General features: G+C 40.8%; 14 protein-coding genes across 35 annotated transcripts in view; 6 read left to right on the plus strand and 8 right to left on the minus strand.

Moving 5' to 3' along the window:
• Nucleotides 1-45,552, plus strand: part of ralgapa1 (Ral GTPase activating protein catalytic subunit alpha 1) — a 75,589-nt gene extending 30,037 nt beyond the window's left edge. For 5 of the 10 annotated variants that reach the window (XM_054795419.1, XM_054795420.1, XM_054795423.1 and 2 more), the window contains 25 exons: nt 592-756; nt 850-1,043; nt 1,112-1,210; nt 1,928-2,083; nt 2,266-2,394; nt 2,552-2,677; nt 4,626-4,684; nt 5,992-6,100; nt 8,213-8,323; nt 8,507-8,575; nt 8,660-8,797; nt 8,911-9,094; nt 12,116-12,234; nt 13,136-13,255; nt 13,424-14,042; nt 14,312-14,427; nt 15,895-16,019; nt 18,363-18,434; nt 19,152-19,275; nt 19,674-19,829; nt 23,032-23,190; nt 23,999-24,126; nt 40,001-40,125; nt 42,170-42,278; nt 43,560-45,552. In XM_054795419.1, coding sequence (XP_054651394.1) covers nt 592-756; nt 850-1,043; nt 1,112-1,210; nt 1,928-2,083; nt 2,266-2,394; nt 2,552-2,677; nt 4,626-4,684; nt 5,992-6,100; nt 8,213-8,323; nt 8,507-8,575; nt 8,660-8,797; nt 8,911-9,094; nt 12,116-12,234; nt 13,136-13,255; nt 13,424-14,042; nt 14,312-14,427; nt 15,895-16,019; nt 18,363-18,434; nt 19,152-19,275; nt 19,674-19,829; nt 23,032-23,190; nt 23,999-24,126; nt 40,001-40,125; nt 42,170-42,278; nt 43,560-43,647 — 3,599 coding nt within the window. In that variant the 3' untranslated portion in view covers nt 43,648-45,552. Of the gene's footprint in view, nt 1-591; nt 757-849; nt 1,044-1,111; nt 1,211-1,927; nt 2,084-2,265; nt 2,395-2,551; nt 2,678-4,625; nt 4,685-5,991; nt 6,101-8,212; nt 8,324-8,506; nt 8,576-8,659; nt 8,798-8,910; nt 9,095-12,115; nt 12,235-13,135; nt 13,256-13,423; nt 14,043-14,311; nt 14,428-15,894; nt 16,020-18,362; nt 18,435-19,151; nt 19,276-19,673; nt 19,830-23,031; nt 23,191-23,998; nt 24,127-40,000; nt 40,126-41,025; nt 41,058-42,169; nt 42,279-43,559 lie in introns of those variants that run through there. The other 5 variants (XM_054795421.1, XM_054795428.1, XM_054795424.1 and 2 more) reach the window with 4 other exon arrangements.
• Nucleotides 45,553-45,692: 140 nt separating this feature from the next.
• On the minus strand, nt 45,693-47,979 carry LOC129192017 (insulinoma-associated protein 2). Its single transcript, XM_054795430.1, has one exon. It carries the CDS (start codon nt 47,942-47,944, stop codon nt 46,331-46,333), a length of 1,614 nt encoding a protein of 537 aa, XP_054651405.1. The 5' UTR covers nt 47,945-47,979; the 3' UTR covers nt 45,693-46,330.
• A 7,930-nt stretch (nt 47,980-55,909) lies between these two features.
• Nucleotides 55,910-60,492, plus strand: nfkbiab (nuclear factor of kappa light polypeptide gene enhancer in B-cells inhibitor, alpha b). The gene is made up of 6 exons (XM_054795431.1): nt 55,910-57,182; nt 58,612-58,717; nt 58,792-59,002; nt 59,456-59,544; nt 59,659-59,919; nt 60,009-60,492. The coding sequence occupies exons 1-6, from the start codon at nt 56,929-56,931 to the stop codon at nt 60,042-60,044; spliced, it is 957 nt and encodes a 318-aa protein (XP_054651406.1). The 5' UTR covers nt 55,910-56,928; the 3' UTR covers nt 60,045-60,492.
• A 4,099-nt stretch (nt 60,493-64,591) lies between these two features.
• Nucleotides 64,592-71,077, minus strand: psma6a (proteasome 20S subunit alpha 6a). Of its 3 annotated transcripts, XM_054797589.1 has the most exons (8): nt 70,909-71,077; nt 69,253-69,347; nt 69,045-69,126; nt 66,911-67,066; nt 66,013-66,191; nt 65,406-65,500; nt 65,201-65,277; nt 64,592-65,106 (listed from the first exon to the last, which is right to left on the minus strand). In XM_054797589.1, exons 1-7 carry the CDS (start codon nt 70,982-70,984, stop codon nt 65,220-65,222), a joined length of 741 nt encoding a protein of 246 aa, XP_054653564.1. In that variant the 5' UTR covers nt 70,985-71,077; the 3' UTR covers nt 64,592-65,106; nt 65,201-65,219. The 3 variants fall into 3 exon arrangements, with proteins under 3 accessions (XP_054653564.1, XP_054653563.1, XP_054653565.1); XM_054797588.1 differs by having other exon boundaries at nt 64,592-65,277; XM_054797590.1 differs by lacking the exon at nt 70,909-71,077 and adding an exon at nt 69,772-70,866 and having other exon boundaries at nt 64,592-65,277.
• A 132-nt stretch (nt 71,078-71,209) lies between these two features.
• On the minus strand, nt 71,210-82,235 carry prorp (protein only RNase P catalytic subunit). Of its 2 annotated transcripts, none has more exons than XM_054797389.1 (10): nt 81,490-82,235; nt 81,103-81,241; nt 80,798-81,032; nt 80,409-80,695; nt 78,316-78,363; nt 78,094-78,226; nt 74,225-74,335; nt 72,227-72,375; nt 71,495-71,693; nt 71,210-71,409 (listed from the first exon to the last, which is right to left on the minus strand). In XM_054797389.1, exons 1-10 carry the CDS (start codon nt 81,905-81,907, stop codon nt 71,281-71,283), a joined length of 1,848 nt encoding a protein of 615 aa, XP_054653364.1. In that variant the 5' UTR covers nt 81,908-82,235; the 3' UTR covers nt 71,210-71,280. The 2 variants fall into 2 exon arrangements, with proteins under 2 accessions (XP_054653364.1, XP_054653365.1); XM_054797390.1 differs by having other exon boundaries at nt 81,103-81,236; nt 81,490-81,596.
• A 634-nt stretch (nt 82,236-82,869) lies between these two features.
• On the plus strand, nt 82,870-90,865 carry ppp2r3c (protein phosphatase 2, regulatory subunit B'', gamma). Its single transcript, XM_054797391.1, has 13 exons — nt 82,870-83,089; nt 83,189-83,313; nt 83,622-83,726; nt 83,821-83,933; nt 84,161-84,258; nt 84,372-84,442; nt 84,530-84,662; nt 85,401-85,456; nt 85,700-85,775; nt 86,737-86,873; nt 87,378-87,515; nt 88,689-88,748; nt 88,842-90,865. The coding sequence occupies exons 1-13, from the start codon at nt 83,023-83,025 to the stop codon at nt 89,034-89,036; spliced, it is 1,374 nt and encodes a 457-aa protein (XP_054653366.1). The 5' UTR covers nt 82,870-83,022; the 3' UTR covers nt 89,037-90,865.
• On the minus strand, nt 90,775-91,683 carry ifng1 (interferon gamma 1). Its single transcript, XM_054797392.1, has 4 exons — nt 91,473-91,683; nt 91,322-91,390; nt 91,038-91,247; nt 90,775-90,964 (listed from the first exon to the last, which is right to left on the minus strand). Exons 1-4 carry the CDS (start codon nt 91,596-91,598, stop codon nt 90,815-90,817), a joined length of 555 nt encoding a protein of 184 aa, XP_054653367.1. The 5' UTR covers nt 91,599-91,683; the 3' UTR covers nt 90,775-90,814.
• Nucleotides 91,684-92,457: 774 nt separating this feature from the next.
• fam177a1 (family with sequence similarity 177 member A1) lies at nt 92,458-99,309 on the minus strand. The gene is made up of 5 exons (XM_054796332.1): nt 99,132-99,309; nt 96,680-96,871; nt 95,882-95,948; nt 93,255-93,352; nt 92,458-93,170 (listed from the first exon to the last, which is right to left on the minus strand). Exons 1-5 carry the CDS (start codon nt 99,279-99,281, stop codon nt 92,961-92,963), a joined length of 717 nt encoding a protein of 238 aa, XP_054652307.1. The 5' UTR covers nt 99,282-99,309; the 3' UTR covers nt 92,458-92,960.
• Nucleotides 99,310-99,399: 90 nt separating this feature from the next.
• On the plus strand, nt 99,400-128,008 carry ttc7b (tetratricopeptide repeat domain 7B). Of its 3 annotated transcripts, XM_054796331.1 has the most exons (23): nt 99,400-99,694; nt 100,882-101,036; nt 101,140-101,215; nt 102,674-102,766; nt 103,502-103,665; nt 105,209-105,330; nt 105,655-105,733; nt 106,853-107,028; nt 107,214-107,277; nt 107,364-107,501; nt 107,930-108,118; nt 108,430-108,547; nt 108,621-108,678; nt 109,406-109,478; nt 110,474-110,634; nt 110,718-110,834; nt 110,976-111,073; nt 111,876-112,148; nt 114,522-114,572; nt 118,560-118,700; nt 124,626-124,828; nt 125,765-125,838; nt 126,908-128,008. In XM_054796331.1, the coding sequence occupies exons 1-23, from the start codon at nt 99,574-99,576 to the stop codon at nt 127,053-127,055; spliced, it is 2,892 nt and encodes a 963-aa protein (XP_054652306.1). In that variant the 5' UTR covers nt 99,400-99,573; the 3' UTR covers nt 127,056-128,008. The 3 variants fall into 3 exon arrangements, with proteins under 3 accessions (XP_054652306.1, XP_054652304.1, XP_054652305.1); XM_054796329.1 differs by lacking the exon at nt 111,876-112,148 and having other exon boundaries at nt 99,406-99,694; nt 126,908-127,998; XM_054796330.1 differs by lacking the exons at nt 111,876-112,148; nt 114,522-114,572 and having other exon boundaries at nt 99,409-99,694; nt 126,908-127,994.
• A 3,113-nt stretch (nt 128,009-131,121) lies between these two features.
• On the minus strand, nt 131,122-139,203 carry LOC129192659 (calmodulin-alpha-like). The gene is made up of 6 exons (XM_054796904.1): nt 139,066-139,203; nt 133,031-133,061; nt 132,781-132,924; nt 132,530-132,636; nt 132,288-132,423; nt 131,122-132,192 (listed from the first exon to the last, which is right to left on the minus strand). The coding sequence occupies exons 1-6, from the start codon at nt 139,066-139,068 to the stop codon at nt 132,164-132,166; spliced, it is 450 nt and encodes a 149-aa protein (XP_054652879.1). The 5' UTR covers nt 139,069-139,203; the 3' UTR covers nt 131,122-132,163.
• A 635-nt stretch (nt 139,204-139,838) lies between these two features.
• On the minus strand, nt 139,839-153,296 carry nrde2 (NRDE-2, necessary for RNA interference, domain containing). Of its 2 annotated transcripts, none has more exons than XM_054796092.1 (19): nt 153,208-153,296; nt 152,556-152,661; nt 151,992-152,177; nt 151,720-151,860; nt 151,357-151,607; nt 149,775-150,001; nt 148,555-148,779; nt 148,274-148,463; nt 147,773-147,906; nt 146,281-146,401; nt 146,003-146,175; nt 145,710-145,881; nt 144,422-144,642; nt 143,846-144,335; nt 142,170-142,540; nt 141,941-142,080; nt 141,022-141,163; nt 140,707-140,778; nt 139,839-140,214 (listed from the first exon to the last, which is right to left on the minus strand). In XM_054796092.1, the coding sequence occupies exons 1-19, from the start codon at nt 153,281-153,283 to the stop codon at nt 140,089-140,091; spliced, it is 3,564 nt and encodes a 1,187-aa protein (XP_054652067.1). In that variant the 5' UTR covers nt 153,284-153,296; the 3' UTR covers nt 139,839-140,088. The 2 variants fall into 2 exon arrangements, with proteins under 2 accessions (XP_054652067.1, XP_054652066.1); XM_054796091.1 differs by having other exon boundaries at nt 139,840-140,214; nt 151,992-152,183.
• A 1,719-nt stretch (nt 153,297-155,015) lies between these two features.
• LOC129192260 (creatine kinase, flagellar-like) lies at nt 155,016-165,227 on the plus strand. The gene is given in 31 exon segments (XM_054796083.1): nt 155,016-155,329; nt 156,166-156,353; nt 156,440-156,598; nt 156,601-156,798; nt 156,859-157,030; nt 157,103-157,226; nt 157,309-157,498; nt 157,568-157,745; nt 157,808-158,001; nt 158,080-158,234; nt 158,320-158,452; nt 158,595-158,766; nt 158,828-158,951; nt 159,029-159,218; nt 159,311-159,652; nt 159,723-160,079; nt 160,154-160,325; nt 160,387-160,510; nt 160,577-160,766; nt 160,839-161,180; nt 161,262-161,416; nt 161,482-161,614; nt 161,699-161,870; nt 161,931-162,054; nt 163,134-163,323; nt 163,386-163,727; nt 163,788-164,159; nt 164,234-164,405; nt 164,468-164,591; nt 164,655-164,844; nt 164,916-165,227. Coding segments are annotated over 31 exon segments (5,877 nt in total). The 5' UTR covers nt 155,016-155,306; the 3' UTR covers nt 165,092-165,227.
• Nucleotides 165,228-165,455: 228 nt separating this feature from the next.
• Nucleotides 165,456-210,474, minus strand: LOC129192261 (zinc finger MYM-type protein 4-like). Of its 7 annotated transcripts, none has more exons than XM_054796085.1 (31): nt 209,915-210,473; nt 201,966-202,063; nt 196,837-197,380; nt 195,812-195,864; nt 195,266-195,412; nt 189,559-189,622; nt 189,094-189,284; nt 188,848-188,972; nt 188,443-188,677; nt 188,108-188,320; nt 187,882-188,032; nt 187,674-187,789; nt 185,890-186,234; nt 185,654-185,804; nt 185,278-185,453; nt 184,931-185,108; nt 184,678-184,791; nt 184,386-184,429; nt 184,143-184,281; nt 178,390-178,446; nt 177,574-177,716; nt 176,891-177,479; nt 176,116-176,349; nt 174,702-174,778; nt 174,204-174,333; nt 173,942-174,093; nt 173,732-173,846; nt 171,837-172,094; nt 170,216-170,327; nt 169,223-169,291; nt 165,456-168,019 (listed from the first exon to the last, which is right to left on the minus strand). In XM_054796085.1, exons 1-31 carry the CDS (start codon nt 210,462-210,464, stop codon nt 167,929-167,931), a joined length of 5,661 nt encoding a protein of 1,886 aa, XP_054652060.1. In that variant the 5' UTR covers nt 210,465-210,473; the 3' UTR covers nt 165,456-167,928. The 7 variants fall into 7 exon arrangements, with proteins under 7 accessions (XP_054652060.1, XP_054652059.1, XP_054652061.1 ...); XM_054796084.1 differs by having other exon boundaries at nt 201,966-202,066; XM_054796086.1 differs by lacking the exon at nt 209,915-210,473 and having other exon boundaries at nt 201,966-202,444.
• adprs (ADP-ribosylserine hydrolase) lies at nt 201,405-212,033 on the plus strand. The gene is made up of 6 exons (XM_054796094.1): nt 201,405-203,213; nt 204,158-204,254; nt 204,375-204,582; nt 204,687-204,874; nt 208,585-208,685; nt 211,276-212,033. The coding sequence occupies exons 1-6, from the start codon at nt 203,024-203,026 to the stop codon at nt 211,650-211,652; spliced, it is 1,161 nt and encodes a 386-aa protein (XP_054652069.1). The 5' UTR covers nt 201,405-203,023; the 3' UTR covers nt 211,653-212,033.
• Nucleotides 212,034-288,358: the final 76,325 nt, after the last annotated feature.

The raw sequence follows: 288,358 nt of genomic DNA on the forward strand, positions 1-288,358 counted from the left end.
AGCCCTTGTACTCAGTTCAAGCTGTGTTTGTTGCGCTTTTATTGCGAGCCCATTATTCAGCCCATCCATTGCATATTTGCAGAACAGGTGCACGTATGCAATGGATGGGCTGAGTCCATCCGCCTAGATCCCGCCTTTAAAGATAGTAGCAGAGACAGAATGCCATTTGTGTAAAATAGGGTTGCACTAGAAGTTATTCAATTCAATCGTAAATTACATTTATTGTCATGTACATATAGCTTTGTAATTGTTCTATTTTTACCATCTGAGGTGTCATGAAAAGCTTGCAAAGTATAGTATGTGCGACACTCATCCACATGCATACAGTAGATGCAGAACTTTTGGCATGTTTTCTGTTATATATATTTGTAAGTTTTCCATGCTTTTTGCTGTCATTTATACACCAATACCGGTCTTTGGTATATGTTTGAGCTCAAGTGAAACAAACCGCACCAGAGTTCATTTGCAAGCGGTGCGGTGTACAGTAGCGAGTTGTTTTAACTGAAACAAACATGACAATTGTGAACGTTGCCTTTTGTGTCATGTTTTGGTCCATAGGTACTAAATATCTTTGTGTCCTTTTACATCAAGGTTCTGAGAGTGCGTCTCCCATGCATTCTCTCGGGGGTTCTCGTTCCCAGACGCCCTCCCCTGCTACACTTACAGCAGAGCACATTGATCGGGCGCACTCACATACACACTTACAGCTGGACCAGAAGCTCCACAACTCTGTGCTGCAGACTCCTGATGACCTTGGTAATAAATACTAACTAACTCAAATGGTCACTGATTTCTTCCACTATGTGAAGGATAAGTAACACTGACATTCTCTTGGTTGATTGATTCTAGAAACCAGTGAGTTCCCTGGTGTTGACTGTAGCGTGATGGCAGGTGGCTCCCTCACTGGATGGCATTCCGACGTTGCCACAGTCATGTGGCGGAGGATGTTGGGTATCCTGGGCGATGTGAATAGCATCAAAGATCCAGAGATTCATGCTCAGGTGTTTGACTACCTGTGTGAACTGTGGCAAAACCTGGCAAAGGTGGGGGACAAAGTAATGTAAGATACTTTCTGTAATGGGTTCGCTCCTAATACGGTTATTATTTTCAGATCAGAGATAATTTGGGTATTTCTCATGACAACCAGTCATCTCCCCCACCTCCTGTTCTAATCCCACCTCTGAGAATCCTCACTCCTTGGCTCTTTAAGGTGAGTGTGACTGAGTACTGACCATGTTGTGTCTAGTAACAGTTTAAATAAGAAAACAGCTTCAAACCTGGGAACCACTCTTACTAAAATTATCATATATTGTCATAACATTGACATACTGTACATAATACCCACAGGCCGTCAGGCTGCTCAACGAAGCACTCACACATGCCGAACGCAACACACGCACACACTCATAACTCGATTTATTTATTTATTTATTTATGCATTCATTCATTCAATGGCATTCATGTCTCTTCTGTTGTTGTTGCTTGATTTATTGGTATTAATGTTTCTTATGTTCTTGTTCATTTTCTTGTTTTCTTTCTTTTTTGGGAGAATGAACAGAACAAGAATTTCATTGCATAGCAGAACTACCTGTTTTACTGTGCATATGACAATAAAAACTCTTGAATCTTGAATAAATAAATATAAAGTACACAGAGGACATGAATTAATTGTAATGAACATGAAGGTGATTGGCCAAGAAAATGTGTGCCTGCTATATAATCAATAAAAAAAAGCTTAAAAAAAGCATTTTACTTTTGACAGTCTGACTGATGACCCCCTAAGTTTGGGTGGAAAATGGTTCGCTTTCAAGTGAGAAACTTGTTATAATAATTTGCCCATGAACAAAACTCTTCCATGTACAGTAACTCATGGCTGTTCATCCTTTTCCACACACATTAACACGCATCTATGTGCCCCTTTCTTCAGGCCACCATGCTGACTGAGCATTATAAACAGGGAAAGCTTCATGCCTATAAGTTGATCTGCAGGATTATGAAGAGACGGCAAGATGTGTCCCCAAACACAGACTATCTGACTCACTTCTACAACATCATGCATCAAGGACTTTTACACCAAGACCAAGTGCGTATTTGTGCAGGTGCTTGTATGCATGCATGTCATGCCAAAAATGTACGTGGTCCTGCTTTTCTGTACTGTAAATATTACGATTAAAATAACAATCAGCAGTGTGTTATCAGGACTGTTAGTATACTGTGACTGCTACAGATGTGGGTGCGATTTGTTTTCCTGTTCTTTCCATTTAGGACATTGTGAACACCATCATCAAGCACTGCAGTCCGAGGTTCTTCAGTATTGGTCTTCCTGGAGCCACCATGTTGATTCTGGACTTCATTATTGCAGCTTCTAGAGTCACTTCTTGTTCATCATTAAATGTAAGTAAGACTGAAATACAGTTTGACAAGCTTGTTAAGTATTTTAGCACACAAATGATAAAAAGGAAATGAAACATGGGAGAAAAAATGGCAAGGCAAGGTTATTTATAGCGCACTGTTTGTACATATCTATAAATTGTTTTTGCCTCCTTTCTAGGCTCCAAGAGTAGAAGCACAGAACCTTCTTGGGTCTCTTGTGTGTTTTCCAAACTTCTATGGGGAGCTCCCAGCCCTTCACCCCACCACAGCTGACGTGGCACTTACAAAATTCCCTGACATTAAGGTAGAATTGGAGTTCACCATTGATATTCTCAGTGCAGGCCAATATAGCAGATTTACAAGAACAATATTGCAAAACTATACAGAAGGTATGACAAACTTAAGGCCCATTCAGGTAAGTTCAAACCCTCTCAAGCTGTGGTGTTTATTTGCAACATGCAGCTTGTTTTTTAATTAGCCTGCTACTTATTACAATAATATTGTACATTAAACATGGCCCTCATCAGAATCTTAGGACCATACTAAATAAATAGAAATATACATTATTTATGAGGGGAAAACATTTCAATGTTATAAGTATGGCTGTCAAAGTTAACATGTTAACGGAAGTTTCCTTTCACTACACAATTTTTTTTTTTTTACGCGCGATTAACATGAGCACTTCCTGTTTGACACTCGGCCCACACTGTATTTTGAGGAAGTAGCGGTGACTGTGGAGCCCCAAGCAGGAACAGATATTGAGCAGCAATGGACAAAAGGATATTATGATTGGTAAATTTAACCTCAAAGCCCCAGCAGATGGATCAAAGTTATTTGTATGTACTGTCGCTGTGATTGGAATTTTGACATTTGCCAGACAGAAGCGAGAAGGTACTGAAGCGCTGCCGGTATTTTATATTGCCATTTTTACAGTAGAACCCTGGTATATGAGTGTCCCAACTAACAAGTGTTTTTTTTGTTGTTGTTTTTTTAGATGCGAGCCGTCTCTCGGCTGATTTTTTCTTTTTTCTTTTTTTTTTTTTTTTTTTTGAACTGCGAGCTAAAATTTGGGTACGAGCTGCTCGTTAACAGCAGGCGTACTCGAAGACAGCTATTTGGGGGCTTGTATCAATGACTGAAGAAATAGCAGTTCTAGCATTAGCAGCATACTAACTAGTCATCACCATATCAGTAAAAGAAACGTAAATTATAGCTATCTTATTTATTATGTATTGTGTAAAACTATGACGGGAACAACATCAACTTTAAAGCACAAAATGAATACAGAGCCACCATCCACCAGTACAAGCCTGGACTTTGTTTTTCAGAGAAGTTGTGTACCGAACAAATATGTATGCACATTCGCACTCAGTAAGGTCAGCAAATCTTACCTTTATGCATTCCCACATAGTATCAGCATTTGGGACCAAATATGAGTTGAAAGAAAAAAGGGGAAAATACAGTATAGTAGTCCATGTGTATAGCGTGGGACAAAGTTAAAAGGTGCGTTCAAAGGCCGTCAAATAAAGTGTGACAAAACACTCCTTGCATTAAACATGCAAAAACTTGTGGATTTCTAAATGTATATTATTTTTGGAATAAAATAATGGCCCATATTTCCAAAATGTATATCCTTTTACACAAAATTTAATGTAACTATTGTAGTTTAGTATCAAATTGTTTACTACAAAGACAGTTACAGCTCTTCTTTGATTAAAAACGTATTTCTATCTGCGATTAAGTGTGATTAATTACGAGTTAACTATGGACAAAATGTGATTAATTGCAACTGAAAATTTTAATCGATTGACAAAACAAAAAGAATTCTGCCGCACCCTCCAGCGTTCTTCCATTTTTTTGTATGCAACCCTTGAAGGAAAAAGTTCCTCTAAAGCCTGTGTTCTCTTTACTGGTATCACATTATTAATAGATTAATGTCTCATCAGTCATTCTTATAACAGTCTAGACAGCCAATGGCAGTAATGTTGTAATGGTTGTTGTTCCTGTGTAAAATAAGTTAATGTCATGCATGGCAGCATCTCAGGCGTATTCACTGCTTCCTTACTTAGCAGAAACTTGTTTTGAATCACTAAGCAGCCATTACCGCCTCGAGACAGAATGTGTTTGGGTGTTTAATATTAATATCGCATATTGTTGTTTTTTTAACTAGTTTCATCACTTTGTCTGCACATAACCATGTAGCCACTGAACCTGACGCTAATCCCATGTTTCTGTCATGCTTCTTGTTTCAGGAGCACATTATCAAAACGATCCTGACCTCTGCTAGGGATGAACCCTCTGCTCCTGCTAGGTAGATACACATGTGCTTGTTTCCGTTCTGGGCATGTGCTTAAAGAGTACTAGCATAGCGGCAAAACAAGCTTTCAATAAATAGTAACTGTGCAAACCTAAGCAAGAAGAATGTCCAATATGATGATGTTTAACACAGAAAATTAAAAGGTCAAATTATAATACAGTCGTCCCTCATTTATCTCAGGTAATTGGTTCCTGACCTGAAGCGATACGTGAATTTCTGAGAAGTAGAATTTAATGTTAATAAATGGAATATTTTTGTAGTTATGGCATAGAAAACCTGTTTACAATGTTCTAAATACGGTCCTTAACATTAGAGCAAACGTGAAATAACACCCACATAGTTACTTTTACATTTGTATTACTCAATATAGTTGATAAAATCAGAAGAGAAAAAAAAAAGACATATTAGACATAAATAAGATAACGTAGACCCAGACATTAGCACTTCCTTGTTTTTTTGCCTAGACAGCGTACTTTCTGCAGTGGCTGTTGTCTCATCAATGTGTTGTAATGGCAGATTTAAATTGCTTTATACTCTTATTAACTAATATAGTAGACATAACAAGAGTAAAGAAGCCATTTAAGACGAAAATAGAACTCCTGCTTCTGTGTGTCACGGCAAATGTGTTCCCTAGGGGACCTCAGTGGCGGACGGACAGATGTGTGAAGGACAGGAAGTGACGTCGGCAGTTCAGAGTTCAGTTTTATCCCGTCCTGGGTTATGGCCTCAACAGTAGCTCGTATCATTATGATTATTATGTTATTATTGTGCCCGTTGTGAGATAATTCAAACCTGCAATAAATGCCTGTTCTGGCCATCGCATCAACAATATAGAATACTACATTCACAATTAGAATGCTTCTTCTGCTTTGTGTTTGTATTTTAGTTTATTTAGCCATTTTTATGCTTGAAAATGCTTAATTTAGGCCAAGAATAAGTGTAATTTGCTTAAATATGCTTTTTTTTTTTTTTTTACTAATAATTGGCTGTATTCAACCACGAAACAGTGATCATTTATTAATTAATTTTTGAAAAACCGTGATAGAGTGAGGCCGCGATGTTCGAACCGCGATGTAGCGAGGGACACCTGTACATATTTGCAACAGTAGATATGCAATACTGGAGGCAGCAGTAGCTCACTCTAATGAGATGGAACTCTGACATGCCTAAGTGTATAGCAGGCATTATATATCACATATTGTGAATTGAATTTCCCCTTGTGTACATATAATCAGTATAATAAATGACAAATGTCTGTTTGACATATGTATTTGGATTTTGATTTTATGTTTATGTGCTAGGTGTGTAGCATTATGCAGTCTGGGAATCTGGCTATGTGAAGAGCTAGCTCATGGGACTCAACATCCACAAATTAAAGATGCTCTCAACGTCATCTGTGTTACTCTCAAGGTCAGTCACCTTCAGGCTCTTTTGGTTTTAACAATCAACTACAATAACAGTAAACACAATGACTGAATGTAATATAATAAGTGGAAAAAGAAGGTATTTTTTTTGTCTTTTTCCTGGCAGAGGTTGCTATCACTCGTGAGAGAGATGTGGTATCATGGATGTTGGTGTCGTGAAGCGTTTCTCTCCCTGTTAAGAAAGTTGAATCGCTTGTGCTAAATAGAATCAGGTGCTGTTAGTAATGATAATGACTATACATCACATTACTGACTAAGCATATTGGTGACAAATCAACACATAAACGGGAGAAAATGAAAAGTAAACATCCTGCTGAACGGTGCACGTTACTTTAATGATGTTGATACCCTATTAGCAGTCTAGTTCGGAGTTGTTGCTGTGCTTAGTGTGACGTAGCTACTCCGTGCAGAGGCAAGATGATGCGTCATTCATCCTTCTTGATGTTTAGTAGCTCCCGCTCCCACTATGGTCTGCTTTTGTTGCTGCAAGTTACGGCTGCTGCAAAACTTGTTGTACGACTGCCGTCCTGTAACTTGGCGCTTGTAGACAGCAGTTTGTAACTGGCTATAGTTTAGTTTGACAAACAGAGTTTAGTGCGCTTTTAGGTATGCTTTACAACGCGGCCTGTAATAGAGCCCACGAGGAACAACTCCTCATCATGGTCCACTGTGCTCTTGTGTGTGAGAGACCAGGCATATGGAAGACAGGCCAAGCAACAGCTTTGAAACCTTCAGGATTTGGAGAGCAACTGTAAAGAGTAGTGGGCGAAAATAACTCCTGAGCGGCGCACAACTGCCGTACAAGAAATGTTTGACCTCTGTGCTGGCCAATAAGAACTAAGCATGCTTTACTTGGAAATCGAGTACTTATTTCACTCGGTCAAATACAAATTAATTTATGACATTTTATTTGATAGGTGTTTTTTAGTTGACATTGCCTCTCTGTTAAAATACTGTAAAGCTATGAAAAGGATGCACTGTTCAGATATTTTTAAAGGAGTAAACTTACAAAATCATCAAGGATCTAATAATGCTATCCATCCACTGTCGTTTATTTTCCATCTGCACATAGAATGTCTTTGTGAAATGATCTGTCAAAGCCATTTTGCTTGCCAATGGTTGCGGTTGTGTAATTGTTGAATACAGACGCATGTAATAGGATTTAAAGTGTTGAAATGAGTTGCATATTGTAATGTATGAAAATCAAAATGAAGGTCATTGAAGTGCACCAAAGCGCTGGCTGCAAAAGGAACAGCTGGGGTGTCTGTGGATTTAACCGGTTGCATTGAGCCAAGGTATGATTGAAAATGATTCTGGAAAAGATTTTTGGTGTTGGTTGGTGAACCTGCCTCACTTGGTCGAGCCTGTTTCAGGCTACCAGACTGGGAGGCCTGTGCATAAGAGGGATACTGTCCAAACTGTACTGTCTCATCCATAGCCAAGTGGACTCAAACACAGACACACACACACACACACACACACACACACACACACATACCTTTTCCACCTTGGAATCTCTAGCTTGTGTATCTGCAGCCAATAACCTCCTCGAGCCAGTACAGCTGAACACACTTACATTCACTTACTCCTGGGAGCAAACCCTGGACTGTCAATATGTTTGGTCCTCCTTCAGATAGGAGGTCCGTCCAGGGGGGACGCTGCAAGCTGTGTCACAAACACTCTTAACGCTATCACGGACACACATCTTGTCCAGTTTTGCCTTGGCACCGGCAGCCAGTAGACCCAGCCATGGGCTCTGTAACACATCACACACAAACAAAGCTTAAGGGATTGTCATATTTCCATGCAGCGCCACTTCCACTTGCTGTGTTTCTCATCTCAGCACATCCTTTTATCTGGAGGGACTTTCCTTAGTAAATGATAATCCGGTTTAGAGCTTATCTGTAGATTTTCTCCCTTAACACTATTTGACTATTGTTTGAAACATTTTGACTAGAGGCCTATTAACTTGAATTCTATTGTGTTCTTACTTACTAATCTCTTTTAATGATCACTCAAATAACAATTGAATATGTTATTGTATATCCACTACTAGGGTTGTACAAGTAATCACATGACTATATGTTTTGTCTACTAGTATCCCAATAAGAATGTTGCACTGGTGGCATCAGACATCCTTCACCTTTTGATCAGTCATGCGGATCATCTTCAGAAATTCCCCAGTGACACTCCAAAGAAGATAGTCGAGGTAAGGCAAATTGATTAACGTGTAAATGATTACAGTTTTGTGTTGTTGTATTCTTATCGTTCACATTATTAATGTCATGCTAGTTGTTTTTAATAAATAACTACAATCTAATATGATCATGTAATTGTTGCACATTGTTTTAGAATGTATAAACCAAATTGCCGTGATTGTATTACTTCCTAGATTTTGATTGCCACCATCACACACTTGTTACCTACCACTGAGTCCTCCCCTCATGAGCTGGATAAGAGGGTATCACACACATGCAGTGCACATCATTTACGCTGTATTGCTCGTTTAGCATCGAGAGTAACTTTATAACCTCGCGTGCTGCAGCTGGTTGTGTCGCTCCTGTTGTGTCTGTTGGACTGGGTGATGGCCCTCCCGCCGAAGACTCTGCTTCTACCCGTTCAAACACGAAGCCCCACTGATAAGGAGCAGCCGCCAAAGACCCTGCTCAGCTGCATTTATAAGGTGTGTTTTTGGTTGTTATGATATATTTAAAAGACCCTTATGTGAAATCAAACAGGGGGAATGGGACATATAGAAATAATGTATTAAGAAGTTTATCCTCAAATTCTCTCCAGGTTTTGCATGGCTGTGTGTATGGAGCCCAGTCGTTCAGCAGCCCCAAGTATTACCCGTTGCAGCTGTCAGATCTGTCAAGTCCAGACTATGACCCGTTTCTGCCGTTGGAGAGCCTTAGAGAACCGGAACCTCTGCACAGTCCAGATTCTGAGCGCTCCAGTAAACTCCAACCTGTCACTGAAGGTAATTTATCTAATGGCAGAGATGGGAGACGGTCAGTGTTTTGTAAGTCTCAAGTCTCGAGTCAAGCCTCAAGTAAAGACGTGCAGTTCAGTAATGTGTCACTAATGTGTAAAGGTGAGTGACACCCACAAGCACCAGACTTTACACACAAGCATCAGACTTGATCGCTGAAACAACAGGCTTTTATTGCAGGCTTGAATTGTCTCACAGCAAGCGCAATAATCCCTAACACGAGCTAATATTACAGCCATAACCCACGCCAAGCTAAAACTCAACTCTAAACCTCCAACGTCACTTCCTGTCCAACCAGCTCCCCAAGCACCAGAACACATTTACCGAAACTGACAAGCACAATAGCATAAACACAAGAGACAGTACACACTGCAGGAAGTACTGTACAGGACTGGAAGTAAAAAAAATAAAAATTAAAAATGACAAGGAACTGATTCTATATTATGTCTTATTTTCTGTCTTTTATAAGCCTCCTATACACAAGTGTAAAGATGACCTTAAGAGCGAGTGTTATTTCATGTCTAGAATAATGTAAAAAAAAAAAAAAAAGATTTAAAAGGTCTTAAACAGGTTTTCTATTCCCTAACAATGAAAATATTAAATTTATAAATAAAGAATTCTTCTACTTTGCGGAAATTTGCTTATCACGGTCAGGTCTGATTTCATTTTCTAATTAAAGGCATACAGTACATGCCAATTTTTAACATGTTGTACATCCTAGGTTCCCAAAGTGGGGTACACCAATTGTGATTGGGGGTCCGTGAATAAAAATGAAAAACAATTGGCACCTAACACTCACAATTACGAGCGCACCCGAATGCCTCATAGCACAGAGCGGACCGTCATAGCAGAAAAAAGGAAGGAGACACAGCGTGAAGTTGATGATGATTATGTTGTGCTAAGAGTGTATCATCATGAAGGTTTAACTGATATTGGTGTTCCAATCCCTGCACTGTGAAAACCTGTCAATGTATGTGCGTGACAGGATGAGAGAGTGGAGATTCCCCTGAAAATGGGGCTTTTTTTGCTGCTTGTATGTATTTTTGTACTTTGGATACTGCTTTATCATGTTTGTTCAACTTTCCCTTTCAGTTTGGTATCAAATTAAAATGCAGATTTAAATCATAGCGTTTGCAAGTGGACAAAAGTGAAGCTCAAGAACAACAAGGGAAGGATCCCAACATCCGTCTGAAATAAAAGATATGTCGGACCCAATACTTCAAAACTTTATTCATCATCAAGAGAAATTCACATCTTATCTATTTATCAGTCCTCATGTAAAACTTTTATCAAAATTTTACCATGCACAATACAAATTTCCATCCATCCATTTTCTATGCCGCTTATCCTAATTTGGGTTGCAGGGGTATGCTGGAGCCTATCCAAGCTGACTTTGGGCGAGAGGTGGGGTACACCCTGGACTGGTCGCCAGCCAATGGCAGGGCAAATATAGACAAACAACCATTCACACTCACATTCATACCTATGGACAATTTAGAGTCTCCAATTCACCTAACATGCATGTTTTTGGAATGTGGGAGGAAACTGAAGTACCCGGAGAAAACCCACGCACACACAGGGAGAACATGCAAACTCATCTACATATGTGCAGAGATTTTGTTAAATCTCCATTTTGTGTGGAAATAGAGCTTTAAAATCCAGAAGTTTGGGAGATGTGTATTTTCAAGAGTACCCATACAGACTTGCATTGTTTCTGGTGTTGAAATCGGGTAGAGTTTTTCTGACTCATGATTTCTTTAATGACCAAACCACATGACTATTTGACCCACACTATCACCAAACTAGTGCCAGTTTTAACAGAGATAAGGTGTGTGTGTGTGTGTGTGTGTGTGTGTGTGTGTGTGTGTGTGTGTGTGTGTATGAGGACACCGGTGTGGATCCGTGTGAAATTGTGTATTGTCTCCTGCTGTGGTCCACCAGTACAAAGCAAACAGTCTAATGACTGAAGCACCCTGTGAGACCATGCCTCTACTCTACATTGCATTTGCTGCTAATATTCTGTTTTTCTCTTTTATTCTGCTATCATTTTTCACTTGTCATTGCCTGCTGTTTGCTTGTTTATGTGTCGCTCTTCTTTCTTTAAGTTATCCTGATGTTTAGGCATTTATCTGGTCAATACATATTTATACTCTTTACACAGGCCTGTCGATAAAGCTCTGTGTGAAAGCGAGTGTGTCACACAGCATGTGTGTTTATAATGATGTGAATTAGACAAGATCCTCTTGCAGCACAGTGTGTGATGGCATTGGCTTCTTCCCAGCATGGGGCAGACTATGTACTGGTCAACTGCATTTGCATCCCTTCCATGTTGAAAGTTAAGACCAATTAAGACTTGGATTTAACTACATAAAATTAAGTAGTTTTCTTTAGTATATTAACAAAATTAAAATCTAATTAAAAAAAAAAACCTGCAACAATAAAAGTCTATTGGTACTATTTGTAATCAAATCCATTATTTGGTAAATTAATATTCTTTCAGACATAACATTCATCCATCCATTTTCTATGCCGCTTATCCTCACTAGGGTCGCGGGGGTATGCTGGAGCTTATCACAGTTGACTTCGGGCGAGAGGTGGGGTACACCCTGGACAGGTCGCCAGCCAATCACAGGGCACATAGAGACAAACAACCATTCACACTCACATTCATACCTATGGACAATTTAGAGTCTCCAATTAACCTAACATGCATGTTTTTGGAATGTGGGAGGAAACCGGAGTACCCGGAGAAAACCCACTTACACATGGGGAGAACATGCAAACTCCACACAGCCCAGCGAAGGTCTTCTCGATCTCCAGACTGTGACTGTGTGGCCAACTAACCACTAGACCACAGTGCGGCCCTCAGACATACAGTAACAATAACAACAAAAAAAACCTTCAAATATATTGCTAAATTCTTCAACTTTGTTTTGCATTTATAAAACGTCCAAACTTATTCTGGTATCATCCTTACTTGTCTCATTGTTTACTGTCTTCTTTTTACAGTCCATAGTCGCATCCAGCAGGGCCTCGTTTCTATCGCGGCCAGGACTGTTATTACCCACCTTGTCAACCATCTAGGACATTACCCGATGTCTGGAGGGCCAGCTACCCTGTCCAGCCAGGTATTCTTAATGGGCCTGACACTGTTTGTCACAACAAGCAAATACTGCTTCACACATGTAACTGTGCTTAGGTGTGACTGTAAAGGCAGTGAGCCCTGTGCCCATTTAGGCAATGGTGATGTCAGCGACTAAAGTGTGAACTTGTGTTTTGAGATGTGCACAGCTTTTAGCTCTTAGTGCTTGCAACTTCTAAAGAAATCTGTCTGGTTGAAGGTTGAATATCTCAAGCATACAACTTTGGCTTTTTCAGAAAAAATCCAGTGTATAACCCTGTAGCCTGCTGGACTGCTAAAGGTTTGATTGCATTAAAACATAATCCCAGGAAAGATGTTGTGGGGTGTGTCACGCTGTTGTGATTCCTGCCCTGAGCTGTCAACGCGCTGTGGAAGATAGTCTTGGAAAACACCTGTTGCTGAATCCAATCGTGGCAGCAAAGGTGCATTGCAAGAGGCCCTTGCTTGTGCAGCACAACTATATTGGCATGCTCAAGAACAGAAAGCCTTTTTGCCAGTGTGAAGGCCTTATAGAAAATTACAAGAAAGGAAGAAAGATTTTGACTTTTTAAATTTTGATCTGCTAAAGAACAGTTTAAATGTGGTTTTCAATCAATTGCTGGCACATTTTTTTCTCTGCATTTTTCTTTGCGTTTTGATGCTGTACTTACAATCCTCTGGTCTTAGATTTTGTTCAGGAGTGTAGCTGCAAAAGAGGAACTTTCTTCCCATGTTTTACCCGTAGGTGTCTGATCATTCGTACCTTTGTCCATATACTGTAATGTAGTTGGAGCGACACTGAGTGTGCTTCAGGGGATAATCATGTCACTACGATTACTTGTTTGAGCTTTTAGAAAAAAGCAGTTTGTTGCATTATGCCTCTGTGACATAATGTTTTGGATTCATAGGTCTGCGAGAACCAAGACAACCCATATTGTGAGAGTGTAGATCTTGGACCTGAACTCTTCCACTCCCCAAACCTCCAGTTCCTATCTTTAAATGGATCAACCCTGCTCTCAGTGCTTCAGGTAACTTTTTTGTTATGTATAGTAAATGATGCACAATGCACTCACACTGAAACGCTTGCTATCGTGGTGTTCTCTGAATTGTGTCATTGTCGTTGGACGTGGTTACAAGAGCCATAAAGCACACAGAAGGCAGTAAAGAAACTAGACTTGTTTTTCTTTATTTCCCAGATCCGGTCAGAGTCTGGTGTGCCAGGAGGTGGAATGACAGCTGGTTTGTCTTCTGCGCCTGCTTGCGTTCGCGTAATCATTCGGGATGTAGCTGGAAAGCACTCATGGGACTCTGCTGTCCTCTATGGGCCCCCACCGTGCTCACCAAGCAGCCCCGCAGACTCGCTTTTGACACACACACAGTCCCCCCATAGTATAAATCTCCATTTACACACCCCAACCAAAAAGATGACAGTGGAGAGAAGAGAAAGCAGCCAGGAAGAGCAGCATGAGGAGTCAGAGGGGGGAGGAAGTGTGAAAGAGGGCGAAATACATGAGTTGGACGAAGAGGTGGATGAGGGCAGAGAGGGGAGCAAAGTTGGTAAAGATGAAAATGTGCAGCTCCAAGGAACTGGGGAAGAAGAGGAGAAGCAAGGGGATGGGAGCAAGGAGCATAGCATGGTTGGGGAGGGAAATAGGGAGGAAGCAGGCTTTGAGCAGCTTCTAGCGCCACCATTGGCGAAACGGGTGTGTCGAGAGGTGGTACCAGCATGGGATTCACTGAGGGAAGGAGATGATGCTTTGGATGAAATGCTGCAATACCTTGGATACTCGAGTCCTGAGTGTCTACAGAGGGCAGGTACACACACACATACACACATTTCTACAGCCTGCAATGATTCTCAAACTTTTTTTTTATGTAGCAAGTTTTAATGATGACACCAACTCATTTTGGAGTGTCACACACACTGTTAGGCAACCTTGGGTTAGTGTTTGGTGGGGGAGAATGACAACTTGTTTTCCTCCAAAGGGTTGTGTCAGAAAAACTTTGAGAACCATTGCCCTAACACAATAATGTGAGCAAACGCATTCATATCCACTGCTAATATGTTCTTATTATCCCCACAGGAATGCCACTTAATATCCCAGTCCCTCCACCAGCTTGTGTTTCGGATAAGCAGGAGAATGATGTGATTAACGCCATCTTGAAGCAAAGTGCCGCTGAGCGAGAGTTTGTCCTTCATGTATGTTATCGTCCTACAACCATGAAAATAGTGATCTCACTTGAATTTTGGCTTGTCTGTTTGTTTTTGACACATCCTGATGAGCACACATACAGGTGCAGCTCAAAATACATTAGAATATATTTGAAAAGTGAATGAATTTTAGTAATTAATTTCAAAAAGCAAAACTTTTGGATTCTATAGTTTCACTATAGCCACACGGTGGCCTAGTAGTTGACCACACAGTCAGGAGATGGGGAAGATCTGGGTTCGAATCTCCATTGGGCATCTCTGTGTGGAGTTTGGATGTTCTCCCTGTGCGTGCGTGGCTCCAGCATACCCCTGCAGCCCTGGATGGATGGATGGATAGTTTCACTACACACATAGTGAAATATTTCAACAATGTGTTTCTTTATTTATAATATAATGTGAATTATTTATGTTTTAAATGTCGATTGTAGATTACAGCAAATAAAATTCACAATGTCATCAAATTTGAAACATTCTCGACAAGTTCAATATTGTAAGCTACCGGTTTGTGCTATCAGCAGCACACGAACTGCAAAACCTTCCTGAACCTTTAATTGGTGTCTTAGTCTGAATTAAATTCCTGAAATCAAATAACTTTTGCATGATATTGTAATTTATTGAGGTGCACCAGCATATGAAAAAACGGTGGTACACCAATCATTTAGGTAGTCTACTGTACATACCACAAAAACTACGGTACTCTTTTACTGCCTAATGCTTTTTTTAATAAGCCAATTTCTCTTCCAGTGGTACTGTCTTAACACAACTACAACACAAATACTGTAGTGTAATTTGTAATTCATTGTAAAGCGAAATTTACACCTTTGGTCTCTTGTTGCTAGGAAGAGCTCATAGCTCCCCATCCTAACTGCCCCATAGGCCAATGAAAAAACTTTCTCCTTCCGCTATGCTATCTGAACGGCAAACTTAGACCTGATTCCTATGGAAGAAGTGCTTGCAAAAACAAGAAGTCAGACAGACACGTGAGGGCAATAATTCCAAAACAAGACCTCCCCTCACAGAGTCAGAGATACTGTGTGACTGACAAAAAAGGCTTACTTATTTTGAGCCTCTGTTTCATGGCGCAACCGTGCCCAGGGGCTGAACCTTCTTCCTGCCTGTTTGGAGGCAAGAGAAGAGGAAAACAGACACGCATGGACATGGCAATATATCAAGGCCAGCAATATTATCAAGTTCATTTTCGGTTATTGTGTGATTGATTATTAATTAATTGATTTATTATTGCAAGACTGTTTTTTTCTGAATGAGAAATCTCGTCACCTATTAATTTTTCGAGAGCTTGTGACAAACATACTGTGCGACATAAACTATGGAACTTTTTATCTCCTAGGCGCAATTCTCGTTTTTCCTCTTCCATTTCAGACCTGTTTAACTTTATTATAACTTTTCCCATGAATTAAATGTGAAGACCATTTCACTGATCTGTAACTGTTACAGAGAGGTGAAGAATTAAACATGAGAGCAGTGGAGCAGAGTGAACCAGACACTCGGACACCGCAGTCAGCCTTCTACTACTGCAGGCTACTGATCAACATACTGGGACTCAACTCCTGGGAAAAGAGGTGAGGTCCCTGAACTCTGCATACAGAACCCCTTGGGGACGCGACCTGCTGCTTATTGCAATTTTACAATAAACCACTTAATTAACTGTACAGGCATAGTTTCGCCGTTATTTGTTGCCTCTCAAACACACACATAGGGACTACATTAGCCGCTGCCCAATCGATGATCACATTGTGAGCCTCGATAACTCACCACATTCTGCCAAGTGCCCGCCCCCCAAATGCCATGCAATGTGCCACCCTGGCGAGACATTTTTCGTGGCATGTTTTGCAGGGTGCAAAGCTTATATCACTCTCACAACGACAGGTAAGTCGCACACGGCCACCGTGCTTGTTTTGGTTTTGTGAAGGGAAAGTGGGCGGGAGACGGTCGCTGTAGGCTGGATGCTGCAATGGGGGTGGACGACATCGGCGTTATAAAGCAAGTATCGGTATATGCCGATACCGTGCTCTTTCACAGAAATTGGGTGATACTGATCGGTGGCCGATCAATCCGAGCCCCCTTACTTTATTGTAATAAATATTAATCCCTAATGAGAAAGTGTGCAACCTTCTTTTTTATTTTTGCCTAACACAGCAAAAATGAACTGATGCAACGCTAAGAGTGTCATTAACTACAGGAAGGTGCGATCGCTCGACCAAACAACTCTGACAACACAAAGAAAACAACTAACAACACGTAAAACACAGTTACAGTCCAACAAACACTAGTTGGTCTCCAATTTGATGAAACTGCGGCAACTTTGCATTTGTTTTAATTAATTAATGCAGAAAATCTATTTAAAATTGCACACAATATTGTGTTTATGTGTCAACCAACATTATGTCCATATGTATCAGAAACCAACATAATAGTTTAATCTAAATCAATACATGAGAATTTGTATCTTGAAACAATGTATTTAATTAAGTGGTCATAATGGATGCTCTGCCTTGGTTTTTAAAGTGTGTCTGGCTTGCTAATGGATGCTCATTGCTCTTCATCCGGTGAATTACACCGTCTGCATTCATTCAGCACAATAGACTTCTTAACACATTGTATGTGTGGAGGACTGCCATAATGAGTAAGCCATTGATCAAAATGAACCCATCTGGCTCTAGAATAAAAGAAGGTGCCTGAAGGAAGAGAATGGTAAGGGGTGAAAAACAAACCTGAAAAAGGCACGCATGAAACACATGAATTGGACCTAAAATAAGTGAATGCGTCAGAATGGAGGATGAGAAGCTTCTATTAGGCTAGATGAACAGATCTTTAATGTGCGGATTGTTTTAGCACTCACAATATATTCATAAGAGTGTGATAGTCCTCCTTGTCTGTGCGTCTGTCTGTGGTCTCTTTTTTTTTTAATACTTTTCCCAACTATTGGGAGTGTAAATGGAGTCTTTGAGAGCGGCAAATGAGGCCATTACCACATATCAGTTTAATAAAGAGCAAATTGCAGGCTTTTTGCTTTCTCTCTTTATATCTTTCTTTTTCCTTTCTCTCTCTCACTCTCTCTCTTTGGAAAAGAAATGAATGACGTGTCATTATGAGTCCATTCCAAATGTCTGCTGCTTCAGTCAGGTTTGCTATCAGTGGTGCTGAAATTGGTGGCTGGTTGCTGCAGGACATTTTAAACGATCCCTGGATCATCTTACATAAAAAGGCTTTTGTCTTGAATAAAAATAGAGCTTCTACCTTTTTAGATTTCGATCCTGAAAGTGGGGATAATATTAGAAGAACTTCTCCAACTCAGAGGAGTTGATGCTATTGATAGCCTAAGTATAGTGTGACAGGTCCCTACAATTTTGTGTGCAGTGTCGTTACCATGGCAATGAGGCTGGCTCTTTGTCATGGTCACTTTATAGGGTTTTCCAAAGTATAAGCACTCTGAATGTGGAGCATTTGGTTGAACCTTAGGTAGCAATGAAATATATTTCATTATACAGTATACTGTATATGTATAGTGTATATGAGAAAACCTTGACAATCATCGTGTATGTAAAACCCTGTACACATTTTTTAATCATTAAAATGATCCCCATCTCATTTAGGTAGAAGTTTACCAGTCAGCTAGATATGTTTGTAGACTTACAGGTATTTCTTTTATGTATTCTATGCACAGAACTCTCATATTTGATTTAATGAATACGTTTAGATTAAATTAAGTCAAACAATTTACATAAAAGTAATAAAATTGTATCTGGAGTGTAAAGATGATTTTTAAAAAGCAAAGCGGTATTGATGTCATTTTAACCAGCCTCTCCATCTAAAGTAGTGGACGTGCGCTGTTCCAAGAGGTTTTTCAGCCACGATGGTTCATTCTCTGTTAATTGTTGTTGTTGTTTTTTTTTTTCTTTCAGGAGTAATTTTCATTTATTGAGAAAGAATGAGAAGCTTTTGAGAGAGCTGAAGAATCTGGACTCACGGCAGTGGTGAGAAAACGGGCATGTTTAATTGAATTAAATGAATGTATTTCTCTGCCATTCTTTCTGATCTTGTTGTACATTCAGCTTTGATTTTTACTAGGGCTGTCAAAAATAGCCTGTTAATGGCGGTAACAAATTTATTTAATAATTACATACATTTTTTTGTGTAATTACCGCATGCGCATTATGGCAAGCCACACCTCTCTGTTATGACGGCAGACGGAGGCACTGTGTAGCGTCCCTACAGAGTCACACAAAGTCCATTTATGGCCCGCAACTAGTTTTTTTTTTTTTGCCTATGGCATATTCTGAAAATACAATTAAGCAAGAAATCTAAAAATTAAAAAAAATTTAAAAAGAAAAAAAAAATTTTACATCCACATGAGATTGTTTTAGTGTGTTTACAAAATAAAAAATGTCAAAATATCCCCTGCAACCTTTAATTTTTCAATATGTGGCCCTCCGTGGAAAAGTTTGGACACCCCTCCTTTAAAATGCAATGTTGTGAATTCCTCTTGTCCTCCACATATGTAACATTGCAGGTGTTGTTTCCCATGTTATTTCACTATCACAAATACAAACTGAGTTTACTACCTTCCTTTCTTCTTGAAATTGCTTTAAACTAAGGACACATCTAACATTACGCCTCTGAATTATTTTATTCGTGACTGCATTAGTCATTTATAAACAACCTGTTATTGTATTTTGTCCTTTATCTTCTAGCCGGGAGACGCATAAAATAGCTGTATTTTATGTAGCTGAAGGCCAAGAAGACAAGCACTCCATACTCACCAACACTACAGGCAGCCAAGCATACGAAGACTTCGTTTCTGGACTGGGTTGGGAGGTAATAAAGAATAAAAAATATGCATTGTTTTTTAAGATTATCTTTTTGTCTGCATCGAGGGAAAGGCTTCTTGAGACGTCATCTGTACTTCTGCTTCTTCGCAGAAGTACAGATGACGTCTCAAGAAGCCTTTCCCTCGATGGACAACTCCTGTACGACTGAGAGCCTACACAGACTTTTTGTCTGCATGCTTGTTTGTATTTCATAACGTCTTAACTATTAAACAGATTAAACAAGCCAAGTCATTGCCCTGATATATAACTATACTTTTTTTTTGTATTTTTTATTTAATTCACTTGGACCTTTTGCCTTTTTCAGTCTAATTGCAGCAAATACTCAAGTTTGACACTATAGCTACCGTGCAATTTTTTTTTTTCATTTTTATGTGTGCTCCTCAGGTGGACCTAACCACTCACTGTGGTTTCATGGGAGGTCTGCAGAGGAACCGCAGTACTGGCCAGACCACACCTTACTATGCCACTTCTACCACTGAGGTAATCTACCATGTCTCGACCCGAATGCCCCATGACCAGGACCACAACCTCACCAAGAAGGTAACTAACACCTCTTTGAAACCTTAGGACAGCAAAGCGTTTTTAAAAGATGATTGTGTGGAGAACATAAGGGGAAAAAAAAACATTAATAATACAGCAAAACAGGAGTTATTTGATATATGCTGGTGCTAAAATGTGACACTCCACTATTAAAGAGCACTAATATAGATGATCTGGACTTTTTTTGGCAAGGTAAGAGGTCCCTCTTAGTGTATTTGTGAATGCGAACAACATTGCAAATTAATGCAGGTATTTCATGCACAAGCAAACAGATCTGTTGGTTGCCTTTGTTCTCAGCAACTCCAATCATTTATTGCAATTACATCTGTATTTGTGCATGGAGTTGTATTAGTGTCACAACAAGCAGATTTAGCGTGTTTGACATGGTGTGTGTGTTTGTGTGCACACCTGTCAACCCCCAGGCACTGGGCACTCTGCACATGGCCATAATGTCCCTTTAATCAGATCATACTTCCTGCTTCTTGGCCTATCATGTCGCTGCAGGCTTCTGATTGGATTATCACCGCCTGTGAGACACCATCCCTCTCCTTGATCAGCTGATGGCCCCATAAAACAACTCATAGTCATACTCATAGATACACACACACACACACGTGTGCACACAATTAACCTGTTTAACTTGACATTAACGCACATCTACAGATAGCTTTATTCACATTAGCCTTGGCCAAGTAACCACATGAGGCACACAAGAGCACACTCTTAAGCCTGGTGCACACATAAAGAGGATGATTTGCAGCCTGATCCCCTCCTTTCGACCAAAATCAGCAAAAGCTCTGTTATCGGATGTCACTAAAGATTAGCCCCACCAGTTATCTTTGGTGTGCGGTGTGTTATCTTGTGGTGTCGGCTGATTTTTTTTTTTTTTTTTCCTCGATCTGCTCGAAAAATGGTCTGGACCAACAAGCGTAAATGTGTGAGGTCAACCACCAGGATGGCAGAGCCTCAGAGTCAATGATTGTCACATGGAATGAAACAGTGGCCAATCTGGAAGCACACTAACTGAAGGAGACTGAAGCAAAAGAAACAAATAATAGAGACAGACTTGCGCTATCACACCCATAACATGAGTTGGACATAAAAGAGGACCAACTTGATGAGTTTAAACGTTTATTTAATGTGTCATACAAGCAAAGCTCTCAATTTACCGGTCGATCTATGTTCCTACCCTCACCTATGGTCATGAGCTTTGGGTAGTGACCGAAAGGACAAAATCGCGGGTACAAGCGGCCGAAATTAGTTTTCTCCATCGGGTGGCTGGGCTCTCCCTTAGAGATAAGGTGAGAAGCACTGTCATCCGGGAGAAGCTCGCAGTAAAACCGCTGCTCCTCCGCATTGAGAGGAGCCAGATGAGGTGGTTCGGGCATCTGGACAGGATACCTCCCGGATGCCTCCCTGGGGAGGTGTTCAGGGCAAGTCCGACCGGTAGAAGGCCTCGGGGAAGACCCAGGACACGTTGGAGAGACTATGTCTCCCAACTGGCCTGGGAACGCCTCTGTATCCGCCGGGAGGAGCTGGACGAAATGGCCGGGGAGAGGAAAATCTGGGCCTCCCTGCTTAGGCTGCTGCCCCCGCGACCCGATCTCGGATAAGCGGTAGAAGATGGATGGATGGACAAGCTGTACCACTATTGAGAGGGCAAAAAATTCCTATGGCAGAGGCGTTAACAGATAAGCTAACAGTTCTATTCTGGCAGTTCGGGTATCGTAAGGGTCATTGCTGCCACTTACGGGTCAGTCCAGGTATTACGTCAGGTCTCTGGAGGTGGGCAGATCGCTAAGAACAATAAGAGCACACTTTTTTTTTTTGTCTTGTGTGGAGGGACTTATATCTAAAAAAAAAAAAAAAAAAATTAAGATGATTTTTAAATGTGTGTACCGGACACAAGACTGTGTCCACATATGTTCTCTTGTATACACTGGCAGCCATTTATCATGGCTTACACGCGCTGTCTCACACGCACATGCACACTTTGCAGTGTGAGTTTAATCCATTGCGGGGTATTTGTCAAGCTCGCTTGGCTTGTTTTTTTATTTAGAGGGGTTAATTGTAGGACAGTGATACTGTACTTCCTAAAATCCCCCACTTCATTGCAGGTTACATCTTATGTGAACTGCTAACATGAACCACAGAAACAAAAATGTAATAAATTTAAAACATCATTTCCTGTTGAAGTCAAAGGATGTTTACTGCGTGAGCTCCACATTTACTATTAGAGTTTTGGACTACTTTCCTTACTACACATCCTGACAAATGTGCAAACTTCAAAGCAATTGCCTAGCAAGGGAGTGCTACACAAGAATAGATACCAAACAATACCTGATACCTCTGAATATTCTCATTCATCCAGGTCATTGTATACCCATGGCATTGAATCGATCGCAACTTGACTGTTCAGGTTGTCCTCGTGGTTGCCCTAGACAGCAACCACTTTTTCACACAGGGCCATGTAGGTTTGGGTTAGGGTTAGGTTTTTTTCTTCCTTAATAATGAAAAGTTTTATTGAAAAACTGCATTTTGTGTTCAGTTCTGTCATTGACTAGTATTTAAATTTGTTTGATGGTCTGAAACATTTAAGTGTGACAAACATACAAAAAAAAAAAGAAACCAGGAAGGGGGCAAACACTTTCACACCACTATATTTATTTGGTTGTATTTCAAGTGTCCCAGCAAAGCACCTACATTTTTATATTTGTGGTTGTCTAATGTCTAGAGACAAGAGCAGTGGCCATTGCAAGATTAGGTGCGGCAGAGAGGTAGAGAAGTATCACTGTAGGACGGCGGGGTGTGTGTTTTGTCTGACATTGAGGTTAATGACAGAGCTATCACCAGCTGTGTTTCTGTAAATGCATAACACATACAGTCATCCAACACACTTGATTTGTCTCTCAGGCCATATTCCATCTTTCCGGAGCTTCACTCCATCTTCTTGTACACTCTCCATCTTTACACATTCACTCAATCACCCACAGGGCCAGTCGTCACATTACACTCGCATACATACAGTACACACAAACAATCAAAAGCCTTGGCTGTATGATGGATACACTCAGCCCATTGTGTGACTTTTGTGTGCTTGGCATTAAGGTTCATACCACACAAAGTAAAATGTGTTGTGTTAAATTCTAATAGTAATCTCCCTTGCCTCAAAATGTCTGTATTTTTTCTTTTCTCTGTTCAGCTTAGACACCTTGGTAATGACGAGGTCCACATTGTTTGGTCCGAACATTCCAGAGACTATCGTCGTGGGATCATCCCTACTGAGTTTGGCGACGTGCTAATTATCATTTACCCAGTGAAAAACCACATGTATTCCATCCATATCCTCAAAAAACCTGAGGTAACACCAACTATCTTTCATTAAATAAACAGTACATAAGTTAAATTGTAGTAGATAAAAATAATTGAAGATGTCTTTTGTATAATCATCCCACCCAAGAAAAAGAAGGATTCAAATAAGTCATGAAGAGGCCAAAATGTATACAGTACATGACATTCATCGCCGTGATGAATGTCTATGCATTTCTGAGCGGAGCTGTAGATGGATTTGTTGAATATTTATTTGTGTTGCAGTCGCAGACTGTCTGTTTTTGTAAATGCGCAGGACGACGCAGATATGCATCCGGATTGTCTGACAATCCGAGCGAGAGTCACGCAGCTCTGGTTTATGTTTTAGTCCAAAACGCAGACATTAATACCACAGCACTGATAGCCTAAATGTATTTTAAACAACTAACACAATAAAATGTCCTTTTTTTCTGTATAATACAGACATAGACATAGATACCGCAACACTAATAACATAACCCTATTCTGTTTCATTCATCCTGCAAGCAAAAATATTGAATTATCATTGAATCCAAAAGCAAGTTAGATTAGATATTCGCTGCATCACTGTATTCAGTCACAGAGCAAACAGGCTGAAGACCTGCTCTTCATATTTAATTCAATAAAAAAGCCCCTTTCTCGTGTGGATTCCTCAAGCATTGTATTGAATTAAATCTGAAAAGAAGCATTGTCTCAATCAAATAATCTGACTGTTTTTAATGTTTGGTTTTCTTGTTTGACTCACAGAGAGGACTAACTGTGCATTGACTTCAAAACAATTACAAGACAATGAATGGTCACAATATTCTTTGTCAACATAGGTACCATTTTTTGGGCCACTGTTTGACGGCGCCATTGTAGACATGAAGATTTTGCCAACAATGGTCAGAGCCACAGCCATCAATGCCAGTCGAGCTCTGAAATCGCTCATTCCTCTTTACCAGAACTTGTATCCTTTTTAAAAACATCAGAACATACACCAGTGTAAGTAACTCCAACCTTTTTTTTTTTTTTTAACTGTTTTTATGTTATTTTTAATGGCAATATGTTGTTGAAGTGACATTCTCATTCATTTGGCCTATAGGTAATATATTCTAGGAAGACTGTGAATGAGCAGTCGAAACTGTCAGGTATGAAAAACCAACTCCAGTCAGACAAAACGCTTGTTTAGAAGACATTTTCATGAGGATTAGGTCTTTGGATCTTTGGAAATCATTCCCATTTCCTGGAGATCAGAGTCATAGACTCCCATAAACTGGTGCGGCTTATATATGTACAAATCTTTTTTTTTCTCTTTTAAATTTATTGCGTGTGGCTTATAGTCCGGAAATTATGGTAATACACTTGGTTAGAAGAATATTTAATGGAAAACATCTTTCTACAAGGCCTTACATTGTACATGTCGAAAATAGTGTCTTGAACCTGTAATTTGGTTTGTAATATCCAGACAGGTGCTACTGCTGTGTTAATGTAACATGATACCCCTCAAACTTCAGATTCTTTATGCCTATAACCAAAGCCAGCTGGCCCATTAGGCAATATAGGCGGATGCTAAGGGCACCGTGACCTCCAGGAGGCACCAAAAAATCTGGGGGAAAAAAAAGTATATTCAATATACAGTATATTATATTAAAACTAGCAATTACTGTTTACTGTTAAAATGGAAAGGCTCACATTGATTCAAATGTAAAGCAATGCCCAATTAATATTATGACTAATGATAAAAACAGTACATAGTTTGCATATAGTTGTATATAGGTTGATTGTTGTATTTATAATTTCTTACTATTTTGTGGTCAGATTATATTATATTTCAGGTTGTTTTTTGGGGTTTTTTTTGTAATTTCTGAGCCATGTACCGGTAAATTGGGTGTCATTTGGGTTTATCTTACAAATGAAAGACAACGGTAAAAACAATGCCATTCAATATATTTCGCAAGTTATGTCAATCGCTGATGGAATGGGGGTACTATATAAGATCTCGCCATTTTGTTTCCAACTGTCGACAATTTGGGATAATATTTGTGTCACTATGGCATCAATAAAACTTTCTATATTCTCCATACTAGTTCCACTTTTCAATGAGATAAAACATGTGATGAAGGTGGAGGTGTTGACTATGGAGGTGGAAGAAGTGTGGGGGGAGAATGAGGGTGTTGGGAGAGTTGAAGAATCCATTTTGCTTCACGTCCACACAGTCAGACGTAGACAGTGAGATTGTGAGGCTCAGTGAGGGGCTGTAGCTCGTAGTTGACACCTCCATTGTAATGTGTGTGCGAGCGTGTGCACACGTACCTTCTTTCACATATCAGTGTCTTTGTAACAGTTGGCTTTTGTAGGACTCTGCATCTGCGTGTGTGACATGTTTGTGTAAGACCGGCGTGCCCATCCATACACACAGTATGTGGGGTGAGCGATGTCACATGTCAAACACGCTGCTTTAGAGATGTTTTTGTGTGTCTACTAGTGTCCTGGTGTGTATTGATTGGTGGCGGCAGCAGGTCGATGCCTCTGACAGCCTGAATTACAGTAATCAGTCATTATTGACTCCCAGTCTCCCTGCTGCACACACCTCTCCTCCTCAGTGTCTTTCTGCATCTGTCACTTCTTTCTTTTCTTCTCTCCTCTCATTCTCTCACTCTACCTCAACACTTCTCCATGTGTTGTCCTCATCTATTTCTGCCCCTGTGTTCACATTTTGTCATATTTTTTTGTTGTAAGACCACTAAATGTCCCACCCTCAGGGCCTTGCAGGAGTTTCTTTGAATTTGGCACGGAAATGAGTAGGGCTGCAACTAACGATTGTTTTTTTAGTTGATTAATCTGAAGCTTGTTTTGATTATTCGAGTAATCGGTTAGGCCCTAGACAGACCAAATCAGTCTGAACCAAACACAAACAGTTAGTGGTTTGGTCTGCAACATATCAAAAAAGAGGCAAAAATGTTGATCACTGCTGTCAAAAGTCAAAGGTGATGTGTGTGAATATCTTGTTTTGCCTTAAGCACCAAGGTAATAGGCCTGCTTTCATGGATGATGAAGTCAATTAAAAATATTCACATTTGAGAAGCTGAAATCAGAGGATATTTACATATTTAAATAAAAAAAATTCTAATTGAATACCAAAATAGTTGTTGATTAGTTGGATAATCGATTAATCATCGATTAATTGTTCAAGCTGTAGAAATGAGCTTTGTTATCAAAGTTCAAAACGCATTTTTGGTTAGAACTTAAAGAATCCTTAAACGAATTAGGACAAAACTAGACATTTTTCAATTGAAAAAGGCTGTCATGAGGATGATAGTTTCTGTCTTAAAGTTGCAGTCTGACATTATTACCGCTGTGGTTTGTTAGAGCATAACTGATGTGGCAGCAATGGTAGTTACATTTATCTTTATGCTCTTCCCATCTCAATTAATCTGTTTTCCTTTATATTCTTACATTATCTGTTTTTTTATTTTTTCTTATTATATCTGTTTATACTGTACGTTTGCCCTGCCATTGACTGGGTGTTCCCTCGCCCAAAGGTCAGCAGGCATAGGCTCTACCAAAGTCTGGGACTCGAGGTGGGCTCTCCTATCTCTGTGGCTGAGGTAAAAAAAATCTCCTCACTGGCAGAACCTCAGTTGTGGATAAGATCTGTCCGGTGCTCCTCGAGGCTCTGCATTTTGACAGGCGCTCTTGGTTGACACGCCTCTGAACCATTGCATGGGCATCAGTGCATCTGGATTGTCAGACTGGGATGGTGGTGCCCCTCTCTAAGAAGGTGAAGTGGAGCGTGTATTCCACTTCCCTGGTAAGGTCTTTGTAGACCAGCTCTGCACCTTCAGCATGGTCCTGGAGGGAGCATTACAGTTTGCCCAACAAGTCTACGCGTGCTATCTGGATTTGGAGAAAGCATTTGACCGTGTCCCTTGGAGGGTCTTGTTTGGAGTGCTCCGGGGGTATGGGGTACTGCATTTACTGATACAGGCCCATTCTGTCCTTGTGTTTCGGATGCCAGCTGGTGTAGCTGTGCAGAAGTATGTTGGTAAAAACTTACCTGCTGACGCCTTAAGAGCTGAGTTAACAGCTTGTGCTTGTAGCTCAATGGCTAGCGCTCTGGACTCTCATTCTGTGGGGCTGGCTGGGCCAGGCGGGTTACACCTGTACAACTGGTGTTTAGCGTTTGGGTCGCATTACCAGCTGTACTTTTGACTCATTTCAAGTGAGAGCTGGATTCGGCCAAGGCTGCCCTTTGTCACCGATTTTGTTCAAAGCTGTTATGGGCTAGGATCTCAATCCATTACGGCGTGTGTAAAGCAAATATTAACACCATTTTTGGACGCATGCCACTCAGTGCTCTGGTTCTCTTAAGTCTGTGATTTGATTGCGTCATTGTAGCATCAGGTAACCACACAAAACGACTGATATAAAAGCAAATGGAGGACTGAGGAGAAAGGGCTGAAAGTGTCAATGGTTGTCTGGCGTTTTCTCTCTCTTCCCTTACTTTTTTTTGTCTCCATGTCTCACATTCTGTCTCCTGGCCCTCAGGGCAGTCCATCTGCCTTCCCTCTCGCTCTGATCTTTCATTCACCATGACCAGAGCCATCCAAAAGCACACAGTGCCAAGGTGCCGGGGCAGCTGTGTGTAAGTACAACTCCTTCTTGCATATTGGCTCGTTGCAACAACAAATCCGAGACTCTGAAGCCTGTTCATGCACTCACATACCGCTGTCTCTATGTCAACTCAACTGTAGTTGCTGTGTGACATTGAAATGTAGTATTACATTGCTGCAATGACTGCCACTCTCCTTCTCCATTTGCTGGCATTAGGGTAAACTGAATGACATCCATCCACCCATTTTCTATGCCACTAATCCTCACTAGGGTCACGGGGGTGTGCTGGAGCCTATCCCCGCTGACTTTGGGCGAGAGGCACGGTGCACTCTGGACTAGTCGAACTGGATGACATTTTCACATCATTTTTCTGCTTTTCATAATGATAACGGCTGCAAAGTAACCTACAAGGTAGCCAAAGAAAGTTGCAAGTGCCAGCATTTTGATAAAGAATGAGAGAAACCCTATTGAATTCAAGAAATAACTTATCGCAAAACACAAAGGTGGTGTGCGTGTGAATCTCAATGCCACATTGCTATTTTTGTCAACAATCACATCTTCAATCAATGTAAAAGTGACGTTAAATGATCCCTTTCATTCGCCATTTATATGCATTTCAAAGTGTTTTCTAAATGTAAAACTATACAGTAATTATTAATTGGATTTACATTATTTCTTATGAGAAAAATTTATTTGGTTAGAGTACATTTTGGTTAGAGACGGACCTTTTGGAAAGGATTAATGACGCTAACCACGGTTCCACTGTATACACATAAAATATCATAAACAATCAGAGGGTACAGAGTGGCAAACAATGTGGTCGTCCACGACAATATACTTTATGCTACTTTAAGTAAACTCAATGTGACATTTTTAAACAGTTAGACTGTCGTACTCCTACGTTGATTTGTAACGGTGACTCCACAGCCTAATACAGTGTGTGTTCGTAAACATTTGCATGTGATAGGTGTTGGAGTGAGTTAAAAGAGCGAGCTGCAGCCGTTCTCCATCTGGTACAGCATGTGCTTCTGGGAAACAATGCTGGAGGGACACAAAGCTGCTACACAAAAACATACGCATGCACACGTACCTCACAACCAGTTTTAACAGTATGTTTGCATGCGCAAATAATCAAACAAATGTCATCTGTCAGTTAAAGCTGTATTTCACTATGTTCATTTTACACGTGTAGACGGTTGGCACTTTCAGGATTAGAGCTATTGTGTGTCTGTCTGTAGTCGTTGATTGGCAGGGATAGTGCTAATGTGGCTGGGGTCAGCATATGGCTTGGTGTGATAGCACTGTTGTGTTTGTGTGTGCTGTCTGCGCATGTATGTGTCACCGCTGCTCCCGCTCTGTCACACTGTGTTCCCAGTGAAATGATGGCAGCTTTGGGCATGTAGCGCTATTATCCCCCCATATCCACACACACACACACACGCACAGACTAAGAGCAGCCAAACGCCTAGCGGTCTGCCTGGCTTCTCTTTGCCAGCTCCCTCAATAGAGCCCATTGTCCCGGTAAGACTACAATCTGCTGTGTGTGACAAGAAGAGTCTGTTCCTCACAATGATAGAAAGGTGAGGGCACAACCTCACAAATTGAAGACACTTTGCTATTGCTGATGCTGCAACCGGGTCATGCCATCCTTAACCCTCATTTAACGTACAAAAACACTCATTACCATACTTGCTTTGATTAAAAAAAACAAAAGACCGTTAATGTTCGTCTTGAGGTCCTTGCCTTTGTTATATTATATCTCACGGATTCATCAGCTTTGTACCAAAACTGCTAATCTTACTTCTATGTTTTGTTTTGGTTTTTGCATTTTAAATTTTTAAACAAATGTTTTCCTCATTCTGGGGTAAAACAAATGAATACATTTTAAAAAATTAAGGACACACCAACGTTTACAAGAAAAATCTCACATTCCCAGACCGGCCAACACAACAGGTGGTGGTACAACCCCAATTTGTAAGGCCATTTTAGGCAATCGATATACAGAAGAAAGTTATTTGAAGAAAAGGTGCACCACCAAAATGACAGATTTGATTTTTTGTGTATGGTCTGGTTGAGCAAAGTGAAATAATATGAAGCTTTCATAAGGAGACATTGATGTTATACAACGAAAGGGATTTTTTTTGTAAATATAAATACAGACATTGGCAAGCATTTTTTTGTGTTAACAGGACTCATAAAGGACATAACATACAGTAATAAAACACGAAATACAAGAAGTAAATGAAACGATAATGAAGTAATAACAAATAAAAATGTGTAAAAAAAAATAAGAGCGAAAGCACTAGCAACCTTTCCATCTCAAAAATGAGACCACTACGCTGCTTTGTTGTTATGGTCGCTTTTGTAGGAGCAGATCCTTGGAACATGTTCAATGATACTGTAGCGACCTGGCCCTTATGTGTTTTTGTGATTTCCGAATATCGGTGAAAGTGATGTGTATGCGTGTGGGTGTGCGTGCGTGCATGCTGGGAGGAAGACTGCACTTTGCAGAGAGGACAGCTGAGTTTGCTGACGCTGCTTTGGTGCGGGTCAGCTCTGTTCTGTTTTTGCAAAAAAGAGACTGTTGATCGACCACCTCCTCGTTATCCTTACTACCTCCGGGTAGACGTTACAATACGATCGTTATCCTTGATGGTGGTCGCGACAGTCCAGTGTTGAGAGTCGTCTGGCTGCACGTAAGCCGTACAAAGTGTGTTCTTCCGCTTGAAGTAGTTGTCGAGCGAGTCTCGTGGTTACAGGCCAGTTTTCAATTTAGTTTTGGGAACACCTTTGCAACCACAAAACGGCGTAACCTGGGGACCACATGTATTTAATTGTCTACTTTATTTATGTATTTATTTATTTATTTTTATTTTTTATTTTATTTTTTTTACTTTAGATGTACATGTACTGTATAAACACACCAGGAGTGTCTATACTTTCCCGAGCGAGTGTCCGCTACGGTAAAATCAAAGGATACGGGGGCCACTTTGACATGTTACTGTTTGTTCACCAATCCATGTATTGTGTTATAGGTGACGAAGTGTGTCATTACTTTTTCTCCGCTGCTCGTTTTTCCATCTTTGCTGTTGGTTTTAACTTTACAAATACTTCAACCGTCTATTCTCGTAATAACGCAACTGTTTCCCAACCTAATTTTCCAAAAATTACAACTTTATTCTTTGTTTTGTCACTAATATTTTTCCTCATAGTACATTACGCTCATAAAATATTTTGTTGTAATGTTACAATTTTATATATTAATATTATGGCTTTATTCTAATATTTCTACTTAATTCTTGTAAAATTACTGCTGTTTTTCCATTTTTCTTGTTTTTGTTAATTTTCTTGTTTAATTCTAATTTTTTATTTGAAGGCTGATTAAAAAACTAAAAATCAGCCCCAGGGCTGCCCTTTGGATGCTGGTATACACATATAGCACTTATAGGAAGGCTAAAGGTCATGGTGTTGTCATGTCCATCACTATTCCAATTTAGGCCTTCAAGACCTTTATTACATGTGCCAGTTTTAGCAAACCGTGACCTCAGAGATATAATCATGAGCTAGGTCAGTGCATCACAAAACAGAAGGCGTTCAAGGCACTTGCCACGCTAATTAACGAGTGTGACGGCGGCAGACACGAAAGATAACGTTGGTTATTGGATTTCCAGAGTTCCTGTACTTTGTCACTTGTGTGTATATTTTGCAAACAGCACATCAACAATCACTTCCACTGCAAATCATTTCACAGAATGCAATTACATTTCATATCAGAGCCACTCAATAAAACTCTGATATTCCTGTCAGTTTTTTGTGTTTTCCCCCCCAAAATCCAGAATAAAATCTTCAATCAAGAAAAGACCAAACGTTATCCAAGAGTCATTTATCATCACTATACCTCAATAATGTAATAACTACAACCATGGAATTTCCATTTTAACTATGACTACGAATTTCAAAAATATACATGTAAAGATCTTTGCCGACTCAGAGAACATGTCATATAAAACCTGTGCCCACTCATGTCAATGGGTGAATAATTAATGTATCACTTTGTTTCCTTCGCAGCCCCTGCTTCTGCATTGAATTAAAGAACAGATTAATTGGGATAAATGTGACAGTGAAAGTGTGTACGTGTGTTGTGTCCACGCATAGTGAGTCTTGCATTAGACCAACCCATCTCTGTCCTCATCTTTGGCGTACACACACACACGCACACACACACACACACACACACACACTCATAATGAAATCTGTAAGCCTCCATATCATTGCTATCACAGAAAGATATAAACCCATTAGCTTGTTCCTTTGGGCATGGACACACACGCATGTACACATAGGTTTATCATTACATTCTGTAAAGCTTTTCCAATTGTATTATCCCTCTGATATCCTTCTTTCTGTGTGTCTGTTCCAATGCCTGGGGTGGAGAGGACAGATAGGGCAGTGGTGTGTGAGATACAAGGCATGTGTTTTGTTTACAGGATATGTCATGAGCAAAAGTTAGGCATTCGTTGCTACATTATATTATAGTTTGTATTTGCGGTTTCGTTTCAGAGTGAGATAATTGTCCTCCTCAATTGCAATAAAGACGTTGGTGATATGGCCGGTTGACTTAATTGTACATCGGTGGTGTAATTTGCCCTGACAAAGGAAATGATGCTAGAGAACTGAAGCTGTACAAAAAGCACGCAGCCAGCGTGCATATGTAGGTTTTATAGTATGTTGTGTGCTTTTTAAGGAGCACCTAGTGAATTGGCAGTACAGATCAATTCTGCTCAATACACAGAGTTTTCGATTATTAAAAGTTGTGAGGATTATGAAATCAGCCAGCGTGGGAATAAGACATACAGGCTTCCTGATACAGCCTCTTTCACCACTTGAACCAAACCACCCCAATGATATATACAGTATATCCATATACAGTAATCCCTCATTTATCGCAGTTAATTGGTTCCAGACAAGTACATTTCAGCCAAGTAGGGTTCCTAATATTTAAATTTAAGTTTTTTGTAGTTATAGCATTGAAAACCTGTTTACGACCTTCTAAATACGGGTTTTTAACATTATTAGAGCCTTCTAGACGTGATGCTGTGATACACTTGGATGGTAGATGTCTGAGTCATAGACTATTGATTTCCTCTGAGCAGACTACGAGCTGCTGTCAATGAACCTGTTTGTAGGCTGTTAGTACAATGTCCATATATGTCAAAGACAATAATGTGCTTACACCACATATATTGGCATCCCCATCCTTTTACACGGACCGACCAAATTTGGCACATCTACACAGACTACTATGGTTCAGTACAAGAGCTGTGTCAAAAACCCGCTTTGTACTTTCAATTTTAAGCAGCTACACTCTGAGAAAACCCTACAGATGTGAGGTGGGATACATTGCTGTCATCCAAGTATACATTTCCAGTTTAACAAAGTAAGTTAGTATGTTTCTTTTAATTGTACAATTGCACCTGCTGAGAGGTGAAATATGTTGCCTTTCTTTGTAAGAATTAATCCTGAATGTTTTCTTTTGAACATGTTATTACAAGGCTGAATACAAATCAACATTTTGATCAGTCCGTTCCGTCCCAATACCGATGCCAAAAATACACTCATATATTCCTGCCGCAAGGTATGCTGGGTAGCTGGTGATACTCTTTCTCCCAACATTTTGCGGTGTTTGTCGCATTTTTGCCTCATTGCAAAATATGTTAAGGAGTTGGTCAGAGAAGTACATACAGTAAGTACATACAGAAGTTACATACTCTTGATATCGAACATTTTACTGTTCTTACTTCATATTGTTGTTGCCGCTGGACTACCCAGCATGCCCTGCGGGCATTTGGAAATAACAGTTTTAAATTGCGTGTAATGATTAGTGCTTTGTTGTTGATTTATGTGATGCGTTGCTGTGAATGTGTTTTCGTTTCATTCCACCGTGAGCAAGTACAGTATGTACTGTAGTTCTGTTAAATGCCACCTATGCATAGACGGCCCCTCCGCCAAATTTTTTAACCCAATGTGGCCCATGAGCCAGGAAGTTTGCCCGCCCCTGATCTAATCTAACCCCAGAAACGTATTTTCTTCAACTCTATCAGTGTGAATACCATCTGTCTGCAGTTGTGCTTCAGCATTCTTTTTTTAAATTAGTAATAACATTTTAGTTTTACTTACATTTTGCGATAGTTTACATTCAACCGCTTTTGCCATTTTAATATGTCTACCATTATTGTTCTTCATAAGTTCTCACTGTAACAAAAACATCTGTAAGTAAAACTTTATTGGTAATAGTTTTGACACCTTACAAATGTCACTCTAAACAATTTTGTACCCCGAGGATGCCACAATCAATGTCCAAGCATGACAATGTATCCTTTAAACAAATTCCCAACCAGGGAAATGCCACTCCCCTGATCTTATACCATTCTGATTTGTTGATTAAAATGTTCTATGCTTTTCTATGTACTTTAGAAAAACATTTTCAATGTTCTTAAAAACTAAACCACTAAAAAAAAGGAGCAAAAACACTCTCAAGCACAGTTATTTTGTGTCATGTCATGTGATTAAATGCACAGCCATATTATATTATAACAGGCAACTCCATCTACATAGCACATTGTATGTGCAGCCACACACCTATTGCAACACACACACACACACCTCGCAGTGGTGGGCCCACCTCCTAATGTGCTAACAAGCTCCCTCTTTGGCCCGCTCGCCTCCACTCTCCCTCTGTTACAAGTGATCACAGGAGTCATACACCACCACAATGAGCCGCACTGCAGGAGAGAGAGGGAAAGAAAAGGGCTAAAATGGATAGAGAGAAAGAGACGGGAGGAAAAGAGATGGAGAAGACACAGAATTGTCACTCTTTTCACTCATGGCAACCTCACCAACGAAAATGAGTTTCTGACTCAACACAAAAGAGCCATTTTATACGACTCCCTCTCCTCCATCCTTCACCTTTCTTTGCACTGCTTTCTTCCTCTTGCTCACAATCTTCTACCTTCCTAATTTTCCTCCTTTCTTTCTGTCATCCCGCAGTAAAAGAGATATTTTCGCTAATGACTTAAAGGGGCTATCTCAAATTCAATTACCTTGTATTTTATAGTTACGACTAGGGATGGAGAAAAGGATTGGAGGCAGATGTGTTTAAGTGATGATAGCCTATTCTTTTCATTTCCCAAAGATTTTTACTCTTGTGATAATGGCAGGGATCATTCATTCTGAAGGAGCCTTATCTTTTCATTACTTTTTTTGTTTCTTTAGCGAGCAGGGTTATGTAAAAACTTCCTCAGACTAGACCTCATTAAAGTTGGTGCCCATTGTAAAGAGTGTAAATGCAACATTGTTTCCCCCGTTTGTGAAGGATGATGTTTTAACAGCATTGTACATCAGCAAATCACGCATAATGACTTAATTTAGGCATGTAGGGAAGCTGGGAATGCAACAATTTAATTGTAAGGCCTTCTCTGAGTGCTACAAGAAACCAGCAGAATCCCAGAATTGAATCATCTACCTTGATTGTTATTACGTAGTGACATTTTTGTTGTTTTTTGGGAAAGTCTTTTTCATTTGTGTACATTTGTCCAGTTTAGTGATTTTCAGCTTTAAGAGGTTTCAGAAACGTATGGTACAGTCAAACCTCAGTTTATGTGTACCCCATTTTTCGTCCAAATTTTTTCCCCTGTTTTTGTACAGTATTGCACATAACTAGTCCATTTGTACTTACTTTCATCATTGGCTTGAATGCTTTCCTAATTTGGAGGCCATAGTAATTTATTTCAACCTTTCTTTTTTCCAGTATGATATGGTAATATATCTGAGTTGGTAATATAGCTGAATTTATCATGAATTTTCTCTATTTTACCGCTGGGTCAGAATTATACATCCATACAATCATTAAAATCTTATAAGAAGGGGTGCTGATGGTTCCACAGTGTTTTTTTAACTTGCCAAGTGATCATGATTGACGGCAGGTAGTATCTGGTAGTATGTCTCTGGTATTATGAAATAATTTGTTTGACAGCACTCATTGGATCGACCAATCCTCAAAACAACCTAGGAGATCAGTGAAAATCTAAGACGGCGAATTGTAGAGTTACACATGGGGGGGACAGTCTTTTGGAGACATTTCTAAACAACTCAACTCAGATAAGAGGAAGTGGTTAGGATGTTTGAGAACTACTACTGTATAATACTGGATTTGCATTCACTGGGCACAGCATTAGGTACACCTGCAATGCCAAACGACATTCATTCGGAAAACTGCGAGATGGTGCTATATACATTGTCTATGTATTACTTTTTTACACATCTTTCCCCTGTGTGCACACACATTCATGTGTGATACAGAGAAGCAGGAAAAGGCATATGATGAGATCGCATATAGAGCCGGTGTGAAGACACAGGTTTTGAAACGGTGTGACTGCTGCTTTCCTCGCAACTGATCGTATACAAACTCGCACACACATGCAGAGTTCACACTGTGTTTTTACCGTTATATAATCCATGCTCTTTCACCCGCGGCCCTCTGCTCTCACCTCCTTGCACTGCTTCCTCTTCATTCTTTCAAGCGCTTTCTTTGCATCTAACCTGCATGACTTACTTTGTCGTTTCAAATTGAACAAAGGATTGCTTTCTAAGTAAGGGACCATCCACATAACACTTTAGCTGAAAACTTATCAAATCTATTTGGTCATGTCTCAAACGAATATTGAATACTTGAGTGTTAAGTAGAGCTGCTCGATATTGGCTTTCTTACCCATATCCAATATACCGATAGTGCCCAGCACTACTTTTGTGATACCGATATCAACCAATACCGATAAAGGCCGCAGCTCTGCCCTCAAACAAAGGCTAGGTCACATCTCACTATTATGCTTCTTTTACTGTGATGCCACTGGACGCATTCCACAAATAAACACCTTTTGTACAAAATAAGGCAAATACTGCAACTTTTTTTTAAATGTTAAAACAGGTTGCTCATTAAGAGCATACCAAAAAAAGAGGAGAATAATTCACTCTGGTTAAAAAAAAGTTTTCAAATACTTAGACCCATTTTTGTTTAATAAACTGAAACGCATTTGTGTACCTTTTTATATTTGTATGTGAAGTACATGCAGCCTTTCCTTCTCCGGGAAAAGTTCTTGATACTTGGTTGTAAAAGTCTGATCACCTCTTGGCAGTCAATTTTATTCATTCATTCAGCACAGCATAAAAATCTATTGTTTGCGTTTGATTTGAGATATTTAGATATTTTTTGCAGAAATGGAAAAAAAACAAAAACGCTGACTTTTCCTCCGTGGCAGGACACAGTGACAAGCACCTTCCAGCTCACCCACGCCTCCGCCCCTTCATGATGCAGCAGTGCTGGAAGTGCCTCTGGTGTGACACTTCTATATACAGTCATGCCTCGTTTATCGCGGTTAATTGGTTCCAGGGATGTGTAGCAGCATGTAGTGCTCGCACTAATCACAAAAACTGAACTTTAGCATCAAGCCTGAGAGCACCCTTTTGATATTAAAATCTCTGTTTGACCATCAGTATAATTTTAACAAAACCTATGTAATCTAAAGCTAAATTGCATGTTTCATGTTGTTTTTCTGTTCACGTCCCTTTTTTTTTTTTTATTGCCTTTCTTTTCCCCAGCGCGCTCTGTCGTAGCACTTTAAAAGAGCCATGTTATTGTTATTATCATTGTCTCTAACTGGATCAGTTACCATTAGACCTGAATCTCTCTCCTTCTGAGGCCCGTAGACCATCTCTCTAACACAATAGAAAACCCATGGGCGCTATTGTAAATGTCTGACCCATTCACCATCAGACACACACACACACTGAGGTACAAACGCAGATTTCATTCTGAAGATTCATTGTCTTACCCCCATTTATACTCAAACGGGGACATGTGCACACACCCCACACACTTCCTGCCATTGAAAATAATTTGTTATTGGAGCTGGGGGAGTAAATGGTAATACTATAGCGAAATGATATGACCGAGTTTTGTGTGTACGTGCCTGTTGACGAGACGTACGGCTGTGCCTGGATGTCATTATGGTTGGATGTATGATGAGGACTGAGGACAAGAGCGTAAATGTCATTCTATCAATGAGGTTATCTCTAATAGATGGACAGTTGAAGTCCTGGTTTCCATTTACTCTGCTCTCTGCTTAGTCCCAGCACCGCTTTTTCAGCCCATGGCTGAAGGCTGTAATACAAATGACAGATTGATTTGGGATTGGTTTGCTTTTTTTGTAGCCAGAGTATCTCCTTTTTCATATCTGGATTCATACAGGAAACCATTTACATTGTACACTATTTATTTTATAGGAAAAAAAACAAGTAATGTTTGCCTTGTAGTTTTGTTGCTTGGGATGCCTATCAATATCAATGCAGAAAAAAAAGTTAAGCAATTAAACTAGGCACAAATATTAAATATTTCATTTTTTTTTGTTATTTTATTAAGTAGCATCCTACTTTCCAGAAAAACAACTCACATGCATGGAAGAAAACAACCTTGACATAATTATACTTGTAGTTACATAATAAAACATGGATTCGTATTTGCAGATCTATTTTTAATTATAATGTACAAAATAGATTAAATATTAAGAGATTGTCACTTGTCTGTGGGAAATGTTTTATTTTACAGTATCCAAATACATAGCATTTTCATTTTTCATTCATTCATGCCATTTTTGTCAAGAGAATTTGAATGTATTTTTCCCCCGTCACTAGGTGCCACCACACTCATATTGACCTTTCCTCTACTTGTGAATTAGACAATCCTGAAGATGTCGGATAAGATATGGTCATAAATGCATGTTTATTAACAATGGTATTATTAACAATGTGTTTATTATTGTAGTTAAAACAGTGTGGAAGTGTTGAATGGCGCTAACTCCTCTCACAGTTCTCAATCAATTCAAACCAACCCGACATCAAAATATTGAAATCATTCAGGACACGTTGGCCACCTAGCATTACTTTTCAACAAATTCCCACATTCACGCTAATTTCATTTTTTGGTGACAATTTTCCCATTGGAAATGAATGGGCAATTCATTTGGTGAGCCATGCTAATGGAACATTATTTTTACATTTTACATTACTGCAGTGCTTCTCAAATAGTGGGGCGGGGCCCCCTGGGGGGCGCGAAACATTTCTGTCCCCCACTGGGAGCATGACAGGAAATAATTGAGAACCACTGCATTACTGTAACATTGTGCTTATTCTGCAGGGTGACATGGCTCAGGAGGTAGAGTGGTTGTTTCCTCAACCCAATGGCTGCTGGTTTGATTCTCGATCCTGCTGTAATTCAACTTATTTATACATTTCAACATTCAGTCTGCACTATTGTGTGAATGCTTTTACAAAATTCTGACCAGATCGTTCTTATTCCCGTGTCAATTTCAAAACATTGCCAGATTTTCCAAAAATTCCACATTTTTACCTAATTGAAAAGGAATTTTCCATTTTCAAACTTCCACCATTTGCACGTTTCTCAACCTATTCCAACCATTCTACCATGAAACCATTCCACTCATTCAGGGCTTTCAACCTGACAATTTTCCCAAAAATTTTTTTTTTTTTTTTTTTTTTTTTTTGCAAATTATTACTTTTTTGTAACACTACTTCCTCTTCTTCTAAGATTTCTTTCAATGTCCAGATTTCTCAATTCATTCAAGGCATTCAGGCATTCCAACACGTTCAGTACATTCAGGCTACCTATTTTTCAGAAAAATTTTAGTTTTACACACTTTCTGTAAAAACATATCAGTTGTTTCTACTACCACATTTCTCCACCGATTCAAGCCATTCCGACATCAAACTGTCGAATACGTTCAGGACTTTCAGGCTACCTGCTTTTCACGTAACAAAAATTTTTGCTTTATGCAAAATTCCCACTTTTCTCTAAAAACTTAACTATTGTGACTGCCGCCACATTTATCAGCTGATTTAAACCATTCCAAAGTGAAAATGCACAACTCAATCAGGACATTTAGCGTTCGTGGGATATTGCGCTATCATGCGGTGTAGGGTAAGGTATTCAAATTCATTTTACTTTGTTGCAAGTTTAGAAACTTTGCACATAAATAGAATTTCTAATAATTTTGAGTGTACCTGCAGTATCCCAGCCTTGAACTTCTTTAAACTTTTATTGTTTGTTTCTTCAGCAGATTCATTTTTATTTGGGTTTCCTTGACATTTGACCTCAGCTATGAGGAACGCGCTCGCTACTTAGAAACCATTGTGCAGCACCACCAGGAGCCAACCACCTTTGAGGATTATGCAGCTCGAGTCTACAGTCCAGCTCCTTGCACCCACCTGCCCACTGACACAGGTATGACACTAGCGCAGCCACACACACATACATACATACATACATACATACATACATACATACATACATACATACATACATACATATATAAGTTGTATCAGTACAAGTTGCAATTGCATCACCTACTTAGTTGTTATGCAGACTATTTATTCCACCATTGTTGTAGTTTTTGAAGCCTCAGGGCTGTCAGACATATCCTGTACCCTGCTTAGGCCGATACTGATTCCCAGTGTGTCTTATGAATCTGGTTTTAAATTGTATTTAAAATGGTGCACTGCTCTGTGGCTCATAGACAATGTAATTATTCAATTTTGCTGTTATTTACGATAAAGTTACTTTTGCTAAGCCACCCATTCTCTTCACAATAACGCTTATGAATGCTTAATCTCATGTGAGCCCAATGTTTATCATAATAACTGCATCTTAAAGGGATATTTAGCTATTATCTAGTTGTAAGTTACATGTGTCTGTGTATTGTAGTTGGTCCTGTCATACTGCTGCTCATCTCTGTGTGTTATTATGATAATGATATTAATAACTTTAATTTGAGACTGAATAACACTCACCCACAAAAAAAGTGAGTCATGATCCGTGTGTTGTTCAGCCCCAAACACTTTGTTTCAGGACACAGACTGTCATGTTGGTATGACCTGAACATACGATTGCTCATCATTTCAAATAAAAGATAATATCATCAACATGACAACCCTGTGCTCTGAAACAAACCTCCCTCCTTTAACTGCCTTCTATAACAACATAATGATCAAACTTTTTTTCTCCCCCTTTTAATTTCTGTTTGTTCTATCTTGATTTATTCTCCCTTTTTGTTTGGTTATGATTTTTCCTCCCCTCTTTGTGTTTTTTTTTTTTTTTCCCTCCTCCTCCTGCCCCCTTCTTTAGATCGTATTGTGTCACTTGCCTATAGCTAAAAGGTAAGCCCGGTCACATGAACGACACGCCCTGTTCTGATTGGCTCTTCCCTTACACAGTCCAGTCACGTGCACTTTTGACCTGCACATGTCGTCGCTCTGCCATTCTTCCACTGTTTCCTCTCCATACACAGCAGGTCTGCATGAGTTTGTAGGTACCTGTGCTGACAGAAGGAAATGTCATTTTCAACTTGTCTTTGACTGCAGTTTTGGTACAGTACAGATCATTTCATAACATTACATGACCTCGTCTATTTAATGCACACTGGGTTTGATTAACGGGGTTTGTGCAGTGTGAAACTACACATTGATCCTGTGTTGAAAGTGACATACCCTTTTCTTTCACCGTTCTAACCTTCCACCTAACCACTAACGGTAATCTTCCTCCTCTTTGTTCCTGTAAACTGCGACGTCACACTGACCTGGTGATACTTTGCCTCTAACCTTACGTCTGCTCCTCTCTTGTCTCCTCCTTTTGACACACATTAACACATCCAGATCACACACATCAGCTCCAACACATCAGGCACATCTGCACAACCTAATAAAGATAATCAGATCCAGCCGGCTTCACAAAAAAGACTGAGTTTTAATTGACAGAGGTATTCATTTAACAAGGTGTTTATAACGGAGGCGCATTTTTTGCCCCTTTTGGAACCTAATAAAGGGATCACATTTAAATATATACACCAATCAATTTTAACTATTTAAAATAGTTTAGCTGCATTAGGTTTCAGTTTAATGAAGTTCAAAATGGTGCCTGTGCACTACCCTGAACACTTTTCTATCTTATGTCCATATCTGTTGTACTCTATTGTTGTCTTCTGTTTTATGTATTTATTCACACTGTTTATATTTCTCTTTTTTCTTTTTTCTTTCCTTTGTTGATTTTTTTTTTCCTTTCCCTCACATTTTTCTCCTTTTGTTGTTTCCTTCATTTATTTATCTCTCCATCTGTTTCTCCACTTTGTTTCCTAAATCTTTCACCTCCTCATCTATTCCCTGCCGTCTTTCTTCTCTCATTTTTTTGCCCTTCTTTCTGCTTATTTTCTCGCCATCCCAATCCCTATCTTTTTGTGTTGTTCCCTCTGCTGTCTCTCCCTCCTCCCTTCCAGAGGAGCATAGTGTAATGTGCCTGAGGGTCCCTAAACCAATGGATAGTTTTAGACTAAGGGTGAAGGGAAAAGGTTTGAAGAAGAAGGTCCTTCATGCCAGCTGTGAATGGTATGACAGAAATAGATAAGCAATAGACAATAACTACTTGTATTAAGTGTCGTATGTAGTGACCATTGTAGTGCGTTTTTACTCAGTTTCCCTGAACCAGATAAAACCAGATTTTCAGAATGCAATCCATCACAATGAGCTTTAACACATCTGACAAAAAAGGTGCCGCATGTTTTGCACAAATGCCACATGAACATTCTATTTAAGCCTGTAATGACCAGCTGTACACCAGAAACACATTTTAGCTGTGTCTAACAAAGCAAGGAGAACAGTGATATGCGGCACTAATACCGGCAGATAGACCAACTACTCGCCCGCCCACTATGTTAAAAAAAAAAAAAAAAGTCACTCTCAAAAGCATATCACAGATCTTCTAATTATTTGTACATTTCTGAACAAAATCTTATTCGCATTTTGTGGTGGTGGATTGTATCCACATTGCAAGTAAGAGCATCAAAATGCAATAGGAAGAAAAGAACGAAAGACAAAATGTCCAATGTATTGAAAAAACACATTTAAGCTCCCAACACACTGTAGATTCTGGCTTTCTTGCTCTTTTTCTGTCAGACATTCACATTGTCATAACCTCCTGATGCCAAAGGCAAAAAGGCTTTTCGTCTTAATGAGTCAAACCTTGGCAGCAGTGGCGCGTTGCAAGGGACCTTGCTTTTGCAGTTCAACAATTCTGCCACGTTTAAAGACAGAAAGCATCAGGAGGCCATGACTGTCAATGTCTGACAGAAAATGACATGAAAGCCAGATTTTAGCGCAGAATTTAACTTTTTAAAAGCTATGGTCATAAAGTTTTGATCAGCTGATGAACAGCCTGTTTGAGTTTAAATGCAGTTTTCAATAAGTTGCAGACTAAATTTTTTGTTTATTGCTCCTGTTTGATGGTTTACTCACAATTTGCTTCCAATCAACCAGTGCAAAATGTGGATATTTGTCATGCTCCTCTGTTCTTAAGATTTGTGCAGGAGTGTTTAAATAATTAGAAGATCCACTGGCTCAGCCACCCCCCCCCACACACACACTTACAAATAATCAAGTGTGGTCTGTCTTTTTTCAGCCTTTGTATGTCCAGTATGTCGTAGTTTCTCTTTGTCTGTCTGTAATTAAGCTATGTTTGTGTTTTAGGGAACTAGAATGAACCCTAAATAAATAGTCTTCTAACTTCCTTGTGGTTCCCTCATCATCACCCCCTCCTCATTCCTCCATCTTTATCTCCATCCTCACCCTCTCCACATCACGTTACCCCTCCCCCCAAAACCACCTCCACAGGCTCCTGCCTCGAGAGTCTTCGGTCAGAAAGTCCGGCACTTGGGGAGGCCGGGAGCGACTCGGCCTCCCCCATGTCTCCTCGAACTAGCAAGACACGTATGTCCATGAAGCTTCGACGTTCCTCTGGATCAGCCAATAAGACTTGATGTGACCCTTCCATACCACCTCCCTTTGGCTCTGTAAGACTGTAGACTTCAATTTTTTTTTTTTTTTAAACGCAGAAAATTCAAAGTTCAGTGTCGTCAGTCCAAACTGACTGACAAATAGACAGGAATGCGATATCAGAGTTACTGCAGAAATACTTGTAATGTAATTGTCTAGCCGTGCTACTGTATTTTGTGGAATATACTATATTGTAACTTTATTTTAAACAGTTCAAGCTGCTGCATTTATACTCATTATACTCAGATTTGTTCTCCTGTCCAATCAGGACAAGCTGGAGCTAAAGTGTCAAGCATGTCTTTGCTCTGTTTGTGAGCATGTTGAATGATGCCATGAGAAATCATGTATATATGTATTATATTAAGTATATTTTGTTCTCAGTGCAGCATTAAGTCTATAAAGTTAAGGATTGAGCTTTCTATTGTACATAGAAACAAAATTAGCTCATAACAATAGAAAGCCTGCAGCTCTCGAGCCAAAAAAAACACTTTCTGTACATTCACAGGTCAAACTGAACAATTGAGTCTCTGTGCTGTAAAATGTGGAGAAGCACTGATGTATGTTTTCCCTCCAGTCTGTTACATTTTTGTTATTATTATTTTAAAGGACTGACTTCACACAAACATAAATGTTCCTTTATTTTGTTGAGTCATCTGATGCAATGGAACAGCTTCTTTATTTGCACCTCTTGAGTATAAATGTCTATATATTAGATATGTTAATAGCTATTGAGTGAAATGCTTGAGTGATGCTGTATGCTGTTTTGTGGCAAAAGCTGCCAAAACCAAATGTGGGTTCACACTACAAGGTTTTATGTCTTTTATAACCAGTAAGCACTTCAATATGGAATACCACACTTCATTTTTCCCTTGTTAAGACCCAGGTCCACCTCATGATGTGTGCGATCCACAGAAAATCCAGATAATTACATTAAGAGTATTAAATTAGATCATCCGGAATAAACAAAGGAGCGTTATTGCAGATAACTGGCGAGTCCGACTAAGTTGAAGTGCCTTCAAATGTGTTGAAAATATCTGAGGTGTTATAGGGTGTTTATAGGGCAAGGAACCAGGAAAGAGATGTCAAAGAACTGTTCCACTGCTTTGGCTGTATTTGCTGTTACAGTTTCTATATCTGTTTCATTCTCATTATGGAGAAACTTCATGTAAAGTTTGTTGTTGCATTTACAAATACGCCATGGTTAGTTTGAGTTTGTGGTAAGACGGGTTGTGGGCTTGTCTACAGTTGCTGTAACACTCCTATTTGCTCCAAACAGTTCACACTCTTCCCAACGGGTTTCGTGCGGGATCAATCCTGTTAGAACGTCCTGTAATGCACTTTTCCATCGTTACTAGTAACCAGTGGCTTTAGTCGGATTCAAATAGAGATGATGCTTTCAAGTCGTATGGGGAAAAATGAACGATATTTCCATATATACTGTATTTCAGAGAATCTTTGTTCACTGGTGAGCCTGGTCATCCATGGTACAAAATATTACTTGAAAGCATTTTCTCTTATTATGGAGCTCTCAGCTTCCTCTGCCTGTCCCCAGACTCCTTCCCATGTTCTTCTTCTTTGGCTGACCTTGACAAACTTGTGTGCACCACTTGTTAGGACATTGCTGATAAGACTGTACAGTAGGCAAGGCTACTGCATGACGCCACCCAGTACAGAGTACATGTGTTGATCAAGAAAACACCTCTTTCACACACAAACACACTCACTCCGCAAACCCGTATTGTCAATATGTATAACTGTGTAACATCTACAGCACAAACACAAAAAGCATGGATGTCATGATTTGTTGACAATAAATGATACGTATCACCTATACTGCTGTCTTAATTTTAAAGAAAAACACATATTGATTGTGTATTAACATTTATTGACAATGATTTAATATCACATTAAACTTTACGAACATAGCAAAATATAAGTCTTGATTGACTCACCAACACTGAGCGTCAAAAAATTAAATTGAACTTAATTGTGATGTTAACATGAAATGTTCCTTTTCTGTATGAAAATATTTTATACCCTTAAAGTCAGCTGGCACATTTTTTTCAAAGGCATATCACGGCAAGAAACTGATTATTGTTGATATATTATACTGATATATGTTAACTACATAAAGTGTTGTGATTCAGTTTGAGAAATATAACTACATATTACAGCTGATTGTGTAGTCAAACATTTACAAGATGCCTTGTTTAAAAAGAACAATATATGGTACTCATGAATGAATACAAATTCATATAAAGTAGATTTGTATTTTGTATGAGCAAAAACCCAATACATAAAACAACGTAATGTACAGTAAGTAATTTATCTTTACTAGGAGGCAGCGTCAGCACCTTGGACAGTTCACAATAGCTCACCTTGCCGGTACAGTATTTCAACACTCCACATGGAGAGACTGAAAGTAATTTAAACTATAGTAAAAGTGACGATATGTACTGCAAAACAGGAAGAAAAATACAGTGGTTATGTAGTTTTCGGTGTACAGAGAGCGGTTTTGATTAGAGAGGGACAAAACTTTAGGAACAGATGGGAAGTTCAGACCATCGGATCAGCTCCCAGTACGGTGCAGCACGTACTATCCCGTTATGTCAGTTTCTCACCGCCATTTGCATCATGACGTGCAGGCTCTCTCCGGGATGAGCCTTGCTGATGTGCCTCGTCAGCCCCGGCGAACTGAGGAACGTGGACGTACAGTATTTGCACGTGAGAAGCTGCTGCTCCCTACACTCCCTGTTCCCGCCATAAACGTCCGCTCTGAGCCCGCCTCCAAGCAACTCTCCCGTCATGGCGTGCCACACACGGTGCTTGTCCCGGATTTCAGCAGACGGGAAGCGCGCGCCGCACAGGTGACACGCACATACCTGGTGATTCTGCTCGTACGGCGAAGAGGCCCGAGCTGTCATCTCGTGGGCGGCCACCATGTGTTTCTTCAGGTAAGCTTGCCGTCGGAACTTCTTGCCACAGTAGCTACAGTCGTAAGCCTCATCTTCCGGTACCGCCTGGACAAACGGTGGGGGCGCGGGCGGGAGCGACGGCCGGTATGGGTTAGCGTTTAACAGAAGGAGACCCGGCGGTGGGCTTTCCCTCCCTGCTGCCAAGTGCTGGTTGAAACGAGGCGACGAATCCGGCGGCGCGAGGCTGCTTCCGTCGACACGGGAACTCTCTCGCTGATTGACGCACAGCAGCTCGTTCTCTTTCCCGTCGAGCTCGAACTCTTTTACACAACTCTCTCCTACCGTGTTGTTAACCGGACGGGGCTTGTGCCAGCGGCGATGTGAGGCTAAGTTGGCGGGACAGCTGAAGACTTTGTCGCACTCGGGACAGCGGTACTCCACGCGCACTATGCGCGAGCACCTGTGCTGCGCGAGGGAGAGAGGGTCGGCGTACTCCTCCTTACAGAGTTGGCAGATGAACTCTCCAAGCGGATGACTTCCGTTCGGAGCGGAGGACTTGTGCCGGTGCTGCCTCCTCACTTCCGGGCATTCTTTTTTAATGCGCAGACCTAAAACCGGCGAGGTCGTGACTTCGTCCTCAAAGGTAAGCTTCCGGTTCACTTTGGGTTTCTTGCACGAGCTTCCCGCCGAAGGTCTGTTGGGTCTGTTCAGCCGCTCTTCAGGGGGTACGATGGAGTGTTTTCTAACGTCATGATTCTGACCGGGACCGTAGGACTGCGCGTGCTGGCGGCTACTACCAACAAAAAGCCTCTCAATGGAAGCAGAAAACGGCAATTCGCTGTCCAGAGATGAAGCCAGACGTGTCTCTGTAAATAATGTCTTCCTCTGGCCCTCTTCGTGCTGCTCCGGTAGTCTTGTTCTGACCGGCTTGACCGGACTACACGCTTCCATTAAAAGCGAGTCGTGTGGAGGTGGAGGCGGGAAGAAGCAGGAGAAGTCACACGTTGGAGTGAGAACATCCATGTCGCTCTCGTGCTCTTCGCTGTCCGGTAATTGCGCGCGCCGGTCCGCCTCTGCCTCCAGAGCAGCCTCCACGTTCAGGTTCCACACCTCTGTGGAATCCTCACGGGACAGCGGGAGCGGGACATCTGTACCCGGAACGCACCATACGTGGTTCACCGGCTTGGTTACGTCAGCCTTCTCGTGGTGTTTTTTGTCGTTATCGCAGGTCGCAACTTTGTTTTTGTTTCGCGGTCGATATGACGCCAAACATCTCCGGTTCCTCTTCACCAAGAATCCTCGAGGCATGGTGACGGTGAAGAAGATGATGATGATGTTCAGCTCCTGGCACCACCAAGCGGACAGAAGCACGTCTCTTGTTTGGAGCTCACTTTCAAGTAGGGCTCTGCTGGGGGGAGGCAGAAGAGGAGGGGGGCTGCAGGTGTGATTGGAGCACCAGAGAGTTGCGTGTGCATTTTTTTCTCTTGCGCGCGCACAAAGCCCTTTATGTCGTCCTCTTACTTTGACTAGTTATAGAAATTATTCCATTCAGTCGGTACTTAAAGTGTTAAACAATTAAATGTTAAAACTTCGTGCGTTCCTTCTAAATAAAAGAAAATGTCAAGCTAAAAAAAAGCTTTGAAATATTTGCATCTACTTATAGGTTTTAATTTTATTAAAAATACAACAGAAACAATTGGGAACATTGGGAAACGTTTCTTTATTGCATTTTGGTCAGCAAATGCAGTTATTGGTTTCCTCTTAAAGGAAAACTGCGCTTCACAGAGCACATGGCAAACAATGCTACTTCTGTCAACAACAACAACAGAATAGACAGCACGTTTGCTATCACTAATCATGGCACTTTTACTCTACTTTTACTCCCCCCAGGCAGAGAATAACGTTGCCGGGTGCTAGACAGATCCAGCTATCGTGAAACACTAAGCCATTCTCGTAGTGTTAGCATGTTGCACTATTGCTGAATGTTTCATGGACAACGTAAGAACATAACAAAAACGTACAATGTCCGCTCTCACTGGGATGCTGACTGATGGAATGGCTGTATCTTTCAGCACAAGAATTGTGCTCCCCATTGTGTTGGTAAATTCAACATCATCTTCAGGTTGAAATAAAAAATGCTGAGCGCTAACAAGCAGCTGAGTCTTCCAAGTGATGTTGTCGAGTCTAAATTGAGAGCCAGTATCCACTGTTTCAGTCCGTTCTGATTTTTTGTTGATAGTATGTGGAATCTCAAAGTTGACCGACTTTTCAGCGTATTTCCACAACCTTGTACGTGTTAGGCATTATTTATAACCTAGCATTAGCTTTTCCAAACTCAAAATGCGATGCAGCAGCAACTCCTTTAGGTTTTGCATTCCCTCTCGGTAGTGCGTGAGGCGCTGTGTCACTACATCAGAAAAGTAGTTCTTCTGTGTTTGCTCCTATAATAACAATGTCACTGTAGTTAGGTTAATATGCAGGTCATGGTATGGAAATGGATTTGTTGGTGTTGTTGGCGATTTTTTGATGTTTTTTTAGAAGGCTTCATAAGCGGAATAGGTGAATCCTCATACGTGCATTGTTAGCTGCATCGTGCTAGCAGTTTTTCTCTATTTAGGATGCGCAGAAAATGGAAAGACATGTGTTCCCAAAATGCAGTTTTCTTTAAAACACCAGATATAATGTCACCTAATACGAGCGAAACCAGGCGATGGTTAGCAAAACAAAACAGAGAGCTGACTGAAAATCAGCAAAAAATTAAGCTCAGAGGCATAAATGTAGTAGTTAATTACAGTAGTTGCTAATTACAGTTTTGTGAAGTCGTCTGGGAAGCTTTTTGACATCTTTATAACATTTATTCACGCCGATACGTCTCAACTGGTAAAAATTCCACCACAGAAAAAACAATCATATGTAACCCAGAAAATGTCATGTTGTTTTTGGATATGTGACTTTTGTCGGACAATGTACACATGACATCCACGATCCAATCAAGACGCGGCTTTATGCGGAACTGTCTATTATTTCGTTCCCTGAATGCTAACCAAACTACGCTCAAGTGCACACCAAGTATCTTTTTGAAATGTTTGGTCCGAACCAGAGTACCACACTGTGAGACACACACAATTTCTCTCAATGAAATGTGTTAAGTATCGAAAAAGTCAAGTAAAATACACATATCAGTACAGGCTTTCTGATATTTTGGTAAGCTTATTCTGTCACAGTGAAAAAATCTTGCAAATCCACTGGTGTCTTTTATTCTTATTCCAATAACGTTAAGCTGTCAGTGTTCTTCCTGAGCGTAGCTTTGTTGAGATCATAATAGAAACAGCACCCACAGGAGTCAAGATAACAGATCATATCTCTTTAAGACTACTAATGAAGGTCTCTGTCCCACTGAAGTGTCTTTATTGGTGGTGGGAATAGCTTGGGAATGGCTTTCCCTCTCAGTATGTTTTATATTTCCTTGCGTGGTGTTATCTCCCTGTGGAGAACAGAAGGGTATCACATAAGTGTGTGTACAATAATCACAGCCATCCTCCCCCACCAGGAGCTGCTCTGGCTGATAAGAGATCGGAAGAAAGATTCATCCAGCCAGCCAGCCTCCCCCTCCCCCGGGCGGGGCTTGTCCCCTTTACACGGGCCAAGAGCTCTATAGTCCGGCCAGTGGCTTCATGGAGGCAGCGTCCCTGCTGGAAATCAATCAAGAGGGATGAGTGGTGTGACAACAAGCTTCAGGGACGGACTGCTGGCTTGATGAGGGCCGTCTGGGGAATAATAAGAATGACTGTGAAAACGAGGTGGGAAAATAGTCTCACTAAAACTACAGTTTCATATGATTTATAGTTTGCAATTTGTATTTGTTTTTGACCACAGGTGTGGGGGTTCTTCATTTGCAACGGATACCAACAATAACATTCAAGCAATCCAAAACAAGAGATCAAGTATCAAACGTTCTACATTCATTGAGAGAACTTGTTGTTCATTGAGGGACTGTCAGCTCATTTGAGGCGATAATGCTCTGTTGAGTGGTTGCAATTCACCTAAGAGGAAGCAGGTAAATATTGTGATCTTAATTTTAAGTGTACAACAACAGGCGATTTGGGACGGCACTACACAGAATCATAGGCGATGTAATGGTGCAGTGTGGGTTTTTCTGGATGCTCAGCCGTCAACAGACCTCACCGATAACCTGGGCCTCGAAGTTGCGTCCCTGATCACTGTGCAGCTCCTATGGCGCATCAAAGTGACAGATTATTTTGTTGACCAGGCAGTCAGTGGTGGTGATGGAGCTCTGGTCTGGCCCTCAAAGCTGCACTGGTACAGTTCCACTGCTTGGTCTCAGCGGAAGGTGGTTGTGATGTTGCGGCAGATTCGCCCACTTGGGTGGAGCATGGTTAGGTGAAGAGCCTCATCATCACCACTGTGGAGGTGGTGGTGAGTCCGGTTCCTTGGCAGGTAGCTGTAACAAGGTGTGCCCCTTTGTTGCCGAGCCAAATGCAGCACAATGGCTTTCAAACCCAGGTTGAGCGTAGACCTAGGTACAGACACCACCGCTTTCTATTTAGACAGTAGGAGAGTAGGTCCACCCTGAAGATCCCTACCATTTTGTATGTTGGCCTAAACAAATGATCAAATCGGTGTTTGGCTGCAGTCCCTGGAAGAGTCCTAATACCTCCCTGACAGTGTTCGTCATAATTGAGCATTATTTTCTTTGTAAAGACAGAATTTCTGCTTCAGCACCATAGGCTATTGTATTGGGCATAAAGATGTCACATGGTTACATCAGTAAGTGCAATAAGCTGAATAATCATCCAGACTGCTGAAAGTGACTATTGATCTGTGTAGTGTGCAGTATTACACAGCTGAGTTGCCTGTCTCTTTAAGTTTGTGTCTCAAATGGGGCATAACTGTGTCCGTCTGTGTTTAAGTGGTCATTGAGCTGATGTCTGGAAGCACTTCAAACTATCATGCATGCCATTTACTACCACATTATGTAATACCTTAAAAATTGCATGGGTATTAAGTATGCATCTCATCAACGGTCAGCTATAAAATAGATTTTAGTCTTGTCACTTAAAACACAAAATATTTATATAACAATATTATAATTCTCTTGGGTGTTGTAATACCTGACTTTTCTCACTTAATTAGCAAGCTACACAGTTGTTCTTCCCTTTGAGCATTTTTGTTGCATGTCTCTCCAAAATCATCACATCCCACAGACAGCCTCCAAGTGGATCGGTGTTGAACGAACCAAAAGTGGTAGTCCTGCTGAAAACTACGGACTCCCAGAAGCCTCTTTAGGCAGTTGCATGACCGTCCTCTGCTGTAACAGCAGCACCATCATGTCAGGTAGGAAAAAGCTGTTTGGGCTTCAAACTGGTTTCATGATTGGTGTCTTTAGTGATGTGTCGGCTCTAAAAGCTGGTTCTTTAAAACGAACGACAGGGGCTGGCTCGCATCATTGGGAGCCGACTCGTTTTTCCTCTTCTTTTTTTTTGTTTTTGTTAAAGGCGAATGTCATTGGTCAAAATGTATGTCCACGCTGAGCAGGGGGATGGGCTGGATCAAACACACCTGTGGTGCTCTTAAAGCCGATTCGTCATAAGGAATTAGCATGAAGAGATTTAACCTATTTTAACTTAATTTGTCAAATGAGATGGGTCTTAGTTTTTGATATGTTATTTAGAATATAATATTATAATATCTTTTTGTAGCTCTTAATTGAGGCTTAAATGAATCAATTTCAAAAATAAACATCACAACATATAATCATAAACAACATATCATGTAATTTAACACACATCATTCGGTAATAAATTTATTTAAGACAACAACAAAAATCAGAGGAGTCATTTGGGAGCCGAAAGAGCCTTTTAGTGAGCCGAGCTTAAAAAAAAAAACAGCTCTCTAAAAAGAGCAGAAATTGTCATCACTATTTAGTAATACAAAGCAACATTTACAGTGGATGTAAAGTTGAGGTGTCTCAATTTGGTGGGCTCAGAATATATGTTATGGTCGTCTTCATTAAACGTTGAGCAATGGTTGTGTTGATGTTGTAGTAATTAGGCTGCGTCCGTCATAGAAGAACATATTAGTATCATGATCAAGGCGCTCTAATTACTGCTTTCTTTTTCATTGGCTGGGAAAGCCAGACATATTTTGGGGCCCAGTTAATCGCTCAGACAATTCTATATTTATACAATGAATCAAAATTGAATGCGGACGACCGTAACATATCCCACCAGACATCCTCTGAACATTTTCACTGGCGGCATTCCCATATGCAAATGCACAAAAGCAAAATTGGAGTGTAGTTGCTCTCTACAGTGGGGAAGACGCATATTCTTCAAAAATATTTTGTCCAATGTTCATATTTTTTCACTTCTAAACAAATTACCACTTGGTCTGATCGACACATGATGTGTACAGTGCACGTGAAAAGGATGATATATATCTTTTAATTTTTTTGGATGTCATTACAACTAAATTTAACAGGAACAAATATTTTAAATCAGATGAAAACCTAACCTTCTTTGTCAAGCTAAGAAAGGAAACAAACTAACTTAATGTGGCCCATGTGCTATTTCCTCAGTTTAGTCCAACTGAATCATGACCGTCAGGAAAATAGTCATCTGTCTCCATCTCGTGGATCAAATGGCTATTTGGTTCCCTGGCGCATTGCTTGGAAACAATCCTGCTACGTTACTCTTGCGCCCCCTATCGGCTGCTAAGAAAGCAGTAGTGAGACGTGTAGAATCAGGTCCTAGTAGGTTTCCTTTGAGCCTCCTAAAACTTAGTTCCAATACTTCCAGGGCTCTAGCAAGTACTGTACAGATTTCAACTGATCTTCAATTGCAATTATTGTTTGTCTATGGATTTTTTTCAAAGGGCAGGTAACCAATGTAAGCTTTTTGTGGTAACCTGGGTCAAAGATCTGTTTGGTGTCAGCAAGTCTAGACACATAGGCAAAAATGCAACCAAACACACCATGCAAATAAAATCTAAAGCATGTGTACCATTAAACATTACACAAACAGCAACTGAATCGCAAACCTGAAGCAATACTGAGTGTGACACATACAGTCCATATAATGTATACCGTATATTCCAGTTATAATGCAAATGTATGACATTTGGCATAAGTGGCTAAATAGTAGTTCCACTTTTATTCTGCCTCCAAATATCAGTCAAGATTATTTCATTACATATATCACCTCAGCTGCGTGCAGACCGAAATCAGTGTGGGTTGAATTTGCAACAAGAGAGTATGCAGCTGAAACCCTCCTAAAAATGAGTGTGCAGCACAGGAAGTGGGAAGTGACCCAGGTGAAGCTTGGACTCTTTGCCACACTAAATGTGATTCAATGACTCATGTGCTCTTTGTCCCGCTTTCATGTACAGTATTTTAACTGTCTTTCATCACTTATTCATGATGAGTCAGCGTGTGTGTGTGTGTTGTGTATGTCAGCTCATGTCCAGAAGGTCCCGGGATTCCCACCTGTACATTAATCATGCTGTTGTATAATTTTTGTTTTGTTTTATCAGTGTTTAATGACCAAATCTGTTTTTTGATGATCATTGGTCATGTAGATGTTCACTTATTCATTCCCACATGTTATAATTTGTTGTAAATTTCAATACAATTACATGTTTTAATTGAACAATTAAACAAACAAAGATGTAAACAATTAGTCTACCAGTAATTCATGTACAGAAAGCTGCCATGATAACAGAAAGTGCCAGAGACCGAGCGGTTGCACTTTCCCCGGGCTTTCCTATGAGCAAACTCTCCACCTGAGGCGAGACTGACTCAGGTTCCATGTTGAAAATCCCTGAAAGAACATCTGAGTGACTGACAACAACATTCTATTCTGTCCTTCTCTGTTTTGTTTTGTCATGGCTGAGATACGAGCTCACTTGACTTTCATATGTTTAGATAACATAGCTGAGATATGGAATGTTTTCAGTATTGTGTGAGACCATTCCTCTGTTTGACAGCAAGGCCCGCTGACTGCATTCCTCCCCTCTAGTCATACAGTCACCAACGTTCACACACGTCTTGTTTTCCCAGTGTAAAGCTGAGTGGGTCCAGCAGTGGACATACATTCTAGATTTTCAAAAACATGCTGATGTATTCTTTAGAAATGTACCATTGTGTGCATATACAGTATGTGAGTATCCCTCTTGCCAACATGCAAATACTGTACACTGATTAACACTTGAGTTGACAGTCATAATACGCCGAGAGCCTTCAAGTCAAACTGGTCCCACTGACTGAACAATGCTAGCTTAAGCAAGTCTGGAGTTCCCCCCCTCCCAAAACATTACAATTAACTTTGTTTCAGAACATACAGCTCAAAGGTTGTCAAGTCCCAAGGCCTTGTTAAGAAACTGTGTTCTTCCAGTATGCAATCTACAAGGATGATGATGAATGATCTAATGTTTAGTTGTATAAATACTATTGCAATAAATTGCATATAAATGCAATACTACTTGCAGAGGTTTATTAGCATAACAACCAAACCTTGCCAGAACTCAATTGTACCTTCTGTTTTTCAGGTAATAATAACATAATATACTAAAATGGAGCATTCTAATCGTTTGTGCGGATTATTTTCCACACAGTGCGCTGGCTGCTTCCTCAAAATCCTTTATTCCCCTGAAAAGCCTCAGAATTGGGGTGGGTGATACTGCACATTTTAGTATCGATCCAATACCAAGTTAATACAAGGCCAATATTAGTGATGAATAACGGTGGTGTAGTGGTTAGCATGAAGGCCACACAGAGATGCAGATCTGGAAGATCTGGGTTTGTATCTCTGTTTGGCCATTTGCATGTGCGTGGGTTTTCTCTGGATACTCTGGCTTTCTATAGGTATGAACGATTGTTTGTCTACTGTACATGTGCCCTGCCATTGGCTGACGAACAGGGTGTACCCCGCCTCTCACCTGAAGTCAGCTGGGATAGCCTCCAGCATACTCCCGCTAATGTGGCATAGGAAACAAAGGACTGATTATCATCAGAATAAAACACAGGACAAAGATTTTAGGCACACAAAAATATTTGTATCAACTTATTTGCACACCATTTAACAACAATTAAATACAATTTAAGACATTGAAACAATATCAACAAAATAATACAATTATTCAGTTTTATTACATGCAATTATTTGAGCAAAATCATGTCAACAGTGCAAAATAAGGAAACTCTCAAATAGTGGGGGTGGGCGGGAGGGGAGGGGAGGCCACTATACTATACGTTACTATGCTTACATTTCTTCAAGGTTGACAGGATGTTAGTGTCTTTATTCATGCTTGAGCGATGCTGGTGCCAGCAAGTCATACAGTGGTTTGTACAAATAAATTCCGCAAGTACCTCACTCCCTGACGCCTAAAGAGTTTCACGCTGGACATCGAAATGACAGCTCGGGCTTTTATCTCGATGCCGAGCATTCTCCACTCTTTCTGTGGACCTTGGTTCGAGCTTGAGATGTTTCACGTAAATATAACTATCAGCAGTGTAACTATATGAACACACAAGAAAAGAAAACACATACTTGTGAATGTAAATACAGAAGATAAGGGAACAACATAGTAGTGATCCAATACTGATATGACTCTTGGTATCGCTACTATCAATATTTGTATGAATCCCTCCAGCCCTACTGGGTATGCAATTAAACTGTGCTACTGTCGGACATCCAGTGCAACCCTGTATCATTAAAATTAAATAAAATTAAGTCATTGTGTGACCAATCTTCCACAAAGGGAGAGAAATGGAAACTAAATCTACTGTATCATGGTACTTGACTTCCTGGTTTCAGTACTTCCCAGTTTGATGTGTTGATTTCTTTAAGCATGTTTCTGTGCATTCAAGGGTTATTATTTATAGGTTTTGCTGCAAAAAATATTTTTTGCCAGCACAGTCCCGAAAAGTGCTCGTGAACAAACTGTGCCTGCAGGTTTTTTTCAAGTATTTATGCATACATCTGCATGTAAAAGTTGAAATACTTATTTAGATGCAAAGTGTGACTAATGCAAATGTGGTTTTGTATACAGCCATGTGTGCAATGTATTATGATTCTCAATAGAAATCCCCACTTGGAGCCAGCAAATGTAAATACGGCGTTATTTTAAGTGATAGTCTGCTGGAAATCCCCCACCTAGTTGCATAAGCTCCGCCCCCCTCCAGCCAAACACAGAGGGCTAATAATTAGCAGGCAGCCGCTGCGCTCCTACACGTAGAACCAAGCGCACCTTTTAGCCAACAAGAAGGAGCAGCGATGGCCCTCCACAGGAACACTTTAATCAACCAAATGGATTACAACCGGGAGCCTAAGGAAGGAAAGCCGACTCACTCGACCGAAGAGCGGTTGGATAGCGGTTTAGACTCGCTCAAAGAGGAGGACTACCAGGCTGTTGAAGAAGAAATATGTCGCCTACAGCTGGAATGTGAGCCGTCGTGGCACAAACATTCGGATGGTGTTGCAGCCGAGCTGCAAGAATGGAGAACACAAGTGACAGAGGACGGAGACACGTAAGTTGGAGCGCACAAGCCACATTCAAGTTATCGTATCGTTTGACTAGATTAGCTTAGCTTCGCTAGCGGTGCCCGTCTATGTCCTGGGAGGTCATTTGATCGCCTTCCAGTTGGGAATGTTTTTCTCGTAGCTGGTCATAAAAGACTATGCAACTGGGACACCACACTGGGAAGGTTTTTTGTTCAATTGTCGATATAGTTCCGGCTTAAAAGAAGGCAATTGGACGTAAACAAAAGGCTATTATCAGCAGGAATCCACTATGGCCGTGGGCCAGACTGGGAAAGTCCCAGGCGCGCCGCCAAAGATTCCCAACCTGTGCTCGCTCCCGTGAAAGCGAGATGAGGTGAAATAGTAGAAAAGTAGTAGAATTTACAGGGGGGGGGGGGTGTTAAATAAAGCCATACTACGAAAAACATGTCCACCTCTGGTCGCATCAACACAACCATGAGCCGTCATTACGACTGTTTTGATTTAATGAGCTTGCCATTGGACATGGTCATTGAATGCCTCACCGAGCATACTGACCAATCACGTGACATGTGACCAGGGGTCAACTGTAGGGGTGGGCGGTACTGAGATGTTGGTATCTATCCGAGACTAAGCAAATACAGGTCCGGTATTGCTGATACCGATACTCGAAATGGTGTGATTTTGCCTTTAATTTTGTTGATCATGTTCGTCATGTGACTGAAGCACAGGACAAAGATTTTAGGCAAATAAAAAAATCTTTGCATCAACCAGTTGTGAAATTTAGTTATTTCTGAACAATTGATCAATATGTAAATACAATAAGACAATTTCACAATAATAACAAAACCATGTAATTATTCTCTTTTAAAACATCCAATTGTAAAATAGTGCAAAATGAGAAAACAAGAGTTAAAAGCCACTATTGGCCGTCACTGAAATCCCGTGGCTGTTTACCCCCAAACCTCTCGTGTGTCCAAGCACTTACTCAACAATGTAACGATATGAACTCAACAAGGAAAACGATATTTCTGAAATGAAACCTACAAAAGAACAGAAAAATATCAATACATCGCTCTAGTGTTGATCCGATACCAATACTACCAGTGGTATCGACACTATAAACATGGATGCATCCATCCCTAGTCAGCGGCTTGTTTATAATTGACTACAAGTATGATTGTGTTGTTAATGTAATAGTGTTGAAATGAGTATATATTTATAGAGTAATCTTTGCTTTGCTCGCTAATACATGCTAACACTGTAGCCCAGGGGTGTCCAAAATGCGGCGCCCCAGCTTACTTATTATTGGCCCGCGGCACATTCCAACTATATAATGAAACAAAAGATGGAATGTTGATACTTCGGCAGCTGTGTTCACTTAAATGACATGTTTACAGTGCATAGATATTCATATGTATATTCTTATATCTTCTCACCCCCCCTTCCTGTCTCTAGGCTTCTCCACTTGGCGATCATCCACGAGGCGAAGGACTACATCAGAACAATGATCAACCTGTCTAAGAACACAGACTTCCTCAACGTCCAAAATGACCAGCGACAGGTACGTGACTTTTGTCTCCACGTCTTCCTGTGTACTTCCTGCTTTTTGAACGTACCCATCGTCTCCCACCCTAGACGCCTCTGCATTTAGCAGTGATAACAAACCAGTCGGACACGTGTCAGCGTCTCCTGGCAGACGGCTGCGACCCCACGCTGGTGGACGACAGCGGGGAAATGCCCATTCACATTGCCTGTCGCCACGGTAACCTGCCGTGCTTCAGCGTCATCACGCAGTTCTGTCGTCCGGAGCATTTACACACGATGATGGCGGCCTGCAACTACCAAGGTAAGGGTAGTAGGACAAATGACCCCATAACGGGCTGGGAGAACCTCACCATGAATGTTCTGAGCTCCTGTTTCAACCTCTTGTAATGAGCAGCGCGATGCTGCCGGGAGACGTTGCTTAACTTCCCGTAGCTGAGGTCACGAGTTCAGATGGAACAACAGCGCCTCTGCTGACTGGTGTCAGCTATGGCGGCTCATTTTGCTCCAGTTTCTTCAGTTGATTTATTTGAACGTTCCATTTCGCTTCAGTATACATCACATATCACAGTTCCACATGTTGAAAAGGAGTAGGAAGAAGCAGAGCTTAACATTTAAGGCTACACAGCTGCTACCGCTCTTGGTAGACCCGCTGTTTAAAAGCGTTTTTGATCGTCTTGCTACGCTCACCTCCTCCACGATGATACATCTTCTCAGGGTGCCAGACGTTCAGCTGCTTCTCCTGTGTCTTGAACAGGTCAGAACTGCCTCCACTTGGCCTCAGTTCACGGTTTCCTCTCACTGGTGGAGAATCTCGTGGATTTAGGAGCTGATATCAACTCAAAGGTACACAACAGATACACACGATGCGCTTCATCCGAGTGTGTTAGCACCTTGGAGTCCACTCGTTGAATTAAAATCCCAAACATGTACAGTATATTAACTGTTGGCATCGTCTAGGAGCAGCGCAACGGACGCAGTGCCTTGCATCTGGCCGTCGACCAGCAGAACCTGTCCTTGGTCAGACTGTTGCTGAAGAAAGGAGCAGACGCCAACCTCCTGACGTCCGGAGGCCACACCCCCTTCCACCTCACATACGGTCGTGAGAATGAAGACATCAAAAGGGAGCTGTTTTCGTTGACCCATCCTGAACTGAGAGAGCTGCCCGACAGCGACTCTGACGACAGCGAGGACGAGGAAGACGGAGAGTCGGATGAGGAGGTGCTTGCTCGTTTAAAAACGTCCACTGTATGTCAAAATAAAAAAGCTCAGTGCATTAAAAGGCGTTTTGTTGTTCCCCGTGTGTGCAGGTGGGTTACGATGACATCCAGTGGAATGGTCATTAACACAAAGTCCCAGAAGCAGGAGACCCTGAGAAAGAAGCTGTAGGACAAGAGGAAATAGCTTGGCACGTCTTCTACTGCCTGCAGTGGCATCAAGGGAGCCTGGCAGTGCGGCTGAAGCTGTAAAGTCACGGTTGACCGTCTGATATCAGCAGCGGACAGCAAATAAATACAGAAACGAGGCAGCTGCAGGAGCCGATCAGAGACTGGTGACCAAATCAAGCAACGGCGCTGCGGGAGCGCACAGGAACGTACCATGTGTGGCTCGCCAATCATTCACGAGCACATCCATTCAAAATAACATGTATGATATTGTAAATGCTGTGTATACAAAAATATTTTTTATGGAAGCTGTGAAAGTGTACAGTAGGACAGCTTGTAAATGTTTGACAGCAACACTCCATTTAAATTAAAACACTCGTATTTAACAGGAAATGTTCTCGTTTGTGTCTTTAGTGGCGAAACAATTAATGAATAACTGTGCTACCACGAATATTGCAGAACCTGTTAGATGAGCATGCGTCTACTTTGCATGCACGGAAAGGGGGTTTTAATGCGTGAGCAGCAGCACATAAACCCTAACGGGGAATGAGGAACTTTGTAGAGCAACACACGGCCTGGGGGAGATTTTGTGTGCAGAATGAGGCTGTCAACCAGGAAGCTTTGTGGGCCTTTCAAGACAGCAACAGGAAATTCCCAGGAACAAGAACACTCAGTAGTTCATCACATTCTGTCCTTTCATGCCCCAAAGACGGGACTCTCTGCCTAACAGGATGTTTCAGTCAAGATAAGGGAGGGGAGTTTTGAGAGAAAGGCATTTCAATGATGTAGGGCTGAGTTGGATTTTAAAATAGAAACAAGCAATTGGTTTGAAATGGACCTGCCACCAGTTGCTAACCTCTTGCCTGGCATTTGAGACGGACTTGGTGGTTTTTGGGATTTTCCTTTTAAATTTAATTCAGCCTGGGCAGTGTTCCAATTTTTTAAAATGCTAACAATGCTAATCTCTAATAGCACCTATTGAGATTAGTCGTAGGATAGTCACTTGGTACTGAAAGGAATTAGGCAAATCTATATCGATTTCACTTAAAATGGGTGAAATGACTACAATGCTAACAGTCAGCATGCTATCACCTCAAAAGACATCACTAAATTACTACATGTTGTTATATCGTATGTCAAATGACAAAAATGCTCATGTAATGGATGCCTGCTGGTGTGGCTGTGCAAAAGTACGTTGGTGAACCTCACTCCCTGATGCCTTAGGAGCCGCACTGGTAAACAAGTTGACGGCTGTGCCGTTTAGCTCGTTGGCTAGTGCTTCTCTACTGTTATTTAGCGGGACGCCGGTTCGAGCCCAGGCAAGATGCAGGGCTGGCTGCACCACACGTGTCACACTAACATGCTAACAGTAAGCATGCTAGTACCTGGCAGGATAGCACTAAATATAGCAAAGTTAAAAAATTTTGAAATATGTAAAATGATATGATTCATTCTGTCAGATAAAGCTTGACTTGAACTTTAATTTGAAACCTAATTCACTTGTGTACCCCAAATATTAAAGAAGTTAGAGCAGATTTTATACCGGAGAATAGTGCCTTGGTCCTCATTGCTTTAACATCAAGCTGTGATCGCCCCACGGACTTTGGCAAGTACAACGGTACTACAAAATACAGTATATAATAACTTGGGCTGTGAAGATCTGTTTTAAAAGTCATGAGAGTAGCCATTTACATTTTTTGATATCAAAAAGCCCAAGGAAGAATATCAAGTGTCATATTTTTCATGTGCAGTGTGCATACGCCTCACATTGCAGTGCAGCAGCACGCTGCGTATTCGTTTTCACCCCACACTCGCCACAAGAAATAATGTACAGCTATGATCTATGACAGGAATGCAGAAAATCCACCATCCACTCCATATTTGAGGGGTTTTTTTGCATGATTTTGTTACAAAGATATCTAAATTATCCGTATTTGATTTGCTTTTATATTTGCAATCAAGGCACCCATATTGAAAATAGAACAATGCAAACGCGATGTTGTACTTCCGGGTAAAAAAAAAACCACATTTCGCACACTCAGACTTTAATGAAATTTCAGCTGCAGATGGATATTAACGTGAATTAATATACTTTATACTTTTTATCTTGACATGAAGCTCTGATTCATGACTTTGAAAGGCTTAAAGTTGGACTTAAAATTCGATGCATTCATTTGAATCGATGTGGTCCAACTATCGATGTAAATCCGAAGAAGTAATCTACCGAACAAACGTATATACGAATGAAAATACGCCCAGTATCCGATGAAGAAATTGCATTTTTAAGGACGTCCCCATGGACTCTCCAAATCGAGCGAGCATGCACAGTGTCAGAGTTTTGCATCCGAAAATATGGGTTTTGTAACTGAAAGGGATAAGGTCTGTAGTGATATACACAATATTGTCACGTAGTTATACACAAAGTCAAATGACTGTTTAAAAAGTCCGTAAAGACATCTTAATTATTAAGTTTAGAACTACAAATAAACATGATTCTTAGTTTGTTAATTTAAAATTGGCCATCACTTCATAAAAATAAAATTATCTTACTATTTTACCTCAGCCAGCGCCTCTCGAAGTCTGGACAGCGCAATAATTCCATCCCGCCTCCGGCCACCATGTCTTATCTTGTGGTTAGGATACTTGTTTAACTTATCACACGTCGCTCTCCCATCACAGTATGACAGGTCAGTCACGGAGTCCGAATGAGGCTTGAGTGTAATGAGTAGCCATTTCATGAAGATTAAAAAACATGTACGTTTTCGATGTACAACTGGGCGAGATCCACCCTGGTGGCATCGCGCCACGAAGCGTGCGTGATGCATGGATGCGTGGATGTGTGTATGTGTGGATGCATGGATGTGTGGATGCATGGAAGTGTGGATGCATGGATGTGTGGATGCATGGATGTGTGGATGCATCGATGCGTGGATGCAGGATGTGTGGATGCATGGGTGTGTGGATGTGTGGATGCGTGGATTCATGGATGTGTGGATGCATGGATGTGTGGATGCATGGACGCGTGGATTCATGGATGCGTGGATTCATGGATGCGTGGATGCATGGATGCGTGGATGCGTGGATGTGTGGATGCGTGGATGTGTGGATGTGTGGATGTGTGGATGCGTGGATGTGTGGATGCGTGGATGTGTGGATGCATGGATGCGTGGAGCTCCACATTGCTGTCAGTCGCCTAAGTTGGGTGCGGTTTAACTTATCACACGTCGCTCTCCCATCACAGTCTGACAGGTCAGTCACGGAGTCCGAATGAGGCTTGAGTGTAATGAGTAGCCATTTCATGAAGATTAAGAAACATGTACGTTTTCGATGTACAACTGGGCGAGATCCACCCTGGTGGCATCGTGCCACGAAGCGTGCGTGATGCATGGATGTGTGGATGCATGGAAGTGTGGAAGCATGGATGTGTGGATGCATGGATGTGTGGATTCATGGATGCATGGATGTGTGGATTCATGGATGCGTGGATGCATGGATGTATGGATGTGTGGATGCGTGGATGCATGGATGTGTGGATGCATGGATGTGTGGATGTGTGGATGCGTGGATGTGTGGATTCATGGATGTGTGGATGCATGGATGTGTGGATTCATGGATGCGTGGATTCATGGATGCATGGATGTGTGGATGCATGGATGTGTGGATGCGTGGATGCATGGATGTGTGGAGCTCCACATTGCTGTCAGTCGCCTAAGTTGGGTGCGGTTTACTCGAGTTGAAAAGTTGAATGCAAAAAGCAAGCAGGAAGGAGAACTATATTAGGAAATATGTCGGAAATGTTGTCTTTTTGTTTGGGGGGCTCTTTAAAAGCAAATTTTAGAACCTTTTGGTGAAACCTCCACCTCAGCTGGCCAAAATCCAAATAAAATTCAACCAGCAAATAGCATGTTGGTTTGGAATGAAGGGTGTCACGAGATCTCGTGAGATTGAAACATGACAAGATTTCTTGTTCAGCAAAAAAATGCCTGGAGGGCACGAAGGCTGGGCCAAGAATAAATGACTTGATCACACAATAATAGAAAATGACCTTGATAATTTTGCCAGCCTCAATAATTGCCATGTGCATGCGTGTCTGCTTTCCTTGTCTCGCCTTGTGTGCATTGGTTTCAGCACTTTCCCGCGTTTGTTCCATAGAACAATGGCATGAACGGAGTGAGTCCTTTTGTCAGTCATAGTGTCTTTGTCTGGGTGGGTGGAGGCGGGGGGGGGGCTGCTAGCATACACACAGAGTGCAGAAGAGTTTAACATAGTAGGAATTAAATTACTAGATTGCAATATATTGTTATATATATATTTTTAGATTTTTTTTCATTGTACTTTTCTTCAAAGTCCCTATAGACCCAGTCTCGTGTATCGTCTCATTTCGTGGACCGAGTGTCTCGTGGCACCCCTATTTGGAATATTTGAGTTTTGTCACAAAAGCTGCACCACTGCATGAATGCACCCTAAAAGTCAATAAAGCAGCCCCACATTGTACAAACTGTTCTGCATTCAATTTAATATTTCTCAACAAGATATTTATTTCAAGAAGAACAAGAACATTAAGCTCCTCATTTCCACTTACCAACATGAAGAACAACTCTGCTCCAAAAGCACCAGCAGTAAATGAACTGCATGCTGTCAGATTGATATCAAGACTAAGGCAGCAAAGGTTCCAGGCACAGAAAAGGAAAACTCCGCAATGAAGTAATTAGTGAGTTCCTGCTGAGATTGACCGTAGCGGACAAGTTTGGAAGGATAAATCATCTATTCCCTGCATTATTACTAAATATATGTGATTACAAACACCAACCTGGCACTGCAAAATAAAGCAGAGGAGTTGAGGCTCAGAGGCGCCATATTGTTGTTCACCCTGAGTCAAGATGGTGAAAAAGCATTGTTTCCATGTGAAGATGCTGCTCATCAACACATGTTCAGTCAGAAAGGGAAAGAACAAGATAAGGTAACTTTTGCAGGTATGCAAAGGTGGCATTGGTAGAAGAATATGGTCATATTTTGTCCAGTCCTGGATAAGTGCAAAAAGAAACAAAAACAAGCGGGTTACATATTCACCCTACTTATATCAAAGTGTTCATCTTGCGAAAGAGAATTCCATCCACCATCAGACTTGTGACTGTCTCACTCTCGCTCTGACAAAGCCACCAGGTGAGTGTCGATCTCGGACTCTGAGAGAATCCTGGAAGGCAGATGTGCACATTAACACATGGAAAACAGTTCATGGTGTTTCTTCTGATAAGCCTGATAATCTGTTCTCTACTTGGACCTTGAGGTTGAAGCCGCCGTTTTACTTCTCTCTACACTCACTTGAATCGAGGTTCTTTGGTGGAGACGACCCCCACCTCCAACTCTGAGGGCTTGAAGTCGATGGACAGGACAGTGGACAGGCTTGAGATGGCCGTCTGGTTGGAGGAGAGAGCAGCAACGAGGAACGGGAGAGAACATAACATAACATAATAGTTTATTGATGGTGCGCTTCCACTGCATATGAAGTGAACGGGACAGCTATTACAAGATTGGGTATGTGTCTGTTCCCTAACACCTCTGCTACTACAGTATTTCAAAGTACCTTTCATGATGAAAATATAATGCTGAGTCACAATTCTCTTGCACGCTTGCACACACCATGTTCACTGCTTATGTTTCAAAGAAACCACATTGTTTTTTAGTATTATAAAAATGTCTTCATGAGAGGTCCCAGCAAGCCCGTTGATGGAAGATGTTTTCAAACACAGCGGCACCCCAGGGAGTTGAGCCATTAGCGTTACGTCAGTGGAATCAAACATGGCACCATTTGCTCACAGGCCACCACTGGTCAAGGGCTGTCCCCAGGGTCAGGTTTCATTGGATAAGCATGAGGGAATGCGGCGTCTCTCTGGTATGTGTGTGCTGCGTGCAAGAGCGTGTCAAGTACCTCTATGGTCTGTTCATAGCTCCAGTCCGGTTTCTTCTTGACTTTCTTTTCCAGGAAGCTGATGGCTTCTGTCTGTTTCACTCCAGCTGCAGTGGCTTTGAAACCGCAGTAGTAGCCCGCTGGATCACACTTAAACAGCTGCAGACCCACTTCGTCATCCACTCCCACCACCATCATGCCTGAAGCAACCATGTAGATGGTTAAACCTCAGTTTTGGTACGCCCCAGTTTTCATATGATTCATCAAAAATGTTGCCTGGGTTTTCGTACACTCTCTCAGCTTTCGTTTGCCCTGTAATGTAACGTTACGCAAAATTGACCCTAAGCATTGCTGACTGTCCATTTTTTATTGAAAGTGACTGCTAAGAAACCCGCAATGGGGCCAAAGAAATTTGCGAGGGACAGTAATTTGATAGAGAAGGTTACAAACACTGTTGACTTCAATCTCGCGTGGATGTACGGGAAGTCCACACCAACAAGTTCCACCCTTTCATCATTTATAATTATTTCACATTGTTTTCTGCATGTAAAACTATAATTCTTCTCTATAAAATGTAGTATGTGTAACAAATAATTTGGACTTATGTTATTTCCTATGGGAAAAATTGCAATAAATCAAAAATTGCTAAACAAAATGCTGTTTGCTGGGTGGAATACAATACAGAGATGAAACTGCATCAAAAAACATGAAGAAGTTACAAATATATAAGAGAAAATGCATCCGAAGCTCTGTCTCTCTATTTCGATCTCTCCCTCTAGACCCTCGTTATAAGACCAGTCTTTGTTAGGGAAAATATACAGTCCTAAATGGTATATAATGGTATTTTGCAGCTGTCATCAATTAAAAAGAAATACAAACGCATCATAACAACAACAATAACAACTGATGCACTACTCACAGCATCCTAGCGGCCTCATCTCAGCATTCTGTGTGTAGACTTGTGAGATGTCAGCCATGCGCTTGCACAACATGCCAACAGGGATCTCATAGCCGTACTTGTACATCCAGTTGGATGCTTCATATCGCGCTCTCTGCACCTGAGACCTGCTGTCAGCTGGAGAAAGGCCGGAAGAGGGTCACATGGGCAAAAAACCACCATCATTTTCCATTGTTAGTGTATGAATGTAGAATCCTATTAGTTTGCTCTGCTAAGACCCGTCAACCAGGACGTTCCTGCAACATCCAAAGGATTACGATTAATTATTAATCAGTGTTTCCCATACGTCCATTTCTTTGTGACAGCTTGCCGTTAAGTAATTGGAACTGCCACTAATCCATTTGGAGCTACGTACAGTATTAGGAATTATTATTACTCCCTGTTTATGCAGACTCTTGTTTTGAAACCTTTTACTTGAAACCTTTTACTTTAAAAGTATCACTTCTGCTTCCGGTTTGTGTGTGTGCGTGTACGTGTGTGTGTGTGCGTTCTTAGCTGCTCGCTTTCTATGATCTATTAGTGCAGTCGTTTTATCTAAGAAATAGCATTTGCATCATTCTTGCATCAATAGCTATGACATTGTACTCCCAAAAAAATTAAACGCTTCTGAGCTTTTTTTGTTGTCATCATTATATTTGTCCCAACAATTGTACCTTTAGTTGTAAGAGGCATTAAAATGAACAATAAACTGAAAAAAAAACAAGGGTGGCCTAATCATTTTTTCCATGATTGTATGCATGTACTGTATATTTGCTACCATTGTTAAATTAATATTCACTTTATATCACAGTAATAACTTGTTTATCACGATTAATTGGTTCCAGACCCGACCGTGATAAGTGAATTTCCGCAAAGTAGGATTCAATATTAATATGTTCAATATTTTCATAGTTAGCGCATAGAAAACCTGTTTAAAACTTTGTAAAGGTAACATTGTGAGAGCCCTGTAGACATAAAATAACTATGGTCACCTTTACACTCATATTACCCAATATACTTGATCTACTCTGAGAAAATAATGCATTTAAGACATACATAAGACTCGTGCTCATGTGTGTTGCAATAAATGTCTTCTGGATGTGTGGACAGGAAGTTATGTTGACATTGGGGATTCAGTTGAGTTTTAGCTGGAGTACAGCCACAACAGTAGCCCGTGTTATTATGATGATGATGATGATGATGATGACTATGATTATTATTATGTTATTACTGTGCCTGTTATGAAATAAATAATTATAAAATAATACAAGTCTGGTGTATATTACTAGTGACAGGTTGTGGCTAGTGTACACTACAGTTCATAAATGTCTTGTGTTGCCTTAAAATGTATTTGTATTTTAGTTCATTTAAACATTTTTATGCTTGAAAATGCTTAGGCCAATAATATAGAACATTTGTTTAAATATGTATTTTTTTGGACTGATAGGCCGTCAACCACAGAACAGCAATCATGTATTACTTTATTTATTTTTGAAAAAACACAATAGAGTGAGGGAGCGATGCTCGAACCGCAATGGAGTGAGGGAGGACTGTATAAAACGGCAACACTGAGTTTATCTATCTAAAGTAATGCACCATGTGTACAAAATGGCTCCAAAACCCACAATTAACATTGATGAGTCCATCTGATAATGTTAGAGTGTTATCTGAGCGGGACCCCGGAGTGGTCAATAATACCATACACCATATTTTTATTGCACTCATCTACTGCCACATAGCCGACATCACTCCTACGCCGTGCTAAACACGCTAGCACATGCTGCTGTTGTGATCACGTGAGCTCTGCATGATGAATAGAAGTGGTGCTGCTGCACACAAGCGCTGGCGTGACGCCTGGAACGGACTGCTTGTATCGCAGTGTCAATATTGGAGATTTTAGACACAGGCGGCTATAATCCGGATATTTATATCGGATCGGGACACTCCTTCTTCTCGTACTTTGCTCTCTTGGCTCAAATGCTTTCATACGCTTGTAGCCACAGCACTTCGAACATGGAGTAAGCTCAGGAGCAAGACAATCAACAAAACCTCACATGAGCAAGAGGAAACCGGACCTCCCCCATGTTTGGGGTTAAGATTGTGTCAGCTGGCTTACCCGTCATGCCGGTCATTACACACCCAATGTTCTCTGTTATTTTGAATAGATGTGTGACTGTCCCGGCATCTAGCAGCTTGTCCTGAAGAGCACATGACCAAGACATAAGAAACACTATGGATGTACCCGCTGCAATGTCAGCTGAGGAATGTGGTCACGTGTGTGTGTGTGTGTGTGTGTGTTTGTGATGGTGTCCATTTATACTCACTGGGATTTTCTTCTGGGTGACGACCACAGCACAGTCCTTCCCTCTGACTGCTACAGAGGTCAGTCCTCCCTGGTTGATTGCCTTGAAGGCATACTCTGAGGAAGATACCAACTAAACATTCAGTCCATGTAGATCATGTCTTCATCACCATACAACCATTGCAATTATGCCATTGATTCATTCCTGGTGCCTGTGGAATTGTACTTTATTTAGCTACCATAATAAGTTAGCATTTTATTATGAAATGTTTTGATTTCTTTTTCAATTGAAAACACACAGAAAGCATACACAGTATACGCTCCAAACAATATTCACCAATAATTCTAATGTAGTTCAAAACAAAGTTCCATACACGGCTGGGCGATTTAGCCCAAAATTCAAAACCCAGTATTTTTGGGCTAGATGGCATTACGCGATACTGGGGTCGTCACAAGATCTCATGTCACAAGATCTCGCAAGATTAAAAGGTGACAAGATTTCTCATTCAGAAAAAAAAAGTGTCATGGGTGTATTACTCACATAATAAATGACAATGACCTTGATCCGTTTGCCGGCCTCGATATATTGCCATGTGCATGCGTTTGTTCTCCTCATCTCTCGCCTCCAAACAGGCAGGGGAAGAGGGTTCACTCTGTACATTGGTTTTAGCACATTTGTTCCATAGAACAACGGCTTTTGTCAGTCATACAGTTTCTTTGTCTATGTGGGTGGAGGCGGGGAGACACACACACACAGTGCAGAAGAGTGTAACATAATAGAAATTAATTTTGTAAATTGCAATACATTGTCATATATTTGTTAAGATTTTTTTAATTGTACTTGTGTAATGTTAAAATCTTGTCTCCTTCTCGTCGACCCAATCTCGTGTATCGTCTTGTGACGCCCCTACACAATACATGTCATGGGATTTTCTACAAACTTGAATCGTGTTGAAAGTTCAACCAAAACATTTCTCATTTCTATTAGTTTGCCTAGAAAATATCATTTTCCCATAATGAAAATATTTTATTGTAATTACACCTTTATTTGTAAAGTTTCAATAGGCACATTCCTCACTCGACTTGGAGGAATAAGTTGAGATGTACGGTATTCCACCAAAGTAAAGAAAGAAAAACTCGTGATCGTCTTCAGTTTGTTGTGATTGTGATGACTGATGCGCCGGTCTATAGTCCTAACTATTTGTAACGTTTATCAATATAAACTCAAAACAATATAGTAGTAGTAAATAGTGACAGTGCAACAGAGAAATAACCCACTTAATCAAAGTGGCCTGTGTTGTGACGCTGTAGTGGTATTGGCACTACGGTATTATATTATGTTTGTTTGGGCTAGTGCAACAGCGTCAAATATACCGAGTAAATATATAAATATAAAGATACCGACTAGTTACGTCATTGAAGCAGTGGAAATCTTTCCCAACTTTTCAATGAAAAATATACGAGCCAGTATGTCAACCTAATTTCAGCATTTATAAAGATAAGTGTCTGTATCCATAAAGCTAATGTTGGATGAAGTACCAATAATCTTAGCGAATACTACAATTATAACACTCGCTAAGACTATTGTAATAACATGCAGCACCATACGATAAACGTGCTGCTAGCTAATGCTAGCTAGTTAGCAAGTGACAGAGCAGGATTTTTCTCCTTTACTGACCGACTTGGTAGAGTCTCCCCTCCGGAGAGAAGATAGTGATATGACGGTCAAACCCCGCACTTGAGCCCCGAGACATGACGACATGAGAAGGCGCGCAAAATAAGTTTAATATGAAATTATAACCGGTGGACGGAAGAACACTCAAATAAAAAGAAGTTTGCCCCGGAAATGCTCCGTCAAAATAAAGGCTTCAACATCCGGGTCACCTCAACTTTAATAGCCAGGTCTACAATACTGTATTGCAGAGATGTTAAAATAAAATAATCACACACAATGGTGCAGACGTTGCTTTGGTGGTAACCTTTTTATTCAGAAGTACAATTATGATGATTTTTTTTCTTAAACCCCAAATATTTCAACGTGTGAGTAAATTCAGTGAATCTTGGTAAGACACAGCCATTTCTGTGGAACTTCATATGAGCTCCTGACATCTGTGTCATCATAGGGGATGTGCCAGGTGTCTCCTGTAGTCTGGACAATGGTGTCATAGCTGGGAATACTCTGAACACACAAGCACATATCAAAAGTATAAACAAGCACGTCTTTGTGTCCTTGCCGTCCATTTTTTGCTCCTTGTCTTCCTCACCTGAAACTGTACCCTCCTCCCCACCGAAACACGACTATGCACCACCAGTTGATGGCCTCTCTGCCATTTGAAAAAGAGCCGCCTGGTGGCTTCGTCCGGCAGACAAGCCTTGTGATCCCTCATCAAGTCCCGACTCACAAAGCGACAGTGGTTCCCAGAATGCAAAGTGGCATACAGCAAGAATGGGTCATCCTCAGAACTGATGGAACAGTGAATTGTGAGTGGACACAGTAAAGTAACCACAGTAACCAGATCTCAATACGCAGTCATTATTGCAAAATAATGGTGTAGATAATTGTCTTGCCTACAGTCAAGCATGGTGCAATTCATTTAGATCTATCGTTAAGCATGTCATTGTTGTGAAAATGTTGTCATGTTGAGCATGGTGAGCTCCATGGCTGGAGGAGGACTAGCTGTCCACCTGTCCAACTGCTATAACAGTCGAAAAAGCAGTAAGATTCCACCGGAATAACAAAAAAAAAATGCCTGAGTAACATTTAAAGCTGGCTGTGGGAAACCCCTAGCACCGTTTTATACTTAGACTATTGCTCCACAAGGGAAATTGCTTGGTTACAGTAGCTCAATTGCAGAAGATGTATCTGTCAATGACTAGATATACTGTATCTGTAAACCAGTTGAAAGACAAATAAGTCAAAAAACATATGACGGAATGATTAAATGGTGCAGTGGGATGGCGCCTTGATATTCTGCATTTATCATTTGGATGCTCACATGTTGTCAGTGAAAAAGCAATGAGCTTTCTCCTGGATAAGTTTCATGTTGTGTTTGTCCCACGATCTGGATGGCCGCAGCATGTGTTTCCTCCCCAGTACCAGAATGGTCAGGCCCTGTAGCTTGAGCTCCGACACCACTGCCAACAACTGAAACACATCCGGAAACCACATTTAAACCTATATGGGTCAGTCTTCTACCCTGTACCAAACAGGTACACACACAGCTATAACCAAATACAAATATACTGCATACATTGAATAAACAGGGGAAACGGTGTTGACTATTTTCTTCGAGTCTGTTGTGTATTAACCCAATCTGATCTCAATTTCAGCCAGCTTGTGCATGTGCTTGTGCAGTTGTGCTCTGAGAAGACAAATAGAACGTCTAGGTGTCCAGCTCGTCATGACTGTGGACTACCTCAATGAAGCCTTTGCACAGACAGCCTTTTCTTTTAGAGCCATCAAAGAATGGAATAACCTTCCAGACAGTCTGAAACTACCTTCTGACCTGAACGATTTTTCTTGAAACACGAGGAACGTATTACTGAGAAACCAGCAGTATCAACATTAATTACGTTTAAATTGCCATTTACAAAGTAAGGTGATGTAATCATTTTCAATTGAGATGTTAGGTGAATGGCTGGAGATAGGTGTATGGATGGATGTTGAGTGTATTTTATTGATATTGACTGTATTTTATTGTTTTAACTTACCTGGCCAGGGACTGCAGATGGAAAGATGGAATCTGGTGTAATCCATCTCTTCTTTTTGTAAATTTTGTTTGCACATTGTCTTGATTAAATAAATAATAAACTAAACTAAATTATGTCACATGTCTCAGATACTAATCAACACACTTTGGGGAACTGTTTTTTTACATCACGCCAAGGATGAAGTGTATTACTGAAGTGCTAACTAACAATGTTTTAAAGAATACAGTGTTGGGTCTCACACAGAGCTTGAAGCTATGTCCATCCACTAGCTCCATGTTACATGCGACATGCGTTGCCATTTTGGAGCAGGTTTGTGACAATTTAAGGTAAGTTTAAAACAGGGGTGTCCAAAATGCAGGCCAGGGGCCATTTAAGGCCAGCAGAGATGGAAAAAAACAGCTGTAATTTTAGGAGAAGAAAGTCAAACTATTAAGAGAAAAAAAGTCTAAATCTAACGAGGAAAAAAATCACAATTTTATGAGAATAAACTAACGAGGAAAAATATTAAAAGAAAAAATGTAATGTTTTGAAAGTCGTAATATTATAAGAAACAAACAAAACACAATAAAGAATATTTAGGAAGATTATCTAAGAAGAAAGTTGAAGTCTTTGAAAATAAAAATTAAAAAACAATATCAAAAATGGGACAGAAACAGCAAAGACCGAAGTTAATACTAATAATAGGCTTTTTCACCTACATCACAAAGCTGAGATGCAGTTTTTACTTGAATTATACATAACTTCTCCGCATATCTACATGTGTTGCTTTACACAATATCAAATTGGCCCTTGCATCCTTTCACACAAATTTGGACAGCCCTGGTTTAAAGCATTTACTGTATAGTGATAGATAGAGATGGGAAAGCGATATATATTAAAATGATACTTTAATATGCAAATCTTCAGCTTGCAGTGTCACGCTTTTGGTACCCCTTTTAGGAGACTGGTCCACATGCCACACGACTACATTTGGAACGCTGTCGTAGAGTTGTAAAGACAACATTTGAAGCACATGATTTGCTGCTCACTCACACATCCGAACAGACGGATGTGGGCACTGTACATGAGAAGGCAAAGTATTCTTTAAAACTAATGGGGTGTTATAAAAGTTCCCCCCACACGCACATGTTCAAACAATGGCTGATTAGTCATACTGAAAAAAAAAAAAGCCCCTGGTCTGACCGATATATTGAAAACGGCAAAACCGTGCCTGTGTGACTGAAACTGTTAAACTGCTAAGCCTCTTTCTTTCCCTTGTCATGCCACATTGTGTATGTTCTTACCGTCTCTGACAGTTTGCTTCTGTTGTTATTGACATTTGCCACATTAAGCCCGTCCACAACAACATCAAAAGCAGGCTTCCTCCTCACAAATGCCTTGAATCTGTCCAACTCCTGAGAAAACACACACACTTTCGGTCAGAGATTCACATACACTCATCATGGGCTTGAATGTCTTATTCATTATGGGCCCTTAATGACGTATTGTACAGTTCTTTTTCCAGGGTGGAATAACCATACAGTGTACACATACAGGTATTTTATAAACAAGAACTTTGGCGCTAAATAAACTGACTTGACGTCAATCTGCTAAATTAATTTCGACTGTGTTGCAGTCTTCTGCACTCTGTGTGTAAGCTTCCGGTGCCGCCTCCACCCACCGAGACAAAGAGACTGTATGACTGGCAAAAGGGCTCACTCCGTTCATGCCATTGTTCTATGGAACAAATGCGCCAAGGTGATGAAACCAATGCACAGAGTGTACCCTCTTCCTGCCTGTTTGGAGGCGAGAGACGAGGAAAACAGACACACGTGAAACATAATATCGTATCTGAGGTCTTTTTGGCAGAAATGTTGTGTTCTTGACAAAAGACAATCAGAAAAAAAGATCCATTATCCATCTTCTGTTACAAAAAGTAGTGTTGCATATAAGGCAAGTTACACTTGACTAATGGCAACAAACGTACACAGACATTTTGGACTCTTTGTGGCGCTTTTAAGATGATTTGTTTGTCCTAAAACTGAATATGTGCCAAATTTTAAACATTCAAATGGAAATAAAAGACATATGAATGCCGAAAGAAACATTTAGACTGTGGAGGAGCTTTATATGGAATAATGCACAAAAAATAGTGGAAAAAAACAATGTCCAAAACAAAGCTACAGCCATCCAAATGCACTAATTTGAACTTTATTGCAATTTTTAAGATTGAGGAACAAATCTGAACATCTTGGCATTGCTTTAAAATTAAATTTAGCATTACAGCATTGAAGCGTCAGTGGTTTAATTATATTTGGACAGTAACTATTTAGAGTATATGCAATATATGATATGAGGAAGCAGGCAGTCTCTCACTTGTGGGTCCCATTCCATTTCAAATACCGAGTTCCAGCTTTAGAACATCGTGCTATGCTCCCGCATGGAAACAATGTTTGTGTTTTCACTTTTAGATAGCGGCAGTGTGGAAATAGACTTCTGTGAATTCCCCCAGACTTGAAACTATGTGCACAGTCTCTCTTTCTCTCTCTCACACACACACACACACACACACACACACACACACACACACACACACACACACACACACACACAGTCAAAATAAATGTGACCTTAAAAAAGGAAATGTTTCTTGTATTTCTCCAGGCGATATAACCAAAGAAAATATATTGCCGTTACTACATGGATTGGAAAAGGTCAGTAAACACACGCACAGTCATGGTCAGACATGTTACATACACTCATCATGGCAATTGGGTGCGCAGGTTTGAATTTATTTAGAATTTTCTCAACTTTACACAGGGTCAAAATTACAGCTACAGTACAGGTCCGAAGATACAGTAGTCTCCATAGTAGAATTGGTAGCGTTCATTTAAGTTGCCTGATACGGGCACGGCTCTTAAGCATAGTTCACACACAGCCCTCGTGTTACAACGTTTCGTGTTCTGCAGTTTTGTGGTTACGTACCCACTCTAATAAATAATTTATGTAGTACAAAAAGAAAAAGAGAACGCGTTACATGCATGCGGCGAAAGAATACATAGGCAACAGAAAACGTAGTCGCACGTCGCTACATTGATTAAGGACTGTGTCTCTTTTGTTCTTTTTAGCCAACTTTCTTTCCCTTCATTATGTCTCCCAAGAGGTAGACTCTTCTGGTCGCAGTGCATCAAGGAACAGAAAAGGGAACGTTAAATTTGACATCGTAAAACGCTCAGAAAAGGGAAAAATGTCGACCAATGTTGGCTGCATGCTTGGACTGTCGGGACCACCATCTTGGCTAAAGGTATCTTTAAACATGTGAAATGATCTGCTCCTATGAAATGAACAGTGATAACTAAGCAGCGCAGCGTAGTGGTCTCATGATTGAAACTTTGTCCTCCAATAAACCTGTCTCTCCCTCCCTTGCAACACCCCTTCCAGTGTGTAAGCCAACCACAGGGATAAAAGTAAGAAGTTGTTCATTCTTTTTTTTATTGCCCTCATTTGATTCTTGGGATTTATCACCACTTTCCAAAGATCTGGAAAAAGACCCAAACTGTCACCCTCAAAAACCGGTGGGGATGTGCAGGAACAAGCCAGGAACCACCGAGGCTCGCGGCCATGAACTGGCAAGCGCTGGAACACCGGTGTCACTGTCCACAGTGACGCCAGTTTGACATCACCACAGACTGACAGGGTTTCGACCTGAGGAAACCCCTGCTTCTCAATCAACACCGTCAAGCTAGACGAAAATTTGCAGTGAAATGCCTTCTGCATAAAGATTTCATGGTCACAAGTATCTGGCTACAATGACAAGAAGTCTGCGCAGAGGAGTTAGGGCGAGGCTTTCAAACCTAAGAATGGAGTACGGTGCTCGTAGCATCATGCAAATGCTGGTAAGCTGCAAATAGTGGCTGGAACCACAAAGGAGGAGAACTACTTACTGCCAAATTCTAGAAATTCCCAGGCTAAAGTTAAGCATCTATACACCCTAATGAGGATTACGCTGCACATAAAATGAATGAATGAATGAAAATTAAGAGTCTGGAGTGGCCTTCTTAAATCCCTGATCTCAATCCTATTGAACATTTGTGGTTTATGCTTAAAAGCCAAGTCCGTGCCAGGAAACCAACCAATTCTGCCAAGAAGAGTGGACAAATATCCAGACTGAATTATGCCAGAGGACTGCTGTTGCCGACAAAATGCATCTTGTGAAGGTGAAACTTGCTAAAACTTGCTTGTATTGGTGGGAGTATACGTACAGTGTATACGTATGTGAACCTGCACCTATCATTTTGACCGTGTGTAAATTAGAATTAAAAACTTGTAAACACTATTCTTCCTCTTTTTTTTTTTTTAAATCACTGACAATGTACATTGTATAATCATTCCTCCCATGAAAAAGAACGGTCCAAACATCTCATCTTATATATTTTGTGGAAAAATGTCAACTAAAAAGGGAAGTAGCAAGGACAGAGGAGGGAAGACGCGCGACAGGGAGTCTACGTCTGGTGTAATTATCCAGGGACTTTCCAGAGCTGATATGTGAGACCAGCTCATTGTGCTGCTGCGGGTAATATGACTCCAACACACGTGCTCCTGGACAGAACCCTGAATACATCTGCACTTGCATACATAAATCTTGCTCTGCAAAACAAGCACTAGACTGTACAGCACTATACAAGTGGTATGTGCCGTATGTATGCAAATGAGGGGGGAAAAAACAATAAAGCAAAGGCACCCCAACAAAATTATACTCTAGTGAAAAAAAAGATTCAAATAAACTCACTCATGTGATTCACTCATGATTTTGATAATTAAGCATGCATAGACCATGCATTTTTGGAACTGCTCAACTTTTGGTACTCATGTGTAATATTTCCACATCCATCAATAATATTATTCAATATTATGCACCTTTGATACATCTTACACTTCACAACTACAATATATGATAAGCCGGAAGCCTGTTCTTCCTCACAGATATACTTCAACCAACTGCAGGTAGTATATGCGTGCAAATGACGCCATCTAGCAGAAGCAAGCAAGAGAGTTGCTCTATTGGTTTGTTTCATTTTGAAGTGTCAGGACACTGATTAAAGATTAATGCCAATACCTGTAATTGTTGGTACCGATAAAAAAAAAAAAAAGACATACAACCCATAAAACTGACCTCTGGTGTTGTCTTGTTAAAAACGTCTTGTCCCTGGATGATATCAGTCATGACTCTCTCTCTCAACTCTTGGTACTCCTCGGCAGTCAGCTGAATGGATTCTAACTCTGTTCCACAACTCTTGCACATGCCCCTAAGCACACACGAACAAAAGACTTTACTTTTGAAAACGTGAGAGTTAAATTGTCTTATACGGTATGATCAAGTCAGTGTTGCAGTTACTTTGGAGAAGCACTGCTCCAAGTTCCTCGCCAATGCTGCCCTGGAATACTGGAAACAAAGTCACAGAGAATTCATCCTTTTGTGAGTATAAAGCATAAAATATGAGGTTTGATATGACTCTAAATCATTTATATTGGATATATGACAGATTTATACCAAACTTGATTATTTATTTATGAAATTACTTTCCCGATTGACAATAGTTTTCAGTGCATAATATTTCTTCATTTCAATATGGTAAAGATGCATGTTTGTATTAGGGATGCAAAGTACATCATAAAACTGCATCCTGTTCAGTGTGCCCTACACGGGACAATCCACCTTATGGACCGACAGTTTTTCAATATGTTTTTGCAATGTGTGTGTGCGCACACACGTGCCTGTCCAAGCTGGCGAAAAGCTCTCCCGGGACATAATGTCCCATTTCCCTTACTGTACATACAGTGGTGTGAAAGTGTTTTTTTTTTTTTTTCATGTTTGTCACACTTAAATGTTTCAGATCATCAAACTAATTTAAATATTAGTCAATGACAACACAACTGAACACAAAATGCAGTTTTTAAATTAAACCTTTTATTATTAAAGGGAGAAAAAAGTCCAAACCTTCATGCCCTGTGTGAAATTGTGATTGCCCCCCTGTTAAAACATAACTTAACTGAGATTCATTGAGATCTATCAGTCTGGAAAAGGCTATAAAGCCATTTCTAAAGCTTTGGGACTCCAGCGAACCACACTGACAGCCATTGTCCACAAATGGCAAAAACATGGAACAATGGTGAACCTTCCCAGGAGTGGCCGGCCAACCAAAATTACCCCAAAAGCGCAGCAACGACTCATCCAAGAGGTCACAAAAGACCCCACAACAAAGAACTGCAGGCCTCACTTCCCTCAGTTAAGGTCAGTGTTCAGGACTCCACCACAAGAAAGACATTGGACAAAAACGGCCTGCATGGCAGACTTCCCAGACCAAAACCACTGCTGAACAAAAAGAACATTAAGGCTCGTCTCAATTTTGCCAGAAAACATCCTGATGATCCCCAAGACCTTTGGGAAAATAATCTGTGGTCTGATGAGACAAAAGTTGAACTTTTTGGAAGGTGTGTGTCACATTACATCTGGTGTAAAAGTAACGCAGAATTTCAGAAAAAGAACATCATACACATCGGTAAAATATGATGGTAGTAGTGTATTGGTCTGGGATTATTCTCCTGCTTCAGGACCCGGAAGACTTGCTGTGATAAATGGAACCATGAATTCTGCTGTCTACCAAAAATTCCTAAAGGTGAATGTTCAGCCATCTGTTTGTGACCTCGGGCTGAAACCAACTTGGGTTCTGCAGCAGCACAATGATCCAAAACACACCAGCAAGTCCGCCTCTGAATGGCTAAAGAAAAAACAAATGAAGCCAAAAGCACAGCGCTGTAAGACACTCACTGCAAGTGATCGCAAACGCTTGATTGCAGTTGTTACTGCTACCAACCAGTTATTAGGTTTACATTTTATTTAAAAACTGCATTTTGTATTCAGTTGTGCTGTCATTGACTAATATTTTAATTTGTTTGATGATCTGAAACATTTCAGTGCGACAAACATGCAGAAAAATAAGAAATCAGGAAAGGGGCAAACACTTTTTCACACCCCTGTATGTAGCCACCTGTTGCAGTTAATGCAACATTTTTGTTTGGTGGTGTGCTGTGAGATGTTTCTAATGTGAAATATGTGCCTCGGATCAGTAATTGTTGGGAAACACTGTCAAAACTGATGTCATGTTGAGGTCCTTTAGACTGAAAATAAGATCAGACTGAATCAACAGTGCCTCTGCTGGTTGCTAAGTAGTATCAGTTGCTTCGAGATACAGTAATTCAGCAATCAACACGAAGCACGCACACTCTCAAAACCTCCTAATCGAACAGTTCTCCTAGGTCCAGAAAGCAAATAGGAACCCCTCTGCCTCATCCTAACATCTTAAGTTAGCCACAAATGTGTAAACACTAACAAAGTTTAATGTTTTATTTTCTTCTTTCAGTGTGAGGACACTGGGAATGACATTCACGAGCAATGAAAAGGCATTTTGTGTAGATGTTCTCTCCTACCTTTCAAACCATGTCTTGATGCTGCTCGCAAGGCTCCGCTGCGGGTAAACCTGATTGTTTCTCAGGTACAGCAGAATTCCCAGCAGCCTCTCCTGCTGCTGGCTAAGCGACATGGTCGCTACTTCCTCTGTGCACACTCTCTTAAACAAACAGGCCCAAGTGCCTTGTTGTGGGTTGAGCCCCTTCGCCATTAATTCATCATAAAGAGCCCATGCCGTGATTAGGTCACCGTTTAGCATTGCTGCAGCAATTATATGGCCATAATTGCCCGGTGATGGGGTAACAACCTGTAGAGTTGAGAGTAAAACTAGATGATAATACTCCGATAGTGCTAATTGCAGTACAGATGATACTACATACATATTTTATCAGAGAAAACGATTGCTCACTTTCTTGAGGTAATGTACTATGCTGAGGGCTTCTTTCCACCTTGCAGTGCGGCTGAAAGACCTGATAAAAAGACTACAAGCTCCCGTATCCAGAGAGGGGAAACTCACTCGCATGATGTCATAGACATCAAATACTTCCGTGTCGTGATTGCCGTTCACACAAAGTGTCAGGTACCGTAGCAGCAACTCATAGGATAGAGTTCCTGATTCTGTGGCTGCAAATGTCAGCAGGGATCTAAAGACAAGCAGAAAACGTGAAGATTGGGAAAGGACCAAAAATGTACAAAACCACTAGGTCGTCTTACTTTGCAATATCCAACTCTGCCGCATTATGCAACAGTGCAGATAACATCTGGATGTCAAATCGTGCTGGACTTCCCAAAGACTCCTTCAGTTTCTTCCACTCCTCAACAGACAGTGGCTTATCGGGAGGCGACAGCTTTCCTGTCCAAAAGCCACCACTTTAGAGAGGAACACTCATTCGTTCATTTTCATGTTTAGATTCTCTCAAAGGTCATAAAACTTTACAAAAACGTAACTGAAAGTGGCTCATTCCAGAATGTATTGCACAAGCCCAAAAGATAAGATTGCGCCTTCATGCATTTGCGTTTTCTAGTGTTTTTATCAAACTGTAGCAGTATAGTACAGTTGTAATACAGCATAACATAGTAGTCAGCTGTACTTTGTCCTACCATCTCCTCTGTTCATCCTCCTTGCAAGCTCAGCAGGACGCTGATCTTCTTCTGAGGACGAACCCGCTTTCCTCTTCAGCATCTCCGCTGTCTTCTTTGCCGTCCCAGCAGCAAACACAGACTTGGGGATGGAAGCATTTTGCTGGGGAATATAGTTCTTTCCTCTTCCATCTGTGACCTCTCCCCTTAACTCTACTGTCCTCTGTCTAATTGTGCTGTTTTTCAATCCACCATGCACATTGGCCTGTATAGTGTTACCTTTGCTCGGCCGTCTCCATCCACGGTTGGAGTAAAAGCCCCTGTAGCACAGAATGTGTGTGGCATAAGGCAACACAGGGGCAACTGAAGAGCCTTGATTGATAACTGGTAAAGCTGTCATCAGGCACTTCTTTAGTTGGAATATAACGGTGGACCCCATGGCATAAGTCGCACCTTTGCAGTTGTCTGAAATTATTATATATTATCCTGTTCTTCAAATTCGGTTTTGTGGTATTTCCAACAATTAAAAATTGTTTACTGTAAAGAAATTGTATGAGTAGCAACTCCCCACATTATCTCACCAAATTTGGAAGACATTGTTTTTTCATGACCTGGAAATGAGTCTTGCAAGATAAGTATGTCGCTAAATTGCCCTTAACCGAATCACAACGTAAAGTTCTCCTCACCTTTTTGTAAACTAGTACTCTGGCGACTAAATCAGCGGCGGAAATACTACGGCAACTCCACTGAGACAATCGCCCTGTAGAGGAAGTGACGTCAATCGCGACCGCGCCAGTTTTTTTTAAGCTGATCCGCATTTACCGCATTTGTTTTACTCATTTTGTGAATTGTACATTTAGTTGCAAATAAAGAGATTGTTTACCGTTTTATACTAAAATGAAACAGTAATTGTTGCGTTTTATTTGTGAGTTACATCGAGATAAAAAATATTGACCGCCACGGAACCTCTAATACAATGATGATAATAGGTGCATAAATACAATTATGAGTGAATTTCAGAGTTTAAGTAAGTTCTAAATTGGTATAATTATAATAGTGCCTCTGGACAGTATGTTTATAGTGACATTTGTTCAAATGTTGTACTGTTTATTGATTACCCACATACAAACAGCTGTAATGTATTTTGTCACCGTCGGCGTACTGTCATAAGAGGTCATTTACGTCGTTATGTGACGCAATCAAAATCCGACAATTCAGTTCTGTAACCGGAACTTTTCAAAAATAATTTCAAAATAAGTAGTCTGTGTTTTAGCATGGAAGAGTAAAAACACAACGATCGTAGTTCGATTTGAATTTAGTTTTTCCTGTAAAACATGCTATACTTAAATGTCGATATGTGTTTCATTTCCCTGCCAAACTTTGTGTTTATTTTGAAAAAATGTTTAATTTAACCGGAAGCATCTGTGAAAGAACTTCTTGCTAGCTAAAATCAACACACATAGACGCATAAATGCTGTGTTCATCTGAATGAAATTTCCCTCCTATCTACGATAAGTGGGTTGTTAAAAAGGATACTGATGTCATTTTGCGAGAATGGCCAATGAAACCCGGGCTGACTGGTCGAATACGTTAAAACGAAGGTTAGCAAACACAACCAGAGGTAAGTGATAACGCTAGCTTATGGAGGCAGACGTTTCTCATGTAAAACCAGTCAACGGTAATACTGTATTTTACTGAAGAATTTTATGTTGTTGTCCAGATGAGAGGAGCGAAGAAGAAAAGAAAGCCGAAGAAATTGAGTTATTTACCAAATATTACTCTGAATGGAAGGGGGGTGGCCACAAAAATAAGTCCTACAAGAGCATTCCTCGATTCTACTTCAAGGTATTGACTCACCGAACACTACAGTCCATATGTTATTGACTAATTGCTTGACATTTGACATTTAACTGCACGTTGTATTCAGGAATATGAACATGAGCGCAGTCCATATGTTATTGACTAATTGCTTGACATTTGACATTTAACTGCACGTTGTATTCAGGAATATGAACATGAGCGCTTAAATAATTCATTACGATGCTCACTGTCATCCAGTGTTGCAGTATCGGTAGTTTAAGTACGTGCAGAAAAATGTGCGCCCTGTTTTTTGTTTTTTTTTAAAATAAAAAGGGTCTGATGTTATTTGACAGCTACCAACAGAAGATGAAGTTTTACTCCAGAAGCTGAGAGAAGAATCCAGAGCTGTCTTTCTGCAGAGGAAGAGCCGAGAGCTGCTGGATAATGAGGAGCTCCAGGTAGCATACCTACACATTTGTCTTTATATAAGGCTGTCAGAGCGCTAATCATTTGTGTATGTCCTCGACCTACCTATCTTCTTTTTTTCTGTAGAATCTGTGGTTTCTACTTGACAAGCACCAGGTGCCACCAGTGAATAGTGAAGAGGCCATGATCAGCTATGAAGCCTTCCTGCAGGTCGGCGACATGGCTGGGCCCAAGTGCAAGTAAGTTAAAGAAGAAGCCGTAGACCCCAAGAATTAAAAAAAAAAAAAAAAGTTTTGGAGTGTATCTGCTCATGTAAGCCAAGCTTGTCGTTGTTTACTCACCTTGTAGAGGTACCAGAAGCAGCGTGGGCATTTGTTAGTAATTAGTCATAATTAGCTCCAGTTAAACATTTAGCAGTATATGTATGCACTGAATAGTAATCATTTACTTTTTTGTTTTTTATCAGAAAGTTCTTTACAGCCAGAGTGTATGCCAAGCTGCTCCACAGCGACCCTTACGGCAGGATCTCTATCATGCAGTTCTTCAATTACGTCATGAGGAAAGGTGTTGACATGTGTTTTGACTGGTGTCACATGCTATGATTAATAAGAAATAGAGCACACCCATCATATAAATATCATATATCTACCGTAACTGAATGTTTTTTGTGTGTCCAGTGTGGCTGCATCAGACCCGGATAGGCCTGAGTCTGTATGATGTGGCGGGACAGGGCTACCTCAGAGAGTCTGTAAGTATTGTATCCATTGTGTTTCCTTTGTGATACAGCAGGTGATTGCCTCTAAGATATGAACATGATGATTATTGTCCTCCGTAGGATTTGGAGAACTACATCTTGGAGTTAATCCCCACGCTGCCTCAACTGGACGGACTAGAGAAGTCATTTTACTCTTTCTATGTCTGCACTGCCGTTCGCAAGTTTTTCTTCTTCCTTGACCCACTCCGGACAGGTGAGACTCAGCTCTCCTCTACGACTCATAAGTAAAATGTCGAGTTATCGGTCAAGCTTTCAAATAAGTGTGTAGTCCCCGAGAAACTATCATTGCATAGTTGGTAGTCGATAATCGTGCTATAAATTACCGGCGATAATCGATTTTATTGATATATATATATATATATATATATATATATATATATATAAAATAAATTAAATAATTAATTATTAATTAAATAATTTATTACAATTATTTACTTAGTTGATTCATCGGAGGCTTGTTGTTTCAGTTAGTAGCGTAATCGGTTCGGCCGTAGATGGACGAAATCGATATGAACCAAACACAAACAGTTAGGGGTTTGGTCCGCAACATATCAGAAAAGAGGCCATCACTGTTTTCCAAAGTCAAAGCTGATGTGTGTGAATATCTTGTTTTGCCTAAATAGAAAGATAATGAATACCAAAATAGTTGTAGATTAATTCGCTAATTGCTAACAATCGATTCATTGATTAATTGCAGCGCTTATGAATATACAAAGAACATTGTTTGATAAGGTTGATTAAAACAAAGCTTTACTGATGTGGAGATGATAAGCAATGTTTTTAAAACAAAATCATGAAAAGTATCTTGGTTCCCAAAGCTACATTTTCAGTGTAACTATTGCAGTGTGTGAGGTTTCCATTGAGTCCAAATGTATATTAAAATTCATATTAACTGACTATAACCATACTCAAGGCTTTCTTTCTTTTTCAGGAAAGATTAAAATCCAAGACATTTTGGCCTGCAGTTTTCTCGATGATTTATTAGAGGTACATTGTCTTGTCCTTGTATCAGATTCCATTGATGAATGTTTAAAATATTAAAGATTATCCAAGCTGTTTAGATTGTTGCGTAGTCACCCCTTTAAAATGACAGAATTACAATATTAAACCCACTGCTAACTGAAGTTACTCTTCCCTTTCCCCCCAAGCCAATTCATTCTTTCATTTTTATACAGTAGTTATTTTAAGTTAGTATTTTAATCTTTCCTTGCTTTCCACCTGTCTTCTCAGTTAAGAGATGAAGAGTTGTCGAAAGAGAGTCAGGAATCCAACTGGTTTTCAGCACCGTCAGCTCTCCGAGTGTATGGTGAGTCGCTATATCTCAGTCATATTCACATCAAACAGTCTTCAGGCACAGTATCGTTACCTATTTCCAGTGTTAAAATATCTTGTGGACATTATTTACATATTTATATGTACTACTACAGTGTTCCCTCACTCTATCGCGGTACACCTTTCGCGGACTCGCTGTTTCGCGGATTTTCTTTTGGTGCAATTTTAGTGCATCTTCCCTCTCTTCTGTCTGCACCGCCCATTGTCTTCTGCGTCCCGATTGGCTGTAGACCATTGTCAATCAATCTCCTTCGTGCCGTTTCCTGTTGTGGTTGTCATTGCTAGCAAACTAGTTAACTGCGTGAACTGCTTGCTAACTGCCAATAAACAATAGAAGAAGAAGCTAACCGGCTGTAGGGCGACATTACGGAATAAATGAATCTTCGGCTCAAGGAGGAGGACGAGGAGAAGGAAAATGAGACAAAAGGAGCAATATGTTTTAACAAGGATACAAAAACGCTCCAGCGAAAAACGGCGCCAGGTTGAAGAGTCAAGGTCAGAGGAGTGAAATACGCTCAAGTAACTTAATTGCTTGCGTCCAACCTAGTAGGTTGATCATTAACATTTGACGAAAAATTGGAACTTTGAGAGTGTTTAAACAAGAGAGAAATGTGAGAAAATATTAACGCCTGTCTGAGAAAAGTGTATAAAGCGTATGACGAGGCGTTTTACAGCCTTAAAACATATATAATCATTGTAAAAATAATCAAGTTGGCTACTTTGAGGATTTCACTTATTCCGGGCTATTTTGGGAACCTTTCCCCCGCGATAAACGAGGGAACATGTATATTGAAACGTGTATGCATACCATACATTCGGAAAAAAAGCTTTACAAAACAAATACTTGGTGTGTTTTTAAGGTTTAGTCAGCTCTGTAAACATACTAGCCTGACGATCGTGCTTATGTTTTCAACATTCTTGTCTTTGTACAACAGGCCAGTACCTCAATCTTGACAAGGACCACAATGGCATGTTGAGCAAGGAGGAGCTGTCCCGCTATGGCACAGCCACTCTAACCTCAGTCTTCCTGGACCGAGTGTTTCAAGAGTGCCTCACTTACGACGGTGAAATGGTACATTTATTGTATTTATGATATTGAGAAAAAAACGGCGCCACATCTCACTGGCCGTGCAGTGGCCCCACTCTTTGCTGGCACAGTACGTGAGATAGAGTGGACCTAGCCACACTGTCAGTTGGTGGAATTGTCCACGCCACAACAGGAAAAGAATAGAAAGCGCAGAAAACAGACCTTTGTCAACATCTTGTAATAAGCAGCTATAATAACAACAAGAAAGAACATCTTGTAATAACCAGCTATAATAACAACAAGAAAGAACATCAAATGTTTGTCACGCTGGAATGATGCCACACTAAGCCATCATTATTCAGTCTAAAAAGCTTGCATTGAAGACGCAAGCAAGTTTAACTTGGAATTGAATTACTGAATTAAAGTCACTTTTCAAAGATAGTTAAATTCATTAAGATGCCCTTGTTGACACTATTCTTCATACTGAATACTGATACTGTGTGAAAAAGGCAATTGGATTTCATTTTGTTTTTCTTTTTTCTTTTCCAGGATTATAAAACGTATTTAGACTTTGTGTTGGCCTTGGAAAACAAGAAGGAGCCAGCAGCGTTGCAGTACATATTTAAACTTTTGGACATGGACAATAAAGGATACCTCAATGCCTTCTACCTCAACTACTTCTTCAGGGTAACAAGCACCGCATGCAAACACAAATATTTATTCTGTTAGTACGTATTTCTATTGTTGTTTTTGTTTACCTTAGTCATGCCTTTAACTCACATTTTTAAGTTACATGAACGCCCAAAAGTTTGGGATCACTTCTTTGTCTTCCAAACATACTTTTAGGCTTTTTCATTTGAAAATAAGGGAAATTCTGGTCTTTCCACCAAAGCAGGGTCGGCAACCTTTACCGACCAAAGAACCATTTTGCCTCCTCTTCCAGTCTGGAGCTGCAAAACATTACACAGCTTATAAACTTGTAAAAATTGTCATCTTTTTAAATGTTACAACAAAATTCAACAAACAGAAGTGCAGCGTGCATGCGTAGACCTACTCTGAAATAATTAAAACGCTGAACTCTGTAAGCCTTTTTGAGTGATGCTCATATTTGTGTAAAACTAAAACAAAGTGTAGCCAACTTTAACATAAAAAAGCCCAACAGAGTTCACATTTCTGCTTATCGGTGTTGCTTGCCCAGTGTTGCCAACTCGGCAACGTTCTCGCTGAATCTGGCGACTTCCCAAACCCTCTTGGCGGGTTATTTTGCCAGCGTACTTTGTTTGAAAGTACGCCAGTGAAATAACCCCAATAGTGGTTTAAAAGAACAGATTCAACAATATATACATTTGTCACACTTTGAAGTTAACCTTTGTTATAATTCCGTTCACCCCAAAATAAAATGATTGGCGCTCATTCTCAGAAAAGGGAACGAAAATTTGGGGTCACTGTGTGGTTACAATGGGCTATACATTCAAGGATAGCTAACGTTAGTAGCCACATTGCTATCATTAGCTGACAAGAAACAAAAGTAATACGTGTGGGTGTAATGTTACGTGGGCCGTGGCTTCCAATTTTGGAACAGGAAGACGGCAGGATATGATGCTTTTGAATGCATTTGAAAGTTTACCAGAATTTAAATGCAAGTACACCCTTGAGAGAGAAGCACAAACTCTAACTAAGACAGAAACAGGAGTGGGAACTGTACAGTATAAGGAGACAAACCATCTGAAAGTGTGCAGTGTAAGAAAAAGACGCCTTGCAGATTGTCAACTGGCAGTTGCGCTAAATAGTGAATAGCATTAAAAAAAAGAAAACGTGCACATGTATTATAAATTCATTAATAATTTGTTTTGTTGCTAGGCCATTCAGGAGCAGATGAAAGTGCACTGTCAAGTCCCCGTCTCCTTCCAGGATGTTAAGGCAAGCTCATTCTCTCACATCCAACCCATACATTTTGCTCATGTAATGCATTGCTAAGTGTAAAGGGCGTGTGTACAATGTCTGTCTCCCCAGGATGAGATCTTTGACATGGTGAAGCCTAAAGACCCCGAAAAGATCACACTCCAAGACTTGGTAAACAGTTGCCAGGGTGACACGGTCACCAGCATCCTGATTGACCTCAATGGCTTCTGGACTTACGAGAACAGAGAGGTGCCGGTCGCCAACGACAGCGACGGCAGCAATGCAGCCAACATAGACGACTCCTAAGCAAGATGACCAGGGAGTTAAAGTTTTCACTCCTCAAACAGCAGCACTGAGCAACATTTGTGCTCCTCTTCATCTGTGTCCCTCCTTTTATTTTGTACAGAACTATGCATATAATTCTGTAAATACGTTAATGCCCTTCTCACGTGCCTAACTTTGTCCAAATACGAAGCGCCATCATCAACACCTTCAAGCTTGACTGAAGTGAATATTTCATAATCACTATAGAATAGCTCACAGAGGCCCAAAGAATGCTCAGGTCGTTTTTGTGAAGCTTAAATTTGGGGGAACACTGCTCATGTCCTCTCAGTCTTAGCCTAGTCCTTCATTGACGGTTATTGCACTCGGGGGTTTTTGTCTATATGACAGAATACAACAAAACTGGAGAAACAAAACCCATTTTAAATTTTACGGTAACAATAACATCCGAGGTTTGACGTCACACATTGCACTTATACTTAGAAACATAAAATAACTTCCATACATCAGAGTAATGAGAAAATGTGTTTAGCATAACATGCTGTAATATAAAGACACAAACAAAACACTAGGAACCTTGCATGTCGCCTACGCATACTGTAAATAAAGCTGGAGTTTCACAACTGATATTCCCGTATATTTATGACTAATTTTAGCAATTGAACAGACAATTGTGCGTGTGATGGGCCATAAAATGGAATAATTCTGACATGTTTTGGAGAGAACAATCATTAGACCTGAGAATTGACTGAGTTAGTTCTGTTGTGAAGAACTGGCAAGTTGTTGGGAGGTTTGTCCATGTTATTTTGAGAATGTAATTTCTGTTTCAAGAAATGAGCCCAACCAATGCAGGAAAAACTGTAATATAGCATTGTCGTTGGACGCTAAAAACTACAGGGTACCAAAACTTTTGAAAAAGAGCATGGGACATGTCCCCATGTTCCTCCCACCAAATCACGTCCGTGCATCTTTTACTCATACCTGCTAAGTGAAGAAAAAGAGGCGGCATTTTTGAGGGTTTTCTGGCGTGTGACCTGCTGAGGAACATTATCTTCTCGTCATGGAAACACAGACGCTCAACTTTCCACATGAGTGTTTTCCTCACCTGAATTCTAATTTGAGACTGAGATCAGGGCATTCAGAAATCAATGTGGGCGTTTCCTCCACATCATTTTACACATACACACAAGTCACCATATTAGCGGCTATGATTGTTGCTTTTTGTTGGTTTTAGCAGATGACATCTGTGACTTTGCTGGCATTTTTAGACATGCACAGCAAGTTTCCTTTTTCCACCTGGGCTCAAATAGACACACACACACACACACACACACAGTGACAAAAGGTGGGGTGAGTAGGGGTGAACACTGTTTCTCTCCATGTTGTCATGGTTTCCGTCACCATCGCCCCCACCGCACACACACACTGTGGTTAAAGCAGAAGTTCTAACAAATTCTACCCGACTTGAGTTTCTGGTCCACCACATAAAATTGAGCTTTGAGCAGCAGCAGCTTGACCTCTGACCACTGAAGAGCCTCCAATGTCACTTCCTGTGGCTGCTTCTAGCAAATCAGTCGCTGACAGGAAGATGCTCCTTTCCCACAATGCGCTTCTAAGAAGTCCGAGTGTGCTTCCCCGCGGTGCTTTTTGTCAGGTCACGTGACACATGCCAGTTTTTATTGTGCAGCAATCAGTAAATACAAGAATCAATAAATTAAGGCAATACCAGCACCACGTGTTAAATTATGACTTTAAATAGCGAATAAATAGGAGTGATGGTCAGTTTGAAATAAATAAAATCGTCAGTGAGCTTTGCTTCTGGTGCAGAAGCTTCTGAGCCACTTTGCTTGTCTGTGCCGCCGTTGACATCGCTTGTCAGCCAAGGAGCTAGCCTCCTGGTAGAGCCATGGCAGCTCCCACAATGCTTTGCTCTGGATAAGTGCGTTGTCCATCTGCAAGGAGGGAAGGTGTACGGGGGGTCAGCAAGAGCATACCTCTAGAGGTCAAAAGCTAGGTCTACTGTACCTGGATGTGTCGGAACCCCTCAAGGCCCTTCAGCAGTGTGTCCTGCTCCTGGAAGCGGAATCTCCTCAGCTCCTGCACGCGCTTCAGGATGTAGCTCAGCTCCGAGCGCACGCCAGAGGTGGAGGCTGTCTGGGCAGGAAGTTCCTTCAACATGCGCTCTATCAGCTCGTTGTAGGTCTGCAGCACCGCCGATATCAGCACCCCCTTGGCCTGCAAAACACATGCAATGAAGACAACCAAGACTCATAAGCCAAGCTAACAACCAGCATTTGAAAAAGTCTTACCTCCAATCTGGTGCCGAGAAGTTCTCTGGAGAAGACGGGTCGGCCGTTAAAACGTTCTTTGACCGGAATCTTCTACAAGTAAACGCAACATGAACACACTTACACACGCACACACACACACTCCATCAGTGTAGTTGTACCGCGTACTCACATAGTGCTGCAGCAGGTTCTGGATGGCTCTGTTCATCTTTGATGGGATATGAGAGGCTGTGACTCGAGAGGCAAAGAGGAAGACACACACACAGAGCATGGTTCTGGCCATCGGCGTGGTAACCATTGTCTCCACAGCTTCCCGTGTGAAGGCCGGTCGCAGGTTTGATTCCCTGCTCGGGCCCTGAGGTGCACGAAACTGAAGTGATGACTTGTTGGCGAGCGCTCACATTTTAAAAGCCCACACGCACACACATTGCGCTGATTTAGGTGTGAAAATGTGGTTGACAATTTCCTTTAAGTAACAAGAGTTCACAGGAACTCATTTCCCGCCTCACACACAAGCATTGCATGCTACGCGCACAATACACTTGACAGCAGGTGTGTGCATGTTTGTAGGCCATCTCGCTTCAAAGCCTGTGAGGGCACCCATGTTTTTTTGGTCGGATTTCTTTTAATATTTGCTTTTATTTCTTCTGCAAACCTTTGCGGCAGCAAACCCAAAAGTGAAACCCATCCATGCCTGTAATGACTTGAAACGACGAAGGACTTGCGTGAATGGACTGACAGATGTGTTATGCAACAAACAAAGATGAGCAGTATTAATTCTTTAAAAATATATATATTTACTAAAGGTGTGAAGGTTGTTCAATTGGTGCTTTCAAATTTTCAGTGTCTGCATCCATGTATCTCCTTTATTATGATGCAACTCTTACGGAAATTTGGGGCAGCGAGAGGGGAAGATGGTAAGAGTTTATGACAGCTACATACAGTACATCTCTGCAGGCAGACTAGCTCTGCAGATCCTGACCCTCTCAAGGACTCTGACAGGCTCAATTTTTAAAAAATGCTCAAACACTTGCAATATGTCAGTTCCATCAGGCTGCTTCACGTGTGAATTTTTCCTCGTTCAATCTGCCCTCGCTCAAACCAAGATGTTGGTGGAAAGGAACACTTCAAAATTTGAAAAGGATTTGAAAAAAGAAAATAACTTTATTAAATTAGTATAAATTACAGTCTTCTTTAGACTCGAGTACCTGAATAAAGTGTAGTCAAGCAGAATTCTACACAGTATACAGTAAAGGATGAGAATATTATCTGAATCCAGTCTACATTCATGTGGGGGATATGTAGTCATTATATACGAAGAAGTGAAGCTCTCGTATGAAAGGCAGGTGGACTACTTTGAAACAAAAACCAAACAAACTTACTGCGGATGGATGACATCATAAGTCAAAATGCATCCAAAGATTAGGAAATAGAACAATAGTGATAAATAATGTAGACAACAGAAAAAACACTAGAGCGGTGTAAGATATACCAATGCAATAACAAGCACACCTCCATTCGCTGCAGTATAAATCCTCGTTTGGCAAATAAAAACATAGAAAAAGTATTAGCAATCTTTACAAGTAAGTATGTTAGCGTTCATCTCAGTTGCTACAAGTCTGGGATTTTTATCAGGTTTTGAGTCTGTGGGTGTTGGTTCTCAGTCCGGTAGAGGACAAGGCACTACGTTGTCAGGGCTGTTTAGACGAGCGTCAGGCTCGTGCTCAAAGGAGACATTTACAAAGGAAGTGCCTGCTCCTGGCGGATCAGCAGCAGCGGCAGCACAATCCTGCTTGCCACTCCTGCGCTGCTCTGCAAATTGACGCTCCGCCTCATCAGCCAGACGGTTCTCCTCTTGTTCCTCCTCCTCCTGCAGGATGACCGCAGTGCATTTAATAAAGCTACAGAACAGGATTTATGTGATGTAAGAGTCTGACGTGTGCACACGACCAACCTCTTTCTTCATACGGTAGTACTCATCGATGGCATACTGGTATTTAGGAGTAGTGATGCCAAACAGAGTGGCGAGTTTCTCTCCCATGTAGTCACATGCTGCAGGACATACAGTTTTGGTCAGATGTTTAGAAACACTCATCATAGGCTTGAATGCATTACAAATATTGGGCCCTCACTGATTTTTGTTAAACAGTTATGTGACCGTAGTGGAATGATGATGCGTGATAATTCACCCCCATAAAAAGCACTAAAAAGCTTGATACCATGTGTGTCAAACTCAGGCCAGAACTCAAAACTCAGAAGTGTCTGGAAAATAGGATTAAGTTGACGTCAACAAACAGTGTGTAACAATCTGCATAATCTAGTATTTCTTTCAGTACCAGCTGGTACTCCGACATGACAAGGTTCAAAGTGTCCACAGTATTATATATAGTATGAAGCAGCACTGTACAGGACTACAAATTACACCACTTTACCTGTTATCTGTACAAAATAACTCCTTAAAGAGGCATAAGACAGTCAAAAGCGATCAACTACAGCAAGGCATGCTGGGAAATGTGTAATCTGCCCGTTCCACAGCTGCAAACTCTTGCGGGTTACACATCTCGCCGACTGTGATGTTTTTGTGTCGATATAAAATACTGCAGCTTTTGCCCAGATGTTGAGAGGATGACAAGAAGGTGGTTGATCAATTGTCACTTCATCAAAACGAACAGACCAACCGCGCCAAAACAGCCGTAGTAAAATATCCGTATCCGTCCACAGACCAGTGACAATGCTCATTTTCTGGAGAAGCAGTTTGCATTGTTTCCAATGGCGGACGGCACCCCCTAAAACAGCGCTCCTCAGATTTTCCTCCCCAGTAAAAGAACAAGATCTGAAGTTTGGACATATTTTGGATTAGCAAAGGATTCAGAGAGGAAAATAACTGAAGACAATCAACCTCTAAAATGCAGAAAAAAAGTGTCTGCGAACGGGGATAACACTTCCAAGATGATGAGCCATGTCCGTGACCACCATCCACAACTTTTTTAGTGAGTATTACACTTTGAGTATTAGACTTTATTGATGTATTGTACAACTGGACGATGTGTGTAGTCCTGTAGCGTTTACTGTGGGAACGTAGCTGGAGGAGTCTGCTGGAGAATGAGCTCCCCTGCCCCTCTATTGTCCGATGGAGTGGGTGGGTGGGGTTGTCCATGACGGAGAGAGCAGCTTGTCCAGTGTCCTCCTGTCTCTCACTGTTACAAACGCCTCCACCTGAGTGCCGATAACTTCTTTGGCTTTACAGATCAGTTTTTCCATCCGGTTAATTTCCTTTTTGCTGGTGCTGCTCCCCCAACAAACCACAGTACAGGGTACTGGCAACCACAGACCGGTAGAAGATCTCCAGCAGCTTGCTGCACACATTAGGGGACCTAAGCTTCCTCAGGAAGTGGAGTCTGCTCATGCCCTTCTTGTAGACAGCATTGTTGTTGTCCTTCCAGTCCAGTCTGTTATCCATGTGGACTCCCAAGTATTTGTAGTTGTCCACTGCTGCCACCTCCCGGCCCTGAATGGTGATGGGCTCCAAGGAGTCACCTTCCTCCTGAAGTCGATCACCAGCTCTTTGGTCTTGTCCACATTCAGGAGCAGGTGATTTGCCTGTGACCACTCTACACAGTCAGCGATCACTGTCCTTTACTCCGCCTGCTGTCCATCTCTCATACACCCAACCACTGCAGTACTACGGTACTGACCACAGCATCAGACGAGGAGCTCCCCAGCTGCACAAACTGGGGCCTGACAGACAAGTAATCAGTAATCCAGGAGACAGTGGATGAGCTGACACCCATCCTGAGCAGCTTGTCACTCGTCAGAAAGGGTTGGATGGTGTTAAAGGCACTGGAGAAATCAAAGAACATGATCCTCACGGTGCCCTTCCCAAGGAAACCTATGTTAAGTGTTAGCGGATGTTACTCCTGTAAAAAAAAAAATGTGTGTACACGACAGGTATGTCTCTGCACACGGCATATGCCGGAGCAGAGCAAACTGTGTTGTTGTTTCTGTGGGTTTTCTGCTGTGTACGACCACTGCTACTTCAGTACTGCCTACCGTACACTGCTTCCAAATTTGGGTAGACCGAAAGGCTGACATAGATCCAGTTAAAAACAAATCCTAGCAGAAACACGTGTTGTGGTTTTACAGGAGTAACGTTAGTGTGTGTGTGTTTGGCAGATTATAATATTAATAATAACAATAATAATATTTGCTTTTCCCTTATTTACAGAGTGGGCGTGCAGCAGCAACTCCAGAACTACAGCTGCCACAGCTACGTCATCATCTGCCAAGGACAGTATATTGTGTGTGTTATTTGTGATTTTTTTTTCTTTTTAATAAAACTTTGTTAATAAACTTCAGTGTGTGTATCGGTACATTTTAAACATTTTGAGCACATTCAACATATAATAATAATAATAATAATTACATAATTTTTGTTGCCGACAGTGCTAAATGAATACAAATCACTGTGTCTCAGAAGGGTTTGAGGATCTCGCTGATCGGTGAGAAGCCAAAAATATAATTTAGCTGATACGGTAGTCAGATTTTAAGGTCCATATTGACAGTCCTGAAATGGTGCATTACCTGAGATAGTAGAGGTGGTCATTTTCCACAGGTGGAACCAAAAGTATGGTCCCCAGGTCATTTTAGACTAGAACACAAATAGGGGGCACACACTTAGAACAAACTGACTAAAAACATACAGTAAAGAAAAACTGACACTTTATTTAACTAGAGGACTAGTGCTGATTAATATAAAGCTATTCTTAATATACGAGGTGTGTCTGAAAAGTAACGGGGCTAGGTGTGCTCTATGAGCTATAGTCAAAAGAAGAGGGATTAGCAAATTGTGTTATCATCTAACATGATATCTTGGGAGTGTGTAACTGTAGTCTCAGCTTTCTGCAACCTTTACATTTTTTTTACATGCTTTTGTATACAACTCATCTCATAGCAACACAGTCAAAAGTCAAAGTCATGTTGATGTGAGAGGCATCGTCCACCGTCTACATCGTCTACAGAGAAAGTAACGACGGAGCTAAGGAGCATTCCAGAAGAATCCTTCCAGCAGTGCATAGAAGCGTGGCAGAGAAGGATGGAAAAGGGCATTAGACTTGAGGGGGATTACTTTGAAGGTGAAACTATGTAAACTGTTGTTTGGACTTGAAATAAATTGTTTGTGACACCAGTCTTGTTACTTTTCAGGCGCACCTCACATACCGCAACAGTTTAGACCTTTGAAGAATTAAGTGCAGTATACTTTGAGAATTTACTCACAGGTCTTCGGATGTTCACAGATTTACATTTTTGTCTTTTTTTTAACAGTAATACCTGTCAAATGCTGCTTGTTTCATAACAGTGGCTTTTTAAACCTGATCTTACCGTATCCACAGCAGCAACCTTGTTCTTCCCTGGCGCATCCTCTTCCTCCTCCTCCTCCTCAGTGCTGTACTCTTCCATGGTGTCACCACTTGCAAAGTAGATAGTCCTTCGGGGAACTTTGACCCTCACCTGCCTCTCCATTGAGTCGCCCATCCTCCCGCTCTCCAAGTCTGTGGCCTCTCCTACTGGACTCTGGAAACAGACACATGCATACAAACCTGTATTCATGCATAGCAAATACTTAGTGTATACATATACAAGTATAAAATGCCAATGTTTCTTGGTGTTCATAGATGTAGACGTTTGTTCCTTTCAGCTTGCTTCTCTGCCTCAACAATGCCACCTTGTTTTTACTTTTGTTGGTGAACTTTTTGATGAAAGCTGTGATGCTGTTATTTTCGTCAGACATTGGAATGAACGTATCCGTTTTGTTGACATCCACTTGCTTTGATTGCAGAAAGTTGGCCACCCGTTGCTCTGTTGAAGCAACATCATCTTGTTCTCCTCCCCTGTTATCATCTGCACAGGCATAAAGCCGGCATGTAATGTGAAGCCCAGGCACTATCCCACTGTTTTGTGTTCTTCTCCAAATCATCAATCTAGCACATGATTTTCAATAAAATATGATCTTTTTCATCATTGGCTTTTAAAGCTTTGCTCTTCCAGCCTATCAATTTGATTACAAAGTGATGCCTTATCATTCCTTCCTATCTCAGGTCAATCAACATCACCATTATCTACCGTAGTGTACCTGGTTTGGGGCTGTCTTCCTCATCATCATCCTCTGCATTTGATGCGACAGAAGCCATTTTTCTCCCTAACAAATTTGAAGTTTAGGTGTTCACGACGGTTAGCTTGTCTTGCAAGCTATTACCAGCAATTGTAACTTGTTTTTGCGACGAGTTACTTTTTCACGCCAGACGGTATTCAAGTCAGTGGTGTCAGCAAACAGATCTGTAGTTATTGTCGAGCTCTGTCAGGGCTCCAGACTAACTTTTTTTTTTTTTTTTTACTATGAGTACGGTGGCCTGTAGCTTAAAATTTTAGGAGCTCAAGCAGAATATTTTGGGGCGGACACCGAAATAGACTTGCCAAGTAAATATTCACATTTCCTCTCATTTTCGCTGTATTACTGATAAATACTTGACCAATAAATGGCAACTGTCTTGTCTAACCACCCTGTTTCTGTCCCTAGCTTCTAGAAGGCCTCTTTGGTACATTAGAACTCCAATACTGCCCTCTTTTCCACACAAGCCAATCACAGTGGCCATTGGCCCCCAGCTCGCACACATCAGCCTGCCTTCTTTTTCTATGACGTTCGTCGCCTTTCTTCTTCTTTTGGAGTTAATGTCGATGGCCAAACTACCTCATTTGCGCATTGTCAACTGTCACCTATTGGGCTGAAGTGTGGAGCAGTGCCACACAGTAATCCCACCTTTATCGCGGTTAATTGGTTCCAGACACGACAATGATAAGTGAATTTCCGTAATGTAGGATTCCTTATTTATAAATTGAACATTCCCTTAGTTAAGAGCATAAAAACCTGTTTGCAACCTTCTAAGTATGTTTTTAACATTATTAGCGCCCTCTAGACATGATATAACACCCCTATCGTCACCTTTCCACATGATATAACACCCCTATCGTCACCTTTCCGCTCGTATTGCTCAATATAGTAGACATAATAAGAGTACATACGCAATGTAAGACATAAATAAATACGATTTGTGCACGTGTGTGTTGCTATTAATGTGTTCCCTCGGGGAGCGGAGTGAAATGCGGACATGAAGTGACATCTGGGGTTTCAGAGTTGAGTTTCACCTTGGTGTGGGTTATTATTTTTATGAGGGATTTTTAGAGATTATTGTGCCTGTTGTGAGATAATTCAGACCTGCAATGAAAGCCGGTTGTTCCGGTCATCAAGTCTGGTGCTTGTGTGTCCCTCCAAAAATTACAGTAAAATTACTGACACCTAGTGACCAGTGTAGAACACTACATCATCAACGTCTTGAACGTGTCTTTGAAATGCCTCATATCTGTATTTTACTTACCTTAATTTAGCCATTTTTATGCTTGAAATGCTTAATTTAGGCAAAAAGTACGTAACATGTGTACGTACGTTAAATATGAATGCGTTTTGACTGATAACAGACCATATTAAACGACAAAAGCAGCATAATTTATTACTTTGTGTATTTTTGAAAAACCGTTATGAAGTGAAGCTGCGAAATTGTACTGTACTTCAAAAACTTGCAACAAACAAGTATGCTTAGCTTCTTATGATATGTTACTGTAAGGACGCGAACAGTTTATATTATGTAACTCCATTAATACGAACAATAAACATTAAGGCAACGTCACCGTGCTAACGAAGCTAGGGAAGTGAATGGCTCAAACCAAACTCAATACATCAGTCACCAAATGTACGATATAAAAAGTTGCACAGACTTACTTTATCGGTTTCCATAGTTTGTCCCAATGAAATGTTAATATTGTTTAAATACAATGACAGGTCTGCCATATCGACACAGCTTCCTAAAACAATCGGCGATATTGTTTTGACTCCTTGATGAAACTTCCTAGTGTCCCGTTGGCTCGTCATTCTACTTCGTTTTGCTTTTCGTTGTTGCCATTCACCCGCTAGTGTTCAATACCGCCATCTGTTGAACACGAGTAAATATGCTGTTTTGAGCTTCCCTTAATAATGTTAGCTTTACTTGGTCGCAGTGCCAACCACAGAGCCTCTACTGTAAAATCGTTGTAGTTGTAGTTGTTGCAGTTGCATTACATTGAAAGAGACAACCGGAAGCTTTGCTGCGTGCGTACAGGAGTTTGACGCCTCATCCAGAGAGAGGCTCTGGTGGTTTTGGTCCAAGCCGACCCTACTGAGCAATATGACCGCTAAGAAGTCTGGCTCACGACTGGAAACCGAGATAGAGCGGTGCCGTTCAGAAGGACAATGGGATAAAATACCGGAGTTAGTTCGGCAACTCTCGGCTAAACTGATATCAAATGGTAAGATACATTTTATTCTGTCAATCTTACAAGGCCTTCCTCCCCGTCGGAATCCTCGGTACTTCCTGACAGAGACAGCCACCTCTCTACTTTTTACCCAAAACAATGTCATTGAGAGTCTCTAGTCACTTCAGTTTAATTTTGACTGACGTAAAATCAACACATCGCGATATTGTGGCGCCGAATTCAAAACAACCCTCGAGTTATTATATCCATTTTTTTCGTCACTGTATAAAATTTACATACTTGCTAAAACAGCAACACATTCAGACGTGACAGATTTCACAACACGATTTCGCATCTTCGTGACGGCTACATGCTAGCTGTCAAAGTTATCGTAGGCGTTTGTTGGTTATCTCCACTGCAGACAGGAAGGCTCATCTTATGGAACCTTTGATGATATAGGAACAATGACTTTATGAGCTAAACTATGCAAGTGCCAGACATTTCATTCAACTTTAGTTCTGCGAATAAAATGAAGCAGTCTATACATCCACACGGTCCCATGAGGTCGTGTGGGTCTAGCTTGATTATGTTCCTCTCCACAAATGCATCACATTTACGTGCAAATATATTCAACAGACGAAATGATCAACTACCATCTTTTCAAGCATGTATCGTAATTACTTTTACACATGCAATATAGGCATATTTATTATATTTAACTTCGGTAAAAAGAAAATTAACACAGATGTTAATAGATCATTACATTTAAGATGACATAGTATAGATGTCTTGCCATTGTGGAATGCAATTTTCTAATAAGAATAATGAACACTGGTTACTGACTGGGATTACTGGTCATTTCAAGATTTGTACCTTGAAACAAATGACCCTGTTTAGGGAGCATGATGCATAATTCTTTCTGGAATGTTTATAACCACAGTAGATGAGATGCTGTCATGCATGTCAGTTAATCCTTAAAGTGGGCATACTTGCCATGGAAAGGTTGTTAAAATGCAGGTATTAAAAGTCTGTAATCAATCATTCATTTTAAATTGGTTGTGTTTCCATCAGCATAATCGATGATGATCATGATGATTATTATAGTTATAATAATTTACCTGAGATTGGTTGCAGAATGACCTTGTCTTAATTTCAGACTATCAATATTTTGTTTGCTTGAAGCTTTGTAGTGATTCACTGTAGCTTTGTAATTGCCCTAAAAAATTATTTCATGTGTTCAGACGACTTAGGGGAGCTGTTGCTGGGGGAATGTAAGCTTCAGACGTACTTGAAGGAGAATCCAATCAAACAGGGTTCCAGCCCTAGGGGCCCACGACCAAAACTGGTAGAGGTCAGGAAGCACCTCACTGCTGCTCTGGACAGAGGAAACCTCAAGGTGCGTGTGAATTTCGCGAATGTGTATATGTTTAGATATTACTGCACATGAGCACAATTAATTGATGATTGAACTTTTTAAATGTACATTTTCTGCTTTCCAGGCACATTACCTCCAGGAGGCGAGTCTTCTCATGGCCAAGCTCAGCTATGTGGAGGCAGAATACAGAGATGCTTTAGGTAACACACTGTCTTGTTCTAAATGCTGGATACCGTACATTTTCTGACTATAGCCTTTTATAACTTAATACAAAATTAAGTCAGCTTTAATAATGATTTGGAGTGCATGACAAAGTGGAAAGGAAAACATCGCCCTCTTTGACCACGTGGTGATTTCTTAACAAGTATGTTGCACAACACAGCAGCAAAAGAACCAGTCTTGTAATATGGGTAAAGAGAAAACTCTAACAATACAATACAATACAATAATGACATGCAGTAGCTTAACACCAACAGCTGAAGCGCAACTCGCATTTAAAAGCGCATGCAGATAGATAGAGTAGATACCTTATTAATCTCCAAGAGAAATTCACAGCTAAAGCTGCTAGATGCCGACCTCTCATGGTACTGCAGATGCAGCGACTGACATCTTGTGGAGTTAATAAAACCCACATCAGGTAGTTACCGACAACCACAGCTGTTCATATCAATCAATGTATTTCCACCTGGCACCAAGCACTCAGTGACTATAGGAGACTCAGCATTCATTTGAATAGAGGCGTTAATTGGCGCATTTATGGTATCGATGATCAGTGGTATTACTATACTGTTTACTGTACCCATTTCGGCATAGGTTTCATAATAACTTTTGAACTAAAATGTAAAAAAAAACAAACAAAAAACCCACCTTTGAGTGTTTTTATTATCAAAACTGTCCCCCTGGGACCCGCCAATTGATTTTTGTCCTCTGTTAGGGGAAAGCATTTCACAGTACTTAACAAGGATAAAACCTACTGCTAGTTGTGTAGTCCTAGTGCTGTATGGGGTTTCTCCAATAAAATAGAAAGTGTGGCTTTCCAAAATGACAATAGACCGGCCAGCAGGTTGTTAAATTTACCCAGTTATTATGTTTTTCAAGATAGTTATTAGATGTTATTAAGCACACGTGTTGAATCAATTGTCTGAGGTGTTTTTTGTAGCATACAATACATTTTAATACATTGAAATTTCTAATGTCGTCTGTGGTGGACATGAGGACTAACTACTGCAGTAATCCCTCGTCACTTTGCGCTTTTGAGTTTTGCAGTGTCACTCTATCCCAGTTTTTCAAAAATATATGAATTAAAAAGATCACGCTGAATACTGCCTATTATTAGTAACCAAAAAAGCTATGCGTATTTAAAGGGGTAGTTCGGATTTTTTGACATGAAGCTGTATGACAGCCACATCAGCAGTGTAGTACATCAAGAATGGCATCTTCTTTACATGTGTGTTCCACAGCAAATTTTGTTTATGTCCAATGTTAATATAACTGTGAAAATGGAAGATAAAAACCATAGGCAAGTAGGACTATAAGCTGCTTTACATTGTCGTATATTGTTCCAACTAAGACAGTTATTGAATTTAAAATGCAATTTTTATGTGTTTTGGTGTGAGGTTACATGAAATGTGTGAAATAACAGTGTTGATTATTTACAGGTCAGTACAACAGGGTGAATCTGGATGACATGCAGCTGGCTGGGGCTCCAGTGTACAGGCTCTCCATGATAGCAGAGGCCTATGCCACTAAAGGTACACACACACACACACACACATATAGTATAATCGAACACATCCACATGTATGGTTTGACTGGTGACGCAATCAACTCTTGTTAATCTCTACTGATGCTTTTCACCACATGGTGGCAGTACACCACTGGTGAATACATTTGATTGGCAGTTATACTGAAAAAACAATCTTAAATAAGATTTTCTGTTAAAATTAGGCATGTGTACATTGAGATTTATTGTTCATTTTAATTGAACAATCTTGTTACATTAGTTGTAACGTGTTACAACATTAGTTGTTAAAGTCACTCTTTATAGTTCATAGTTAAGTGTAGTATAGAACACTAAATACACTAAATATTCTCATATCTACTGCATTCAACTGCATTCATGTGCACCAATGACCATTCATAATGTCATGCTGGACATGCACTATTTCCTGAGCTGTTTATTTCATGCTGCTATGGTAGCGGGGACCAAACCTTGTCCAAAACATCCCTAGTTGAAGCCCTGTGGCCCCGATGGAAACAAATAATGGCGTCAATGTGTGTGTGGCGGGGGGATCATGAGGTAGTTCCTGAGCTTTGTGAGAAATGATTGAGATTGGTGGGGCGGTGTAAAAGGAATTTTACTGCGGTATGTATGGTATGTGATCTGTAAATTGATTGGGGTGAAGTTGAAGAAACTGAAGAAACTATTTTTATTGTGTGATTGTTTTATCCCCCCCGCGTGACGCTGACTCCACTCTCTTCTGCAGGCTTGTGCCTCGAGAAAGTCCCAGCCGCCTCTCCATTGCTGTCCAACCAGAATGCCGGGTCTCCCTCCAGCAATAGGAGCAGACCTGAGCGAGAGCAGGAAATCATCACCTGTTATGAAAAATCTGGAGATATTGCTCTACTCTACCTGCAGGAGGCTGAAAAGGTGTGTTTGTGCAATACAGTTTATTAGAGTGAAATAATCTGCTGATAGTCTTGCTAGTCTCCCTGCACTTTGCAGTCAACAGGCCAATAAATCTTTTCCGGAATTAAATTATGGAACAGATTGAGCAAGGAACACGCAAACAATGTACCAAGACGAGCAAATTCAAAAAACAATACAAGCAGTTGATGTTTGCTGAATATAAGGCACACGAGTCTTGATTGTTATATTTATTGTTCTGTCACGCTTGTTTGTATTTTTTTTTTTTTACTTATTTATTATTACACTGATTATTATATGGAATAATATTCCATGGAATACAGGAAGTGAATAGTATGCACTGCACAAGATGTGGAACGGATGGGGGGTAGGATTAAATAAGCTTTGCTTCTTCTGTGAAATGATGTATTCCATTGTAACCTGCATGCATATTCAAAAAAACTTATTTATTTATCAGGCAGTGTGAAAACTGAGCAGACAAAACTGGAAAAGATCAGTATTTTATCATAATCATAACATTGTTGAAGACAATGGATTAAAATTTAATCCGGATTAATTGTATTTTACCCATAGTTAACTCATAATTAATTGCAGATAGAAAGAAGTTTGTATCTATAATAAGTGTACCTTTTGAAAGATCATTTAAAAGTTTTTAATGCATCAGCATGAGACTGGATAATATCATTGCTTTATGCAAATTTTGTTTATTAAACATTCTGTGGGTTTTTCCAGCTCAACATAAAATGTATCGCAAGTTATAAAAAACAGACACAATTTACAACAAGCAGACATTGGTAAGGTAAAATGTCCCATTACTCACATACAGTATCATTATCTTCAAGGCAATAATCTTACAAAACATAATTGTGACTAACATTACAAATAAAGGCTTGGAAAAACACCCAACAACTACGTAAGTGAAATGAAAACGGGGTGTTAGAAAAATAAATATTGACAACTTACAAAAAATAGAACGCTCAAGAACAGTCAGTCTACAGACTAGGACGGCGCCCTTATACTGTAGTACAGTCGGGCTATAGCTTATACTTCACGTCCAAACACTCTTTTACAGAGACATACACACACCCTCTTTTCAACACGCTTTATCACACTTACATTAGTCTGGCGGCTTCAACGACGTGGAAGTATGACACCGCGGGTCTTTCAACATGCAACTTGTATTCTGTCATCTTTTGCAAACAGAGCAGTTCAAGCACAAACACAAATAAATCGCTCAAGAATAATAATAATAATAATAATTTTTCTTTGCCAATATCTTCTCAATATTTGTTCCTGCCTGTGGCTCCACATCAACTGCCACACCGCTGCGTTTCCTCAAACTACGGTGTGGGCCGAGGGTCAAACAGGACATGCGCACATAAAAAAAAATAGGTCTGTTAAAGGAACGTTTTGTTAAGGCGTTATTAACTTGTTAACTTTGACAGCCCTAGTTATTTTATTATTATTATTTATTTAGACAAATCTAGTCATGTACTTTGCATTATGGTATACCCTGTAATTGTGTAAAATAACATTTTTGTCTCAGGCATTGTCAGCTGGAATTCAGAACCGCAGCCCAAAGCCTGGCCCAGCTTCCCAGGAGCAGGAACTGGGTTACTTCCTTGAGACAGGCCTGCAGAGGGCTCATGTCATTCACTTCAAGAATGGGTGAGATACTACCATATTGTATGTTGATGTTATTAATGTTATTAATTGCACATGATTAAATCAAACTTGAGATTTAGTGGACTCATATTAATTTATATACATATCATGCTTTCAAATATTTTTAAAAAATAGCAGTTAAACTAGTATTTAAATACTTCTCACTTCAGCAAAAAATGAGTGAGTGTTCAGTGTGTCATCTTAAAAACTGGTTTAAAGGAAAGATAGTGAGAATAATATTTATTCATATGTTAACTCTCGTAAAGATATTGTTTGAATAGGTTTTGACTGAGATTGCATTATGCCTTTTTACCTTAAATGCTGTAGAAATCTGACACATGGTGTTGGACGATTTCGAGAAATTCTTCGCGCTGTTGAGACCAGGACAACGCAGAACTTGCGAATGGTAAGGAATTATTATTGTTATTATTATTATTATTATTATTATTATTATTATTATTATTATTATTATTTCCCTGAATAATAGCTATTTCTACTTTGCTTTAGTAGTATTTAGTAGTTTGTAAGAAGGGATAAGATTGCAGTAATCCCTCATTTATTGTGGTTAATTGTTTCCAGACCCAACTGGCATAAGTGAATTTCTGCGAATTTCTGTGAATTTCTGACTTTCTGTGTGATTCTGTGTTTAAAAATCAAATAATTTCGTAGTTAGAGCATGGAAAACCTGTTTACGTTCTTCTAAATACAATTTTTAACATTATTAGAGCCCTCAAAACATGAAATAACACCCCTATATTCACCTTTACACTCATATTACCCAATATAGTAGACATAATAACAAAAAATAAGCCATTTAAGACATAAATACAAAAAAAAATGTGCCTTGTATGTTGCTATGGATGTGCTCGTAGGGGAGTTGAGTAGACAGACAGGAAATGACGTCGGGAGTCAGAGCTGACTTTCAGTTTGGCGTGGGTTACGGCCGCAACAGTAGCCAGTGTTTTATTAGGGATTTTTATTATTGATTGTTGTGCCTGTTTTGAGATCAATCAAACCTGCCTGTTGTTCCAGCAATCAAGTCTGGTGCTTGTGTGTCTCACTGAACATTACAGGAACATTACTGAAACCTAGTGACCAGTCTAGAATGCTACATATTATCAGAATGTCTTTTAATGCATCTTCCGAATGCCTTATATTTGTCTTTTAGTTAATTTAGCTATTTTTATGCTTCAAAATGCTTAATTTAGGCAAATTATGTCACATTTGCTTAAATATGCATTTTTTTACTACTAATAGGCCATATCCAACCACGAAACAGCATGATTTTTTTTTTATTAATATATTTTGGAAAAAACGTAACATTGTGAAGCCTCGAAATTTGAGGTGCAAAATGGCGAGGGATTACTGCAGGCTGTTTAGTGGTATTTGGTGCTACTAGAACATTTTACAAACTAAATAAGAAACAAATTTAAATAAACAGATTACTGTGTTGGTGCCAAAATATAAGTGTCTGTGTGTGTGCGTGTGTGTGTGTGTGTGTGTGTGTGTGTGTGTGTGTGTGTAGACCATAGCAAGACAGCTTGCAGAGATCTTGCTCCGAGGAATGTGTGAACAGAGTTACTGGTCTCCGGTGGAAGACCCGCCAACCGTGTCGCCGCTGGACGATCCCACGCGGCAAGGACACATCCAAAGCAAGAAGTACAGCTTAAGCCGACGCCCACGGGTGTACTCAGGAGAGAAGTAAGCAATAATGTTGTTAATGTAGGGAAAAAGTGGAAAAATGGCAACATACCTCAAAGATTATCAGTTGCCATTGTGATGTTTCTTATGTTGCTCATCTACTACCTGTCCTCATTTTCCCCTCTTTGCTCTCATCCTTTTAAATTCCATCTTTTGGAATCTCTTTGCATACTTTTCTCCCTCAGTCTGTTTTGCCCTCAGGAGAACACAGAGGAAGCGTTATTGCTGCTCCTCATCAGTGAGTCCATGGTAGGCAGTAGCATCCAGCTCTCTAAAGCAAAACTTCTCGCCATAATCCAGAAGAAGTAGTCCTGCATTCAGTGTTTTCATTCCAGGCTAATCGCGATGCTGTCCTGAGCAGGATCCCTGAACACAATAATGATCGAATCATCAGTTTACAGTCCGCCTCTGTGGTGTATGACCTGCTTACAATAGCACTTGGCAGGAGGGGACAGTATGAGATGCTATCTGAGGTGAGTCATACCTTAGTCTGCAGTGTAGTCCCTGAATGATAAAGTCACAATAACAGGGATTGTGGAAACACATATACTTATAGGACACTTCATTAGACACTGCTAATAAATGAATGAGATCTAGTGGAAGAATTGTAACAGAAATTAGGCTACAAAGATCAATACTCAATTTTGAAAGGTATTAATATAGTGAGATGTTTATTATTGTAGTTGTAGTTTGCAGTAGTGTAGAACTGTATTAAATCACACTGAGGAAACATGCCTCCATGTGCAGAATACAACCGGACTGGTTGCTAGTCAGTCACAAGGCAATTATGATTTGAGCATTGATCGGGAATTGAGCCCACACTAGCCGCATGAAAGTCAGCAATGTGAACGACTACACTAGCAATGTCACCAATGAAATCTCCCTCTTTTATTATCTCTAGTGTTTGGAGCGAGCCATGAAATTTGCCTTTGAGGAGTTCCATTTGTGGTACCAACTCGCCCTGTCTTTAATGGCTGCTGGAAAATCCGCTCGTGCTGTTAAAGTTCTAAAGGAGTGTATTCGTCTAAAGCCTGATGACCCCACCATCCCACTGCTGGCTGTCAAACTGTGCATCGGACCCCTGCACTGGGTAACCACCGTGCTCTCAAATACAGCTAAAATCACAGTCGCACGCAGAAGTTTACATAAAGTTATCATGGACAATGAATGTCTTATTGTTTGTGTTTTGTTCATATTGATTTAATCCATCTAGGGTGTAACTGATAACTCGATTAATGGGAACAACAAACTTCACAATAATGGACCAAGAAAATAATCGTTAGTTGCAGCCTTAATGTACATATTCAAATAAATCCTTAAGCGCTCCAAATGAATATGACATTCATTCCCATGATGAGTGTATGTAAGAATTTTAATTATATACATGTCTACTCAATCTAGTTGGATGAGAGTGAGTGCTTTGCCAAGATGGTGATTGACATGGGGGAGAAGGCAGCGGAGTTCAGAGCCAAGGGCTATTTGGCCATTGGATTGGTTTATAGCCTGAAAGCCACTGATGGTAAGGGCATGCATGTGTGTTCAGGTCTATTGTATATTCATAGCATACCTTTATTCTCCCGCCCTCTCAATAGCATCACTGCGAAGCACACAAGAAGAATATCAGAGGAAAGCTTTGGGAGCCTTTCAGAGGTTTGGTGCCTGCTTTCTCCTTCTCTTTTCTGCTCACTCATGATTCAAGTGATTCCCACTACGTATATATCTATATCTATATATATATATTTATATAGATATAGATATATACAGTATTTACATATTAAGAGTGTCACAAGATCTCGTGAGATTAAAACGTGACAAGATTTCTCGTTCCGAAAAAAAAATGTCTTGTGGGCACTAGGCCTGGGGCGATAATAAATGAATGAAGTAATCACACAATAAATGAAAAAGAACTTCATAATTTGGCCGGCCTCGATATATTGCCACGTGCATGACTGTCCGTTTTCCTCATCTCTCGCCTCCTAACAGGCAGGAAGAGAGTTCACTCTGTGCATTGGTTTCAGCACGTTGGCGCGAGCATGAACAGAGTGAGCCCTTTTGTCAGTCATATAGTCTCTTTGTTTTGGCGAGTGGAGGCGGAGCCGGTAGCATACGCACAGTAGAAATTGTATTAGTAGATTGCAATGTATTGTCACATATTTTTGATATTTTGTCAGTGTACTTTTCTCAAAAGCGATGTTAAAATCTTGTCTCGTTCTCGTAGACCCAATCTCATGTACAGTATCATCTTATGTCGTGAACTGACCCCTATCTAATATACATACAGTACATACATGAATTAACCAGCATAATACTCAATTTCTTTCTTTTTTTGACAGCTATTGATTTTATTGATACCAAAATATACTCTTCATTTTGGCAGAGCACAAAGTCTGTCTCCAACGGACCATTTAGCAGCCTTCTACCTTGCACTGCAGCTCGCTGTGTCCAGACAGGTAATACCACAACAAAAAGTCATACTCTTCATGTCAGGATAGTTGATTATGAATGCCAGACATTGAAGCTCAGCAAAGAAAGAACATCACTTTACAGAGTTTGAGGAGAGAAAACCTATGTCTGTATTTATATCTCTGTGTGTATATAGATTAGTGTTGGACGATAACTTTTAATGAAATTTATACCGGTATAAACTCTTCCAATGATAAGAAAATGACTTATACCGCTATAAATGATCATTTTAAACACAGAAAAGCAGAGTTGATGATGTGTTTTTCCTGCGACTGCGCGCTGTGGCACACTGTATTGACGCATTGGCGCCTCATGTGGACCACGACATGGTCCATTGGTGGCAAAAGCGAGAAAATGAACATGGCTGAAGGCAGAGAAGCAGCGAAGACGATAGACAAAGAAATTGTTGCTAAACAGGGAGGTACCTCTGTAATATGGAAGTGGTTTGGTTTCGACAGAACAGATGTGAAGCAAGAGACCATAATATGCAAAGTTTGCAAAACAGCCGTGACGGCAAGAGGTAGGAACACATCAAATTTGTTCTACCATCTCAAGCGTGCAATACAAAATCCAAAACGATTTTGCTCATGGCGTTCCTTATGACAAGAAAAGTAAATGATGGCATGACCTGAATGATGCGGTGTCATATTATTTAGCCAATTTAGACATGATGCCTTTATACTCAGTCGAAAACGGCAATATTTAGCTGTATTACTGTTTTGCAATTTGCAGTTGCTACTAAACTGTATACTTGAATTCTGAAAACTTTGCACTGATCTAGTTTGGTAGACATTAAATGCACTTGCTCTATTGCACAGTTTGTTACCAATGAATCGATAAATGTGCTTTAGAGTTCGAGACAAGTGTATTTAATTATTTTGGTTAAGGTTTGTAGCTTTTTATACAAGACTCCGCTGAATTGAATTTATATTGTCATATTGTGATAAATGCTAAGGGTCCCTCCCGCCCAACCCTAATATAGATTCCCGAGGCGTTGGGCTACGTTCGACAGGCATTACAGCTTCAAGGGGATGACGTTCACTCCCTCCACCTACTGGCCCTGCTGCTGTCAGCACAGAAACACTACCATGATGCTCTCAATATTATAGAGATGGCCCTTTCTGAATATCCTGAGAACTTCAAGTAAGACTCACACACTCACACACACATACACAAACAACAGCCCATTTAAAATGCAAACAGACACTGTGTTGTGCATTCTCTAGCTTGCTATATACCAAGGTGAAGTTGGAGAGCATGTGCAGAGGACCAGAGGAATCTTTGCTCACCTGTAAACACATGTTGCAGATCTGGAAGAGCTTTTACAACCTTACAAACCCCAGGTATATACACACACAAGGCCAAAAGAACCCGGCTGGTAGGTACTGAAGTCAGATGGCACATGCAATTGTATTGTTTGCCATGTATCTCGCTGAGTGTGTGCCTGTGCTCCAAGTGCACAAATCAATGCATGTATGTGACAGTGATTCAGGGCGAGGCAGCAGTTTGTTGGATAGAACTGTAGCGGACCGACGACAGCTCAACGCCATGACTCTGCCAGACTTCAGTGACCCAGAAACCGGTAGGTTCACACACTGACACGCACAGTACAGCTCATATGAATCCAGTTGTAGTCATTCTTTTACAGGTAGTATCTGGTGTGTCATTGACAATGATAATGTTCAAGATGCAATTCTTGATTGAATCATGCTGTATTGAATGTATTATTAATTAATTCACAATGGATGGATTCACAATTATTTTTAATGTCACAATATTACTGGACGAATAAAACTCTTTTTTTCATGTAGTCATCCAACCAAATAGAATACTGTTGTGTTTAATAGACCATTATTATTTTCTCTTCTTATACAGTACAGACAGTTTATCCATTCGGCATGAAACTACAGCAGACATCAGGAAAGATTCTGGATTTTTACATTGATAAACATGCAAAAGCTACCGTTTGCAAAATCCTAAAATAGAAGCACTTTAAATCTTTTACTCCGAATGAATTCTTTAAATTAGTCATAATCTGAGTCAAATAGTACTGAGCAAATCTGGATTGGGCTCCTTGTTTGTTCGTACTACTATAGTAAGTAAACTCATGACAACTGAATATTTGACAGTCTTAAGTCTAACGTACAATCTAGGATCCACCTTCTGTACTTCCTGAAGTTGACTGTCTTTTTTTCAGTGGTTTTCATATTTTTCCTAAATTACTTTATTTCTGCATCTACCCATTAATACCAAACCCAAACTATGTCATTATTTCTGTTTTCAATTTCAGTTTGGTGGTTGTCTGGCGATTGACAAGTATTTCCTCTTCCTTTCCTTTACTATTTTGCTTAGTTTGTTCATTTGTTGTCCTGTTTCTGTTTTAGCCTCAGGTTCTTCCTCTTCTCATACTGGGTCTGAACCAGTGTCCCCCACCTCCCCCTCCTCCATATCCACGCTGTCCTCCCCGCTCTCCTCCCCGTCCTCTCCCGTTTTCATTCCTCAGCCTTCTCCTCCCTCCAAAAAGTCTTCTTTCTTGCCCCCTGCTCCTCCTCCACCTGCACCTCCTCCTCCCCTGATGACCACCAAAGCAAGGCCTCACTCCATTTGCAACCACGTCCCTGTTCGCCAACTCTCCTCCAACTCCAACGTGCCACTAGGTCCACTCAGCTTGTAGCATGGTTTGGAGAGTTATGGCCAAAAAGAGCACATTGAGTTTTTGAGAGCGTGGTTTTTCAACTTTCTCCAGTGCTCTGTTAGTGTGTTATAAGAATATTGGGGTAGGAATTTACAGATGAAGGCCCCCTAAAGCTGATGTAATTGTTAGTTAATTAATACCACTCGATTTAATGGCATTGCCACTCCCAGTAGAAATACATACTGCAGGGGTGTTTAGACGTTTTCCACAGAGGGCCACATAGTGAAAAATGAAAGGATGCAAGGGCACTTTAATATTTTGTAAAGATATGCCGTAAATTCTATATATTTCAAGAAAAAAACTGCATCTCAGCTTTGTGGTATAGGTGGAGAAGCCTATTATTAGTATGAACTTTGGTCTTTGCTCTTTTTTTCCCATTTTTGCTGCTTTTTTTTTCAAATATTTTGGCTGTCTTCTTAAATAATCTTCTTTCAGAAATTCTTCAAATTCTTTCAGAATATTATGACTTTATTTTGTTTTGTTTGTGTCTCATATTACGGCTTTTAAAAAAACTATTTTTGACTTAATTTTCCCCATAATATTGAGTTTATTCTTTTAAAATTTTGACTTTCTTAATATTTGGACTTTATTCTCATAAAATTACAGCTCCTTTTTATTTATTTCTGCTGTTGTTTTTTTTATTAATTTTCCAGCTATTTCTGCTTCCTTCTCGTAAATTTTCTTTTCGTAATTTTGACTTTACTCTTAATTACATTTTTCCGCAACCCAATTATCCCAAAATTACAACTTCATTTAATTGGTTTCTTTGTTTCTAATAGTGTTTTTAAATCTTTTTTTTCCAACATTATTCCACTACAATGACATTACTTTTCTTCATAATTTTACAACGTTATCCTCTTTAAATCACGACTTTTTTTCGTTAGTTTACAACTTCTTTCTCTTTGACTTTTATTCTTCCAAAGTTACTGGTGATGTTTCCATTTTTGCTGTTGGTTATTTTTTTTAGTTTTCTTGTTAAATTATATTATTAGAATGTGCCGCAGGCCGATAAAAAACAGCCTTGGGTTGCAAATGGCCCCCGGGCCGCATTTTGGACACCCCTGACATGGTGGCTTATGGCTTTGCTGTTGTCCCGTTTATTCAAAGTACCATAAGTCCTCAAATATAGACCTTTGCTGTAATAGAAGCCACGCCCTAATTAATTACCGCATTTTTTCCTCTAAGGAAGAAAAAAAAAGCCAGGCGGTGCCGCTACGTGGCTGTAATTAACCTTTATTACAGCGGTGTCCAAACTTTTTCTAGCGAGGGTTGCATACAGAAAAATTGAAGGATGCCGGGGGGGTCGACTTTCAGACATTTTGTGCATTAAAGATGCTAAAACCAATCCAGTGTAGGTTAATATATGCTAAGCTGTCAGAAGACATCAGCTTCGTAGCTTTATGAACGGTGACAAAAAAAGTTCATATATTTCATTAATATTGAATTCATTTTATTTTAAGAATATGCAGGGAGCCAAAAAAGTCACCCGGGCCACACTTTGGACACTCCAGCTTTACTACGATACCACCTTGTGTCGCGGTAGATGTCGGCACACACCGCCTGCAAAGCAGACATGGCATCTCTAAAGCTGAAGTTCACAAAGGGGTTTAAAGACCAAGTGCTGCCGTGTGCGGCGTGGAACATTCCAGAGCTAAAGCTGCTTAACGTTAAACAATGGTGACCTGAAAAGTTTTGAAAACGAAATAGAACGCAACCCAGGTGGCCACATGCCAGGTTTGCCTGGTGTAAATCTATTTTTAGTCATTTAAAACTTGATGTGCTCCAAAGAGATCACCAAGTGAATCTTGAAGGTGACAGCGTGTTTAAAGCTCACAAAGCATGCCTAACGTGTTGAAAGGACTAACCCCTGTGTAGTAATTGCACGTTTGCAATGGCGCTGTTTATAGGCACATGGATGCCTGAGGTTAGTGCAGGTTTGCTTTGATGAACTGTTGCTTCTTTGCTTTGTTCAGACTCAAATCATTTGCTCTGGTGAGCCCTGACACCTTAAACTACTGTCGGAACCAGACACAGGCTTCAGTTATAACACAGTCTAGAAGAGTTACTTTTGGTTGTTATTATATTACTAATTCCCTGTGTCTTTGCCATTTAGTCTGATGTTTGTTTGTTTTTTTACATAAGAAATAATGGCTGTTTGGTTATCATTCATTTTTGGAAAAATAGATATTCAAGCATCATAAAGCTCTGTTACACTTTTTTCTATTCTTTTGCTGTCACAATGATTTGTTTATATTTGACCTCTTTCTCTGTTCTTCCCTTTCAATCAGTAACAACCGACTTTCTGTTTTTTTTCTCATCCCTTCGTTTTTTTAAGGCGGCCTTCAGGACGCTAACACTCTTGGTTTTTCTTCCATGTTTTCTGTTTGTAAGTAGCCACCTAACCTCCATCTCACCTTCAGTTTTCCATCTACAGTATATTCCCATCTGAATGTTAGAACAGACACTTAAGTTTAACAGCTTCAAGGTTCTACCAAAGCATGGGTAATGGGTATAAGTAGAGTGGAACCTTGGTTAGCGTCATTAATTTCTTCCAGAAGGGAACGGAAACGGACGCTAACCGAATCAATTTTTCCCATGCAGTAAACAACTTCAAATGCATATAAATACACGTAAATGATGATTGAAAGGGATAAATGAACATTTGAGGTTACTTTTACCTTCACTGAAGATGTGATTCTTGACGTGACTCTTCCCAAAAACACAATGTGGCAGGGAGACACCACACGGACACCATCTTCCTGTTTTGCCATGGATTACTTTTTGAATTCAATAGTGTTCTTCACTTCAATAGCTCAAAATGGAGTCATAGAAAATTGCAGTTGCCATCATTTTGATAAATAAGGTGAGAAAAGCTACTGAATTAAATAAATAACTCATGAAAAAACATTTATATGCATTTATAATAGTTTTATGCATGTAAACCTATAAAAACATTTTTGGGAGTCAACCACTAACGGCATCATAGACAGGCAATGGCTCTAGACTTCCGGTTGCAATTCTGATAGCAAGATATACTAACAAGGATCCATCCATCCATCTTCTATGCCGCTTATCCTCACTAGGGTCACGAGTATGCTGGAGCCTATCCCAGCTGGCTTCGGGTGAGAGGCGGGGAACACCCTGGACTGGTCGCCAGCCAATCGCAGGGCACATATAGACAAACAACCATTCACACTCACATTCATACCTATGGACAATTTAGAGTCGCCAGTTAAACTAACATGCATGTTTTTGGAATGTGGGAGGAAACCGGAGTAGCCGGAGAAAACCCACGGATGGAGAGAACGTGCAAACTTCACACAGAAATGCCCAACGGAGATTTGAACCCAGATCTTCCTGATTTCCTGACCGTGCGGCCCTGCTAACAAGGATGTTTGTGATAAAATATACCTTAAGAACACACGCAGTGCATTAATAACGCGCCATATTGTACACTTTGCGGAAAATGTACGCAAACTGAGGCAACAGTTTGTTAACCGAAAAACATGCTAACCGGGGCGGACGCTAACCGAGGTTCCACTGTAGTAGTTAAGGATGCTTTTTTTTCTCAAACTTGCACCAGTTAAATTATTGCATGATTTGTTTGAACCTGAGGTTGAGTTTGTGCACCGAATAAAGTGGCTGGTGAGTGCACACCATCAGCTTTTACTAGATGGCTGCGGGCAGCTACGAGGAGGATTGCGTAGATGAAGTTGATGTTGTTGGTTCTACATGTGTTTTAAAGGAATACAGTGACTTCATGACTCTGAAGCAGATCATTGTCAAGAAATTATGACTTAAAACTACAATACTGTTGTTACTTCAATGATGTGGTAGTGGGGCTTGATTTGAAGAAATTTGCTACGTTTCTTTAGTAGAAACACATACTTCCTGAAACGACAGCCTAACATTAACCGTGACTTCATTTCTAACAATTCTGTAAAATATATCCATAATATGACGCCCTCCCCCCCAATGATTTGAAAGTCCATCTAATACAGTTTTTGTTGTTTTTTGCTTAACTTGTAAGAAATGCATTATACTGGACAACAACTTTAAATGCATTTCTTTGTCAGTGTATTCCTTTAATTCAGTTAACAGCTTGTGCATGTGTTGTGTCAGCTGTAAACATTTTCGTGCAAGACAGTGCTGCAAATTAAGTGTCTTTGTCTGGAAATATGAGACTGTTCAGCATTCTGCAAGTTTGAAAATGGCAATAGCAAGTGAAAGTACACAGCGCCAGACTTTTCATCTTGAACTTTAGTGAATGTATGGTTTACTGTATACAGGCAACTGAAACACACAGACATGTCTTGTATTCATTACAAAGGAAAGCACACAGCTTCCATGAATTGAATTGGGAATTAACGCACGGGCACTCGCACACACAAAAGCCCATTTTAATTTTGTCTCTGTGTATTGCACTATATTCCTTTACCAAACAATATTAGCATTCAGAAGTCTTCTGAAAGTGTTGATATCCACTGTGTAAGATGTGAAGAGAATACCTGCTTATCGTTCAATTGTGCGCTGCAGACAACTAACAACTAATCAGGGTATCCCTCCTAAAAAGTCTAAAATCAAACAATTTGAATGTAATGCCCGAAAATGTTTAAAATACCTCAAAACCTCACTAAATGTGTCACATATGACTTTAAAAGGTCTTAAAAATATGTCAGTGTTACTTCTATTTAAAATAATAGCATAAGCTACAGTCAGAATTTACCCAGCACAAGTCCCCTGTACTTTTTTGACAGTGTGGATGTGAAGTTGGTAGTGGTGTCGCTAGATCTCGCGTGCCGATATTTCTCGTTTAGAGAAACGCTGTCTCGCAGGAAGAGGGCAGCCAGAAGTCTATCACACTGTGAACTATGGCACAATAGGCATAATATGGAAGTGGCAGTGTGCAAGGCAGGATTGGAACCGTACGTTAAGTGCTTTATGCACACTGTAAACCACATGTGTCAAACTCGTGCCCTGGAGGGCCGAGAAGCTGCAGGTTTTCTCTCCAACCAGTTTCTTCAGCAGGTGATTTAATTGATGAGCTCCTTCCCTCAAACTGAAGGTGTTGATCGTTAAAATCACCTGCTTTAGTGACTGGCTGGAAAGAAAACCTGCAGTGTCTCGGCCCTCCATGGCACGAGTTTGACACCCCTGCTGTAAACCATGCAATCCTACCAGCGCTTGGCGTTCCCAGCGTTGCTCGTATGTTTTTTTTTCATCGGAGTTCAACAGCTGCCGTAGTGTTAATGTCCACGCAGGAGCTGTAAAAATTGTACATTTGATCAAAGCTGCGTAAGATTTGTCAGATCAAAACTGCATATGACTTCTATCATAACATGTGATACGAGCGTCTAATTCGGAATTTCACTACTTCTGATACTGCACTCATCGGAAGCATCATGGGAACTGTAGTTGTTTTATGTTTTTTTTTAAGATTAAACAAAACTAATCTACTGCAATCTGCAGTCTAATTTACATGTGTCTTTACATTACAACACATCAATGTAAATGATTAGTAGCAGTTTTTATCATTTTTAGTTTTAGTTTCAATTTGTAGAAAAAAAATGCATCAAATCATTATCCAGACATCCATTTTCTTGACCGCTCATCCTCATTTGGGTCGCAGGTGAGCTGGAGCTTATCTCAGCTGACTATGAGTGACAGCAGGGTACATAGTGTTCTGTTCGCCAGTCAATCACAGGGCACATCTAGACAAACAAGCATTCACACGCACACACACACACACACATTCACATCTATGGACAATTTACAGTCTCTAGTTAGCCTAACATATGTGCAAACGGCACACTAAGATTCAAACCCTAAGATTCTCCCACCTGTGAGGCTGACGATGTAAGCACTATGCCACCCTGCTGCCCAAACCATTATCAACGTGTGTTATTATTCATTACATGACTAACAATGCTATATGGAGGTGCAGTGCAGTGAGCCGGCTCCTTTGTGTGCCTGAAATAACCTCACATGCTCTAACAAAGGGGCACTTCTTTCACCTACTAATCAGTGTACAGAGTGATTGAGTGTGTCTGCATGGCGGTGCACAGATTAGTTCACTTTAACCTGGTTAATCCAGGCTCTTAACACTGTGTGTGTTGCAGTGTGTGGACTGATTAAAGGCTTTTAGTTCAATAATAGGAAACTGTGCCATGGTGAGCAGACAGTCTGAGACAAGATTTCCATTTTCTCTTTAAAGTTTGGGTAAATTAAACCTGTAGCAGTACAGTTTGGTTGGAATCAAGACAACACCTTGGCACATGGCTGCTTAACCTTACCCACAAGACTCTATGTTGTTTCCCCGTAGCACTTTTACGACACCGTGTTAGGTGATAATAGTTTCCTCATCTGTCTACAGGTTCTGTACATGCTACATCAATAGCAGCCAGTCGCGTGGAGCAGGCTCTGTCGGAGGTGGCGTCTTCCCTGCAGAGCAGTGCACCCAAGCACGGACCCCTGCACCCCTGGATGACACTGGCCCAGATTTGGCTGCATGCAGGTATTTCCATTACACTAAATACACCGCAGGGCAATTAATAACTGACATTTGAAATACTTGGTCTTGTCAAAACCGAGACGGCAATGAATATGTATTTTTTTTCTTTTTGCCTTTTTTGTGTGAATTTGTTTTTTTTTAAATCACTCAGCTGGAGCCCAGGCCTAAATCCTGTTGAAAATCAGTGCAGTGACTTGAAGGGCACAAGAAATGCCTTGACAATGTGACTTTTGGAATGTTTCTGTAATGAAGACTGGGCAAATATTGTCAAATCAAGATGGTGACAAGACCTTGCTGTGACTAAAACAAAGGGTGCTGCACAACTTACAGTCATGGAAAAACTGATTAGACCACCCTTGTTTCTTCAGTTTCTTGTTCATTTGAATGCCTGATACAACTAATGGTACCTTTGTTTGGACAAATATAACAATGACAACAAATATAGCTCATAAGAGTTACATTGTTTGGTAGTACAATGCGATAGCTATTCAGGTAAGAACTTAAGTGATTTTGGTTATTATCAAGAAAACCATGGAAGTTGCTGGATATCAGCTCTTAAATGAAACTCTTATGAGCTATATTTGTTATCATCATTATATTTGTCCACACAAATGTACCTTTAGTTGTACCAGGCATTAAAATGGATCAATAAACTGAAGAAACAAGGGTGGTCTAATCATTTTTTCCATGAGTGTGTATCAGGGGTGTCCAAAGTGCAGCCCTGGGGCGATCTGCGGCCCGTGGCATGCATTTTCTTGGTCCATGCTACATTGTAGAAACAACATTTAACAAATAAAACCATGAAAAATGGGGAACAAAACAGCAAGAAGAATAAAAGCTGAAATACTGCTACTAATCACTAATAATAACATAAAGCGTTGTCTTAACCAAATATTGCTGAGAGTACTTGAAATATATATATTGGAATAAATATATATCTACAGTCGTCCCTCGTTTATTGCGGTCAATTGGTTCCAGACCCAACCGCAGTAAGTTAATTACAGGGAAGTAGAATTCAATATTAATACGGTAAATTGATTATTTTCTTAGTTAGAGCCTAGAAAACCTGTTCTAAATGTTATAAAAACCTGTTTCTAAATACGTTTTTTTTTTTTTTTTTTACCATTATTAGAGACCTGTAGACATGAACTAACACCCCTATGATCACCTTTACACTCCTATTCGTTGTTTACGCCACATAGCTAATGCACAGGCTACGGGATCACTGCAGGGACACGAGACGGCCACGGATGCATAGCATGCTAGCGATCTAACTTGTTCGCCTCAAATTTACTCAAACTTAAGAGAGGGTTTCAAACACAGTGGGGAAGAAAGACAAAGTAAGAAGCCAAAAACGTATCACTTCCACACAGAATAGGAGAAGAACTTCTTTTCACTCTATAATGTTGGACGTGCCATGGTAGATTACATGCAGTGTGACAGTATTGTGATGTAATGTCCGTGACTCATCAATGTCTTGTGTCATTAATGACGGCTAGTGGCCAGAATACTACATATAACGTGTATTTCAATCATTTTTTACTAATAATGGACCATGGTCAACCACAAAACAGCCATTATCATTTTTTTTCTCCCTTTTTTTTAAGGGTGTGCCCACTTAAGGAACCAGCATTGTATATTTAGAATTGTATTGTACATCACCTTTCTTTGCATTGGATTGTTTTTTAATTATGCAGGTTGTAGGTCTCTAAGAATTAGGCATTAACCATCAAGAGCATGGAAGGAAGGAATTGCTAGACGTCTCCCATTAGTCAATTAGTTTCAGGATTATATAATGAGTTTGTTTCCTTTCTGACCGCAATCAGCCTAATGAGTACTGGCAAGTGGTTTCATCCTGCCTGTTTATCAACAAGATGAGTCAAAAACTTGGCGCACTACGCTACATTTTGCAAGTCATCCACTAAAATGAAGGGTGTACATTCTGTCAGTCTTTATGCAATCTGCATGTTGTTCAGTCAGCCAAATAGAAATGGTGAATTTATTACATCACTCTTTAAAAAAGAGCCAATACAAGAGCTACGTCAGGGGACAATACAACTCAGGTTGCATCAGCGCACGGCACAGTGCTTAGTAAGAGAAAGAAAAGAGACAGAAATTGAGTTGTTCATCGTTCTGTGTGCGTTCTATGAACAAATAAACCACACACACGATAAAGATCATTAAAGGATTCCCTGTGTGGAATGTGAAAATGCTGTGTTTGGGCACTGTTTGGCCACACAAAAACCAAAACGTATAAAAATTCTTTTCACCGAAAACTGAATCCTCCAAAAACTGAGGTTCCACAATTTGTGTATCAGTTTTTTCATTTAAAAACCAACACTAAAAAAATGGATAACTGTCTTTTTTCATATTCCTTTTTTAAACTAAAGCAAAAATAAGAATGTTTTTTCTTATTTTACATCTATTAATGAAATCAAATACGAAGAAGGTGGATAACAAGTGTATGAAGTAAATTTTTGCAATTTTGTTTGAGGAGGGGGAGGAGCCAGCCTGCGACGCTCATGCTGACACCGTCACACTAGTGCATAATTACCTCCGCCAAGCACAAGCGCAGAGGTTATGTTTTTGCCCGCGTTTATCTGGGTTTTTTTTGTTTGTCTTGAAAAGTTCAGAATTGATTTGGATGACATTTGCAGGAATTGTTGGAAGTGGGATATGGAAGAACTGATTCAATCTTGGGGCTGATCCGGATCACCGTCTGGATCCAGGAACTTTTTTAAACGATTCTTTAACATTGCGAGATAGGAGCATTTTCGGCATTTGTGCATATAACTCCACAAAAAATGGTCAGAGCACTTGGGGGGAAAAAAATACAGGACAAGTTTCCAACAGGTTCTCCAAAATATCAAAGACTGATCCAGATAATGGAATAATTCCGGATACTAGGATCTAGAATATGAAAAAATAGGGGACCTTTTGGAATTTTCATCATAGGAAGTCAACAAAAGAAGCTATAAACATGCAACAAACACCATTAGCCATCTGTATCTGTTGTATCTTCAAAAGCTATGGAGCTAGATCCAGAAGAAAACCTCCATTACGGACAATGCGTTTTTTGTGAATTGGGTAATACAAATGTAAAGGTGAAGATAGGGGTGTTATTTCATGTCTAGAGGCTCCGAAATCATATTTAGAAGGTTGTAAAGACGTTTTCCATGGCCTTACGATGAAAATATTCCCTTTATTAATATTGAATCCTACTTTGCAGAAATTCATTTATCACAGACGAGTCTGTAACTAATCAACCGTGATAACCGAGGGATGATTTTAGACCAAAATGTGCTTATTGCTATTTAAACCAGATAACATATATCAAGTTTGCACGTTTTAACCCTGGGTTTTGATTGCCGCTCAGTGAAATTCAGTTATCAGTACCTCCCCACCCACGCATACCGACAACGCACCATCACCATGAACTGACCAGCAGGACCATTTATACATGATTGATGCAATGGTGCCGCCTCCCATGATGTCACACACTATCTTCCACCCGCCTGTGTGTACAGTGGTTATCGCACAAGGCTGCGTTTAAACAAATTGGATTTGATTCCCCCTCAAGGACACTTGAGTCCTTCTTATTTCTACATTTAGATGTAGATCAATGTGTAGGTACATCTTTGCAAATGATTCTGTCCACGTAGCTACAGTTAGCACAGTTAACCTACATGTAGCACAATTTCCAATTGAATAAACCTTGTTCATCTAAACTGATTGTCAGGTCAATGCTCAGGTCTAATGGTTGTTCTCTCCAAAACAGGTCGGCACCATTTCATCTATAAGTCATCACGTGCACAATAGTCTATTCAATGTGTGTGTGCGTGTGTGTGTGGACGCCCAGGAGGGCGTCAGTTGTGAAACTCCAGCTTTATTTAGAGCACTGTAGGCGACATCATTTCTCTTTTGTGTTTATTTGGGCTCTCAAAAGTAACGCCATAACGGCGGTAACTAACTTATTTCATTAATTACGTTCGTTTTTTTTAATGTAATGTGCACCAGAGCAAGCACGCCTCCCTGTTATGACGGCAGACGTAAGCGAAGTGGAGCGTTCCCCCCCCCCCCCCCCCCCCCCCCCCCCCCCCCCCCCCCCCCCCACACACACACACACACACACGGAGTCTGACGCTCGTTTATAACTTCATTCTGACGTGAACACATTAACAGCAGTACAATTCCAACACCGTATGCTGCATGTATCTCCAACTCACACACGCCTCTAGCCCGTCCATCCTGGGAAGGACACTTCCTCGTTCTCATGACAAAGAACGCGAGATGCATTCAGTGCCACTCCGAACATCACAAAAATAATAATGTGTGTGCGTGCGCGCGTATGTGTAAATAAACAGGAAGATCAAGAAAAACATGAAGTGGATATTCTTATCAGTCACTTCGTAACTCTTAATTAGGATGTGCAATTTGCTACATTTACGGTAAGCATGCTGGAAAATACACTGAAAACAAGTACATTGGACCTTCGATTGTGTGATGTCTTTGAACACAACACCGCATTGCCCACAACAACACGGTTTAAAGCGGGCTTCAAATGTTCTGCTGCTGGTAAAGAGACAAGTGTTAGATATTTAGACTCGTGTGATATCTTTCAGCTTGATTGACAAATTTGGTTCATTTGGAGCTGTTAATACATACAAATATATATAATCCTGTCCTGTCATTTATCTTTGTGTTCATTAAATACAGTTAAAAATGAGCATATTTCAGACATAATTGCGAATGCTGATTAATCATGATTAATTAATTTAAAAACCATGATTAATCTGATTACAATTTGTAATCATTTGACAGCCCTGGTGTTTATATTACAGTATGTCTTACTGAACACATTTTCTTATTACTCCCATGTATGTAAATACGAATAATTACAATTTCCTGGGCCGTACACGTGCAATGTGTGATGTCACTGTTGTCCTAAAATCTAAAGTCCTATTTTTTTTTCAGTTTTATACACAATTGTATTAGCTAGAGAAAAAAACGAGTACAGTTACCATTATGAGTGAAGGACCGGGCTAAGTGGGAGGGGAACATGAGGGATATTTCAATGGTCATCCATCTGCCATAGTGACAAAACATCCAAACCTTACAAAATGGCAAAGGCACGATGCATTTTGGTGGCACTGACAATTTATATGGGAAAGGAACTTGGTTTTGACATGAGTAAAGTGTTTTGGGAGATACTATGTGAGCCTTTGCAGGTGAACCATGGTGCTGTGTTGAAGCATCCAAATTTGTTTTGCTAAAAAAAAACAAAAAAAAAACAAGAGTGTTGAGAAATTCCAAAGCCAAAGCAGTTGAGAAGGACGCTTGCATTTTGCTGGGACTGACTGGTCAAAAGGGAAAGGAAGCAATAAGCTTTGAAACACGAGCGAACAGCTTTGGGAGAGATGTGAGCTTTTGCGAGCGAGCTGTGGCTTTGTGCTGAACTGTAAGACAAGTTTGGACGAATGATCTTAAGAGTTTTGAAAATGTAATTTGTGTTTCAAGAAGCGAGCCAAACCAATGGAGAGGAACTAATATGATCAAGCACAGCACAGACGGGCTTCAAACTCATTTCCTGTAACAGCCATGGACTCCATCTTTCCATCTCGACCGTGAAACAAAGAGTGTATTAGATTACCGTCGCGCTGCCGTTGTTTGTGGCAAGATTTCCTACTTCCTGCTTCATGGACGATGATGTCAGATGTTAAGAATGGACGGGGTGGGGCTATTTTTTTCTCTGAACAACCAGGACGGTTACATTGGTACTAGTCAAACTGGCAGGTGTGACAAGGAAAGTTAAAATTCCTAAAGGCGCGCCTTAGACAAATGACAAGAGATCAGAGAATTGGATCGAAATGATAATCGACTTGCAAAATCATCACCGTTGTCTTCCTTCCTGTCCGCGTCTCTTGACAGCTGAGGTTTACACTGGCATGTCGAAGCCTGCTGAGGCGTCGGCCTGCACACAAGAAGCCGCCAACCTCTTCCCCACGTCCCACAATGTGCTGTTCATGAGGGGCCAGATAGCGGAGCTCCGGGGTAGCATTGATGAGGCAAAACGCTGGTACGAAGAAGCCCTGTCCATCAACCCGACGCACGTCAAAACCATGCAGAGATTGGTAATACACCTCCACACACACACACACACACACACATCGTGATCTTGCCTTCCTCCTCCGTTCAAATATGTCCTCTTTCTGCCTGAAGAGTCTGCAGGGCCTCATGTAATTAGCCTGAGTCCTGTGAGACAGACTGATTAAACATCGGACATAATTGGGCTTTCTACCGTTAAGGTACTGGAAGTACTGTTAAAACATTGCCTCATTCACGCAATGATGAAAGAACCAGCGTCTTCACGCTACGCTGACGGTGCTGGGACTGAGTGAGAGTTCCGAACTTGAGATACTTGGACAGGACTCGGGCGGGAGTCAAACCAGGAACCTTCATACTGCAGCAGACCACCGCTCTACTCTACTATGCTGCATTAGTTGGTCAAATTTCTGTTTGAAGCCACTGTAGACAGAAATTGATTTTGGTTTGTATGTATACTGCATGCAGTAGCAGTAGTAGCAGTAGTAGTAGTAGTAGTGGTGGTAGTGGTGGTAGTAGTGACTTCCACGCCAGTTGAATACCAGATCAGTGCTTCTGAACATGGCTACCACTACCGCTCGGCGCTTTACTTTTTCCACACGTTGCAGCCTTATTCCAAAATGGAATAAATTGATTTTTCTGCTCAAAAATTCTACACATAACATCCCATAATGAGGACATGAAAAAACATTTTTGGAAATGTTTCCACACTTACTAAAAAATAAAAACAAATACTGTTGTTTCTGCAGGTAAATCTAAGTTGATTTGAAATGGCACACATCTTTCCTTATAAGCTACTGGAGCAGGAAACCTAGTTTGTAATCAATACATTCCAGATGCACTGCATATACGGATATCATACCCACAATATTTAGATGTTTTTTTTGTTTATTTGTTTGTTTTTTTCATAAAAATGTACTTTGGAGTTTAGTTTAATATTTTCTTGTGCATTCTTCCGTCCGCAGGGTCTCATTCTCCATCAGCTGCAGCGCTACAGTTTGTCAGAAAAAGTGCTGAGGGACGCTGTGCAGGTCAACAGGTGTGTGTGTGTGTGTGTGTGTGTGTGTGTGTGTGTTAGCCAGTATAATCCTACTGTAATTTAACAGACTCTGCGGCTCAAATGTGTTGATCTCTACAGACTCTTAGTTACCCCCCTTTTTTTAATCATCTGGATTGATTTTCACCAAAAATGTGTGTGGTTCAGTTCAATACGTTGACTATGCCGGATTAGTAGTGACATTCCATGATATGCCGCTACGCCTCTGAAACAAAATGGTGTCGTTTCTTGTACTTATTTTTGGTTCAGGAAACAAAAAGACTTGAAAAAGGGCTGGCTCAAACTTGAGGGCAGTGCAACGAGCTTGAACAAACAGCCGCTATCCGAAAAAGCTGCAAGATGTGCGGTGTCACCTTGACCTCAGTTACTCTCGTCTTCTCTCATCAGCGTAATGCGTCCCTTGTATGATTTGTTCTGACCTCCGTGCTTGCCAACATGGGTTTCGCCACGTACTAAGTCATTGATTAGGTATCAAAAGCTTTCAAATGCAAATGAATTGAGGGGTCCTATCCTGCTCATTCCAGGGGGGGGGTTTAGGATCCCAGTCGGGCACTGTAGTCATTTTAATCAAATACTCCATCGATAGCAAGTTGCGTGTAAGGTAACTCTGCATTCTTGACCAATACGCTCGGATTCCGCAGCTTCCTCCTCGACGATGCCTACTCTGTTGCGATTGGTCAAGGGTCGGAGTCGGCCACCGCTCAGAGCTGCACAGAGACACGCCCCGCTCAACTGGCTACGTGCTAAATGTTACCAGCAAACGGTAAAAAAGAATCGGATGAATATTGGAGAATTGGGCAGCGAAACATGTGGCGACAGCAGAGGGGGGAGCAGCGGCCGTGACGCAGGTCTTTAGCTCCCCGGAAAACCCAAAAAATGTGTTAATCGCTGCCCGTCTTTGGTTTTAGATACACAATTCTTACCCTCCGAAAAACACAAAACAAGCGGTACTGAGTTGACATACAAATTGAAAGGATGTCATGGAAGTCTCTTTTTGGGGGAGCTAAAGACCTACCTCATTACGATCTCATGTGTGTGTGTATTTCCACAGTACGGCTCATGACGTGTGGAACAGTCTCGGCGAGGTGTTGCAGGCTCAAGGGAACGCCGCTGCCGCCACTGAGTGTTTCCTCACTGCTTTGGAGCTGGAGGCCAGCAGCCCCATCCTGCCCTTCACCATCATTCCAAGAGCACTATAAGTACTGCAGAAGTACATAAACAGCATGTCTGCATGCCACGAGCTGCACAACACTGGTGCATGCTCAGACACACACACACACACTTTGGACAGATGTTTTTGTATATGCTTGTGTATATATAAATATATATATATAAATATATAGATGTGTGTGTGGTTTTCTTGTGATGCAATTGGAGTTCCAACTTCCTCCACGAAGAGTTTACAGAAGCCCTGGGAGGAAGCAGTGTACAACAAATGTAGCTAAACCCCGACGCCAAACTACTCCTCTGATTGCCAAAATACGCACTTCTATCTGCACACACCCACTTTCCTGTGTGCAGGTTGAAATTGAAGTGCGTTGAATGCGTATGTACAAGTTCCTGTTACGTAACCACACGGCCACGTCTCGTATTATTGAAATGTTCCTTGTGTGTTTTGGTATTGTGGTTCCCGGGCTGACTCGACAAACCGGTTTGAGCAAAAGAGCAGCCATGCTACACGTGAACTCACCTTAGGTTCATATCCCCAGCTGGATGCAAAAGCAGTATTTTGTCGCGCAAAGTCGTGTAATGAAGCATATTTGCCAGAAATAGCCCTTCGATTAGAATGGAGTTGAATTGAAAGCAAGGCTAATTGCTGTGTTTTAGGTGTGGTGGATGTTAATTCGTCTACAAACCACCAAAAAATAGGTTATTTCTTCAAACACAGCTCCGGTTCAGATGTTTAATGCTTGTATGTTCATTGGATTGTGTCATGTGCTTACAAGAGATGATATGTGCTTTCCTTTATGCTGTAAATGACTGAACTGAGGATGATAATAAAAGTACCGTACATTCATGTTACCAGCATGGTGGTGTGGGTGTGTGTTTGTGTGTTTGTGTGTGTCCTCTTGTGTGTTATTTATCCTTTGTGTCCTGGAGATTCAATGAAACACAACACAGCTCCCCCATCAGCAAGAATAATGATATCTCCCACTTCCATGACGATCTTTCTGCAAACATTGGCGACATTCAGCGATTTTTACATGAGAAAATGTTCAAAATGATCGGAATCATAGAGAAAATACCGTGAAAAAGTTCATGAAGACAATATTGTTAGTGTTGTCCTGAGACTTTTGCGCTATCATGCACACTTTTGCAGCATTATACTGAATGTAAACCCAATGCGTGCAGTAGAAGTATTGGGTACTGCAAATTTTGTTATCGATCTGATACCAAGTATATCCAAGGCCATTATCACAGATACCAATTTTTTTTCCCCAGCTCATTGAATGATTTTGTGATTTTTTTTTTAATTATTAGAATAAAACAAAGGGCAAAGATTTTAGGCCAACAATAATAGCGCCCATGATAGTACTAACTCAGCTTTTACTGCTTTTATTTTCTTTATTACAGATCAAATGTGTGCACGAAGCAGATAAAACATGTTTAGTTATACATAATGTTGAACCAGGGGGTTAAAAGAAGCAATGTGTGGGATAATATGACGTATTTATAATACTTATATAATACTTATTCTTGCTCGTTTTTCTTCATAAACTGAAACAGAACAACTCATGCTTTATTTTAACATATAAAATGGTTGGAAAATCATTTAAAAATGTTCATCTTAGAGTATAAAATCAAACAATTGTCAAAGTGTCATTCTTACTGTATTTTCAGATGTGTAAAAGAGCACACGGTAGCCCCAAGTATGCTGTAAGGCAAGGGGTCCCCAACCCCCGGGCCGCGGGAACCATTCAGGTGCAATGATAAAAAAAAAATAATTAAAAAAAACACACACAATAATTAAAATTTTAATATTTTAAAAATAACGACATCCGTTTTTTTGTAAACGGGATACACATTTTGCTTATTTTTTTTGTTTTCTAATTTCGATGTAATTTAGGAGAATGACCCTTCTGGTTAACATTTCTTAACTATTTCTTTTTGACATCTCATTATGCAGTTGTTTGCATTCTACGGTGGTTAACTTCTTTTCGCACTCGTGTGACAAGTAAGAATGTGAACTATTTGACTGTTTTTAAAATATTTTTTTGGGTTTATCTTTGGCTTTTTTGACACCACAGCATATGCAAGACATTGAAATGGCTGTGCAGTTGTTGGTGTTTGTCATCAGTACTTATTCATAAACTCACCTTTGATGATAACTTACCTTTGATGAGTTGGCGGCTTTGTTTTTTTCTGTGGTGTTTCCGAGCGATGGCGGTCCGGGAACCAACATGTCCGCAACACACCCAAACTCCCAAAACAGCTCCATAAAAACGCCATGTCTCGTATTTGTGTTTTACAGCGGTTACTCTCTTTTTCCACTTGCGTGCAAGTTCACCATTTCTTTTGCTTTTTTTGATGTAGGATCCACAAAACCTCTCGCGACACGGTGATGTTTTAGAATGAGTATCTTCTTGTTACGTCTGTGTGACAAGAATGTTTTATGTTTTATTTGTCGTAAGCGTTTACTGTTTTAACATTTGAACTTTCTCGACAACATCGCACACGCACGACGTTTTCGTCGTGTCACCACGCAGTGGTTTTACGTGTATAACATGTTAGCTACTGTCAATGTTAGTTAATCCCTTGAACAAACACTGATCTTTTTGTTTATTGGTGGCTTTTTGACACCGTAGCGCACGAGAGACATTTGGCCGTGCAGTCACTGGTGTTCGACGTGGACTTAGCTTTGATCACGTTGTGGCTTTGGTGTTTCAGTGTGGGAGCGACACACACAAACTCCCAAAACAACTCCATAAAACGCACGTGTGTCCGACCCTGCTCTTCTTTAAGCTAGCATAATCAAGTTTAAGACTAGCACAATAAGGATATAGTAGTACAGTATATAGTGGACTATTAAGAATAAAACTTTAATCAATCATAAAAATTCTCATTTGGGAGGGGGGAGGGGGTGAATATATCCATATATAACATTAAGATGCCTCAGACTCTTACTGTATAACTGTGCTTATTTGCCCCGCGTGCGCGCGTGTGTGATATACGGATGGATGGATGAATCAAACACATCCCACACTGTTCTTATTTGTCCTTGCTCTCCCTTCCTTCTAGCAAGCGATTTACTTTGAATGTCTTCTTTGCCGCAGTGGAGTTTTAGACGTGAAACATGAGTACAGCGTGTGCTGCCGTTGCACTTTGACCTCCCGTGTATGAGGGAAGTGCGTGTGATGTTGTCAGTAAGTCATGGGTGTGAAATATCGCTGCTGCTTTTGAGATGCACAAATTCAACCATTTCAGTCCGACTCTCTTCCTCCTGTCTTGGGTTGCTATTATTGTCTTGCAAACTCCTCTCATGCACTCCCACAGATTTCTGCTCCCTCTTTCACACAACCCATGCATGCTTCTGTTGCCTAGCAACACCTCCTAGGCGGACATCATGGGGACATCTCAGTGATGGATGCTGGGGTCTGCTGACTTGAGGTATCTACTAAACTGTTTTCTTTACATTTTGTGTTGATGAATGCAGTTCTCGTTGGTATGCTTTGTTTCAAAGTTACAATACGGAACATCACTTTTACATTTGCACGACAACATGCCCGAAAAGGAGGTGGAAGCCATGCTTATCTTTAGTGTGATCCCTTCTCCATGTCAATTAGACAATTCATTCCCACCGTGTTACATCATCAATATGGTCACACCATCACTCGTATGCTTTTATGTCATTGAAGAATGTTCAGGTGTCAGCCATAGAAAGTGTGGCAATGGGTTGTTTTTACAGCAGTGAAAGAATGTGTAATAAACCTGATCAATGACTTCAGTAAATAGCGTAATATTGTAATAAAAGGCATACTGTACAAGCTTCTGCTGTTGAGTAGTCTTTCCGTTTAATGTCGTATTGCTTCTAAAAGCAGTTATTGCTCAAATTGAATAAAAATGTCAATTTAGCTGACTTTGTTCCGTCAAGACGCCATCATTCTTCGGTGCTCCAAGTGCCTTGAATTCCCTCCTGCCTCCTGCGTCAGCCCCCTGGAACACTTTCTACTGTGGAGTAGTGATCCATGAATGCGTACGCTTTTCTTTTGTCTGCGAGAAGGTTGCTCAGGAGACATCACAGCCAATGAGAGAACAGCACCAAAGTTGAGTTTATGATCTTTTATTGGAAAAACAAAATGTAAAGACTAGCATGTACAACTTGGAATGCAGATCAACTGAACTAAACAGAACAGTTGGACTGGGCCGGGCCTCACCGCAAGCACCCACCCGCCAAAACACACACGCACACACACACACACACACACGCGCACGCACGCTAGAAATGCCGCAAAGCACCGACCCGGTCCCCACTAAACTGAAATGAACATCCCCACAGAAGTGATACATACACAACATCAGAGCCAATAGAATGTACCCCAACATGCTTCAGTGAGGAATACCAGCTTTCATTCAAGTTCTACTGAATCTTTACAGCTTTCCTGTTGAGACCTGCCGACCTTTCACCACAAATCACACACCTGGAAAAGCCCTCACGGCATGAGGACACACCTGCCTCTTGACACCCCCCCCCCAAGTTTCTCCCTCAGAAAAGGTAAACACACAAAAGGATAAAGCAAATCTCCTGCCATGCCAGAAACACCATCTAATATGAAGTCTTATTTATTCCGTTTCAAATGTCTTGATGCAGGCTGACTTGCTCACGCCCATGTGACAACTAATACCTCCCCCGGCCAACGGGTCCCTCCTACTTCCTGCCACAGGCACCCCATTCTCAACAGTAACTAGTCCAAAGCGGCATGCATAAAGAACAGAAAGAAAGGAAACAGGAAGTGGTAGAAGAAAGGCGACTGGCCAGCCCAAAGAATTGATGACATCAGGCAGATGGAACCAGGAAGCAGAGGGGCAGCGGCCAGAATGAGCCAGCTGCAAAGAGGCCGCTTGGCTAATGAGTCGAGATCTGATTGGTCAGCTCACCACTGGGCAGCAGGAATACGAGCCAGTACATGCATTCGTTTCATTTTTTTGTCTTTTTAGCTTTTTTTTGAGCTTGTTAATACGGACAGAGTTTCAGTTTTCCAACATTCATTGTAAGTTGTCTATACAGAACAGGATGAATAAATGTAGATTTTTGCAATAAGAGGTAAGTGAAACATTTGACTGATTCTTGGTCTTATGTGAGCCCGGTTCATTTGCAAGTCATCATCTGAACAAATTCTGTGGAGCACCAAAAAAAAAGAAAGAAAGAAAGAAAAGACATCAGGACATGTCTGGGTCAGTATATCAAAGAAAACGTTCAGCTCGTCCAGTACCTTCATAGTTGACCTGACCATCTCCGTCGATGTCTGCTTCTCTGATCATCTCATCCACTTCCTCATCTGTCAGCTTCTCTCCCAGATTAGTCATCACATGACGCAGCTCTGCAGCACTAATGAACCCATTGCCATCCTATCAAAGACACCACAGTTCACTCAAACATTTAATAAGAACACCATAACAATGATTCACTTTGCATTGGAAGAAAGTTGTCCGGTTTGACTGACGTTAAACTCACCTTATCGAAGACCCTGAATGCCTCCCTAATCTCCTCCTCGCTGTCAGTGTCTTTCATCTTCCTGGCCATCATTGTCAAGAACTCAGGAAAGTCAATAGTCCCGTTGCCTAGGTGAAAAGGACAAGATCATACAACTTTCCAAAAAAAAAAACAACAAAGAAAAGATACTTTATTAATCTCCAAGAGAAACTCAGTGCACAAAAACACAAAACTCAGTGCACAAGTAGGATTGTGGATAGAAGCCAGCATACCATCTGCATCCACCTCATTGATCATGTCCTGGAGTTCAGCCTCTGTAGGGTTTTGACCCAGTGATCTCATGACTGTGCCCAGTTCCTTTGTGGTGATGGTGCCATCGCCATCCTTGTCAAACAGGGAGAATGCCTCCTTGAACTCTGCACAGATGCCAAGGAAAAATTAGACGACTACTTGCCACACAAAATAAATAAATTCCAAAGAAAAATCAGTGCATTATCATGAATTCATAAAGTGTTATCTTACCAGCAATCTGCTCCTCTGTTAGTTGGTCAGCCTGAGACAAAGAAGCAATGTTGGAAATATGAGTCTGTACTCCACTTCAGTGAACTCAGCAAATATTTACAAGCCTAGAGTAGGGATCTTCTGGAACTAACATGATGGTGGCAAACATTTACATTTTGAAGGGGCAAAACTAGACTGTATTCTAACTTCAGTGGGTGTTTACACAAGATCCTTTTTCACTAAAAATTGTCTCATTTTGGAAATTTGTTTACTTGACAGAAGAGTTTTGGAGACAATGAAATAGGAGTGGGGGAAACAGCGTCACCATTTCCATGTAAATGCTGAGAACATGTTAAGGCAGCACATAAAAATAATAGAACACGGTCCTGTAAGTAGCTTTTGTGCTTATAACACTGGCATGTGAGAGGAAACAAAAGCTGCATCACAGACCTGGCATTTATTTTCAGCGACAGAGTCTGGTGTAACAGCAACAATTGATTCAACACAAGGGCAGGACAATTGGCAAGACAATTGGCAAGTGTTAAAACTTTACACCACACTCCCAGCCTTAACAGTCCGCATCATGCATGTTACAGCTGATGCTACCACGCAAGGTTTAAAAAACAAAAAAAACTGCAAGGCCAACTTTGACACTTCAGTGCAAGTTACTGCCTTTTATGCAGAACAGATGCAGCAGAAAAAGATAGAAAATGCCAACTTTTGCAGGCAGTGTAAAAGAGGCTGCAGTCATAGTACTCAAACCAGACACCTAAAAAAAAAAAATCAACAAAAAGTAAACTAGTACTTTTTCCATTTCTCTCAGAGTACAATTTCGTGCCCAACCTTTAATCCGTCAAAGTGAATATCTGTAAGGTCCGTAACCAGCTTCAGAGCTTTCGGCTCAGTTCTTTTTTTCACAGCACCAACTTTCCCAATACCACCTTGTCTTCCATCCAACCGTAACGCCCCTCCTCTACGCTGCTTCTGATCCACACCTCTTCCTCCTGTGCCTCCCCCAGGACCTCCACTTTTGGTGCCAAGGGCATCCAGCTCTCCCCGCACCACCACCAGGCTCTCTGCGAGGCACCCAACCCGCTTGTCGGACTGGACCACCTGTTTTCTAGCCTCTGCTAGCTCAGTTCTGGTTGCTTTCAAGCAGTTCCTCATGTCCTGCATCTCTCTGACCAAGCTGTCCATTCGGCTGGTAGAGCAGTCCATGAGCATTTGGAGGAAAGCTCTGTAGCTTCTCTCCTGCTGCTGGAGGAGTTCCTTGTAGAAGTGTTGTTGTTCATCCAATAAGTCATAGACAGTGGACAAACTCAACACCTCATCCCTTATTGGGTACAAAGTCACCTTCTTGGGCAGCATTGAAGGGCAGGAATTTCAATGAAACAAAAAGTGAAAATGAGATGCCCAGACTATCACTCACTCCAAATGAGACAGAAGATTCCAGGGCATCAGAGTAATTCATCCGTTTAAGTACATAAACAGAGAATTTCCAGGTAGGTCATCAATTAAAACAGCAGTGGTAACATATACTTGCAACACTTTGGTTAAAATCCTTCAAGAGGACCTAGCTGGTGATCAATAGCTCCTGATCCATCCATCTATCCGTCCCATAAGGTGTCCGCCTACACTGAGACTGCTTTCTGTCCTTGTGTTGAGTGGAAATGACCAAACACTGTCTGTTGTGGGTTGTATCTGAGCGTGAGGAAACTTCCTGTGTGTGTGTGTCAAGGTTTGACAGTGAAAGGCTTTTCATCACTCCAGAAGATGAAGACACAGCTGATGCTGCCACCTCCAGTAATATTTCAACAGCATGTGTTGCATGTGTGTGAGAGACGGTCTTTCCAGAACAGACCACCAAAATGTTACCAAAAAGAAAGAACTGTATTGTGTGCGAGTAATCATGTCCAGACGAGGGGGAGGTCACAGAGGTCTTGTCTATCAGTGTGTGTTAATCTATGCCCCGTCTAACAGCTACAGTTGCATCTCCTGGAGAGGATCAGTTGGCGGGTAATCTGAGCTGCCAGACAGCATTATAAGTCACAACTAATGGGCCCCTTCGGAAGGAAACAACACACAGGTGGACACGCTCCATTTCATCACATCATAAACACTCCTGTCCCATATACCAACAGTCATATGGTTGCAGTGTACAGACCATAGGGTATGTACAACGCCAACAACTTGCGCCTACTAGCTGCTGTTCATTGTGTGGGTCCCCCACAAATTCTCCTGCGAGATGGATACACATTTTTAAACACTGAATGTAAAACTGTGGCTCTTTTGTCTATTAGATGAGAGAAGTTACTGATACTGGTAGTCTCCATTTTCTTGCGCAGCAAGCATGTTGATCTAGTACCATTTATTTTTGTGCCCATTGTCAGGATCATGAGTGTACTGCTGGTCAAATCACACTGTTAGCAGCTATAGTCCATTTTTATTGCATTTATTGATCGTTGCCCTAAAGAGAGTATGTTGGCCTGTTACGATAATTGATAAATCGAACAATTTTTTTTTTTTAAATGATCATTTTCAGTGGCCTTCATAAATTGACATGTGCATGCATTTGTGTTTGCATTCCTCGTCTCTCTTTCAGGCTGGATGACAAGAGGGTTCACTCTGCAGCTGTCTGTGCACGTTGGTGCTACAGTGGAATGAACGGAGAGTCTCCTCCCCTCTTTGTCCCTGTACGTGGTGGCGCAGCTACCTTGGCTAGCACCAAATTAGCCTTGTGAGATAGCATACACGACCATGAATGATGCCACAAAAGCGATAGTTTCTAAGACGAATGCCACATCCCCAGTGTGGGAATACTTCAGTTTTAAACAGAATGAACAATGTGAGCGCATTAACGCCAACGAACTCAAATGTCGCATTTGTTCAAAAGTAGTGACGAGGAAGCAGTAGAGTACAACCAACTTGTATGCACACCTAAAACGAAGGTGGAAAGGGGCCTTCGTCCCGACAGTCAGTGTTGCACGCTACATTGCAAAAGAAATGCAACATTTGGGGATATGTTAAAACTGCTTGACAGTCAAATTGCCTGGGAGCACGCACATGTACAACATGTCACAAACAGCAATTCCTGAACTGTATAACCAAGTGAAAGACGACGTGTTGGTGGACATCAAAAACATTGCATTTTACTCTGCCACCACAGAGTGAGCCACGACCCATGTTAGTTTAACAATACACTACATAACAGCATGTGTGCGTGCTTTTTGTTGGAGCGTTTTTATTTTTCACAATTTCAGATTTTTGGTAAAATATATATATATATTTTATTTGTTTTTTAAGTTTCCCCTTCTTTAAAAACGACATTTTTTCCTGCCAAACACACATCTCATTTACCCCAGGTCCGTAATAATTGATAAATACATGCTAGTACAGCATAAAATGTACAGAGTACATGTATGAGGTAATGACGGGACGTTGGCAAGATGGCGGCGCTGCATGTGTGGCTACCGGCTACAGCGGCGCTAGCTTCGACAGTCGACTTTGAAGAGAGATGAGGAGGTTTCGAGAATGGTATCTACTCAACAATTACAGCAGTCACTTATATTGCAAATGTTGATCCAAAATCAGAGGACAATGTCAAGTTTACAAATGGGCTTGGATGGGGAGGAGCGAGCACGTGTAGCATCCAGTGGCGCCTTGATGCCGCACCATCAGCCAAGCTTTGTTAAGAGTGTCAAAAATAGACATTTTTATGCCCATCCCAATAACTCGTGTTGGCTAAGTCATGTTTGCCGGTAGCCTTGGCACGTAACCCCCTGCAAATATAGCGGGGAATCTACGTTACCCCCGGGATTTTGTGGGCCTTTTCTGAGATTGCTGTGGCCTTAATGCTTGATTTTATGGCCACGTTTTCCCAAAATTCCAATGGAAGTCAAAATGTCTGGATTTGTATATTTCCCAGTCAAATATAGGGCAGAAATCAGAGGTGAAGCGACTGTGAGCTGAGCTCTGAATGCACAATCCCCCACAAACTGGGGTTACGGGGTGTGTGCCCATTTTTGTTTCTCAGCATGTAGCCAATATAATGTTTGCAGAAACATTTGCTGTTATACACCATGACGTGTAATGTCTTGCCGATTGGACAAACCCGAGAGAAAAAATTAAGCAGACAGTAAGTAGTCTGTCGCGCCTCAAGCACGAGCATGTGTAAATCTGACTCCAAAGAAGTCAGGAAACTCACCACACGTCACTGCTGTACACGGACTACTCTAAAGTGTAGCCATTCATTTGTATAGTGTTATTCGCTTTTGAAAAGATGTGAGGGATCACTTGAGAGATACTGTACACTGTATGTACATATGCTTGAAACAACACTCCTGAAAAGTATCATTTTAGACGCTTTCGTGAAATCTGAACTGGTACAAATAGAAAATAAAGCTAGCCAACATATTAAATTCAGCAGACGGCATTTTGTCTGAAATATTTCAGTTTCTTCACATAAGTCAAATATGTCATTGCTATAAAAAAAAATTATCCAAGTGCTGTTTGTTTTTTAGTCTTGACCAGCGTACCAAAGTTTGCCTTAAACAACAGAGTTATGACGCTAAATGAGCAACAAAGCAGTCAAACTGTCATCGCCAAAAAGTAAAAAATATGATGGAAATATGATTCAACTAACATTATTTTTTAAATGATTCAGTTGGTCTTTGATTTCATCTTCCATCCATCCATTTCTATGCCTCTTATCGCGGGGGTATGCTCAAGCCTATCCCAGCTGACTTCGGACAAGAGGCGGAGTACACCCTGGACTGTATTTGATTTCATCTTAAAAAATATATTTCCAAAAACGGGTTTTGGGGGAAAAGAAAAAGAAAAATAGAGTCTTACATTCGGGTCAATATAGTAATTGCAAACCTGCCTGTCAATGACACTGATCCAACACCTTGAAAACAATATACACACCCAGTCAGAGAGGTTGAGATCAGACCTAAATTACAGACAGGTTTGCTTGGTATTCACCATGTAAAAACTAAATCAATCAAGTTTTTTTCCCCTTTATAGGGAAATTGTGTCTACCGATCACAAACAAGAAGCAGTTTAGCTACACTCAAAAAACGTCAAATGGGTTTTAGTCAAGTCGAGACAAGGTCTTTCTGGTTTATATTTGTATAAATGCATAGCAACTGTCCAGTTAAGTAATTTTGCAATACTTGTTCATCTGGTTTTGCAGAGGCATTGACAGAACTAGTTTGGTACTGTCGAGCTTTATTTTATGGTGTCGTTTTAACTAAACAGGTTTCTGGCGTCCGTTTTTGGAAATTGGGGCGTGTTAAACGTTTGGAACATGACAATGTTGATGAAAACCAAATTCAAACTGTTAACACATTGTAATTGACAAAAAGTTCTACACAAGGAGTTTCAGACGTGCTAGAATGTGGCCCACGTATTTGAAATACACGGTTACAAGTTGTGCAACGCAAGTACTCCAGTTAGGCATGGCATCAATATATGAAAAAGGCATGCAACACGAGCGATCCCATTTTAAATCGGAATGCACGCCTTTGTACTTTCACGGTTACGAGAAAAGGAAATGAATATGGTACAACAACAAAAGAAAGAGAACGCTTAAAGTAAGCATATTTTCGTTGCCTATGATGTCTTTATAATTCGCTCGAAGACAAAATGAATGGCGGGCTGATGCTAGAGCTATCATTCGCTGCAATGCTAACATTGGTAGCCGGCTGGGCAGTCACAAATGTCTGTTTCCGTAAAGAGCATTACGTCGTAACCTCTTGACGTCTGTCAAAATCATACATCTCGTTTTACGTTACAAAGTATTTATTAACTACTATGCTATATAAACCATATCTCGTGGACAATCTACGTCAAGTGTTATCAACTCGCAAGTTAGCATGCTAGCGCTTGCAAGTGATTCTACTGCAGCCGCCGTATACGAGTGAGGCGATTTCAACAACAGGTCCAAAGCAAACCCTAACCTAAACTTTGAACTTTCTTTTTTGATACTCCAATACTGCGTAATGTGGCATTATTTGGTAGATATTGCGCATATATTGTTAATTAAAAATACTCACCATATTTGCTTCACTTGCGCGTAGTCGTCTGCTAACGCTACAGGCTGAGAAGAAATGGACGTCGGTGGGTTGCGAACAAGAGTGCGTGGAGGCGGGGAGCCGTGTCGAAGCACTTCTGTACAAGCTCAAAGTATTCCTCCGCACGGTGACAGCACCGGTCCCTCTTCGAACTTCACACAAGTGTTACCGCGAATTTGGTCATTTTAGTCTATATTGGTAAATTATTACTTAATTCAAAGCTTTCTTAGAAAGGCTAACCCTTAAAACGTGATTATGTACAACGTAAGTTAAACTAGTTGTAAAATGTGCGCAGTTTGCAGTGACGCACTGTTTTATTTTACCAAGTGTTTTATGTTGGTGGAAGGATACATTTCGTAAATTGTTGCTGACATACTTTTGACAAGATGTGATTGTGCTTTTGAGAGGCGATCCCTGATTGGACAAGGCGGAGCCGCAATATTGTGCGCGCTATACGGAGGCCTTTGATTGGCTGTAACTGATCTGCAATGCGTCAAACCACGGCGCCGTATTGGCGGAAGAAGGGACCGTCAACAAATAGTAATACTCGTAGTAACAGTAGTTTGTCATACCTGAACTGTTGAACTAAGTGTTAATATAGTCATGTAACAAGTAAAATCAATATTTAGCCTTACTGAATTGATATTGTGGCCAGATGATTGCTTTTTCATATATTACACTCAACTACATAACCAATGCAGTGTAATAAATCCTGCCAGCATGTGGGACGCCAAATAAAATGAACAAATAAAAAAATATGGAAGAAAAAATGGCATTTTGTAAAACTTTCCCCCCCCAGAAAAGCATTATACTTTATTTTATAATCAAAACCTCAAAGTCACATAATTATACAGATGTTAAACAAATTATATTGTAATTTTCAGCTAGTTAAAAAAAAAGCTGTGAAAATGAGGCAATTTTTAAACATCATATACACAAAATTATCATAGCTAGAAATCACTCAAATGTCTCTTTGCTGCTGAACAATGTCCATGTGTGAGTGTTTCAGTCTTCCAGTAGTATATCGAGTTCTTCTAATGGCAGCCTGAGTCGCAGTTCTTTCTCTGTCATCAGATCTATAAACTCTTGTAGATTCTCAGGAAACAGCTGCACTGCATCCATATATAAGCCCTGGTTAAACACACATGCAAGCACACATCTGCATGAATGCAAATCCAAAATTATCCATGTATTTATACACACATATACATGAAAAGGTGGTGGCTGTGTTTCAATTCACGCACTTCTGCACTGAATTGCAATTTGAGTGCAGTGTGTTCCAACTAGAAGTATGGCAAAATGCAGGTCGCAGTCAGACGGCCAGGTGTTGTACTCAACACAACCCCAATGGTCAGTGTGCAGTGGTGGACTCAAACCACCGTCAATCATCGCCATCTTGGCTAAGTAGTAGAGGAGGAGGGACAAAATCGAGTGGTTGCAATTCACAATTAAAAAGGAGAAACGTGGAAGAAGAAGTGGATGAATATTATGATCGACATTATCAACAATAATCTATTTGGGACAGCACAACACTGTCAAAATTCATGCCATCAGGAACTAAGTACGCAGCGTACAAAGTATACATTTTGAAGTGCGAGAATTGAAACACCGCCTGTGTCATACCTTCACCCAGGGAATATTCTGTAAAGCTTTGTAGAAAAGTCCCTTGGCTTTATCCATGTTGCCCTCTGACACCTACAAATACAAACCACAATCAGCATAGAGCACATATTTAAGTCTACTCAATATACATGTTACTATTCATCCAGTATATACTCTAACTGAATTATAAAAAAAATCTATAGCCACAATCCTAAACTGGATAAAAGATTTTTCACTGTCAATCATCGACTGCTCTATAAATAGTAAATTAAACCAATAAGGACTCATTCCATTTCATGTACAGTAGGTGGCTTTTTGAATGACTTGCTATCTCACCAGGTAGTGAATGTACATCCTCCAAAGTAAAGGACAGTGAGCACCCATCTCGGTCACTATGGCACTTTCAAACAGCCCACGGATACGATTGCTGAGACCATTCTCTGGCAGGACACTCAAGGCGGCGCTTTTGTCACAGGATCTAGGGTTGTTATCGGTGTAAAATATGTTATTTAAACATGCTTTCATGATCAATAGAACAGAATCATTCTTTATGGTGACTGCACAAATTGTAACACGTAAGCATGCGTTAAAAAAAAAAAAAAAGATAAATGTCAGTTAAAAAGACACATTCAGCACTTTCAAATCTATTACACACTCCTGTCAATTTCAATATGTGCAAACACAGTCATGGAAAAAATGATTAGACCCCCTTTGTTTCTTCAGTTTCTTGGTCATTTGAATGCCTGATACAACTAAAAGGTACCTATGTTTGGACAAATATAACAATGACAACAAAAATAGCTCAAAGAGTTCAATTTTTTGGCAGTACAATGCCATAGGAACGTAAGCGAGTTTGGTTATTATGAAGAAAACCATGGAAGTTGCTAGATATCAGCTCTTAAATTATGCTTTTATGAGCTACAGTATATTTGTTATCATCATTATATTTGTCCAAACAAATGGTCCTTTAGTTGTACCATGCATGATAAATGACATGGAAACATGACATGGAGTGGTGCAAATACAATACTACATGAGGTAAACATGACATGGAGTGGTGCAAATATGATGATCCATGATAGGTAAACATGATATGGTCTACTGCAAATATGATGATAAATGACATGTATACATGATATGGAGTGATGCAAATATGATGACACTGATGATACAATGCTGAGTATAGTTCTGACAATTGGGAATTTCCAAGACTATGGGAAGGGGAACAATACCCCATCATCTTTCCCACATTTACCTTTGCGCAGCATCCACCAGCTGCTTCCTTTGTTGTTCAGCAACAATAGCAAAGAGCCGTGGCACAACACTGCTGTTGGCCCTGGTTACAGCGTGAAAGAAGCGACGTGCCCGACCAGCACTGTGGTAATGGTTCTCCACCTGAAATGTGTCCCAAGAGCATCATCAAGCCAGATAAAAAGAGAAGTAGCGGCATGAGAGTGTAACAAATCATTGGTCATTGGTTTTACCTGTACATATATGTTCCAGAGACGGGCATTGCCAGGCCAGCTTGAAAGGACAGAGGTCAGTGTGTCTCTCAGAGTTGCCAGTGGAAACACACCGATGCTCATGTGGTACTTCAGCAGTGCCGCCTGCTGCACCGCTAACGTCTGACACTCGGTAGCCAACCTGCTAACAATCAGCTGGCTGCTGGAGTGGTGAGCATCATTATGAGAGAGGTTGTCTGATGTTAGCGTTTGGTGCAGCCCATCCATTCGTTCTCTGGCCTGGATGTAGACTGTGCTCGCTGCTTGGATGCCCATGGTGAGATACTGGAACAGAGCATAGCAGCCTACCAGGCCTTTCAAACTCAGCTTCTCTTCTCGGACGCCATCTTGACCTATGTGGTGTATACATGGAATAATCCCATCAAACAGCACACTTATTTAACTTTACTATTTCTTAACTAATTGTTATACTTTGCCTGGCTTTCAGTCCTACTACTAGCTACAATCTTGTTCATACATTGTTGTTGGTACCACTGTATTGTTTTGATTAGCAGGATTGGGAAACAACAGAAATGTATTTTGTTTTTATGCACAGAAACAGGAAGTGATGCAGCTGGAAGATTTTTAAGGTCCTTATAGATGGTTCCATTAACAAGAACAAAGATATTTGTATGATCATTTTGAACTGACTTACCACCCAAAGTGAATTCTGCTATGTGCATTTCACTTTAGCTGAAATGAGCCAAGTGTTAAACTACAACACAAAGCATGCAGACATTACAAATATAACATAAAAAATGTGTTGGAAGTGCACTTTGTCTGCACCACTCTCTGCTCTTTATAAAAGTATAATTTAGAAGCTTTTCGACATCTGAGCAGCGGCGTTACGCGACATAGGCGGCCACTATGGGCCCCACCAACCACCGGCATCATCAGCCATAAACTTTTCATGGGACCACCGTGAAAATCCTGCTAAATCGCTAGCACATATGAGCTGGTGAACATAATCTAGCATAAAAATAATGAATGCATTCACACCATAAGACAGCATTTTTGTTTGGAATATTTGAGTTTGAACATGTAATACATCACATAAGTTGCCAATTGTGTCCTTACTCTATGCATATGTATCTTCAAATATGCCAGTGTGACCGCAGAACAGACGAATGAAAGTGTGCACCAACTAACCTCCTTAATGTTCAGTCCGGACCAGAGTACTAAACTACAAGTGTGAATGCGGCCAAAAATATGTTTTTTCCTCATGTGAGCTTGGACAAAATCACACCGTGTTAGATTTTTGTCTTTAAGTGTAAAGGATGGAGAACCGTGCTTTCAATACAATCGTTTTGCATTGAGCTGCTTAAATCGGGATGATTCGTTTTACTTATTACTCTAAGTGTTCATTAATTGTGATAGAGGTTATATAAACAAATTGGCATGAATCCTTAATAAATGGATAAATAATAACATGGTTAATGAGTTACTAATATTTATAACTTAGAAAGTGGCAAAGCTGTAGCGCTGATCATTGCAATTTCATTGCAGAGAGTTGCAAAATAATGACCTACTCAAAAGAATACCCTAATTGTGTGGTGGTGCCTAATGTACTTGTTGCAAGTTAAAGCTGGGTTGAGTTTTTCTATCAGTACAGTAGAAAGCATCTATATATATATTTGGAATTTACTGAGAGCGCAAACCTCTACTGTTGGCCTGAAGGTTGCAGACGTCTTCATCCAATGCAGATAAACTGGCAGTCAGAGTTTGTTCATACGACTTTCTGGCTTTCAGGATGGCAACCGGGGTGACAGACTGTGATGATAAAGGTGATGAGGAGTTCCCCTCTGCTAGTATGGTTAGCAGGCACACAGCTGGGGGTGGAGCTCCATCACTGAGCACTCCACCTGGCCCACTTGCTCCATCCTCCACCTCAAGCTGGGCCCACAGCAGACACAACTCACAGAGTGTGGGGTTGCACAGCCTTTTGTTCCCCACCAGCGCTGTGGCTGTGGAGAACACTTTCCGAGCCTCTTCGAGGTTACCCAGTATCCACTCCAAGTGGGCAAACTCCCGCCACATCGGCAAAGACGAGCGGTTGTCTGGTTCTTTGAGCAGTGATTTGGCAATCCGCTTGCTACTTTTGCTCTGCGAGCGGAGGCGCTTTTTGTTGCTGTGCATGCAACGCAAAACCTGACGTACACACAAACACAGCAATGCAATGAATCCACTTTTACCACAATTTCAATAGAAGTCAGGGTCACACATAAAAGTCCTACCTTAAGTTTCTCATACTGCATCCTACTCAGTGATAGAACCGCTCGGTGTTGGACCGGAAGGACAGGTTGCAGCATATTGAACATGTTGGTCACAAACTTCTCACCTTGCTTTCCAAGCCCTGCGCACTTCCTGGTTCCTTGGAGCGTGGTCATGTGACCCACAGAGTTCACCCCATGGCTAGGGAGGCTGTGGAAGGTCAGAGGTCGCCGGGGGTCATTGCCTAAGTGGAGACAGGTTAGATTTATTTTCCCATTCAACCCATCAAGTTGATCAATACAGTTGTCCCGCACCACGGCGCGCTTCAAATTTCGCGGCTTCACTATCACGTTCTTTTCAAAATATATTAATAAATCATTGCTGTTTTGTGGTAGAATACGCCCTATTATTAGTCAAAACATATACATATTTAAGCAAATTTGATGTATTTTTGCCTAAATTAAGCATTTTCAAGCATAGAAATGGCTATGTAAACTAAAATACAAATATAAGCATTCAGAAAACGCATTGAAAGACAAGTTGTGATATGTAGTATACTACACTGTTCACTAGGTGTCAGTAATGTTACACTACGTTACATTGATGAGACAATAGCCACAGCAGGAAGAACTAACTGTCCAGAAACCGGAACAACAACAAGGAACTTTCCCAATGGTAACGTGTGAGTCTATATTCTCTCTATGTTTTGTCTTACTTTCTATTATGTTTACTATATTAGGTAAAAATAATGTAAAGGTGACTATAGGGTTGTTGTGTTATGTTTAGAGGGCTCTAATAATGGTAAAAAACATACAAGGTTGTAAACAGGTTTGCGACGCTCTAACTATGAAAATATTTGATTTATAAATAAGGAATTCTGCTACGCAGGAATTCACTTGTCACGGTCAAGTCTGGAACCAATCAACCGTGATAAACGAGGGATTACTATATACAATATTATAAAAAGACATCCAATCATCCATCTTCTCCCACTTATCCCTGGTCAGGTCGATGGGGCAGCAGCCCAAGCAGCGAGGCTGAGACTTGTCCAGCTTTTTATGGGAAATCCCAAAAGTGCTGGCATTCCCGGGCCAGTTGAGAGACCTATCTCCAAAGTCTCCTGGGTCTTCCCCAGAGCCTCAACCCAGTAGACGTGCCCTGAAAACCTCACACCCATGAGGCGTCTTGTTGAAATACTGTTAAAAAAAATGTGACCTGCGCTTCCAACAAAATTCTCAGCAGTGGATGTGGCAGGCAAACAACTATTAATGTATATCTGTCTATTGCATATACATTTTGTGTTGTATTTACCCTGAGTGAGCAGTGAAAGGTCCTCTAGAACCAGGCCAGGCTGACACGGGCCAGCTGACAACATAGAGTCCACCGGAAGCCCCAGGAATGACAAGAAATTGAGAAGGAGGCGGAGCTGGAGCTCTGACGAGGACAAGCATATTAAAGAGGGGCCAATGTCATCGAACAACACCTAAGATGAAGGGACAGACAAAAGGATTTCAAAATAGTTGTCACATAAATTCTGCTATTTAATTCAAATGTAATTCAATTGGTTATTAACATTCAATGGAAAATAACTTCTTTTTACGTACCTGTCTCTCTGGGTCGTCACAGTCCTCTTCCGACTGGCCCTTAGCTTTATCAGGCCTCCAAGGCAACCAATGAGCCGCTTCACGAGACGTCTCCACATCCAGCCAGACTGTCCATCGAGGCTGCTTCCGGTCCTTCACCTCCTCCTCTTCATCTTCCTCCTCCTCTTCTTCCTCTTTGGACAAACAAGAAGACACACTCAGTTTCATGGATGTGGCAAACGAACTGAAACCAAGTTTGCAAGGAGATTTTTTTTTCCAATGTTTTGTGTTGTGTGTACCTGGACAGGGCTGCACCCAACCTCCTCGCTCTTGTTGGACCATCCATGCCTTCCAACCTCTTGCGCCCCACTCTCCAACTCTTGCCTCCCCACTGTCCCAGAATGGCTCAAAGAACTCAGCCTGCACACATGAACATATACACTGCATATTTGTGCTTGTGCATCAGTAATTGTGTATTGGCAAAAAGTAGAACATTTAATTTCCCCTTGCGAGACCTATAATTTTTTTTTCCTTTCTCCTAATTAATACGTAAATTAATATGGAATATAAACAATTTTGCCCCATGCAATTGTGTTTTTAGCATCACTTGTATTTACCATAGTGGCTCAAAAGTAAATGATACCACTGTAACCTAAACCTAAAATCCAGGAAACAATATTCTTTAATATTGGTTTACTAGGTGGCAAAAATTAGTTGAAAAAAGTTTAAAATAAAGTTAATGCCAGACCATATGTAATATGGCAGAGTGACACCTGGGTAGTTTCAGTCTCCACAACATGGTTGCAAAAAATCTGTGCTAAAAACTGGCTTTCATGCCATTCTTATTCACAATCTCATGGCGTCCTGATGGTTAAAAACAAATCATGACACCTGCCAGTTTCTGTTTGTCAGCATGTGGCCAATATTATAATGTTGCAGAAACATTTATTGCACATCATGACTTTCTACAGCCTGTCATGTCAAGTCCAAATATAAATATTTTTGCCCATGCCTGTATGGACTACAACCAAATCAGCCTAATTTATAACTACTAATTTATGAGCAAAAACATTGTCATTTTTGGCATTCCAATATTTTTGGCCATGACTAAGTATGACATCATTATTCTTGCTAATCGGACAATAAAATGTAGAGAAATGTCCCACAGGAGGCACTTCCAGTGCTCTCCTCATCCTGAAGTGGTGGGGGTATGCGTGAGCTAGAAGGTGCTTGTCACTGCTGTCCTTCCATAAACAGGAAAAGCCACACCTTAGCAGCAAGTCAAGTGCAAGCTATTTTTATGCTATGCTGAATGATTGAATGAGTGTGACTGCCAAAATGGAGGATTATATACCCAAGCTCACCAGGAGGTGATCAGACCAAGTATCAGAACTCTTCCTGGAGAATAGGGCGCATGTACTTCACATACAAATAAAAAGGTAAGAACACAAATGTTTTTTCGTTAATAATAAAAAAAAATGGGACTAAGATGTATTTGAAAACAATTTGAAGTGAATTATTCTCTGTTGTTTGTTGTTGTCCTCTTAATGAGCAACTTGTACTATCATAAAAAACTCAGATGAAGTCAGTGCCTCATTGATATTTACAGTATTTTATTTAATCCTATTGTTTTTTTTTTACTTCCTGCAATGGTTGCACCTTATTCGTTTCATTTCATCATCTGTGCAGTGAAAATGAAGCTGTATTATATTCCATTCTAAATTAGCTCAATTCTTGCCAACAGCCATGGGAAGAGTCCAACTTTAAAAATTCGGATGTACATGTGTTTACCTGTTGCTTTGTGGTCAGCCCTCGTACACTGTCCGGTTTGTAAAACGTAAATTCGATCATGGCTTGAAAGATGCAAAATGCCTTCTCTGAGTGACCACACTGACGGAGGAAATGACACTGCTGGGTGAAGATATCTGAGCGATGACAACGGATAGGTTCATTACCATCAATGACAAATGAGCAAAAATGTTGAATCTATAGTCAAACACAGGTTTGCAGCTATTTCATTTAATGAATCTAACATGCATTGTTTTGAAACCAACACATAAAAATCTTGTGATAAAATTCAAACCTATCTATCCGCTTTTTCACTATCTGCTCCACTATTAGTGCACATTCATGCCTGCTCCACTAATTAGAACCTTAATACAGTATTTGTAGCGAAAATTACCTCAAGTGAGGTGATTTCTGGCTGTTGATGGGGGCATGACTAACATGCTGCACATGGCCGTAGTTATCAGTCCAAATGTGCGAGTAAAGGTAAAAACAACATAACATTACCCAGCATATCCTCCTCAATCCCTGGCAGGGCCGGGTGAGACACCATGCTGCCATCCCTGACGGCACTGAGCGTGCTGAGACACTTCCCGTAAGCAGAGTTGACCTTTGACACGCTGAAGTTGCTGAAATAACTCTGGGTGAAGAGAAGATACTCCCTCCACAAAGGGCCACTATTTGGGTGGAGGAAGACCTAAAATACAACACATAAAAGGAGGTGTTCCAAGACATGTTCTCAAGTGAGCGCTGTGAATTCTAACGCAGCACAAGGACAGTCAACCAACCAGCTTCTTCCATTCTTTAGCCAGAAGTGATGGTTCCCAAAGCTCTTGGCAGATCCTGAGCCTCTCCAGCTGCAGAGCTATACAGCTGGGGTTAGTAGCCACGGCACGGTCTGCAATGCTAAGCTTTTTCTCCAGCACTGCTTTGTAGGATGACTTGCGCCGCTCTGACAAATCTGTTCCCCGTTGCTCCTCTTCAACTCCAAACACTGATGCACTCAACTCATCCTAATGAGGAGCAGAAATGGCATGGAATGTAAGTACTGCAATCCCTCGTTTATTGCTGTTAATTGGTTTCAGATCCAACCACAATTAATGAACTTCCATAAGTAGGATTCCTTATGTATAAATTGAATATTTTCATAGTTAAGGTGACCTTCTAATTATGTTTTTTAACATTATTAGAGCGATGAAATACACATGACATATCACCCCATAGTCACTTTCACACATATTACCCAATATAGTTGATATAATAAGAGCTATTTAAGACATAAATAAAATTCACGCTCGCTCTTGTTGCTATAAATGCAAAGTATGTTCCCTAGGGGAGCAGAGTAAATGGCAGATGGCAAATGACGTAAGGGGTTTAGAGTTGAGTTTCAGCTTGCCGTGGGTTACGGCCACAACAGTACTCTGTGTTTTTATTAGGGATTATTTCACCTGCTGTGAGATAATTCAAACCTGCAATAAAAGCCTGTTGTTCCCACAATCAAATCTGGTGATTGTGGATCTCACCAAACATAACAGTAACATTACCGACACCTCGTGACTAGTGTAGAATGCTGCGTCAACATCTATCAATGCATCTTTTGAATGCCTTATATTTATATTTGTATTTGTATTATTATAAATTGAGTGTCACTGTTTGTTCTTTCTTCTCTACGTTGGAACTTGTCACCCCAAACTTCAGTTGCAATTGCTATTCTTATTTTAAAATAGAATAATCCCTCGACATTTATAGAGCATTGAAAAGAAACCCCAGCTACCTCTGCAACCTTGTATTATCATGTCACTCGTACACCAGCATAGGATGACAGAGGCCAGTATGAAGTGGTGCATTACACAGAAGAGTCCAACTGCACTGTGACTGCATTTAGTTGTATTTAAAAATGAACACGGCACATTTTTTTTAACATGTTTTCTTGTCTTCGTTGGTGAAGACAAACAAAACAAAAAGGTACCTGATCCTTTAAACCACAAATTAAAAAGAGTCTCCCTACCTGGTACCTAATGAATTTCAACCAGAGCTGCGTGTCCGCTGGTTGCTCTCTAAGTTGCCTGTTAAACTCTTCCGTCTGGCCAACCATAAGGCCAGCTTCTTGCCCTGTCTCCACCTTGTTGTCATGGCGATCGGTCTGCTCCAGCTTTCCCTTCCCCTGCAGCCAGAGGGCAGTAGTGGAGTCGTACACACCTAGCGGATTCACTGATGATGTCTGTACACAGCCACCTGGATTATCACATACAAATACAGCAGACATTCAACAGTAAGTCAAACAAAGACAGAATAAATAAATAAAAACATTAGGAAAATATTGTTGCTCAAGTTGACCATATGTATGTTTTATTTTGGGGGGCAACTGGAGGCATCATTGACCTATTGTGCTACAATATCAAAAATATAATTTGTTACAGTACAGTACAGTACAGTAATGGAAATAACATTCTGATTACACAATGCTTCCTCTGAGGACAAACGCAATACGTTCTGGGATGCTGCTCAACATAGGATTTCTCCAGATTTGGAATACAGTCGTCCCTCGCTACATCATGGTTCGAACATTGTGCCCTCACTATCTTTTGAAAAAAATAAATTAATAAATGATTGTTATTTTGTGGTTGAAGATAGTATATTATTAGTTTAAAAAATGCATGCATGTTTAAGCAAATCGTACGTATTTGTGGCCTAAATGTAGCATTTTCCAGCATAAAATTGGCTAAATGAACAAAAATACAAATATAAAGCATTCAAAAGACGTGATATGATGTTTAATACAGTATCTGTGACTTGTGTGTGCCTTTAACAATTGGGGCCTGGGAAGGGACGTGTGTGAGCCAGAATAGACCGTTAGCTGAGTGCTAACAGTGGGTCTGCTGTGCAGAGGGTAGCCAACAGCTGCTCCTGTTCGTTGCTTGTTAATAAAACAACTGAAGTGAATCGCAAGTCGCTTATCACGGTCGGGTCTGGAACCAATTAACTACAATAAACGAGGGACGACTGTACACAGGAAATAATAAAAAAAGAAATCATCCATATTGTCACCATCATAAAACCTACAGTCACGGAAAAAAATTTAACCACACTTGTTTCTTCAGTTTCTGGTTCATTTTAATCCCTGATACAACTAAAAGACCAAGACTAAATGGAGCAAATGTCCTTCTTTTCTTGTTAGTGCTAGCTTATTGTATTGAGCAGCCAGGGCTGTGATGCCTGCAGTACTTTCCTACATCACAATAACATTCTGATAAGTTCCATTTTTGTGCTCCATGGTCGCCATGACATGTTTCCTGTTTGTCATCACTGGCACCTTGTAGTGATGGGAGCGTCACAAAATAAAATCCCTGAAGACAACAAGTTAATCCTTTCTATGCTCAGAGACAAAGGCTCCAGGGATAAGCTGAAGCCAGTAACATGCATTATATCATGCAAGATGGCAGGTCAAGTTTTGTGCTGTTGTGTTTTTTCCCCAAAAAATAGGTTGAATTCCAAATTGTGTGATTTCAGGTTCCACTCCATTCCATTTCCATTCCTTTGCTATTCGGACTCATGTTACGTTTCTCTTATATGGTAGTTGAATCTCTTACCGGTCTTTCCTTTGTTCTCCCGCTCAGTATCACCCAGTGGAAGAAATAAGCTGGCACTGGCGACATCGCTGCCTTCTAGAACTCTTGGAACTACCGGAAGAGGCAGCTCAGATCTGAGTAACTGACGACACCCTGTAGAGAAGTATCTGTCTGCTCCTTTCTTCTTGTCCTTCTTCTTACTGGAGTCCTCCCAGCTTACTTCTTGTCTGCAAGGGTCCAGACCCAGTGATGACCTACCTTTCCTCTTATACCTGTAATAGTAAACACAGTTTCCACACAATGTTGCAATATAAGTAACATCTGATTTATGTGGATCATTTTAGCATTCACTTGGCAAACGTTGCACGTTGGTGCATGTTGTACCTTGCTACTTGTCCTCTGTACAGAGACTTATACGTCCAGTTGGCGGGGTCGGCTTTAGAGTCGACACAAAATGGCTGTGCCGTGGGAGACTGAAGGTCATCCAACCATGAGAAAGAACTCGCTAATGGAGCAACCTGTGGCCTGTATAGACGAGACGATACACAACAACCATGAACAGAGATAAGAAGTCAGCCAGTTTAGAAGATTGTTGCAATTCTAAATGATGGGAAGCCATTAAAAATGTCCAAATCGACAAGCTTGCTTGTGTGTACCTGTCAGCTTCTTGTTTCCGTGTGAGATCACTTGGGAAGATTGGTTCAGAGTCTGATCCACTGCTATCTGTATACCTTTTACTCTTTTCTTTGTGTTTTTTCTTCTTTTTTCCATGCTTTTCATGCTTCTTTTTCTTTTTTCTGGATGGAACACTGTCTTCATCTTCTTGGATTTCACTGAATATTCTATTACTTCAAAAACAGCAGAGTCAGAGACAAAAAAACAAAAAAAAACATTATACAGTGGAACCTGCTTATCCCAACGTCCCTCAGTCTGATATTGACAACAGCAATTATACTCCTTCAGTGCATATTTTTATCCTGATTCTTCTGTTTTAAATTATATTGAAGTGACTGGAGAATTATATGGTTCTGAGCTGTGATTCAAGGCAGTACTTTTAGCAACAACCGCAACACGGTGGACAGGGACTAGATAGGTGGTCGACATAAATGGGTTGGCGACAAGAGTGGAACAAACTTCAGCGGGTTGCACTGTAATATAAATGCATTTTAAAAAACTGACATCAAATTGAATGCAAGAAGTAGTAAATGTCATTTTTGTACCTTGAGTCTTTCCTGTCTAACGCGTCACTTTTGTTGTCTAAAAAGCGACTGTGAAGAGACAGGGCATCACTGGTCTGAAAACTCTTATTGTTGAGCCAGTTCAATTCTAAATGAGGAAATAAAACAAAAAAAAACACGTTATTCATACATTATGAGTGTAATCATCCAGTTTTTACACTCTTTCGCAATGTTGTATCACAAAGCAGTAGAAATAATTGTAAATACAGCAGCTTGGCAGGTTCACTGTTCATAACCTTGTACGGCGGAAACGATATGAAACCTTACAAATTATGTTTCATTTTAAAATATAAAGTTGACTTTTCTGATAGCATCTATTGTTGCGGCTAACCAGCAGCTAATTAAATACGAGCACCGGTATGAACACCTAATGCAACAGCATGTGATATAGATACACTGAACAGACGATAAAGGCGACAATAGGGCGGGAAAAATAATTGACAGTATCCTCTATTGAGGTTATTGTCCATATATGGACGTTTAAATGTCGTGATCCACATTGTCATGTTGACGGGTGACTATAGATGCTAACATGGCACAGATTCTACACCTAACAACTGATAATCTTATCAATAAACCAATGACGACAAAGGCTGTTGAAAACAGCATTAAGTGTATCGGAAAAGTTTGTTACCGTTGGACGAATCGTCAACCTTGTCATTGGAAACTTGTGCAAAAGCTGGAAACAGCGCCATGTTGTTGTCTGGCATAAACAGTCGCAGGAAAATGACGTCAGCAAGCAGTCGCCAGATTTGTTTCTTTGAGTGCTAGAAAATGAATGAATGGTTGCAATAATTATGGCGTTGCACATTTGAGTAAAAACAGAATACAGGCATACATTAAATTAAACAAATAAACATGTTGTAAATATTCCGACCAAGAATAAATTGATCATGTATATAATAAAAACATTAATACATGAAACACAAACATAGTAGGCATTTTTAACTTCTTTTCACACATTTGGCACTAGACTTTAGTTAAAAATAAGTAAAACAAAAGTATACAATAAATGCAAGTTATAATTATGAATTTATTTAGTTATACTTCACATAATACATTATGAAGTGATAAACATTTCACTTGTCTGTAAATGCATGAAATGCTTCGTAACATCACCATTATACTTTGTTAAATTTCTATACGAATCAGGATGCTTAATTAAGATATTTAATTCATTATGTTGTCCAGCGTTCCAATCCAATGTTTTGTTGACAAAATGTTTATGATCTTCAAAGAAAAGTGACATGTGTTGTTACCATGACAACCAAGCTCTATCCAATGAAAGGTTTGACTTAAACGGCGTCAGCCAATGACACGTGGTTTACATAGTGCGAGACAAGCCTCCTCTTGGGAGGTGCCAGATTGTCTTCAGAGGAGGTGCAGCGTCTTAGTAAAAATAAAGAAAAGCTTTTTTTAAACCTGCTTTGCTGTTAATGTTAAAGGCAGAAATGCACTGATATTGACTTTGTACAATGTGAGAGGAAGCAAAGTCAAGGATGAGCAGAAAATATGCTCTAGAAAACTTCTATGTAGTATGGGAGGCCCACTTTGTGGAGCTCATACTCAGTGGTTGCACAACAAAAGCACTATGATTAAAAGTGAAATGTCTGAAATTGCTCATATTGTTATTGTTCAAACCTTTGCAGAGGTCCAAAATAAGTAGGCTAAATATGCAAATAATTCTATAAACTTTATGATAAAGGAGTGGTAAAAGTTCTGAGTCAAGGACAGATTGCTTTTAATATTGTATTATGGGTTATTATTTGTGTACAAAGTTGGCCTTTTATACATCATCATGATGCCAATGGCGTCTTTAATCCAACAAGCTAATACTCCAAAGACACACACATACTATACATCTACACAGGCGCATCTCAAGAATATAACATTATAGAGCACAAACCAGTAGTTTACAAAATGATTTTTTTGACAATTGTATAGTTTGACAAGCTATCATCTATAAGATATAATCATCAGCATGGTTACTAAATTAAGAAATACAGCACATCCTTGCACGATTGCATGTGCAATCGCAATATTGTAGTGAACTGCTATATTTCTCGAGATGCACGTGCATACGTATGTTCCTTAAGAAAACAAAAGTCTGTTGTTTTTCAACATCCAAGGTTCCATTGTTTTTTAATTAAAAAAAACCCTAAAACCTAGTAACATAAAAAACATTGGCGTGTGGTTCATAGAGCATAACCAACATTACATAAGCCTATATTTTTTATCATTTATTTTGAGAGGAAATCTGGACTAGGTTTTAGGGGGCGCAGTTCTTGTTTTTTTTTTAATATGCAACTATTGGGGTCGTTAATGTAAAAAAAAAGTCATCGAGCATTAAATAGTTACAAAATAACACCAACGTGATTAGAAAGTAACTATTGGTTAAGTCACAGTGGTTGATGTATTTCCATTTTATTTTTGGAGAAGTGTATTGACCCGTCTTTTTCGTCACAAGCGTTTTTACAGTCGTGCGCACAAATTATTTAACGTTTGGTTTGAAGACTTTCTTGCGTGGACAAACGTGGTCGTTACGTCTTCTTCCAAAAGAGTCGCCCGCGTAGCATTCGTCATGCTTACATTGAGTACGTAGCGGTGACGACGCACCTATATAAGTTTAGACAAACGCAAAATTTTTTTTGTTTGCGAAAACAATCAGCAGGACTGCAACGTCTGTGCGAAATTCATATCAAACTCCCAAGCTTCCTGACAACTCACGGAGTCATGGCAGACATTATTGAACAAGTGTAAGTAGACGCTCACTTCCAAAAATGTGTTGTGACATTTTCATGTACAGTTTGGTTGAATGCGAATTGTTTTGTCTGTTTGGTGAACCATTGCCTTCACGAGTAGTTCTTTTACAAAATGCTCCTCTCTATTTTATGAACGAAGGTCGAGCGAAGCACACGTTGAGTATTTACAAAGTCATGGAATACATCTTTAAACACTTGAGGGCTTTGAGGACAAAACGCCAAAGGGATTTCAATGAAAGCCAATACCAGTTATGCTTTTGTTTAGTGATTTAGCACTATTTCGCTGGCATTTATTCCAATAAATTTTGATTATAATCACTATAATCTACGAGTTAAAGGCAGAATCATTTCAGGATTTTCAAAAATTCCAAGTAAAAAGTACAGAATTGGTATCAGAATTGGTATCGCCAATACAATACTGGTCCTGTATTCATTTGGTATTGATTGATACCAAAAATTTGCATTGTTGAAAGTTAGGGATTTTGCATTTGCTAATATTGTCACCCAGCTGTAAGGTCAGTACCTTGGTGGTTGATGTTGCCTAGACAGTTATGCAACCTAAGGATGTAACTGCTGCCAATAAAGACATCCACAAACATTTCAAACAGCCGTTGAGCTGACACTTAAATGCTTCACCGCTAATCCCACAAAAAATACTGTTAAAAAAGTTAAATCGCATCAATATAATTATGCAATGCAATCATTTTCCACAATATTTTTAATAGTATCTTTGCTGATACCGTAACACATTTTTTAATTGTATCTTTGCTGATTGGCTGGAAGAAATGAGTTGTATTGCACGTCAGTCAAGTTGTGGCCTCACTGTCTAGCTCTGAAGAAATGGACAACCTCCAGCTCGGGGGGCGGTCGGTGAAGGACGACTTTCCCAATCTCAGTCAGCACAACAACTACATGGCCAAGTTCTTAACCTTGGACATGTACAAGAAACTGAGGGAGCATTGCACCCCCAATGGCTTTACTATAGACGACGTCATCCAGACAGGCGTGGACAATCCAGGTACAATAACTTGGTTTTGGTGATGTTGACCCCAACTTGGGAGAAGTTGTTGCATTGTTGACGGTCTGTTTTACTGACGTGTGCAGGGCACCCCTATATCATGACTGTGGGCTGTGTGGCTGGAGATGAGGAGTCGTACGAGGTCTTCAAGGACTTGATGGACCTTGTGATTCAGGATCGCCATGGAGGTTACTCACCGACAGATATGCATAAGACTGACCTCATGCCTGAGAATCTGAAGGTACGGCAGCATTTCACGCAGACCTTGATGTCGATGTTGAGATTGGTAAAATATTTGTTGTGCCTCTCAAGGGTGGCGATGACCTTGACGACAATTACGTTCTGAGCGCCCGTGTGCGAACTGGCCGCAGCATTCGTGGCTACTGCCTGCCGCCACACTGCAGCCGTGGGGAGAGACGTGCTGTGGAGAGGCTCTCAGTTGAAGGTATTGAGAAGCCTTCATATCAGTCTGATACATGAATAATAATGGAATATTGTCCTGCAGCCCTGGATTCACTGACTGGAGACCTGCAAGGGAAATACTACGCCTTGAAGAACATGACTGAGGAGGAGCAGCAGCAGCTGATTGATGACCACTTGCTGTTTGACAAGCCGGTGTCCCCTCTGCTGCTGGCCTCGGGGATGGCCCGTGACTGGCCCGACGGCAGAGGCATCTGGTGAGATGATTTAACCTTAAAAGCTGCATCAAGTTTGGTAAAATGAATAAATGACACCTTTCCCTTTTAAAGGCACAACGACAACAAGACATTCCTAGTGTGGGTGAACGAGGAGGACCATCTGCGAGTGATCTCCATGCAGAAAGGCGGCAACATGAAGGAAGTGTTCACTCGCTTCTGCACCGGACTCACTGAGGTTTGGAGAAAAATGTTTTAGATATCCGGGAACAATGGGAAGACAAGAGGTTTATTGAGTGTCATGATCTGGTGCTTTGAAGATTGAGGCCTTGTTCAAGGAAAAAGGCGAAGCATTCATGTGGAATGAGCACCTGGGCTACATCCTGACTTGCCCATCCAACCTGGGCACTGGCTTGCGTGCTGGTGTCCACGTGAAGCTGCCAAACCTGGGAATGCATCCCGAGTTTGAAGATATTCTTAGCAGGCTGAGGCTCCAGAAACGTGGAACTGGTACATAAAACCTTTTTTCATCTTGAGTCGCAGAAATGGCAAACTGAAGCTTATGTTTTGTCTTGACAGGTGGTGTGGATACCGATGCTGTGGATGGAGTGTTTGACATCTCTAATGCGGACAGACTGGGCTACTCCGAGGTGGAGCTGGTGCAGATGGTGATCGATGGAGTCAAGGTTCTGGTGGAGATGGAGAAGAGACTGGAGATAAGCGAACCTATTGATAACCTCATGCCCAGCATCCAGAGGTAGAACCAATGAACCAATTGTCATCATTTGAAGTAGGTTCTAGTTTCACTGTTCTTTTCAGCGTAACAGAAACGATCGAGTCTGAGCCTGAGCGAAAAAGGCTGACAGCTGAGGAAGAGTTCCCAGATCTGAGTCAGCACAACAACCACATGGCCAAGTTCTTAACTCTGGACATGTACAAAAAACTGAGGGAGCGGACTACATCCAATGACTTTACCATAGATGATGTCATCCAGACAGGCGTGGACAATTCTGGTAAAAATACGATTCCATCTGTAGATGTTCATCTGGCTGCCTCCTCTTCTCACTTTCTACTATGCTACATGCGTGCAGGCCACCCCTTTATCATGAAGGTTGGCTGTGTGGCGGGAGATGAGGAGTCATACGAGGTCTACAAGGACCTGATGGACCTTGTCATTCAGGACAGGCATGGAGGATACAAACCAACGGACAAGCAAAAGACTGAGCTCAACCCAGAAAAACTGAAGGTACATAAGCAATTCACTCAGACCACAACAGAACAGAACCAACCTTTGGATATGTATCCCGACTGTTGTCTGTTCTGCCTGTCAGGGGGCCGAGGACCTCGACCCAAACTATGTTCTGAGCTCCCGTGTTCGTACCGGTCGCAGCATTCGCGGCTTCTGCCTGCCGCCTCATTGCACTCGTGGAGAGAGACGCGCATTGGAGAAGCTGTCAGTCGAAGGTAATGATTTCATTGTAAAAACGAAATAGTGGCGTGCAAGTGTTTACCCCCGTTCCCGATCACATTTAAAATGAGTAATGACAACACAACACATGATGCAGTTTTTAAATGAAACTTTGTATGAACTTCTGTCCTGCTGCAGTTCTGGAATCGATGACTGGAGACCTGCAGGGCAAATATTTTGCTGTAAAAGACATGACAGAAGCTGAGCAGCAGCAGCTGATTTTTGACCACTTCATGTTTGACAAGCCAGCGTCCCCTCTGCTGCTGTCCACTGGGATGGCCCGTGACTGGCCTGATGGCAGAGGCCTTTGGTGAGACAGTTACTCTTTTGTCGGCACACAGAATTTGTGAATTGTCATATTTTTGAACCAGGCATAACGAAAACAAGACGTTCTTGGTGTGGGTGAACGAGGAGGACCATTTGAGAGTGATCTCCATGCAGAAAGGAGGCAACATGAAGGAAGTGTTCACTCGCTTGTGCAACGGAGTCACTCAGGTTTGTAGAAAAGAAACATGAGCATTCACATAGTTACATGTTAACCTTGATGCCCTGTTCTACATCATCCGGTTTAGATGGAGTCCTTGTTCAGGAAGAAAGGTCATGTTTTCATGTGGAATGAGCACCTGGGCTACATCTTGACTTCCCCAGCAACTTTGGGCACTGGACTGCGTGCTAGTGTCCACGTGAAGCTACCAAACTTGAACAAGCACCCGGAGTTTGATGAGGTTCTTAAGAGACTGAGGCTCCAGAAACGTGGAACGGGTACATACATTTGGCCCAAGTGGTGTTCTTGCTGTAAGTAAAAGACACTTTGAGTCTCTGTAGTTCACTAATGTCATTGAATGTCTCACCAGGTGGCGAGGACACTGCTGTTGTGGATGCAGTCTTTGACATCTCAAACATCGACAGACTGGGTTTCTCTGAGGTCAGGCTGGTCCAGATCCTGGTTGATGGGATCAGGGTCCTTGTGGAGATGGAGAAGAGGCTGGAAATGGATGAGTCCATCGACGACCTGATGCCCAGCAATGTTGAATTGAAGGGGCTGACGGTGAAGGATGAGTTCCCAGATCTCAGTCAGCACAACAACCACATGGCCAAAGTCTTAACCCTGGACATGTACAAAAAGCTCAAGGATCGTTCGACTCCCAATGGCTTCACCATAGACGATGTCATCCAGACAGGCGTGGATAATCCAGGTACGTGACCCTTTGCTCACCCTGAGATCTACAATTAATTTGCCTTTGATTTGGGGGTGTCTCTGTGCAGGTCACCCCTTCATCATGACTGTGGGCTGTGTTGCTGGTGATGAGGAGTCATATGAGGTCTTTGGTGAACTGCTGAACTCTGTCATTGAGGCGAGACATAAGGGTTACAACGCCAAAAACAATCACAAGACAGACCTCAATCCAGACAATCTGAAGGTGTTGTCAGTGCTAGAGGTACATTCATATTTGTACTGCAGGGTAACAAATACTTGTTTTGCCCCCAAGGGTGGCGATGATCTGGATCCTGAATATGTTCTGAGCTGCAGAGTCCGAACAGGCCGCAGCATTCGAGGTTTTTGCCTCCCGCCGCTCTGCAGCCGTGGAGAGAGACGCGCTTTGGAGAAGCTCCTATCTGAAAGTAAAAATCACACTAAAAACACTAAAAATATCATGAGAGGGAGTTTAATAATCAAATTGTTGCTGTTATTTCAGCCCTGCAGTCACTGACTGGAGACCTGCAAGGGACATACTACGCCTTGAAGAACATGACTGAGGAGGAGCAGCAGCAGCTGATTGATGACCACTTGCTGTTTGACAAGCCGGTGTCCCCTCTGCTGCTGGCCTCGGGGATGGCCCGTGACTGGCCCGACGGCAGAGGCATCTGGTAGGACAGTGAATGGTCACACGTTTTTTGAGAACATCTTAAACCCATGCTGTCTTTACAGGCACAACGAGAGCAAGACTTTCCTGGTGTGGGTGAACGAGGAGGACCACATGCGAGTGATCTCCATGCAGCAAGGCAATGACATGAAGGAAGTGTTCACCCGCTTCTGCAGAGGACTCACGGAGGTTTGTAGAAATACCTGGAGTAAGATGTTTGAGCCATTTTATCTCATGATGACTTGTTTTTCGTAGATTGAGTCCCTGATTACAAATAAAGGCGAAGCATTCATGTGGAATGAGCACCTGGGGTACATCCTGACTTGCCCATCCAACCTTGGGACTGGCTTGCGTGCTGGTGTCCACGTGAAGCTTCCAAGCGTGAGCAGGCACCCTGAGTTTGAAGAAGTTCTAAGGAGGTTGAAGCTCCAGAAACGTGGAACTGGTACATGGTCCAAATGTTTTTCTTTTTTCCAAATCCTTGAATCCTTGAAGTCAAAATACATCTGTCCATCAGGTGGTGTGGACACTGATGCCGTTGATGGAGTCTTTGACATCTCAAATGCTGACAGACTGGGCTTCTCTGAGGTGCAGCTGGTGCAGATGGTGGTCAACGGCGTCAAGCTGCTGGTGGAGATGGAGAAGAGGCTGGCGCAGGAGGAGTCCATCGATGACCTGATGCCAGCCAACCTTGAACTCAATGTGTTTTCAGCTGAGCAAGAGTACCCAGATCTCAGTCAGCACAACAACCACATTTCAAAGTTCTTAACCAAGGACATGTACAAGGTGCTGAGGCAGCGGTGCACCCCAAATGGCTTCACCATAGATGATGTCATCCAGACAGGCGTGGATAATCCAGGTACAAGAATTTGGCTTGAGAGTAGACACTGTTCGACCCTCAATGTCTTTTAAGATATGACCATTGACAATGTGTGTGCAGGTCACCCCTATATCATGACGGTGGGCTGTGTGGCTGGAGATGAGGAATCATACGAGGTCTTCAAAGAGCTGATGGACCTTGTGATTGAGGACAGACATGGAGGTTACAAACCAATAGATATCCACAAGACTGACCTCAACCCAGACCACCTCAGGGTAAAATTACGTTTCACCAGCATCGTCCTGGTTGACCTAAATCTAATACCTCTCTTGCGTCTCAGGGGGGTGACGATCTTGATCCTAAGTATGTTCTGAGCTCCCGTGTCCGAACGGGACGCAGCATTCGTGGCTTCTGTCTACCGCCACTCTGTAGTCGTGGAGAGAGACGTGCTTTGGAGAAGCTCTGCACCGGAGGTAAAAACACAGCCATAGTGGAAGCCAGTGGAAACATCTTTAATTGCCGCAAGTGGAAAAACTGAGCTTGTGGTGTTTCTGCAGCTCTTGAATCACTGACTGGAGACCTGCAAGGGACATACTACGCCTTGAAGAACATGACTGAAGATGAGCAACAGCAGTTGATAAATGACCACTTTCTGTTTGACAAGCCGGTGTCCCCTCTGCTGCTGGCTTCAGGGATGGCCCGTGACTGGCCCGACGGCAGAGGCATCTGGTGAGAAGGTCAAATCTGCTGCATTAAAAAGGAAATAAATACTGTCTTTTCCTTTCAAAGGCACAACGACAATAAGACCTTCCTGGTGTGGGTGAACGAAGAGGACCATCTGCGAGTGATCTCAATGGAGAAAGGCGGCAACATGAAGGAAGTGTTCACTCGCTTCTGCACCGGACTCACCGAGGTTTGATTTGATTTGAAACATTTATTTCATTCAAGAAAGAAGAAAGCAAAAACAATATGACATAAAAACAAACACTCTTCAAACCAGAATGAAAGGGAGCAGAAAGACAAGTCTTATTATCTCTGCCCCTTTTTCAGCCACAAACATATAGACATATAGACATATAGCAGCCAGCCACGCAGATGGTTACGCATCTCCTCAATTACAACTCAACCAATGCCATTTCCCACAATAAAATAACCAGAGCATGACAGTCAATCATAACTAACATATTCCATATTTACTCAACATACTTATTTTAACCATTTTTAAAATATATCAGACTTGGATTCTTGAGTTTCTTCAGATTGCTCCATAAACTGACTCCTTTTATAGAAACACAATGTTCCATCATTTTAGTCCTGACTTTTGTTTTTTTTTGAAGATCACTGTACCTTTTAACAAATTCCTGCTTTCTCTTTTTTCAAATCTTTCCTGATTATTAAAGTTTTTTTTAGAAGCTTTCAGCATAATTTGCAAAATATTATCTACTAATTCATGAAATGAGTTTTAACTGAAGGAATAATGGATTAGTTGGCTCTCTATTTTCTACTGATTATTCTTATTGCTCTTTTTTGCAAAATAAATATTGACTGTTTTACAAGCATTTCCCCATACTTGAATGCAATGGGTGAGATATGTAACAATTATGGTGTTGTACAACATATACATTGCTTTGTTATGCAGTGAATCTTTATGCAACAATGCTATTTTGCATATTTGTACCTTTGTATACGTGATTTCCAACACAGCTTCTCATCCAGAATGACAAACTTGCTTTCCCTTCCTGTATTCATTTCAATAGCATCTATGTTAACTGAAGCACCAGAGTCTATCCCTCTGTTACTGAATATGAAGTTTGTTTTTTACACAAAAATATATTAAATTCTTGTTTAACCACATCAACACCTTCATTAGGTCTTCCCCAAAGTAGTATCATCTGCAAACAAAATAAATTTGAGCAGTTTAGATGCACAAACAAAATCATTAACATACAAAATAAAACAATTTTAATCACCTGATCTACTGTTTCTCTTCAGATTGAGTCTGCCATCAAGGAGAAAGGTGAAGCATTCATGTGGAATGAGCACCTAGGCTACATCCTGACTTGCCCATCCAACCTGGGCACTGGCCTGCGTGCTGGTGTCCACATGAAGCTACCATTCATGAGCAAGCACCCCAAGTTCGAGGAGGTTCTTAAGAAACTGAGGCTCCAGAAGCGTGGAACTGGTACATATAACCTTCTCTTTTTGATGCAGGGCACATGTAATTGAATACATTTTGTCCTCCAGGTGGTGTGGACACAGCTGCTGTGGATGGAGTCTTTGACCTCTCCAACACTGACAGACTGGGCTTCTCTGAGGTGCAGCTGGTCCAGATCGTGGTTGATGGCGTAAAGCTGCTGGTGGAGATGGAGAAAAAACTGGAGAAGGGTGGCTCCATCGACAGACTGATGCCAGGCAAACTTAAGATGAAGAATCTTCCAGCTGAGAAAGAACTGCCGGATCTCAGTATGCACAACAGCCACATGGCCAAGGTCTTAACACTGGACATATACAAGACACTGAAGGAGCGAAAAACCCCTTTTGGCTTCACCATTGACCGCGTCATCCAGTCAGGTGTTGACAATCCAGGTAATAAGCATCAGGAGTTAACTCACTTGGTGAGGACATCAACGCAATGTGTCCGTGCAGGTAACCCTTTCACCATGACTATGGGCTGTGTCGCTGGAGATGAAGAGTCTTACGAGGTGTTCAAAGAGCTGTTCGACCTTGTGATCGAAGACAAACATAGAGGCTATAAGCCAACAGACATGCACAAGACCGACCTCAACCCAGACGGCCTGGTGGTACAGCAAATGTTCATCCATGAGTTAGATGGGACGTACGGTGTGGATTTGTGCCGGAGATAAACAATGTATTTTTCCTCTCAGGGCGGTGATGACCTTGACCCAAACTATGTTTTGATTTCCCGCGTCAGAGCGGTTCGCAGCATTCGTGACTTCTGTTTCCCAGCACAATGCACTCGTGGAGAAAGACGTCTTGTGGAGAAGCTCTGCATCGAAGGTAAGAGCTTCACACGAGCCAGTTGCCACTGTGCTGCCTGGTAGTGTACAAATAATACGGGCTCTTTCCTGCAGTTCTGAATTCACTTAGTGGAGACCTGCAAGGGAAATACTACCACTTGAAGGACCTGTCAGAAGAGCAGCAGCAGCAGATGATGGATGAGAACTTGCTGTTTGCTAAGCCGGTGTGTCCTCTGCTGCTGGCCTCTGGGATAGCCCGTGACTGGCCCGACGGCAGAGGCATCTGGTGAGGATGTCAGAATGTTTAGACACATTAAAAATGAAATTCATGTTGTCTTTGCTTTGAAGGCACAACGACTGCAAGACATTTTCTGTGTGGGTGAATGAGGAGGACCATCTCAAAGTGATGTCCATCGAGAAAGGTGGCAACATGCGGGCAGCGTTTGCCCGCTTCTGTGGCGGAATCCAAGAGGTTTGATCAAAAATGACATGGTTGACGGGAGCAGATGCTCGTTAATCTTTTGATTGTTTTTAGGTGGAATCTGCTTTCAAGGAGAAAGGCCATGCATTCATGTGGAATGAGCACTTGGGCTTCATCATGTCCTGCCCATCCAACCTGGGCACTGGTCTGCGTGCTGGTGTGCATATTAAACTGCCAAACCTGGGAAATCATCCTAACTTTGATGAAGTTCTGAAAAGGCTGAGGCTTGAGAAACGTAGAACCGGTACACACAGCATCCAGTATCTATAACTCAGTTCTGTCTGTCTTCCAAAGTTGACCGTTGTTTGTCTTAAGGTGGCGCAGACACTGATGCCGACGTTGTCTTTGACATCTCCAACGCTGACCGACTGGGCGTCTCAGAGGTGCAGCTTCTGCAGATGGTGGTCGATGGTGTTAAGCTGCTGGTGGGGATGGAGAAAAAGCTGGAGATGGAAGAATCTATTGATGACATGATGCCCACCCAGAAGTAGAGCCAACACTCTCGTTTCATGAGTCATGTTACCCGTGACAACCTTGGTTCATGATTTTAACAGTTGTGTAGTCTTATCATACTGTACTGTTGATGGGTCTGAAATAAAAAGTCTCATGAACACCATAGTGGAAAAATGTCTGCATCCACCCCCATTATCCTACAACCCGTTTTGGAGGTCAATGTAAAAATCCGATGTCATTGCTGTGACAACATGGTCGGTACATGTGATATCTGTTCCTTTTCCCCGATGACAAAACATGAATTCTAAGTCTTCTACGCTGGTGCGTCCCTTTGACCCTTGGCTCGTTACAAATCTGTAGAATGAACAATTATTGCACAACAAATGAACACAGGATCCCTGATTCCCCCACATGGTGTCGGACTTTTTATTACAAAACATCACGGTAGAAAACATGTCTTAGCATTCTTGCATCCTGGTTGTTAACCCTCATCCAAGTCCACACTATAGGTTTAAGTCTTCATGTAAAAAAATTAATTGGATAGAAAACATAAAAAATTGCAGTTTTCAGTTCACATACAGATACATAACGACTAATGAGCAAATTAATCTAGTAGGATTTTTGTATTTTACAATAAGTCATGCTCAGAAAAGCCTCTTTAAAAAAAAACATGGTGATGGAAGAAACATGTTTTATAGAATTTATATAATTCAATACGCCAAATGGGCACAAAAACTGCAGTTTGTTTAAAATTCCAGGACAAGAAAGGTGTTTCACTCTTTCTTCTGAAAGTTTCCAACCATTTTTCCACAAAAAATACAATTTTTCCTTCTGTCAATTTATTACACTCGTAACAAGGGCATGGTGGCTTTTTATACCCACTACATGTTTGGACATAATTTTTTTCCCCAATATTTATTGTCTTCTAGTTCAGAATAGGAATAAGTAAAAAACACAAAAATGGTACATACTTTATGGACAGACCAAAAAAATGGTTGCCTGTTTTTTTTTTTTTTTTTTTTTAAATAATTTCAAACCACATAGACCATTACTTAAAATACTCAAAAACTCTTGCAATTTTTTTAATAAGAGTGCAAACACACATGGAAGAGGAAAAGGGGGAAAAAATAATAGCACCACATGAATACAGGGATAGATGTGTGTGTGTGTGTGTGTGTGTATATATACAGGGTACAGAAAATAGGGCTTGAATAGACTTGGTGTGGAACTGATGGGATCATTGGAGAGAAAATAAGGCCACATGAGGGTCAAGGGAGAAATGGTAACAGGTCAAATAGTGCATTCATAAAAAGATGAGAGGCACTGCAAGTTTCCTCCATCATCACACCCCCTTGTACAACACACGGACCGAACACGCTACTGCTGACATGACAGCACCTTTCTTTTCTTATTGTCAACAAACCGTATTATGGGACCCATACACAGCAATAATTCCCAAACGACAGATTCACGCCACACATGTATGAATTGTCCGCGATTTAGTGATCCAATGTTGTCAAAAGAGTCAATGTGCGTACTAAAACTAAAAATGCTCATTAAATAAGTAGAAAACCGGATCTAGTATGAGAACATGATCTTAAAAGTACTTGCTATAACCATTTAAGTATTTGTTCTTGAAACAAACATATTAAAAACATCGTACAGGAATAAAAAAGCTAGGAGCTGAACAACTACAGAGTTGACCCAGTCGACTAATTGGGTTTTGGTCATAAAGGGATAAGTTTGATTTTTTTTGACAGAAAGCTATATGACTCAGTGTCTAACAGCAGTGTCCCACTTTGTCCTGTGAGCCAACTTCTGGTCAGATTTCGGTGATGAGGAACGACTTCTCCAAACAGTGTGTTCAAAAGGGTAATACATTTGAATCACAAAAATGCCTCCTACAAAAAAAATCAGACCTCGCAATCGCTTGGCCCGTCGTATCACTGCGCGCGGTGTTGTGTATGTGTTCCACAACGGATGAAGACTGCTGCAACGCAAAAGCAGTCTTCATCCGTGCATGTAAACACTGTGGAACACAAACAACAATGGACAGGCGACAGCGCGCAGTGATACGACAGGAGAGAAAGTAACGCCGAGCGATTGTGAGGTCTGACTCTTTCGAAAGCATATTGTTTTGAGAAGCCAAACTCTTTACTGAAGTGGCCCCACCAACTAGCCAGAACTACGTTCCTCATCACTGAAATCCGACCAGAACTCGGCTCATGGGACAAAGTAGGGGGTCACTGTTGATGCACTACACTGCTTAAGTCATACAACTTCATGTCAAAAAATCCACACTATCCCTTTACAACCCGGTTTGGTTGACAATATGAAAAAGCACTATTCCTAATGTTCCATGTTGATTCAGTCGTCCACACTATGCTTCAAATAGCTCATTTCGTTTTTGGGCCATCTTCAGGTGGTAGCTTCAAAAGTCCAAAAGCAAAAGAACTGACCTGCAACGCATACTGCTGATGCATTCAAGGACCACAACAGCAGGATAGCACAGTTTGATGCATGGAAAATGGATTTTCTGCTTGCACTGCACAGCTTCATGACTAATTGGTGTGACGTCGATGGGAAATACAAAATAAGATCGTCTGTAACACTCCATTTTCATATCAAATAGTACCAGATGCATGTATACTCATGATGTGTTTTTGGGAGAGGGAGGCGCCCACTCGGGTAAGCCAACGAAGACTTCCTCAAATTGTCCTCTCTGCAACAAAATGTCTATGTCCTACCTCCGCGTGGCCGTTCTGCTTCTCCACATCAAGCCAAGAGCTAGTCTACATGTTGATGTGACCACTACTCTCCTGTTATGACAAAGGCTCGTCACTGTAAACTGGGAATCGAATCGATCCTGATCCTGTTACCGTTGAACCTCTTTGACCGCCAAGATGCGAGTGAGCATGCTCTGCAGGATGGTGTGATGCAATGGATGAGAAGTATACCAGTGGGGACTGTGGGGGAGAAAGCCAAACAATTAGTCAAAAGTTAAATAATTATATCAGCGAAATGTTTATTTTCAATTTCAATGTAGACTTCACATTAGGGGTGCTCCGATCGGGGTTTTATGCTGCCGATTCCAATCATGCATGATTGAGATACCGATCGCATGGATAAACTGTACATTTTTCAATTTATTTATGATAAGTGGTATTGGTCAGGGGCCCCTGGCAAATAGGTCATTATTTAAAAACATTTGGGCGGATTGTTTTTTTTATTGCCTTTATTTGTGTGAAACAACTTTTGTACTATTTGAATTTGATACATGTTTTGGAGTAATACAAATAAATGGGAAATAAACTGTTTAATAATTATTTTTTTTGCTCAAGATAACAAAATGAAGAGAATAAAATAATACGAATAAATATCTTTATTAAATAACAATCTGTCCCGCTCAACTTAAAAGAGAATACATTCATTGCCCAGGTTGCAGGGGTCTGCAACTGTCGTCACTACACTGCTTTTTTTTTTTTTTTACCAAGCATCTCCACTCAAACAGTGTGGCCACCGTCTTTATGCTATTTTGGGCTCTAATCACCCCTTTTGGCTATAATGACAACAAGATAGCAAAGTTGTTCAGTGTCCCAGGAACATGATATCCACTTGTGTCTTCCCCGTGGGACAAAAACGAGCTCAGAACTAACCGCAACCATGTAGGATTTGCCGCCACACGCCGATCGGTTTTTGTGATAGGCTTTGAAAGGCATTTATCGGCATACGCCGATCACATTTATTTTAGGGAAATCATTCATATTGATGGGTGGCCGATCGATCGGCACATCCCTACTTTGTATAATAAAATGGAAACAATTGTGTGATTTGAACTTCCCTTGTACATGACAGCACTCAACACTTCAGCTTTGTGACCGGCTAAGGCAGGGGTGTCCAAATTGCGGCCCGAGGGCCATTTGCAGCCCACAGGTGATTTTTTTTATTGGCTCTAAAAATACAATTATAATATAAAAAGTGATACTAATAAAAAAAACGTGACTTTCTTTTTAGTGTGAGTGAAAATCTTTGACTCTCCACTCTCACATTATAAAACAGCCATTCAAAATGACGTTTTGTTATACAGTATAAATACAGTCATTGGAAAATGCTGCATAGAACATGTGAATGAGAGGACTTCAACGGCAGAAAAAAAACCTAGTTTTTACCTGTGTGTATGCACGTTGCGTTCAGGTTGGAGGTAAAACATGTCAGTCTTCTTCAATGCTGTGGCTGGGCTGTTGGAAAACAGGAGCGTGAAGATGATGTAACCTACTGCTTTTTGTGGTATAAGTATTGTCATCTTCATGTAGCCAAGTAGTATGGGATACTACTCCCCATGTTGGCATGCAAATGGGGTTTTATATCCAGTGGTTTGTAAGCTTACCCCCTTACAAAGACATGACCAGTCATGACCACGTGTGGAAACCAGAATGTTTCCACACGTTCTCTTAATCTGTCTGTGAATCATTCAGGTGTTCCCTGGCAAACTTTAGAAGCCGTCTTGAGCAGAGGGACCTTGCAGGCACTGCAGGATCCCAATCCATTACAACGATTGCTATGGCTTTCTTCTCCAGTTCCCTAGAGATCAGTAGCAATACCCTCCCATGTGATTCTGGGTTGATCTCTCACCTTCCTCAGAATCATCCTTACCCCACCAGGTCAATGAAATCTTGCATGGAGCTCCTGAGAGGGGGTAACTGCCTGTGATCTTGAGTTTCTCACTAAGCATCTTGCTGAAGAGATAGGACTAATTTGTTTGCTTCATGGGCACATTCCCAGTCTGTGGGGGTCAGAGTTCTTGCTGATTGTTAGGGGATCAAATACCTTTTTTTCCTGAACTTTTTTTTGTCTCTTACTTTTAAAATAAACATCTAGGAAATCCGGACTGTTCATATCTTTGTAAGAAAGTGAACTTACAAAGTCAGTGGGGGATCAAATAATTATTTATTATACACATTGCATTAAAGGCGTTAGGGATGTCTTCAGTCAGGTTGTATTGTAGATGGGCATAACATCCTATACTACGCATTGCACCTTTACCCACTGATTCAGGGATTTTTAAGCATTTCTATTCTATTCCATAACATTTCAATTGTGTGTATATGTGTGTGTGTGTGTGTGTGTGTGTGTGTGTGTGTGTGTGTGTGTGTGTTTCATACCATCTTGAGAGATAGAACTCATAGAGTCTGACAGGACAGTGCAGAGGATTGGCAACATTTTCTGGCATCTCCATGTTAACGTCTTCCTGTTCCTGCCTTTTTCTTTGTCGCTCTACATAAAACAGTCAGATGAATATTGATATAGATTAAAACTACAAAAGTGTCGTCAGATCATACATTATCATAGATATCCAAATGATACTGGTTGAAAAACACATTTAGGCCCACCATAATATTTGCTAAGTAACGATATATGACTTTTTCCATCTTATGTAACCAAACAAGATAACCACATTCATAAACAGCTCTACAGTAGTATGATGCAGTGCAGTTACTGTATATACCACTGCATGCTACTACTACAATGTTGTCAAATTATTTTAAAGTAAAGAATAACAAAATACAGGACATTCTTTTAGTCTCCACCCACAAATCACTGAAACGTGTGTGTATGTTTATTTACATTTAAGTACGTCTGGTGTACGACGTCGCATGCCGGACGCGCATTGTTCTCGCATGGGTATGCATTGTCACTACCACTTCCCGCATTCATGAAGCAGTTGTGCCATTATTTGGTCCCGCTTTGTCCTGCGTGACGCCATGCAACAGCAGGCATCATCCCTAGTTTCATTAATTCCTCTATTTGCAAGGGACCTACTAGATATTGAACACCAGGTAAGAAACTGTCATTGCAGAAAAGTAATGTAAGTCTGTATTTTCTCACAGCTGCAAAAAAGAACAGGAAGAAGGCATAAACTAGAAAAAAGAACGCACGGACAGTGTGGGAGAGCTGTTTCCCGTTTTGTACTCTTATTTTGTTTTTCTGTTTCCTGTTTGGGGCAATGTGCAGCATTACAAGTTTCTCATTAGTAGTCAGTGCTACTGTTTAGGTTGAGACACATTAGGCGTCACTATGTTTGTCACTTGATATATTCATGCCAGTCTGACATGCATCTGCCATAGAAAGACGTACACGCCACAAGTACTGCTATCTTTGCTAACATCACATTGCGCACCACTTGTGCGCAGGCCACAGCAAAAGACGGCTGACGCTTTAAACATAGTAACTGTATACCGAGCAAACTACTTTGCCAATGTATTTATACTAGCAAACTACTTAGCCAATGTATTTATCCTAAACGTAAAAATGGGTTTGAAACTGAGTGAGGAAGAAGGACAAAATAAACAGGAAAGAACGTACCACTTCCACAAGGAATAATAGGCCGTAGTCAACTACGAAACAGTGATCATTTCTTAATTAATTTTTTTGAAAAAATGCGATAATGTGAGAGAGCGATATTCAAATCTCGATGTAGCGAGGGACGATTGTACTGAGCTTGTTGCTCTGTGGAGCACGTCATCACAAAAAACTACATCGATATGATCCGATATCTATTTCTATATCGGTCAGCTGGTAATATCAGACATCCCTACATATTATAGTTCAGTACAAAGTCAAATATTTGTCAAAAATGAACGTGTGTCAACATCTGAAAGAGGGAATCAATTCTTTCAACAATGTGTAAGTGTATAGGCACAACATTTAAAATATATATTTAATATATTATAAATCTATATATCACAGCAGTGGAGATAAACCACTCTGAAGAGTTACACCCACCTGTCTCTCCACGGCTGGAAGTAGCAGCAGAGCTTTTGTAGTATCTGAGGTAGAGGACTTTGCCGGCTCGACTGCAGGGTTTTGAGTACAAACTAAAGTTGGCAAAAGAGAGGCTTTGGTGCTGTGCCAAAGTGGTGAAGTGAAAGTTCTTGGTGTAGAAGAAGAGCAGTGTGTTGAGCAGCACAATGGGGGAGTAGGCACCCAGCTGCTTACACTCCCACAAGAAGGACTCCTCAACACGGGACGACACAAGACCACCTATGAGGAGAGAGGATATGGCAACATCTGAATAGTGATTTCAGGAGTGAAACACCTTGGAGGATAACTGTGCCCATGTCTAATGGCTATTTTGATATTTTCTGGGAGTGCCCACACATTTCCACCGATGTGGTAAGAGATATTGTACTTATTCCAGAGCTTTACTTTAATTTAGATTTGAACTTTTTACAAAATGTGGCTATGAAATGTTCCTGCCCAGCTGCCTACTACACAGCCATTGCAAATGTCCAGCGCTGGTCTCATGTCTGGATAAATGGGAGGCCTGTGTCAAAGGGGATACGACATAAAATCTAGCTGAACGTGAGACTCCTTTAGAGCTTACGTTAGCCAGGAAATGCAGGATTTTGATCATTGCACACTGTATTAAGTTGCTTGCACCACCTGCCATAATGTTAATCACGCAATTTAGTGGAGAATGACGTGGAGTATGACTGCATGGACCCGATTCTTAAAAAGACAGATTGACTAATACTGGATGTCTAGAGATTTATACATGCAAGCCAGCAGGGGACACCATCATACTTACCAAGCGACAGCTTTTCTTCCTAACACAACTGAAGAGCCACACAGACACCCACTCGAAAAAAGCTGTCTGATGGTGGGCCATTTAGCATATAACAGAGACGGAGTTACAAGAGTAACTTTAAGATCCATCCCATCCATTTTCTATGCCATGTCCTCATAAGGGTCACGGGCGTATGCTGGAGCCTATCCCAGGTGACTTTGGGCCAGAGGCAGGGTACATCCTGGACTGGTCGCCAGTCAATCACAGGTCACATATAGACAAACATCCATTCACACTCACATTCATACCTATGGACAATTTAGAGTCACCTATTGACCTAACATGCATGTTTTTGGAATGCGGGAGGAAGCCGGAGTCCCCGGAGAGAACCCACGCACGGGGAGAACATGCAAACTCCACCCAAAAATGTCAAACAAAGATTTGAACCCAGATCTACCAATCTCCTGAGAGTGTGGCCAACATGGTAACCACTGGGCCACCGTGCGGCCCACCAACTTTAAGATAACGGTTATAAATGAGGCAGCTCATCAAACAACTGTCAAAACAACTAAGAAATTACCAAATGTAACGTACTATGTGACTGAAAATCATAATGAGGGAAAGACCATTATCAGAGGTGTTATGAAAGCTTAGGAAAGACAGCACAAAGCGATTAGCGGAACTGAAACAGATAATGTCACAGCGAGTGATATACAGTAAATGCGGGCTCCTGTCTGTCTGTACAATGCAACGGCACGCATGTATAATTCACCCGTGGGTTTTATTCACTATTACTCACCTTTACTCCGAAATCACCCAATTCAAATGGTGTGTTCGCTTCTACTTTTGGACAAGCAGGTGATCAGAGCCGTTGCCCACAAAGAGACCCATTAGGGTTTTTACTCCCGTTATTTTCCCATTTGAAAAAAAATGAAACATTTCCCTTGGGTACATTTTGGATGTTTAAACAGAAGATAAACGTTCAAAACGCTCCACACTTAATGCTTTGTCCTTTCAGATGAGCGAATGGTTGACAACAATCGATCAGATCTGACGCAGACTTTCACCTTCCACCATCGTAAAAGTGTAGATTAAACATCAGTGATCGTACCGGTGGGAAGCTGCTTGGGTTTCCAGAGTCGTAGCATTCCAGAGATTTCAGTGGCAAACTGAGTGTACAGCTCGTCGGTGAAGATGTTCTCGATGCGGCCCTTCATGAACAGATACTATCCGCACAGAGAGAGACGGAAACAAAAAGGACGGCACATCAGAATATAGTGATACACACTCAAAGAAAAGCAGCTCACAGTGTTTGATGTACCTGCTGTATCCCCAGGCAGAGGTAGAATATGCTGTCTGGGCTATAGGCCTCTCCGTTTGGCCTACGCACTTCTTTGATGAAACAGGACAGAGCATAGCTCAGCTCAGCAGAGTCACACTGAAGAATCTCCTCTTTAACAACCACTGGATTGGCTAGAAGAGAAAGAGACAATATGAATTAGATACATTTGATTACATATATATAACAAAAGTAGTCAGCTTAGATGACTTGACAACAAGTAAAGAGAAGAATTCCAGCTCACATTTTTTCGATTGCTTGTTGTGTTCCTGAACCCAGCTCCTCCAGGCTTTGACACCATACATGTGGTTCAATTTAAAAGGGGCTGGAGTCACCAGTGCACTGCGGTCTAATGAGATAGTTCGCCTTCGACCCTGCATCAACAGAGGAGGAATGAATCCAGGGTTGTTTAGTAGACAACTAATGGTGACAGTGTTGCTGAAAGGTTGTCTAAACATGAAACTGTGGTTTTAATTGATATTTTATACAGAACACAAGCACACATTGGGTGAGCTGCCTGGTTGTATATTTACAATGTGACTTTCAATGCATTCACTGGGTCTTATTTCAGTTGGCAGCAATTTAAAGTAAAAAAAAATAATAATAAATTAAAAAAAAAAAAAAATCAGATAACCAAGTTACAAAGCAGCCAGCAGAAAAAATATCCAAACGCTAAAGTCAGAAGTGTATCATACTGAAAAGAGATGACTAGACTGCAGCCTTAGCAGGGATGCAACCTTACCCGCTTTCGACCGGTGGAACCTTCTCTGGCTCTTTTCACGCCCCGCTGGGGAGCCTTGGACTTCTGATCAAACAATTCTGCAAAAAACAAAAACATTTATATTGGACGACTGAAGATCAAATTGTCTACCATTTGACCATTAAAATAGGCATTGGTGATACCTTTTAGCCAGGAATAAGACATGGGTTGAGCCCTTTCCTGAGTAACAACAGAGTGAAAACTCTAAAGGCCATACCACAAAACAACTGTATTTACAAAGCCATTTAAAGTAAAACATAAGAAAAACATTAAAACAACATTAAAATACATTTACGAAACAGAAGTAAAAGCATATGGCCTAAATATAAAAAGGTTATATCAAACAAAACATTGAGTCAAATAAAATACAGTATTAATTCAATGCCTCCTGCTAAGTTACTCCTCTTTTACTCCTTGGTTAAAAGACAAAGAGTAAAAATGGGTTTTAAAAGTGGATAATGATGTTCCAAATTTTGGGAGCAGCAATGGAGAAGGCTGTGTCCCTTTTGAGTTTGCGCTTAGATTTTGGAACCTCCAGGGGCAGCTGATCAGCTGACCTGAGGGTTTGAGCCGGGGCATGGGGTAGAGCAACTCATTGAGGTAAGGCAGGGCAAGAGCATTTTAACATTTTAACATTTTAAAACAAAATAATTTTAAAGGCAGAATACAGTCCTTTCGGAGGCTGACTGATGTTTTTTGGTTATGAAAAAATGTCATTAGAAATGACATCTGTTCAAATAGTCTCCATTCCAAATATACATTTTTTAAAAACCCCCAAAAATCAAGCAGACAGAGGGGGTAGTAAGTAAAAAAATTGGAACTTGGAAACCTGGAGGAATTAGTTGGACTAACTGCCAAGGTTTGATCAACCTCCAATTTTGCACAACAACTTTAAATGATTGACCCATTTTGTGGTCCCTGAAACAGGCCTTTTTGCATAATTCTGACGTACACATTATATTTGGTAGTACCGGTAACCTTATTTATTTATTTTTTTAAACCTCTAGCACTTCACCACCTACCTTTGTACCATTTCAAGCTATTCATTGGACTTGAATGACTTGAATTTCAATAAATAACTGGAAATATAGAGGTGTTATAAAACCCTTGACCGGTAGTGTACGTACTTCTTTCACACAATCAAATACAAATTTGTTTTCCCCCCCTAATTTTTGTTATTCTATCTCTCTCTGTTTAAAAAAAACTACCATAAAAATATAGGATTAAATTATTATTTCCACCACTGTACTTTTACAAAATCAAATTCCGAATTATAAAACCTGAGAGGCATTTGACTTGAGGGGTACCACTGTAATTTTTTCAATTGTAAAGCACAAAAGAGACTTTCACGTTTTAGCAGAACAGTATCAAGCAGATAGCAACTTTTCTGTCTCACCCATTGGGAAATCATACTCCAAATCGGTCATTGGAGAGGAAGGAGGCGGTCGTTCAGCAGCAACGGTGTCTGCAGCACTTGTTGTGGGGTTAGCCTTTGACTGGCTTTTGGGAGGGGAACTACTCGCCTCGGTGTACCCCGTTAAAGGCGAGAGCTGGCTTTGTGCTGTGTTTTGGCTGTCTTCATCTTGGTGGATTGGCGGAGTAATCACCTCTGATGCACTTCCACACTGGTCTGTAAAATACCATTGGACAAACCATTGGTAAAAAAATTTCTAGTGTTATTTTGCTAGACTGAAATGTTTTGCACGAATTGCAACACAGGAATTAGGTCTTCAAAATTATACACATTGGCAGTGTCGCACTTAAGAGTATATTAAACCAAAACACATTAAACGATAACACAGACCAGAAGCAAACAATGAGGTGGGTGGAACAACAAATGAGAGGTTCAATATTTTAGCATATAACAAAAAGGATGAAATCATATGATATGAACACATGATATCATGACTTGCTCTGGGGAAGGGACGCTAAACACAGAATGCTCTCTGCATACTGAAATCTAAATAAAAGTACAGCTCTCAAGTTGAACAGACATGCCTTGACATACAGTATACGGTTAAAGTCTTGCACAGGTATGTTTACCAATGCCACAAATAGTGGCATTAATAAACTAATCACATCAATTTAAAACAATAAAATCAGCAAAATAAGACAAATCCATGCTTAACAGGGCAATGGTGGAAACAAGGTCTAACATTAATAGAAATTACCTTCCATGGGGTCATCTAACTCTTTCTGCTTTCCAGAAAGTTCCGTAGCATCTGAATGGACAGCGGCATCTTTCATGTCTTTGGATGATGGTGGAACAAAAACGGGCACGGGAACCTGGGATGTCACATGATCGTGTTCTCTGGAGTCATCTAAATCATTATGCTTTTCCATCTGCACATGCATGGGATCTGATTGGAGAGCTGCATCTTTTACATCTTTACTATGTAGTGGCACAGCAATGGGCACAGGGATCTGGGTTGTGACCTTCAGTTCTTTGGAGTCATCCAAATCATTCTGTCTTTCCCTATTGTCATCCAAAGGATCTGATTGGACAGCAGCATCTTTTACATCTTTTATCGGTGATAACGTCGCAACTTTAACAGTGTCCATTTCCAAAGGATCGGACTGGATGGCTACATCTGCCACATCTTTACTCTGTGAAGGTACGACAATGGACATTGTAACCCCCTGCTCCACTGAGACCTCAGAATTGTTCTGTTTTTCAGTCTCCTCGGCCCAAGGATCACATTGGATGGCTGCATCTGTCATATCTTTGTGCCATGGTGGTACAACAATGGGAACTGGAACCTGCAAAAAAGATGATTTGGATTGATAAACCTATTAGAAAGCTTGGAATCAATCCAATGTGATATAAGATGCCATGCAACATGATGGAACGTACAGTTATAGGCATAGCCATAGGAACAGGTGTGTGTTGGGAGTACATGTTCATAGGCACTGGGATAAAGACCGGCACTGGAACTGGCACCATTAAGACCTTCACTTTTTCTTCTGTGGAGGAGCTTGCTGAGGGTGGTGATGGAGCTGAAGAGGAGCAACAGGACATGAGATATAGAGAAAATACCCATCATAACATTAAAACATAAAAATAACCGAAAATATAGGAAATAACCTAAAAGATAAATGGAATTTGACAAGTCTAGATTAATCCTTTAGTTATGCCTCAATAATTAATTCTTCATTTTCCTAAAAAAAAACAATATACAGATGCATCTCAATAAATGTAAATACTGTGCAAGTTATTTGATTTCAGGAGTTCAATTCAGACCAAGAAACCAATTATAGAACCAGTAGTTTACAATATTGAACTTGACAATTTTCACAATTTTACAAGATACTCAATTATTGTTTATTAGCTGTAAGCTATAATCATCAAAACGATCAATGAATACATTATTGAAATATTTCACTCTCCGTAGGGGATCTATGGAATAATAATAAACTTTTATTGCAGCCACACGGGTTCGTAACAATATGTAAATATAAAAATGCGGCTGTATATGTGCAATTCATTTCTTCTCTTATCGTCTACTCCCTTGACTAAGCAAAGAACTTCCCACAATTCTTTCAGTTTTTCCAAAATGGCTCTGACTTAATGGTTGTGTCTTTAACATCCAGTTGTTTTTCCACAAGATTTCAATCTACTTTTATCCATTATTTATACAGTTGAATTTGAGTTGTGTATGCAAGCACTGACCTGTTTCGTGGTCTGTCTTCATCTTTTTAGCAGCTTTTTCTGTACTGGGGACATCATCTGCTTGGAGAGAGGGAGCTATGATTAGCTTTGCACTTTTTATTTTTTAGAATTATGTTTTATACAAATCAAACATAGTGGGAGATGGAAAGTTTAAGGAACACACGTGACTTCAATGTATTCATCGAAAATTGTATTTATTGACTTTTCGTATTTCACAAAAATAACTTTTGGTTTACATGCCTATGAGGTAACAGCAAAGAATCAATAAACCATGACTTATTAAAGTATTTTATATTGTACAGATCCATATAATCCAGAATACTGATAATCCATGCAAAGCAACGATTACGTTGAATGACACTGATGATGGTGACAATAATGGAAAGAGATTTCAATTAGGTTTAAAGGTTCAATTCAAGGTTTAAAGTTATTAGAGAACCTAGGTCAGGGGTGTGCAATTTTTTTTGTCGCAAACTGAAAAATCAAAGTATGCAGGAGAGCCAATTTGATATTTTTATATAATTTTTTTCTTGTAAAATTGTTAACAGAACATTTTAAAGACAAAGCTTACTTATTAGTGCAAACATTTATGCTTTTTCTCTTTACATTGTGAATTTTTGCTCCATTTAAAAAAAAACAAAAAAAAACAACATATATTATTATTCTTATTTTTTACAATGTGCTGCTGGTTACAAATGGCCCATGGGCTGCACTTTGGACACCCCTGTCCTAGGCTAAAGTGGCTGTAACAGTTCAACCCCATACAGTACTTAATCAACAAAAATATCAATGTTTTAGAAACTGATGCATTTTTACAAACCATAAACTGACAGAATGGCTGGAATCAACTTTGTATACATTATTTTTTTCAAATAGTTACTTGTGAAAATAAAATATACAAAATAACTCAATATCTATCCAAAACACTGACAAAAACAATCTCCTTAAAATTTGATATTAAGCTAAGCAAAATACAGTGACTGTAATAGCAGCTTTTTTTGTATTTTCCATGCCAGAAAAAAAACACAGGCACGCTTTGAGGTGTATTTCACAGCACTGCATTGTACCAAATTAAATGGTGCTCCATTCAGCAGTCTTCACCTTCAAGAAACATTTTGCATAAAGTCAGTCAACTGGAGGAGCACACACGTAAGCAGCTCAAACTGTTGCTTGTGTTGCTTGTCCATGGTCCGGGCAGACGTTTTCCACTTAAACTGTAGGGGGAAAAAACTGGGATGACATGATAGACCCCCTTAAGTCTGCCAAAATATGAAAAAGAAAAACTGCAACATTATTGCTGTTCTAAATAAATAACTCTCCATAGTTATTACTTACATGCAACAAAACTTAAAACAAAACAAAGACAGACAAAAGTATTAGGACATGATTTTCAAAAAAATGGAGTGACTAGTCTTCCCTCTCGCATCTGATCTCTGAATGCCAAAACTACAGTTTATGAGGTCAGAGGTCACTGATGGTCAACCTGGGCCTAAATCACTGTCTCTCTTGTAGTTTATCACAATGGTGTCTGATTGGGTTGGAAGGCAGAGGCACAATTTTTGGCCCGAAAGAATAGTCTGATTTTAAAGCGATTCAAAAATCTACATACCAAAAACCTGAACTACCTGTGAACCCAACCTTCATGTAACAATTAAGTGTGTGTCCCAAGACTTTTGTCCATATACTGTAAAGCAACCACGCTTTCTATGATCTAATTGAATCAGAGGGCTCACCTTGTGCGTCTAGCTATGAAAAGGTTTTGTAGATCAGTCTGGTGTGGTAAAGTTCAAAACAGGGCACAGGACACAGGTTGGGCTGTCCTGGACATGTTTTACAGTAATACTGTGTGCAGCTCTTCATTTTCTCACTGTCTTTTAACTCCAAGTGCTCGTCCTCCTTGATATCCTTTTGGAAATTAATTCCGTTTGAATTCTCCATCTCTCTTGTTGTCTTCTCCTCCATTTTCTGCTTCTTTATTTGTTCCGTTGGTTGAACTACTTTCTTCCTCTTGTTTTGGGAACAGACCTTGCAGTCAGCATCAGTTTCCTTCTTGCCCAGGAAATGACGCCCTATTAGGCGTGCTGGTACGCCACTGGACTTCTGGGTTTGTGCTTGCATTGACGCTCCTGGGGATGTGGACGCTTCAGCCGACGGTTGCTTGGTTTGCGAAGAGTTATCTAACATTGCTGTGGCAATTATTGAAACAGGCAATTGGAAACAATTAATTAATTCATAGAAAAAATGCTGAACCAAGGTTCTAAGCTTTCCTCCCATTCCGTGTGAAAGTGCGATGTTTTTGGCTTCTCTGCCGTTCTTCCCCACTCCGTTTAAAACACTTACGTTTACAACCAAAAAATTGGGAGGCTAACTAGTTAGCTTGGTAGCTTACTCTATGCTATGAGCGGCGGCTGCCTCTTATGTCCCTGCAGTGATCCCGTAGTCTGCGCAATGTGGTGTAAACAAAGAACAAACAGAGTGTATAGGTGACTATAGGGGTGTTATTTCATGTCTACAGGACTCTAATAAAGTATTTCTAAAGTTATACACATGTTTTCTATGCTCTAACTACAAAAATATTCAGTTTATTAAAACTGAACCCTAGTTCACGGGAATTCACTTATCGCAGTCGGTCTGAACCAGTCGGAACCAATTAACCACGATAAACTAGGGACGACTGCATTGCCATAAAAAAAAGCCAAAAACGCACCAACAGTTGCCTTGGTTGCATACTATGCAGTATAGAGGAATAGTCTGTTTTTGCTAGTTGTAATACCTGCTCAGTAGTGTGTTTGTATCTCAATCACAAGTTTAGTGTATATGCTGTGAATTTAACCCCTGCACGCAAACGTGTCCACCGAGATGATACCAACTGGATATTAAGAATGCCATCTATCCACCCATCCATCTTCTATACTGTTTGTCCTGATATCAAATATGCTAAGAAATTGACTTTATGTAATACTTATTTTCTGACAACCGTTGTGACTGGTGGAGCAAATTATTGTTGGACATTTGCATGATTAAAAGGTCACATACTGTTTCTTCACCGACAGCACATTTCTACTTCCTTCTCTATTACCTGAACACTTAAGTTATTGTGACCTGCCATACATTCTTCTTCTCATGCCTGCAATCTGCAGGCATTTGTGCATATAACTACAAAAAAAATGGTCAGAGCACTTGGAAAAAAAAATACAGGACAAGTTTTCAACAGGTTCTGCTAAATATCCAAGACTGATCAAAAAAATGTAGATCATTATTTTGGTATGAATCACAATATGGATGGGAACTATGGAGCTTGGCTTAGGTCTGCTCTATCAGAATGCTTCTCTCCTTTATTTTCACTTTTCCGGTAATGTTCGTTCACTTTAGTCTCACTATAGTCCATCAGTCCACACGAGAAGCAAGAGCAAAGTCAGTTTCCCGACAGTAACACTATGAATACATTCTTGTATGTGTCCTTTATCGTACACACATAAATTGAATGCAATTTAAACAAAACAGCGACCTGTGTTCTTTCCATAAAATTTGATCAACCCATCCACAAAAATCTATAGGGCGGACGGACAACTCTGAATCCATGTTCTCCCAGGGGCAAACAATGAAAAGTAGCTTAAAATCTTATTCTTTCACCAAAAAAAAACCCTCCATTACAGTGGAAAGTTGAAGATTTGCGTGGATTTTCCGGTTAGCATACAAGATGGCACACATGTTATTAATACACTGTGTGAGTCCATCTGGATTCTTAATACAATTTTTGATCAGAAAATGTCAGTCCTTGTTAGCGTTCTATTGCTAATGGCAACCGGAAGTTACGTTGGCTGTCTTGATGTCATCAGCGGTTGACTCAAAAATGTTAACACTAAATTATAGTTTTATAGTTATAGTTTTACATGCATAAAACAATTCTAAATGCATATAATTGACAAATGAAAGGACTAAATTAACATTTAAGGTTACTTCTACTTTTATTGAAGACTACTGTTCACAAAGACACACCACACAGACACTTGCTTTGTCATGAGTTCTTTCTTGAATTCAATAGTTTTTCTCACCTTCTTTATATCTTTATTTATTAAAAATGCTGGCACTTGTAACCAATGTTCCCCCTGATTTGTCAAGTGTCTGAACATATACACAACCTGTGCATTCCTTGGGCCTGTGAGCGCCTTCGGACGTGCATACTGTACTATCACACCTGTTCAAAACCTGAAAAGTTCCATTCTGTCGTACGTATTTTGTTTGAGCGGGTTCAATAGGTAGTTTTCTTTAACGTAGCTTTCTTTATTGCCAACCCCAGACAAAACAAGCTGTGTAACTCTCTCATCCAATTAATGACCGGAATCTTGTAGGAAATCCCTACTTTATGAATTAATTTTTCATTAATTTTCTTGTTTACCATTTATTTTGTTAATTACGTATACTTTAATTTCCTTATTTCCTCAGCAGTCCGTTCTGGCACTATTTCGTCCTGGAAATTTACTTGAAATTGATGTCATATTTGTTTACTTTTGTTTAAATAAAAAAAAAATAAAATGAAAAAAATGTCAACCAGGGAGAACAACCATCTTCCGGTCCCTTCGGCAAGCCTCGGGCAACACTTGGGCAAACTCGGCGTAAAACTTAATGTATCCGGTGAATCTGGCCATCAAAATAAAGCAAACTAGTAGTACATGCGCATTTAAACCACACTTTTCACTCAGAAAATTGGTTTACTACTTTGTATTTGGAGAATGTTTTTCAGAGCAGCCCTTTCTCATTCGGAAAAGAAAACATCATACCCAGGTTCACCTCTGTTCGCACATACCCCGACAGCCAGTCCACCTTAAAAGAACACCCCCCAACTTTTTTTTTAAACTTTGGCTTGGTGAGTGGTTCTGCCTGTTTGTTTCACCATAACATGGGGATAGCAAGCACCATTTAGCTCCCTTAACTCTGCCGCGCCATTAGCTATACGCTAACCTACAAAACAGCTGCATGCACTACTTAACGCGCTGTTAATGAACTGATTGGCTTCATAAGTAAATACTGTACGTACCAACAGGATCTTATCACTGGCTGGACAGTGTTTGTCATTGTGTTATATGTTGTTACCGTTTGTTGTCCCCTGTCACTCACGGAGTGGCATTGCAAAATGGTACAGAATAAATTATGTTTATTTTATTTACAGTTCAGGTTGGACTTTATTTCGTGCGCTGAGAACGCTGGAGCAGTGCGAGATTGCGCACACGCGCACCTTAGAGGCAACCTTGCTGCAACTTTCTTTGGCTCCATTTTGGGTTACAGTGTTGAGGTGAGAAACACTATTGAATTCAAGAAACAAGTCAAAACAGGAAGATAGTGGTTGATGGTTGAGCTCGCTGCCACATCGTGTCTTTGGGGACAGCATGCCAAGAATTACATCTTCAATGAAGGTAGAAGTAACCTGAAATGTTCATTTATCCTCTTCATTCATCATTTATATGCATTGTGAAATGTTTTCTGCATGACCAACTATAATTGCAATGCTATAAAAACGTGTTAACAGTTTTGGCTTTCTGGAACGGATTAATTGGATATACATTATTTCTTAAGGGGAAAAATTTTTTCAGTTGGCGTCCACTTTGGTTTGAATCAGGCCTTCTAGAACAAACACTAAACAAGGTTCCACTGTATTATGCATAACCTTGGTGAATGTACTATACTAACCTGTTTTGAAGAAGACTGGAGTGACTCAGCATTGTTTGTACAGCAAACCATTGTTCTGTATTTACCTGCAGAATCCGTGGAGGGATGGAGGAGGAGACATAAGCTCTCTTGATCCATTGTGAATGGCCGACAAAGAACGGATTTATTCTTCATTTGACGTCGGTAGTTTGGGAGCGGACGCACAGCTTCTGTCTGAGTACTGGCCTAGATATTTCAGCAGCAGAAAAACAAATATTAAAAGGTCTTTGTTTACAATTAAGTAGACATTTGATGAAAATATGTATAGGTGAAACAAAAGCAGCACATACATGATCAAGAATCTTGCCATCTGCACTGGAGTTTGGAAGTCCTCCTGTCAAACAACACAAAATAGCTGTGCTGAGGTGTTATACATTATATATTTGCTAGGGCCCTTGAGTGATATCAAAAGTAGAGCTGGACTTTTGGAGACAAGTTAAGCTACATTATGACATGACTGATACCAACAGGCTTAGCATTCTGCACATAAAATGCTAAATGTATGGGAAGACATAAATACATACATGCTTTCCTGCTGGCATCATGACATGGCTCATGTTCAAACTCATGAAATCAACTTACCGGTCATAGCAGTATCTGATGACACGCTGGGTTGACTGGCAGAGCCATTTGCGAGTGACACGACATCAGCTATGACAGGGTTTGTTTTTGAGGAGTAGTGAGGCTGAGCCGGAGCTGAAAGAAGAGCAAGAATATAAGTATTCCTTAAAAATTATCCTTTGCAATCATATCCTCTTAGTTGTAAACACAGATTCTGGCAACTGGCAACATTTATGTATGTAATGCACAAAATTGATATAACAAGATATGTTACCATGTGGTGTTTGTGGCTCTCCTCCAGTGCCATTACTGGGAGTGTGCTGGTTCAATTCAAAATGCAGGCAGCAGTACCCGAGCACACAGGTCAGGTTGCAGAAGTTCCGTACTGAGCCCATATACTGCAGCTTCTCATTTAAATAGCCCTGTTTCCTACAATTGTCACATCGGCCCATCTGGACAACAAAGAGTTGGAAAAACAAAGCCACCTAGTTCAATAAACTGACTGTTTTCAGATTAATTAAAATGCATTAATATTATGTGTTTTTATTAGTCGATCCCTTAATCATGTAAGGGACTGGCCATGATATTTATTATGATGAAAAAACATTCAATTCTGCTCACCCCATAGTAGAGTACAGTGTACTGGGACATGCAATGGGGTTTGCAGAACTCTTCCAGCTTGCCTCCATAGTGACTGTGCAGCATCTTTTGGCTAATGCTATAGCAATAGCTGCAGGGACGGCAGGGAGGATCCTTGTTACGAGACGTCAGGGTAACTTTGAAGTTTTGTTTACAGTCTGAAACACAAAAGTTGGGGTAATGTTACAGGCCAAATAAGGTCAGGTACAGTGTAACCTTCCCAGCTGTCTACATTGGGTGATATTTGGACAAAATATATCAGAGCTATTTTTCTGTTATTGAGAATGAAATACTGGTGTTAAAAGATGAATGGCAAGAACTGACTGTAGGGGAGGAATGTTGTAAAAATCAAACTCACTTTTACTGCAGAAGAAAATGTCTTTCCCATTGTAGTGAATTGTGTCAAAGGGCATCTGCTCTTTTTTACAGAACTCACACACAGTCAGAATATTTTTTTGTATTTTATAGAGGTCACAGCATGCCATAGAGCAAAACACAGAAATGTGATCCTGCAAAAAAAAAAAAGACAAAAAACAACCTATTACACAACAGTTGCTCTGGGTGAAAACCGTTAAGCAAAAAAAATGATCTTACTTTGTGGCCAAAGAGCAGCGGTTTGGTGTTGAACTGTTTGGTGCACTGATGGCAGGTCACTTTAGGCGTGTCGCTGTGTCCACCCTCACCTGCTTTTAGAGGCTGAGAGGGGGGTGTCCTGGGATGGGCTTGCCCAGGTACAGATGTAGAGGTCATGGCCAGTGGTGGCGGAACCAAAGGCGGCACTGAGCTGTTACTGCCATGGTGGCTGGGGTAGGGGGCTGAAGATGGGTAGTCCTGAGGAATGGGAGGGACTGAGCTTCCTCTAGAGGATGGCCCTAGTCTTGATGCATCCCTGGGGGAGGATTTTCCATTGCTCAGATCCGACTGTGTATGTCCCGATTTCTGTTCAAAAAGAAAAACATTGAAAAAAGAACATTACATTCTGGATCTCAAATTCTCCATCCAATATTTGTTTCTTTTTGTTTGCTACCATGAATCACACACAGTAAAGCACCACACGTTACTTTCCATTGACCTTGTGTGGTTGAATGTGGGCAGAGATATGAGGTGGCCCAAGTGAACTATGTCATCATGAGAGGAGGGGAAGTTAGTGTGGGGAGTGTTTCCCCGGTGGACTGCTCAATCGTGGTGAATGTCATTGGTCAAGATGCTCTGTGTCCACACTGAGCAGGGGGAGGGGCAGGGTTAAACACACGCTGTGGTGCTCTTAGAGCCGATTCGACCGCGAGAAATTTGCATGAAGAGATTTGACTGATTTTGACTTAATTTGTCTGTTGAGATGGGTCTTTGTTTTTGTATTTTATTTAGAAAATATTATAATATATTTTTGTAGCTGCTCATTGAGGCTTAAATAAATCCATGAAAAATAAACATTTGATATAATGTATTTTTTTGGTAATTCATTTTACACAATACACATAATTTGGTAAAAAATGTATTTAAGACAACAAAATTTTGAGGAGCCACTTGGGAGCCAAAGGAGTGGCCTCTTTTTTGTGAGCAGAGCCAAAAGAACTGGCTCTGTAAAACGAGCCGGAATTTTCATTACTATTGGAAACTCCTCTGTTACAAAGAGTGAATGGAAGCTAGCAGGGTTAGCTTAGTTGAGCAGTGCGAGCTAGTACAGCTGTGTGTGTGTGTGTGTGTGTGTGCGTGCGTGCGTGCGTGTGTGCGTGTCCGACTCAGGCTGGATGAGTATATTTTCACCGTGTTGTGTTTTACCACTTTAATGTAAGGACCATTTAAAAATGCCCACTGACGACGTGCAGGTTCTGAGAGAAAAAAGAAGAGACGCATTTAATCTCGCACTTAGCTCGTATCAACCGTCAATTGCCATTCCCAACACTTCCGGCCTTCAAAATAAGAGCGCTGTCTGTCACATTTGTCTAATTGTGTAAAAAAAAAAAAAAAATAAGGGTGTCATAAAAACTTACATTAACGTAGTTGGAATTACATCTGCGACTACATCTTCCTTAAGCACAAGCATCGGCATTACAGTTTGCTGAAGATTTTTTTCGCAATATGTGCAGTGGCTGACATGCCATTAGAAAAGTTAGCAAAGCTACATCCATTTCTGAAATACTGGACAAAATGGGCCAATGATGTATCGCATCAATAAATGTAAGGATTTTTGCATTTCATTCATGGACATTTTATTCACTAACCCAAATAGCACACACTCTTAGCAGGTAAAACAAGTGAAAAAGGTAAAAAACAACATTTTAAAAAATTAACGGAAAAAATGGAATTTGGGAAAAAATAAAACTGATTTTACAGGTCCCTACATATATATGGAATCTCACTCTTTACGTGCTGTTTACCCTGAAAGTCGAAACACATTCGTAGGAGCAGAAGTTCCTTATAGTGCCATCCACCATTGCCAGATGATACTGAGGAACAGCAACAGACTTGCACAGACAGCATGGGAATGCAGCCCCTGTGAAATGGACATAAACAATTCACATTCATGAAAATCACTAAATGATTACATTTCACAGTCTCTGAAAGGGCTTTTGTGGCGTGTCCTACCGGTCAACGTGTGTAGCGGTGGTCGGCTCATTTGCACACAAACGGGTGAGCAGTAAAGCTGAACTTTTCCCTTTTCGTCTCGCTCCATGATGCTCGTGGACACTATTGCAGACTTGTGGCAGTTGGCACACTCAATCGTCTTTCTGCAAGACTGAAGAGGCAAAATGGGTTTACTTTAGCACAGTGCGGGTGGCTTAAGGGCCATGAAATAGAAACTTGAACAGACCTGTTTGTAAGTGCCAACACAGGTGGGACCGCAGAAGTTGAGGTCAGATTTATCAATTGTAAGTGTATGACAGGAGGCCGAACTGCTACTACAGTAAAGTCCACAGCCTTCACAACAGTTCATGGCTAACTGTCGCATCTTGCGCCATGTTACAAAACAAGCATCACTGCAGAGGGTGTGCAGACGACCTTGATGGCTGACCTCATGTTGAATCTGGTAAAGATGAAGATTAAAAAAAAAAATTATGTGAAAGATACACATGTGGCTCGACATTCAATATAAAAATGAGGCAGATTGACACAAAAATGAATGAAAGCTCACGTCATTGTGATTACCTTGTTGGTGACTCTGCACACACTGCAAACAAGATTTTCAGACTGTCGCTCAGCAGGCTTCTCTGGTGGCTTCTCAGGCATCTTTTCTGGTTGTTTATCAACCAATTTTTCAGGGACCTTTTCATTTTTTTTTGCCCTGTGTCTAAAAATGGACAAACAGTGCTGGCTGCAAAAGTGCAAGTAGGTGTTGTCGTCGGCTGGAATTGTAATTGTGTCCCGAGCTCGAAGGATCTCGCTGCAAGAACATAACGAAAGCTAAGAACATGTAAAGCAAAAAACAAGCTGTAGTACAAGACTATGATGGCAAAGGTGCAGGAAGAAACCAATTAAGCCTTGTTTTACAAGTGTCCTAAAATACAGTAAGTGTTGGTAGCAAAAGATGGAAATAGGCTCACAAATACTTGCCTGTTGCACAGAGAACAGAATTGATTCTTGTTGGCTGGAGGCAGATGGCCAGTGAGACAAACCGTGGAGCAGAAAAGTTGCGTCGAGCCTTTTCTTTGGAATGCTGTTTGACCTTTTAGCAGAACCTAATCACAATTACAAAATCATGACGAAAAATAAGTCACACCCATGTGACAGGCTGATTTACATTTGAAGTCATTAAAGGAGGAAGAGGGAGTCAGAACACAAGCAAGGGTGTAATGGTACCTTAAAGCATCCACTGCAGCGTACACTACCAGCAATGGTTGGTGCAGGTGGCCGAGGTGCAAGTGGCGACAAAACTGAAAGAGAAGTCGAAACTGGAACTGGAGGTCTGACAGGAAGGGGAGCCACTGCTTGGAGAACAGCACTTCTACCCGGAATAAAAATGGTTGTTTGTGGCGGAGGTGGTGCAGTCACTTCAGGGTTGAAAAGAAGAAAGAAAAAGGTTAATGAAGATGGGAACTATGGACATGCAAAATGTGTTCCACAATGGACTGACTGAATTTGACGGTGAAACTTCATAAAATTTGTGACTGGAATTTGAAATTGACACAATCTGTAATGACTGCTCAACCATGAGTTTGTTTTGCTCAATGACAAAAATGCCATGAGAAAGCTTAATATGACTACTGCAAAAGAGCAACTGAAGCATTAATAACAAAAAATACAACAGCAAGAATATTAACTTACCCACAGGGGGCACAAGTGTGTTCCCTCCACCAACAGAGTAAACTGAACTGATCCTAAGCTCTTCCTGGAAAACACCAATTAAAGTGGTTAAAAAAAGCAAGTTCATTAAAAATATAAGACTTAAAAACTACACATTTTATTAGCGCAGTTAATATATAGCTAACAATTTGTATTTTTCTCTATTCAGTTAGAAAACATCATCTCACAGTACTGATAAAAGACACAAAGTTAACTGTTACACAGTCCATACAAAGCCCCTTTTACACAGTGTGTTCAAGAGGGGTTTGCCACCGAGTTGCCCCACCTAGATCGTGCCTTCAGAGGTAGTATCAGAGCCACAAGAGGGATATTTTGGTATGTGTACATGGTGAATACTGGACAGTGTTATAACCTTGACACTTTTCCTTCTTTGTCAACTTGTCAGTGTGCTCTGCATTCTCATCTGTATCGTGTATTTTGTCGCTCTTAGCCGTTTCCAAGCTAAACCGTTGACAAAAGAAGGCTTACTTTTACATCCTCCAAAAAAAGAGCCTTTCTGACTGATTTTATGGACTGTAAAATCTAATGGCCTTCCACCTGCTGCAGCCTGGTCCTCTGCTAGCTTAATCTGGACTTCCACCTGCTTCAGCGAGCTTGGATCTTTACCAGCCTCAGCCTAGCCTTCCGTCTGCTCCAGCCTGGACCTCAGCTAGCCTCAGCCTGGCCTTCCACTTCCTGCAGCCTGGTTTTCTGCTAGCTTAGCCTGGACTTCCACCTGCTGCAGCCTGGACCTCTGCTAGCCTCAACCAGGACTTCCACTGGCTACAGCCTGGAGCTCTGGACTCATCTGACCAGGGTGGCTGGTGAAACAATTTGACAAGAATTTAACACTTGCACTGTCGCTGGGTTTCTACTTGCACTAGTTTTCTACAATTGTGGTGGTGTACCCGACTAAGTGCCCCATTGACCTGCTGAACACAATAACAATCACCTGTGGCCTTACTTATAAATCTTTCGTTTAGTTTTTTGTTGCATATGTCAAGAATGTCATCAATAGCAACATTTATTTACCATGCACGGCCTTTGAATGGACAGGGCCGTGTGTGTAAACTTCCTCTTTCACAAATGATGGGCTTTTTTTTTGTTGTGCTTTGAAATAACATTAGTTCCTCATAAAATAATTATAATATACCAATATTTTGATGGTCTTAATGTCATCATTAAGTTAAATATTTTTAAACTATCCATCTGGAATTACAGCAATTCATTTTCGACATAACTTCATCTCCGTTTTGAGTCATTGCGTCCACCGGTTTCGCTAAGCTTGTAGATCGGCTTTATGTCTGCTGGAGAAGTGCTCCCCTTTCCTCAAATGTTGTTAGAACACAGTAGCAATATTAAGACTACTGTTAGAATTCAGTCTTAATATTTAGAAAGCACTTTGAACGCCGTAGAAGTGCCATTTGATTGCTGCCCCAAGTTTGGTCGGAAGGTGCCTCAAATGCAGTCGGTCATTACTTTTCCACGTTACATAATACGAGTAAAATGAAATATTGGGCTAATGATCACACCAACATGTAACATTTCAAGTGCATATCTTTATTTGTACATACAAGACATGCAAAGTACAATCACAATCAAATCACAATTTTTTGGGTGTTTTATTAAGGAATCAACTATTATTTAACTAATATTTACAGGTACGTAACTATAAAGATTAATAAAATTACATATAAAATTTACACAAGATGGGAATATTCAAGAAGACTACGGGAAAGGGAAAGAAAAGGAAAAAATTTGAGCACATAATGTCATAATGTCGCACAAAATAACTCCCTCATGCCATTACCCTGTCTTGACTACTCAGACTTCTGGGTAGGTGTTGGAGAGTGCACACCTGGACGAGGGGTGTTGAATTCTGGGTTGTCATCAGACTGGTTGGTGTTGAAGAGCTGGGTGAGGCTATGGATGGATGTTGATGAAGGCTGTGGCAGTTGGGTGCTGGCAGAGAAGGTGGGTGGAGCAAACTGTGGTCTGACGGGAGGCTGTTCCTGGAACTGTTGCTGCATCCAGTTGGCCTCCTGTGAGCCCCAGACAGAAGTTGATTGGTGAACCTGTGCTGGCCACTGTAATGGATGAGGCTGCCAACTCACTGAAGGACACTGCTGGCTGCTGGGCCCGGGGATGTGTGCAGCAGGATACGGTATATTGAACTTGTCTTGCTGCTGCTGCTGAAGCTCAAACTGGTACTTCTGCAACAGACTGCTGACTTCGCTCTGGAACCTCAGCCACATGAGAGGAGGAAATGTGTAGGAGACCTCCTTCATGAAGTCCGCAAAGGTATCCTTTTGGCGTTGCAGCGGCGACTTTTCGGCCTTAGATAGCTTGTCTAGCAATTGTCTTTGCAATTCAACGATGTTGTTCCTGGTTGTCTCAATGTCGTCAATAGGCCTGGACCCGGCCCCCAGGGAAGTGTCTGCATTAGACTGAGCAGCTGCACAGGGATGCCGTTCAGCGGTGTCACACTCAAGCTCAGACTGGGGAGCTCCTGCTGCTACCGCAGCTGCCCTGGTTTGGATCTTAGCCTTCATCTGTCCAGGGAAGAGATAATCATAAATAATTTGAAAACATCTGGACCATGGTTTCATCAGAAATATCCAAATAAAAATATGAAATACTTACACGGACGGTGACCCTCTTTTTGACATGGATGATGAGGTGGGGCCTGAGAAATTCAAAGTGGCGGAGGATCCAGCTGTCTCTTGCAGTCAGTTCATTGTTGCCAGAACCTGAGGAAGTCTGCTTCAGCTTGCCAAACCTTGATCTCATGTTGGCATACCACTTCTTCAGCTGGTCACTGGTCTTGCCCATCTCCCTGGCCTTCTGCTCCCACAGTCTGTCCTTTAGGCCCTTCTTCATGTAGTTAGGGTGCTTCTTGTTCAGGAGGCAATTTTGCTCTGGGGCTTGGAGCCAGTCAACCATCTCCTGCTCCTGCTCCTCGGTGAAGTCAGCCGTCACCAGCTCCCTCTTGCGCTTCTTATGGGACTTGGCAGCCTCACTGGGAGGAAGCTCATCATCACTGTCAGAGGATGACTGTGCTGCTGGATGTTGGAGCTCTGCCTCTTTCTCCATCTGGGAAGCAGGGGAGGGGCAGTGGACTCAGCTTCAGACTCTGAAGGTGCTGAAGCATCATCAGAAGATGGCTCTTCAGGGGCTTCTTTGGTTGCAGCACCTCCGCCCTGTCCACGCCGGTGGCCGATGGTGGAGTTCCTCACCTTGGCTCCTTTTTTCCTTGGTGGCATGACGTGATGTGAATAAGTCGACGCTTCAATGGTGGCTGATGTTTCAGCGGCAGCTGGCTGTGTTTATGTGATTATGCGGTGTCCCAAATTACATCCGGACTCACTCAAGAGACAACTCTGACATTTCAACTGCATTCGAGTCACATTCGAGTGGCAATCGTAAGATTATGACGGCATTCGAAGTGCATTCCAGGTATCCTAATTTATTCCAGCAGCAATTGAGACGGATTCGAGGTGTATTCCGGCTAATTCGAGGCATAATTGGGACATGCTGGCAGGATTTTAGCTGGCTTGCCGTTTTGGTTCTCCCTCAAATGCGATTGGAATGTTTGGAATACCGTAAAAATATTTAGAAAGCAGTCAGAGTGCAGTTAGAATACCTTTTGATATTTTTCCACTTCGAATGCACCTCACAAGTTTTTAGCATGAGTGAAACATTCCGGCCAGCCGGCCACAACAATGGGCCTGAATATTTGGAATGCACTTGGAATATCCAGGAATAAACCAGGAATTTTCATTCTGACGGCATTCCGGCTTATTCCGCCTCTAGTGTGACTAGGGTTTAAAAGATGTTTCACCTCTCAACCTGGTCCAAGTCCAGGTGCTATCATTCAACTCCTCACATACACCATGTACTGAAAACCTTTACACACACTCTTTGTTCAAATCCTTTTTTAGTTTGTGGATAAAACTCTATTGTTCCTGAGCAAGAAGCAGGTGGGAAATAATGCTTTCAACATGTCAGAAAGTAAGTGTCCTCTATGCAGCTGCACAGTTGTTGCAAACGGGCCCTTTAAATAAAACATATTTACGAAGTTTTAGTAGAACAATTTCTGCAAATTGGGTTGCCACTTGTCAGTCAGGGGTGGTGGTGGGTCCCACAGCCAAACCAGTTGAGAACCACTGGTAGAATGTTTGCATCTGAAATTTTATGTCCAAAATTTCAGTGTTTTGGGGTGAAACATTTTCTAAAAAATAGAAATGTAAATGCACTGATCCAAGTTCAGTGAAAATGTTATTATTTTGTGTGTTGCTTGTTAAGGGATAGTTCGGATCATCCTATCAGCAATGTAGTCCAATAACAGCGACTTACCCCCCACTTGGTCTCCTAAGTCCAGTTCTCGTCAGATTTCCGTGATGAAGAACATAGTTCCGCTTAGTTGCTGGCGACAATTAAGTCAAGACTTTGGCTTCTCAAAACAATATAAAAGATGAATACATTTGCACCACAAAAACGCCTTCTCAAAAAAAAAATCTGACCTCACAAAACGCTTGGCATTATATTTGTCTCATGTGTCCATGTGTATTTGACGAAGACGCTCGCATTTACTTCTGCGACAGAGTGCCGCGGCCATCTTGTTTACGTATGTGTTCCACAGCGGAAGAAGATGCGAGTGTCTTCATCACATTCACATGAACGCACAAGCGACAGTGCGCAGGGATACGGCGGGAGACAGATATAATGCCGAGCGTTTTGTGAGGCTTGAGTTTTTAAGAAGGCATTTTTGTGATGAATGTTTTAATCTTTTGAATGCATAGTTTTTTTAAGCCAAACTCTTTACTTAATTGTCTCCAGCAACTAAGCGGAATTACATTTATCACAGAAATCTGACCAGAACTGGACTTAGGACACCAAGTGGGGGCTAGGTCGCTGCTATTGGACTACAATGCTGATGGGGGTGTCATACAACTTTATGTAAAAAAAAATTAGAACTATCCCTTGAAGTGTTGGTAACACTATAAGGAAGGAAAAAACTAAAATAAAAGGAAAAGTTTTTTTTAAACTGCTGCTTTTATCCACACACACACACACACACACACACACACACACACACACACACACACATACTGTATATACATATACTGTATACACACACACTGTATATATACATACACACACACACACACACACACACACACACACCATCACGGCAATCTTTCAGCACCATGGCGTACTACACTCTGTTACATACATTTATGGCTACATGGAAAAGTCTTATCTTGCGTATTTGCTCACCGGCCTCTAGGAATTATACTTGGAGCAAAGACGCATACACAATTACACACGTCAGATTCCTGTTTTTGTGTGTAGCGGAAGACGCCGAACTTATTCACGTGTTCTTTCTTCTTCTACAGTTTTGGTGTGTCACGTGGTTCTGTGTCTGTTTACAGTACCACGCATATGTCTTAAGTATTACATCGTTTTCAGCGAGTGATCCGACCTGAAATCATTCCCGTGTGGATGTGACTTCTTACTGAGACCGACAGTTTGTGGACGTGATTTTTTTTCAACCCGCCATAAAACAAACAAACCCAGGAGCGTTCCCGTGTGGACAGGGTCTTAGTGGACTGGGACCAAAGCAAGTACTGCATTTCTTTGCAGGGACTACAATACAAATAATAAATATTCTTCACTGCACATTTACCTCCTGATGCTCCAGTTCCTCTTTGACCTGTCTGATGGAGCTCTGGGGCAGCAAAGCAGCATTGTATCCCTCATCAATGGGCTCATCTTTCACTGTGATATTGGGAGACACCGGAGGGTTGCTGTCCTCCATGGGAGGAGGCTCTGACTGCGGTCATACCAAAGAGCAAAGAATAAAAGAAAATGCAGATACTTCACATTGTTTCACTGTCATTGAAACTTCTCTCTTCTTTTCGATCAACATCTCTATATACAAATGGCAATTGAGGAAAGATGAGCTCTAACTCAGAGGTCATTAAGCCCCTCCTCAAAATGTAAAAAGGTCACAAATGGTCTATTTGGAATGTACTTAGTAATCAAAATTGCTGAATGCATTCTCATCTGTGCTGAAAGCAGACCATATATCATCAGGGCAATACATTTTAATTAAAAGTTACAAACATGCTAAAAAAAACAAACAAAAAAAACAGACTCAATATGAAGACACAGATAAATATCTCTAATGTCATCCTCGGATGATATAAAGTAACTACCAGTGTTTGCCTACCTCTCCTTGCTGACTGTCTTCGGTTTCTTCAGTCCGATTCAGGACTCCTGCATCTGAGAGTAAAAAAGAAAAAGTCACGTACAAGTGTCGGGGGAGAAGTCACTGTTGCTGTAATACACTGCTAATGAGGATGTCATACAACTTCATGTCAAAAAATTTGAACTAACTCTGTTGGGCATGGAGTTCACTAGAACTACACAGGTTGCCTCTGGAATCCTCTTTCACTCCTCTATGACGAAGTCATGGAACTGGTGAACGTTAGACACTTTGCACTCCAACTTCAGTTTGAGGATTCCCCAAAGATACTCAAGAGGATTCAGGTCTCTCACCTTTACCCTCAGTTTCTTTGCCAAGGCAGTCATCTTGGATGTGTTTGGTGTGCTTATGTTAGAATACTGCCTTGCAGCCTCCTGCCCCCTCCCACGGGAGGGCATCAGATTCTGCTTCAGTATGTCACAGTAAATGTTGGCATTCAGTTTCCCTCAATGAACTGTGCTCCATCTGAACCAAATAAATGTATCTTGAACATCTTTATGTAGAGCAACTATTTTTTTCCCCACATCAGAGAAGTCTTTGCCATGAAGTTCCATGTTGAACTTCCAGTGACCAGCATGAGTGAGATTGATAACACCAAATTTAACCCACCTGACCCCCCCATTCACACCTAAGACCTTATAACACTAATGAGTCACATGATACTGGGGAGAAAAAACGGCTAATTGAGCCCTAATTTATCCAGTTTAACATAAGGGTGTACTCACTTTTGTTGCCAGCGGTTTTGACATAAATGGCTGTGTGTTGAGTTATTTATTCTGAGGGGACAGCAAATTTACACTGTTATCCCAGCTGTACACAGACTACTTTACACTGTATCAAAGTGCCATTTCTTTAGTGGTGTCCCATTAAAAGATGTGAAATATCTGTAGAAATGTGAGGGGTGTAGTCGCTTTTGTGACATATGATGCATATTTGATTTTTGTCATTCTCCATTTGTTGAATGTTAATTTAGGGATGAGGGCACATACCTCGGCTGCTTTCAGGTGTATTATCCTTTGACGAGTGGGAAGTGTTTGCAGAGCTACTAGTCGCTTCCGTCTCTCGCTCCTCTACTCTGGGCTCTGGAGGAGAAGGATTTTCTTGAATTTGGTTGTTTTCTTCTCTCTCTTGATTGTTTTTGCACTTTGCTTTGTCATTGTCGACATCCTCCAGTGTCCCAGCTGGCAAGGAAAAGTGCCAGTCCTCCTCGTCATCTTCTTCTTCTTCTTCTTCTGGACCAAATGAAGCAAGGCCATCCAAAGCGTCATCAAATGCTGCCTCTCCACTTCCTCCTCCTTCACTGGGTTGCATGGTAAATGAGGAGTGTTGGTCATTCATCTTTGCATCTTGCCTGCTGCTACTGTTGCTGCTGTCCTGTTCTGGCTGTTGTTCCTCCGGTCCCGGAACTTCATCCACTGCCTTTGTCTCCTCTTGACCCCCACTCCTAGAGGAGGTGTTGGAGCCTCGGGAGGAGTCAGCAAAGTCTCCCAGCCCCATCACCTCATCAAACACTCTGGATAGGTGTTGCTGATGCTAAGGGGAAAAAGTTTAGGAAAAAGTTAGTAAACCATCATGACACTGCTAATTGCGTACTTGAGTGTTTAACAAAATACTGTGATATTAAAGCATGACAAGTAAAGGCATGACACAATGAAACCCGTTAAGGTCGACATAAGCCGTTATCGACATAACTGGAACCAAAACTAGCCATTGCGTGTTCATTTACATACAACTTTCACATATCGATAAAGGATTTTTTTGTACCTACGGCATGTTTGACAGCATTTTCTTCCATTTATGCATATGATTATTTAGATTATTCCATTTTCATATATTTTATACTCGTATCTTTTTTTATTTATTTATTTATTTTTTATTATTATCATCGACCCAAGAACAAGGGAAAAGGAGCCGCATAGACCCCTGTTTATTGATGAGACTGAGGTGGAGAGGGTGAAAACCTTCAAGTTCCTTGGCACACACATCAGCGAGGACCTCACCTGGTCTCACAACACCCAACAAATTATGAAGAAGTCCCAAAGGGGACTGTACTTCCTGAGAAGACTGAGGAAATTTGGCATGTCCACCAAAATCCTTAGTTGCTTCTACAGATACACCATCGAAAGTGTCCTTACCGCCTCCATCACTGTATGGTACAGTAACTGTACAACACGTGATAGGAAGGCACTCCAGCGGGTGATCAAGACCTCACAGAACATTGTTGGGGCAGCCCTCCCCTCACTGCAAGACATTTATAAAACTAGAGTCCTATGCAGAACACACAACCTCATCAAGGACAGCACACATCCACAACACTCATTATTCACACTCCTACCGTCAGGCAGACGCTACAGGAGTTTGAAGTCCAGGACCACAAGGCTGGCAAACAGCTTTTACCCACAGGCCATCAGGCTTCTCAACGAAGCACTCACACACGCCACACGCAACACAAGCACACACTCATAGCACTTTATTTATTTATTTGTATTATTTGTTTGTATTAATGTCTCTTCTGTTGTTGTTGCTTAATTTATTGGTATATATGTTTATGTGTTTGTGTTTCTTATGTTCTTATTCTTTCTTGTGTTTTCTTTCTTTTCTTGGGAGAATGAACAGAATAAGATTTTCATTGCATGGTATAACTGCTGTTTTACCATGCACATGAAAATAAAACTCTCTTGAATCTTATATTATATTTTATTATTTATACTAGTATCTAACTGCCCTGTGGTAATTTCACAACAATGATTCTGTATATGTGCAAATCTTTCTTCCAATGGTGAACAAAAAAAATTCTAAAAAAATCCTAAAAATTCAAATGGGTGCATTTTGCTAGTTTTTGTAGTAGGACCCACCTTATATTTTGAAGCTTACTTTGCCCTGAACAGGAAGTCACTAATGCCGTGTAACTAGACAGTAGTCAAGTTGCTGTTGTCGTTTCATGCTGCTTAGTGATCATGATGTAGTTAGCAGTGAATGAATGGACCCATTTTTGAAAGAAATGACCCCTCTTTGACAAAAGTGGTCTCCCGTGTACAGGTGACACGCAATGAAGAATGTTTGCCATGTTCATTATTTCAAATAGTTCAATTCAAAAACTGAAACTCTTCAATTCTATAGATTCTCAACAAACAAAGTGAATGTATTTATTAATTGCGCCATGAAAATGAACATCATAAAAAGCTCAGAGACAGGAGAAACACCCACCAATATTGGTCACTCTTGGTTTCAACCGCTAAACTCTCGCGACAACCATTTAGGATAAAGATTGAATGCTAATGAATGCTAGAGGGGTCATGGATTGTTGTTACAGGGAGATGTGGAAAGACAAGATGAGGTTACCCTTTCCAGACTTGCCTGGGACAATATTTTAAGATGGTAGGGACAACCAAGTATGGAGTTCTCCTCTTTTTTATTACTGTTTCATTTTATTATTCTTACTGAATCTTTTTATTACTGTATTTTACATGTCCTTCATGTATTTGGTGTACAGTGTGACTTAATTTAGGTGTAATTTAGTGTAGATTCCGACATCCACTAAACTTGCATCACAGTCTAGGATCGGAAGTCGTTCATAAACCGCGGACCACCTGTGCTTCCGTATACAAATAGTTTGTTAATCTGACCTTTAAAAAGTCAAATACAATCTGATTTAAGTGTTTACATGTGTTTTAAAAAGCTGGTTTTAACCAAATTCCATCCATTTTCTATGCCGCTTCTCCTCATTAGCCTATCCCAGCTGACTTCAGGCGACAGGCGGGGAACACCCTGGACTGGTCGCCAGCCAATGGCAGGGCACATATAGACAACCAACCATTCACACTCACATTCATACCTATGGACAATTTAGAGTCACCAATTCACCTAACATGCATGTTTTTGGAATGTGGGAGGAAACCGGAGTACCCGGAGAAAACCCACACACCCACGGGGAGAAGGGAGAAACGCATCAAGGTGCTGCCAAGGTGAAACCAGTGCTGCGTGGTTGGAGGCAAGAGAAGAATGTAAACAGACACACATGCACATGGCAATATGCTGAGGCCGGCAAAATTAGCACGTTCATTTTCATTTATTGTGTGAATAATTAATGTATTATTGTCCCAGGACTCATACACTCAAGTAGAGTTGGGCATCAAGTCTCGAGCTTCGGTGAGAACCGAGACGAACATTTCAGCACTATCATTAAAAAAATACATGTTCAGACATTTCATCCAAAAAGAACTCTGGTTTGTGCCCTCATTTAAACCATGAAACTTTTTATGTCCCTGCCTCTTAAAAGCATTGGAATCAAGAATCTTAGGAACCGGAATCGAAACATAGAATCGGAAGCATTCAAATCCCAGCGCTGCCCGACCCTACCCACGAGACATTTTTTTCCTGAACGAGAAATCTTGTCACGTTTTAATCTCGCAATCTTGTGACACGAGATCTTGTGACACTACTAGTGCTCAACAAAAAAAAAACGAGTTGTAAAGGAGTACTGAATGGCTGAATTGCAGTAAAATGGACTGTATGTTACACAAACAGGAAGTGATGCAGCGGTGATTTCATGCCGTGTGGAACTGCTATGCAATGCTGTTATGCGATATATTAACATGCATTATTGCATTCATATCTTTTCTCTTTTCAGCATTTCTGCATGCTTAAGATCAAGTTTCTGGTTGTTATCATTGTTTTTTTTTAATTATCAAAATGCTTCCTAATATAAATGTATCCAAACAGGGGTCAAGCAAGTGGGTCAGCAAGGCACATTTTTTCTCTGAATGTATGCAATGCGGGGGGAAGAGAGTCGGTGAACAAGCAACTGTGGCAATGTGATGGGGAATGGTGATGTTGCTGTTGACATAAATACACTAAATTATTTTTTTAGACGGGGATAAAATGTTCAAGTCACGCCTGAGTTAACCTAAGCATCTAAACAGTGTGGCTACACAACATACACAAATTAATCGATACATATGGATCTTAACGAAACGCATTTAGCTTCATTATTGTAGGCCTCGTGTTGTCCAGTGGATGTTTAACCCCAAACGCCTTTCGGATTTTAAAATATTAGCAACATAATCGTCAGGGCGGCTTAAAGACAATTTTTTTTGACTGACTCGATCGAGCGTATTTTTATACGGTTTTATTGTGCATGTCAGCCCCATGGAAAAAGCAATGTCCAAAACGCTGCAGAACTGCATCGCCGAAATGCTGTTGCTCACATTATCTCCTTTATAGTAATTTAAAACATGTCGTGATTTAATAATAACACTTGCAGTCTGCGATATGGAACACTGTGCACGCAGCTCTGCTACACAACTGCGAGCTAGCTTCACATAGTTGGAAGCTAACTAGCTTTAGCCTAAACACCATTTGTTCGCTAGGACAAAGCTAACAATGACCGCAAATTGCAATTTGGCGTTAGACATAGTGGATAATCTGACACGGTTTTTGGTGCCAGGTGTAAATATACGCCCAGTACATTTTTGCTTACCTTTAATCGTTTGAGTCGAAATTCCTCCGACTCCGCCATCTTTAATTATGCTGCAGTCATCTCGCTTCCAAACACCCCCACCTCTCCGTGGCCCTGCTTGTTGGGTTAGCACTTTAACTAGCAACCAGCAACTACAAACTAGAAACATTCCCGCGGGAATTCTGAATTGGGGCTCTGACCTGTTGCTGACTTCTAGACCAGCGTTTGAGACCGATTTGGTGGTTTTGGGCTTTGCCTTTTAAACTATTTTAACCTGGGCAGAACGCCAACAAAACGGAAATGCTAACAGTGCTAATTTCTAGCAAGCTATCAAGCGTGTATATTGTACATTCATAACACGAGTGCATTTCTTGTTTTAACAGACAGTTGCTAAAGTACGAAATCTTAATGTGTTCTGCAACGTGGTGAAATGCTAAAGGTGGCACTTAGTGCGATGACGCCAAATACCATAAGTGCGGTACTATGCTTTTGCATTATGCCATTTACATGTATGCAATTTAGTACGAGACTACTAGCTAAAATACCAACTTGCTAACATCTAGCAAGGTGGTACGATGTAGTCACGGTAGATGTAGTCTTACATCACGGCATGTCAATACATGCGTAAAATAGCTAAAACATGTTAACTGCAAACTTTACCTGCCGGGGTGCACTGGTCTGGTTCGTCTTTGCAATAGCTCGTATCCTCCATTGGCGTCTCGCGGACTCGGAACGCTTTCCCTTCCGCGGCATCATGTCTGCTAAAACATAGCACAAAAAAACGTGCAGTTCAAAACAAACAGTAGTAAAGGAGACACATTGAAACTCTTGCGACAGTGTGTGAATGTAACGTATATGTGTGTGTTGGTATTGGTTATGCACTACCATCTGTGCTGAATATGTATATTATGTGATTTGATATAAAGATGTAGTTAGACTGTAAACACAGGCCTCCAAAAATGAATACGATTTATTGTAGACGTCTCTAAGCAGTCTTAAAATTGCTTATCGTTCCCTTTGTCTTTCACGTCAGCATCTACTGTACTGTACTGTACTGTACTGTACTGTGGCTTAATACTAAGTACACAGTATATATCAAGGACTCTAAAAGGCGGATTCGGGAACTAAGTACACAGTATATAACAAGGACTCTAAATGAGTGGGACTGTGAATCAGAATCTACTTCCCTAGTAGCCCTGCGCAGGTTTGGCCGCCATCATGGTGACCACAATCCAGAAACATTGCATTGTGAACATGTACCCGGCACACTGTTACGCCATTAATTGCGCCAATCGAGGGCCCAAAAGACCAGACTTGTCATGTTTCAGGGTTCCCAAAGACAAAGGCAGGCATGCGTGATAATAACGTAGTAGATTTATAACACTGGTTGTTGTAAATAAACAGGACAGTAGACGACCTAACCTCGCCCATTTTGCTTACCATCATGGCGGACGTTCCGCGTCACAGCGTACTACAATCTGTTCCATTCGTTTGCTTTAAATATGACTTTCTTATCCACTTAGAGTCCTTTGTATCCATATTTTGACGTGTACTGACGGAAGTACTCCATTTGAGACACAACGTGTCTGTGTTGTGTTTCCGTTGTTCGACAAATGACAAGTACTAACGCGACAGACGAACTGACATTTGTTGTTTATTGTTTGGATACGTTTGCGTTCCTTATTTTGCGCTCTTGTTTATTGGACACCGCCGGATGAATGGCCACGACGGCAGCAAGAGCAGTGGCAGCAACGGGGGGACCGGCGTCTTTGTCACGGTTCAGGGGTGCTCTGGTTGCGGCTGTGCTGGGCGACTGTGTCGGCGGAGAGTTTGAGGGAGCGGAGGAGGTTCCGTTGGAGAATGTATTGCAGCACATGAACAGTCTCGACGACGAGACGAAAGAGAATGGTAAGTGTCATTGCCGCGACATGAGGCACTAATGAGATCCAATACAAGGTCACACATTTATTACAAAGATTTTATAAATAGGGGCGCATCACACTGGTAGATAGTTGTTACCCCATTCAGTTATATAATAGGGACATAATAGCAATGTAAAAGATACCATATTTTTTCCCAAAACTATTGCTTTATACTGCCTCGTACTCTTTTTTTTTTTTTTTTTTTTTTGTCTATCCGCGCACTTCCACACTTGCATTATGACTGCACCAGTGCGTTAACACGCACAAGTACGGCAGATGCAGTGTACCGTAGGTACCCGGATGTTGCACTCAGCACTCCCCAAATGGTGAGTGTGCAGCTGGAGCCTAACCACCCTCAATCATCGCCATCTTGGCTGCTAGTGGAAGAGGAGGGACTAACTTCTGTGGTTGCAATTCAAAATTAAGAGAGAATAAGAGGAAACCTTTAAATATTGCAATCATCATTTGTAAGTGTGCAATGACAGGAACAGATTTGTGACAGCACTCCACCCTCTCAACTATGTATGGTTACAGGCTGTGTTTCAAATCGTGCTTATACATCCTTATGTGTACTATGAACACTACACAATTTTTTGACATATACTACCCCAAATGGATTACAGTTGTTGCGCACTTCCCGGAAAAGACGGCAATATTTATCTGTTTCCTTTTCTTCCTCTCCTGCTCGTTTTAACTGAAACCACTCAAGGTAGTCCCTTGTAGCCTCTCTACATAGCCACAATGCGATGCCGATGATTGGGGGTGGTTAGGCTCCATCGTTGCACACTCACCATTTGGGGTGTGTTGAGTGCAGTATCCAGGTACTGACAGCGTACTGCATTAGTGTGAATGCATATATTCACTCAAAATGCCAAGTGTGGAAGTGCACGAAAGGAAGCGCAGCCTGTGTGTTTGCACTTTCTGTTTTAGGGACCCTTGAGTACAGTGACGACACAGCCATGGCACGTTGTGTGGTCCAGTCTCTGCTGACCCGGTCTGGCTTTGATGAACAGGACATGGCTCGCAGGTAGACAAAACACAGCAGATTGTATCGTGTTTCTTATGGGGCAGATTTTGTTCCACTGGCTTGTGAAGTAAATTGGAAGCAGTGGTTTCATTCAAACTGGATAATCTTTGGCTTTTCCAGGTTTGCAAAGGAGTACAGCTTGTCCCCAGGTCGTGGTTATGGCTCTGGAGTCATCCAAGTGTTGAAGAAACTGGCATCCCCTCAGCTCAGTGACGTGTACCAGCCAGCCAGGGACCAGTTTAATGGTCGGGGCTCTTTTGGGAATGGGGGGGCAATGAGGGCAGCCCCCTTCGCGCTGGCCTTCCCTGATCCAGCTGATGTTAAAAAGGTGAGCACAGAGAGCATCGACTTTTTGACTTGCACGTTGGAGCTATTGGCATGTTTGTCACATTTCATTATTGAATTTATATAACAACACTCTTGTCTTGCTAGTTTGCTCGTCTGGGCGCCATGCTCACCCATTCCTGTTCTCTGGGCTACAACGGGGCTGTACTACAAGCATTAGCGGTCCACCTTGCCCTGCAGGGTGCCTTGGACCTGCCTCAGAAGTTCATCAACACACTGATCACAGAGATGGAGGAATTTGAATGTGATGAGGCGGCAAGGAATGATGCCAGAATGTAAGTAACAATATCTTTCTGCACGAACTATAGTTAGGAATAGGGCTGGGTGATATATCGATGTCATTAATATCGATATTTCTTTTAAGCACGATATCAAAAACAAGCATATCGTTTATATTGATATAGACTGGATTTGTGCTTGAGATCTATTACTCTGCACTGCCTGTGAGTGTGAGCGCCACTGAGCCGGCTCCTGCCCCGCCCCACTCTGTGCATGATGGAGGAGGGGCGGAGCAAGAGCAGAGCAGGAGCATGGCTCATTCTACAACAAGACATGGAGGAAGCAACAACGTCTACAGTGGAGGAACAAAAAAAAAAAAAGAGCTGTGGTTCAGTAATTTGGAGATAATTGGGGTTCAGAGCAGCGGATGAACAACAAAATGAAGTTATATGTAGCGAGTACCGTAAAAAAGTGACTGCCAAGTGCGGAAGCACTAGAAATCTATTTCACCACCTTAGAACTTGGCACAAACTCCAGTGCGGGGAGTGTGCGACGTTGCGTGACGTTGCGTAGTGAAACAGCCCCAGTTGCACAACTCCTCAAAGCCCCTTCCACAACACAAAGGCAAAGCTCACTGGTAGCTTCTTTTTCCTGTTGCGTTCCTTACGAAAAGTGCAAAGTGATGTGCCATCACTGCAGCGGTGTCCTATCACATTGAAAAGATACGGTCCCCACTGCAACGGTGAAAAAAAGCAGGTTTAAAAAGCTGATTAAAAACAATGGACTCGCCATATGAGCTTCCCAGTCGCAACTATTTTGCACGAGAAGCATTACTACAATTGTACCAGGAAGTCACACAGACAGTTGCTAACCGGCTTGCTAAAGTGACCCACTTTGCTTTGACCAGCGATATGTGGTCAAGCGGGTCATGTGACTCTTACATGAGCTTGACAGTTCACTTAACTGATGACAGGTAGATGAAAACAGCGTGTCTCCAAGCTAGCTATCTTCCCCAAGGATCACACCGGTGAGCATATAGCTGATGCGCTTCACGATGCAATTGCAAACTGGAAACTCAACGAAAGACATCTGGTTGCTGTAACTACGGACAACGGGACCAATGTCGTCAAGGCGGCTGAGGATGCAATGCTTCGGTCACAGACCAGACTTGGCTACTGGTGAGTGCAGAGTTGTCAAGCATATTCATCATTTTTTGTTTCTTATCGCTTTGTGTGTCTGCAACTCTGTTTTATTCTGCTGTCTACCTGGTTAAATAGAGGTTAAAAAATGTAATCCTCAATCATAATGGTTAAATATGTTACTTTGATGATATTGTCAGACTAGTAGAGCTGCAATGATTAATCTGTTTAATCGATTACCCAATTAAATCGACAACTATCTTGGTATTAATAATTTTGTTATTTAAATATGTAAATATCCTCTGATTTCAGCCTCTCAAATGTGAATATTTTTAATTTCCTTAGTCATCCGTGAAAGCAGACCTATTATCTTTGTGTTTTTGCCAAAACAAGATATTCACACATATCAGCTTTGACTTTGGAAAACACTGATAGGCATTTTTGACTCTTTTCTGATATGTTGCGGACCCAACCACTAACTGTAGGTGTTTGCTTCATATGAATTTGGTCCATCTATGGCCCAGCAGATTACTCCATTAATTGAAACGAAAAGCTTCAGATTAATCGACAAAGAAAGTGATCATGATTGTATTTTTGTGTATATTTATTGTTTTACTGAAGCTATTTGACAAATTATTATTTTAACAGAATGTTGAAGCAGCAACTTGATGTTTGTGCACTTATTTGCTCTGTCAGTTCACATATTCTATTTCTGAACAAAGAGGCAGAAATTAAAAATGTTTTTTTTTAAAAATCCGATTAATCAAAAAAAAAATCAACCAATTAATCGGTGATTAAAATAATCGTTAGTTGCAGGCTACGGACTACATGCATGACAGCATGTTTTAATTACCGCCACTTTTACCTACAAGCAATATTCAAGTGATAAAATGGTAATAATTCAATACTTCTATCACTAATTATTATCCACTAATCTAATAAATATTGTTCTGAAATCTATTTTTCTGTATTGTAAGTTATTTTGTGTGTGTGTGTTTTTTTTTTAACAAAAGCTACTCTGTTTAATATTTTTTTTAATGATTCTGACAGGACATGGTATGCGCGACCACCGCATCACACGGGCCATTTCTGTGTGCAAACGAACTGTCGGCTGCTTTTCGTACAGCTGCAAAAAAAGGAGACAACTTGCTGCAGCCCAAATCCAGCTAAGTCTGCCGGGTCGACAACTCATAACCGGGTCAGCTACGTGCTGGGGATCGAGGTTGGAGATGATTGAGCGGTTCCTGGAGCAACAAGGAGCCCTTGCAAAAGTAATGTCTTCTGACAAAAAGCAAGGCATCTCACCCCTACATGGCAGGACTTGGAGGTCGTAGAGGCTGTTCACAAGGTTCTTAAACCTCTTCAGGACTTTACTGATGCTCTGTCGGGTGAAGATTACAGTATTATGTCACTCTGTCATACGTAAAACCTGTGCTGCACCTTTTCAACACAACTCTTGTGGCATATGAAGGGTGATAGTGAGCTGTGCAAATCAATCAAGCACATAATTGTTGATTATCTCAACACTAAGTATTCCCGCCCAGCCACTAGTGATCTGTTGGACATGGTTTCTTTTGTGGATCCATGGTTCAAGACAACCAACATCTCCAGTGAAAGTATCGACCCAGTAAAGCAAAGAGCTGTCTTGGAGGTGGAGTCTCTACTGACTGATCAGTGCAGCATCCAGCTGCCTGACTATTGTGTTCCCACGGTGTCCAAGCCTGCAGACCAAGAGGCAGCAGCTAAAAGCTAAGAAGACACTGGCAGGCTTCTTCAAGCAGCACATAACAACCAGCACTGTGCTTACAAAAACGGAGGAAATTGAAAATGAGCTGTGAAGGTACTTGCAGTTAGCAAGTGTGGCTAGTGACACAGATCCACTGAAATGGTGGAAGGACCATGAAGTTCTCTTTTCCAGCACTGAGCCAACTAGCAAAAAAAGATCTCTTGGGACCAGCCACCAGTTCACCCTCTGAAAGGGTGTTCAGTTGCAGAGGGTCATCTGCCACAGAGCATTCCTGAAGCCTGATGCAGTTGACAGGTTGGTGTTCCTGTCACAACGTCTTTGAGGGAATAAGAACATGCTTCTGTCCTCTGAAAATGTTCACCTAAATAAAAATATGACTGTTCAAAGTGAAGGATTTTTGAGTTGTTGCTGATGATAAAAATGTTCTCCTTAAACCAGGCACTTTTTCTAACAGTTTTTTTTTGTTTTTGTTTATAGCATAGATGTGTTATAAAATGTTAGTGGATTGAAGATTATATTTTTATTTTTCTATACTGTATTTATTTTGAAAAGAGTGCTCTTTTATTTTGCAGCTATTTTGATTTAAGTTTTTTTTTTTTTTACAATTATTTCATGCATCTTGTATGAAGCTTTAAAATAAAAACAACTTGACACGCATTTTGAGCTTTGACTTTGTGAAAACTCGCTTTGCAAAAAATATCAGGATATATATCGTATATCGGTATTCAGCCTATATATATATCTGGATATGAGTCCATATCGTCCGTATGAGTCCATATCACCCAGCCCTGGTTAGGAACATGCCTTTATATATTACTATTAATATTACTATTATATTATGACTAAGTAACACTACTTGTCACTTGGTTTGTTGGCACAGCCTGAAGGAAGCAGAGAAGCCATTCTGTGACCGCCTTCATCGGGTCAGAGATTTGATGGACAGGAACAAGGTCACCATAGAGGAGGTCATCTCTGAGCTGGGTCAGTACTAATCTTCTAAAATCTACATTTAGGACATACAGTTAAAGTTACCTATGGGGAGGGGGAAAAAACTTTGTTTGAAATATATCCACCCATTTTCTGAACCCCTGTACTTCTCGCTCATGCTTATCCAAGTTGCATTCGCACACAATAACACATAATGCAAACATTTATCTGTCCGTTCAGATTCACAAGTAATCCACACTTCTGTCAGTCCATTCACGTAGAGGAACAAGCATAATGCAAACGTCTATCTGCCCATTCACATACAATAACATACATAATGCCAACATCTCTCCGTCAATTCACATACGATACCACGCATAATGCAAACATCTGTCTGCCCATTCACATACAATAACAAACATTTCCTACTTCTGTCAGTCCATTCACATAGAGTAACAAACATAATGCAAACATCTATCTGTCCATTCACATACAATAACACGCATAATGAAAACATTCAGGGTTTCCACTACATGCAATGGATCGTTGACTCGCTGCCATGGCAAAGTAACACTTTAAAAATGAGTTTTTGTTGTTTTTCCCATGGGAAAACAGTGTTAAGTAATACATTGCATGAATGGACCTATATGCTATATTAGGGGTGCCGATTACGACGATAGCGAAGGTAGTGTGGGTCTATCACGTGTGTCACCCACTCATAAACGTCACTTTGTAGATGTCATATGACATTAACCCCCATTCGCTACTGTGACTCTGCAGCAAAAGAAGCGCAGAACAAATGTCCACAGCGACAGACGAATAATGCAACTTTCGTTATTATTCAGATGACTGATAAACCTATATCTATATGGCGATAAAGTTATCTGTTGGCTTGTAGTGGCTAGTTATGTAGGGAAAAAAAGTCAATTGTTTCATTGCTACACTTCGCATCCTGAACTCCACGATAGAAATGTGTTTTCTCTATACCTTTGTTTAACTATTAGTTCATGATTAATTAGAAAATGTGCTCATTGCTGAAAAGTTTTTATGTTGCCTTGACTTCGGTTGCATTGTCTTCTGCATAATCCTTTTCATTTCTTATATATCTGTAATGTTTCATAGCAAATACTAACTGGACGTAATACACTAACTGTATGTATAATGAACACAACGTAGCTATTTTGAATGTCATACTACTCAGGTTATGTACACAACTGTTGAGGAATTATGTGTAATTACCTTTATTGCCGTATTGATTTGAATTAGTTATTGAATTGATTCACCTTTCTTGTTAACAGGCCTAGTGAGAGGCAGGTCAGACGTCGAAGGTGCCTCATCCATATTTACGATGTCATCCGGTCCCATGGAATTCTCGGCTATCTCTGTTTGAGTGTTTGTAACTGTTTCCTCGTAGTCGGAAGGGAGTTGTTGACACAAAGTCGTGCGTGCCCTGATGGACAGTCCTTTTCGTCTCATAAATCTGAGACACCACGATGGTCCACCTATAAAATCTTCAATCTTCCTTTCGGTGGCGATTGCTTTGGCTTTTAATTGGATCTGCACACTGGAAACACCTCGGCCGTCTGCTCTCTGTGTATTTACCCAGTCTGCAAGCACGTTTTCTAGTTCAGGCCATCTGCTTTTCTTACCTCTGAAAGCTTTTACTGTCTTTTTGCTTTGCGTCAGCTTTTCATGTTGATGTCTCCAACGTCTCACCATACATTCATTTATGCTAAGCTTACGCGAAGCAGCCCTGTTTCCTACTCTGATAGCCAAATCAATGGCCTTTAACTTGAAAGCGGCATTATATGCGTTTCGTCGCGTGTTTTTCATGATGGGCGATTGACTACCGGGTTGTCACTGCGCATGTGCAGAAGGCGTCTACATCCGGGCGACCTCCGTGATGAAGCGCGCATGTGCCTAACTGTTTCCCAAGTATTTCAGTGCGTGTGTGAATGTATAAACGAGAAGAATTAACTTAAATTTCTCTGTAGAAAGGCGCTTTATAAAAGTACATTTACTTGTATTCATTTACAGCGCATCCTCGACCTATCCAATATGGCGTTCGATACGGCGTCTATGTCTATATCAGAAGAGCATAAAGAGCACAGTTCACCGCTTGTTATAAATACGACAAACATGTCGTCTTTAACTTATACATTGTCCACCTCTCCCGTCTGTTTTAGAGTAGTACTGTATACTGTTTGTGCAGTTGAAAAATAAAACACAGGATATTTTTGAGCAATGATTAAGGCCAGAAAAAACTATACACAACATAATTGAACAACACTGTATCTCGGCGCGCTAATGACATGGTAAAGGATGTTTTAAAGCTCATACAAGCCAGTGAATTTTACACCGGCCTGGCACATGACCTGGTGTAAAATTCATGAAAGGACAATCAAGGAGGACATGCTCTTCTGTAATGATTTCCTTTTCTCAAAAAATCAATTATATAATCATATAATTATTCATTAAAAATATCAAGCTAAGATGTTTTATTGTGTGCTTATTGTGGCTTATGTTTAGGTGTGCAGGACTAGGAGGTACATGATTTTAGGTCAATTGTGTGAAGAGGGAGGGACTGTGAAAAGTTTAGGAACCACTGCTGTACTACATTCACATCATTGTCCCCCTTTTTTAGGTAATGGCATCGCAGCACTCCAGTCAGTCCCAACTGCCATCTTCTGCGTTCTGCACTGCTTGCAGCCAAGGGAATACCTTCCAGAGAACTACGGTGGCCTGGAACGAACAATAGCATACAGCCTTGCCCTGGGAGGGGACACAGACACTATAGCCTGCATGGCCGGGGCTATTGCCGGTGCACACTACGGCATTGAGGTCATTCCGCAAACCTGGATCCGCTGCTGTGAGGGGGCAGACGATGCTGATGTGGATGCAGAGCGACTTCACAAGTTGTACCGCCAGTTGTCAAAGGAAAGCAGGTCGAGATCAGGTGGTCAGAGCAACGAAGACACTTCGAAAAACCGGTCCAAGTCTTCGAATGGCGCAGAGAAGTAAACCCAAACCAAGAACTTGAACATTTAAGTTACACAAATACTTTACTTTCACAGACAGGACTGTTTCCTACTGTCACCTCAGAAACCGTGATGAGAGGTAAAGTATTGTAACACAGCAAATGTTCTTCCTTAATCATTTGGTGTACTGCATTGAAGAAGGCAATAGAATATCTAATTTGGCAAACAATGCATTTCTTTTGTATTATGAAATGTCACAATCAACTGGAATGACAGTCATGCACAGATATGGTGTGTGCATCAATATAACACGTGTACCTATTCTTTCCCTAACCTTGTCTTTTTGTACTGAACCATACTTCAAGTTTTTTCATTGATCATTTTGGTGGCAAACCATTATTTAATAAAAATGCTAATAAGTGTACGCCTCCTTTTGTTATTTCAATTTCTAAACCCCAGAGAGAAAATCATCATGAATTCACATACAGAAAATGCAAATCGTATCATACTGTACATGGGAAAAAAATGTAATGTACTGGTATAAACGGAATACTGGTATTGCTTCTGAACCAATGGCTGCATCTGAAATCCAATTAGATGTTCCGATAATTACATATTTGGGTCTTGCCCAGACACCCGATGAGGGTGTGGGAACCTCCCCCAACTAAAAGTGCAGTTGAAGCAACATGAAAAAAATTTGACCCTGCAATAGCCGCAAACCTGAACAAAATGCCTCTGAAAAGTGGGCGAGGAAGGCATGCTTTGCTATTGGCACTGAGCTGGACAGCCTGGCATCTGTGGCAGAACAAGGACACTAAGGAGGCTCCTTTCCATCATAGACAACCAGCATCATCCAATGCACAGCATCGTCTCCCAACAGAAGAGCAGCTTCAGTGGCAGATTACTATCACTGCCCTGCTCAACCGAAAGACTGCGCAGATCATTCCTCCCTATCGCCGTGTGGCTTTTCAACACAACAGAGGGGAGCGATAAAAACACACACAGGACTGGACTTACTACCTTATCATGAATAATTATTATGATGTATTATTATTTGTCATTATTACTGGTAAGTACTATTGCACTACAAATTGGAAGTGAACCGTTCCGTATTATTTATGTATTTATTCTTATTCTATTTTCTTATTTTTCTTCTCTTATCTTGCCTGTCTTGCCTTCATTGTTTATTATGACTATGATTTTTGAAGCGCTGCTCAAAACGCGAAGTTCTCTTGGAGATTAATAATATATCCATCTTTCTGTCTATCTGTCTATTTATGAGTCCAGCAGGGACTCCCTTAAGAGCGTGTGGGAGGTTTCCCCCACCTTCCGGACTACAAACATGCAGTTGAGGCAACATGAAAAAATTAGAGATCATGACAACCGCGGACCTGAAAAATTTTTTTAAAATGGGCCACTGGGAAAAGTGGTGTTTTCTGCCATTTTTTTTCGTCCTGCCAGGAACCCCGATGAGGGTATGGGCGGTTTTCCTCACCTACCGAACCAAAAATGTGCAGTTGAAGCAACAGAAAAAATATTGGATTAAACCCTTGATGTTGGTGTTGGAGGTTTGCGCTCAGGGGTTCCGGCAGGACTCACAAAAGCAGAAAATGCCACTTTTCTAAGGTAAGGTTTCTACAAATTTGATAAAAAGGACCCTAACGCAAAAATATTTGTTTTCATCTCGCTTTCATGGCACTTGACTGGTCCGGAAGGTGGGGAAAACCTCCCACACTCTCATTTGGAATCCTTGCAGAAACCAAAAATAGCAGAAGAAGCCACTTTTCTGAAGCGTTGATTTAAAAGTGGTGAGCGGTGATCCTTATGCAAAGTATTTTCTTTTCATGTTGCTTCCTCTAATCTTTTCCTCTAATCTAAAAATGCCATTTTTCTGAGACTTCCATTTTTGGAATAGGTGTTAATGGTATATCATATCACAATAAACCAGAGGTTTGCCAGCGGCGAACAAACTGCGTTGCAAGCATGTGCCTTTTCCTGTCTTTCAGCATGTCGCCATTATCGTGTTTGCAGAAATGATACACCTTGACTTTTTACATACTGTGTATTATCTTTAATGTAAATGCATGACATCATTGCTCTTGTTGATCAGTCAATAAAATGCAGAGAAGCGTCAAAAATGTGCGGCAGACTGTACTCTGCCAGTGGTGTAAGGCCTGAAAAAAAAGACGTTTTCTGTAGTGTCAGCAATTGAAATGAATCGATTTACAAATTTGTTAAAAGAGCGCGGCATTTACACACGTAAGGGCATTTATTCACGTTTTTCCCCCAAAATAGATGAATGGACTTTCCAGACAAAAATAATAAATCATTCTTAACACTGAAATATTTATCATAAAGAATACACATACGTACACCTCCACACATACGGCATCCTCATGCATATAGTGTGAGGTTATTGGCTGCAGCTTGAAAAAAGTACAACGCTGCGTTTTAAAAAGCGGGCTTCTACCAAATTCATACAATAATTGGAGTACCAAAGTGAAAAAGACGTGTGTTCTATGTGTGAATTGATAATAATCTTTAAAAAAAAAATAATCTGGTTCCACTGCAGCTACCGTAAATGTTATGTTGCTACCTTAATATGCTTCCCACATTTGTTTCTAGGTAAGAGGCTAAGTGCCTTACATCTTCTACCTGGATAATAAATAAATTAATTAATGAACGTTTCTGTTGCTCAAATATACTGTAGACCTTGTAGCCTCAAAATCAGAAGCAAGACAGAAGCAGAACACTGGGGGGTGATAGAGGTCTATCAAAGTGAGTAGCAAAGACATGGTGGCAAGCGGATGTATGATTCACATGCTTTCACAGAAATTCTCCTGGATTTGATGTGAGATTAAGCAAATGCACTTCATGTTGTGGTTTATTGTCGTATATTAGACTTGAAATCATGGATGAGTGTAAAAGTCTTCAGTAAACAGGGCTATTTTCCACTTCAGCATGTATAATGCGTACACCACATACTTAGTTGCTGAGGGTGCAAGTTTTGACAGTATGGTGCTGTCCCAAATCCATTACTGTTATTGTCGGTGTTGCCAACTTGGCGACTTTGTCACTAAATTTGGCAGCAATCCACACCCTCCTGGCGACACATTTTCTCAAAAGCGACCAGCGACAAATCTAGCGACTTTTTCTGGCGTCGTTGGAGAATTTTCTGATATTTGGGGACTTAAAAGTGAAAGCGTGTATTGTCTACAATTGCTGTTCTCACTGAAAGAAACGGCCACGGCTGCATAGCATGCTAGAAAACTAAAAACAGTTATATCTATACTCTACTTATTTTTAAAAACTCAACGGTAATTAAATCATTACACATCAATGCAAACAGTTATTCTAAATTTTACATGTAATAATTATTTACCCACTCTGTAAATTATTTTTTTTCCTACAGTTGTTAGCCTGAATTTATTTATTCTAAACTTAAGAAAGGTTTTGAAATGGAGTGGGGAAAAAAATAAAAAGCCAAAAACTCACCACTGTCAGTCGGAAAAGGAGGAGAACTTTTTTTCCCACATGATCATGTCGGACCTGCCATGGCTGACTCCGTGCAGTTTGATGGTAACGGATGGAACGTCATGCCTCATCTATGTTTTGTCATTACTGACGCCTCCTGGGCAGAACACTGCATATAACTTGTGTTTCAGTATTTTTAAATAATAATGGGTCATAGTCAACCATAAAACAGCAATCAATCATTTTTGAAAAACAGGATGTAGCAAGGCAAGCAGCCTTTCCTTCTCCAGGGAAAAGCTTTGTTGTAAAAGTCTGATCACCTCCTGGTGAGCTTAGATATAGAGTACAATCCTCTATTTTTGCAGTGAAATTCATTCAGCAGAGCATAAAAATATCTTGAATGCACTTGACTTTCTGCTAGCTGAAGCTGCTGCTGGTTTTCCACGATGGAAGAACGACACTGACAGGCGGTGACACTGACGGGCACCCACCAGCTCACGCATGCCTGACATCTTCAGGATGCAGCGGTACTGCAATTCTACGTATTTTATTGTGCGATTAGAAAGAATAATAATGTCACACTTACATTAAAAACATTACCCGGGCTGTAGGAAGTCATAGTGTGTTACAAATGATTATATCATCGCCGACATGCTGACAAACAGAAACCGGCGGGAACCATGATCCAACTCAAGTGTGCAGCGTCACGGTAGGCAGGCACACTCGCGACAGCCTCACTTCATCAGAAAATGTGCAAAATTCAGCGATTTTTACTCAAAATAATGTTAAAAACAATTTGACTCATACAGAAAATACATTTAGAATACACTTCAATGGACAAATATTCATGTTTGTTTATTTGTTTTAAAATTGATGAGGCTCCGGCTCACCTGCCTCCCCCGCCTGCATGCCACTGTTTCCATAGTGAAGTTTGGCCCCCGCCAAGGTGACCCTGTCACCAGTTTTGTTCATTCTTTTCACGGACAGAATTTCTTGTTGAGTGACGGAAAAATGGATCATGAGATGGACAGACTGCAATAGTGCGGTCGCTGAACCAGGCTGTCGTGAGCCAGAAGGCACAACTCTCAATTTACCGGTCGATCTACGTTTCTACCCTTACCTATGGTCACGAGAGTAAGAGCACGAGTGAGAAGCAGCAGCCCACAGGGGAGGAGAGCGAGACCTTGAAAGACATCAGCCAAATAGGAGCTGCGAGGGCTGTTAAGAGGGGGTTGGCACCACTCAAGAATAGACTGCTGACCTCACACCTCGCAGGGGAGAGGATTGACAGTTCAGCATCACTTTGAATGTGTTTGCTCCTCTACAGCCAAGACCCTTTTACCTGTTTTTTATATACAGCATATCTATAAATGACAAGTGCATGAGGAAAAACAGTGGCGATATTGTTGCATTGATTGAAGACTTAATTTTCCATGAATGTGAATGAGTGTTTGTTGGTCTTTTTCACAGAAAAAAGGATAAATGGATGAAAGTGAATGAATAAATCCCGGAGAGATTCTTTGCTTTCAGCTGAGTGTGAACACTTTCTTTAATTAGTTTGTCTTTGAGAAACATTTTTTAACAGGGAGAAGGGGAGAAAACCTGTTCCCCAAAATGAACACCTGGCAGTAAAAAGAAGTCATGTCAAAGCTCAGAGCCCTGGATTCAGGTCAGTATTCATTGTCTGACCTGACTTGAAGTACTTTTTCAAATATTTTAGATTGTTTTTGGCTCAACCGGCAATGCCCTGTAATAAGGGTATGGCTTATGTTCTTTAACAATGACATCAACCTTTCACTGACATTTAGAAAAACGTGTATGAAGGTCAGGGAATGGACACAGATAAGACAAAAGCAGGATCACGACAATTTGAACACTATTAAAGGCTGTCACTCGATTTAAAGTTGTAATCACAATTATAGTACACAGTCGCCGCTCGCCACATTGCGCTTCAAATTTCCCATGGTTGAGTACGACCTATTGTTAGCCAGAAAATATGCACGTTTAAGCAAATTGTATGTATTTTTGGCCAACATGAAGCATTTTGAAGTATAAGTGGCTAAATGAACTAAAACTGATATTTTTTTCTCATTTTCCAAGTTTATTCTCATAAAATTGCAACTTTTTTCGCATTAGAAAACTATTTTTTTCTCTTAATATTTTCTCTTTACTCTGGTAATATTTCTACAGTTTTTCATTACTGCTGTTGATTTTTTTTAATTTTCCAAATACCTCAACTTTCTTCATGTATATTTTCTTCTCCTTATATTTCGACTTTATTCCCATGTTATAAATTTTCCCCTGACCTAAGTTTTCAAAAATTACAACTTCATTCATTGTTTTTGACTTAAAAAACCAAAAAAAACCTTTCTTTAATATTTAAACTTCCTGCTACTAAAATGACATTTCTTGACATCCTCATCCTATTTGATTCTTGTGATATTAATTATGGCTTTTTTTCTTTGCTAAATCACAACTCTTCTGTTAAATTAATATTTTAACTTTCCCATTTTTGCTGGTGGTGTTTTTTTTGTGTGTAGTTTTCTTGTTAAATTTCATTTTTAGAGTGTGCTGCGGGCTGCAAATGGCCCCCGGGCCGCAGTTTGGACACCCCTGATCTAGAGTATGGAGTAATTCTTGGTCCAGAACAAATTCTGCTTTATTCAATATTGAGGCATTTCTTGCCACTTTATAGTGTATATTTTTAATGTGCAACTCATATTGTCGTCTATTATAACATAACAGCTAAACTAATGGTTGTTTCATTGTATGAAATGGTCCACAAGAAGATAGATGTTTTCCAGAATGTTTCCATAATACTTAAACAGGAGGCTACTGTATTAAAAGAGATCCTGGATCGAGGAGAAGGGAAGGAGAGGTTCTACGTTCTGAATGATGTGGATTCCTGCGTAGAATCTAAACATGATGCATCGAGGACCTCATCAGCTTTGCGTAAACATGCTATTTATCTAAGTCGATCATCACATAGTCGCTGTATTGTGATGTTATCATCGCCATCGGCAAAATATCCCAATAATATCGTTTTGTCATTTGAAATTCACACTCCAACCAGCGACCCTCAAAACCTGCGGCTATAACTGGATGAAAATGATTAACTGCAATAAAACGCAATGTCAGAGCCGAGCTCATTGTAGACGAGTGAGTCATTTAGCTGACAAGATTAGCGGGGAGCACAAAGATGAATAACTGCCAGCACAGCTGCAAATATCAAGAAGGTTGCCCAAGTGAGATTAAATGTACTAAATCAAACCAACATGTATTGTTTGAATATTCTTTCTGTGATGATCAAAATACTGTATGCTCTTGACCTTGCCGGAGGTGTACATTTCAATAATCGCGAGAGGGAGAACCTGCGTGTTTGTGTGCGTGTACATAAGCAGGGTGTGAGGTCGTTATTTAATTTTGCTGTATAATCACTGATTGAAACAGCTCATCAGAAGCAGTGTTTGTATTTGTGCTTTAACCTGACTGTTTTAATGTGTCGAAATGAACAATAAAATTAGTGGTGGACTTTGAGATAGTATTGTAAAATGAATCAGACAGTTTCAAATCCAAACCTTGGTTAGTGAAGAAGGTGAAGAAGGTGTCGTACGTCCGACACCTTCTTCACAGAAGTACAGATGACGTCTCAAGAAGCCTTTCCCTCGTTGGACAACTCCTGTACGACTGAGAGCCTACACAGACACTTGGTTAGTGGCATTAATCCGTTCTGAATGAAAAGGATGAATGAATATTTAACGTCTCTTTTATCTTGTTTGAAGACCTTTGTTGCCAGAGACGTCGATGACAAGCAGTGAGGGAGGAGAAGAGAGATCCACACAGGTGACACCGTGATACTTTGTTACGAGTTATTTCCTGAATTCGATAGTGTTTCTCACCTTCTTTATCAAAATGTTGACACTTGCAACTTTCTTACGCTCCATTGTGGAGCAGAAACACTGAAAAGCAGAAACTTAAGGGTAACTTATGTGTTCGTTAGCAAAAACCTACAGAGTCAACCGCTGATGACATCATGGGCGGGCGATCAAGCTGGGTGACGGTGACTTTGAGAGCTTGCTAACAGGATATAAACGGGACATTTTCGTTTGTTTTGGGAATTATATTGTAGACTTCATCTTTCTGTGAACTCCAATTGCACTAAAGCAGAGGTCAGCTTGACCAGAGGTTGCTTTTCCACAATATGTTTTGCTAAATGCCTTCAGTGTGAAATATACCCCTTGCATAAGCTCAGGGCCTGACAAGGAGATGATGGATCTGTACAACAGGCACAATACTACCATTTTTGTTTGCTTTATTGACGCCTCAAAGGCTTTTGACCATATAAATCATGAAAAGTTATTTCACAAATTGCATAATAGAGGCGTCCCAAAATATTTAATAAGAATTTTAGCGTTTTGGTATGCTCAGCAGTCTATGTAAACTCTGTATCATCTCCCTTTCATGTTGGTAACGGCGTGCGACAAGGCAGCATTTTGTCTCCCTGTCTTTTTAACATGCATATGGATGATCCATCTAAGCTGCTGAATGGATGCAGGACTGGCTGCCGGGTTGGTGATAAACCACCATAAACCATAAACCACCTGATGTATGCGGACGAACTCGTGATTTTCTGTCCACACAGTGCTGGTCTACAGCATTTGTTAAGGGTTTGTTCACAGTGTGGCAACATCATGATTGTCAGGCGTAAAGAGGACATTAAACTATCTTTCCCTGACTTCTCTCTGGCAGACAACATCCTCAAAGTCTATGATGAGGGGAAATACTTGGGCCGTTATATATCGTTATATACCGTTATATATCTGCTGACATGACAGATGACGGAGACATTTATAGACAACGTTGTATGCAATATTCACAAGCTAACATGCTTGTTCGTAAGTTTTCTACGTGCTCAGTATCTGTTAAAACGGCACTTTTTAAAGCATATTGTACTCCTGTGTATACTGCCCAGCATTATAAAAAAAGCAGTACACACAACCTTCAGGTGGCATACAACGATGGCATGAGGATGCTGCTTAAGGTGCCCCGCTGGATTAGTGCCAGTCAGATGTTTGTTCAGGCTGCTGCACCAACTTGTGCTGCTGTGTTACGGAACGTCATGTACAGATGTACGTGTAGGCTAACATGCTCTGTAAACAGCATCATGTGTGTGCTGACCAACCCTGTACAAAGCTCAGTCAGGTTCTTTTCTAGTTGGTGGAAACACTGGCGCCTTAACCTGTATAGCAAGAGATAGCCATCTTTTACTGTGGCTTTTTTTTTTATTTTTTATTTTTTTTAATGTTCTATGGACCATGTATGTGTCTGAAATAAAGTTAATGATGATGATATGAAAAAAAACCAGATGATAACATTATTAGAGTCCTTTAGACATGAAATAACACCCCTATAGTCACCTTTACACTCATATTACCCAGTACATTAGACATAATAAGAGTGTATAAGGCATTTAAGACATAAATAAGACTTGTGCTCATGTGTGGCTGCTATAAATGTGTTCCCTAGGGGAGCAGAGTGACTGGTGGACAGGAAGTGATGTCAGGGGCTCAGAGTTGAGGGATTTTTATTAGGCATTATTGTGCTTGTTGTGGGATAACTCCAACCTGCAATAAAAGACTGTTGTTCCGGCGATCAAGTCTGGTGTGTGTCTCACCGAACTTTACAGTAACCTAATGACCAGCGTAGAATACTACATATCTTAAATGTCTTTGAATGCATCTTTTGAATGCTTTATATTTTTATTATAGTTCTTTTAGCTATTTTACTGCTTGAAAATGCTTAATTTAGGCAAAAAATACGTAATATTTGCTTCAATATGCATATTATTTGACTAATAATAGGCCGTATTCAACCACGAAACAGCACAATTTATTTTATATATTTATTTCATATATTTTTGAAAAAACGTAACAGAGTGAAGCAGCGAGATTTGAACGTGACGTGGCGAGGGACAACTGTACACTGATTTCTGTATCACTAGAAGCCCTCATTTCATTCACATGTCGTTGTTTGGACATTCTTGTAAGTCTGTTTAAACCTTTTCTTTTGAAGTATTAAACCTGTCTAACATACAGTACTGTACAGTGATTTCTGTGAAAAATGCTCCTAATTTGTACTTTGTTTTGATGAAATGCTTTGCTGCTTCGCTCCTTGGTAATGTGACGCACACGTCGTCAGGGACAAGCCATATACAGCAATCCCTCACCACTTTTCGCGTCCAATTTTGCCGCTTCACGCTATCATGGTTTTTTAAAAATATACAAATTAATAAATCATCACTGCCTCATGGTTGAATATGACCTATTATTACTCAAAAATATGCACGTTTAAGCAAATTTGACATATTTCTTGCCTAAATTACGTATTTTCAAGCATCGAAATGGCTTAATGAACAAAAATACAAATATAAGGCATCCAGAATTAGACGCATTCAAAGAGGCTGAGATGATTTGTAGTATTCTACACTGATCAGTAGGTGTCAGTAATGTTCCATTGATAAGACAAAAGTCACAGCAGGAAGTGCTGTATAGAACAGGAAGTAAAAAAAAAAACAACAAGAAATGTACGTCTTGATTTCTCGTTATGTCTACTAACATGAGTGTAAACTATAGGGGTGTTATTTCATTTCTAGAGTCCTCTAATAATCTTAAAACAACATATTTAGAAGGTCGTAAATAGGTTTTCCATGCTCTAGCTATGAAAATATTTGATTTATAAATAAGGAATTCAACTCCACAAAAATTCACATATCACTGTCAGGTGCAGATATACTCTTCAAGATGGCAAGTTTTCTCTCAGGCTCAGTCGCTGGATTTAACCTGCAGAAGAGTGTTATGAAAACCATGCTTAAGAGGGTTTTGGGCTCAGATGATAAGAGAATTTCTTGCACCCTGCCGGTCCAAAGGTTTTAGCATGGGTGCACAAGGGAGTTTCAGCGTCCTCCTTGTTCCCAGAATAGCTTTGCTTTGAGACAAGGAACAAAACCTCAACCACAAACAGGAAAAACAAGCTTCGATGTAAGAACTGTTGCTCTGCATGGCATCTGGAGTCAGGTCTCTCAGGACAGGCATGCGATCTATCAAGTTGCTTTCACACAATTTATTTTTAACATCCACCTTCAACGGTGCAGGTGTAAGCCATCTGGGCTGCCTCTGCACATGCCCGGGGCTCGAACCAAGGTCCATCGAATGAGAGTTGAGAGCGCTAGCAATCAAGCTAAAAGCCAAAGCTTTCAACGCCATGTCTAGCAGGACTCTTAAGGCATCAGCTGGCATCCGTTTCACAGGTGATTTTTTTTGTGATTGGCGACTGGGTGTACCACGGCTCTTGCCCGAAGTCAGCTAGGATAGGCTCCAACTTATCCATGACTCTCATGAGTACAAACGGTATGGAAAATGATCTTATTCTCTACAACTGGCTAATGGCAGCAAATTGTGGAACATTTACCGTTTATCTTACACATATAAATACATGAAATGGACGACACAGTTGCTTTCCTTGAGCTCTTTCTCGGTGTTGGTGGAAAGAACGGGTCATGATTAGTGATTTACAGTGCCGTGAAATATATATTTTTTTATTAGCAATTGCTTTCTAATCACCAGTTTTTCAAAATGCATTTTTAATGAATAAAATAACCAGTATACTTGGCTTTGTGTGATTGCTTCCATGTTTCTACATCATTTAATGCCTAACAGTTCCTCCCCCTTGGGTGCTATAGGGGCTATAAAGCTAATGTTTTTTGCAAATTAATATTATTTAATTGAACTATTACTTGCATGGCTGTCCCCAAGCAGCAGGAAAATAACTGGGATGTTGTTTTTTTTAAAAAACATTAAGATTTTTAATGATGAGCCGTAGGGTTGACATTTACTACAGGGATGTAACAAAACGATTGTCAATAAACCCAATAAGCCCAATAATGCCCTGATACTGCCATGTCCACAAGAATACAGATATTTTAAAACACATTTTTTGATACGTTTTGGCCTCTCGTCCACACACAAGCATACATTTTTGTCACCGAGGAGGCTTCAGCGTTTGCGCGGGTAAAACAGAGCTTTTTGGTTTGTGTCATAAGAAATGTGCGATATTACGGTTTTTAAGGCCAACATAAAGGGACCGTTTGCAGCTCACCCCAATTTACTTAAAGCTATCTATTTGGATACCTGTCGACCCTCACCACGTTGCGGTTCAAATTTCACGGCCTCACGCTATCACGGCTTTTCAAAAATACATGAATGAATAAATCATGCTGTTTCGTGGTTGAATACGGCCCATTGTTAGCTAAAAAATGCATATTTTAGCTAATGCGATGTATTTTTTGCCTAAAATAAGCATTTTCAAGCATAAAAATGGTTAAATGAACTAAATTACAAATATAAACCATTCATAAGATGCATTTAAAGACGCTGCGAGTGACTAGAATGTAGTATTCTACACTAGTCACTAGGTGTCAGTAATGTTACTAATGCACCAGACCAGACTTAATCGTTGGAGTTGAATTATCTCTCAAAAGGCACAATAATCCCTAATAAAAATCCATCGTAAAAAAAACACAGGCTACTGTTGCAGCCGTAACTCACGGCAAGATGAAACTCAACTCTTAACCGCCGACGTCACTTCCTGTCCGCCACACATTCTGGGAATGATCTGCTCATTCTATCAGTGGAGCAGGGCAGTGATAGTAATCTGCCACTGAAACTACTGTTGCTGTGCATTGGATGATGCCGGTTGTCCATGATGGAAAGGAGCCTCCTCAGTGTCCTCTGCTCTGCCACAGATGATCTGTCTGCTCCCCTGGAGAACACATTTATAGCAGCAAACGAGCCTTTATGTCTTAAAAGGCTCTTATTATTGTTGTTATGATGTCTACTATATTGGGTAACTATGAGTGTAAAGGTGACTACAGGGGTGTTAGTTCATGTGTGGAGGGTTGGTCACAGTCCGCCTGAACTGTTGCCAACAGGCAGACGGTACAGGTGAATAAAAACAAAAAACTAGTAGACTGAAAAACCTTTTTTTTCCTACCGCTGTGAAGCACCTAAATTCTTCTAATAAGCAATTTCATAATTGTGACACTGCCAAATGTCTCTTTTCTGTGCAATCCTTTTTAACCTATGCAATATCCTTGGATGTGAGGGAGTGTGTGTGTGTGACAATTTGTTTCCGTGACCATTTTTAATTCATTAGGCTTGTGTGTTTTTTGTTGTACTGCACTGATAGATGGCACAGAATTTTGTTGTTAACCATGACAATGGCAATTATGATTCTATTATATTCTATTCTACTCTGTTCAGCAGGTCGTGAACAGGTTTTCTACGTTCCAGCTATAAAATTTTCCATTTATAAATATGAAATCCTACTTTGCGGAAATTCCCTTATCACGGAACCGCGATAAATAAGGGATTGCTATGTTTGACTTGACTCTGAGTTTAATTGCATGTTTTGGAGTAATGTGAACACAAAGTCGTTATTTTAAATGATTACATTGAAATCATTTTAAGTGTAAATATACCACATTAACAGAATTGTTCAAGCTGTTCACAGCTAAATGCCTTAAAAGGTAGCAGCTGTACCATTACACCGATGAGTACGTGAATTCAGCCATTTTATTCTGCTGCCTGCTGTCAGGTATTGTGTCAACGAGTGTGGTGTCAGATTAATTGTCTCTTTTTTCTTCTCGGGCTTGGTTGGTGCTCTCTGCCTCATGGCGGCGATGCACATCCTTAGAGCATTTGCAGAGAATGTGCCCCCTTGCGCAAAATGGCACGTGTTCAGCGTGGGTGTGCTCACTTTTGCGAGTTACTCTACATATTGAAAGTCTGAGGAATGCCGCCACTACTGGAATGAATACTGTTTTTTCTAAAAGATATTCCTCAATTTCATTGCATTGTTGTGACGTTTTGTTGCTGAAAAACGTGCAGTTTAATTAGTTTTGCTACATTTGACATGCAAGACCGAATCCAAGAGTTGTGCAATGAAGCACAACTTATGGGCTCACAACGCGTGGGCTCATTGAACAAGCGCACACTGCTTTACTTCGCAGCTGCCGGGATGGTGTCTCTACAGGTAGACTGAAACGTTCCTGACAGCTGATGCAGCAGCCATTCTCCTCTTATGAGTCCCAAAAGTAAAAATGGCTTTGACAGAGCTGGGCTGTTCCCCAATTCTTCTCATTAACACTAATTGTCTAAATAACTGCTGCAGGATATCTAATTGTCTCACATTTAGTCTATCTTTCTGATGCATTGACCTTTCTTGAGACGCTCAAGTGTTCGAGTGACAGATTGCATCTTGTATCTTTCCATTACCCAGCTGTCCATCGCGGTGTATTTCACTGGACATGATAAAAGTAACTCTCCCAACTGATGCCATCTCCAGCGGAGTATAGCAGATGGGAGCACTCACTAAACCCACATCTCTGAATATCTTTGTCTCTTCTTTCCTCTCGTCCTCTTTCTCCCTCTCTTATTCCCTCATCTGTCTTTTGCGCTGCCATTTTCTTTATTGTGCAAGGGTCGAGGTAGAGCACTATAGCCCTGGCAGAACCGTAGGAGTTATAATGACTGTGTGCATGTTTGTGTTCTCCAGAGAAAAACCTATTAGAAAAAGCTGTTGTTCCATAAGGAAACACACACACACACACACACACACACACACTTCATAGGTGTATTAGCTATCGATTTAACAGCTGAATATAACATCACTACAATAGAGAACACTGAAAAAAGTTAAAGAGCATTTTATAAAACTGCAAAAAATATACTGTTTATCTACTAACTACTCTCTACCTCAGTACAGGGGTGGAAAGGGACAGCAATCTGGCCCTGGATGCATATTTGTATACTGTGCCAACTTGCTCCATTGATGGTCATACAAACACACAAGCCCCTAATAACACAAGTATACTAAACAATATTCTGGAGCCTTGACTAAATAAATGGGAGTGAAATCATTTATCGGTGGGCTCACTTGGCTGCTGGGATCATCCATGAAGAGTGTGGAAGAGTTCTGAACAAGGTTCTGAACAAGGTTTTGAACAAGGTTCCGAAGACCGCTACGACGCGAGAGAGTTAGCATCGCAGCGGTCTTCATCCGCGCATGTACAGTATACGCTGTGGAACACACACGCAACGATGGACAAGCGTCAGCGTGCAGTGATACGAACGGAGAGAAAATAACGCCGGTCTGACTTTTTTGTGAGCAGCAGTTTTGTGAGGCAAATGTATTACTCTTTTGAACGCGTATTGTTTTGAGAAGCAAAAGGCTTCATTTAAGAGACCCCAGCAACTAGCCAAAACGACTTTCCTCTACGACAAAAAACGACCACGTCTCACGGGGCGAAGCGGGGGAAAAATCAGTGTTGATGCACTATACTGCAGATGGGGGCGTCATAAAACTTCATGTCAAAAAATCCGAATGATCCCTTTAATGTTTGTCCCTAAGGTCCACGTAGCACAAGGTTATATGGTTAACTCGGGCTGCACGGTGGTCTAGTGGTTAGCACGTTGGCCAACACAGTAACAGGCTGGAGATCGGGATGACCTGCGTTCGATTCTCCCTTGGGTATTTCTGTGTGGAGTTTGCATGTTCTCCCGTGTGTGCGTGGGTTTTCTCCGGGTACTCCGGTTTCCTCCCACATTCCAAAAACATGCATGTTAGGTTAACTGGCGACTCTAAATTGTCCATAGGTATGAATGTGAGTGTGAATGGTTGTTTGTCTATACTGTATATGCCCTGCCATTGAGAGAAGCGGTATACAAAATGGATGGATGGATGGTTAACTCTTGAAAGTGGCCACTTATAATAATAATCATTTATCATATATTTTTCTGATAAGTACCCAAGTGTCATTTTGTACATATTTACTAAGGATCTTATAACCTGGTTTCACTGTCTGATGCATTACATACAAGTTTCACACAAAAGAGATCCAAACTTATAAGGTTTCCATATGGGAGATGACACCTCACCACACTGCTGGTGTAAACGGCAGCGAAACGCAATTTTGCCAAAGTGAGAACATCGGTAGCATGTTTTGTGCCAGCCTTGAGCTTGGTGACAGGATAAAATTGTCATTTTGAACGCAGAATATCAAATTGCCTGCTGCAGTAACAAAGGGATTTTTCCATTGCGTTTAGTCAGTCAGTTGGCAGCCAAATACATTCAAAGGTTTAATATCATTTTGGGCTACGTGCTCAGGCATAATTATTTTTGAGTTTATTTTACAGGCTTTTTCCACACACCTTGTCGGTTGGCGTGAACCGAATCGTTTGCACATACAACAACACAAAGAATCAGAGGACAAAGAAAGGATGATTGACTTCTGCATGAAGGCGAGGTTAGATTTATTGTGCTTGCATTTTAATGCAATTTTAGATTCACATACATGCTTATGAAACATATTTATGCTGTTCCATATGTGTTGTACAGGCCTGAGTAATACCAGCTGCCAGGAAATGCCTTCAGTTATTGCATTTGATTGTGGTGTCTGCCAATTTCAATATTAATCATAATTCCATAGGTGGTTACGTGCGAGCTTATGAGACAATAATCAGTGAATAGACTATTCCTGCTTCATGGTGGCGCCTTTTAATGATTTTTCTTTGATATAACTGAAAATTATTTCCAATAGTTTTTAATGTCGGAAGCTTGTGTAAGGACCTAAAAGCAAATATTCAAGAATATAGCAACGATATGTTTAATATTATTATTATTGCTACGCTGATGCCAGAATGTAAACATTTGCTGGCCTATCCCAGCTGACTTTGGGCGGGAGGCGGGGTACACCCTGGACTGGTCGCCAGCCAATGGCAGGGCACATAGAGACAAAAAACCATTCATGCTCACATTCATACCTATGGACAATTTAGAGTCTCCAATTAACCTAACATGCATGTTTTTGGAATGTGGGAGGAAACCCACGCACGGGGAGAACATGCAAACTCCACACAGACATGCCCAACGGAGATTCGAACCCAGATCTTCTCGATTCAGATCAACATGTACAATAAAATTAGTTCCAGTGCCACTTTCTTTGCTTGCCTTTGTTCATTAGCAACAAAAGAAGCTAACGCACTAAATGGTTGCCAGCATCGTGGTTTCTCACCAAGTTGATTCACCAGAAAATACTGCCTATAGCACTTTGGCAGAGAATTGCACGTGCTCAACTCTGACACAGAACAAAAAAAAGCTCATGACGGCACCAGAAGGGACGTCATAGTGACTACAAAGAAGCATAAACCAGCTGGAGCCATAACTGGTGGAGAGGGTGAAAACCTTCAAGTTCCTTGGCACACACATCAGCGAGGACCTCACCTGGTCTCACAACACCCAACAAATTATGAAGAAGTCCCAAAGGAGACTATACTTCCTGAGAAGACTGAGGAAATTTGGCATGCCCACCACAATCCTGAGTTGCTTCTACAGATGCACTATCGAAAGTGTCCTTACCGCCTCCATCACTGTTTGGTACGGTAACTGTACAACACGTGATAGGAAGGCACTCCAGCGGGTGATCAAGACCTCACAGAACATTGTTGGGGCAGCCCTCCCCTCACTGCAAGACATTTATAAATCTAGAGTCCTACGCAGAACACACAACCTCATCAAGGACAGCACACATCCACAACACTCATTATTCACACTCCTACCGTCAGGCAGACGCTACAGGAGTTTGAAGTCCAGGACCACAAGGCTGACAAACAGCTTTTACCCACAGGCCATCAGGCTCCTCAACGAAGCACTCGCACACGCCGCACGCAACACACGCACACACTCATAGCACTTTATTTATTTATTTGTATTATTTATTTGTATTAATGTCTCTTCTGTTGTTGTTGCTTAATTTATTGGTATATATGTTTATGTGGTTATGTTTCTTATGTTCTTACTCTTTCATTTGTTTTCTTTCTTTTCTTGGGAGAATGAACAGAATAAGATTTTCATTGCATGGTATAACTGCTGTTGTACTATGCACATGACAATAAAACTCTCTTGAATCTCTTGAATCTTGAATCTCTTGAATCTTAACAGACGGAAGTGCCGCATGGAGCTTCGGGGCCTTGGGTTGCAGACCCCTACCCTAAACAGACCAAATCAATATGATCAGATAATCAGAAAAGAGGCAAAAATGTTCCTCACTGTTTTCCAAAGTCAAAGCTGATGTGTGTGACTATCTTGTTTTGCCCAAAACACAAAGATAAATAGGTCTGCTTTCATGGATGACTCAGGAAATTATAACAGTTTCACATTTGAGGGGCTGAAATCAGAGGACATTTACATAAAAAAAAAATTGAATACCAAAATAGTTGTTGATTAATCGGATAATTAATTAATTAATCCTTGATTTATTGATTAATTGTTGCAACTCTAATTCACATCCACAGAGAGGCCATTAACTCATTGACTGCCAGCCATGTTCAGAGCAGAGAGCTCCATACTGCCGGAGTTTTGGGGCATTTTTGCTGAACTGTCAAGACCCACAGAATATTGAGTTTTTGGACTACATCAACATTGAAACGATCTAAAGAGACTTTAGACTCTCTTCTTTCATCAGAAAAAAAGTTTGCTTCCAGTGTTTTTGTGTCTTCAGATATTGGCGGTAGAACATAAGGTAGTTTCAGCAAAAACACCTGATTTTGACCTAAAAAACAGAGAAAACAAGATTTTTCTGCAGAGAAGCAAATTCAAGCTTGACGGTGGGGTCTGCTGGATGTGGGGATGAATCCCTGCTGCTGACCGATCCACTCGTCAGAAGCATCAGGGTCAGGTTCTGAGTCACCCGACTCTGAACTGCTTCCGGTGTCGCGCCACACGCCTCAGCTAACGCTAACCGCTAGCTTGTTGCTTCGGCTGCCGTTGTCGACTGCATTTGTGTCACCTACATCATCCACGGCACCGCTACCTTTCGCGATGGCGTCACAACTAAAGGCAGATCTGCCACCAGACAAGCTCTGTGACAGTGTTAGCCGCCTGTATTTTTTATCTCCGCTCGATCTCTGCATGTGTTCCGTCATTTTCCTCTCTCAACCCACAATCCGTCTCCTTCATAGACGGTTGGAGGAAAAGAGAACTGTTGCCCCCTAGTGGGACAGAAATACATTGCCTGCAAGTCAGAAATTCACACACCAGATGGCTAAAAAAGCCAAAGACGTCAGTGAAAGAGTTCAATATAAACGTAGAAGGGTTATACAAGTCATTTCTCTGAGAGACACTGAGCCATTGAATGAGTGTGTGCACCCATTTGGCTTTTCTTTGCCCTATTTCTTCACGCAAATTAAGTGACATCACTTCTACAGTGTGTGCATGTAAGCGGAATAGGTTTTTTGTACACTATTCTTTCACCAAAAGAGTAATTTATTTTGGGAATGTCTCCCAGAACAACATCAATATTAGTATATTGATTCACTCACACAGAAAAAAACGTATATAGTGTATGTTTGTGTCGGATATGGTTTATATCAATATGTACAAATGAGTTTAATTGTAATACTAACTTCCCTCTTAGGACAGACTTATGTCCTAATCAGCACTGCAATTAATCGCCTCTCTCCATGTGTATATACAGTATATTTATTCTTTCTCTCATTTCTCTCATGCACATCCTTTGGGAGTGCTAATGAACTATAGATACTGACTGCTGTTCAATGTTCAGGACTTGTATCGCAAAAATGTGTGCGATAGCCTAATTTAGAGCTCCAGAAATATCTGCAAGTGTGGATGGAAGGTGTAAGAACTTGAGAGCTCATATCTCAACCCCAGTCAATAAGAATATAAGAATGGAAAATTGGTGCCCTAATACTTTTGTCCGTATAGTGCAGCTAAATAGGGGTTTCATTTGAAAAAGATCCCCGATTTGGCCAAAGGGGGCACTGCTGATCTGCATGTAAACATCGAGGGGCTTTCTGTTTTTACATAAGCCAAGTCTCTCTTTCCTCATTGCTCAAATTGATTAATTAATTAATTTCATTCATTCTCGCTCGCGTTCTCATTTGTCTCCTCATGCCCCAAAACAAAGTCTGCCTCTCTCCTCCCTTTTCTTTTACTCCGATAGGGAATCACTCTCCTCAGCCTCCTCGCTCCCTGAATGAATTGAAGGATCCTTCACCATGGGGGGGGTGTGCCTTTAGTCACCGCTTTCATGCGACACCAATATTGACAAAATCATCAAGTTCTGTTGCATGCAGAAAATTATTTTATTAGAGCTCGAAGAGAGCTTTATTTGCAGTGAATGACATGCTGCCACGGACTATATGTACAACTTATCTTATTCTATATAAGACCACACAGTCGTCCCTTTTGTGGCTTCACTCACGGTTTATCAAAAATATATTCATTATTAATCATGCTGTTTTGTGCTTGAATGCAGCCCATTATTAGTAAATGCATATTTAAACAAATGCTACATACAGTATGCTTTGCCTATGTTAAGCATCTTCAAACATAAAAATGGCTACACAAACTAAAATACAAATATAAGGCATATAAGACGCATTCAAAGATGTTGATGAAATGGCGGATTCTACACTGGTCAGTGGGTGTTAGTAATGTTACTGTAATGTTTGGTGAAACACAGCCACAATAATCCTTAGTAAAAACACAAGCTACTTTTGCTGCCGTTCCCCATGCAAAGCTGAAACTCAACTCTGAACCCCAATCTATTTTTCAGGTCCCCTAGGCCCCGGAAACACATTTACATCAACACACACAAGCACAAGTCTTATTCATGTCTTAAATTCCTTATTTACTCTAATTATGTCTACTATATTGGGTAATATGAGTGTAAAGGTAACTATAGTTGTGTTATTTCATGCCTGGAGGGCTCTAATGTTAAAAAACATATTTAGAAGGTTGTGAACCGGTTTTCTATGCTCTAACAACAAAAATTATTTATTTATTTATAAATAAGGAATCCTACTATCACGGGCAGGTCTGGAACCAATTAACCTCGATAAATGAGGAATTACCGTATTTACATCATGGCTTGTTTATGCAATAATTAGGTGTGTCACGAGATACCCAATGCACAAGACAAGACGGTGCACGAGATTGGGTCCACGAGAACGAGACAAGACGTTAACATAAGCTATAAGAAAAGTACAATGAAAAAATATGACCGGACAAAAAAACGTTTTTATTTAACCACGTCACAAAACAACGCAGGTGCGTTTTGAAACATTTATTGTCCTACAAATTGACGTCAAACTATATTATTGACCAAATAAACCACTGATGTTATGATAATTCATAATGTCTAATGTTTGCAGCATTTCTCGGAATGCTAGTTTTTCCAACTGTATTTAGAGCAGCATTTCTTTTGCGATTACTTTCTGTGAACGTACACCATTTTGCACTGTTCGTTTGTATGTACTTTGCCGACCAAACATCAACCGTGTCGACTCGTGACTCGTTTCTTTCCCAGATGGGAGTCAGGTGGATATGTTTGAGGTGGGCAAGTTTGTTTCGTTGCCTTTTATCTTGCTACTACTGTCGAATAAATTTAGCATACCGGCTCATTTGCGTTTATGGGCTCACCTTGCTCATGCTCACACGAGGGCTGAGGAATTTGGCTGGTGATGTGCGATACCACAGATTTTGTTTCTGATCCAATACGGAGTCAAATTTAAGCTGGTATCCGCGATACTGATCCGATACCGATACTTTTTGCAAATTACACCTAATGTGTCTGATAAGTTGTGTATTTCAAATCATAGCATCAAGAATACTAAACAGAGTCCTGTCATTTTCGGTGTAGAAGCCACTACGTTTTTCTTCAACTTTGGCCACCAGAGGGAGCTCATGAGCTCTGGAGTGAGCCTGTGTTATTAATATGATTATTCTCATGTATGTTATTATTATTGTGACTGTTGTGAAATCATTCAAACCTGCAATAAAAGCCTGTTGCTGCGGAGATGCATTACTGACACCTAGTGACTAGTGTAGAAGACTACATAGCACCTACAAATTTCACACAATATTTTCAGTTGTTTGTTTATATAATGTAATTGCAGGAGCCCATAGTTGATGTTAGCGGTAACAGGAAAACCATTTGGAGTGCAGACTTCGGCTGAGGTAGAGCCATTAAACATACAGTAAGCAATGTTTGTTTGTCGGTTTGTATGTTAGCAGGCAATTTCCTGATTCATGGAGGGCAGCGGGGAATGTTTTTATTGTGACTCAAATACCAAATACATTCATCAAAAGTGGGTCTCTGACAGAAAATTGCTGTTCTGGATTTGTAAAATTGGACTCTGGACTTTCGTGGCTTGCTGCAGTACAGGTAATAGTTGTTTGTTACCACTGGAAAAGGGTAAAAAGTACAGAATTAATCAATCAAATCGTATCGTATTCAGGATTTGACAATAACATTTACCATAACTGACAATAACCTGACAAATGTAATTGACGACCCCATTCGACATGTTTGTACATCGGACACAGATTTTTTTGCTTTTCGGACAGCTGAAAATACCTAAACAAATACAGTATACCACAACATAAATGATACAAAAAAGGGTTGTTTTACATCAAAATAATAATTTATTTACAAATATAACACCATGGACTATTTACAATTTTCACATTTGGAACTAAACTGTGTGTGTGCGTGCGTTAAAATTTCCCTATAATGCGTAACCTTCTGCACGCTACACTCCTCCATGCGCTTCCACTTCCTCCTTGCTGCCGAGTGTGTTTTTACATGAAAAGGATCCATGCCGAGCTCTCGTCAAATGGACTTTGGCCACCTCGTGGTTGTTTTTATGGCTTAAAACTGCTTTTTAATGTGCAGTTGCGTCATCACCTCTTTTTGCTCATCGTGCAAAAAAACTTAAAAACCATATAAATACGTCTTTGGGATCGGGCGTTAGGGCTTATAAAAATGTATAAATACATCTTTGGTATTGAATGAGTTAATTTTTGAAAACCTGCGATAGACTGAGGGAGTGACGTTCGAACTGTGATGTAACGAGAGATGACTGTAATTCACTTAGTTCCATTTATTTATTTTTCCGTTGCTGCAGTAACCCACGACATCAATTCCCGTCTGCCTGCCACTCAGCATCCCCTTGAACACATTTATAGCAAAACACATGAGCAAGAGCTTTATTTATGTTTTAAATGGCTTATTTACTCTTATTATATCTACTATATTGGGCAATACAAATGCAAAGGTGACTATAGGGATGTTATTTCATATCTAGAGAGCTCCAATAATGTTAAAAAATGTATTTAGAAGGTTGTAAAAAGGTTTTCTATGCTGTAACTACGAAAATATTCCATTTATAAATTTGTGGTTGTACCTTTTTATTTGTATATGAAGTACATGCACCCTGTTCTTCCCCAGGAAAAGTTCTTATACTTTCTGTCGAGCCTTGGATGTACTGTATAATCCTTTCACTTTCACTTGGCAGTCAAATTCATTCATTCATTCAGCAGAGCATAGAAATACTGTATTTGTTGCATTTCACTTTCTTTAACTGTTGCTGTAAAAAAAAAACCCTCTGGCTTTTCCACTATGTGGAAGAAAGGCAGTGACAAGCACCTTCCAGCTCTTCAGGATGAGGTGAGTACCGCAGCTCCTCCGCATATGACATTTCTTTCTATTTTATTGTCCGACTCGCAAGAATAATGGTGTTACACTTACATACATACACGTATACATACATACATGTATAATAAATGTTTCTGCAACAGGAAATGTGCAATGTACAGCGATGTTTATTTAAGAAAATGTCAACAATTATTGGAATCATACAGAAAATACATTTATAATACAGTTCAATGGACAAATATTAATATTTATTTTATGTTGGAATGTTTTTTTGCATGTATTTTTCCATCACCTGTTTCCCCTGACTGCACATCTCTGGCTATAACCCTCAGCATTGTCTGCAATGCATCTTTAAGGGCAACGATGTCAGGCCCTTGGTCTTTGCATCAGCTAAAGGGTGTGCTGTCAACACAGCGCAAGTAGAGATGACAAGCAAAGTGCTGCTTGACGCACAACACTCAAAAACAAAATGTGAAGTTATAATGGGACTATCCGCATAGACGCCATGGTCACGTATCGCAGCGATAGACTGACAGAATGTGTGCAGCAGGGAGACAGGAAACAGACACACACAGAACCCATGTGTCAGTGCCCATCTTACAGGTGACAGTAAAACACTCACAGGACACCTGACTGACTTGAACCGCAGACACCGCATGTGAGCGTAAAAATAATTGTATATGATGTAAACACAACTTACCTTTTGCTAAAATGTTGTGTTTGCTTTCTCAAGTGTTGCAGTCTTCGGCATGGCTTAACTTGCTATGTTAACGTTACAGCAGGTTGATGATGGAGCTTTTCAAACAATCAAAGACTTGAGGCTGCTGTTTGCAGCCGTTTTGAGGGCGCTTGAGCTGTACAGTCGCCCTGCACAGCTTTGCGCTTCGACTTTTGCAGCTTCACGCTAGCAAAAATACATTCATTAATAAATCATACTTGTGGTTGAATACACCTTATTATTAGTCCAAAAATATGCATATTCAAGCAAATGTTATGTATTTTTTGCCCATATTAAGCATTTTCAAGCATAAAAATTAACTAAAATACATACTGTACATACAAGAGACCCATTCAGAGGACGCATTCAAAGACACTGTGATTGACGTGTAGTACTCTACACTGGTCACTAGGTGTCAGTATTGTTACTGTTACTGTAATATTTGCCAAACTTGATCACCGGAACAACAGGCTTTTATTGCAGGTTTGAATTATCTCACAACAGGCACAATACTCCCACATAAAAGCCCTAATAAAACATGGCCAACTGTTGCTGTAGTAACCCACGACATCAATTCCCGTCTGCCTGCCACACAGCATCCCCTTGAACACATTTATAGCAAAACACATGAGCAAGGGTTTTATTTATGTCTTAAATGTCTTATTATATCTACTATATTGGGTAATGATGTCTTGCGATGTTTGCGACTTGGGGTTACAGTATCGTTCAATTCCTAGTGGTACTGAAAGTAGACCACTGTATCTAACGGTTCGATACTGATACATGTATAGTTTACCCCGAGTAAACACCGTATTTTAGTGACTTAAACGTGAATATCGCCATTCCAAGCACATGGTTTATTTCATATGACGGAGTGTTAGGGACAAAACATTTATTTATTGTAATGCCTGTAACATAAAGTTAAGATTTTTTTTGTACATTTAATAGAAAAAAGGATAAAGAATAAAGTCGTCAATTCATGAGAAAATGTATGAGAAAAAACTCGTACCTTATTCTCGGAATGTCAGATTATTTTTTTCCTCAATGTGGCCCAATACAGCTATAAAAAGGGGGGACTTATGTGACCTTTGGCCTTGGGCATGTGGAGGAGGCGGGCTAAGGAAGGCAGAAGTGAGAAGGGCTAGACATGCTAATCTGTTTGTGCTCCACTGCTCCGTTTTGCTGCCACGTTATAAATAAAAGCTGGCCTGAAGCAAGACGAACGTTTCCTTCCACGTATGACAGGATGACACATAGTATTACGACTTTGTTCTCGTTAATTTGCCACTTTCTTTCTTGTAAATTTACAACTATATTCTCGTAAATGTACAACTTTGTTCTCGTAAATTTACGACTTTATTCTCGAAATCGCCGATTTTTTTACCAATGTGGCCCTAAAACGGCGTCATAATTTCAAATCCATGAAATAATGAACTAACTTGAGGTTCTTCTGCACATTGTGCACACGAACATAATAGCCTGCAATTAACAAATGAAAATGATTGCGCTGAGTAAAAATGAAGTGATTGCGAGGGCTCTTGTGAGCAGTGCAAATAGATCATTTCATCATCCTGCTGACGTTTCATCAAATTCAATTACGGTGTTGACGCTAGCTGATTACAGACGTTAGATATAAACACATACACACAAAAATCAGAATGCCAACTTCCCTCATGTCTATTGATATGAGTAATCTTCTATTGTTTATAAATAAATGATGGGAATATCCTGGAGCTTATTTGAGACTTTACATAATGTATAAACGTCATGAAAGATTCAACTCGCAGAGTGAAGACTGCAGTAAGCCTCTCTCCCCCGTTTCTCGTCCTTTCGCACACACTTGTTGTTTAATGACATTGCTGCTATTGGTGACGCAGCTGTCTATTGGCTTCACTGGTTCAATTTGCATCGAGTGTTTTCAAGATGACACGATGACAGTGATTATATAAACTCATTTCAATATGGCATCAATACAAAAACAACAAAGCAAAACATGAAGCGCATGTACAAGCGTGCACATTTGCTGGAAGATATTCTGACCTTGTGTGAATTAATTTCCCTCAAACACCACGCTAAAGCAATCATAGCAGTACCGCTGTGATTGAAGGAAAAGCCAATGTTACTTGCAAACGTCCTGTCCAACAAACAAGCACCTACGAGCACCATGAGCCAAACCAAGAGTAGCAACGTTAGCCTGAAGGAAAAGTTCTTTAAGTCCCTGCTGCAGTTCTATTGTTGGCATGATTGCAACATTAACATCAATTTGTCTTACCATCATGCTTCTTTCAACATTCATACCCACATAGAAATAATTAGCTCTCCCCAAGCATTACTCAGGCTCATTTGTCATGCAGACATGCAAACATAATTACTGACCAAGCTCTAATGTGTGTACAGAATTTGATGAGTGCTTGTGCAGGTCCGCATGTTGTTGGGTATTAATCTTTTGTGTAAGCGTATGTATAAGTTACCCATTTTCCTTAGGTGCGCAATCAATTCATAATCAACTTTTCATTTGCACATAAACAGCAAGCTGGCAGGCTGCAAATACAATTAACATTACGTTATTGATGGTGAAATGAATCAGCGTGTTGTATGAATACATAAGAACACCTCGGCATTGGTGCGACTTGACACCATTTCAAATATAGACAGTAAGTTCCTGAGCTGCAGTGCAACACAGACTGTTATGGGATTTATTTCGCCGTTCATTCCTTGCTGTGTCAGTATCAACACAGATATACAGCGGAAACTGGACCCTACGGTTAGAACTGCCGCACTGCGTCACGTCACGCGAGACGTCAACATATCGCATGAGACCTTGGCGTATCTCATCAGAGGTCGGATTTACTCTGTGCATTTTGCTTTTTCTTTAGTGTTTTGGCGACCTGAGAAAGGAATATACAGTTATCCCTTGGTTTCACACCTGACGGGCTGCGATAAGTGAATTTCCGCGAAGTAAGGTTCTTTCTTTATGAAATTTATATTTTTGTAGTTAGAGCGTAGACTCATTTACGACTTTCCAAATACGTTTTTTTAAACATTATTACAGCCCTCTAGACATGAAATAACACCCCTATAGTCACCTTTATGCTCATATTACCCAATACACTAAGTCCCCAACTTACGAACACAATTGGTTCCAGACGACCGTTCGCAAGTCGATTTGTTCATAAGTCCAACAAAAGGTAATATTACCAATGATATAGGTACTACATGTACGTGTATACATATACAGTATATGTGTATGTATGTAAATATGATTTTGGATGCAGTAGTAATATTAAACGAGGATGATTAATGAAAAAAATAATAATAAAAGTGATATAATAATACATAATGATAAATGTTATTTACCTTTGAAGAGGAGTGGTCGAGCATACGTCGTTGTGGAGGAGTTGTAGGAGGAGTTATTGATAAAAAGGACAAATCATCGTCGTCGTTAGACTCTTCTAAAAGAGGTCGTGTTCTGTGGGTGGTGTAGAATTAAGCAGGCCTATTAAGTCTTCATAAACTTTAATCACACGCTCTGTCCGGGTTGCATCATACAGCTACAACTTAGCTTTCCATTTCTCCTTTACACTCTCTCCCCATCGTCTTCCTCTACCTGTTGGTCCCATTAGCAGTGTCACAGTGCCCTCTACTGGTCAAGCATGTAGCAGTATAAATATGGAATTACTACAAGGCAAAATACATGAAAATATAGACCAGTCAGATTGCGTTCGTATCTCCGAATGCTCGCAAGTCGGATGTTCGTAAGTTGGGGACCTAGTGTATACAGTAGTAGACATAATGAGAGAAAATAAGCAATTTTTGTATTAAATATCCCGTGTTCCCGTTACAAGGTCAACACATGTGACTTATAGACATGTGTGGCCTATGTATGTACAAATCTTTTTTTCTCTTTAAATTTAGTGAGTGTGGTTTATATTCCAGTGCACTAGTCTGGAATTGACAGTAAGTCACACGTGACTATAAATTGCAAGACCAGCCAAACTATGAAAAAGAAGTGGGAGTGGTGCAATCTATAAACGGAAACCCAGTGCAAAAACAACCTGCTCTAGGCGGGGCACACACGCTTATTGTTATATGGCCACCCCTCAACAATGGCTACTTGTTCATTAAAAACAAAAGCTTCTAGACTCTTTAAAAACTGACAAATGATTCAAAACCACACTGTGTTGCGGGACCAACAGATTACAGCGGAGGTGTGCTACTATGCTCAAGCTGCCGTTGCTCACTGACAGTGACATATGACCCTATGTAACTGGCAGGCTAGATTAAATCTGCGGAGCAGACATCACTTATCACAGCTGTCCAATGACAGAGATTGTCTTATGTGCGGGTACATCACACACGGTCGGCTCACATAAACTCGATGTCAATTTTGTTGTCAATTAACCTACACGTGACCCAGGGGCGTCTTTTTAGTTGCGGCTTTTGGGATTGTCCAGAAATTTCATCCCAGCTCCCTGCCGAGTGCTCTTAATAAATAGAATTTTATTAGCCTCTTCTAGCATTGTCCTCTAACTTGAGACATAAAACCCCATTTATTCGCTAGTCAGTTCATACAATGTGGAAGCGTCTATCAGGATTCGGATTAATCAGAGGCAGGGGCCATATCTTGGCCATGTCTGGTCTATGTAATACTTATAGTTATTCATTTACACCATTTAATGTGTTATATTATTGATAATTGCTTGCCTCCTTACATTTTCCTTGGTATGTGTTGAGGAGTCAGTGTTGTGATACAAATGACGCTTTGACAAAACCAACCCTTTTGGGAGAAAAAGTATTTCAATAATCCAAACGAAGTGAGTGAAATGAATTAACCTTTTCTTTCTGTTTATAAAAAAATCATATTGCATTGTTATTCCATTAGGCAGTGTTATCATTGGATGCATCAGGGGCTTCAGAGAAGAGTGGCCTTGTGTTTCCTTCTTTCAATGACATTTTCCTGTTTTGTCAAATCCTGTATATTCCCTGCTTGTGCCTTGGGATGGAAAGGATTGGCCCTGTCCTCGGATAAACCATCCCGACGTTCCCTGTTGTCAGCCGCTCTTCTGTAAACTTCGAGCTGTGAGAAAAAAACCCAACACAAGAAATGCAGTAAGTTCACATGCCCAGAGCGACATTGCACAGCTTGCGTGTCTCTTTTCCTCCTTGTGTGTAACTCTGCCTTTTCTCTTCTGTTGTTCTCTGTGGCCCCCACTTCTGTCTGATCTCTCAATCCCTCCACCCCCACTCGCTTTCCACTGAATGCCTCTGTAATTCCTATTCTTATCTTCTTGCCGGCGTGGATAAGAGCTTCTCTACTTATGCGCTTTTACTCTCTGGTGGGGAAGAAGAGACAGAGGAAACATTTTAAAAAACTAAAATTACATGCGGGGAGGAAGGGCAGAGGAGGCAGGAGTATTAAGGCAGGAGATAAGGAGCATTTTCAACTAGAATCACATGCACAGCGGGGGATTGACGACTGGAAGAATGTAGAGGTAGCGAGAGGCAAATATTTATAAAGAAACTAAATTCATGCATCACTGTTTCACTCTTACCGCTAGAGAATGGATTTATTGCAGCATGCTTAAATAAACAAGCTAACAAGCGTGTGAGTTCGGTTATGCCCTGCAGAGGATGTCATTCAGAGATTTCACATTGCAGTGGAACCCCTGCACTGGCAAAAATATGTCTCGGGTTTTGTACACTGTGTTGCTTATTGTACGGCCAAACAGTGCACCCAAGTTTGTTTGCCTGCGCATCATTCCACACAATCCAGAGCCCAAACAAAGCATCCATACTTTGGTGACTCAGTCTCTGTGAAGAATGGATCGCGGTTCTTCTAGAGTTGAGACACCGCAGTTGTCCCTCACCACACTGAGGTTTTTGCGGCTTCACTCTATCACGGATTTTCAGAAATTTATTTATAAATCATGCTGTTTCATTGTTGAACATGGCCTATTATTAGTTTATTATTATAGTATTATTAGCCTAAATCAAGCACTTTGAAGCATAAAAATGACTAAATGACCTACTATACATTAACATAATATAAATAGAAGGCATTCGGAAGATGCATTAAAAACTGTGTTGCTATGTAGTGTTCTACACTGATCAGTAGTGTCAGTAATCCTGTAATGTTTGGTGAGGCACAGAAGCATCAGACTTGATAGCCGGAACAACAGGCTTTTATTTCAGGTTCGAATGATCTCACAACAGGCAGTATAGGGGTGCACCGATTACAATTTTCCGGCCGATCACTTGACCTACCGATACCAATTTTGTCCAATTTTTTATATATATATATATATAACTGGCAGCAATGTCATTTTGTAGAAAAACATTGAACTGTAACCATGAAACAATACAAACTTGTTTTAACTGCACATGAGGTAGTTCTCTCAAATAGAAACATTTTGAAAATAGTTGTCCCAACTACTTTTCACATTTTAAAAACAAACAAAACTTGAGTACAGGTTACACTGCAGAACCTGATTTGAGCCTTTGACCAAAAATAAAGCGCACAGCATTTTGCTTTTATAAATAAACAAAATCACAAGGTTTGAAGTAGTTTATTTAATAATAATAATAATCTACAGCAGTGGTCCCCAACCTTTTTTGACCCACGGACCGGCTTGTGTTCCCACAAATGTCCCGCGGACTGGGGAGGGGCGGGAGGTTCGTACATTAAAGCGATCTAATTTATCTTATTTCTTATGTATTGTGTAAAACTATGAATGCCGACCCACCATCCACCAGTTCCAGCCAAGTTATTCCAGAAAGATTATTACATGGCTGTTTGACGTGTGTGGTAAAAGGCAGTGCGCTAGCATGAATTAACTTGAGACAAATGTACACATTAGCACTCAATAAGTCATCAAAACTTACCTTTATGCATTCCCACATAGTATCAGCATTTGACACCAAATATGAGGTGAAAGAAAAATGGTAAAAATACAGTAGTAGTCTATCTGTGCGGCATGAGATAAAGTTAGCACACGCACAATGGACATGCGTCAAGTGAGACGGATGTAACAGAGAGAATCCGGCCACTTTTCAAAATAAAACATGAAAAAAATGAAATAATGGAAATTATTTTTTTCTTTCTGTGCGGCCCGGTACCAAATGACCCACGGCCGCGGCCCGGAGGTTGGGGACCACTGATCTACAGGACCAAGTCCTGGCTGGTTGTCCAATGCCATGAACTCCATAATTTAAATGTTGAGTTAGCACAGGTTGTAGGGGGTAACGTGAGTGTGACACCGTGCCGGAAGAGAGCAAGGCTAGTTGTATGTGTGTGTATGTGAGGATTGTACCTGCTGCAAAGTTGTGAATAAAGTTCAAGTGAGCAAGTACATAGCTCTAACCGTCCACTCTTTATGGTCATGTAAGTAACAGACTAGACTGAAACAGCCGCTTTGCTCCTGCCAGCTTTAGCTTACATAGCTAGCTTCAAATGCTGCACGTTCTACGGTGCGGTGGTTTCTTAAATGGCGAATGAGGTTTGTTTGCGGGCCCACCACGACTTATTTCGGCCTAACATAAATTCCAAACCGATCCTTTGCTCTTTTTCTTTTACCGTCTAATACTGCCAGTCTGACGACTGGGCCGTGCCCCAAGTGACTGTTGTTTACCCGTGCGGCAGACGCACCTTTGCGGCGCAGATAAGATCAGTTTCAGATGAAAGGATCGGCCGATCGCAGACACCCCAAAATTAAGGAATAACAACATAATAACAACCATAGTAATAATCATAATAACAACAACACGGGCTATTGTTGCAGCCGTAATCCACTCCAAGCTAAAACCCAACTGTGAGCCCCTAACGTCACTTCCTGTCCTCCACACGTCCTGAACTGATGATGATGTCTATTATATTGGGTAATATGAGTGTAAAGGTGACCATAGGGGTGTTATTTCATGTCTGGACAGCTCCAGTGATATTAAACACCATATTTACAAGTTCATAAACAGGCTCTAACTAAAAACATATTTGCTTTATAAATAAGGAATCCTACTTTGCGAAAATTTATTTATCTCGGTCGGGTCTGGAACCAATTAACCGGCGGATTACTATCTAGACAGATTCCAGTCAAGGAATTCTTTAATCATGTGTGTGGGGATGGTTTATTTGTTCATAGAACACACACAGAACGATGAACAACTTGCGTCTATCGCCTTTCTTTCTCTTAATAAGCTGTGTGCCCTGCGCTGATAAGGCATTGAAGTGCACTATACGGATTTCTGAGTGAGACAATCTGTGCTTTTTCTTTTTTTTAAATTGAGTACGGTTGAATAAGAATTGAATAAGAAAGAAAGTTCCAAGTGCCAGAATTGTGATAAAGCCCAATCGTAGCAAGTATGCTAAGTTAAAGTATGAAAATAGCATTTGTTACAGTAATTGGATTTACGTGATTTCTTTTGGAAAAAAAAATGCTTCGGTTTTTGTACGTTTTGGAACGAATTCATGACGAAAACCGAGGTTCCGCTGCGCATGAGCTTAAGTCGGGTCAGACGATAAGCGGCTAGGACAAAGTGGACATTTGACTGCAAAATGACTGCAAGTGGCACAGTCTAATCAATCAGCGTCACAAACATTTCATTGAAATATAGCGTAGCCTTAAAATGAATAACCATGAAGCAATGTTTGCCCTTCTCTGATTAAACTTTAATGCCAGTTCTGTCCGGTGTGACTTTATTAAGCCGTTTCGGAGATAACATCAAGTCCACATCTGGGAGATGGAGGCGCCAAGCTGTAAGTAGTACAATCATAGAATTCCAAGTCAGACTCCTCAGGCACTGGAAGACAAATAGACGGCTAAATGTAACCACCGGCAAATCAATAATCCAAAATGGGAATTGGGTTCTTCTCAGGGGTGGTATTGTGAATGGCACAGTAAAAGACTTTGCTGCAAAAACAATACCTGGCTGTGAATGCAAAACACATTTGTGCATTGTTATTATTACGAACAGGTGTGACAATGGACCAGAAGACCTCATCGCTAGATTTCTTTGCTAACAGTCACATGCACTTGTTCGTAGCCCATGCCTACCAATTAGGGGGTCTTACAAATATGCTAACACTGTGCTCCAGGCAGTGTAAGTGGCGAAACAATGAACCTTTACATACGCTTCATATTTTATGCCTTCACAGTATCGAAGTTCAAGTCAATTTTGGCCCGGACCAACAATTTTCCCATTGTGTCCACAAGAAATTGTAAACTACAGATCTATTTATAATGTGTGTCAGTGATGTGCGGCGAGGTTCACGGCTGGTGAGGTGCAATTTCTCTTCTTTTCTATCCCCCCCGCTCTTGTCCGGCCGCTCCAAAAACATCAAATAAAAAATCTATATAACAGGGGAAGCGTATCTTACACTTTTCCCTGGCAGAGCAAATCTGCTTGGCGTGTAAGGGCATTTAGATCAACAATACTTCCTGCCCCAATGGCTGGACAGGACAAAAAAAACATGGTAGGTGTGCAACATTAGTACCTTCATTTATTTAGTGACACTGGAAGGAAGACAAACAAAACCGGACTAAAACAAAAGTCGCTGTTGGCACACAAAAGTTTGCCAAAACTCTCAATTAACAGACTAATGCTTTCTTGCATTAAAAGTCACTGTCGGGATATAAAAGGAAGTTGGCGTAACCAATGATGCCCCGAGGCAGACTGACGCGTGGCCCTTTGGCTCCCGTTTCTCCTCTTCTTCTTTCTAAATTGCGCACCTGATGGCTTTGACTTTCTCGTTTTGTTGACAAAAATAACTGCACTTAATTGTCATCGCCCAGCGTCACTCACCTAGCAGCCAAGGCTAAACCAACTCCTATTGACTCGCAATTCCCTCTTTTTTTTATTTCACATTTTCGTCGAGAAATAACATGTTTGGTCTGCAATATAATGAATATCATAGAATATTAAGAATGAAATATGTTTAATTTTTGAGCAATTACTGCAGTTAATTACCGTATAATTAACCCAAGGGCTGAAGCACAGTGATGAAGTGAGCCCCCCCCCCCATACTCTGGGTTGGTCACGTGGTGGACATTTCATGATGTCTGAGCAGCATGGGGGCGCGAGCACAGACATGGGCGCGAGTATCCCGCCTGTTGAGGGCGCCCATCTGCCGCACGTCCCGACTTGAGTGCTGAACACAAATAAATGGGACTTCCCCCCCCCCCTCGCAGCGCCCTCCAAGAGAATGCCGCCCTAGGCAATTGCCCATCTTGCCCATAGCTAGAACCGCCACTGGGCGTAACAGCTTTTACTTGTTTTCCAATGATGTCCAATGAGGATCCAATGATTGTGGTTGTTGTTGTGTGATATATAAGAGGCTGCTGGCACAGGTTGCACTTAACTTTCTGGAGTCAACCTTTTCAAAAATACCTCAACACAGATTTTTTTTGTTTTTTTTTTGGAGCCATTATGAGCCAATAACTCCGTCAGTGTTTGACGGTCTTCCCAGTGTTCAAAGCTAGCTCTCGCCTCAGCTTTTTTGGATTGTGCCACGGGAGCGGGTCATTTTGTTAATGCTTGGTAAGTACAGTCATCCCTCGTTCATCGCGGTTAATTGGTTCACCCGACTGCGATAAATGACTTTCCTGTGAAGTAGGATTCAATATTAACAAACAGAATGTTTTCATAGAGCATAGAAAACCCGTTTATGACTTTCTAAATACGGGTTTTAACAATATTAGAGCCCTGTCGACTTTAAATAACAACCCAATCGTCACTTTTACGCTCCTATTACTCTTTGTTTACATCACATAGTACAAGCATAACAGGAACATAACGGACGGCCGCGGCTAGCATAGCAAGTAGGCGATCCATAAAGTTAGCCTCTACAATTGACCTATTCTAAACTTAAGAAAGTGTTTCAAACGGATTGGGGAAGGACAAAGCAGCCCAAAACTTACCACTTCCACACGGAATGAGAGGAGAACCTTTGTTTCACTCGATCTCAGCCATGGCACGTGTACTGTATGTCTGTCTCAGCCATGGCATGTCGGCTCAGCTCCGCTGGCTGAGTAGCCAGTCTCCATGCAGGGTGAAAGGTAATGTCATCTAACGTCATGTCTCATAACATCACTGATCTATAGTGACCAGAATGCTACATATAACTTGTCTTTAATTTTTTGTTTTACTAATAATAGGCCCTAGTCAACCACGAAACAGCGATGGTAATGGTTTGATTTTATTTGAACATGCATGCAAGTTACTATGGAATACATCACATAGTACGATTTGCAGTTCCACATGTCTAAAAGGAGTAGGAAGAAGCAAGGCTAAATTAATCCTACCCCTCGTCCATTTCACATCAATTTCAATACATTTAAATCACTTCCTGTGTTCCGATGTAGTCTTTGCCAGTTGATACATTGGAAAATGATAAGGTAGCGTAACAATGTAGTAATATAATTGTCAGGATTGTTCTTCAATCATAATAAATAATAATAATCACATAATGAGTATAATAGACATAACTGAACTTAGTTGTAATAACAGGCGAGTTGACAATGAACTCACAAGAATGAAGACTAATGAGTGTTCTAGTGATTAGACATAACATTTTGGGGTTCCAAACTCTTCTTCCTTGTATTTTGCAAACATCAACTGTTTGTATTGTTTCTTGAAATCGCTCATCTTGATGTTTGAGTTCCTTACTCAATCCGTTCCTTAGTTTGAGTCCACACACTGAAATGCTGTAGGTTTTTAACGTTGTTCTCGCGTATAAATGTTTTAAGTTTAGTTTTTCCGCTGAGATCATATTTCTCCTCTCTTGTTGAAAAGTAGTATGACATTTTTGGTTAGCAGGTTATTGTTTGATTTATGCATAATTTTAGCTGTTTGAAAATGTACTAGATCAGAGAAATTTTAATATTTGTGAGTATTAGAAAATGGAGGATTTGTATGTTCTCTTGTATGATCATGTATTAATTATTAAAACACAAAAACGTGATCTAGCGAGGGCCAACTGTATACTGTAGGTCTTCTGTTTTGCACGTAATTTTCAATTCTTCATTTGCACAAATGAGGCTGTTTTTGTATAAAAAGGAGAAAAATAAGAGAGATTCTTTGTAAAAATGGATGCTCAGCAGCAGCCGTGGCCACTCCCTACGTAGCCTGAATGATGCAATGTTGATCACATGACATTTTTATATGATTCGATGGCAAGGTTGATAGTCAAGTCAGACTCCTCTGAATAGTTGACTATTCAACGACACCCCCAGTAATTAGAATACTGTACATGTGATTCATATTTTGGAACACTGTCTTCGAACCTCGAGTACATACTTACAGTAGTAATTGTGTTTCCATAGAACTGAGACGTATAACCACGATGCTCCCGTCAATATCAATTCTTCACACATTTTCTTCAAGGCTATCAGGAACTTGGCACGTCTGTTTAGAATCGATATTAGCCCCTGAACAACCTTGTGTCGGTTTGTCAGCTTCTGTTCTTTTTGCACTTGTGACTGTCGCATACTGGAAGTGCGAGTTCAGCTTCAGCCACAGAACAGACGCCGGAGTCAGTTCACAGGCAACGTCTATGGAAACCACACAGAGCCACACAAAGTAGATACGAAACCAAATTCCTTAGTACAATGCTTCCTAAGTGTTTTGAAAATGTGTTCTGACACCTGCTGTAGCCCTTTAGCCACTCATTCAAGAAAAAATAATCAAAGTTAATTCATCAGAATGGCAACTCTCAGGATTCAAGAGTTTTATTGTCATGTGCACAGTAGAACAGGTAGTTCTGCTATGCAATGAAATTCCTGTTCTATTCATTCTCCCAGCAGAAAGAAAGAAAGAAAAACACAAGAAAATGAATAAGAACAGAAGAAACATTAATAACAATAAATTAAGCAACAACAACAGAAGAGACATTAGCTTTTTCAAAATGGGGACTTGGAAGAGCCTTCAAAGCACCTTTCATGTTGCTGTAGACTTGGTACAGGATGCTATTTGCCCTCGTGGGAAAGCCTACATGCTGGTAACATTCAGGGAGAACAGTCCCGAGGCTCTTTGTCCACAAGACGCCGAAGTCCGATCTCCCCGGCAAGCGGCAAATGTCCCCAACCGGACCGCTGAGTCCGGTGAATCCTCCGTCCAGCCAGGCCTCCGCGAATACACAGCACTCTCCGATCTCATGATGGAAGCTTATTATTATTGGAGGATGTTACAAGCCTGTTTATTTTTGTCTTTCCATAGTGTTTATTATCATTTATTACCATAAAATAGGAGTGAATAATAAAATATAATAACACATTATAAATTCAAATTCAGACGGAACCACATGCAGCACTGTGGTGTCACTATTATTCATTTATTTCACAAGTGCCGGCATCGCTCTCCTCGCTGAGCGTGCTTTGGCTTTCCAGCATACCTTCCAGCATCTTTTTTGCAAATAGTTACTCAAAGTACACGTTCAGAGTTAATGTAGCTGTTGTTTATTTTCGTGTTATCTACCTGATGTGTGGGAATTTGCTGTAAGATGTTGTAGTGGTATTTCTTTATGACAGACTGTTAATTGAGTAATGACCTTCTCCTCATTGTGTTTGGATCTCAAATGCAGAGAGGACAAAGCCCCTAAAGTTGAATACAAAAAGTGTCCTCCACAGGAGTAAAAATATACAGAGTCCAATGTACGTACGGCGCGAAGCCACGCAAAAAGGAAAAATCAAAAGGCTACTAGGAAAAAGGACCAGCAGGAAGAAAAACACTCACATGGATAAAAAAAAACAAGCAGGACAGCTAAGTTAATACGGCAGCACAAAAACACAACGCTGCTGGAGAGCCACGCGGGGAGAAAATACTCACAGAACAAGACTTACCAATGACCAGATGATAGTACACACAATGAGGCACAACAAGGGGAATGGTTGAGCAGAGAGCGAGTGAAGTCCAAGGAACAATCTGGCACTGTGAGTCTCTCTGCCAGGCTTAAGAAAGCATGGCGACTAACTGCCTTCAGGTGTGCACCGGTGGCTCCGCCCCTGCAGGACCAGTGCACTGCAACACACAGCGGACAGGCGGCAGCAGAGCAGCAAAACAGAACCTGACACCCCTGCTGACAGTGTTGACGAGGTCATTGTGAGTGTCGTTTTGGCTACTGCTTCTTCAAATAAAGAACAACTTCCTTTAAAGGAAAACGGCACTTTTTTTTGTGCCCATCATCCACAATCCTTATGTGAGCACACATCCTTCCCTTTTCTGTGTGTTCTAGACAGCCATCTCATGCTGGCAGTTTTTCTCTGACAATGCAGGTCGTGGAAATTCACCTGTTTCACCTACAACTCTAAAAAACCATCTCAAACCTGCAAGCAATGCTCCATTTACATGCCATGACCTGCACATTAACCAAGCTATAGCGACATTGTTATTGTAGGAGCTAACACTGAGGAACTGCTTTTCTGGCATAGAGACACAGCGCCGTACTCCAATGTTTCATCCTCTCCTCTTGCCCACTCAGCTTCTAAGCCCTGTACTTCATCCTCCGTATAGATAGATAGATAGATAGATACTTTATTGATCTCCAAGGGAAATTCACATTTCCAACAGCTCTGCAAAAATGTCATCATGAACTTAATCACTTAAAACAACCAAGGCAAGCCATGAGGTCAACAACGCACGTACAACAATTACAGTAAAATACATAAATAAAGTCTATTGCCGTCATTGACGACGGGACATATTGTTAAGAAAGGCAATAGCTGCTGGGATAAAACTGTGCTTGTATTGCTTGGTTCTGCATTTTGGGACCACCAGTGTCTCTCTCTCGTGAGAGGGTCCGAGAGGGTCCTGCATAATGCTAGAGCTCAGTTCCTGCAGCTGCTCGGTGTAAAGTGATCCCAAGCTCAAGTGTGACCGTCCAATCTGCTTGCCAGACAATCTGATTGAGGACGGTCTTATTTTTTGCAGACACATTTCCAAACCAAGACAGTAAACAGAAAGATAAAAGTGACTCAATAGTGCGATAAAACATGGTCATAGGACTCAGGACTCTGGTCAGTGTTAAAAACAGCCATTTTCCTGAGACAGTGCAGGTGCTGGCGTCCATTTTTACAGACCGCCTCACAATTGGCTTCAGCCCAGAGTCAGTGATTGTGCCCAGGTATTTGTACCGGGCCACTTGCTCCACAGTCTCCCCCTGGATAGACACTGGGTCAGCGCTGTGCCTTTGTTTCCTAAAATTAAATACCATGTCTTTTGTTTGGGTTACCTTTAGCAGGAGAAAAGAGTCCTCACACCATTTCACAAAATCCTGTACAACTGGTCCACGGCTGTTTTCCCCATCCTGGAGCAGGCTCACCATTACGGAGTCATCTACATATTTCAGAATGAACCTGTTTTCATATTGGCTCTGCATGATGCTGGCATACAAGATGAAGAGTAGCACAGGACACACCCCTGTGATGAACCAGTAGAACTACAGACAGCGTTAGACAACACTCCATTGACCCTTTTTCTCTCTGTTCTATCAGTTGAAAAATTAGGAATCCAGCCCACCAGATTCTCGCTCAAATTAAAATCAATTAAGGGCCGAGTAACTAAAATATGGGGCTGGATGGTGTTAAAAGCTGAGGTAAAATTAGAAAAACACGCAGGAAAATGAGGTGTGAGGTTTACATAAGAAGACGGCAAATTTAGGTTTTAACCTTGCAGTGATGCAAGTGGTCATGGAACTGTTCCTACGGGTTTAGTGGTCAAAATTGTCACGACTGGTGCGTGGATGTGCAGGTGTGGATCCCAGTATGCAGATGCAAGACACGTCCAGGTAAGAAGTAAAACTTTTACTTGACACTTTGATACAGCAACAAAAAACAACGGCGCTGAATGAATGTCCAAAGCACCGTGACACACGTTGGCTAGTACAGAAGAGGAGCTAGCTACCTGAGAGACAGGCGGACCACTGGGCAAGCAAGTAGGAAGGCTACTACCACATAGGAAGGAGATAAATGCGAATGACTTGGGAGTCAGCAAACAGGCGTCGTGCAGAGTAGCGTCCAAAACAGCGGAATACTCCTATGCCTTCCTGCAGCAGCTGCGGCGAATAAATGCACGTGCTGATGGAAAGCAGCTGTGCTCCTCCAGTGGCTCCGCCCACCTCAGGAATGCCAGCCCCTGGAAGACAGAGCAAAACTTGAGCAGTAACGAGCCCATAACAAAGTTCAACAGGTCAGGCGAGAAGAAAGCTGACATGTCACAGCCGAGCGTGACACAAATAATTGCATTTTTTTAATGCCATCCATCCATCTTCATCCACTTATTCAAATCGGGTCGTGGGGACAAAAATCCGAGGCCCCTCTGTCCCTGGTTGCTTTGTCCAGCTCCTCCTGGCAGATCCTGCGGTGTTGCCAGGCCAGCTGAGAGACATAGTCTTTCCAACTCGTCCTGGTTCTTCCCCGAGGTCTCATATTGGTCAAACGTGCCCGGAACGCCTCCCCAGGGAGGCATCCTAACCAGATGCTCAAGCCATCTCACCTGACTCCTCTCAATGTTGCTCCTCCCGAATAAGGGAGAGCCCAGCCACCCAACAGAGGAAGCTAATTGAAAAAAAAAAATACAGTATCCTCTCTTACTGTATCATGAATAAGAAATGCTGGGAGAACACAGACGGGGCAGTAAAATACAGGAGTTTTCTTAGAAAAATCAGAAAAATGTACAAATCATTCACTGTTTGCAAACGTATTAATTTTGAATAGACTCTGTGGGCTGATTAAATTGCGTGCTTTTAACCTCATCTTGGGGCAAGACCAGGAATACTTTACCTACGGCCAAAAAGTAGAACATGCTTTCTTCTAAGCAGCAAATGCACACATTTAATCCAGTACATCCAATGGGTGCACCATGCTCCATCTAGAGATGGAAAGGTTAATAACCACTACGTGTACGAGAAAACAGTGAAAAAAGGCAAAAAAAAATATGATCAATAGAATAAACACAAGTTGCACACCATGACAAGGCGGAAAGATTTTTGGAAAGCAGCATCTTTTCCTTACAAGTGAGGCTCTATCTAATATCTGTATTATGCGATTATACTGAGACCCAAAGGCAAGATGCCAGATGAGCAGCATCACAAACAAAGAAAAAAGACTTCAATATTCAGCCAATATCTGAAAACAACCCTTAAGAATCCCTTGGGGCCTAAATATGACCGCATTTTTTTGGTTCAATACCGTCAACTACAAGGTAAACACAGACAGAAAAAATACATCTCAAAAAACAATATTCCACCAAATACCTTTCGGGCTTAAATATTTATGCAGAACCCTTTTCATCGGTGTGTGCATGCAGTGACAGGGGGAAGGCATGCGCACACAGAAAGTAACCAACAGGAACACATCGTCGAAACTCTAAGGTAACGCAAGGTGACAGTACTTGGAATGGGAAAACACATCCAAAGTGGATTATAGCTGATATACAAAGAGGATGAGAGGAAAGGATGTGCGGAGGGTGGGGACGAATAATAAGGAAGGGAGAGAGCAGGATGATTACAATAATGGGAGGATGGAAAACGGGAAACAGGTGGAGAATGGCAAAGAGTTTTAAGATTAGAGGAAGAGATTTGGAAGGAGTGGCTAAGAAGAAAGAAGAGATGATAAGAGCCAGATTGTTGCAATAAGGGACCACAGGGAGTAGATGATGAGGAAATAAGAGGAGGTGGGAGCATGAAAAACTGAACGTGAATGTAGGGGGGGCATGGGGATGTGAGGGGCAAAGGAGGGGGCAAAGGACAAACAAAAGGAAGGTGAGCGAATGAAAAGGTAAACAAGAGAAAGGGGGTGTTTGGGTGGCAATAAAAGATGTGAAAAAAAAGAGGTGACGGGAGGCATAAATTAGATGGTTACGGGGTAAAAAAAAGCCATGACAAGACAGATTAAAGAAGACTACGAGAAGATGAAAGGATTGGGAGTTTGAAGGCGAGAGATTCTGACCTTCACATCAGTAAATTATGCTCCTGTTACTATAGCAACCACACTTACCGTCTCTGTAATCAACCCTGGTGATGGGAACGTGTGAGTGTCTTTTTTTATGGTGTACATTTGTGCATAACATGTTTAATGAAGTGTTTACATTGGTTTTAATCAGTGGGCTAAATTTAGATGAGTGTGGGAATGTGTTCCGATCAAGTAGACTTTATGGATGATCCCTCGAAAAACAAATCAACACAGGAGATTAGCGCCAGACGATGTTGTTAACATTCACACACATTCTTCCACACACACACACATACACACACACAACAAAAAAAGTTCTTTTAGACATTTAGTTGCACTCCAAAATAACAGTGTTCCCTTTCAAGTGCGTGCAGGCTTTGATGCCAGACTCCAACTATCATGTCTGATATCTGGTAGCTGTCATTCTGTTGTTACGTAAGCATTCAGACATTGTTGATGTGATGGGGAAAAACACTCCAGGGCCTAGCTGGTCCAGGATGGGGCCACACTTTCCTCCACTGATCTTCTATTCAGGTGAGCTATTGACTGCATCTTATGGGGGCATTGAGCTAATGGGGGCATTGAGCTAAAAGCCTGAATTGTCAACTCGACGCCCAGCGCCTCTTAAGGTTCAGGGAGTGAGGTTTACGTATTTATGTATAATCGCAGTATATATTTATATATGCTCAAAACATGATCATCACAGTTTCCCTCTGCTCATCCATTCTGGCTGATTCTTGGTTAGTTTTGCATTTTTCGAGTGTCCTCAGCTCTGGTGGTAGTATGAGGTGGTGCAGCTTTTCCAGGATGGCACACCCAAACATGTCATAGCCTCTCTCAAGAGCATGGAAGAGATACGGTACCAGGAGACAGGCCGGTACACGAGGAGACCCAACAAACCAGCAGCAGGAACGCTATCTGCTCCTTTGTACAAGAAGCAACACTGCCCCGAATGCTACAAATTGACTTACTGCCACTTCCATGAGGACCTGACATCTACAAGTCTACAGCCCTTCTGCTCTCTTCACAGATGAGAGCAGGTTTATACTGAGCACGAGTGACAGTCTGCAGAGGGAGAGAATGTTCTGCTGTCTGCAACATCAGATGATCAGTTTTGTAGTGGATCAGTCAGGGTTTGGGCAGGTGACTGTTGTTAGGTACCCAGAGTAGACCCATAGACCCATCGCCAGACCACATTACGGCTCAGTTGGTTCCTTTTGGTGCATGGCAATTCTCAGACCCATGTAGCTGGAGTGTGATGACAGCAGATACTGTACTGTACTATTGACCGGCCCGCCCAGTCCCCAGACCTGTATCCCACTGAGCACATCTTGGGCATCATTTTGTATCCAACGACACCTTCAGGACCAATTCAGGAGTGGAGGACGTGTTGATCCAGGGTCTAGGATCGCTCGTCTCATCAGGAGCATACCATGGATCAACTACACCACACAAATGACAGCAATGACACAGTCATGATGGTTGAGCAGGTTTCTTTTCCGAACATTGCGTTTAGGTACTGATTTGTCACTAATATCATTATTGTGATTGGTTGCTTGGTTAGTCATTTTGGTCATTTTGCATATTGTGCAAGACCTCAGTGTACGGCACGAATTCAGCAAGAATCAAAAGCCAACTCTGCATATGGCTTTTGCTTTGTCTGTGGATTGTTTTATGGCTCACCTTTGCATGAAACCTTCTCCATTAAAGACGAACTCCATCCATCCATCCATCCATCCATCCATCCATCCATCCATCCATCCATCCATCCATCCATTCATCCATCTTCTACCGTTTATCCGAGATCGGGTCGCGGGGGACAACAGCCTAAGCAGGGAGGCCCAGCTTTTCCTCTCCCCGGCCACTTCGTCCAGCTCCTCCCGGCGGATCCCAAGGCGTTCCCAGGCCATTTGGGAAACGTAGTCTCTCCAACGTGTCCTGGGTCTTCCCCGAGGCCTTCTACCGGTCGGACTTGTTCTGAACACCTCCCCAGGGAGGTGACCTGATCCTGACCAGATGCCCAAAAGACGAACTCAGCATTATTTAATCTCACCATTATTTAATCTGTACATTCACAGTGCTTAACTTACTTTTACGCTTCCATGAGAGATAAGTTTAATTTTTCTTCCAAATTCAAAGAAATGAAATGTTGCCAAGTGTGCGGCGACATGTTATGTTTGATTATGAATGTGAGAAAAAATAGATTTTTTTATGTCATACAGCATTTTTACTCAATGTACATTTGATGTACTTAATTTAATAGAGCTCACAGAGCAGGAAAGAAAGATTTAGCCAAAGTCATTAAGAAAAAAACATGTGTTTCCTTCCTAATTGTCGCCCCTCATTGACTTAGAACACAACCAAGCCATCTTTGCTGACTAATGGGGGCCAGGTGGTGATCACATTGTGTGGTGAGGGAATTTAACACATTTACGGGTGCTACAAAAATGGTCCCCTAGGAAGTCAGAGGTTAATTATTTCACTGTAGGCCGCTGTAATCGCAGCTGCTTACCAATGGAGATGATTATTCATTTACCTCCTGAACAGAAATTTCCTTGTGACTTCTTTGCAAAGTTTTACCATGCTTGCATTGGATTGAGTACAGGTGCATTAATGGTTCTTTTCCATTCGGCTCTGAGAATTCAGTTGTTGACTAACTGGCCTCCATGGTTTTGACATGTGCAGAATATCTCATTTCCATACTAAAAAGCTGCATTAACACCAGATATCGGTGCACTTGTTCCTTCATTTACGGTGAACCATCAAATGTGGCGGGCACTAGAGAGCATGGATCTCACCCATTCGGGTGTTGGGTTTTGGGCGCGGAAAGGTTGGCGTCAAATAAAAGTTTCCCATCTTGCCATTCATTCTTTGTTGGCCGTCAAAGAATAAAGTCATGCTTGAGACCAACACTGCGTGTTCCTTTCATCTGCTACATTGGTGACCCCGACGTGATCCAATGTGGCATTCTTCAACCGCCAACAACAAAATGAATGACAAGACAGGAAACTTCTATTCGGAGCCAACCTTTCTGCGCCCATAACATAGATCACACCCCCAACTCGACATCCACGTGGTTCAGTCTGTGTGTCTGTTCACAGCGCCACACATAGGTATGCCTTGTGTATTACAGCGTTTTACTATTTACTAATCCGGCAGTGTGGATGCAAATTTTTTTCAACCCGCCAAAAAATAAAAAAATCTCAGCAGCGCTCCTGTCAATGACAACGCTAATTTGCATCAGCACCAGAATGCACACCCTCGTACCCCTTGAGGCTTCATGAATTTTGACCTTGAATTCATGCTGAGAAAACATAAAACTACTGTGCACCAATAACACGATTCTCTGGAGAAATACAATTTAATTGTGTATTCCTTAGGAAGAAAACAAAGTTATGAATCAAGCACAAAATAAGAAAAACACCTGTGAGGCGGTTGCAGCAGGAGCACTCATCTGAGCTGTCAGATTATAAAGGCCGCTTCACTGACTTCAACAACTTTGATTCATGGTAGTAGAAGTCCACTGACTGATCAGCTGCTGAACTGTCAGGCAGCAGACTCAGCAGCTGGTGGTGCATATGCCTTCAGTGTTCTGCCTGATGTTATGTGTCAAACTCGTTGGATGGTGTCACCAACTGGTGGGGAGTTTTTGTACATGACTACTGAACTGTCACATGTACAGCCTGGGAAGGCTGAAAGCAACAAGTAACAGGTCATATTGTTGCTTTGTGTAAATAAAACTCCGCAAATAACATTTTTTCGCTGTCAATATTTCACTCTATATTCCTGCAAGAGAATGCTTGCCAGCGTTGGCAACAATCATGCACGGTTGAATAACTCTGTGAATCCCACTTAGATTTTTTTTCCCCCCTAAGACCAAATGCAGGCCCATTCTTTTCATCACTCGCTTTATCTACCTATTTCCCTCTTGGTGGCCTCTCAGCAATGCAAAATGCAATAGTTCTGACCATCAAGTAAAGGTCAGAACTAGGGCTGTCAAAGTTAACGCGTTAAGAACACGTAAACAGAAATTTCCTTTAACGGCACTCTTTTTTTTTTGACGCATGATTAAAGTGTGACGTCCTGTTTGACCCTCGGCCCACACCGTAATTTGAGGAAACGTAGCAGTGGATGTGGAGCCACAAATATTGAGCAGAAATGGACAAAGAAAAGGGTATTTTGAATGGTAAATTTAGCTTCAAAGCTAAAGTTATTTCAAGTTATTTGTATCTACTGTCGCTGTGAGTTGAGTTGTCACGGAGTATATCCATTGCCAAAGAAGTTACTGGAGGGCTGACGGTATTTTTTAAATTGTCATTTATACAGTGATACTTTGGCGTACGAGTGTCCCAACTAACGAGTGTTTTTTTAGTTGCGAGCCGTCTCTCGGCTGATTTTTTGCTTTGAACTGTGAGCTAAAATTTGGGTTAGGAGATGCTTGTTACTGGCAGGCATAGCCTAGGATAGCTATTTGGCGGCTTGTGTCAATGTGACCACGACTGAAGATGAGAATGGATCTGAATAGCATTAGCAGTGCTAGCATTAGCTAGCCACCGGGAAAGATTTTCAACACATCTGCAATACATACATACACGATCTAATTGATCTTATCTATTATGTATTGCGTAAAACTACGACAGGAACAACATCAAATTAAAGCACTAAATGAATACAGACCCACCATCCACCAGTACGAGCCTGGACTTTGTTTTTCAGAGCGGTGCATCGCACAAATATACACATTAGCACTCGATAAGGTCATCAGAATCTTTATGTGTTCCCACATAGTATCAGCATTTGGGACCAAATATGAGGTGAAAGAAAAAGGGGAACAATACAGTATAGTAGTCTATCTGTGCAGCGTGGGAGAAAGTTGAAGGACAGTTGAACAAAGTGGGACAAGTCATCGCGTTAAGCATGCAAAAACTGTAGGATTTCTAACTGTACCGTAAAGCACCGTGTATAAACCGCACACAGATGCAGAAATTGACGAGAAGTCCATTTTAGAATAGCCGTCTGTGGGTCAGAAAGTTGCTTTGACTTTAGCGCCCTCTGCTGTACAGTTGCTGAAAATGCTAGTGTATGCAACTAACTTATCTGACGGCTGTCTGTATTTTCACACAGTGAAACCATCTCTATATACACTGAAGCTAACCTAAGCTTCCATTAAAACACTGCAGATGTAAAATACAATACAACGTTGGAGTTTATTCAAATTCACACTGAAGCAATGCAATAAAATAATAGACAAAAAGAGAAGCAGTGAAAGATAAGATATCAAAACTTTATTTTGATTTATTATTATTATTATTAATCTGTGCTTAGCCATAATATTAAAGATCTAGATCCCGAAGTTCAGATTTCTTCTTTATTCTTCTTTTTGAAATTGCTTAGTACCTTTACGCATTTGAGATGAAAGATTTGGCAAGCATTTATGAACTAAAAATGTTTTTTCCCCGCCGTGAGCCTGAAGATGGGGGTGCGGTTAATACACGGGTGCGGTTTATACACGGTGCTTTACGGTATATTATTTTTTAAACAAAATAATGGCCCATATTTCCAAAATATGGAAATGGTTGGGGACCCCTGCCTTACAGCTGGGTGATATGATGTGTTCTTTTACACAATGTAAGATTAATGTCTACATCAACAAATGAATTCAACCATTGAATTGTATCAAATTGAATTGCATCGTTTGTACACTGTATCGAATCGTTCTTTTTTTTTTTTAATATATCGTTTTTGAATGGCATCTTAAACCATTCTAGATGCGAATCTAATCGTTTTTACACAAAGAGATTTACATCCCTACTTATTATAGATAAGAACGTAATTCTATCTGGGATTAATTATGAGTTAACTATGGACAAAATGGGATTAATCGCTATCACATATATTAATGGACTGACAGCTCTAGTCAGAACACAAGGAAGATACAGAGGGGAAAAAGTGCTGGAGTGGATCAGACTAATCAAAGACCTGGAAAGGAGATGAGAAAAACCCGAGGTAAAGGGAAGAGGAGCATCACAACAACTGGACACAGATGAAACATTTCTTCTTCTGTTGTTTATTGGCGGTTGGCATGCATGACCTTGCACCACCTTCTGAACTAGAGTGTGGACTAAAATGACCCTTGTACTAGAACACATTATGTTTAATCGTTTTGCCTTTTGAAATGATTTAAATATATACACAGTCAATATGGATATGTATTTGCTGGTGTGATAACTATCTACATGTTCCCCTTTAAGCTGCAAAAGGTCAAATCTGCTACTGCTTCCTCAAATAACCAACCCGGCAGGATGTCTATAGTTAGCTTAACTTTTAGATGTCCTAAGTTTGCTTCTTCCACTGTATTAGCTGCTTTGATCTCTTTTGCCATGGTAGCAGGGATTGCTGAGATGGATACGATGATTTATGACCCTTTAATTTGGCCCATTAAATTCTGGAAAGCTGAGATCTCCTGATCTCTAGTGGTTCATCATTCATTCACACCTAAAATGCTGATGTTGGACTTGTTAACCCCACAGCTTAGCCGTAAGGCCTCATGTTGAATTGTGTAACTTTCTTAGCTTTGTGTGGGTGCCGCTGTAAACTCTAACTTTAGTAATACAGTAGACCTTGTTTCCGCAAAACTGTATTCGAGAGCTACAGAGCAGGGTCAGCTGCACTTGAGCTCTTCATAAATCCACTTTGATACAGTAGCTATTTTGATATGTTGAAAATTCACACCAAAACTTTGCCCTGGTTCACACACATTTTCCGCTTAGCGTACAATATGGCTTGCGTCTTGTTCTGTTATTACAACACTGCGTGAGTCAATTTGTGTTTGTAACATACAAAACGTCTTCAATCCTGTTAGCAAGCTAACAAAATGGGAACCGGAACCGAATGTCATTGTCCATATTTTTGGGTGACTGGAACAGATTATTTGATTTGCATTTTGGGAAAAACACATTTGGTTTGACTACGGTTTGGTTTGAAGAGAACCTTCTGGAATGGATTAATGAAGCTACTACTTCCACTGTAGTATCAACATTGTTTTTTCGAATACCGAATCTTACTGTTTTTTAGACCTTTATGGCTGTTTTGCAGGCGGACTAAATTTAATGAACATTTCAGCAACATTACGTTTTTATTCACAAACTCAAAATTATTATAAGAAAAACTGTAAAGGTTTTATATTTTGGTTGTACATTTGGTCTGTACTTGCTAGCTCATTAAAGGTTCTCAGTAAAAACTCCACTTGATCGAGTTCCATTTTAGAGCCGTTATTTTAAAGCCCTATAAAACTGAACTGAAATAAAGAATAAATAAATAAAGAAAGAAAGCGTGTTAAATATAACTTACATAAGATACAAAAAAATATCTCTGTGACGTTCAACATAAACGAAATGAATTAAAATTAGCTTGATGCTAATTTACATTGAACATCCCAGAAACACGCTAGGGATTAGCTTTACTGATTTTACAAATTACTTTGAACATTTTGAAATAGTACATTTGACAATTAAATAGATAACTAAGATGTACATTCCAATTAAACCGCTGCTATATAATTAGCATAAAATACTTAGTCAAATACGTTTTGAGGCTCAACAAGAGACAGGACTTGCATATTCAACATCTTAATGGCAGAAGACAAACGTTGTTGGTCTTCTTCTATGACAGCAGGTCAAAAAAAGCACTACCGAGCATTGTCACCACCTATAGGAGCATTATAAACAACGTCCCTTTGCATAAAATACCCGCTTCAGAATAAAACCCACTCAAAGTCTCATCCCACCAGTTGACAATCACTGGTAGCACTCATTTAAAGCAAGGATAATTGTCTGCTCCTGCAGACAATAAACATTTTAACGTGAAAAATATCTCAGTACGGTAAATACAACATTAAAACAAAAACATGCGTTTTAATCGTGAGTTAACTATGAAAAGCTGGTGATTAATCACAATGACAAAGTTTTAAGTAGTTGATTGGATTTCCTATCGGTAAAACATGGGTCTTTGCCTGGTTTGCATAGAGTTGCTAATACTGACTCCTTTCAATGATTTGGCAAGTATCACTTTTTCCCTTTTCTGCAAAGGTTCTGGAGTTGGTTTTCTAGTTTTTCCAAGTTTAATTCCATAACTGAAACTGTCATATTTAGTGTATGTTGTACCGCTTTTATGTTCTCTCGTAAGGATATTCGTCCTAGCCTTCTTTTCTCATTTGAAATCTGTTAAAAATAAATAGTAATATTAAGGCACCTCCATAAGTGGTTTGCATCCTGCAGAAATTGGACTTTCATGTGATTTTGGATATGACAAAAAAGGATTTGGGGCTGGCAGCGTGAACGAGGCCTAAGTCAACCAGGGATAAGCCCCAGTTTCCCTGCGATTCTCAAAATGAATCGGGAGACCCAGTACGCTCTGTTATTACTTTCACCACAGCAGTTGCTATTTCATAAGCTCGGGTTTGTTGGTGTTGTTTCTTTCCAAACCCCTGAAATGAAAACCTACATTACACATGTACGCTCTTTAGATCAGGTCAAGTTTTTGTTCATCGAGGATCTTATTACATTTTGTACCATTTTCAGTCCACATACTTTTCCCAGTGCTTTTACAAGTCTCTCTAGTAATGAATGAAGGGCTTATCATGAGTTATTCAACAGCTGAATCTGCATTGAAAAATACAAGGAAGCGTTATCCAGGTCATTTTATTTCAAACCTACGGTCTACCGTGAAAGCAGATTCGTCCTTGCTTGCACAAATGTATCAGCGATCCAGTCCATATCTACACCATAAGACTTGTTAACATCGCTATCGCAAATGGACAGTACATCACAGCTCCATTTATTCTGTCCACAGCAATATGGCCCAGCTGACGATCTGTCAGTGGTAGCAGACTTTTCCATGAAGGCCTGATAGATGGCGTAGAGGTTTGGAGGTGAACGTTGACGAGGTCTGACAGGTCTTCTTCTGTGTCTTCTCATGTTCACACAAGTCCCTTACTCAAGGTCACGCTATAATCTTTGGCGCTCGCTGTCAAAAATCTGTTCAACAGACACCTAAAATGAATACTAATAACTCAGGGGTTAACGCTTCCCACGTATGTAGCAAGGACATATAATTTGTTTAAATGTGATAGACTTCCTATGGCTTTCTCTGTTCATGTTCTGGCTGCCTATCGTAGTAATGGGAGCAAGATAAACAGCACATTTCCCCAAAGCCAACGATTAATCAAATCACTGCATTCCTATCCATTCATTTTCTACACCCCACTGTCCTATAAGGATCACAGGTGAGCTGGAGCCTACCACAGCTGACTTCAGATGGGAGGTGGGGATCGTCAGTTAGTCACAGAGCACATCCACATTCACACCTATGGACAATTTAGAGTCTCCAATTAGCCTCCGATTCATGTTTTTGGAGTGTAGGGGAAAGCCGGCGTACCTGGAGAGAACCCACGCAAGCGCAAGGAGAACATGCAAACGCCACACAGGTTCCACTGTATTTTCATTCTTACTGGGAGCACAAGTCAGCCTTTAGTTTACAGTAATCCCTCGTTTATTGCGCTTATTGGTTACATAACTGACCGTGATAAGCGAATTCCCACAAAGGATTCCTTATTTATACGTGGAATATTAAGTTAGCATCATAAAAAAACAATTTAATACCTTCTATGTATAGTTTTTAACATTATTAGAGCCCTCTAGACATGAACTAACACCCATATAGTCACCTTTACACTCGCATTACCTGATACAGTAGACATAACACAAGTAAATAAGCCATTTAAGACATAAGTGTTTTATTAGGGATTATTGTGCCTGTTCTGAGATCATTCAAACCTGCAATAAAAGCCTGTTGTTCTGGCGATCAAGCCTGGTGTGTGTCTCACTGAACATTACGGTAACATTACTGACACGTCGTGGCCAGTGTAGAATACTAAATAGCTACAATGTCTTTGAATGCGTCTTTTAAATGCCTTATATTTTTATTTTAGTTAATTTCGCCATTTTTATGCTTGAAAATGCTTAATTTGAGGACAAGCGGTATAAAAAAATGGATGGATTGATGGATGAATGTTAATTTAGGAAAAAAATACGTTACATTTTCTTAAATATGCATATTTTTTGACTGATAAATGGACGTATTCAACCCCAACACAGCATGATTTGTTTAAGATATTTTTGATAAACCGTGATAGTGTGAAGCCGCAGTGTGTCGAAAACACGCATCTTCCACGGTACTTCAACGGCAAATTGGCGAGGACAGAGTGTATGTGGTTATGTACAGGTATTATGGAGATACTCGTTTGTTGACATTCGTGGTTTCGTTTGATTTTACAACAAGAAATCTGTCGCTTTCACCACGAGTCCTGTTGTTGCTGCTCGCATTTTGTCATCATCATTCCTCCTGAAACGTCTTCAATACATTTTCCTTTCACCTCAGCACCAAAGCTCTAACAATGGGAGTTCATTTGCTGAATAGTTTGTCCTCACAATTGTCTTCCTTGCAGCCACGCTCCCGTTCTCCTGTGCAGCTATGTGGCAGCCCAGTGAGAGACTGCATGATGAAATGAGCATAAAAGTGGATCGGACTGCAGCGTTCGCTGGCTTATTGTGTTGCAACAGGATAGATGAAGCAGACAGTGATGCAGGAAGGAAGAGACAGAGGCTGAGAGAGATGGCGAGTGCAATGATTCAGACTGATGGAGGTTGGGAGAGTTGCCCAGCTCTGGGACTAATTAAACTGCCATTGTTGGCTTTGATACAGTGGTATGAAGAATGATATAGAAACTGCTTCAGTGGGAAGGGAATTTGCAAAGAAAGTAACTGCAAGGAAGGGTTTCGATATTGTTATAAATCATCCACCTTCAGTCTATCCTGCATTATTATCGGTGCCATGATAGCTGTTAAATGTTATTACCCTTATTTCCATTTTGAAGAGTCATTGTCTGCTCTGTGTACCTCATAGAGTAATGTCTCATAGGAATCATTCAGATAAATCCTCTAACTTGTCTTTATATTATTTTACCTGCATAATGAAGGTCAAATTACATCTCTTATGTGCTGTAAAATCCCAAAAGGTTTCCAGTCTAGTAATATTTCAGAGAAAAAAAAGAAAACACAGTCTTGTAATTAATATAATTCTCTTGTTTGGCACGATAGCCAACTTGAGTGCATGGCAAGTCAAACATGAAGTAAATCATCATTTGACTGTGAGAGCATTTCATTTTTAAAAGACTTCCATTCAATCAGATATGTAATTAACACGCTATCTTTACGGTTCATGAGCTAACTACATTTAATCTGTGAACACTATTATCTGGAAATTGCTGTCATTAAGTACGCAAAAAGCACTGATAACTGTTGGGGCAACAGGACGCGCCAACCTACTGGCCTTTTGCAAGGTGAACGAGTTAGAAGAAAATGCAATTAGTAATTGAAAATAATCATCAATTATTATTTTATTATTATTAATTTCATTACAGAAAAATTAGTTCACTTTCACGAAATTGCTTTACTGTTTGTTATTAGTTAGTGGCATTTTGCGTGATGGAGTTATGATTAATAGCTAAATTAATAAAGAATAACCACAATTAACTAATAATAACAACGGAAAGTGAAGGAATTTTGTTGTCTTTTTTCATGGTAGCGTTTGTCATTACTCGTGTGTGACACAAAACAGCATAAGCCTGATTTTGCGGGAGCTTTTCTCAAAAATTTCCATGGAAGGTACAGTGTTTTTTAGGTTTTTGTTGGGATAAAATTGCCGAAGGTGAAAGTTGCAAAAAATTGTTGTGATTCTTCCCTCAGTGTAACCATAAGAAGTAAATGTGATGAAGTAAAAAATGGGAAAACATCTTAACAACAAACGTTGCAAAATAACCTTTATTCTGCCACGGCAAATACACCTGTAATAATAAAGTAAAATCATTAAGACTAAATACAACGTAATTGCAGCCTTCACAGGAGAAAAAACAACTTTCACAATTAAAAATGTAAAAGTGCACAAAACTACATACCAAATTTAAGCATCAATTATGCTGAAAATGAGGAAACAATGCAGCAAAAACTATCAAGGGACATATTATAGAATTGACAAAAGCTGTACACTGTCTACTCTTAAGTACATCCAAGCTCCATTTCTATAGTATTATAAGTGATAAGTGAATTTGCGTGAAGTGGAATTCCTTATTAATAAATGGAATATTTTTGTAGTTAGAGGATAGAAAACCCATTTACCATCGTCTAAATATGTTTTTTAACATTATTAGAGGCCTCTAGTTCTAGACATGAACACCTCTATAGTTACCTTTACACTGAAAACACCACACTAGTGAACATAATAAGAGTAAATACGCCACTTAAGACATAAATAAAACTTGTGCTTCTGTGTGTTGCTATAAATGTGTTGAGTTCAGGGTGGACAGAAGTGACATTAGGCTTGAGTTTTAGATTAGCTAGTTTTAGCTTGGCTCACCGCTCTCTATATAAAGTAACCTCCCTTATTGTCTACAACAGCCATTCTCAACGCGTGGGTCGCAACACAAAAGTGGATCTTTGCCTGGGAAAAAAAAATAAATTGAATGACCCGATCTCAGCGAACGCACTTTGTGTTCTTGTCTGAAAAGTAGTCAGTAATCCAGGAGTCGGTGGATGCTGTAACACCCATCTAAAGCAGCTTCTCACTCAAAACAAAATACTAGATGGTTTTGAAAGCACCGAAGAAGTCAAACAACATGAATTTCACCGTACCCTCGCTACCAATCCAGGTGTGAGTGATCACAAAGCAACAGGTAGATGATAGCGTCATCCACACTGGCAGGTGAACTGCAGAGGGTTTCACCTGTGGCTGTAGGCAGGCCACAACCAGCTCTCTCTCTACCAGTACCAGACAGGAGCTTTTACATAACACCAGCTCTTTTTCCAGCATCAGACTCAGGTTGTGATGCATGATGGCAGACAGCTGGGACTTCAAGAACTGGGGACCGATGTGATCAGATCCGGCAGCGTTGTTTTTGATTGAGTCTTTCCAGTTGACTCCTTACCTGGTCAGCTGTTACTGTCATTTGGGGTGATGACAGTCCCAAGGAGGCATCATCATCATGGCAGCTAGTAAAAGGGGGAATTGATGGTGATGGTGGTTGCCATGGAGACCGAGGTTATCCTGGCAAAATGGGGATGAAGAGCAAGGGGTGGTCTGCTGAAGCTGTTAAAAAAAAGCCATTGAGCTCATTTGCCCTGTCTAGCCAACCCCTCTTCCCCTGGTCCTTTGAAGCAAAGCCAGTAATATGCTCCGTTCATCTCCACACCTCTTTAGTGTCGTTATGCAGGAGTTACTGTCCAGCTTTCAGCAACAGGAGACCGTGGCACCTCCCAGTCTCAATTAGAGTTGCACCAGATATGAAGGCCCTCTTCTTTTTGTTACGTTGTTCTCTCGTTGTTCTTACGTGATCCAGGGTTTGCTGGGGGAAACGGCACACGGTCCTGGATGGAATGATGATGTCCTTACAGAAGTTGACATATCCAGTGATGCAGTATTAAGTCAGCAATATTGTCCCCATATGGATCCCATATTATGTCCCAGTTGGTGCACTCAAAGCATGTCTGCAGTGCCACGATGTTGTACCAAATTGGGGTATGAGGATAAAAGGGATAAACACTGTGTGCATCCATGGTGCTTGCATTCAGTTGCATTCATGTTGTACAATGCACATATTGATGGATTGTGGCCTGAACAGAGTCCAAACTACAATGGATAAAATCCCCTGGGTGCAGATCCAGTAATCTGACGACAGCTGAATTGACTCAATTGATGTCTCTGATGAGGAAGGTGAAATGTTCACTGTAATGATGATGGAGCAGGAAAATTCCAGTAGCAGATGAAATGAACGTAAACAGCTGAAACGTCAATGTCTGGTGATCAGCGATGTTTCTTCATGGCTACATGATTGCACCACCTCTCAGTCACAAAAATGGCAGTCCAGCATCTCTTCTTATTTTCTTGCCCGTATTATTTTCCAAAGACCTCACATTCCCCATAACGATAGAAGGAACCAAGGTCTCCTGCTCTCCTGCAGCTCTGCATCCTCATTGACGCCCTGGTCGTCTTCTGTGAATCTCACAGGGACTCAGGCCTCAGACCAACATGCAGTGAGAGCCAGCACCTGTTCATTGGCCCATGATAAAGCTCCAAAAGTATATGAAAGCCTGGAAAAGAAATGTGAAATCGCCCTTTGTGTGGCAGAGTTGTGCCCGAATAATCCTGTTCGGTCAGTGGTGATGATGATTGTTCCACGTTAGGTACCGTGTCTGGAGGGAGGATGACACATCCTTTGTCCTCTTCGAAGTTTAATAGTTTGTGCTGAACGTTCTGCTCGCGGTGCTACAAACTGATGTTAGCGGCAGACCTTGTTGTGCTGCTGCCTTAATGTAATGTGGTCCTTGTCCTTGCAGTTGTGTGCACTTGGCTAACTAGCGTCACAAGGGGGTGTTCTATGGAGAATTTACTGTAGTGTGTTTTTTTATTCCACACACGGTCGGAGCACCCTGTAATGGCAGCAGCGACAACAGTTCCTTGCGAAGAGAAGAACAAAGAGAACAGTACAGTGTCTATTTATTACTAGGGGATTATGGAAAACCGAGACACATAAGTCATGTAGGTTATAGTGCACGGGATATACATTGTCCCTTAATACAGTGGTCCCCAACCCCCGGGCCCGGTCATTTGGTACCGGGCCGCACAGAAAGAAAAAATAATTTCCGTTATTACATTTTTTTATGTTTTATTTTGAAAAGTGGCCGGATTCTCTCTGTTACATCCGTCTCACTTGACGCATGTCCATTGTGCGTGTGCTAACTTTATCTCATGCCGCACAGATAGACTACTACTGTATTTTTACCATTTTTCTTTCACCTCATATTTGGTGTCAAATGCTGATACTATGTGGGAATGCTCAAAGGAACGTTTTGATAACTTATTGAGTGCTAATGTGTACATTTGTCTCAAGTTAATTCATGCTAGCGCACTGCCTTTTACCACACACGTCCTACAGCCATGTAATAATCTCTCTGGAATAACTTGGCTGGAACTTGAACTGGTGGATGGTGGGTCGGCATTCATTTTGTGCTTTTAATTTGATGTTATTCATGTCTTAGTTTTACACAATACATGATAAATAAGATAAATTAGATCGCTATAATGTACGAACCAACCAACCCCCTGGTCCGCGGGACATTTGTGGGAACACAAGCCGGTCCGTGGGTCAAAAAAGGTTGGGGACCACTGCCTTAAGAGACCAGAATAATTAACACTAATTGTTATTGGTTCTATGGATCCCCTTATCTCATTAAACACACAATCATTTCGTTATCAGAGTTATCACACTGCCTCCCCAATATGACATTTAAATAATACAAATATAATGAGTTATACCGTATCTCATTATTTCGCATACCCCCCAGTTAGTTAGACTATGATTGGGTAGGCAAACCAGTAATCCCAGAGGGATACTGGGAATAGTCCTATTAACAAATTGGGAGCTGCATGCATGGATAGACTTATATGCAGTGTAAACCTTAAAAAAGCTATTATTTATAGTTATTGGTTATTTTCCCCAAAAAGTAACAGAATTACTTCTTCATGAATGTAATTAGTTACCAGGGAATGTAACTACAGTAATTCCTTGTTTATCGCAATTAATTGGTTCCAGACCCGACCACGACGTAGGATTCCTTATTTATAAATGGAATATTTTCATGGTTAGAGCATAGAATACCTGTTTACGGCCATTTAAATATGTTTTTTAAAACATTATTAGAGCCCTCTACACATGAACTAACACCTCTCTAGCGACCTTTACACCAGCATTACTCAGTATAGTAGACATAATAAGGGTAAAAAAGCCATTTAAGATATAAGAGTCGTGCCGTGTGTGTTGCAGTAGATGTGTTCCGGTGTGTGATGCCAGGGGTTTAGAGTTGAGTTTCAGCTTGACGTGTGTTACGGTCGCAACAGTAGCCCGTGGTTTTATTAGGGATTACTGTGCCTAATATGAGATCACTTGCAATAAAAGCCTGTTGTTCTGGCCATCGAGTCTGGTGCTTGTGTGTCTCACCCAACATACTGACACCTGGTGACCAATGTGGAATAATACATCTCTTCACAACGTCTTTGAATGAGTCTTCTTTTTGTATTTTACTTCATTTAGCCATTTTCATGCTTTAAAATGCTTAATTCAGTCAAAAAATACATGCACTTTGCTTAAATATGCATATGTTTTTGCTAATTATAGGCCGCATTCAACCACGAAACAGCATGACTTATTAATTCATATACTTGTGAAAACTGCGACAGAGTGAAGGTGAAGGTGAAAGGTGCGAAATTTGAAGCGCAAAGTGGCGAGGGATTATTGTATTACTGACCTTTTTTGAAAAATCCTCAAATATCTGGCGTGTGCCGTCGACAGCTTAGCAGTGCATAATGGAATGACCTGCTTGTGTTGATGTTCAGAGTTCCGATGTCCGTGAATGCACCTCATGTGTGATTGGTGGAGAATGACGGCATGTTGTGTGGGTGTGGAGAGGAAGGAAGGAGGTGCAAGTTGGAGATGAAACTGAGCACTGCTGTTGACGTGTTAAGGCTGGGTGATACTTTTTGCTCGAACGAGAACGAATCTGCTCGAGAGACCCGGTGTGACTTTATGCTCCGTGCGGCGTCTGCTCCCAAACTGCAGGGGGCAGTGTTTCGAAAACACGCATCTTCCACGGTACTAAACTGGAGCGGAAGAAGTTTGCCATTGTTTACTTGACTTCCAACATGGCGACACTTGCCGTCGACTCCTTGAGAAGAGGAATTGTGTTGTATTTATTTGCTGCTGCGACAGAAAGGGAAGAGAAGGTGGTCCACTCATCCTTTGAACAGGAGTGCTGCAGCTTGTCACTCTTCCCAACACAGGGACTTGTATCCCGGCAGGACAATGTGCTTACAAAAGGCAAAACCAAACAACTTGACTTAAAACACGACTTGTGTCAGTGTTTCTTTATACTTAAACTACTGTGCGTCAGGGTAGGCTGCCTCATATAACTGCCGGTATTTCTGTACTTCAGCTGCGAGGACCATTTCTTCCGGCGCCTCCGTCCACGTAGTTACAAAAATTTGGAGGTGCGCGAAGCGGGAATTTTTTTTGCATGAGAAGGGCCGAGGGGATGGGGAAAGCAGAAAACAGGCTTTAAGGTCAGAATAAAATTTAAAAAAAAGAGCGTCAGTAACTCTAACAGCGTTATAATATTTGAAAGAGTAATTAATTAGATTACCTGTTACTGAAAAACATCTTTAATACTGTTACTCTCAACAGTACTTATGTGCATGTGTGTTTTGCAGGTATTAAGGAATAGACAGGAAGTATGAAAAGAGCGATAGTAGTGAGTGTAATACAGGTTTTATGTAATCTAATTGATTGCACAGAATCGGGCATCCGCTAAGCCTGTTAAACGGCCTTGATCAGACGTGATTACAATTATTATTCTTCATGCAGGGCGAACTGCTCCTTCCCTTTGACCACAGGGGCCAAATAATCTACTTAACTATGGTTTGATTTATATAGCGGTATTAAAAAGGCGAAGTTTGAACTTTAAGGATGATGGTCAGCTACAGGATAATCATATACCGAGAAGCGCATTATCAGTACATTTCTGATAAAAATGAGCAATATTCCAGTCCAAGCATAGAAACCAATCCAGCGATGTTTGTTTTATAGGTCACCATGCAAGGTGATAATGATTTTTGAAGCGCTAGTGTTACCAGTGATATCCATTATTGTGTGTAAAAAAAAACATTTGCTCTTATTTATCTGTCAATAATTCAATTAAACAGTGTTTTTTCTTCTCATGTTATCAATAAGGACACTAAAGCATTGGCGCCTCAAGTCACCAGCTCTTCACCCAAGGTTTAATGATATTGATATTTATGTACTGTACATAACGTCCTTTTGTCCCATCCTGGCTTTCGGCCAAGCAACAGTGGCGTTAAAAATACTTATAGTTAGTCACTTATATTTGTTTATTCATAATCCACATGGATACAAATAAATCCTACATCTCACAAACAATGTTTCCTGCTGCAAAGTTTGTTTGATTCCAGGAGTAATTTGCACTTTGAGGCCAGGCTCGGAGGAACTAATGTTCAATATGGGCAAATACATTTGCAATGGAAACAGTGGCGACGAGACCAGGCCCACTGGCACATTTGTTTCAAAGAACACGATTTTACACCTCAGCTCCTGATTAATGGTCTGTATGATGGATATATTTTTCAGGGTTTCTGTTTCTTACTGCACCCATCAATCTGGAGAAGGTCTGTGCAAGTAGGATATACAAAGTTAGTGTAGTGCTGCAGCACATGAAGTCTGTGACACAAGTCCATATTCTTCCTGTCTTGCTTTATTTTTCAACCTTATGTCCTGGTGCATGTGACCTTGATTTTTGACTGTGTGACCTGGTCATTAACCAATCACATTTGATGTAGATTGGCCTCCTTTGATACTAAGTCCCTGAGGGAAAATCCTTGTGTGAAAGAGTCAGCTTCTAAATTGACGCAATATTTTCTCTGATTTGGCTTGTGTTCCCACCATTGTGAGGAGAGACAAGTGGTAGATGAGAGGAGAAACTCCATCTATCCATTTTCTTTACAACCAGCCTGTAACAAGCCGTTGTCATTCGACTCCACATTTTACAGAAGTTTGTATTTCCCTGTCATCCCTTGTCAGCTCAATATGGGGTCCGTACGTTTATTTAAAAAAATGGGACGATTCCATTTTTCAAGGGATAGTTGGCTACCCCACTCCTGACGCTAATTGGCAGTTAGATAGCTTTAAAGTTTGCTTTGTTGTGATAACGTCAATTCATTAGCATACGTGTGTATTACTGTTATGTGTAGAACATGCAGGGAGTTTGGCTGGGCAGCAAGTCTAATGTGTTGACATATTGATCCATGTTTGAATGACTTTCTGTCTGAAACATGCAGGGAAACTCAAGGCGATGGTGACAACAAGCGTACACCATGGAAGAAACATAATACAACGTGCCGGCTGGAGGGAGGTGCTGCTGAACGCTAATGTAACACTGAAACAACACAGGTTTAGGGGTAGCAGCACAGGTGAAGCATGGAGTCGTGAGGAATCATCCGGCATTCCCCAGCTGTCAGTAGTCAGCCTAAGTAGTGGGCGTAGGCAATCAAGCTCAGGTGCGTTCAGCAGCTCCACCTCCAGCCAGGAACATGGGATCTAGACAGAAGACAAACACAAAGGACACAGGTGGAACGTGACAAACACTATCACACAGAGAATTGATTCAAGTGTGACTAAAACTAATAAGCATTTTTGTCCAAAAGACTAAAACTAAGATCCCTGCCAAAAACAACACTGTATATAACTTACATCTGGATTATCCTGTGTCGAGGCAGCAGCGTATGCTACGTTGGTTCCTTCCAACCACTCTGCCGTAGCATGATGTGCACCTCCACAAAAAATCTCAACTCAAATCAGGTTGTGATTGGTTGGCTTTTTCACATCATTTCCTGTGTGCCGTTCGGAGGGCTCCATTAAAACTCCCTGACTCGATTTAAATCCCATTGTTTGCTCACAACGAAGGAAGCTAAATGGACAGCAAGAGTTGTGGTTGCTCAGGGTTAACTCTCTGTAAAATAGTGGCCCTAGTGTTTTGGCAGAAAACTGCACGTCACACACGCAACCTTGACGAAGACCTAGAAAATGGTGTCGGAGAAGTATAATCCAGGCCTTGTCATTCCAAAACACATGGTACAGGCAAACAACCTTTTACACTCGCAGTCAAACCGTCACTTACTGGCAACTGAAGGAAGGCTGGTTGTACCAAAGCAGACGAGTGAGCGACAGAGAACTAGAACAACAACATCATTTATTGTAATTTGGGGCACATTGTCGCTACAAATGTCCTCAATTAATGACATTCATGATTGTATAAACAATACTGCGAAGAAATGAATGAGCACTTCCATATAGTACGCGTTTGTCACAACTTAATTATCCTGCATCTTTAGCCTGAATGGCTATTACACATTGCGCCATGTTGTTGTGGAGCGCACTGAATAATTCAGGCATTGAAAAGTCACCTTCATGTTTGTAAATTTAATTTAAATTCCGGTATTGCGTGTGTCTCAGATATGAGTTATGTTGCCTAAGTTTGAGAAATGGGCAAACATAGGTTACAAAAACATTCTAAACGGATCATTCCTAAATTGTGAATAATGTATTGCCACGATGAATACCTCTATTATTGCAGACTGACTGGTTGTAACAGAGATGCAGGACAGATGCAGTGAAATGTGGCTTAATCAAGTTACTGCATGAACTTTAAAGTGAGGGAGACCGGGTACGACCTGGATTGGTCAATTGCTTATTGCAGGCCCACACGACTGTGTATATGCTGGTATAACAGACCCTGCTGGTGTCGTGGTACATGCTACTGCCTTTCAAGCAAGAATACTTAGCCATTAGAGCTCTCCTGTGCCAGACATGATTGCCGGAACAACAGGCTTTTCTTGCAGGCTGGCATTATTTCTACAATAGGAACACTAATCCTGAAAAAAAAATTCCTAATTCCTAACCAAACACGGATTACCATTGCGGCCGTAACCCATGCCAAGATGAAACTCAACTCTGAACCCCGAAGTCACTTCCTGTCCGCCTTTCATTCAGCTCACCTAGGGAACACATGTTAGCAACACACACAAAAGCACAAGTCTTATTTATGTCTTAAACAGCTTATTTTCTCTTATTATGTCTACTATATTGGATGATACAAATGTAAAGCTGACTATAGGGGTGTTAATTCACGTCTAGGAAGCTCTAATTATGTTAAACCCATGTTTAGAAGGTTGTAAGCACGTTTTTTATACTGCAATTCCGAAAACAGTCATTGTGTAAATAAGGAATCCTACTTTGCGGAAATTCACTTGTCACAGTCGTGTCTGGAACCAATTCACCGCGATACATGAGGGATTACTGTATTCGATTAAATACAAATGACTCTTGTTGGAGTTTCCTCATCAAAATATCAAGAAAATCCACCCTCAGTTAGCTCATAATAGCATTCTTCTGGTTCACACTGCTTGCTGTGTTCTACCATGCATCCTTCTTAATGTGTTTATTCTGTATCTGTACACAAGGCGCTTGGAAAAAAGAAACTGCTTATCGAACAGCTGGAGGCTTTCCATTGCAGACCTCATTTACCAATAGGAATGCTGGCCTTGCAAACTTGAAACCACCCCTTGGCATTAACAAGTAAACACTGTGTCACAACCACTTAGCACTGTGGGACCCACTGTGGGACTTTAAACGACACACCAAGCCAATACGTGTAAGATGTTAAATATTTGTATGGGAGCACCTATTGCGCCAGTGATTGATTTGGGCTGCACTATATAGTGTGTTAATCAATTTGCCTTCAGACAATTGTACTTGCATCAAGGCACACAGGATCAAATCAATGATGTTTTCTTCTGACTACCCTCATCCTCAACAACATTAGTAAATAGGCTTGGATAGCCACACGTTGTTTTAACTTTTGAGTCAGTTTCAGGAAGTTTGAGTCAAGGCAACAAGAACTGCCTTGGGAGTTTCTTTCACTAACTTTGCCATGTCAGCATCTTTGGATAATATTGGGTTATGGTTAACGGACATGCTGAAAAACAAATCAAAACAAAACTGACCCTGTAGTACAATCTATCAGCTTCAGAGACAAATCCTTCCTGTTTTGAAATGGGAATTATCTGTCTTTCTCAATTACAACAAACAATAAATCACAAACATGAAAACTTAAGATGCACAGTCACTGAACCATAAAATTAGCGTCCCAGAGAAAACATTTGGCCACGCCTACTTACAGTATATTTAAGCAAATTCTCACTAAAACCTCTACCGTCTCTTTGTTGCGGCCGTAACCCAGGCCTCTGAACCCCCTTCGTTCAGCTATAGCGCTAGAGCTATCAGTGGCTATCACTGCCAGTAAAACATATCATACTCATCACAACACAATATCAGTGAATGTTATTATTGTGATATAGGTGTGACTATGTCGCTTTCTTTGCATGCGTTCATGGCTGTGTTTGTTTGAATCTGGTTGTGTCCTTTGCTAGCTAAACATGTCGCTAGCTGTCACTTGTCTTTCTTGCCCTTCTATTTTGCAGTTGATCTGTCAGTTTCACTAAGTATATCCATATTTTTTTTGCTAGATATATATTATGACTTGTAGAACAATAGTATGGAGTTTCATGCCAGGGCTAGATAAGCAGTGATCGCTGCTCACTGGTCTTGTAATTTCAGTGTGCATAGAGCTGTCAGTGTCATTTATAAATATACTTGTGGCCAATTTTTTGTGTTTTATATGTAGTCATCACAAGACAATATTAGTGAATGTTATTATTGTGTTATTGTTGGGACTATGTCACTTGCTTGGCTTTGCTGTGAGTTCATGGCCGCATGTGTTTGAATCTGGTTCCCGGAACGTGTTCTGGTCGTGACGTCACAGCCAAGATGTTGAGAAAACTTGCTGGGGGGCGGGTCAAAATCACCACTTCAATTCACACCTATTTCATAGTTGTTTATTTATCTATGACGACAGTATGACAAAAATAATTTATGAAGTACTTTCATTTTGTTAATGTTTCTTCAAGCAATTTAAGAAAGGAAGACTTTTCAAAGACAATGATCACAAAGTGCTTTTAAAGAACATGTAGAACAGGGGTCACCAATACGGTGCCCGTGGGCACCAGGTACCTCCCTCACGACCACATGAGGCGCCCGCAAGCCTGCTTTTCATTCCGGTTTTCAGTTAATAATGTGAGAACGCTAGAAAGAAATGCATTCTGAAATACAAAAGCTGAGTTGTGGATACCAACATTTTGTTAACGGTAGAGCAAGCATATTCAGTTTGTTTGGGTTAAAATAAGCTATGAAAACAAATGTCACAAAAATGAGTAGCTCTCGGCCTTTCTCATTTTGTAAAAGTAGCTCTCACAAGAAAAAAAACTATGAAGACCACTCATGTAGAGAAAACAAAATAATGTGAGCAAGACACATACACAAAGCAGCTGTCGGCAGGACAAAAGGAAAACCAATAAAAAAACAAAACAAGTCTGCAAAATGCCAGAAAATAAAATATAACAGCAATCACAGAAACTTTATAAACAACCTAAAATGACTGCTAAATTACAGTCTTCCTACAACACAAACACGGTATCTGTTATCTCTCGGTTATATCTTTTGTAATGTGCTAGTTCTCTATCTATTTATTTAGGTACGTATAATTTTCCCTCCCTGCCTTGACAGCTCATGTTTGGTAATTGGCATCAATTTAGTGTGCAACGCATCGTTCTCATTTCCCTAACAATGACAGTGTCAAAACAGTCACAGGCAGAGAAATCTCTGTAGACAGACTAAAATAAATATTTGAACACACAACTGTGCTCGAAAAAACAATGCTCCAGTAATGACTGGCATCGATAACAGCGGTGTGTGTCTATTCTTTTTTTTAAATATACACGCGGCCACAGAACTTTACCTGAAGTGTACTTTCATAGTTTAGTCACTGTGCACAACTCACTGAAGACAAAAGGATGCTATATACAGTTGAACCTTGGTTCGTGTTCTCCCCAGTTTTCGGTTAACGTCGAAAATTAACCCCAAAATTTTGCCTGGGTTTGTGTACATTCTACAGTTAGGTACAATATGGTGCGTGTCTTGTCGAGTTCTTAATACACTGTGTGAGTCCACCCGTATTTTTTATGTATTTTTATAGCAAAATGTCCTTAGCGTTGTTTTGAAATTGTCAATAATAGCAATAGCAATAATAGCAGTAATATTAATACTCTGACAGCTATCCATCCATTCGTTTTCTATGCCGCTTATCCTTACTAGGGTCACGGGTATGCTGTAGCCTATCCCAGCTGACTTCGGGCAAGAGGCGGGGTACACTATGGATTGGTTGCCAGTCAATCACAGGGCACATATAGACAAACAACCATTCACACTCACATTCATACCTATGGACAATTTAGAGTCTCCAATTAACCTAACATGCATGTTTTTGCAAGTACCCGGAGTACCCGGAGAAAACCCACGTACGCACGGGGAGAACATGCAAACTCCACACAGCGATGCCCAACGAACCCAGATCTTCCCGATCTCCTGACCGTGTGGTCGACATGCTAACCACTAGGCCACCGTGCGGCCCACTGTGTGGGCGATGTTAGCCAATGAGCTCTGTGGAAGAGAGTGTGAAGAAAGAGCAGGTCAAAGTGTTGAAGACAGAGGAGCAACCCAACATCAGCTGCGTAGCCGAACACACTGGATTTGAAACCGTGTCTCAACACCGACGTTTTGGCAACAGCCTACAACGCTTACCGTCAGCACTACCGACATGATGTAGGGAAATGTGTGATTAAATGTGTTATCTCATACAGTCCAGGCCAAAAGTTTGGACACACCGTCTCAATCACTTGGGGACACATTCCCAGTTTTTGTCATTTTCCGGACTGACTGACCTCATTTCGTAAAGTAATGATGCCCACTCGTTTCACTTTCTTAGCTGATTGGTTCTTGCCATAATATGAATTCTAACAGTTGTCCAATAAGGTTGTCGGCTGTGTATCAACCTGACTTCTGCACAACACAACTGATGGTCCCAACCCAATTAATAAGGCAAGAAATTCCACTTAGTAACCCTGACAAGGCACCCCTGAGGTGAAACCTGAGTCTTGACATTGTAGATTCTCACTGAAGGCCTCAAAACTATGAATGACCACGTGCAATTATCCATGGAATGGAATGGTGACTACCACATGAAGCAATCAAAAGAGCAAAAAAAGGGTGGTTATTTCACACTCTTTGGTTAAGTACATAATTCCATGTGGTCATTCATAGTTTTGATGCCTTCAATGAGACTCTACAATGTCAAGACTCATGAAAATGAAGAAAACACGGTGAATGAGAAGGTGTGTCCCAACTTTTGGCCTGTACTGTATCTGTAAACACCAAATATTCATAACAGTACCTGAATTATTCTCATTCATCCATGTCATTGTATTCTCAGGGACCTTAAAAAAGTCATAATGGGAGCACACGTCTAACATAGGAAATATGCCTTGCAGTGTAATGGTTCACAGAGAAAATAATAAGATGCACATGTTTTGAATAGAGAATAGAGAATACCGGTAGAATATGACCACATTTGTTTTTTTGTTATTTATTGTCTCTATATTTCCACATGTATTCCCTTTTAATTTTGGCACTTCTGTGATTCCATAGAAACAATACCTGCCCATCATGAATAATAAAGGAGAAACTACAATTAAAACAAACAAAAAATAATTGAGGTTGCACACCACCCAACTAAATTACGCCATTGAAAACACAACAGCATTGGCATTGCCGCTGAAATTTTGGCAATTTATATTTAGGTAAAATTTAAATTAAAACATTTACTTGACTTTCAATCTCCAAACAATGTTCTCAAAAAGGTCACAGTAAAATGTTTGACACATATGCTCTTATATTATTTATGGTCATGCAGTTTGACCATACTTTTCTTGTTCTTTGCTGTTTGTTCCCCCCCCCTACAGACACATGTAATCCCTTTGTTTTGTTTTTTAATCAACTTGATCGTAATGAAATGAAACAATTGAATCGTATCTTTTTATTAGATTGGATTATTGTCACAACTGATGACACAACAGTGAATTTGAAAAGTTGTTTTAGCAGTAATGACCTCAGTGTCACTGCTGCCAATGTTTGTGATTAGCTGGTAGAACTTAAGGGCTCTGTGCAGCGGGGTGCCAATCAGCCGTCCTGCTGAGAATAATTTTCCAATGGCTGCACAGTGTTGCTGGAAACAAAAAAAAAAACACGCTCCCAAACAGCTACACATGTAGAAATGGGAAGCCGTGCTGTTTAAGCAGATAAACTAATTATCTCTAAATCAAATTTCAAATTTTAATCGTCATCACTGGGGGGACCCACAATGACAAGATAATCGAGGTATAATTAAACTCGTCTCAACTCATCGTAGCAGATCTGTATGCTGTTGGAAGAATGATAACACAAAGTATTATTATTAGTATTAAGATATGATGTTACATATACTTAGGCCACACATGATCTTTTGGACAGGCGGAGAAGTAATGGGAGCTTATTCTATTATGTATTCTATCTATTTGCTGCTGTTTCAGTAAATATGAGCTGTGGTTTATTTGGTTGCAAATAATCTAATAGTAAACATTAGATTTTTTCCTCTGTTTCAAGTTAACTGGTGGTGAAATTGACCTCATCTGAACCCAGCATTCTAAAAATCTTTTTAAAGACACCCTTGTTTGAAAGAGTTTCGTTCATAGCCAGACTGCTAGTGGGTATTAGCTAGTAGGCATCTGCTATTGTTCAGTAGCTACAGTATGTCACGTCAGGCTAACACCATTATTAAACCTCACTCCTATGCGTTTATGCACAGCATTAACATTTCTAAACAAGGACAAGGTGAAAGGAAGAATAGAAAATACACGCCTGTGTCGCGTAGAAGAAAGTCATACACATAAATCTCAATCTGCATCACATGACAAACAACTATGGTGCATTGAAGGACCAGTGGATGCAACACAGAAAAAAAGGACATAAACATGCAAAATTGTGGCCTTTCCAACATAATCCAGTGCATCCAGTCAAGAAACAAATGACAGGTTCATAGAGCTCAGAAAAACACGTCACAGCACCAATATACAAAGACCAGCTCTCATTTAACACACAATATAAATGAAATCTTCGAGATTAAACACTTTCAATGCACATCATTTGCATGATTACATCAAACTTACTGTACTTATTTGTTCATATAACACACACACAGAACAATGAACAACTTCATGCTCTGTCTCCTTTTTTCTGCACTGTACTCCCTGTGTTGTGCAGGGCTGTTAACATGAGGCGTTCAGGCACTTTATGTGACTCTCAGTGACAAGCCCTAATGTTTAGGGTTTATATGACCCACATGGTCCTAACTGACCAGCTAAACTACAAATAGTATCACCTCACACCTCAATCACCTCAATAGTAACACCTCACAGTACCTAGTTTTGATAAAGGAAATGCCGACATTGTGAGGCTTGTTGCTATAACTGTGCTAAAAAACCTTTTTGCCCCCCAGCAGGCAAATAGCTGCTGCGGTGATTTTATTGTAATCATTGTATGTCTTGACTACAATGACAATAAAGCTTTTGTCCGTGCACAACTCTTTTCTGTGGTAGAATCCAGGTGAGTACTATCATATATCTTTTATTTTGAAGCTTACTTTGCACTGAACAGGAAGTCACTCTTTGTTGACATAAACTGGCACACTTTTTATAGAAAGGACCCCTTTGGGTCTTATGTTAACAAAAGTACCTGGCCATGTACAGTATGCAGCGCAAAGTGCAAGCGCAGTGTGGAGTTTATGTTTTTGCCGGCGTTTATCAGTTTTGTCTGTTTGTTTGTGTTCAAAATACAGTAACTTGAAAAGTTCTGAATGGATTTGAATGAAATTTTCAGAAATGGGATATGCAGTGATTACATTTTGGGGGTGATCTGAATCGCCGTCTGGATCCAAGAATTTTTCAAAGGATTCTTAAACATTGCGAGACAGGACCGTTTTCGGCATTTGTGCATAAAACGCCACAAAAAATGGCCAGAGCACAAAAAAAAATACAGAACAAGTTTTCAACAGGTTCTACAAAATATCAAAAACTGATCTAAAAACATGTAGGATTGTTATTTTGGTGTGAATCACTACATGTGGGGAACTATGGCACCCGGCGTAGGTGTGCGCTCTCCGAGTGCTTTTCGAGTGATAAGAACGGTGGACCTGGACTTGATGAGTTGGTTGACATAAATGGGACCGGATTAATTGGGTTTGACTGTATTTAATATTTGCCTGCACTGATCAAACACTCTTCTTACGCAAACATAAACCTTGAGAGGTACATATACGCGCAGGAGACTATAACCAAACAGTCTAATACAAAAGACATCACCTCGGGAGGCACTTCTACTGGCATGGTTTCAAGGCTTGTGTACTTTATATCTAACACTCTGCTCACACTGTGTGAACAGGATAAACAACTTTACAATGCACATTCATTCAATACCTGCAGAGCTCCTCCGCATCAGCATCGATTGTGAGTCTGAAAGCTGTTGAGTATGTTTTTGCATGAGGCATGAAGCTTCCATTTGCTGATTATTGTACTCCACCAGGATACCACGGTTCACAACTATTTCCATTGCTGATTGATACTGATTGATACATTCATGTTACTTATTTCACACAATCCAATCTAAGTTAATGTATTGAATGTATTTTTGTTAACAGTCTGTCTGTTGAAATAAACCAACCATAAAAAATGATAGAAATGTTGTGTGCAAATAGTCGCTCTGTCTGCAACAGTTGATGAATACGTAGGATATCAAGAGTCATTGTAAACTTAGAAAATATTTAAAAAACGGTTTTATAGTCGGTGGAAAATGTGTCTATTTTAATTTTAAAATACAAACATCATCAGTCACCATTATTAATCAATCTACTGAAGCAGAAGAAAAGATTATCACCAAAAGGTATCTTGACAGCTCTGATGGAGTGCTCTGTCGCGCCGAGGCGTCGTGTTGCTCCGAGAATTGCTCCCATGTGACGTGGATCCACCTGCAGTCAGCTCTGACTTTTGTTTAACAAGCTGCCTGTCAAGCACACAATTAATACCACCTCATTGAGAAGTCTATTAAGCCTCACGCGTCGTTGCTCTTCCTTGGTCGGCTAAGTAAATTCATTGTCAGTATCCAGTAACTGGAGGCTGAGATTTGATTATCTGCAACTTTGAGTTGGAAAAAAGTGTATTTCAAATATATATGTATTGATATTTCATTTGAATGATACCATACATGGATGCCTGTGAATACAGTCTTCCCGCTTTTATCACGGCTACCGTAATTTCTATAGAGTGCACCGGTATGTAAGCCGCACCCACTAAATTTAAATAGGAAAATGATTTGAACATGGCTGCACCTCTCTATTAACCGCAGGTGCTCACATCGTAACATGAGATATTTAGTACACAGAAAGATGTTACACAAAAAGATTTTTTAAACTTTTGCTTCAATAAACATAACAGTGTGTGTAACGCGGCAAGTAAAACGTTGCCGAACAGTGACTGTAATATGGCTAGTTGCACAGTAGCTATCAGAAAAGTCATTCATCGCCATCCTCCTCCTCCTCCTGTATCACAATTGAATAGCCTCATAATTCCTTTGTCACACACTTCGTCAGTCTCTCTTTTGTTGTCCCTCTTTGTGTCACTTCTGTCGCAAGCCATTGGGCATTTAGCTTGAGATAAAGCTCTTCATCACGCAGTAGTCCAGCCTTTCGAGACTCGTTGGTGATAGTGGACGGTTGGTGGTCGGAGTAGTCCAAACAGAAGCTGTAGTAATTGTACACATGATCAAACTTAAGATGTGTCAGAGATCTCTGCGTAAGACTTCAAAACGTGATATTATCTTCCACTTCACTTGTCCACGTCACTACTTCTTGAAGTTGCATCATGGGAAATGTAGGTTTTAGCCATAAAATAGCATGATAAAAAAGTAGCGCTTATACACCGGATATTACAGTAGTTGGTCCCAATGAAGTACTTTGTTCTGTGTCTAGTGACACCGAGGGACCAGTGTAGAATATTACATTTTATCAACACCTTATAATGCCTTATACTGTGTTTGTATTTTTTTTCATTTAATCATTTTTATGCTTATAATTCTTAATTTAGGTCAAGAATATGTAAAATCTGCTTAAATATGCATTTTTTAAATTACAAATAAAAGACCGTATAGTCAACCATGAAACAGCGATCAATTATCAACAACTATTTGAAAAAAACGCGATAGATTGAGGGTGCGAAGTTCGAACCGCGAAATGGCGAGGCATGACCTTATTCTTATTCATCCAGGTCATTGTATTCTCAAGGCGATGAATCGATCGCAACTGGTCGCTTCAAGTTGTCTTTGACGGCGTTTGGCCTCTCATCCGAGCAGGCTTCACTCGTTCATGTTCAAAGACTACATGGGACAACGCTAGCACTCTGGAACAACCTGAACAGTCCAGTTGCGATAGCTTCCCATCCATCCATTTTCTATGCCGCTTCTCCTCATTCCCGAGAACCATACGTTTTTGTTTGTTGATTGTGTATATAAAGAAGCACATATAATGCCATTTTGCTTTGTTTCTTTATAATGCCATTGTTTTTCGTTTCTTTTTCAGTTGCTGCCATGAATTGGACTGGCGAGCATCGCGCTTTCATTGTGGAAACGTTTATCAAAACAAACAAACCTGTAACTGCAACACAACGAGCGTTCCGTTTGCACTTCAATCTTGGTAGACATGATCCCGTACCAGCTCCAAACACCATCTTGTTATGGGTTACCAACTTCAGAGCTACTGGATCTGCATCGAGTGTGTGGACAATAATGGATCCCATTGGACTGATTTAATTTTTAAAACATAATGAAACAGAATGGCATTATATGTACTTTTCGAAAATAAAAACACTTTCTTGTTTCTTTACTTTATTTGCCTTTTATTTAACCTACAAATGTGTCAGATCATTTTGCCTGACCCTGTAACAGAACAGAACATCTTATAAGAAGACTGTGTCGTATTTTATTTTATTTTTGGAGTGTGCAGGAGTAGGGGGTACATGGCTTCAGATCCAATGTTTGAAAGGGTATGCGACTGTAAAAAGGTTGTCATATTGTATTTCTTTGTCCAGTATGATTCAGATCATCTTGACATTTGTTTTTTAATGAATTTCCTTTGGGAAAATAAGGTCTGATTTCATAAACTGACCCGACATTGTGTTGTTGGTGACATTTTGTGTATGGCTTGAACCTCAGATGCAGAGACAGGACAACTAGCGTATGAAAGAGTCTTTGATGTAGACTCACACAGAGGGGAGGACAAACAAAAATACACAGTAGAAGACAACAAATGAAAAAAAAAGAGTAGAACAAAGGCTAACGAAGGGCGACGGTGCAACACCAGATAACCAAAAGCACCGTCGTAGGTAACGCTCAAAGGAAAGGAGCAGCTAAACTAAAAAAGGCAGCTGAGACGAACAATGAGGCATGGTAGGAAGATGCACGGATGATATAATGATAGAAATCATACCGTCTACAGTGATGGAAAAAGGGAGAGTCTTAAAACAAGAGTAAAGTTGGCTGTAAGGAACAGGAGCTGGAGGTAGACAGGAAAAACTAAAGACAGAGAGGATTGAAAAGTGTAAAGGACGACCAAGGAGTGATTGTGTTTTCTTCTGCTGTTGCCACTGTGCACTAATTGCCAAGCAACCACAGGGGTACCTCGGAAGTCGAGGCATAGTCCGCTCCGCACCCCGATGAGCAGTCACTTGGACGGCTTGGACACAGCTGATGTCAGGAGAACCCTGAGGAGAGTGATGTTGGTCAACCTTGAGGGGGGTGACCAGCTGGCTCGGGTTCTCACAGGCATTTTAAGCACCTCAGTGGACCAGGCTGTGGCGCCGTCTAAAAACTGCCACAATCATACTGGTACCCAAAAAAACATCCTCTCTCATTGTCTTCTGCCCCGTTGCACTCACCCCAATCATGACGAGGTCCTTTGAGGATTAGTAAAAGAACACATCACACACACACACACACACACACACACACACACACACACACACACACACACACACACACACACCAATTTGCTTACCAACCAGGGCGCTTTACAGAAAATGCAATCTCCACCGCACACCATTGTTTAGAACATGTAGAAGGGGACAACACATGTGAATGTGCTGTTTCTGGACTTCAGATCAGCGTTCAATACCAGCATCCCATAGCACCTGGTGAGCAAACAGGCCCCGATTTGGCTTCAACATCCCCCCCACCCCGTGTAACTGGCTGTTTGACTTCCTCACCAACAGACCTTAGTCTGTACAGGTGGCAAACAACAGCTTCAGTGCCATGTCCCTGCGCCAGCGTCTGGTGAGTCCGCTGCTGTTCACCTTGATGACTCGGGGTGTCACAAGATCTCGTGAGATGATTAAAACGTGATTTCTCGGCCAGGGCACTAGGCCTGGGACGATATTAAATGAATGAATTATTCACACAATAAATGAAAATGTTAATAATATATTATATAGTATATATATTATAATATATTGCCATGTGCATGCACGTCTGTTTTCCTCATCTCTCACCTCCAAACAGGCAGAAAAAGGGTTCACATTGGTTTCAGCACCTCGACACGTTTGTTCCATGGAACATAGAGTGTAACATAGTTGAAATGAAATTAGTAAACGGCAATATATTGTCATATATTTTGTATATTTTTTCATTGAACCTTTCTTAAAAGTAATGTTAAAATCTCGTCTCGTCTCATCTCGTATCACCTCATCTCGTTAACCGAGGGTCTCGTGACACCCCTACTGGTGACCCGTGACTGCTGCACTATGTCCATTACCACGGTGTGAAGTTTGCAGTCGAGTCTTATCCAGGATAAGAGGAAGTGTTAGAAAATCACCAACCCAACGCTAAATGTGGACAAAACCAAATAAATGATCATCAACATCAGGAGGAGCCAGCCCAGTCATACACCACTCCTCATCAGCAGTGGAGGTTGTCAGCAGCACCAGGGTCCTGGAGGTGCAGATAACGGACACTCTGTCCTGGTCCCATCACACCAGAGCTCTTGTAGAGAAAGCTCAGCAGCACGCTCATTTTCTGTCCCGGGTGAGGAGAGCACATCTCCCCCCTCCTATCCTCACCATCCTCCTCAGAGACAAACTGCATCTCCGTGTGGTCAGAAGCCTGCAGTGTCTTTGACTGGAAATCCCTACAAAAAAATTATCGAAGGGAAGAAAATCATCAGAACTTAACTTACTCCCATCCAGGAAATTGGAGAAAAAAAATGCTGCTTAACCAGTGCTCACAACATTAGTACAGACCCTCCTACCCCCAGCACGGACTGTTCGAGCCACCTCACTTCCCTCTGCAACCCCTCGGAGCAAAGCAGCCAGGTTTATTTTCCACAGCCACAAGACTGCTAACCCCCCCCACGGAAGAATTTAAAGTTTTAATAAAAGGCAGTCTGTCAAAAGTGTCTCACCAGCCATGAACCTCGCCGCACCTCACTGGCGTGGTTTGTGTCTTTGTGTGATGCGCAACTACACAGCAGTGTGACTTTATGTACACACGTGAGTATATGAAATCATTTACAGTTGGACATATTGGGCACACGCTGGCCATGATGTCATGCTCCAACATACCAGCCATTTGAGTCTAAGATTCCATCTCGCTGTCAAATATACTGTAGTTACATCAAGATAATGCCTGCCGAGGCTCTGCGTAGAAGCCTCCGCGTCCGTTCTGTGATTGACAGTTAATAAGTCCAGGGTGTACCCCTCTTCGCCCTGAGGCAGCTGAAACGGACTCCCACTGTCCAGATACTTGGCTACGAAAAGGGACTTTATCCATGTTATTTGTGGATTTTGAACCGTCACAGTTGAAAACAACATAAAAACACAACTCATCAGCCAATATTGTGGATTAAGCCAGTCGTTGGACGGGGATTGCCATGGCAACAGCAGGGTCACTTGTCGGCTTACTATATAAGCCATCATGATTTTTAAGATAGTTATTTTTAGGTACAAATATATTGCTGTTTTAAAGGTTATGGCATCAGCCAGTGTGTAGGAAGAGAAAACCCAATAAAGTGGGGATATTGCTAAACCCTTAGGATCCCTGGCAGTGCAATTGGTACATACTTTTGCCTTTCATGGTTGAGGGTATGGGTTCGATTCCCAGCAAGGCTTGCGTCAGAAAGGGCATTCGGTTTAGAAACTAAGCCAAAACCGTTCATGAGACTGAGTCGCTGTGCCGACCCCGGGCAGGAGAAAAGCTGAAAGTTAAAAAAAAATATTCCCGAAGCCTTAAGAAGAAACCAAAAGCTGGCAGGCTTCTAAGTCCAAAGCCCAAGGTTTAACATCTGTCCACAGCTTCCTGCAAATGGAGGGGAAAAAAGACAGGAGAAGCAGGAGAAGGGCTTATCGCAGTCATCCAAGGACTTATTTACATGTTGTTAGCATAAGTATGTTTGTTTGTGCAAGTCGTGTGCATACACAGCAGACAACCTTTCCTGTGATTCTACATGTGGGAACACAGTTTGTCTATGCCTCTGACTGTGTGTGTGTGTGTGTGTGTGTGTGGGTGTGTGTGTGTGTGTGTATGTGTGTGTGCGTGCGTGTGCGTGTGTGTGTGTATAACCCTCAGATGAAATACTATCGTTCCCTTCTGCCTCAAGACAACTTGAGCACACAAGCATGGCTACTTGCCATAAATCAAGTGAAAAGCCGAACAGATAGAATGAAATATAGAGCGAGACAGAATATAAGCCAAGTGAAGAGGGGAGGTCAAAAAGAAAAGGGCAAGGACAGGATGGGAAATATGAGTGGTAAAAAATGTTGCATACACAATGATAAGTTACTCGTATATACGGGGGAACAGAGATGTCTTTCAAAGGTGAAATAAATAAATTAATTAAAGCTAGCACACCCTATTTTTTGTTTTAATACATAATACGTACATACACGGGTAGTGGCCAGGGCCGTTTAATTATTTTGATGAAATATCTTAGAACAGTGGTCCTCAACCTTTTTTGACCCACGGACCGGCTTGTGTTCCCACAAATCTCCCGCGAACCGTAGAAGGGGAGGTTTGTACATTATAGCGATCTAATGTATCTTATTTCTTATGTATTGTGTAAAACTAAGACATGAATAACATCAAATTAAAAGCACAAAATGAATGCCGACCCACCATCCACCAGTTCAAGTTCCAGCCAAGTTTTTCCAGAGAGATTATTACATGGCTGTTTGACGTGTGTGGTAAAAGGCAGTGCGCTAGCATGAATTAACTTGAGACAAATGTGCACATTAGC

Source organism: Dunckerocampus dactyliophorus, chromosome 13 (genome assembly GCF_027744805.1).
Source record: "Dunckerocampus dactyliophorus isolate RoL2022-P2 chromosome 13, RoL_Ddac_1.1, whole genome shotgun sequence".
Taxonomy (NCBI): Eukaryota; Metazoa; Chordata; class Actinopteri; order Syngnathiformes; family Syngnathidae; genus Dunckerocampus; species Dunckerocampus dactyliophorus.

Coding starts and splice junctions, on each gene's coding strand:
- fam177a1 (XM_054796332.1), bottom strand. CDS start 99,281: ATGACGAGCCAACGGGACACTAGGAAGTTTCATCAAGGAGTCAAAACA. Junction 95,949..96,679: donor AGGTTGCTGCTGTGGATACG/GTAAGATCAGGT, acceptor TTTGTGTTCTAG/TCTAAAATGACCTGGGGACC. Junction 93,353..95,881: donor GACCACCTCTACTATCTCAG/GTAATGCACCAT, acceptor TATGTCCTGCAG/CATGTGACTACATGGGAGAG.
- nrde2 (XM_054796091.1), bottom strand. CDS start 153,283: ATGCCAGACAACAACATGGCGCTGTTTCCAGCTTTTGCACAAGTTTCC. Junction 148,780..149,774: donor TGAAATTCATTAGGTACCAG/GTAGGGAGACTC, acceptor GCTCCTCATTAG/GATGAGTTGAGTGCATCAGT. Junction 148,464..148,554: donor CTAAAGAATGGAAGAAGCTG/GTTGGTTGACTG, acceptor GTTGTATTTTAG/GTCTTCCTCCACCCAAATAG.
- nfkbiab (XM_054795431.1), top strand. CDS start 56,929: ATGGCCCTCCACAGGAACACTTTAATCAACCAAATGGATTACAACCGG. Junction 57,183..58,611: donor GTGACAGAGGACGGAGACAC/GTAAGTTGGAGC, acceptor TCCTGTCTCTAG/GCTTCTCCACTTGGCGATCA. Junction 58,718..58,791: donor TCCAAAATGACCAGCGACAG/GTACGTGACTTT, acceptor CTCCCACCCTAG/ACGCCTCTGCATTTAGCAGT.
- ifng1 (XM_054797392.1), bottom strand. CDS start 91,598: ATGGTTACCACGCCGATGGCCAGAACCATGCTCTGTGTGTGTGTCTTC. Junction 91,248..91,321: donor TTCTCGGCACCAGATTGGAG/GTAAGACTTTTT, acceptor TGTGTTTTGCAG/GCCAAGGGGGTGCTGATATC. Junction 90,965..91,037: donor AGGGGTTCCGACACATCCAG/GTACAGTAGACC, acceptor CCCTCCTTGCAG/ATGGACAACGCACTTATCCA.
- ttc7b (XM_054796331.1), top strand. CDS start 99,574: ATGACCGCTAAGAAGTCTGGCTCACGACTGGAAACCGAGATAGAGCGG. Junction 110,635..110,717: donor GAATATCCTGAGAACTTCAA/GTAAGACTCACA, acceptor TGCATTCTCTAG/CTTGCTATATACCAAGGTGA. Junction 118,701..124,625: donor CCAGATTTGGCTGCATGCAG/GTATTTCCATTA, acceptor GTCTCTTGACAG/CTGAGGTTTACACTGGCATG.
- LOC129192659 (XM_054796904.1), bottom strand. Junction 132,925..133,030: donor AACAGAGGAGCAGATTGCTG/GTAAGATAACAC, acceptor GCATCTGTGCAG/AGTTCAAGGAGGCATTCTCC. Junction 132,424..132,529: donor CATTCAGGGTCTTCGATAAG/GTGAGTTTAACG, acceptor TGTCTTTGATAG/GATGGCAATGGGTTCATTAG.
- LOC129192261 (XM_054796084.1), bottom strand. CDS start 210,464: ATGAAAAACACGCGACGAAACGCATATAATGCCGCTTTCAAGTTAAAG. Junction 185,454..185,653: donor CATTTTCTTCTGCAGTAAAA/GTGAGTTTGATT, acceptor TTTGTGTTTCAG/ACTGTAAACAAAACTTCAAA. Junction 170,328..171,836: donor TTCCAGCCGTGGAGAGACAG/GTGGGTGTAACT, acceptor TGTTTTATGTAG/AGCGACAAAGAAAAAGGCAG.
- psma6a (XM_054797589.1), bottom strand. CDS start 70,984: ATGTCTCGGGGCTCAAGTGCGGGGTTTGACCGTCATATCACTATCTTC. Junction 69,348..70,908: donor GGGGAGACTCTACCAAGTCG/GTCAGTAAAGGA, acceptor TATCTTCCTCAG/AGTATGCCTTCAAGGCAATC. Junction 65,501..66,012: donor GCTATGAACAGACCATAGAG/GTACTTGACACG, acceptor TCCTCCAACCAG/ACGGCCATCTCAAGCCTGTC.
- LOC129192017 (XM_054795430.1), bottom strand. CDS start 47,944: ATGCCTCGAGGATTCTTGGTGAAGAGGAACCGGAGATGTTTGGCGTCA.
- adprs (XM_054796094.1), top strand. CDS start 203,024: ATGGCCACGACGGCAGCAAGAGCAGTGGCAGCAACGGGGGGACCGGCG. Junction 203,214..204,157: donor CGACGAGACGAAAGAGAATG/GTAAGTGTCATT, acceptor TTTCTGTTTTAG/GGACCCTTGAGTACAGTGAC. Junction 208,686..211,275: donor GGAGGTCATCTCTGAGCTGG/GTCAGTACTAAT, acceptor CCCCTTTTTTAG/GTAATGGCATCGCAGCACTC.
- prorp (XM_054797389.1), bottom strand. CDS start 81,907: ATGGGGTCCACCGTTATATTCCAACTAAAGAAGTGCCTGATGACAGCT. Junction 78,227..78,315: donor TGGAGCAGTGCTTCTCCAAA/GTAACTGCAACA, acceptor GTGTGTGCTTAG/GGGCATGTGCAAGAGTTGTG. Junction 72,376..74,224: donor GAAGCAAACTGTCAGAGACG/GTAAGAACATAC, acceptor GATGTGTTTCAG/TTGTTGGCAGTGGTGTCGGA.
- ppp2r3c (XM_054797391.1), top strand. CDS start 83,023: ATGGCCAATGAAACCCGGGCTGACTGGTCGAATACGTTAAAACGAAGG. Junction 84,443..84,529: donor AGGGCTACCTCAGAGAGTCT/GTAAGTATTGTA, acceptor TGTCCTCCGTAG/GATTTGGAGAACTACATCTT. Junction 86,874..87,377: donor TCACTTACGACGGTGAAATG/GTACATTTATTG, acceptor TTTCTTTTCCAG/GATTATAAAACGTATTTAGA.